The sequence below is a fragment of the Centropristis striata genome, chromosome 2, assembly GCF_030273125.1.
Source record: "Centropristis striata isolate RG_2023a ecotype Rhode Island chromosome 2, C.striata_1.0, whole genome shotgun sequence".
Lineage (NCBI taxonomy): Eukaryota > Metazoa > Chordata > Actinopteri > Perciformes > Serranidae > Centropristis > Centropristis striata.
Window position 1 is genome coordinate 30815745 of NC_081518.1, and position 213985 is coordinate 31029729.

At 39.7% G+C, this 213985-nt stretch overlaps 4 protein-coding genes and 1 non-coding gene across 7 annotated transcripts; all 5 read right to left on the reverse strand.

The window, feature by feature from the left end:
* Positions 1-4326: 4326 nt before the first annotated feature.
* Positions 4327-11544, reverse strand: pop4 (POP4 homolog, ribonuclease P/MRP subunit). The gene is made up of 7 exons (XM_059359512.1): positions 11390-11544; positions 8621-8676; positions 7595-7824; positions 7416-7493; positions 7238-7299; positions 6166-6267; positions 4327-5431 (listed from the first exon to the last, which is right to left on the reverse strand). The coding sequence occupies exons 1-7, from the start codon at positions 11394-11396 to the stop codon at positions 5295-5297; spliced, it is 672 nt and encodes a 223-aa protein (XP_059215495.1). The 5' UTR covers positions 11397-11544; the 3' UTR covers positions 4327-5294.
* A 2686-nt stretch (positions 11545-14230) lies between these two features.
* Positions 14231-42629, reverse strand: tpcn2 (two pore segment channel 2). The gene is made up of 25 exons (XM_059324054.1): positions 42285-42629; positions 35188-35243; positions 34723-34799; positions 31622-31799; positions 31333-31449; positions 29434-29540; positions 27262-27334; positions 26205-26304; positions 26043-26108; positions 25887-25951; positions 24094-24185; positions 23834-23915; positions 23145-23234; positions 22944-23063; positions 22706-22765; positions 22375-22503; positions 21774-21823; positions 20833-20932; positions 20487-20558; positions 19475-19548; positions 18418-18523; positions 18043-18125; positions 17827-17908; positions 16220-16311; positions 14231-16114 (listed from the first exon to the last, which is right to left on the reverse strand). Exons 1-25 carry the CDS (start codon positions 42427-42429, stop codon positions 16036-16038), a joined length of 2295 nt encoding a protein of 764 aa, XP_059180037.1. The 5' UTR covers positions 42430-42629; the 3' UTR covers positions 14231-16035.
* A 4810-nt stretch (positions 42630-47439) lies between these two features.
* On the reverse strand, positions 47440-65495 carry nadsyn1 (NAD synthetase 1). Of its 3 annotated transcripts, XM_059323959.1 has the most exons (21): positions 64993-65495; positions 63702-63762; positions 63386-63502; positions 63030-63083; positions 62792-62881; positions 61910-61961; positions 61727-61815; positions 61511-61628; positions 60967-61098; positions 60180-60251; positions 57502-57626; positions 57301-57349; positions 57074-57176; positions 56367-56535; positions 54701-54836; positions 53621-53727; positions 52654-52785; positions 50757-50826; positions 49532-49660; positions 48844-49020; positions 47440-48646 (listed from the first exon to the last, which is right to left on the reverse strand). In XM_059323959.1, the coding sequence occupies exons 1-21, from the start codon at positions 65075-65077 to the stop codon at positions 48611-48613; spliced, it is 2103 nt and encodes a 700-aa protein (XP_059179942.1). In that variant the 5' UTR covers positions 65078-65495; the 3' UTR covers positions 47440-48610. The 3 variants fall into 3 exon arrangements, with proteins under 3 accessions (XP_059179942.1, XP_059179949.1, XP_059179950.1); XM_059323966.1 differs by lacking the exons at positions 63702-63762; positions 64993-65495 and having other exon boundaries at positions 63394-63491; XM_059323967.1 differs by lacking the exons at positions 47440-48646; positions 48844-49020; positions 49532-49660; positions 50757-50826 and adding an exon at positions 51013-51612.
* A 6728-nt stretch (positions 65496-72223) lies between these two features.
* dok4 (docking protein 4) lies at positions 72224-142882 on the reverse strand. The gene is made up of 9 exons (XM_059354364.1): positions 142610-142882; positions 107891-108375; positions 87838-87945; positions 86532-86646; positions 85760-85879; positions 82322-82511; positions 80592-80730; positions 80060-80171; positions 72224-79487 (listed from the first exon to the last, which is right to left on the reverse strand). The coding sequence occupies exons 2-9, from the start codon at positions 107954-107956 to the stop codon at positions 79342-79344; spliced, it is 996 nt and encodes a 331-aa protein (XP_059210347.1). The 5' UTR covers positions 107957-108375; positions 142610-142882; the 3' UTR covers positions 72224-79341.
* A 14245-nt stretch (positions 142883-157127) lies between these two features.
* Positions 157128-157269, reverse strand: LOC131961082 (U4 spliceosomal RNA). The gene has a single exon (XR_009389829.1). It is a non-coding gene; the product is annotated as a U4 spliceosomal RNA (small nuclear RNA).
* Positions 157270-213985: the final 56716 nt, after the last annotated feature.

Sequence of the window (213985 nt, forward strand, 5' to 3'; positions counted from 1 at the left end):
GTCAGACGGTCAGTTCAAAGGAATCTATCAATGTTCTCATTAATGCATATTTCATCATGCACTCCAGCATTAACAAAGATAGGCAGTATTTCACTTAAATATATTTAAAATACATATTAAATTACTTTTGAGTATTTTTTGTAATTTGTATTTTGTTGGATGGGAAAAAACAGGATGTCATTTGTAACTTTTTTTTCAGAGCTTGTAACTGTAATTGAATACTTTTTGCCTCTGCCCCTCAGACAGCATTGGTCCGCAATTTGTGGGTACACAACAGAAAATACTTCTTTTTAGAGTGGCCGAAGGAGAAAGGAGTGAGGGGACGCGTTTCCTCTCTTCTTCTATTTTCTTGTTGCACTATGTCATACTCTGCTGTGTGTTTTTTGTGTCTTTTGCACCCATTTATTTGGTTGCTTGTAAAGTGGGAGATCTTGGAAATATAATTACTCCGCTGCACTTTTATTTATCATTATTGAAAAAGACACCTGCTCAATTCCCAGTCTTATTGTAAAAGCACAACTGCATCACTGTGGCCTAATGGTTCAGTTCCCTCAGTTGCATTTCAACTGGCTGTTCGTTCAGTCGGTAGATGGTCGCTATGACTGACAGAAAAGCATGCACCCTTAAACTTGCAGCCTCCCAACTCCAAGATATCCTGAGTGGCCACTTCAAATCTATGATGTGGCAAATAATCAGAGATCATTAGTATGTGAATGTAAGAGGGTGAAGGTCAGAACCATACTGAGGCTACTAAATGCTTGTATGTGAAAATATGAGTTTGTATAGAATGTTTTTTTGTATTTTTAAATTACAAAATTACTTGTTTTTTAATCAAATATATTTTCTCATACCAATATTGTGTATTTATTTTGATACATTTGCTGAGCAACTATTTGTAATTTGTATCAAGATACTTTTTGATGTATTTGTGCCCATTTCTGATCACCAAATTTAAACTTGCAGCAAAAAAGCAAAGAGCAAAAGTATGTGATACTGAGTTTTACATGTAATAAACTGTTTAGTGGCCACAAAATATATCTGGACACAAAATGAAAAAAAAACAAACAATCTCCGACACCAACAGAGTGATATCTTTCCAACTGTGTGCAGAAATTATAGAGTAAGCCTGAACTGACATTTCAAACTGGTGCAGTTTTGTCAGACTGGTCTTACAGCTCATTTACCAGCCGGAGGGGGAAAAAATTGCCACACGCTGCCAACTCTTGTTTGTCATTTCTCATCTGGTCTTTGATGCATGATTCATTAGATGAATCCTCCTCACACACAAACAGGCGTATGCTTTTAGTCATCACACCCACGTGTTATCCAGAACAGCAGGGTTTCAGTAAGTGACCGACATGTGCACAACAACAACAAAAGATTTCAACCATTACTTTATTAACATCAGATGAGGGTTATGTTTTCTGTTATATGTAAAGTAATGGGCCCTGTTCACGGACAGTTTGACCTTTCATAAAGGGAAAAGCTCAGGTGTTAATAACCCTAATGATGTTTTATTCAAGTACATGCAGCTAATCATTTATTAATGATTTTCCTACTTTGTAAGGAAGAGGAATAGGGGCAGGTAGTAGGAAAAAACAAATTCATTATGCACTTTGAGAAAAAAGTTGAAATGAGAATAAAGTCGAAATACAATGTGGACAAAAAAGTCAAAATACAATATCAAGAAAAATGTCGAAATGTCAAGAATAAAGTCAACTTTTTGAGTTGGGTAAAGTAGACTGCAAGCTACAACTTGATTTTCTTCCATACATCTAATACAGTTGAAACCAGAAGTTTACATACACTATATAAAGAGACACAATCTTTTTTTTCTCACTGTCATTAAATCAGATTCAACTTTTCCTGTTTTAGGTCAATTAGGATTACCAAAATTATTTGCATTTGCTAAATGCCAGAATAATGAGAGAATTTTTTTAGACAATGTTTTTATTACTTTCTTGACAGTCAGAAGTTTACATACATTTCATTAGTATTTGGTACCATTGCCTTTAAACTGTATGACTTGGGTCAAATGTTTTGGATATTCTTCCACAAGCTTCTCAAAATATTTGCCAGGAATTTTGGCCCATTCCTCCTGACACAACTGGTTTAACTGAACCAAGTTTGTAGGCCGCCTTGGTCACACATGCCTTTTCAGCTCTGCCCATACATTTTCAATAGGATTGAGATCAGGGCTTTGTCACTGCAAAACATTGACTTTGTTATCCTTAAGCCACTTTGTAACCAGTTTGGCAGTATGTTTCGGGTCATTGTCCATTTGAAAGCCCCATTTGCGCCCAAGCTTTAACCTTCTGGCTGATGTCTTTAGATGTTGCTTCAGTATTTCCACATAATGTTCTTTCCTCATGCTGCCAGCTATTGTGTGAAGTGCACCAGTCCCTCCTGCAGCAAAACACCCGAAAACATGAGGCTGCCACCCCTTTATTTCACAGTTGGGATGGTGTTCTCAGGCTTGCAAGCTTCCCCCTTTTTCCTCCAAACGTAACAATTGTCATTATGGCCAAACAGTTTGATTTTAGTTTCATCAGACCACAGGACATGTCTCCAAAAATGAAGGTCTTTGCCCCTGTGTGCATTTGCAGACTGTAATTTGTCTTTTTTATGTTTCTTTTGGAGTGATGGCTTCTTCCTGGCAGAGTGGCCTTTCAGTCCATGTCGGTAAATGACTCGTTTCACTGTGGATAATGACACACTCTTACCAGCTTCAGCCAGCATCTTCACACGGTGTTTTGCTTTTGTTCTTGGGTTGATATGCACATTTCAGACCAAAGCACGTTCATCTCTGGGACACAGTCTCCTTCCTGAGCGGTATGATGGCTGGACATTCCCATGGTGTTCATACTTGCGTATAATTATTTGAACAGATGAATCCGGCACCGTCAGGCATCTGGGAATTGCACCCAAGGATGAACCAGACTTGTGCAAGGCCACAATTCTCTTCCTGATATCTTGGCTGAATTCTTTGGACTTTCCCAAGATGTTACACAAAGAAGCAGTGCGTTTCAGGTGTGCCTTAAAATACATCCACAGGTGTGCCTCCAGTTAACTCAAATGTTGTCAATAAACCAATCAGAAGCTTCCAAAGACATGACATCATCTGGGCCTTCCCAAATTGTTTCAAGGCATAATAATGTTAGTGTATGTAAACTTCTGACTTTGAAGAAAGTAATAAAAAATTGGCTGTGTCTTTGGTAATCCTAACGGACCTAAAACAGGAAAAGTGATTGTCTGATTTCATGTCAATGTGTGTCTTTCTTCTGGTTTCTACTGTATTTGTCTAAAACATTCACATAGCTGTAGAGATGTCTACTTTCCCTCCAATATAATGGCACTAATGGCACTGTGATTGTAGTCCTTAAATTGCTAAAAAGAACAACAGCATGTTTTTTTCCAGTTATCATGGTTGCTCAAGATAATCCACACACCTTGCTGTCTGCAGTTTGTGTCCACTGGAAGGGTACGCAACCTTCCAGGTGGTTAAAGTGAAGTTGTGTCAAAATATTCCCCATACATGTCTCCACACTAACTTCCTCATGGGTTACATTACTCTTCGACAGATTCCTTCTAAAGGGCTTCGTGTAAATGAGTGACTTACCGACTATGGAGTCATAGTCTAAACTAAAGTAACCATGCGTTTCTAATTAGTGACTGCTCAACAGTATGCTCACAGAAAACTGGCATCAAGCACACATTTTTTGGCTTCATGCTAGGAAAAAGATACAAACCTGAAAGTCCTGATTCTGCAGTTTTAATCTAATTCAGTAATCTGATCCAAGTGATACATCTGCACGCAAGCTTTCAAATAAACCCGTACAGCTATCTTAAAATAGAATGAGGATAAAGGATAAATGGTCAAAGGGCCAAAAACTACAACACTTTACTGTCAAACCAGACTCCTCCTGCTCAGCAGTAGCAGTACCTGGTTAGACAAGATCTTTAACGAGGTCATCTGTGGATCAGGAATGTGTGACGGGCAAACAAGAACTCAGGTGCTTAGAATCCCCAGGAGCAGGTGGAGTTCAGGAAAGTCCAACAAGTGTTTGTATTTAGCCTGAAACAGCTTACGGTCAACCGTTTTACACTTCCTGTTAGAAAAAGTTACAGCCATACTGGTGGTGACAATAACAAAAAAAAAACATTGGTAAAAAAAAAAAAAAAGAGGGAAGAAGCACTGCTGGCATTTTCGCCATCTGGCTGCTAACATGAGCATAAGTTCAATGGCTCCCATTAAACATGAGCTAAATAAAATCCTCCATTATTTCTACACACAACTATGAACAAACCTCTGAAAAGGATGCAGCATAGAGATCTTAAGACTGTTGCTGGTTTATTGCTGTCAGAGCATACTACACACACTTCAAGATTTAATGAACAGGGCTGGGTCATTTAAGAGCTGACAACAATGTTTTGGTGGTACTTCCTTAAAGAAAATTAGCATGTTTTCCTATGCCTATTTCTGTCTCGACAATTTAAAATGATCAAAAAGCATGCGTATTAATCCAGAAACACCTGGTCAAATATTAGCTAAACAACGATAAATATGACCACAAACCAAAATTAATCTTGTCTGTTTAAAGTGTCTCTCTGCAGCTGTTGTTTGTACTTTTGTGAGCGTTTCTGTACTTCTCACAACTCCAACATCATGTCAGTTTCAGTAATAGCCTGCAGAAAATCTTACATTTATATCATCATATCAATAATTTATCTTCAGGGTTTGAACCAGAACCTTTAGGATTTGTTTCAAGTAGTACTAGTAGTAGTAGCAGTATTACCAATGACCAGTAAACTGACCCAGAGTGTGCAAAATGATGAAATAACATAACAATCCGGCCTGCAGCTCTTCTTTGTGGAGTTTGCATGTTCTCCACGTGTCAGTGTGGGTTCTCTCCAGGTTCTCAGGCTTCCTCCCACTGTCCAAAAATATGCAGCTTAGGTTTAACTGGTGACTTGCCCATAGGAGTGAATGAGAGCGTGAATGGCTGTCTGTCTCCATGTGTCTGTCCTGTGACCTGTCCAGGTCTCTCACCCAGTGTCAGTTGGGATTGGCTCCAGCCCCCCACAACTAAGTTCAGATGAGCAGTTAAGGAAAAACATAACATAAATAAAATGTAAAAAAAAAAAAGATTTCAGATGATGTTATACGGTGCAATAAACAGTAAATGACACACTGGTCATTGTTGTTACAGTTCATTCCGACTGCCCATAGAGGGCAGTAGAAGTCTGAGTTTATAAAGTCTCTCTTGTGGTACCCTGCATCCTATAGAGATATCTCACAAGTCGATGGTTCCTCTGACTTTAAACTTCTTGGCGGATCGTTCACTGGCTCGCTGCTCAAACTTGCTTCCATAGATGTGGGAGATGAAGCCGTTGATCTCCACTGCAAACACACTGTTCCTCTTAGGGATCACTGTCACACATTAAGTGGAGGGAGAGAATGTGTCAATGAATAGAATAAGTTCAATTTTACATAACTTTTTACTATGCATGTTGTCCCATATTAACAGAATAACCCACCCATTCAATAGGCCACAATCTGAGGCTATTTTCTTTCTGCCATGCCTGAGAATGTAGTCAATATACCAGCTTACGCTTTAATATGTAGCCATGTCATTTAGTAGTATTGCATAATGCACTGCTGTGTGATAAAGTTGAAATCATATTCATCCATTTTTATCAGACACCTTGACTCGTCACAGCAGGAAAAACACAGGTGAAACTAATTTTGTGCCTCAGTTTCTTTTAGTGAGCCAGCATGCACAATATCAGGAGCCCCTATAAAGAGAATGCTGCGGTTACCTCCACCAGGGATGTTGTGTTTTCAGTTTGGTTTGTCTGTTTGTCAGCATTATTACATAAGAACTCCAGGCCTATTTTTTAGGAAACTTAGTGGAAGGGGGGGGGGGGGGTATGGGCCAAGGAAGAGCCCATTTAATTTGGGCACGGATCCAAATCACAAGCGGTTACACAAATAATTCTTAATGTTCGTAAAAACTATGAGATAGGCTATACAAAAATTTTACCATGATTGTCCAACTGTTAATTGTTCCTATCAATTGATGAAGGGGCACACTTAAACTATAGCCTCTAGCAGGAAAAAAGAGTAGCTATAGGTTAGCCTCAGTGACTGAGAAGCTGTCGAACCTTTCAGTCTGTCTTCTCTGGTGATGATCTTGAAGACATGTTTGAACTCTTGGACTAGGATCCCTGTAGTCCCTACATATGATGGGCATTTTGAACGGACCACTATGAGAGAAGAAAGAAAACAAACTATTAGTACAAGTCTGTTGGAGCGGTGCCTGCGCTCTGAGAGCTCTCTGTCTTTTAGCTGCCAGGAGCTTCCACACTCAATGAACATCAAAAACCAGACATAGCTCACAGTCCTGCCATGTCCAGTACTGTTGGTTGAAAAATCACAGTTTTCCTCCCTTTCCTTTCCTTCATACAGACATCAACATCAATATTCTCTAGTATTTAGTGTCATTTTGACACTTGGTCAATAACTTTTGAACCTAATTTGAGAGGGAAAAAAATCCTTAAATTCTCCTTCTGATAGTTTATGTTAAAACCTTATCTGGATATCCATTATTCAGTTATTATGTATGAAATGTTTTCTGTGTCATCTCATCACAATATAAAGTATTTTCAATTTGTTTCATCTGCCACCAAGGTCATGTGATTGCCTCCCTTTGGCTGTTGCTACTATAATACTTAGGCCACGCCTGAGTTGTCTGTTTATTAAAAGCCCTGACGAAGAACAACTGTTGGCTTTTTAATATTTCCTTTCCCCCTTATTTGTTCTAATATTTTGGAGTGCCTTGGTTGCCTTTATTACGGGGTTTATTCCCTGGATGACTACATATGTGGAAATTGGGTGCTAAGGGTTATAAAGTGCCTCCATGTGCTGTGTGTCTAACCCTGCTGACCATGTTGCTCAGCCGTCAAATAAACACCTAAACTACAATAACTTACTGCTGTCGTATTTACCAACACCTGCTTCTACATGTCCCTTCCGCCTCACACAACATCAGGACTGACCTGATTCTCTCCAGTGATTGTTATGGACTGTGGCAAATAACTGAACATGGCTACACCCAGGATCTCTATAGAAAATATGCACTAGTATTAAACGTCACTAAGACTTTAAACACCAGAATGTGATGGGGATTAATGTCACTGTGATGTTATTTGAAAGAATTAAGAATTAAAACTGTACCTGTGATGATGGCACCATGGAAGTCTGCCTTCAGAAGCTTCTGTTGCACAAACTGGGGATTGCTGTAAAAATAACAGAACATTAGAGAGTGGATATACAGTGACTGCAAAGAAGACTTCTGAAATGGCTTAATGAGGAATTTCAGGGTTTACATCAGATGAGGTCCAAACTGTTTTACCTTTCTGGTTTCAATCCACTGCATAGGTCAATGATGTACTGTCTCCAGAGTTGATGCAGAGGCAGGAAAAGCTCATATCTGCAATGATGAGAAAGACAGTGATGCTGGGGAGAACGGGGGGGGGACACATTTACACAAGGTGCACAATAACTGTGAAATCTCTCAGACTCCTCACCAACCTCTGGTGCTCAGGTTTGATCTGGAAGATCTTCATCGTCCTCTTCTGCCGAGCGTTCAGTCCTTTGGCTTTCTTGTTGTTCTTTTTGGACTTGTCCTTCTTGTGCCTTTTGTAGCCCAGGATCACAGCCTTGCGACTCAACATTCTCTGCAGATCTTGTGGTGTGGGATTCTGCATGCTTTTCCTCAGGAATGACTGGGTGAAAGCCTCTGCTTTATATCTGCCCTGAGACTGGAAATGAAACCAAGGACATTTACAGATGTCAAAGGGTTTTTTCCCCTGTTACACAGACAGACACAGACACAGACACAGACACACACAGACACACAGACACACACACACACACACACACACACACACACACACACACACACACACACACACACACACACACACACACACACACACACACACCAAAGTCCAGTGTGTACAGTTAGGTCAAACTCCATAAACTGTTTGACAAATAGTTTAGTAGAGTTTGCCTGATGGGATAATGGAGTGTAAAAAATGACTGATCTTTCTTTATTTTTCCAATTATTATTGTATATTATTATTATTATTATTATTATTATTATTATTGGCAATAACCTTTAAAATCTGCGTAGTACAGAGTTGTGACATTTGGATATTGGATATGTTATAGTTACAATAAACTTTACAATGAGACATCAAAATCAATATTTTAAGCGAAAAATTTAGTGGAAGTCCTAAATCCTAATTCTGTATCCACTCAGCTTCAGCTGGATACCCCATGTACATTCCCTGTGCAACAATGGTTATCAGTTTGTCACGGTAAAATCAATAAAAAGGTCAACAACAGTTTGAAACAAATGCAAAAAAATGTTTAAAACATACATACATGACAAAAAAATTCAGATTAATTTAAGGCAGACTCATCAATTGACAAATAGATCTGACTACATCACTTTCTTCTTGCAGGAAAGTCTCTGCACAACATGTATGACACATGTGATAACACATCTGGAATACACGGACCATAGTTACACCACATAGCATGTCCACTTACCTCAACACCAAGAACCTTCTCCAGATCCTGAGGAATCTTGGCTCGAATAAGTGCTTCTGTTGAACAGGACAAATTAAACTAGTGTTAGACCAATCCTGACTGACTCACTGAGGCTATGGACCACAATGCAGTAGTGGTTGTTGGGCCTATTTGGCATATTTGCTGGATAAATGACATATCACTCACTTGACAATCACTTATCAAATTGTTGTCAATTAAATATGTTTGTTGACTAATTGAGCTTTGGGTCAGTATAATCACACAACAGAATGTTGTGACATATTCAATTAAAAACTGTCCAAAGATGTTTAAACTGGTACACTTTTGTTTTCCTAAATTGTATACTCTGAAATCTGAATTTCACGCATTCTGTTTCACCTTTTTCTTTCTTAATGGGGGGTGTACTATAAAATTCCTATATTGCCATCCTATCCATACAGATCACATATCAGACTATACAAATTCCAAACATCTTGCGGAAAAGTAATTAGTTTAGTATCTGATTTGAGGTTTGAGGGTTTTTTTAATCATCTTTTTTTCATAACTGGAATGCTGAATGAAAAATAAATGAATCAGGTTTTGCCAAGGGTAAACCTTCAGATGGACTGTAATCTAACATGTTGGCTTTTTCCATAATGATGTTGGATTTCCAAGTTTTAGGGCTATTTATTTACTCATAATGTATGTATGTAACATCACTAAAATACCTCTGCAGCCTCATTCTCACCATTTTATTCTGTAGATAGGTTTTATGGCTTTTGACTGAGAACACGAGGCACTGAGAATGACCTGAATGCCTTAATATCAAAGTGTTTGGTGTCAGTAAGTATTTTTTCCCCTTTCTTTTTTTTTTTAAGACAGGGGACTGGGACTTTCCTGTGACACTGCAAAATGACAATCTCAGCTGTTCTAGAATAACCTCTCCGCAGTCTAACTTGCATAAGAGTGACTCAGCTTCAGGGAAAGCAGCTTAAAAGTACTGATAGCTGTTAGAGCCAAGACATTGTGAACACAGATGTCAACAGAGTCCTTTGACAGTAGACAGACCTGTCTGACTAGCTACTTCATTACTGTTCTTTACACAGTCAGAATGGAAAAATACAGAGACTGATACTTCATATCCACTAACAGCACAAAATCACAGGCAACATAGACTTAAACTCCCCAAAAGTTCAGACACTGGCTGACAGACACTATGTGATTCATTTTCCAGAGGTGCAGTGTCCAAGTGACAAATCTCAAATCTTTTCTCCATTTATCACATGGCTTTTTTTTTATTGAATTGCTTGCAACAAAGCGTTCATCTGGAGTTTTGTTTGTGTCATCCTGATGAATGAATGTCCAATAGTCACTATAGGCTTTTTACTGTATTTGGTCACTACCAACTCCTGAGGGAAACATCTGGTTTGGTAGCTGCTAAATGCTCCACTATGTTCACCAACTAGCCACTAGCTCTGTCTGTCTACTGCTGAGCAGGTAGTGTACAGTGGGTATAGCAGTATTTATTTTTTCTGAAAACAGCTGTCTGCTACTGTTAGAAAATGGAAACAGGGACCAATAAGTGCGGAGAAACTGCACTAAAATAGTTAAGTTGCAGGCCATATTGCCAGAGCTAAAGGGAAATGTACAGTCGGTCATTTCACTTTGAAATTACGTGTAGCCATTTGACATGCTGGTCGTATAAAAGGTAGTGCTTATTGATATTTTTAATTAAAAATGTAAAGACAGACATGTTCATCTTTCTCCATGCGATGTGTCCAGTTTCAATACAGAAAGTGGAGAAAGTGGCTCTGGCCTGAGGCTCAGAGGTTACCACGGCAACTTCAGGTGGTTGTCAGTGAAGACAGAGGCAACCCAGGCAGAGACCCAGAGGAACACTGAGAAAATGAGTTTTTTCCTCCTCTGCGCTCGTCTCACATTTGGGCTAATTCTGGCCAAACGGTAGCTCCTATCAGAAAAAACCCCAGACCGTGAGTGTCACAAGGACTTCCTGAAAGTTTTTATATGATTTTGGTGTTTCTACAGTAAATATTTTACAGACGTGCAATTTTAAAACAGGGGTTCGTTCTGCCTCTCTCAGAATTTGTTTGTATTACAGTCAATGAGAAGCAGAGAGAGACGTGGCTGCACTTGGAGGCTGCCCATTTAAATTCCATATGTCTCTCAGATTTTTTGAGCACATTGTGAGAGACATAGCAAGTTTGTCTACAAATTTGGAAAAAAATAATGTGTATAGAGTGTAAATTGTGGCCAGGAGGAGTGTGGAAAAAGAAACGTTTCAGACAAATTCAGACCACTTCTTTCAATACAGAAAGTGGAGATAATAGACCTCACGAAAAGCTAAACAAGTTAAATATACAAATGTAAACTTGTGTGCCTTCTGGAAGACAGTTTTATCTTTACTGCACTGCAAGTTTTTGTCGTTGTTATATTGTATGTGCTCTCCCGTAGCCTCGTACCGAGCCATACAGCCTTAATCGTGTTTGCACTTACTTTTACTTAAATGCCATTTTAAATGCAGGACTTCTACTTTTTACACTCCATGCTATATTTGAGCACTTCTTCTCCACGACCTCTCAAACATCATCTTTAACACGGATATTATAAAGATAAAGAGGCGTTTATTAGATATAATAAAGATAAATAGTAGCCGATCAGAGGAGAAACATATCATTGGATTTGAAACGAAGTTTGTCATGAGACTGACGAATGTCGGGTTTATGGGTCAAAATCATTAACTTCCCTTTCTTCTATGATAATTAAACTCACCGTCCATTTCCACGTTTTCGCGTAATTCTTGAATACAAGGGTACTTAATTCAACTAGTGATGCAGAATAACAGTTCAACACGAGTTTCGGACACAACACGAACTCACTTCCTTATCCTTCTTCTTCTTCTGTCTTTTACTTTGAAGAGTTTCCGACAGTCTGTCCTATGTGAAGTGCAATGTTGCCCTCTACAGTCAGCACCACGTAAGACAGGCCCTTTTTAACCCTCTGGAGTCACCAAAAGCTCCAAAGCTTGACTTCTTCATCACATCCAGACTAGAAAACAACGCAGAGTGGAGCCCTACTGTAAATTTACCTCTAAAGTTCTGGTTGTAAACTCCATGAGGCCAGTTTCAGTTTGATGATGATATACAAAGTAAAACTGATGATGGAACTGGATGTAACCCTCTTATGTGTTATATTTGCAACCTTTGTTCACATTTGCAACCTTTCAAATTCTTTATTGAGCATGATAGTGTTTTGAAGGTTAAAATAATACTTAAAATAACATTTTATGGTGGACTAAAGGACTAAAAAAGACAAAAAATGACTAAAAAGACACAAAATGAGAAGATAAAATGACCAAAAAAACACAGAAGAAGACAAAAAATGACCAAAAAAGACAAAAAATGAGAAGACAAAATAACAAAAAAAAGTCACAACAAAAGACACAAAATGACCAAAAAAGACAAAAAATGAGAAGACAAAATAACAAAAAAAAGACACAACAAAAAACACAAAATGACCAAAAAAGACATAAAAAAGACACAAAATTACTAAAAAATACACAAAATGACCAAAATAGTTACGCCAAACACACAAGACACAAATAAAATACAGTTACACTAGAATAAAAACCAGAGTTGGATGACAGGATCACACACAATCACAATCACATTTATGTTGGTTTTTCTTTGTTTCTTTTTGGTTCAAAATGTTGATCCAGTAAGTTAGAATAAAAATCTGTTATTATTAGGTCATATAGGTGAGGTTGTGCTGAAAATAAATACCAACATGGTATTTAAACATATTTTAAGTCGTGTATACAGGCAGGATGAAAAGGATTAAAAAATGGACAAAATAACCAAAGAATCCATAGAGTTAATTAGTATTTTTACATTCAAGACAATGGTATTTATATTCAAACCAATGACCAGTCTCTTTAGAAGAAATCCTGGATAAAAATGTAAATTGTATATTTTATATAACTCTATTTCTCCATTGTCTATTCAAGCTGTTAGCTGCGATGGTGATGATTTTAATTTTCACTCACTTTAACTTGCTGTTAAGCTACATTATGCAATTAGCTGGTGCAACCATTATGTTTCTGTACAGGGATCAATGAAACAAGCACAAGAAAGCAGAACCTTATGTAAAGAACTAGACCATAGAGGAGCCATAAAAGTCACATTGTGTGCGTTCCTGTCCAACCACTGCAATCAGTTATTTAGAGTGGATTTCCGTGGAACTTTTACCAACTAAAAAATTGTAAAATTAATAAAGCTAATAAAATGTATAAAAATATGTGATAATACCCAAGGTAAATGTTGGGTAAGGCTCATCAACTGTGACTTTTATGCATTCTTCTTATGATCAGCCTTGTGGCTTAGTGGGCAGGGGGAGCAAGCAACTCTCAACTTAAAAAAAATCTAAAGAAGGAAGTTGAACTTTTAACAAACTGACGCTTTTTGGACACACAGACAATACAGACACTAAACTTGAGAACAAGATACCCCTTTCTGTATTTCCTTTGGTAAATGATAAATGGACTGCACTTAGATAGTGCTTTGATCCAAAGCGCTTTACACTGAAGACTACTCTCATTCACCCGTTCACACACATTCATACCGGTGGCCGAGGCTACCAGGGCACACTGGTGCAACCTGCAACCATCAGGAATTCGTTTACACACCGATGAACGCAGCATCGGGAGCCATTTGGGGTTCAGTATCTCGTCCAAGGATACTTCAACATATAGGCTGCCACCGCTGTCAAACCACCAACCTTCCGATCAATGTGTGCCCGCTCTACCAAATGTAGCACAGCCGGCCCGGTAAACATCAAATTCTTCTCCTCCCTGTCAGACATGTTTTACCTAACATCTGAATCTGGTAGATTGGATATGACAAAAGCACTTTTGTTTGGTTCCTCCTTCAGCTTTAGTTCCTCTCCATATCTTCCTCTCACATTCAAGCCACTCCTAACAATTTCAAAACCACTGCTCTGGTAAATAATTGTATTTTTTTGCACATTGTAATAATCTTTTATATAGTCACAACAGTGTTTACATTCTCATATAATTTTTTTCCAAAGTGAAGCACAAATATCTCTCCATCTTCAATGCACCTGCTGTGCATGACCTTTGACCTCGCTATACTATACTAACTCGCTATACTATACTTTTTTTTGTTAATTATTGCTCTTTTAGACAAAGTCTGCTGAAGAGAAGTACACTACTCACAAAAAGCAAAAAAGGTTAATTAATATACAAATGTAAGTGTGCCTTCTGGAAGACAGTTTTATCTTTATTGCACTGCATTTTTTTTTGCAAGTTTTTTGTTAAGTATTGATCTTTTAGACAGTCTGCTGAAGAGATCTTTATGGCCAGGTTAGATAAAGATCATCGGTTCAGCAGCACCAACTGTGAACTGGGAATTTCCATACTTGAGTGAATGTGTGTGCGTGTGTGTGCGTGTGTGTGCGTGTGTGTGCGTCATGTGGTAAGACAAAGGGAATGGCTGCACGTACAAGAGAACTGGCAACAAAAGGACCCCCAATGTGAAGTGCTTCTCCTGAAAAAAATCAAAAATCCACAATAATGTCTTAGAATGTTTGCAAAATATTTATTTTAAATCAGTTTGGGGATATTTTTTCTACACAGTAATAAAATAACATTTCACAAAATGCAGAATGAAATACAAGCTGTATTAAAATATCAGAAAATTGCATTGCATCTTCCTCATACAACCAGATTTTTTTCACAAACCTCTCTTGATAAAAAAATATTTCCCTTTTTTTTCTCGACATAAAAACTATATTTGAACTGTATTCATATAAATACCAAGGCACAATTTGTCTTTTCTCTGAATAAATGTAGAAATAAAAGATCTGAAGACACTGGCTTATGGCAGGTATCAATCTGTTCATATTTACTGAGCATTTGATACTCAATCTAGTGGATGGATGGTAATCCAACATGCAGCTATATTACCAAAATATATGTCGCACATGAACATCACTCCCTAAATGTTCTGAAGATTTGACTTACTGGTGTCTCGGGCGTGAATGGTCATTACAAAAATAAATCTTATCATTATGATGAAGTGCTGCACTGATACGGAGGGGAAAAACATCAGACGTGCATATCTGATGATTTTGTTATGTGATGTAACGTGAGAATGCCTTGCTGAAATATGCACTCTGACTGCTTTCCAGTTAAAGGCGTGTTTCCTGGTTCCTGGTGAAAGTTTTTTTTTTCTTTTAGTGCGGGAAACATGTTCAATTAAAATCGTCTCCAGAAACTTTCTCAGAGTTTTGCATTCCACACACATGGAACAAAAGCCTACACTAAATCTGGTGACATAACACCCAATGTATCTTTGACATGTTTGTCTGCCACTGTTAAATGTTATGAAACAGATTTCTATGTCATATCTAACTGATGAAACTAAACAGCAGGTAGGTTCCTCGGTTGCTCTTCCTGAGGTTTCTTCTGAGTGTTTTTGGGGAGTTTTTCCTTTTCTGAATGGAGGGTCTGCGATGAAGGGTGTCATGCAGATTTTAAAGCCCCTTGAGGTACATTTGTAATTTGTGATATTGGGCTTTATGATGGTTCCTTATGAAAGGACCTTATGTCACTTGGAGCAATATCATTTTTATGGTTTTAGTGCTAAAAGGTCTGCATCCAGTGGAAGACAAGATCTGCAAATTCTTTGTAAACATACACCATAAAGGTTAATCTAATTATACAGCAGCAGTACACATACATACAGACATACATTCTTTGCTAACTATTTTACCACAATGTGATGTAACACTATACTTAATTTTTTATGGTTGGACAACTGCAAAAACTAAAACCTCTAAGGGGAAAAACGATAAGTCAGAAACCTTGCTCTTGAGGCCACAGAAAAGAGAAAGTTGTGCCACATGCTGGCAAACAAAAATAAAGTAGTTATATTCAGAAATTTGGATTGGCTTCTAATGGTTCCATAATTCATTTTATGAAGTCACAGTTTGATAATTTCCTGTGCACTTATTCCAGAGACAACAATAGACTGTATACTATTTCATTATGACTTTACCACCTCACTCGTCGTTTTTCAGCTCTAACCAGTCATGTTCAACTCAACCAATGACATGTCTGCCTCCACAGAGCCACCGCCAATGACAAATCTGAGTACAACCTAAACTGCTGCTCGCAGTGGTTCATGAGTAACATCACAATAATTAAAACATGCGCTACCTACTTGTTTCAGTAGTAATAATGACATATGACAATAATTTGACAATAAAATACACTAGTAGTAGAATGCTGTAATATTGACCTCAGTGCTTCTACCATGCAATAGACTCATTTAATGGCAGTCTCTTGACTTGGTACTGCATGTAGGTGCTGGTTGGTGCTACGTGTGTGTGTGTGTGTGTCACCAGTGTAAGTGTAAGTGGGGGTGTTGGTGTAGTTGACATAGTAATTCTTCTTCAGTTGGCTCCTTGATCTGTTCCCTGCAGTGAGAGAAGGACAAGTGAGAGAAAAGAGGAATGATTGGACAACAAGTTGGCTTTGACTTGAGAGCTGGATCTTTGAACCAAACAGTTGTGCCAAATTACCTGAACATGAGCTGAACAGAGGTTTGATATCTGATCCTCTCCACATCTGTAACAGAACAGCTGTGACTACGGTCCCATCTGTAGATGAAGTTCTGTGAGAAAAAAAGGAACAATGAGTGTTTGTGCTGTCAACATGTACTTTCTGTTAAAAGATAAGGCTGGCAATATTCCAAGTCACACAAACCAACTATCATTTCCTCATCGTCCTACCCTGTCTATGGCACTGAACACTTCACAATAGTTTTGTAAAAGTCAAGTAAAAATGTGACCTGGCCAACAGTCAGTGGGTCAACAGTTTTTTATTTAGTTGAACACATTGGGTCCTATCTTATGCTTGCAACCAGCAGCTAACTTCTATAGGTGGATGGTTGTCCAAGGCTTTCCTATTACACACACAAGGATGTGCAGCAGCATTCCTCCTCAGTTAAATATATTATTGATTAATTTCTTCATCAGCAGTGCCAGTGAATAATAAAATGCACATGCACCATACACTTTAGACCATGTGCTATTGATTGTTAAAATAGGACCCATTATCTTTTCGACCATATAACAAAAGCAGCACATCAGTGTAGCAGCACTGGCTCAGTTCTCCACAGTGTCTATGCTGAAAGTGTTCAGTTGCAGTACTGCTGTGAACTCAGATCACTTTTGGCAGCCAAACAAACAAATACTGTAGTTATGAGATGAAGCCTAAAGATAAGGTTCTGGTTATACATGGAAAATGTGAGTCAACCATAAGCTGTCAGACAGCTGTACTAATTAAAATAGAATACCTAAGAATCAGTAGCAAAATAGTTAAAGTGCATGCAACAAAACCTGTGTTTTGTGTCTGGAATCAGTCTAATCCATAGTTAGGTTACTTTAATGCTTAAAAAATAAGTTCTGTTTCCATGGTTACTTGCAGTTTAATATAGAGACAGAGTGCCATGTGTCATACTCTGAAGACCACGCCCACCGCAGGGGAAAACTATGAGGGTCATAAAACTATTGGATTTAAGCATATCATAAGATTATTTAAGCACTCTTTGTCTACCAGAAAAGACAAGTTGGATGTTAGCCATGTTAGCTATATATGTTAGCAAGCTAATGTTAGCTATATATGTTAGCAAGCTAATGTTAGCTATATGTTAGCAAACTAAGGCACTTAATACTGCATAGCTTTCTGAATTATCCACATTCTAATACAACACAAGTTACATAGTGTCAAATGCTTTAGTTTACTTACAGAATTGTAGTTAGACTAAAACTGATTTTGTTTATTTAACTTAGTGACAAAATGCACTGCATACGTAAGTTCACATTAAACATTTTTAAAAACGTAGTTATGGGTTCTTCTCCCTGTTGGTAGTGCGTTTCACCACAAAGCAGTTTTTAGACATTTTTATATTGATTGCTTGCAGAGGGAACTGTCAAGGGGACTCCCTCGGTCAATACAAAGTCAGAGAGTTTTGTTTTCCCCAAGGTGGGGGCGGGGGCTTAAGTGCATTCTGTCTCTATACTTTGTGCACTGATATAAAACAGAGCATTTTAACTGATAAATAGAATGGTGTTATAAATTAATGTATGAATAAATGCATCATACAGTGTTGTCTGAGTGAACTGACCTCTAAAATGAGCGCCACGAACAAGTTGACCCACATTACAGAGGAGGTGAGCCACCAACACACAAAGTAAATCTTTGACCACCTGGGAGAAATAAAACACATTCATCATCATCGTCATCGTCATCGTCATCATCATCATCATCATCATCATCATCATCATCATCACCATCATCACCAGCATTAGCTGTTGTGCATGTAAAATGTAATTTTTCTTACTCAGTGGTGTGTCTGCTGTATGCATCCATGAAGGCCTGCCAGTTGTTGACTACCATGACATCATACAGCAAAATGATGGATGCCTGAGAGAGAGGTAAGGAGTCTTTTTTAAATCAAAGCACCTATCCATCACCAAAGTACATGTAAACCATCACTGACAGGGATAACTCCTCCTCCTCCTCCTCCTCCTCCTCATCATCATCACCATCACAATCGTCATCATCATCATTATTATCATAAAATTTCAAATAGGTAAGTAAATGCTTTTAACAGTGCATGATAAGGAATACAATAAAATAAAAAAAACATATTTCAATCAAGAACCTGCATTTCAATTCAGACAACACAACAGTAACTACTGTTGTTGTTACTCACACCAAAGTCATCAAAGTTATTTGGCCAGTAGTTCAGCTGCTCATAGCTGCCGCACTCCATGCTGTAGTTGGAGGTTATGTTCTCCATGGTGGTGTTGGAGAGCCCACTGACAGACACACACACACACACACACACACACTGATATTACAACACAACAAAGGATGGCTCACTGAAGCCCAGAACTCCTTCAATCAATTCTTCACTCATTGTGCTTCTGACAGTTACCATCTCAAAGACCTCTGCTTTGTTCTCTTTGTCGCCATCTGTGGCAATTAGCAGTAACTGCAGGTCTGTTTTTGAATTTCACTTCCTAGAGATCCAAACAGTGTGGCCTTGTACTAATTTTTCAAGGAAATGTCTGCACAGACAGTTAATATTACTACAAGTTAAAGGGTTTTAAGTTCAAGCTCAATCACCAAGTGTTCTGTCATTTGAGAATGGATAGTGACTTAACAGACATTTATCTAAATGGAATGGTATTTGTGGGATTTGTAGTTTTTTGTCATATTGCACTGCACTAGACTGGCCGTGAGCCCTTACAAGTCACTACTGTAAAGTCACTTGGGAATGCATCTTTTTATTTGCCGTACTTTTCCCTCAATCTCTCATTCAGCCAGCTTCTATGCCTCTTTTTGTGTGCAGTCTAGCAGACATGTGTATCAATTTCCATTTGCTTCTCTCCTACTGTGTGCCTCTAAAACGCATATTGCATGGGAGCCAACACTGTTTTTTTAGAAGTGATCCTTTTCTTCGATTGGGCCTGAGTAAAACCTCAGTGCAGTCCTTAAGTAACTAAAGACAAACATAGTTTGACTGATTAGCTGCTAAAAAGACCTCTAGTATGAGGATGAAGTGCAGCTTTAAAAGAAGAAGCTTGCAAAGTCAGTGGGATAGTGCTCTTACTCTAATGTGTGGGACACAAACTTTGGCAGCTCATCTAATTTTCCGGTTTTAGTTACCAGTTCAGAATATTATTTAGTGTTTCTGCTTTCTGTCTCTGCTAACAAAAAGGTGTCAGAAGTGTGATGTTATTTCTTTAACATGTGTTCCTTCATACCTCATCTCTGGAGGAGGTTTAATGGCTCCCTCAAACAGCCAGATACCAAACACAGCAAACACATAGTACACCACCTGCATAGAGAGCATGAAAAAAACATCAGTTCCCATTTAGACTTCCTCTCTTTACATGTCAACTGCTCTGCATGTCACTGTGGTCAGGTGAAAACCTTGTATCTCCACTGCTTACATTTTGGAACTGCAATGACAGCATTGTTTAAAGGACCAAGGGGAAGAATTTAGTGGCATCTAGTGGTGAGTTTACAGATTGCAAATAAATTAATACTCACTACAGTGGCCTTCTGCATGAGAAGATGTCACAAATAGTGATATATCATTGGGCTACAATGTTGCAAGGTTACAGCAGACAGCTTGCCTATAAAGGCTTGGTTTTGGCATAGGAGAGCCACCTATTGAGCTTTTAAACAGCTGCAGACCAGATTTTACTGTACATGTGTTGTACCCTGTGACTTCTCCTCTTTGTAGCCTCCTTCGCCCTTCCAGGGGCCACTGAAGAAACATAGTGGTGCAGGGACTTTCTCCCTATGTAGATATGAAGGGCTCATTCTAAGCTACAAAAAACACAACTCTTAGTTTCAGGTAATTGTTCACAAAATGTTGAATGTTGAATATGAATATTATATTCTACTTTTAGAAAATAATTAGATCCCCTAAATCCACTGGCTTTAAGCAAGAGTGTGTTTTTAACAATATCCAGAGTTTGGAAAAGGTTTTATAAGCCAAAGATGATGATCACACATCATCATGCAGCCTATTTAAAATAATGAACAAAAATACAGGATAAAAGGTTTTCACACAGCACCAGCAGGTAGTAGCCATTTAAAATACATAAAAACATATTAATTATTTTATATTAAAACATTTTTCTACTCGGGCTGCAATATATGTGTGATGGACTCCATTGGCAGATACGTTTTCATGTCATCTTTTTTTTCATGGAAAACAGTAAGTGAAGATCAGCTGGTTGACTGGAGTATGCTGATGTCACTCACCACCAGTATCCCTGCAAAGGCTCTAAGGTTCTTCAGCAGGTCCAGAAGTGTACTCGCAACCAAAGCCATGAGCTGGACAGCAAAATAGAACGTATGAAAGACAAAAAGGGACATAAAGACAGACAGGAGAGCGTCTTTGATGAGGCTGCAGTTTTGTGAAAGAGGAAGCTGAACATCCTTTTGCTTTTATTGCAGTTATATGTTTTTGCGAGGTGTGCAATATTTATTATTATGTTGTCATCATAATAGGTTTGGCTACTCAGAAAAGCCACCAATTGGTAAGTGAATGCTACTATACTTGTTCTGGAACAGTTTGTATTTTAAAAAGAGTTGTTTTTGTTGGTACCTTGATATCTGGGATGATGCGCAGGAACCGAAAAACAATCAGCATGTTGATCAAACGAACCATCTCCCACAGGGACATGACACCATGAGAGGACGGTTCCCTGTTGTGACACACACACAAATGCGAGACATTTGGCAGGTCATATAACACAGATCACTCATTTTTAAGAAACATTTCTACATTTCTTGAAGGCTTCTGCAGCTACAAAATATATTTCTGTGAACAGTTAGGAAGCAATTTGAGCAATTCTTAAGCAGCACTTTCATCCCAGAACACAAACAGAAAAGGCTAACTGCACAGTTAAAGGGGACATATTCTGCTCATTTTCAGGTTCATATTTGTATTTTGGGTTTTAAATTCTGATATGCTTAAACATCTCAACAACCGTTTATTTTTCTCATACTGTCCGTCTGCACTGTGAACAGCATTTCTCTGTGTTTGAATACTTTGGTTTATATAGCATCTAGACTGGCTTTATAATAAAATAAACACAATTTAAGAAATCTAGCTTTTTAGAGTATGGGACCTTTACAAGTAAGGTTGGAGTGTTGGACACATCTTTATAAATGTCAGTAAATTTGGTTGAAATTACCTTTTTGCATTTCACTTTAATGTATCTGTAACTTAGTTGATTGTTTTCAATGGTCATTTTGAGATGGAAAAAATGCTTTCTGCTCCAACTCCTACAAAACAGCTGAATTTAATATCTGTAGCTTCAGTGACTCTATTGCTTTCTGTCTGTGTTCTGAGATGGTTATTTTATTTGTGTCATATGTGGATTTGTGTTTGTATATGCACTTTGATTTTTATATTTTGTCTGTCTTGGTCAGGTATCCCTTCTTAAAGGTCTCAATTGGGCTTGTTAAATAAAGGTAAGCTTTACATTGAGTATATGTACAATATACAAACATTCACTGTAGCATAACTGGAAGAAAACCTACCACTGAGAATAAGGAAGCCTGTAGGTGATGTATATAGTGATCTGTAGGACCTGATGGAGAAAAAATACAGGAGATCAGTGATGAATATTAATAGTGGTGAATATAATAAATACAATATTATTGAGACATTTTTGTTCATTAAACCTGCAACTTGGGGGCAGCAGAAACAGGTTGTGAACAAAACCCTGCCATACCATCACCTTTAAAGTTGATATAGTGACAGCTGCTAACTCACACATCCAACAGTTACACAGTAACATGATTGTTCACGTCGAGTGTTGTTTGTGTTGACCAACAGCCAAAATGTATCAAACAGACACTTAGGGCTGAACTCAGTGTTGCAGAGTGTATCTCTCCTTACTGTGTTTGCATAATTAGGATAAGAAAAGATAAAAGAAAGAGTTTGGTGACATCATGAAGTAGGATAACATCACAGTCAGCTTCTCCTGATTCGGATTCCTTCAGTGTTCATTATTCAGGAGGGTTTTACTGGGAGCTGGATTACACAGAAGTTTCCTCCTCTCTAATACTAACAAGGTTTTTGGGTCATCTTTTCACACTTTTGATGTGCCATAGTAAATACAATAACAAGCAGGGTTACCAAGAGCAGGATGGTGAGGAAGCCGTCAAAGACATTGTTCCTGTAGGACAAGTACCCTTTGCAGCCTAAGGCAAAGATCTTCACGCCCATCTCAAACAGGTAATACAGGATGAAGCACAGGTTGATGAGCTGGCAGTTGGACAGGAGAGTGACGAAATTAGTTCATTTAACAAGTCTGTTATGTTGACAATTTCAAGCATGTATTTTTGAGACACCAAAATACTGCTTAAGATGTCACCTTAACCTAATGGTGGTGCTAGAGGAAAGGTCAGGGGGTCATCAGAAATGCTTAAGACTCATTTTGAGTAAGACATGAAATGACTGTGTTTACCTCCAGGGTGTAGTTGTCTCTCTCTGCAGTGGACTTTTCAGAATTTATCACCAGGACAGTCTGAAACACACACACAAAGGTCATATTTGGATATGTTAGACACCTTGATCAGCACATAGGAGTAGATGCATATGCATGTGTGTCTATGTATATGTGTTTGCTTGTTTGTGTGTGTGTGTGTGTGTGTGTGTGTGTGTGCGTGCGTGTGTGTGTGTGTGTGTGTGTGAGTGCAGCTTACACATATGCACAGGACATTGGCCAGTGCCACCACGTTGCCAAGTATAGTGAGATAGTAGTGACTGAAAACCAGCTGGAGTCTCTGCAGGACTGGAGAGTTGTACTGGGGCAGGGGAGGGTGCTGGGAGGAACACACCCACAGTTAGTGACATACAAGAGATGTTTTGAAACACAATGTTGAATAAATATGTGAAGCAGCTACCTCCTTAATGCGATCTTTATCCAGTTCATCAAATATCTTCCTGAACTGGTCTCGATCCATGGTGCCCGCATCGGCAAACTGCAGCGCCTCCTATAGTCCACGTGGTTGAAAGAAAAAAAGGTGAAGAACGGGAGGGTGCCTCTGCTCATCTGAATGTGTTCTAACCCACTCATACACTCACATATGATATAATAAATATCTATTTAGTCCAGTATTCACTTTTCTTCCCTTTTGTCTCTACCAACTCCTGATAAAATCTCTTTAGCAGCTAAATAATCCACTACACCAAACCAGGCACCATGAATCTGCAGGCCATACATCAAAACAATAAACTGAATAATGCTAAAATACAACTCAGAGCTGAGGGGAGCTGCAGAGGAGGAGTTTGTCACTATGAGCGTTCCCTGTCATGTTAGCTACATGTTGTGGATTCAAATAAAATTTAATTCAAACAACTTTATTTATCCCATTTAATACCACAGCGTTTTTTACTCAGAAGCAAAATTACTTTTCAGAGAAATATGCAGAAAAATGGTACAGGATACTCATATAGCCATGTATTATTCGTATTATCTTGCATTTAGAATAAAAGTAATCATAATTTGCATTGTTGCATTGGCATTGTGTGTGTGTGTGTGTGTGTGTGTGTGTGTGTGTGTTTGTGTGTGTGTGTGTGTGTCAGCTCTGACCGTTGTGATGGCCTCTCTGTAGTAGTTCTTCATCTGGACTCTGGACATCACCTTCAGCACCAACTCAACACGTACACACTCCCTGACAGAGAAAACAAAAAAAGTCTCTCCATGGCTTCTGTTCATTCTATATTTGTGGAGGAACATTCTCACCACTACAACAGCCTGTTTGCTGTGGACTGTGCTGACACTCTCGCTCTGTTAGAAAAGTAACACCACTACTTTCTGAAGTGAAATTAAAATGTGTGTATGTTTCTTACTCAGCAGCCTCCTGGGCTCCCTGGCAGCTGAGGACTTGGAAAGCAGCTCGGATCCCCAGTCGTCTCCTGATGATGGACGTTTGGACCGACAACTAGACCAAAACATGAACAGAAAGATTCTCTCACTGTACACTCTGTACACAGCATTTTACATGCATACATACACATGCAATGCACACTGTAGCCCATTGTTTTGACGTTTAAAGGATGTGGGTTGTAGAATGGTAAGGCATTTTATTCCATTATTTATTTATTTTATTTCTGGTGCTTTTTTATTGGTACTGTACTGATAATGATGACTTTGAATCTGTAATATTTGAGGACGTAGTTTGTCAGAATGTAATAATCCTGTTAGACGCCTTTTATAATCCAGCAGATGGCAGTCTGCTCCACATACAGCCTCAGATGAACAGGTGGCCCAGGGAGTCTTAAAGGGCCAAACTGTTGTGTTTACAAGTATACACAAGTGCATGTCATTCACTTGCTTCACATTTTTCATAAGCATGTTTTTCTTACCCTTCAGGGCAGCCATTGGCTTCCTTTTGAAACTTGTTGTTGTTATATAATTCAAATTGAACATCAAGTCAGAATTGATTTGTTGGTTTTTACATGATGGCCTGGTGATGCCTAACAAGAATGAGGCTTTTAACAAAATTTGACACAGACTTGATTATCATTGTGATGAATTGCACAATTCAAGTTTTGAGAGACTGCTAAAGGATTGTTTTATGTATATACATATATATATATATATATATATATATATATATATAAAGAGGGAGAGAGAGAGAGAGAGAGAGAGAGAAAGACATATATAGATATATCTATATCTATATAGATATAGATATAGATGTTTTTTGTATTCACCGATCAGTTCATTCCAAATAAAAACAAGTGTAACAGAGCCTAAAAGATGACTTGAAAGAAACATTTGTTTTGTCCGTAAAGATTTGCCAAATGTACACAGCAATGTCTCTTTTAAGAAAACTTATTTCTGAGCCATGCTGGATTGGGATATTTTTAAAATTCCACAGACATTATTGTAATAACACACAGTTCAACACTTTAAATCGTGGCCAAGTATAGCGTTAACTGGGTGTAATGGTAAGTTTAGTCATCATAACATAGCATGTTTGATAGGTATGTTTCTTATTTGCAAAACAAAATGCATTAGTTTGTGAATGATGTTTTGTATTCACAAACCACACTGAGTTTGTTAGTGAATCGTTGGGCGTCAGTAAAACATGTTTTGTGTGTTTGTGGAGTTTTGGCAGTAATATAACTCCATACTTTTTGTTATACCATCTACCGCCTGTGAGTCATGCATTTGAGTCCACCAGTTTTGTGTCAAAGTCGTTACAGAGACATCCACCAGGCTTAGCTCAGCCTTGGAGTCTTGTAATAGAAATACATTACAAACTGGAGGAAGTTTTCAGGTTATTCTATTCTATATATATCTTTTTTTTTTAACTTTTTGACAGGGACAGTGATTTTGTACTGCACTGAAGCAACACCTTTAAAGGAACAAATGTGGCAATGCTAGTTCTCAGTAAATGATAGCAGCCGCTTAGCTGAAGCACAAAACCATTACTCAATGTTGGGCGTATGCTGTAGCATTTTAAAAGACTGTCAGGTGACTACCTTTCTCTGCCAAGACTTGGTTTTTCTCACTGACACACCCGAATAATGGAGTTACAGCAGTCATGTTTGGTTTAGACTGTGCTTGTATTAAGTAGGAACTTGCAAAGAAATGCTCCTCAGCAGCATGATGTCATAATGTATGTGTGACTCACCAGTAAATATCCCCTGAACTGGTTATAGATGATGGCTGTCAGTAAGTTCATCAGGCAGTAGGTTCCTGCCAGGAAGAGAAAAACAAATTCCCTGAAACACTTCACTCAACACATTGACTTTGCTTTAACAGTAAAACATTAATAACCACTGCTTACCAATCACACTGAACATGACAAAGAAAATGGAGTAGCCTCTGTTGAGGGAGTAGGCAGGGATCATCACTGTGACAAGACAGGTGACATGTTAAAATCACAGGCACAATTAACAACAATAAGGGGACACAACATGGAAAGTGTATTATGTGACTAATTGTGTACCATCTGGGTTGTTGGCTGTGGTGAGCAGCACCAGCAGAGATGTGAGAGAGTTAGGCAGGTTTCTGAAATGTAACAGCCACTCTCCATTCTTCTTTGGATCCTGAACACAAACAGAGAGGGAGGATGGGCTTACATTTAATATTGTTATTTCGACACAGGCATTAATGTAGTATGAGATATTTTAAAATATATATATCAAACATTTGCTTCCAGCCTCTCAAAAACAAAGAAAAAAAAAAGACATGAATTTACCATCAGAGAACTCTTGACAGGCATTTATTTTAGTTTTGATAATTTGTAGAAAAAATGTGTGTTGGCTAGCCTCTTAATTAATTGACATTAATATAAAAATTGACTTCTTAAGTTAGATATCTCACATAAAGTCACCTCTGGGCTAGCTGTTGCCTCTGTGGTTCAAAATTCAAATTCAAATGCATCTACTGCAGCACTCATATTACAATTCAAACCAGTAATAATTTAATATTAACATAATTCAAGTCATTAAAAGCAGAAATACAATAAATCATCTTGTGCTCTTTTTGATGCACCATCCCTGTCTAGACACACAAAGTGAACCACATGACATGAACATGAAGGCTGAGTGAGGATGAGTTTCAGGGAAGGATGTTGGTGGGATTTTAATGGGGGTTTTCTTACTTACAAGTTCATGGAAAAATTGTTGGCTTCACATACTCACTTCTTCCTGAAGAGTCTCTATCAAGCTTTGCTTCTGATTACACATTATTGGTGTTCTACCAATCCAACCTATCCTGATTCACTTTGTGACATTTGTCATTTTTAAATGTATGTCTCTATTTTTGGAACTGTACTTCCAATGATAGAATGATAGATGGCTTTTTTCTGACAGTGACCTTTAGCTGATGAGCTGTCATTATAGTCTGTGACATGTCCACCTACACAAACAAACAAACACAAAAACACACACACACACACACACACACACACACACACACACACACTACACTACACCACAGTAAAAGATACCATCATAGTAGTTTGCATTTAACAGGGCGTGACCACAAACACCTGAACTCACCTCACTTTTAGCAAACAGCAGCATGCCGATCATTGTGAAGAGGCAGAGGTGGAGCGCCAGCAGCAGGATGACACTGCAGACAAGAGAACAACACACACACAAACTCAGTGTGTGTTGGAAAACCCAAGGGGGTCAGGGAAGAATCTAAATCTGCCTTTATTGTTTTGAAGAAGCACTCCATTAAAGACAGGTGATGTTTTATAGTTATAAACAGTCTCTTGAATAATTTAAAACATTCAGTTTGAATCATTTAACTTCTTAAAAATCATAATTCTTAAGTTTGGTATGGTGGATGAATCTTAATACTGCAATACCCATGAGCCTCAGCAAATGTTGCTATAGAGAAGCAACCAGTCAAGAATGCAACAATTTCAGGATGTTTGTTGCTACAGTTGAGAACAAAACACTGAACCACTAAAATGGTGCAAAACTGACTCAGAATCTGAACGTGAACTGATCAAACTGTGCATGCAGTTAGTGAGTTTAACGCTCTATAATTGGATGATGGTTATTGACATTCTCTTTGCAAGTCATTGTGAGGTTGCTCCTATTTTGTGCTAATGATTCAAGTTTCATGTCCATCTGAGTCTTATAAGTGCTCAAACTCTCAGTCCTCTAAAAATGAATTTGAGCAAAGGTGCCTGAAAAAAATACAACAAATCTATAAATCGAGCTGAACCGACACAATCTTCCTTATTGTTCAAGTTAATGAAAGGATAATATATGAAATATATTTTTGAACTTTGACACACTCCTGGACTGCATCTCATAAAGAGTTGGTGCAGTCAGATAAGTCATCAGTCTGTGGCTACATAATAGAGAAGCAGCTACCTGCTCAATGAAGCGAGAGAAGTCACTAGCGGCTTTTTTATTTGTTGAGTGAGGAAATGAAAGTGAACATAAGTGAGCCAACTGGGTGCAGGTGTTACTTCCGTTTGTACATTAAAAAAAGTGCACTGTACTGTACTAAGCTAACCCCTGTGGAGTAATTAATTAGTAATTTAACAAACTTTTTCAAGCAGAAGTAAGTAATGAGTAACTTACGTAACTTGCCCAACACTGTTACTGACTTTATAGCTCATTTCTACACTTAGCATACACCATTATCCTGTAACTGTCAATTTGGAATACATAAAAAATGTGTTTAAAGATAAAACAGCTTGAATGATGATGCATAAAAAGACCATAAATGCAAAAGTAAAGATCCCCCTAAATCAGGGGTGGGCAGTTCATTTTCCCAAGGGGCCACATGACCAATATCACGAAGGTTGCGGGGGCCGGACCAAAACTCGGAACTAAATTCTGCCTAATTTAATTGTTTTATAAAATACAGTAAATTATCTGGTTTTGAGCTGCTACTGATAAGAATACATGTTATGATAAGACTGTTAATGTGGAGTAAATCAAGTATAGCAGTAAAAAGTAGTAAATACTCCAATCACTATATCACTTTTACATTTTTTTTCAACACAACTGTAAATGACCTTTAGCAAGGTTCCTATCGATGTTTTTGTATTATATAGCTTGTTTTTCATGTTTGTAAATTTTCTAGGTGTTTAACAATGTTGTGATGCTTTTATTTCGAAAAGGCGCCGCCCAGTGTGAAACGGGTGCTTTCATTTTGAAAGGTAGTGACAGGAAGTAACAGGTGGAACGGTAAAAGGAAAAACTAACGGTTAATAATAACGAGTGCGTCGTAATTCATTTAAAGTTGATATAAAGTATGAAAAGGCTTCTATAGTGGCTGGCTGACAGGACACAAGGTTTGTTAAAGTTTATTTTCTTCTCTCATATATATTAGTGGCTATATTTGTTGTCTTAACTATAGTAAAAGTTCTTGTTAGCTCAAGTGCTAATGCTAATGTTTGTTATAGCTCTTACGATGGATTCACAAGGTGACCAAGGAATGTCTTATTTTTATTTTCATGGAGCTACGATTTTAAATAAATCTTCTGAACTATCAGTTAAAGAGTCTTTGCAGGTGTGTATGCATGCAGGCACATATACGTAAACCACCTTCAAAATAAAAGCACTGTATTGATCTTTAATTTCTGGGTAACCTCACGCGGGCCAGACAAGGACAGCCAACAGGCCGGATGTGGCCCGCGGGCCGCCCAATTCCCAGGTCTGCCCTAAATCAATAGGTCTTGTCAGTGAAAAGGAGTCAGATACCTGGCAATCTCTGGCAGAGTCCTCTTGATGCACTTCAGAGTCTTTTTCATCAGAGAAGAGTTCTGCAGGAGGAAGAATGGCCGGAGGAGTCGCCGGACTCTAAGTTTCTGATGAAAAGAGAAAAGACAAGATCACTTTTTTGGATGCAAGGTACCATGTGCCAAAACAAAATAAATTCAAATTCACTGGCCCTTCTCTCCACTGATTAGGCCATGTTTCAAGTTGCACATGCGGCATTCTGACTTTGCAATGTGTTCATAACAAGGTGTTCTTCATGAGTCACCAGCTCAGCTGAGCTCAGGTGATTACATGGCAACAGAACTGTAAATACTTTTTACAAAAATATCTCCTTAACTAAATACACCTCTTTCTCACCACAATGTAAAATATATTTTAAAAAGTGTTCCTGCACTTTCTTGCTGTGTGACTGTTGTTGACAAAGCTGTCGACTCGTTAGTTTTTTAATCATAAGTAATGTAATCTTAATTAATTAATTTTACTTGTAAAGCTGCGAGGATGCTAAATTGCCAAAAATACAAATTCTACGTAATACTGCTGTAAACAAGCAATTGATTTGGTAACACAGTTTAACAGCTGTAAGAAACAGTTATGCAAATTGTCAGTCCGGCTCAAATTATCCTCCATTACTGTTGTCTGATGTGAAATGTAAACTGGGACCATACTGTCTCACTGACTTCTCTTCAGCTACCACTGTGTCTCCAGTAAACTTGGTAAGAAATAAAAGTAAACTGACTTTTAGGTGTCTCCAGTTATTCTTTTTCCACAAGCTAAACAAGTTTTTTATTAATTTCTGGTGGAGCACTGATTATCTTTAATGAAAGTCAATCAGATCTGCTGAGTCCCTCTCAATCTTTAAGAAGAGACTGAAGACCCAGCTCGTTCGTGAACACCTTCACATACAATAGACATGGATGATGGAGAATTCATATAAAATGGGAGGGGAAAAAAAGAAAATGCAATATTTGAACGGTCCTTATCCAGCCATGGCACTGGCTCAGCCTGCTATTCTGAACTGTAACATTGTAGTGTTGTTGTTTGATGGTGGTCAGGCAGTTTAGCTAAATAAAGGGAACACAATGGATAAAAGCACCAAATTTTTTCCACATGAACTCACATATGTTTCAGTTTTTGGTAGGAGCGACTTCATCAAGATAGCGGATCGGAGATGGCAGCCATATAAAGTCTATGAAAACCAATATATCTTCCAAGCCACTAAGAAGGTCAATCTTGGTGTCAAAATATACATTTTCTGGGTCAAGGAATAATTCAAAGCTATTGAGAATATCACAAGATGATTATTTGATCAAATAGATATGTTCATTTTCACCCAGACAAGTAGGCAAATCGCTTCAAGTGCTCCAGCAGGGAATCTGGAGTTCATAGAGAGTGCGGATTAGCTGCCCTGTACACTGCTCAAAAAAAAAATCAAAGGAACGCTTTAATCTCATGTCAGATCTTGATCAAAAAATACTTTTCGGTGAGAATTTTTACTGATCTACATTGTATAACTTCTTGAGGGCTGGATTTAAAATCACACCAAAAATCTAAGTAAAAAATCTACATCACAGGCTGATCCAACTTGCGTGAATTGTACTGACAGTTCAGAAAATGTATATTTTGACACCAAGATTTAACCTTCTAAGTGGCTTGGAAGATATATTGGTTCTCATAGACTTTATATGGCTGCCATCTCCGATCCGCAATCTTGATGGAGTGGCTCCTAACAAAATTGAAACCTATAGTGATAGAGAGCATTTGGAAAAAAATTGGTGCTTTTGTCAGGCGGGTCCCCATTCTTCTTAAATCTGGTCCTAAGCCGCCTGACTATACACTCCTCTACGCACAACATAAAAGAAGCGTGAACAAGGACAGCCTTACCTCATCACACAACATGCTGACAGACAACACCCAGTCGATGACGGAGACTGACAAGACTACTGTGTAGCCAATTAGCCATTTGTTCTTTCTGAATTCCTCCCAGCCAATCAAGTAGCTCTGATGACAAAGGAGATGGAGTGACACAAATATGAAGGTAACAACTACAAAACAACAAAAAGAGCAAAATTATTTGGAAACATGGAATGTGGTACAATCCCCTTCAAAGCCCATGCTTCACCAGACAGCTGCCAATATCCTGCGAGTATGTTTGCACCCAGGCTGTGCTTACCTTAACAGCAAGATCGAGAGTGAAGATGAGGAGGCAGACGATCTCGATGCTTTCGGTGAAGCCGCAGGGAGGCTCCCAGGGTTTAGATCGATACCGGGGGTCAGAGGAGAGTGACAGGGAGGAGGGGCGCTCCACAAATGCCAGCAACAACACCACTGCAATGGTTAGGCCAAAGCCCCTGGTGCGGGGAAAGATGAGTGAGTGGATGACAGATGGATGCAGGCATGGTAGAATTGTGGCTTAGAAAAATCTGTAGATAATTAATCAAACTCTCTGTGTCAATGAGGCTTACCAGATGATTAAAGTTATATTTTGCTCAATCTAGAATTACCGCCTTGTTGTTTTATGTTTCTACCAACCAGGCGGCAACCTCCAAGGTCTGAGCAGTCAGGCAAACCAGCAGGTGTCCTAAGCCTGCATCCTACTAAAAATTGCAACAGGGGGCACTGACGGCGGTTGCAGAAGTATTTGGGTCCTATCTATTTCAACATGACAACACTATGGTCTCAATTGCTAGTAAAAAATCTTCTTCAAACAATATGATGTTAATTGTGCAAATAATGGTCCAATTAAGAAGAAAATAGAAGATAAAGAATTGTATTATTTGGGGCATGACTACCTTTGATTGACAGGTGGCTAACAAGGCGAGCCATCATCAGGAGAGAAGAAAAGTAATGCCACCGCACTGTGTCAATAAAGTAAAAAAATAAAATAAAAATGGAAGTTTAACGTTTTCGTCTCATAGCTTTGACCCTTTCACACTGCATTTTCATTTAATGTTTATTTGAACTGTTCATTTAAAAATGTCTTGTTCAGCGTTTGGTTGTACTAATAGAAACTTCAAGGAGTCATTTTTCAGGTAAGTAACGTACATTTTGTTTTTGTTTTTTGCTAGCCAAAATGAACATCCCAGTTAATGCTAACATGAATTAACATCGACATTGCTCAGTCAGGTTGCTGGTGTAGAGAGGCGAGTAGTCAGTGTCCTTGGTCGTCAGTCAGATCCACCTCTCGCTTCTCCACAGTCCAAATATGGTCTGCTCCCAGTTTCCAAAACTAAGATGGCGACATACATAAAGAAAGATGGCAACGAGTGTAACGCTGAACTCGATGCTTAAACGGGCAGTCCTCAAACCAACGGGTGACGTCACTGTCACTACGTCCATTATTTATGTACAGTCTATGCTACCAACCAGTCAAGTTGCAGTTTACATCCATGTCTGTCCAGACATGCTACTGTATGTAGCCATGACAGTAGACAATGTATCAAATATTGATGTTGTGCCAAAAAAGCTACTTAATATTCACCACAGGTTCACAGACAGCACCCAACATCACTGTCAACAATTCAGCATCTGACAAAATGTCTCCTCATCTCCGTTTTGGCAATAAATAATGGCTAAATAATGTTATAGTGGCACAGTGTAGTTGACCTTTGACCTTTTGGATGTAAAATGTTGTAACTTCATAATTTTTTCTTATTAGACATGTAGGAATTCTTGAGTTACGGCCAAATGTTTTCTTTTCCTTAGACCTCCCTAATCTACTCAGTTCATCCTTGAGTCAAACTAGAGGTTTGTGCAAAGTTTGAAAAACTCCCCCCAGGTGTTCCCATGGTAAAGAATTCACGGACAGAGGGAAAACAGGAAAACATAATGCCAAGTCTGTCTGTAAGTTTACTTAGTGTCTGTGTGGCTATTAATCTAACAGGCAGGATGGATAATAGCACAGCAACTTCTCTCATATAAATCATACTACATTATAAATACTAATGTAACCACGTATGAACTTCCTGCTGTCAACTATCCAATTACATTAGACACATACCTGATGAACTCAGATGCACTGTATTCTATTCCATTCATTTAGTCGCAAAAATATAAAAACTGGAAAACTTTTGACCTGCTGTAGACTGAATCATTCATTTATTATTCAGTGTGTTCACAAGGTTATGCTATTGATATATCTATGTTTGTTACTGACCTACTGATGTATTGATGTATGTGGTTATTTGGTTATTTGGGTTTACCACCTACTGTCATAGACAACATATGTAAATTAGGCTTTTGGCTTCATTCAGGTGTGTTTACATTCTGCTCATTAACATGTGCTGTCTTTCCCAAATAAACAATATGTTGACTTAGCAAACAGAGAAAATGCAAAAAAATTGCAGTGTTAAATAATTGTTTATTTTAGGTCAGTAGTTTTTTAAACTAATTAAATATTTGAATTTTATCAGATGCAAAGAATAAAAAATTATGCCAGGGATTATATATCAACCGAGGCCTCACTAAATATTATACTAAATAATTAATACTGCTCTCTAAATATTGATATACAACATAAAATATGAAATTTTATACTACTATATAAGCAAACATGTCATTCCAGTTATGCTACTATAATGGCATCACAATTAGTTCCTGACCTGAGATTGACCTTGATAAAATGATTTTACTTACTATTACAGAGAGAAAATTTGTGTCATGCTGAGAATCTTTTGGCCAGGTAGGACTTCAACTAAAATACAGGCCCTGCTCAGAGTTCTTGTTTAAAACAATAAAAAATGAGCCAATTTCACAGGTGTTTCTAATAACATTAAAAATGTCTCTAAATTAGGGCCTAAATCTAAATCCTGATAAAGGCCATGTTATATCTCGATAATGATGTATTTCACAATAAAGCATGATTTCTGGTAATTGTAAATAAATAATCTATTGTCTGTTTTAAACTGCTGGTATTTTACAGCTAATAAAACACAAATTATAACAATGAACTAGATCGTATAAATAAAGTGCTTTCCACCAGTCCTTCCATGGGACAGTGTCAGACCTAATAAAGTTCTTGAGTTTAAATCTGCTGCATCAGTTTAAAGTTTAAGAGCTGTAGAATGTGCTGCTGTCAGGTTAGAAATAAACAGTAGGCGTTAGAAGTGCATTAAGTGGTAAAATAAATAGACTGACTTTCTGCTCCCTTTTATGAGAAATCACATAAAGCTTTAAGAAAAAGGCCTAGGTTACCATGATGATGATAACCATTAACCCATGGGTCTGTTGTGGTACAGCGCTCTGACTTGAGCGGGTGAGAAGGTGTGAACTTACCATTGCCATATCCTGGAGTAGTACCATCGATACAGGCGGAGTGAGCGGGCATCCACACGGTGGTTGATGGACCGGTACTGTAAGCAACCAAACAAAGGGAAGAAGCCTGATTTAGGAAAAAAAAAAGTTCCAATATGGTTTTCCTAATGTTTAGCCTAGGGTGTGACTCCTGCATGCTTTCTTAGTTTGAAATGACAGGGCTGAAATTTCACATAAAATTCAAAATGCAGGGTTTTGATCAAAGTTCATCAACACTTTAAGGTATATCTTTACCTTCTATAATCTTTGGTGGACATTCTTATCCCCTTGCAGTATTATGAATTCAGAGAATTACAAGCAGGGAGGATATCAGAACGAGTCTCTGAGGTCTAACCTTACCCACAATATGACACTTTGTCGATAATGTTCATTTACCTTTTCTTATTATTTACCAAAGGAGAAATAAGTCATGAAAGTTGTTCCTACCTGTATGGCGTCCTCGATGAATACAACAGCTTGTTGGATATAGAGGTCCTCATCACCTGTGGAGAGTGGGAAAAGTTTTTGAAGGAGACCCATCTGAACAGTTCCTTTGTCTCACAGGTAGAATAAAGCAGGACCTTTACTTGTATCAGAAGTGCTCTGAGCACTGTGGTCTTCCTAAATCTACTCCCTGAACATAGAGCCAACACAAAACTTCTCATATACAGAGCATGTTCTCAGACTGAAGCAGACAGAAACTGTAAGGGATGTTGTTGTCTGTAGAACTGGTTGGATTGGGATTAAGCTGAAGATTTGTTCTTTCTCGAGGCAAAACTGGGAAAAACAGGAAGTGAAATACAGCTGAATGAACTGGTATAGGTGTGGCTTATTTCTTTATTCATGTTTATCCAAACAAAAACAGTGATCGTTCTAGATGAAGTCTATATAGAATATAATAATGATGAAGATATTAGCTAGAGCTACATAAGACAAACAACCTGCAGCTTAGAGTTTGATTTTAGGGACCCAATGCTCACCAGGTCACAGGTGATTAGAGAGGCTGCTTGGTTTATTGTTCGGAGTCCACTAGCTCAGATGGAACCACAACATTGAGACTCTCTCCTGTCCTGCCATATTACTCACACAAATAACACAAATCTCGTTATCTGACAGTGGTTAAGTGTCCTACAAAACCCCTGACAGTCTTACAAAACAGAATAGCTAAAGTACTCCACTAATTATAAAAGATACATAATGAATACATCTTCTGCAGCAGACTCATTGGCCTATTACTAAATCTCAACAAGACTGGTACTTGGATTTAAAAAAAAAACATTTTAAAATGTAAAATTAAATTGAAACTGCACTGCAGTGTTTATAAAAACAAACTATAACTCTTTAAAATATGAATTATCGCAATTTTAACTAATTCATCAGTTTATGACTCCTTTCAAACTGAAATTAAAGGTAATGTGCACATTGTGAAATCTTTTAATTAGGGAGCAAAACCTCAGTCCAGATCTGTACAATTCGAAGCACATTCTCAGTTATAGTCACCTCTGTGTTTAAAAATATTGAGGTTAGCCAGTCAGCTAGCCTAGCTTGCCACTATAACAAAGAAAAGTAGGGTAAGGTGTTAGACGAGTGGGTATTTAGCTCTGCGGAAATTAGTTTGGTCCCTCTTTTCTTATCATCACTTAGTTAGGGCCACGGGGCAATCACAAGAGCACTGGCCCCTACAGCCATTTAAATTAATGTGATTACAGTTACTCCTCCAGATGTATGCTTCACACACACACACACACACAGGTAACTTTATGTGCTTTTAGTTACACACACATGCGTAAGTGCGCACACTCCTCCAGACACATGTTTCACACACACACACACACACACACACACACACACACACACACATCATAGTGTACACACACCAGCAGTAGCCCCTGTGGCCCTTTCAGAATTTCCCCAGAGGAAATTTTCTAGTTTGTAGTTCTCCTCCATGAGTGCAGAAAGAGGAAAAATGGGAGAGTGGTGATGAGAGCGAGCCCAAGGAGGAAGAGGGGTTACAATTAGGAGGACATGGAAAATAAGACAAGGACCAAATGTATTCAATGTTCGAGAAACCTTGGTTAACCACGTTGTAAACCATGGTTTGACACAGAGAGATGCTGGAGTCTAACCCAACCTCATTAGTTAAACTGCTGCTACAGTTATTTGGAGATTATAATAAAAGCTCAGGTGACAAACTTTTAACTGTAAAATCAGTACAGCGTAGCCCACAATATGCTCTACATCAGTGCTTTTTGGCAGCCATTCACTGCATTCCATGTTCAAAACAATGCCTTGCATGCTGTCCTGTGACATATTGCATGTATTCTGATTCGTCTACATAGGATAGAGGGTCAGGAATATCATGAAGGAAGAGCCCTCATATTCTGAGAAGAAAAAATTAGCGCTTTTGAATATGGTTTTATCCAATAATGTGATAATGTGCCTCAGATAAATTAAACATTTTCAGTGACAACAAAGTGTTTAATATAGTCTGGTTTGGAAGTGCATGGATGTTTTGACTGATTTTACAATGTAGAAAGAAGTATTTTCATCAATGTGCAGTATTGGTCTTGTGTGTTTGATTGGTCAATATATTCATGTACCTTACCTTAACAGTAAAAACGAAAACCAGTCAAACCAAGATGATATCAGTAGGAAAGTAAAAATGTTAATGTGTTTGACATTGAGCACAGCAGTGTGTGCTACTGGTTCAAACAGAATCTGATTATATGAACCATGTATGTGCCATATGGTGAGAAAAGTAGAGCCCCATAATGCATATTATTCACTGGTGACACCTTGTCAAACATGATTTTTTTCTGGATTTTCTTTGCCATATATTCATTCATTATCTTTGACCGGTTGCGGGGGGCTGTAGCCGAGACAACTATTCACACTCTCATCCACACCTACGGACAATTTAGAGTAAGCTGCATGTATTTGGACTATGGGAGGGAGCCGGAGGACCTGGAGAGAACCCACGCTGACATGGGGAGAACATGCAAACTCCACACAGAAGAGCCGCAGGCCAGAGTCAAACCAGCGACCCTCTTGCTGTGAGGCAAGAGTGCTAACCCACTGTGTAGCCTTTGGCATATACAGTATGTTGGTGAGAAATAATATCTTTGGGTTTTGGACTGTTCCTGACTCAACATTCATGTAATACGTCCATGCTCAAGGTTTGATTTGATTTGAGTTGGGCTTTAAATAGTTTCTTAATTGGATAATGTGACACAAAAAGGGTGGTGGTGCTAAAAAATGTCTAAGCAGAATTCAGATTAAGTAAGTTGTTGAACATGTGTTGTATTAGAACAGAATATAGATGTATAACCTAGAGTAGCACTGAATAGATCAGAAAAGTCCCATATATCACTCAGCACAAGCTTGTTCCACCGCTGTCAGGTGATTCTGTAGCCTTTCCATCCAGCAGTGACATAGACACAGACATGATGACTCAGTACTGTTTGACACACACACACACACACACACACACACACACACACATGCACATATCTACACACACATATGTGGTGCTGCTGACTCAATGCTTCACAGCAGTATGTGTCATGTTTGTCGTGGGTGCCACTGACAGGGCAACACTTCAAACACCCTGCACACACTGCAGACACACACACAGCCTACACACAGCACTGTGGACCGTGTGAACTGTTTCACTTGTGCAGCAGCAATCGTGAAACTGTCAGAGACATCCTGTCCTGACTGACTTACAACATCATTATAAATGATCCAATTACAAAAATAAAAAATATAAAACAAAAATATAATAAATATGAATCAATATGAATATGATCTATATATATATTGTGTCCAACGATATAGTACAGAGTATGAAATAGCCACATAGATACAGAATTATGGAGGAACTTTAACTATAACTATTTAACTAAAAAGTGAAAGATTAACTTTTAACCTTTTCAGACAGGGGCTAAGTGACATAATCTATCCATTAATCCATTAACTTTGAGTCATTCATTTGCCATAAATAACAATGATGTCTTAATCTCAATCTATCAAGCATTTATACATCACTGCAGATAGATACATTATAGACAATTATTATTGTCTTGTCTTTGCACAAAGTTTATACATTTATGCATACAATAAAATAAAACAAAAAAAGGAAGGAACTTTAATTGTAACTTTTACGCTGGACTTGGACTTGGGACCACCATAAATTTCCTTCCACTCAGGTTACATCACAGTAGGAGAGACTTAGTTCTATGCTATATACATTAATATACACACTGTAACTGCAGCCATTTTTAAATGAAACGTCTAGAAACAGAACACAAAGAATGTTACTGTAAATATAAACTCCTTATTACATCACTTGTATTATTAATTAATAGTTTGTTAAAGTATACACTATGCAGAACTATCAGCCTTCATATGCAGTAATAAACATATGCAGTAGTATCTTATACTATGCTAGCACTTCTGCCCTGCTTCCAGTCTTTGTGTTATGCTAGACTAAAGACATCACAGATTTATCTCTAAACTGGACACAGACATAAAACAGATATTTTCCCCAGACTGTGTCAGATAGAGAAACAAGGGTATTTCCCAAAATGTAAAGTTCCTTCTACAATCAACCAAATAAGTCCAAGAAATTAGGAGCAAGTATTTTAATGTAAAATAACATGTTTCAGGTTTCTTTTTACTGTAGAATCAGCCTACAGATGCCTAACTAAACCTTTCAGCCACAATACCCTGAGTCACATGACACATGACTGCTTTCATTCTATTAGCTTGAAAGAGCAAAACTCGCTTCATCTGCAGTGATTTGATTTTACAATCTTGTGCATAAAAGAAAATGCAACTGAAACTCTATCTTGAATGTCAGCTATATATCAATAGTACATACAGCATATATCTGCTTTTCTATAGAATGTTTTTTTCCCGACCACCTTCTGCTCTTTCACCATACAACCTAATCTGGCAATATGTGTGTACTGTCTTTCAGCTGGCTGAGAAAATTAGCACAAATAGTTTGATACTAATTAATTCTCCTCTGGCATTACAATCACATGTACTGATTGGACTCCTGATAAGCAATGCTCCACAATAAGAAAGCCAAACTTCAGAGATACATTTCACTGTGCCCTTCAAGGGGTTGGACTGTTGTTTTGACAAAACCTTAGAGGCAGATATTAGAAGGCATGAGCTGGGCCCTAGGTCTCTTTGCCACATGTCTTCTCCTCTGTCCTCTGTCACAAAAAATCAATAGGCATATCAAAAATCCCATATCTGTCAGGCTGTAGCAAGGTTCTGTTGTTCAAAAACCATAGAGGAAAATGGACACACTGGTTCAAGCTCACAGATGACCAGTCCTTACAACAGTGTTCTGAAAAACTTCTTGTCACAACACGTGGCACCTTGACGTGGATGGACTGCAGCAGCAGAAGACCACAGCTGTCCACTCCTATCAGCTGAGAACTACTGGGGCACTGAACTGGATATTACAAGATGGAAAAATGTTTTCTTACTTAGAATTAACTGCACCACCAATAAAATGCCACTGACGGGCGTCCTGGTGGCTCACACTGGTAGAGCGCGTGCCATTAAGGCTGAGTCCTTCCTGCGGCAGACCCGGGTTCGGATCCGGCCTGAGGTCCCTTTGCCACATGTCCTCCCCTCTGTCTCCCCCTTTCTATCTATCACTTTCAATAAAGCAAAAATGCCAAAAAAATCATCTTTAAAAAAAATGCCACTTACACATGAATGCATCAGTTATGACAATCCAGTATAAAAACATAACAGATAATAAACACAGACGCTCTCTACAAAAAGGGGAAGAGCCGCCTCTTTTTCTTAAGGAAGCTCAGTTCTCTGGACATCTGTAGTAAGATGCTGCAGATGTTTTATCAGTCTGTGGTGGCAAGTGTGTTGTTTTATGCTGCAGTCTGCTGGGGAGGCAGCATCAGACACAGAGATGCACGGCGGTTGGACAGACTGGTCAAAAAAGCTGGAGTGTTGGAGAGATGCACTGTCAAGATGTTTAAGGCCATCCTGACCCAGATCATCCGCTACACAAAACTTTTATGGACCAAAAAAACAGCAGTGGACGGCTCCTCTCTCTCTGTTGCAGGACGGAGAGATTCAAAAGACCCTTCGCTCCTACAGCCATCAGGCTGTCTCATTCTTCAAGAGATTCTACCAGACTAACTGAATTTCCCCTCGGGGATAAATAAAGTAATTTTTATTTGGATTTGATTTTTTGACTGATAGGACACAGCCATGTACATCACTTACTCATACCCCCAGACACTCAGGGGCCCCAAAAGTTCCAGTGGTTTGTGGCCATTTGATTGTTTGCAGATTTGTTTGTGACTATGCACTAATAATTTACATTAATACTTATCTTATGAAGTGCCCTGAACCAAAACATGTAGTTGAAGGTAACAGGACACAATGCCAGGTGGTGGTGGTGGTGGTGTCACTGTGGGCCCAGGCCCCCGCTAACCCTAACCCTGCTTATAGGGACTACTTTCCTCCATTAAGAGTTTATTCTTTATAGCCGTATATTTAGCTGATAATGCCTACTTACTTTACTTACTTTACTTTACTTTTATTTTTGTATAGTTGTGAATATGTCAAAACGTCACACTGTTAAAATAATCGCCAAAGTCATTTTCTTTCAAAACTGTTTTTTTTTTTTGCTAAATCATCTCCTCATGACGCCGGCCACCTATGGTAAAATCGCCTACATCCTCAGTTGATCAGATCATGTGATTTTACCCCTTTAAGATAATGGCCTATGTCAAATGTGTGACTTAAGCGGATTTACTATGCCTAAGTCAAAATAAAATGTGACTTAGGCAATTTTTTGAACATGCCTTTGTGACTTAAACAAGATATGGTAACACTTTATTTTGAAGGTGTCTACATAAGAGTGACATGTGCGTGTCATAAACATGACATGGGATGTGTCATGAACATTAATGACACTTTGAAGTAACATTAATGCTCATAACACTTGTCATGTCATGTTTCTGACAGGCTTGTGTGCGAGGCCGGCTCTATGCTGGGGCAAGAGGTGGCCGAGCCCCCTTAAATAAATGTCTTGCTCCCTCAAGTCAAAATTTGACAATTTGAGAAAGCACATTTTAATATACTCACAAAATTAATATACATTGCAATTTGACAAAATTATCTGCAGTTGCGGCAGTATCTAGAACCGGCCCTGCTTGTGTGACTCTTATGTAGACACCTTCAAAATAAAGTGTTACCATATCTTGCTTAAGTCACAAAGGCATGTTCAAGAAATTTCCTGAGTCATTTATTTCTCTTAAGTTACATAATTGACACACAGTGTTATTACTATGCCAATAGCCATCCTTTGTTACATCCTTTTTGAGTGAAATGATCAATAAATGTCATATGTTACACTTTTGGTGAAGTTTTTTGTGTTTCCTGCGATTACTTTAACTGGGTGACGATATGGAAGTTTGTTTGTAAGGGAGGACTTCTGTTGTATTTTAAGTAACACCACCGACCTCAGAGCGTCATGATCCGACTCCACTCACCTGATCTCGCCTCGACACTGCACGACTCCCTAGCGACACTGTAGGACATCGGCCTGCCGCCCGGGGCCCCAGCGTGTCCTGAGCCCGACGAGGAACCATAGTCGTCGTTCACACTCCCAGTGGTCAGCAAACCGTCTGTTTCCATCCAGGAAATCTACCAGTTCTTCTGTGGCCGCTCCTCCGCTGTGAAAGTGAAAGTAACTGACAGAAGACGGAGTAAAATGAGAGTGAAGTGAGTTTAGCCTGTCCGTTCAGTCAGGGACAATTCAAAGTTACATAGTTTTAGAGAGCACAACAAGCAGAGCAGAGAGCAGGGGAATGTGCTTTTAGGAAGTTGCTCCTAAGCTCTGCTCCACCCTCCCCTCCTGTCCTCCAGTATCACTTTACACACACTTTAAAAACACAAACTCCACCTACAGTACAGCGCACGTGCTGCAGTCTACTGGAGCGGGAAGAAATGAGGGAGATATGGGAGCAAGACTACTTTGACTACTTTCATTTGAATTTAGAGCCTCAAAGCTTAAACCTCTGTCCAGGAGTCCAGGAGATTTGGGTTCAAATTTGTCAACTTCCTATGCATTCGTTTCTGTCTCTGTTTCTTCTATCTTTCAGTCTGTCCTTACATCACATGCATGGCTCAATTTTCTCCACACAAACTTGGCTATCAGTCAGATTTTTCATTTTATTTTAATTAACAAAGTATAAAGCTGCCAGGAACCCAAAATACAAACAAAAGACATAGGTGTCTATGGAAGAGGACCATTTTTTAAACCATTTATACACACAAAAACAGCTGGAAAAAAATATATAAGACCGTCTCTTTGCATGTAAATTAAAAATAGTAATAGTTTTCATTGTAGAAATTTACAATTTAAAAATGGTGTAGAAACATAACTGGCACACTGTGAAAGCTCCCATGATTGCACTTTTAACTAGCTTTCTCAGCTTGTCTACATATGATATATAAATAGTTATTACTGTTAATAAAACATGTGTAATTTAAATAAATAGATGGACTCCAGAGGGTTAAAATACATTGAATTTTGGATTCTTTATCATCTTTTTGACCCTAAATAAAATCATTTTGACTTACCATTAAGCTCATAATATTGATTAGTTGTTGTTTAGAGGATTTTAACAATTGGCACTAAAAAATATTTTTGACCTAGCATTGATCATTTGGATTTATGAAGAGGATTTTGCTTCCACAGCTAAGAGCCTAACATGTCTCTTCAAAACTGCTTCAAATGCATCACTGACAAGCCTTTGTAAATCCATGTAAGCATGTAATTAATCAAACATCATCCACTTAATATCAGTGAGGCTGTAAGGGACCACAGTTGATTCAGTTCACTTAATAATGGAGTCCTATGAGAGCCTGCTGTGGGAAATAAAAGACACATAAAATATACAAAAACAAGAGTGCTAAGAAGGATGGGAGATGTTAATTAGGCCATTGGCTCACATGTCACATTGTGTTCTGTCAGCTGACAACTAATTACACCAAGACATCCATTCCTTCTACACTAGTGCTGTCACTTTCTCACACACATCTTCCACCCAGAAATATACATTTAGTCATTCTACTTCCAACATATAGAAACACCAGGTTAAAACTAATTTAATGTCTTTTGGAATCACTCTATTTCCAGCGAACCCTCTAGCCTTACCAACCCTTCCCATACAGTGTCTCACCAACACATAACACAACGTTACACAGCAAATAAATCCAATCTAATGACCTCAGTGTCCCAGACATCTTCTAATCTGTCATAGTTGTATTATGTTGTAATTGACCATCACTAACCCTTATTGAAGAGTCTCCCAGGAATAAAACCTGCAGAGATCCTAACCAGTGGATGAGTGACAAGTCATGTGAGGGTTTCCAACACAGAACCAGCTTCTTTGAATTTGTGTTTCCTTTGTTATTTAACTTAACCCTAAAATGCATGTATGTTAGAATCAGCTTTGGCACAATGAATGTCCATTATTTAGAGATAGCCGATATTTATTCTCCCAATCTATTTCCCTGTCTAAATAACAAAGATTTGTTTGTCATATCAACAAAACCATTTTGTCAGGGACCTGCTCTAACAACTTTGAACCTCCATGGGACCTTGAACAATAGGTTTTGGTCTATCTTAATACCACATTCACATTTATAAACTGATAGGGATTTCTTCAGGGTCAATATGGCCATGGGGAATTATTGTACTTCAGTGTCAGTGAATATAGTGTATACTTCTTTTGGAAAAACTTCTTACTTGTGACAATTTATTTTTGAAACAATACTTGTAGTTGTAGCAGAAATGCATTATATGTGATGAAAATAATGGTTGAAATAGCACCTCCGTAGATGTATGACTTTACTGTTCTTGGGAGCTCAATAGTGAATCAATAGTTGTTTCAGTCTGGTTCAAAGTGGTGGACTGAATGAAATATCTCAATAATTGAATGGATTAGATTATAAATAAGTATATTTTTATGTCTCCCTCAAGATGAACTGTAACAATTATTTCGATTTGATTTTCTAGTAATTTTTTTTGTCCAAAATATGTCAAATACTTATTTATGACCAAAAATGTAGCAAAACTATTGACACACAGCTCCAAAATAGCAATTGCTGGCATGCTAACATGCTAAACTGATCCACCTCATGACCACTTTGACATTATCAACATGTCATTATTATCATGTCAACATGCTAATGTTGCAGGAAGCAGAACTGTAGCTACAGTAAGTAGCCTCACAGAGCCAGAAGCATTTCACTGAAGACAAAGTATTTTTTTGGAAATAAGCTGGGTGTGTCAAAAATATTGAATAAAATTAACTCTAGCTCTTTAACCACTGAGTATTTAAAAAAATTTAAATGTTCAGAGCTTGAGTTGGTTTACCAATATAATGTAAAAAAAAATATTTGTGTAGCTACACACTAGCTAAATAATAAATGGAGGATTTATTAAGGTCAACCAACTGCTTAAGATAATGATTTAGTACCTGTAGTAAAGAAACTACCATGGTTTCGACTGGCTGCCGTGATTCTAACAGCACATGTAGAAAGTACTCATTATATGCATCATCCCCGTCCCCAAAAGCTCCACAGTGACAGGCCTGAATGACTATCGGCCAGTTGCCCCCGATAGTCATGAAGTGCTTTGAGAGACTTCTTCCACCACTGTCCTTTTTTATTTTTTATTTATTTTTAATTTAATTTAATTTATTTTATTATTTATTTCGCAATGCGCATGCGCGGCCCCGCTGCGCAATGTGGTTATGGATATGAGCTTTGGCTAAAAATAATATGCGCAATACTCGGAATACTTCTTCCACCACTGTCCTTTTTACATCTTTACTTTTTTATTTTTTATTCTTTTCTATTTTTTTATTGATTTATTTTTTATATTACTGCGCATGCGCGGCCCCGTTGCGTTGCTGCGCATGCGCGGCCCTGCCACGCTACTGTGCAGAAAGGCCGCGCATGCGCAGTAGTGCAACGGGGCCGCGCATGCGCAGTAACGCAACGAGGCCACACATGCGCAGTAGCGCAACGGGGCCACACATGCGCAGTAGCGCAACGGGGCCGCGCATGCGCAGTAGCGTAACGAAGCCGCGCATGCGCAGTAGCGTAACGGGGCGCACATGCGCAGTAGCGCAACGGGGCAGCGCATGCGTAGTAGCGCAACGGGGCCGCACATGCGCAGTAGCGCAACGGGGCCACGCATGCTCAGAAGCGCAGAAAAAATACATACATAAATAAAATAAATTAAATTTTTTTTTTAAATTTAAAATTTAAAATTAAAAAAAAGAATGAAAAAAATAAATAAAAAAAATTAAATTAAATTAAAAAGTAAAGAAGTAAAAAGGACAGTGGTGGAAGAAGTATTCAGATCCTTTACTTCAGTAAAAGTACTAATACCACACTGTGAAATGACTCCACTCCGCTCATTTTAACTACCTAAATAAAATGGGTAATCATTTTAAATGTATCATGTTTTTCATTTTAAATCTTGACCTGAAAAGTAATTAAAGCTGTCAGCTAAATGTAGAGGAATAAAAAGTACAATATTTGCCTCAAAATGTAGTGGAGTAGAAGTATAAAGTTACATAAAATGTACTAAAAGTACCTCAAAATTGTACTTTAAGTCCAGTACTTGAGTAAATGTACATAGTTACTTTCCACCATTGCTACCTGCCTCTTCTAACTTATACATATCAGTTAAGAGTCCTCCTTCAGACACTGTATGAGGATTAAAGGGATAGTTTGTGCATTATACAAAACTTGGTAAAATTATTGTCAATGCCCTCCTAAGGATAACCCTTTAAGGTTTTATTGATCGGCCCCTAGGTGGCACTGTGGTGGCAGTCTAATTTCATATTCGGTACCGTGGCCACACTTTAACACTTAAGGCAATGAAATTCATAGGGGTGGTATAGACTGGCCCCTGTAACGCACACACCCCACGGCAGCATGCCCGACACGCGTGTACTGCGAGGCACGTTCAGTACTGCTTGTTATATAGATACTTGTAAATATCGCACACTTCTCTTAAACTAGATTTTATATTTCACCGTGTTGTATTGTATTGTGTTTTTTTTACTTTGTATGTTTGGCTTGACCGGGCCTCAGTACTTAATTTTGTGCCTCATCATGTGCATGCATGTGTTGTTGGTATGACAATAAAGAATTCTTTAATCTTCATTCAGGTTTATGTGCAATATTAATTTTGAGTAAAATTCTGTGATTCTATTAATGACAAAAGTGATTATTAAGCAAATTCATGATTGTATTTTATAGAGGTCTTCCTCAAAGGCAAATAGATCTAAAACGCTTCAGTTGCAATTGAAGAGAAACTAATTTAACAAGCTAGTTTTAAAAAGCAAGTATGCACACACTTTATATGGTGGCCTTTTAATACACAATATGAAAAAAAGCTTTTTCTTGAAGTTGTTGGTTTTAGTGCCATATGACATTTTGATATATTCACAAATGAATCGCATACTGGATCAATCAGAAATCAACTCTGGAACCCCTGCACCTGCTTGAGTCATATACACAATATTGACACGAGGCTTCCAAAATGAGTTATAATGAGTAATATTTATTGCAGTAAGTGCTGATCACCTGCAAAGTTCAAAGAAATGGAGGAGCCACTGGTTCTTAACTTTGATGATTTAATATGTTGCATTTTTTTTTTGCCACAACTGACTGCAATACTGAATTCCACATTAGACAAGACTTCAGATGATCCCATGATTCTTAGCAAAGTTTGCCACAATTGTGACAATGACTGAGGTAGAACAAAGGTTCCTTATAGTCCCACACACGACTGTCTCCCCTGATTGGCCCTCTGTTTACAAAAACAGTACAAAGTATTTGGCATTACTCAAAGCACAAAGTCACTAAATACTACACGGTCACCCATAAAGTTGGAATAAAATATATTTTTTTACCTCTTTCCATGAACTGACTGTGGCAATGTGATTTATTCTTGACAGATAAAGTGTACATCTTCTCAAAACTCTATTATTCAATCATCATATCACATTGGAAATGAAACCACAATTAACAGAGGATTGTGTCTGATCCAAGTCTGAGGCCATGGTTGTCTGCCGGAAAACAGTGGACTGTCCCCTCTGGGTGGGGAGAGAGGTGCAGCCTCATGCGAAGGAGTTCAAGTATCTCGGGGTCTTGTTCACGAGTGAGGGTAGAACGGAGTGTGAGATGGACAGGCGGTTTGGTGCGGCGTCAGCAGTGATGCCAGTCCATCTATGTTCCAACCCTCACCTGTGGCCACGAGCTTTGGATAGTGACCGAAAGAACGAGATCGCGGATACAAGCAGCCAAAATGAGCTTCCTCCGTAGGGTGGCTGGGCTCAGCCCTAAAGATAGGGTGAGGAGCTCAGACATCCGGAGGGAGCTCGGAGTAGAGCCGCTGCTCCTTCGCGTTGAAAGGAGTCAGCTGAGGTAGTTTGGGCATCTGGTAAGGAACCTCCTGGGCGCCTCCCGTTAGAGGTGTTCTGGGCACGTCCAACTGGTAGGAGGCCCCTGGGAAGACCCAGAACACAATGGAGGGATTATATCTCTGGCCTGGCCTGGGAACGCCTCGGGGTCCCCCAGGAGGAGCTGGACGTTGTAGCTAGGGAGAGGGACGTCTGGAATGCCCTGCTTAGCCTGCTGCCCCCACGACCCGGCCCCAGATAAGCGGAGGAAAATGGATGGAATGGATGGATGGATGGATGGATTATTCCAACGTCATGGGCAACCGCGTATTTTACATCTGTCACAGTTATGATGGTTTTCAGTGGACATTGAAGACCTGAGTTCCTTATTGCTTTGGGGTGTTTGCTGCCACCTGGGACACCTATGGGAAACGAAAAGAAACATGGAATTAACTTTATAAAGATGTTTACTCAGCTTAAAAAATACTTTGGACTATCTGGATGAATCATTTTCACAATTCAAAGTTCCTTCCTGTATGTCTACATTATTGTTCTTTTCTTTACTCTGTTTATTTCTAACATGAATTGACTAAAAGTGAAGTGACTGCTTTGTTTTTACCTGGTTGTCGATGCACCTGAACTGCCAGGTCCAGCGCGTGTTATAGAGGAAAGGTCGGAGGTCAAATCGGTTGTCATCAGGGCTGTAGCTCTCAGCGTGGTAGGACGGCGTCACTGTGGTCATCTTGTGGCGGTTGACTGAGTACATACGGAAGAAGTGCTTCACTTTCTGGGCCACCTGAAGAAAGACAGCGATTCAGATTCAATAAGGTCTTAAAGTTATTTTCAGTTATTTAACAACTTCAATATGCACAATATTTTTATCAGTCTTCAAAAAGACATATTCAATGTTTCAAGTTGCCCCTCCCTTGAAGGCTCTGACATCATCTGGAGCTTAAGCAGCTCATCCTGTCACTCTGTGAAACATTATGTTAGCTCAGGCAGCTAAATTTCAGAGCTATCAAGTGTATAATTTGGAGTTAATTATCAATTTTATATAATTTTGGAGTTGGAGTTATCAGCCTGATATTAAACATTGACATGACACATGACAAATCATTTCACACTTCACATACATGACTTCAGTTGAGCTTAGTTTATTTTACCATATAGCAAAGACATGTTAGTCAGTATCAACAGAATTTATCCCAGATGCAGCCATTGTCGAAAAAAGATTGTTATAAAGCTACAGCAAGGAATTTTATTATTACAGTCTCCAGGATTACACTGAAAAAAAAATGTTAACTGACCTCAGTGGGTGAGAGTGCATCCTTCCACATGTGAATCAGTTTACAGAACATACTGAAGGGGCCGCACTTTGAGATCTTCCTCAGTTTTCCAATCACAGATAACTCAGAATAAGTCATCCCCATGTCTGCCTGAGGAGGGAGGTGTGAGGTGGTTAGAGAAAGATGGAAACAGGGGGAGGAAGTGAAATAGAGTGCTATTTATTGGGCTGAACACTTAAAACAAACCAAAAGGAACCCTGTTAATTCATCTTTAAGTTGTAACCTAGGTTACTATGGTTGGAACACCTGTAACCTTCTTCTTGTGAAAGCATAAAGGCAGCCAGAACCACCTGAATTCTGTATGTGTAAAAATATTACTGGTTAACAATACGAACAATACTTATACTAATATTAATTATAACAATTAAATATTTGCTAAACATCCAGGTGAGGAGTCCTGCACATCTATATCAACAGCACAGTTATGGCTAAAAGTAAGAAGAACTCAACCAATGCTGTCCCATTTTTTTTTGCAGTATAATTAATGTATAATGCCATAGAATATTAAAAAATAAAAACATTTTGAAGTTGAAGTGCAAACCACACCAGCAATTCAGACAACACACCAGCAATTCATCACAATGGAAAGGGTAGGTGGACCCTATGTGTAGTGCGCCTGTATTGTGATATTTATGGTAAATTCATTGAAATTTCTCAGAGCGAGCTGACATGAAGGATAAACACTTTACTGTCATTCTTTCTCACTCTGCAGTATAAAACTGTTACCTGCAGAGAGGAGATGAAGTATTAACTTTACATGAACACACCAAGTGAAATAATCAAATTGTGTTGCGACGAAAATATATTTGTTGTGTCGACGTGCCGTTTTCAGGTTTCAGAATAAAGTGTTACACAACCAGGCCCAAATAATAGATAAATATGGTTAATAAGACCAAGATTAACTGCATGATATTAGCAGAACTGTTCACTGTGGATTTTTTTTCATAAAACGTCTTTGGATACAGACTGTACACTGTAAACTATAACATTATATTAAAGGTTGATTAAAATAAAACTGTTTCCAATCACTAATTCCACTTCAGATACATTCTACAGGACCTCAGGTATCTTCTCACAAAAAAGAGGCCTTTCAAACCCACCAGTGGGAAGTGTCACTGTTGGAGTTGAAACAGTATTCTCACTGAAATGCTGTTTGAAGGTCTGAAGATATATTTCCATTTCTTACCTCATCAGTTTGCGACACCTGTCCGTCTGTCAGCGGCTCCAGTTCAGCTGTGGGCGGAGCAGCCAGGATGCTGCAGAGGAAACCAAAACCACACAAGATGCTTTGTATTTGCTTTGTAGTTTGTAGTATAACACAGTGTAGTATAGCACAGTGCTATAAAAAAGTTTTAGGCAGCTGTGAAAAATGCTGAAAAATAAGAATGCTTTCAAAAATAGAAATGTTAGTCATTTATTTTTTTTCAATTAACAGAATGAAAAGTGAGTGAACAGAATAAAAATCTAAATCAAATCAATATTTGGTGTGACCACCCTTTGCCTTCAAACCAGCATCAATTCTTCAAGGCATTTTTCACACACCTGCTTAGGCTTTTGCACAGTACTGTATAATCCGTGTATCTTCCGTTCAATCCATATCCGTTTGGAAATCAAAACACGAAAAACGAAAAATCAAGTTTGATTTCATGTTGTATTTTTTATTTTATTTTGTTTCAAGTAAAAAAACATTGTTTTATTCAAAATATGCCTGTAAAATAAGAATTGATCGTCATTTCCCTTTTTATTTTCCATGTCTCCCTAAACATAAGAAGATGGGAAATGAGATGAACAGAAAATGACAAAAATAGGCATTTTGTCACATCTCACCTCAGCCGTGCTCCGGAAGGAATGGATGCGGCAAAAACGTAGAGATTTATTGACAGCCATGGCACATAGGGTCGGCTATGGCATCACTTGATCGTTTATTTTGAGATAATACATTAGAATGTCTTGCAGTCAGCTAAGGGACATCCTGAGGATGTCCACTGTCTACCTGAAGTAGAATGAGTCTCTGATTATGCACGTTTTCTTTTAGTTGCAATCTGAAATTAGAAAAAAAGTTTGTCTATTATGCAAGTTTTCAAAAGGCTTTAATTTTAAAATGATACATTAAAACGTACTGAAATTAAGTGAGGGACACTCTGAGGGGGACTACTGTCCAACTGAAGTGGAATAAGTCTCTGATTTTCTTTTAATTGCAATTTGAAATTTGCAAATTTGAAAATACAATTAAACCGGAATACTGCTTTTATTTAGAAGGCCGTTCTAACACGCTGGTACCGTAATGTCTAATAAATAGGTGCATCGCATAGCTTGACTGCAGTAATATATGGCATAATTTGTCTATGGACATATCCTCCAACCTTAAGTTTACCAAAGCCTGCCTGTGGTGCCTGTGCTGCTGCGTGTTGCATGGAACTGCATGGACCTAATGAAAGAGGTCACAGACCTCTGGGTCATAGAATCCTGACCACATGACCACTTAATTGCAAAATGTAAATTTTCAAAATCAACATTCGGGCCCTTATTCTAATACTTGATATCCTGGTCATACATTGTGTTTAAAAAAAGATAAAAGTGGGACATTTGTATAATGTACAATATAAATGAAAGGTTGATTATTGAGAAAACAGGTAACTTCTCGTTATCCGTATTTTGATTTCCAAATGGATATGGATTGAACGGAAGATACACAGATTAAATGTAAACATGCAAAGATATATTTAAAAATGAAAAATGATGCATCAAATGGGTCAATTATTTGATAAAAATATACTGAAACAAATTGAATCATTGCAAAGACCATGAAAGCTGCTAATGCTGGCGGTGTTGGTATTTTTCACATATTTTCAATAAAACCTGGTTCTACTTTTACTTCTACTTCTACTTGTGAAGGTTTTGTGTTTAGTAAATAGGGTAAAATACTGGAACTGCTCCTAGCCTGGTGTGTTCACTGGTGTGTACAGGATGGGTCACATGCAGAGGACAAATTCAATGCTCACTGTTTCAGTGTGTGTGTGCAAAAAAAACAATCTTAATCTTAAACATTACCCAGCAGTTTTGTCTCTGTCAGCTGACCTTACCCTCTCAGAGAGGTGAGCTGGAACTGCTCGACACAGTAAAGCAGGAAGCTCTTCAGGTCCATCTTACTGATGCCTCCTATTGGGTTGATGTCAGCACTGGAGCAGTCATATTTTGTGAAATACCCTGTCAGACTGAGCAAGAAGAGTAGTTAAATGGGCGAAAGGTTAGGTTGTACTTATTCTCCTTAAAGAACACAATATTTATCTTTCAGTAGCTGCACTGCCTTAGCTACACTAACAATGTTTAATAAAGCTACAGCGCTGTTTCAGCAGAAGTCGGGCCACAGCAGAGAGACAGCAGCAGCATTTGTTTACATCACACATGTAATTCAACCAAACTGGAGTTGACGGTTGTTGAAACAGTGGTAAGATGAAGTAAGAGGGCTTTTTGAAGTTTTATTTTGTTTCTGTCAATTTGAATGAAATGTGCCCCAGATGGATTAACAACACGTTTGGTTGTATTTTTCTGTTTAATAAGATACAGTATGTGTACAAGAGAAGGTACAACAGATACTGAGCAAGCCTCAATGGAACACTTGAATGGAACACGTTGGAACACGTTCAATGGAACGCGATGAATGTCTAGTGAATCATATCACTTGGCTGGTTGCCCGCTGGTCACCTTAGAGTCTTTCTGGATTTCTGACCAAAGATATTTCACAACTTTTCATCTCTGACAGCCCAAAATAGCATCTGCCCATCTCATGGAGGCTGTGCCACTAAATTACCTATTAGTAATATAATAAATAAATAGAAAATAGATAATAAATGATATATCTTTTATCTATTATCCCTATGAAACAACTGCAATTGTATTTGCAACTGAGTTTAATTTACAAAAGCCTCAACCTATCCCTCTTTTTGGTTTTTAATTATGGAGAAAAACATGCAATATTTGATTTTCAAGATGTACATTATATAGCCAAAAATAATGATGTCTGTGGTCAGGTAAAAACTCGAGTAATACCTCTCATCTACGTTGGCTGAGCCCAGCACCAGCAGTCCACCTGGCTTCCCCCGGGCCCACAGACTCAGCTGGGCAAACAGGTAGGCCAGGACCATCCTGACTCGAGCCTGGGAACACCAACACACACGCACAGTATTCAAAGTGAAGAGACTGTGGTTAAACTGTCAGAATATGTTGAGCTGGCAAACTTGTTGCCAGGCAAATTCGTAGAGAAGAAGCCCAAAGAGAAATACATATCTTGAAATCAGGCCCCAATACAATAACTAACCCAAAAGAAATGAACAGTGTCTTCAAGCAATTTTATGAAGTACTCTATACAACCCAAGGTAACTTTCCTGAAAAAACAAAATTATTTTTAGATAAATACGACTTTGAGAGCTTAATTAGGGAGCAAGGGAGAGCCTGGAGGGGCCCTTACAGAAAAATAAATATCAGAAGCCATTTCCAAAATCAAGTCAGGTAAATCCCCCTGCCTGGATGGTTTTCCTGCTGAATTTTTTTTTCAGCTCAAACTGCTTAACCCTTTATTGTTAATAATCATGCTATTGAAATTGGAAAACTGCCAGAATCTCTAGAACTGGCACTAATAACAGTTCTGCCTAAACCAGGGAAGGACCTGATCTCACTTTTATCTACAGATTATAAAACATTCTCTAAAATACTCTTGTTACGATTAGGAAAACACATCCCAGATTTAATTCATTTTTAACATCATACATGCCTCTGAAACAGATAATTCCCCAACAATAGCTGTGTCTCTAGACGTGGAGAAAGCTTTTGACTGCTTAGAATGGCCTTATCTTTATGAGGTAATGAATAGAATTAATTTTGGCCCCACTTTCTGTTAACTGGTTAAGATGTCATAAAGTAGCCCTATGGCTCAATCTGAACAAATAATGTTTCTTCTAAATTTACTCTCTCACTATGTTATATATTAGCATGACAAAGTTCAATAAAAAAAAAGAAAAAAATTTGTTGAGGATGAACACAAAGTAAAAAGTGGTCAAGTGAGTCAAACAGACAAAGAAAGGAGTGGCAAAACCGTTATGATGACACAAACCGAGAAACCGAATGTCTAACCTGTACATTCTGCAGAGCGAGGTTTTCTCTGTGGCTTCCTCCATTTGTGCGAAACTGAGGCAACCTTCCAGTAACCACTGAGAAGATACCCAGAATGCCTTTCACTGCCATATCAATGTTAATATTCATGTGTGTGCTGCAAACCAAGAGAGACATGACAAAGGATGAAAACATTTTTTATTACAAAGCAACTCAAAGAGCCATAACTCTATAAAAAAAATAATATATACTGACATGTTTATCATGTTCATGTTCAAGGCAAACAGATTTTGTACTGGTTTCATATTTTTAGTCCCAACTAAGTTAGCTCTGTAAAACCTATTTTCCTAGGTTTAAAATAAATAATGATGCAGAAAAGATATATAATGGCCTATATTCATTATTACTTTATTACAGAACTACAGAGCCATTATATGTACTCTATCCTACTGTACAATACTATTACATATCTTTTAGGGGTGGAACGGTTCACAAAATCCACGGTTTGGTTCACGGTTTTCGGTTCGGTATACGTTGATTGTAAAATCAATTATGTCTTGTATAGAGAGGTTAAAACTGAAAGAATCAAGCAGTCTGACATTTGATACATTGCATTAACCATATTTTTTCCATTGTCTGTAGTAACAGGGATTGTGCTGCTGCCCCTCTGCAACCTTCCATTCTGTCACTGCTTCTGTCCGTGCTTCAGAGAGATGCCTGATAGTATGGCTCTCATAAAGGGGGCGCGTCTGTAAAACGGAGCTTTTCATCTCACATTTTGAGGTAATGTAATGGGCAGCCCTGCACTAGTTAGCGTCACAAAGGCTGTGTCAGATAACTCTACAACAATTCCTTGTCAGGTCTTTTCATAAAGTGCTGTAATCACTGTGTTGCTGAAGTGTTTGCGGGAGGGGATTTTATATGGTGGCTCCAGTGCTTTAATCATAGAACGGAATCCTGCACCCTCCACTACAGAATAAGGCTGCATATCTTTGGCTGTGAAATATCCCACTCCTTTATTTATGCATTTTGCCCTGTCTGACTCGTCACCGTTAGGCTGTTTAAAAGCTGCGGTGAGTTTTCCTGTCGACTCTCTCCGTCTCCCCCCTGCGCTGCCAGTTGTCTCACTGGGATGATGTCTCCGCAGGTGAGCTGACATGTTGGTAGTGTTGCCGTTAGCGTAAACAACACGTGTTGCACAATGCTTGCACAGTGTTGGACTTTTGTCAACAGCTTTCTTACCGCCGTCATCGTAGGTCACTCTAAATGCAAAGTGGTCCCATGCAGCAGACCTAGAAAGTGCTGCTGGCGCATCTTCTAACTCTGGCTCTTTCCCACTCGCCATACCCACACAATTCCCCACAACAATGGACCCAATACTCTATTTCTATCTGCTACACCCGGCTACAATGCTTCGCTTCTTCTTGTTGTTTACTACTGGTGGTTGGCTTCAGGCTTCACAGTACTGCCATCTTTTGCTATGGAGTGTACACGCTTCGCCTATAAGAAAAAGGAGCAGCGTATGAACCGAACACAACACATGCAAATTGAACCGAGACAGTCGAACCGAACAATTCGGACTGCTTTCATAAACCGTTCCATCCCTAATATCTTTGTATATTATATACAGCACGTAGCACTGTATAATCTCTTTTAACGAAAGCCTTTCAGATTAAATCCCGCCTACCTGCCGATCTGATCGGCCAGGTCTTTGGCCCTTCTGCATGTGTCCTCTGAGGAGTTTTCGCTGGCCATGTAGCAAGTGGTTAAGATGCGACCACACAGCTCCCTTGGGTGCTGAGGACGGTAGGAGTCATCCCCTACCACTCTGCGGACATCCTCAAGCACCTGGCTGTCTGATAGGTGGAGAGAGAGAAAGAAGAGAGAGGAGGGGAAACATGAGACGACTTTTTGGAACTTCTGTTTTGTTTTTGTGAAGAGAGAAAGGAAAGGCGGAAAATTGAGGAGGGTAGCACACATGGCATGTAAACAACATTAAAGGCTGGAAAGGAAGTTGGACTATTTTCAGCAGCGGATTGATCTATAGTTTGTGCTGTAATGAGTATTTGGGGCAGCAGGACAGCCTTTGTGGGACTAAGTCAAATTAAAATTCAGTGTGAGTGTGTGTTCATGGTAATGACGACTTTGGGTGATTGAGCTTTTGGACAACAGTGGAGCTGTATGGCACAGAGGAAGTAGATATATCAGGCCTTGATAGACAAATTATACCTCTTAGTAATTACGTTCATTGATGGTTTGGGCCTGAACATGAGATATGTTGATGACGATGGACAATAGAATATTACTAGCCTTATCTTGACAAAATACATGTGTCAATAAGCACATTGAGATACCTTGTGTGTTTACAATAAATTATAATTGAAGCATACTCACTGCCCTCCTCTACAGCCTGGCACAGCAGCACACACATTGAGTGGACGAGACAGGCGGTGGAGGAGCTGTCGACACCTCCACTCAGGGGCAACAGAAAACCAGCCTGGGACACAAATAAAACCATCACAAAGACCACACTGAAAATCTAATAACTTAATAATCCAAATGAAACAGGCACAATTACATTCAGTAAAGCAGCATTTTGTTCAGTGTGTGTTCCTCCTCACCTGTCCACTCCTCCTCAGGTAGTCCCACAGCCAGCAGGCCGGCCCTAAACTGAACAACACAAGTTACAGCTGCTGTTTAATGGATCACTGAACTGGGCTTCTTTAATTGGCCCTTTTCTGATGACACGAGATGATACAGGTTGTCTGCTAAGAAGAAGTTAATTTCTGCATCAAATAAAAATGTATAGTATTTATTTATACCTGATCTCTTCCACTGGTGTATGAAAGTTCCATGTTATTGGTTGGTGGGTAGGGAGGTAGATATCGTCAGCGTTGGATAAAGAGAAATTAACTTTGATCCTGTGGCAAGGTTTGGGTTCAATTTCCTACGACAGAGGATAGGAGATTGAGAGGAAATAGAAAGACAAAGTGACACAAACTCAAGTGTAGCATACAAAACCATCAAACAGTGATTGGGAAATTGAGAAAGGTGATTTATGCTCCAAAAATCTCTTAAAACTGTAGGATGATGAGTTAGGACGTCGGTCCAATACAGAAGATGCATGTGGGTGCATTAGAAATGTGTTTACACAGCATAATTCACTTGTTCATGAGCTAAAGGCAATAAAGTAAAGAGTGAATTAATTTAATATATAATTGCATATTCAAAAAGAAAATATGTGAGACAGCAAAATAGTTCAGACTTAATGTCTAATGTAAAAGTTTTGCTCAAAGCTCCTTTTTTTGGCCACCTGGGGGCAGCACAACTGACCACAGACTGTATAAAAGAGGTGGACACAGCCTCTGACTCAAGAAAGTGAAGCCGATGTCGAAGTGCCTTAAACTTACATTCTTTGCAATAGCAAGAAGAGGGCAACTCATCTGGTTTCAAAAAGAAGTCAGACAGTATTGAAGTGTATGAGAAATTTACCCTAGTTCTCACTTGATTTATTACCTCAGTAAACACATTTCTAATGACTTTATGGTCTCAAATAATAGTTTTAAGTCAAGTAATCAATACAGCATGATGTTCAATTTGTAAATTGTGGTCGAGTTTAGAGTCAAATAAACAAGTCGCTACCATTGTGACCTGCCAATTAGGATAGAGCTGTAGCAAAGTGTAATAATGACACTGCCTACATTAAAATAACTGTGAACTTGTTCATAAGTGTTGTCAATGTTTTTGTCTTAGAACTTTTCAGTTCATCAAAGTTACCTGTCACAAATGGGTTGCTTAAAATTTTAAGGAGACATTCTAAGGAGCTGGCTGTTTATTTTTGTCTGGTAAGTACATTTAGTTTTAGGTCTGTTTTTCGCTAGCTGAAATTAGTATAACAATTAAAATCACAGTAAACATATATAATGGATGCACCTTGCTAACCAAGTGCTAGCGTTAACTGACAATTTACTCCTCCCTAACTCTCTCATATTCAAATGTGTTTCCCTCCAGCCCCCCCAAAAATAAAATGGTCAAATTTCAAAAATCTACTTTAAACGGCAGCTACCTCCACTCTTTTCATTAAGTAGATGATGAAAAACATATCCTAATTTTAGTATGAGTTTTAATAGTTATAAGCACACAATTGCCTATAGAATCAGAGCAGCATTATGACTTATTTAAAGTCTGTCTCCACCTCATCAGTGTAAGTCCAGTGTAAATATTCACTCCTCCTTAGCTCTGCCTGCAGCTGTGAACTGGTTAATGAAACTGAACCGACAGGTAAGTTATGAGCCAAGAAACTAAAACAATGAGCTGAAACATGCTAAAAAGCTCTGCAGAGGAAGGAAGCTGCAAACTCAGATGATAACTCTGTGTGTTTGTCACTGTGAATGTCCCCTTTTCACATTATACTTAATTGATTAATGCAGCTTTAATATGAAGTGTGGATTGTCTTTAGACCGAGTATTTCTCAGTGGCACATGTTGTGATTAATGTTCATATATTGTTGTTTTTTATATTGTTGTTGTAAATTTCAATAATTTTTCCTCCATTCTATTGCAATAGTTGAGGTATTTTGTATATTTTAGGGTTACACTACTTTCCACTCACAGAATGATCTGAGGCATGACCTCTCATGGCAGAAATTATGACTTGAGATTTGTGTTTTAAGTCAAGTGAAGTCACAGGTCTAGAAAGGGAGAGGGGCCTCATCATCAGAGCATGATCCTAGGGCAACCTCTGTTTCAGTCTCATTAGCTGTAATATGTGACATACAAATGTCAGGCCTGCTAGTTTCACCTAGGGTCAATAAAGACATACAGTATTTGCACTAAACTGTAAACACAGCTACAACTCACATATGAAATAACCAAGGTTCACATGGGTGTTTATAAAGTAAAAACAATAAATGTAATTGTTTTTTACTGTATTTACACGACTAGAAAATGTGTCTCCGGTCTACATAGTTCACACTACCACAGTTTAAGATAATTGTGTACCCCGATTACAAAGTTTGGACTATGTCTAAAACCTAAATAAAGCAGAATGTGATAATTCTGAATTTGATACATTCTGTTATATTAATTTAAATCAGCATGCAACCTAAATATGCTAAGTAATAGTTAAGTATAGCAACAATATTTATGCTAAATGCAATATTTGGGTAAACTCTCACTGATAAAACAAAGCTAACTTCAGGTTAAACCAGTGGCCAAGAGACAACAGCCACACAAGCTGCTCTGTGGGGCTGGACATGCTCATGCATGTTCACATGCAAATGTATAGCAGCTATAACGTTTGCCATGTTCACTATCTTAGTTTGGCATGCAGACATTTACTGAGGCTGATGGGAATGTCTGTAGTTTCACAGATACAAAAGCAAAGTAATGCATTTCTCTTCACATGTTAATTAATGAGTTTTAAAAGGTGATAAAAGGATATAAAAACAAGCCATGATTCAGAAACTTCACACAATGATTGGAGGGCGGTGTTGTCTCACCATGTTTGGCTGGCACACTTCTCCTCTGTAGCTCCGCACATCCTCAAGGTCCAGAGTGGCTGTAATCACCTCCTACACACACACACACACACACAGACACAGACACACACACACACACACACACAGACACACACAGACACACACACACACACACACACACACACATATTTGATTTAAGTCTATGATGTCTTGTTTGAATTTACTTTACAAGAACCCTGAAGCCAAAAACTTGGAAAAATGTAATACAAGCAAAATGCAATGACTTGCAAACCCTTTGCAACCTATAATCAATTGAATACAGTACAAAGACAATACATTTAATGCTCAACCCTCTATTTTTGTTTATATATTACACATGTCAATTTTGGAATCTTGGCTAGCAGAATATAGATCCTATGTCTTTGTTTCTGCATCTCTTCTCACGTCTCTTCTCTCTTTCCAGCCAATCATTCTCATTTTAGGCTCTGATGAACATACATGCACGGCCATTTTTCTCTCGCATCATAGCTACATCAGCTTGCTTTGAAAAAAAAATTTGGCTAGATTTGTAGGTGTGTCAAAAGTTGTTGTGTAAAATTACACATTTCACCCATTTGTTTTTGTGGTTATGAGTTTTATACAATCATTTTCCTCAAAACACAATAATGTCAAGCTCCTGGTGCAATAACTTAGCATATTTCTGGCAAAACTGCTTAACACCTATCATTTATCATTTTCAGCTGCATAAACTTATTTGCAGGCAAGTTTTTAATCAGGTCTGGTTGTTTTCCTGTCCATTCATACGTACCACATCATTTAGTGAGAACTGTGCTCCCTGAGCCACGATGTCTCCGTTGATGGCCACCATGGCACAACCATCATAGTAGACACGGTCTCCGTCGCAGCCTCTCTGGTTGGCATACAGGTAGATACCTCCACACTGGAACATACCAACGACACACTGAATGCAGTAGTGATTTTAGTCCAGCTACATCATCCTGACAGCAGAACACAGGATGTTATGGTGGCACTGTGTCCTGCATTTGTGGCACAACAGTGCCCTCCTGTGGTCCCTGCTGTGTATTGTCAGTGTCCATACACGTGGGAGACAACTTTAACAACAACTACATTCAATGTCTTTGTAAGGTGCTGGTAGAGCTGAATCACTTCAGGAATATGTAATTGCTCATTTTTCTGACCAATTCCAATTAAAACATTTTCTTCAATAACTAGATTAAACTAAAGATTCATATTTATCTTCTACAGTATATGTTTGTACCAAGCATAATTACAAAGTGTCCATGTTTTCATGTCAATAGACAAATGTCTGTGGACTATCTTTTAAAGCGTACCTTTGTGGTGGCTGACTTGACCAGGTTGACTCTTAGGTCAGCTTTGCGGAGCTCGTGGTGGCTGGCAGACGAATTTGTAAAGATTTCAACCCCATCCAGAGCCATGTAAATATGAGGGCTGGGGAAAATAAATAAAAACAGTTCAATCATCAGGAGTTAAGTACTAAGAAAACTACAACACCCATGTAACCCTAATGCAATCCTCTGTTGCTCTACCTTCTGGGGCTCCAGAGCTCCTGGCATAACTCAGTGCCAATGCAAGTGTCGTTGGTGGACAGCACACAGTCACCGAATGGGACTGTATCCTGACGAACACAAAGAAACAGTGGAATAAAATAAAGCTACCCTTTGCTAGTCTCAGGAAAAAAGCAGAAGATGATAGGGGGCTTTTTTTTTTACCTGCCCCGTTACCTCCTGGATCATTCTGGGCAAGAAATACTCCTCTACATGCCTGGAAGAAACAAGCAAAAACGAAAAAAAGTGAAATTAAATCCCTTTAATTTGGCTTTATTTAGTTTAGCCCAAAGATTACGATCAGGGGAAACTACTAAAGTGATACCCTAACAAAATAAAATATCAAGCGTTAAATTTATTGAAACGTTAAGTCCAATAAATAATTTGCTAATATTATTCAAATATCGACAACTAGCAAACAAAGGCCTGTGTGGTGCAATGGGACACATGAATATGCCTAACTTTATCCTATGTTAGTATTGGCATATAGTATGTGTTTTGCTGTTATTTACGTCTCTTGTATGTTGGTAACTTTCTCACCAATCAACATGAGCTGCTTAGTGGATTTGGCTCTGAGGAGACTGACAGCATGCATGCATGGGTTTGTGTGCATCTTTGTAACCTATTTGAGGTTTTTCAGCACCACATTTTCCCATGGTGACACACACACACACACACGGGAACAATACACAGACAGACATACATTAATTACCTGGAGACTAACTCTAGGCTTAACATTAACCACTGACCCAAATATCAGTTATTTCCCACTGAGAATATGGCTTTGTCCCCAGTTGGACCAGCGCTCCCCAATTGATAGGTCTGAAATGTCTGTGGTAGAACTTTCCCTACTTCCTAACTTCTACCTCTGGGCCACTTGCTCAGACCATACCCCTCTTTGAACAACTACAAAGTTTCAAGTCTGCATCTTGCATGGTTGCGACAAAATCTGTCCACAGACAGACACACAAAACTGGTTCTGTGGTAGATGAATAAAACGAACCAACAGAAAGGCCTAAATATTCTGACTTCTGAGTGATGACCAACCTTAACTCTTTCCAAGGTGAGAACCAGCGCATCTCTCTGTAGTTCCCTTGGTTGGCCATCATCATCTTCGGTCTAATCAGAAGTATCTTTCTACAGGATGGAGGACAAATACTTGGTGAGAACATATAACACACACACACACACACACACACACACACACGTGTGTGTGTGTGTGTGTGTGTGTCAAGTCAAATGACATGCATGCATAAAAATAGAAGAGACTTGTGTGCCGACTTACCTGTTGAGGAACAGGACCCGACAGTTGTAGCGCACATTATGATGCATGATGGGCCTGAGGGGAACAGTATATCACATTCAAATTTAACAAATTTGTTTAAAATCAAAAATGTGGGCTGCACATGTAAAGAGGGTCCCATGTTCTGAGCAAGGCTTTAACTGTTTAATTAAAATAAAATGGATTAATATTCTGCAGAGCCCAGTTGCAATGGTTCCCTTTCATGATTTATACAATATTCAAAGCCCTTTGATATGAAACATTTAAATGTTCATTTATTTCTGCATCTGCAAAACACAACAGGACTGTTAAACCTGAATACTGCTGGGGTTATCTGATGGTTTGAAAGTGATACCCACATCCCTACATCACAGATGATGTCCTCGGTGACAGGAGATTCTAGAAGCTTCCTCAGGACCTGAAAGCTGTGAAGCAACGTGTCCGACTCATAGAAGTGATCCGCACAGCCAAAACCACTGTAAAGTACAATGGATTAGAAAAGAGATGTCAGTAAAGTAAAACTGAAACTCCAGACTCTGGTAGCTTATAATAAATTCAATAATGCTGTTGGTCCACTAGTTCTAAATATCATAGTTTGGTCCAAGATAATCATCAGTCAATCAGACAAACATATACAGTCATGACAATGTGAAACCTAATGAATGCTCTCCATACCATATCTCCAGCTCTGGGCCTAGTCGGTATTTGGCTCCCTTAGCTTTAGCAATCTCAATACCTGAAGAGAAACACAAAGACAGACAACAGGCAGGTGATTGTTATTTTGGCAAAAACTGATAACAAGCAATTGAAACAGAGACTGGCTGAAAAAGTTAACAATTGAAGCAGCAAAGGCAGACATATCTTGATGTAGAAAGGTCGAGTTCAGGGTAGATCAACATGGCAACATTGTTGGCTGAAATGCTTATCAGTTCATGAGGAAATTGTGTGTGCATTTGTCAGACTCCATAAACCATACTTTAATTTCTCTGTGGGTACTGGTGATTACTTACTTACTTCATCTTTTTAGAGAGAAAAAAACAGGTTTGCAGTCCCTTCTCACTTCTCAGCTGATCAATAAAAGTGTATTGACACACTTAATTCATTCCTGTATATATTGCACTATGATTCACTTAATTAATGCTTAAGAACTTGTGGTTAGATGCTATCTGCATTTCGTTGCTTTGCACTTGTGATATGTGCAATGACAATAAAGTTGAATCTAATCTAATTTGTCAGGACCAAAGTTACTTTTTTATAATGCAGTCATCTATCATGAAGTTTTGTACAAACGTGACGGAAGTGACATAATGTATTAGTGTTTGTGTGTGTGTGTGTGTGTGTGTGTGTGTGTGTGTGTGTGTGTGTGTGTGTGCGTGCGTGCGTGCGTGTGTGGTATATGCAGTAGGTTTTGCACCACTGGCGTAGCCAGAAAAAAGACATTGGGTGTGCACCAGCAATACTGGGTGTGCCAAATTTATTACACCGCCACAAACATTCAAAAGAATGTGTCTCTGGAATACAACATTATTAACACAACAACAACAACAACATATCCACACATTCTCTTCAGTAATAGTCAACAGTTAGTTCACAGCAGGTCTAAACATTCACTTGTGACGTGCTCTCAAATAAATCGATAATGCTACCTATACACCAGAAGACTTTGAAAAGATTTGGAAAAGACTCCTGGAAGACTATCAGGCACATAGCAAGAGCAAGTTGTGACAGGCAGTGACAACAGAATACTCAGTAAACAGTTCATGTTGGGAAAAACATCTTTCGCAACGACAGACAACTGACAGCAATTTTTGGGTGTGCCAGCTGCCTCTGTGGGTGGCACCGGCACACCCTGGCACACCCATGGCTACGCCAATGTTTTGCACACATGCTTAATTAAAAATAAAACCACAAACCTACTTCTTGCAGCAGCAGTTGTAAGTAATGTATCTAAGTAAGTCCTACTTACTCTTCAGTATTCTCTCCAAGTTGCCTCCAAAGTCCAGAGCCCACTGATTTAATGCACAAGTAGCGAGAGTCACTTTCCTTCCCATGTTGTTGGTAATTTGCTGCTACAACAGTGAGCACGTCGCGTGAACAAACCAGGCGAACAATGTTAAAGATATACCGTTAATATTCTGCCTGCATAGGTATAGGTAAATAATCTTTACTGTCTTTAGATATCTACCCGGCTGTAGTTCAGCGTGTGTGGACTGGACTTGACCTGACCTGCAGAAGTTAGTACGCCTGTACTCGCTCTTCTTCTTCTTCTTCTTCTCTTGTTACGGGTTTGACAGTTAAGATGCTTCTGTCTGAGCACGTTACTGCCCCTCACAGGATAATGGATACATTACGCCAGTCAGGTGACGTTAGCATGGGAACTTCTACAACGTGATTAGGTGCCTAACCCAAAAGATGTTTGTTTTATGACAGGGGTCTCATACTCAAATTACCTGCGGCCCGCCGGAGGCAGTATCACAAAAAAAGACACAAAATGACAAAAAAAAAGACACAAAATGACAACAACAAAAAAAGACACAAAACGACAGAAAAAAACTAAATTACTTAAAAAAAAAACACAAAATCACCAAAGAAAGACACAAAATTACTAAAAAAAAAGACACAAAATCACAAAAAAGACACAAAATGACCAAAAAAAGACACACAATTACTTTAAAGAAAGACACAAAATTATTTAAAAAAGACACAAAATTACCAGAAAAAGACACAAAATTACATTACATAACATTTTCACTTCTTCCGGTAACAAGAACACGGCAGATAATAAACGGTCCGGTAGCAGCTGCCTTTCTTTTTGTTAACGTTGTCATAGAAACAAGTTAAACAAAGCTCCAGCTTGCGCAATAAAGGGACCTTCCACACACAAAACGGTAAAGTGCCATTCATATAAAACTCACATTAAACTTTCATATCAAGGTGAGGGCCACAAAATATCGTCACGAAGGCCGCAATTGGCTCACACACTTCTAAGTGGCATCTACAGTCGACCTGCTGGTTAAAAATAATCCTCAAATTATGATTAACAAATTGAAATGGTAAAACTTTCTATGAAGCCCATGTATGTGATGAATTATAAAAAATACTTAGAATCTGCTTATAGCACCAATAAATTCCTACACAATAATCATAACACTTAAATTTAAGCATTATGGGAGCAAGGTGAATAATGTTTTTCTCTTAAGACGAAGAGAAACCAGTGTGTTTATTTTAAATATCTTGAGTCAAAGCAGAACTATGCAGCATTTTCAACTTCATGAAACAGTTTAGAAGTCATTGTGATGGTAAGTTGACCTGTATGGGCGCAAAATTGCCCCCCTTGCGGAAAACCAGCCTTGCAAAAAAGATTAAGATTAATTATGATTTTTAATAAATAATAAATAGGCTTACTACTTAGTAGTAGATGAAGGTAATACACGGCATTACACGCACCAATGATCAAAGCGTATTTTTAAATACATTTTTAATCACGCTGGTTACACGGATTCTATAACTGTAAGAGTAATTTATTGACTTAATTATTAAATTAATTAAATTTCAAATCAAAATACGACATGCAGCAAGAGTGCGGCGGACGGGAAGGGAACCAGCGTCCCATGTTTTAAAATGCATTATATAGCAATGAGCTTCAATCAATCAATCAGACTTTATTTGTGTAGCACTGTTTTTTTTTAAGAAAAATAAAAAATAGCTTTGTTAGAGCGATCTAAAAAAACTGTTACATTTCCCTTATTCCGTAATCTTCCTGCGTTTTTAATATGGGAGCCAATGAGGCTGTTGGTGGTGTTGGTGGTGCATCTTTGCGTTCTACGCCCAAACTATAACTCTGACAGCTTTATCAGAGGATTGTGAGGGAGAAGACAAATTTTCCTACGTTTCTATGTATAAATTATTTCTGTAGAGTGGAATTTGCGGCCTGGAGCGCAGTTTTCAAATTTATTTTTTGACAATTTATTCTCTCCCTCTACACTCTAGCGATGATGTCACACACTGTGACACGAACATTCCGTGCAATACACACCCATTATAATCTCAGAATTTCTCCAAAAATGATCACGGTCATTGAACAGGGATTGATAAAAAACTATATGATCTATCAAAACGTGGATTAATACACCGATACACAAGACTTGTGTCTACTGTTTAAAGTTTAAATGGAGTCTCTCGGTGAAATTATGCCGGAGAAGTAGACGTTTAAAAATCTCCAATTATTGTTCTTTTTCGCTCATTTTTTTTCGGCCATCCCATTCATTTCAATGCAAAATTTGGGCAGTTTTTCGCGACTTATATCGCGAAAAATTCATATTCTGTAGAGAAAAGTAATAGCACACCGATCCCGATCAAACCGCACGTTTTGATATATAATTTGTCCTGCAACTCTTCAAGTTGTAGGACTAGTAGCAGGACGAAATTGCGCCCGGAAGAGGAAGAAGAAGAAATCCACAGTATAACAGTAGTGCTCGGGGCTTTGCCCCGATTACTGGTCCCTACAGCTATTGCTGTATGGGACCAGTGCTCGGTGCGATTGCCCCGAGGCCCTAATAACAAAACATAGAAACAAGCAAACACCCTCCGCCCATATAATATAAAAAAAGCTAGATAAAAAAGATGAAACAATAAATAAATAACTAAGAAGTAGAGCATATATATATATATAGCGTATATATATATATATATATATATATATATATATATATATGTACATATATATACTAATAAATAGTAGCAAATAAATAAATAACATGCATGTGCAGAAACATCTCTAAAAATGGTTCAGGTAAAAGCAAATTAAAAAGATAAGTCTTAAATTTGCTCTTAAAAATATGAACAGTCTCTGATGCCCTCAGGTCTTTAGGGAGGCTGTTCCACAAACGTGGACAACAGTGACAAAATGACGCCAATAAACCAGTAAAAGAATCTTAAAATCGGTTCTGAAACGCACAGGTAGCCAATGCAGAGACTTTAAAATAGGTGTAATATGAGCTCTCTTTCTGGTCTTTGTCAACAGACGAGCAGCTGAATTTTGTAATAACTGTAATCGATCAAATTTTTTGTTAGGTAGACCAGAAAGTAGAGCATTACAATAGTCAATTCTACAGGTTATAAAAGCATGCATCAATGTCTCTGTATTAGCTTGAGAGAGAAACGGCCGTACTTTGGCAATGTTCTTAAAATGATAAAATGCAGTTTTGGTAATATTTTTAATATGCGGCTCAAAGCTAAGATCAGAATCAATGATAACTGCCAGGTTTTAAACTTGTTGACTAGGGTTAAAATTCAATGCTTGGATTTCATAGTTAGTTTCTCTCTCTGTGCTTCAGTACAGATAATTAAAACTTCGGTTTTGTCCTGGTTGAGCTGAAGAATACAGAATACAAAAGAATACAATTAAAAAGGGCATCAGGAGACGCGGCAATGTAAAGCTGTGTGTCATCAGCATAGCTATGGAAATTAATGCCGTGTCTCCTGATGACATCCCCAAGTGGCAGCATACAAAGGTAAAAAATAGTTAGGTCCTAAAATTGAACCTTGGGGAACACCAAAATTCAAAAATGTGGTTCGAGTTAATAAAACCATTTAACTGATTAAAAACAAGCTTCCCTAAAATTTTGCTTAAAAATGGCAAGTTTAATATTGGTCTGTCATTACTAATAACTGAGGAATCTAGATTGTTTCTCTTCAGCAGAGGCTTGACTATGGCAGTCTTTAGGCTGGTGAGAAAGGTACCCGTCTAAAGACAATAATTGACAATTGTGAGCAACTGTTAAAAAAGGTTGTGGGAATCGGATCTAAAATACACGTTGAGGTTTTTAACTGGGATAAACCCTTACCATGCTTAAGCATTTGACTCTCATAACATTTCTATGCCACGAAGAGTATTTATACTGTATAAAATATATCCCGCTAATATAAAATTAGAAAAAAATCTTTTTAGGATTACTTAAGATTAATTATACATAAATATGCTGGCGTCTTAAATTCAAATAGCTGGCTAATATGGTAAATTGGTGAAATTTAAGAGAGAAGCAGTTTTACAAACAGACGATATACTACCCGCCCCAAAGGAGCACTCAAAATGGGCGAAAGAACGCAACCAAGACACGACATCCGTCATTTGATTGGTCCACACTCTAGCTGTCTCCCTATTGGTCGGTGAAACACACTATTATAATCGCAGGGGCGGGACATCTTCTGTCTGAGCAGTTACCTCAACCTGAGGGGACGTGCTTGTTCTGAATGCTAGCACAAAAGTTTTGAGAGCGCAGACTTTAGATTTGAGCTTGTGGACTTTAGATCTGAGTCACAGGACATATTTGAGGGCGAGCAAAATGTTTGTGTCCAAGAAGAAGAAATGTGAGCACAAACATGAGATTTTTGAGTTCAAGCAAACATTTTGAAAGAAAGCTACAGAAATCTGAGTGCGAGCACAAAATGTGAGTATGAGGAGAATACATCTGAGCACGAGAAGGAGCTGTTTCACTGAAAAGGAATAAAGTCATGCTCTCAAATGGAAAATCTACGCTTTTGAATAAAGATAGGATATTTCTTCCATAAATAAAGGGACAAATGTGTTGAGTAATAAAAAAAAATCTTACCCACTTTGTCACAGTTACTACTTAGGCCTACTTGTTCACTTAAAAAACAAATACCTAAAAGATAATAAAATAAAGCAAATGACAGATTTATGCAGTACAGGACACATGAGCAAAATATGAACAGAGATCAAACATCCAGTAGATGGTGATATTTCACCAGTTATTGTACAGTTTACTATCTAGTTCCTGTTATGAAAGGAGAAATATTTAGGATTTTGAAGAAATTACTTATATATGGTGGGCAGGAGAGGAAGACACTTTTAGTTTCATTCTATAAATGTCCAGACCACCAGATTCAGGCAGTAGTTTTAGTTCATATTTACTAGTAGTCGAAATTTGCGCCCACACATGATCACAATGATTTCTAAACTGTTTTATGAAGTTGAAAATGCTGCATAGTTTTAAATGTTTTCTGTTGTAATGGAGATTGACCTCTGCTGCTACATACTGATGTTATTGAGCAACGCTTCATGGTGATGTTTCTTTTTCAAAACTTAAATTGCAGCATTAGATAATGTATCAACCATAGACTGTAAAAAATATCAACCCACAGCAGCAGCCCCTGACCTGGTCAAGACCTCAGACTGAGTAGCAGGATTGAAACACCAAGACATCTCACAAGTCATATTTTCTTGGAGGGGGAAAAAAATAATCCACACAGACTTTATTGTAAAATTATGTGCTCTTTAAAATGCCTCCTTTAGGAAGCGATTCCCTATATTTTCAAGAAAAAAGGGCTGTACTTTGTGCGTATATTTCAGCGTGTTGAGGGTGGACTACTCACAGCCTACCAGGCAGTCGACAGCACGCAGTTGGCCAGAAGTGGGAAAAACAGCAAAAATAAAGATAGAAGCTACAGACCAGTGTAAAAGTGAATCACAACAACATCTGGCAATCCAGATGAAAGAGGAGAACTTTTTAAATTAGTATCTCTAATTTGGGCCCTCCGTTTACATTTTCTGATGTGTAAATGAATAATGGGCGTAATTTTAGCTGGGGCTAATATTAACTAGCCTACTTAACATACTGTTATATATGATTTAAACTGACTGATAATTTTATCTTTATTTTGCTTTGAACAGTTTAAATAAAACCATCTGAGAATGTGTCTTTGGTGGGACTGCTAACAGGAAACACACTGCTTTCTAATAAGTGTTCCATCAATCTATCAAACTTTGCTTGTATAGCACTTTTCATAGAAATAAGAGGTGGACGCAACATGCAATTATGACATTTAGTAAAATTGAAGTAGGAAGTCGGAAAAATACCCAATGAATGTTCAAGTACCCATATTTGTACTTCAGTACAATACTTGGAAATGTACTTTCTAACTTACTGAAAAACACATCCCTATTCTGACTAATAGACTGACTTATTTTTTAAAATTACAAAATGGCCTCAAAGTTCCCTTTTTAATTCCATCACTGGGGCCGAGGTGCGAATGCTGCTTTGAGTCCCATTGGGATGGCCCTGGTGGTCTCCGGGGGCCTGCAGTGCCCCTCACTCTCTCTGTCATTCTCAGTAACATGTTCTGCTCTGTGTGGGAAGATTCTCAGCACTCGTTTTTCATTTCTAAGTGGTTGGCAGATAATTAAGAAAACAAAAACAGAAATACTGCAATGTCAGCCTTTCAGTGAAAAGTTTTAATATTTTCAGCACATACTAGAGGCAACAGAAAGAAAGTCAAGAGTTTCATGAATAATGAAATATGTTCTTTCTTAGGGTAGTATTTACAGTAATGTTACAGTAAATCTCTGTGCTCATTATAGACTAGATGATCATTTTTTTCACCATCGCTGAAGGTCGTTATCATAAAAACAGTTAGAGGCTTTGTCTCAATATCCCTCCTCAACTCCTCTCTCCTCGATCACTTGACCTAGAGACCAGAGGAGAGATAAGCAATGATACACGATTGCAGCTTGTGTGGAAGTGTTACTGCCACACGAATATAAATGCTCCACTCCCAGCTCTACAGCTGGGAAAATATAAACACCACACAAATTATGGAACAAAAGTAATACATTTATCCCCAGAAATAAAAAAAAAGTTGGAGGTAGAAGATCTGTGTAAGAGTTCTAATATAGCTGTATAGATGCATATGAAAAGGATGTGGTTTAAAAGTGACACTGATACTGAAAAAGGGTGTCCTAAGAGATGCAAATGAGGATATGAAATAATGTTTTGAGATGAACCCACATTATCAGGGTGCAGTTGTATTCCCCTGCTTCACTGTGTTTCTGTGTCCCCTATATGACTCTTGTGTGTGTGTGTGTGTGTGTGTGTGTGTGTGTCTGGGCATGGCTGACCCACTTCCACTGGCTCACCTGCACAGCTGTTTCCCATCCACTAATCATCCACCAGGAGTATCTACTGCTCTTCACTTAGTGTCAGATCATCTGCTCCCTTCAGTGGTAACAGTATAACTGTCAAAGTGTACAGAGTGTGACTTGTGCTCTTCCCATGTGTTTGCTAATTCCTCGTCCGTATCTGCCACAGGTTGACCTGCTGGTTCGCTCCACCCTGTCTGCCCAACCATCTCCCTGCTTCAACTTGCTCTGTCACTGCCTCAGCTTTTTTGCAATAAAATTCCTTAAAATGCCTCTGAGAAGTCTCTGGTTCTTTGTTGTCATCTTGCTAAATGTAACAAACAGTCAGGGGTATGGTGTAATATATATTTCAATTTAACATATCTTTCAGAAAGAAACTACCTTCATTTCAAGTAGCAGTTTGTTAACTTTACATCAAACTTACATACCTCCTACATACTTTCAATGGTGTTTTATTGTTGATGCATTCATTTGGAGTCATGTTTCTGGTCTTATGAGACAATGGGCCCCAGGGTGCTGACACGCATAAGGCCACACCACCTCTCATACATAGGATCAAAATGCAGACTTTATGGTTGTTTGGCCTCTTTTTGTTGTTTTCACAGCAGTTTTTACTTTGGGCCCCTGGGCCTGTGCCCGATAGACTTTTTCAGTAATCCATCCTTACTTTTTTAATTTAATTCTTATATACTCCCTGCTTTTACCTCTGTTTTTATTCTCTACCAACTGAGAAAATGTTCTGTATGTTTGCTGCTAAATGCTCCACTTTGTCATCAGCTCTCTAACTGTATGTCTGCTAGTGTACAGTGGTTTATTAGAGCCTTTTCACTGAAAACAGCTGCCTGCTGCTGCCGGTTGATGAGAGCAGTGAGACTGAAAACAATAAAGTTATGCGCTGTAAAATGGAAACAATGAGTTAAAAGACACCAAATGTTTGGCATGGCTGAGGGGAACAGCAAAGTGAGTTTGAATTCTCTGTGGGTCTGTCACTACAGGCAACATATTTCATTTATTCATTCATTGTAAACTTACCAGCTTTTACATGACCATGATCTGTACTGGGACTTTAATGCTACACCCAAATCAGTTGAAGCATCATGTTGAATATTTTACATGGGACAGATTTTAAAAAGAAAAGGCAAAGCATTAAAGTCACATTCAAAGCTACACCTTTAAGTAATGGACTTTATTTTCTACAAAACATGCACTTGGTGTGGACAGTGTAAATGGGTGAAAACAACATGTTGTCATCTGTAACATAGCTAAGGGGGGTCAGAGCTGACACTGTCAGTGTGATAACACTACGATCACAAACAGTGACTTTAACCATGCTGGAGGAAAACTGTCTGCACTCTTAGTTTCCATCCTGTTCCCCAGCCATTTCCATCCGTCACCTCTTCCACTTAGCACATTGCTGTGCCACTTATATAACCAGAGGGGTGTTTTACAAAGCAACATCAACAGTAAATCAGGCTTGTTTCCAGGAAAGTTTGTTTCATTGAAAAGGTTATGTCAGTCCAAAACTTTGGTCCAGACTGATATACCTCAACAAATGTTTGATGGATTGCAGTGAAATTGTTTTACAGACATTTATGATGATGAATCCTCATGATTTTGGTGATCCTCTGACTCGTCATCTACTCAAATCTGTCAATCTATAAAATATCTCAAAATCTCGGCACAAAATTTAGTACAGACTTCAATAGTTTTCCAGGTGATGTATTCTCATAACTTTGGTGATCCTCTCTAGTGCCACTAGCCGAATGATGTTTGTGTTTGGGAAAAAAACATTTTTCCTGCAATGATCAATTTTGCGATTTTTAAGAAAACTTCTAAAATACACATTTAACTTTTTATTTAACTACACTTTGTTTGTTTTGTCTTTACCAATCATTTGTATGTGTGTATACTTATATACAAAAAAACAATGACCTTAATAAAAAGTAATCAACTGGGGAAGTTAATATCAGTTCAAATGTTATATCACCTTTTTTTTCACCTGCAGTGTCTCGCCTTAAAAGTTGACATTAGTGTGATAGAGACGTTCATGTTTGTAGTGTTATAATTTAGGCAGTTAGTGTGCTCCTAATCTTCGACTCAAGTCTCATTTTGCTTTCAGCCATTGGAGGAATTATATTAAATGAAGTAATGTGTTTGACCCACAGCTGTAGCTTCAGTGAAATGTAATCTAAATATAAATAAAATGGTACCAGAAATACTACTATCAAAAACACTGGCAACAGGCAACCAGTCTGAAGTTTTAAAGTTTGAACCCAACAAAGGCTATTTATGTTACTGGGACAAACCAAGTAATGTTAATATAAACAGAACTATCCTTTCTAATATTATTCATTTCAACCGTGCTGTGAACATCTCAGTTTTGTCTTCATGTACGTTTCCTTTATTGAAGTAATCTGTGCTTGAATTTTTAGATCTATGTTTTAAAATAATAAACAAGCTGTTCTTAATTCAGACTTGACTTTGGCCGCATTCAAATACACATACTACATACAGTTTAGTCTTCCAGAAAAAGATTTAGCGTGTCCCAATACATAGTAACCAATGTCAAGTGCAGTATGTCAAAAATACCAGGATGTCCTATTGCATATGGTCGCACTTTGAAGTCTGCAAGCCAGCATGCTTTTCTGGCTATACTGACCCACAATCCTCTGCACAGCGGAAGATAACTTCACATTATCAGAGCCATGAGCGAGTACAGAGAGATGACAGCCAAATATGCTCTATAACAAGAGATGATGCATTATAATCTGCACCAATGGCATGAACCAGTATACACTTCCTGTCTCCTAAATCCAGTCTTCTGTCCCCCTTGTTCCCTCACCTTGTTTAAAAGCACTGCAACATTTAGCATAGATTATTTATAAACTGTTTTGTTAATATTATATATTTACACAGCTAACCAACATATTTACGAAATATTGATGGCTAGGGGTTTGCAAACTTTAGTTTACTTTATCTTAAAATGTTGCCACAGTGCTGCCAGATCTTATAAGAATGTGTTGCTGAGACAGATACTGGTTGTAATCCAAGTTAATTTCCTCCTGATTTGTGTGAAAAATGCCATTTCAGTGTCAGAATGTTCAGAATATATGTGACTTGTGAAAACTGAGTCAATTATTTACTTCAGTGGTCATAATCTATGCTCATGTTCACTTCTCCAAATGAAGTGAACAGACTCAGGAATGCTGCGACACCCACTAGACACAGAAACAGGAAACTTCTTCACTGTCTCTGTGACCGCACAATGATATATGCTGTGACGATTGAGCAAGAGGGTCAAATTTCAGGATGCAATCTTTTTAGAAAGTGATATGTCCCAATTGTATGCATACTGCATGCAACACTGTAGGTGCAGCTGCAGTGCATACTTAAAGTTGGCTTCATGAAACAGCTTAATCCTGGTTCAGTTGGTTGAGCTCATTCAAGCCAGGCTTTTTTCATTAAGCCCTTTTCTGAGCATTCTTTATGAAACACCTCTCTGTGTGCTACAGTTTGTTTACAAAACAAACAAACAAACAAACAAACAAACAAACAAACAAACAAACAAAAACAGCAGCATGGCATGTGAATATCTAAGGCCAAAAAGATGCATGCTGGGAGAGGGGACAGTGCAGAAGACAGATTGGTAAGTATGCTCTTGTTGTTCACTCAGGTGCAGATTTATGTGTGAAGAGACACGCTGACAAAGTGTGGACCAGCTACCATCTGCTTGGTCAACATTATAAAGTACAAAAAAGTAGTGTCTGCATTTTAAATGAACACATGAACATGTTTCCATAATCCCTCATTTCTCTCTCTCTCTCTCTCTCTCTCTCTCTCTCTCTCTCTCTCTCTCTATCACACACACACACACACACACACACACACACACACACACAGACATTCAATATGAAATAAATAGCAATATGTACAAAACTCAAGTTATACAGTATGTAAGTACACGTAACACATCTACACACAATACACAACTTACATCATGTAAACGACCAACAAAATGCTTAGCCCTGTCATGTATAAATGACATAAAAACAAAACAAAAACCTTATCAATAAGTTGTATGAGGATTCCAGCATTAATCAAGCTAATTCAGATCTAGACAATCCAGATAAGAGGCATTTCACTATGGTGTCAAGGTGGTGGGTGTGTTCCCAGACGTCACATCTTCACTGTCATATTAGCAGTCTTAATCCTTAGACAGATTCAAAAGGCAGCAATCAAAGGATATCTCCCACATGAGCCCACAGTTAAAAAAAAGACACGATCCAACCTTTCCTGTTTTGGCACTTCCTTCCGGGCATGCTAATCTCCTTCTTCCCACCCTACAGATAAACAGTTTGTGACGGAAAATGTGTAATAAAAGGCAAAGGCAGAATGGAACAAACAAGCTGCCGGGATGAAAGACAACAGGATCTTCTTTTCATGTCTTTCTCCTTTGACAGCCTCCTTACGTGTTCAGTAGTGTACGTAGTTAGCTTTGGGGTAAGCGGGGTAGGTAGGAGGGAACTTTAAGATTATGATGGTAAGACTGAGAATAATGACCCTAGGAATCATTCATGCTGGAATGCCATAAGAAAACGTAGGCAGATATGTGTCACCCATACAAGGCTTAGATCTGGTTCAGTGTCCTCTCCTAATTATGATACACTTTGACAGTAATAGAGTTGATCAATCCTGCATTTATGGGAAGACTTGGACCCTCTAAGATGCTAATAATGCTACGCATTTTGTGAATGTGGACATTATTGAAGGGGAATTTTGGTTTCTTCCAACTTGGGTCTTATTTACATACTGTTGGGAATGTTTAAAAGTTAATCATATTAATCTATTAGTCGATGGAACATGGCAGCAAAGCAAAAGAACATGCTTGCATTTACTATTTATTTTGCAGAGGCGTCATCACTTCGTCCTAGACTTAGCACTGGCCAAGATGATTTTGACTGGTGAAATAAAATACAAACATGCGTAAACATGAGTATTTTTCCCCTGTAGCAGAGTGATAATAGTTGAAGCACTGACACAGCACTGTGGAGATAGGCCACAGTTAGATAGGTTGTTTCGTCTGATCATTAACTTCTTGTGTTTCTTGCTCCATCTGCCTTCTTTTGAGGACTGTTGATCAGTCCACAGATCAAATTAATCTTACAACAGTATGATGATAAATAGAAAGTTGAAATAATGTTGAATTAAGACCATTTGTCTGACTAGTTTGACTGAAATAAAAGCAACAAAAAGGTTTGAAACTATGACACTATCTGTCTGCTGGTTTCACTGATACATCTTCCATGGTTCCTCTTTTACTTGTTTTCACATCATAGGGGGGTAGTCGTGTGCCCCTGTGGTCGGTCCAAGTGCCCTTCTGGTTGGCAAAAAAATCTTGTCATATGCTCAAGCACTGCTCTGGTGTGACTCAAGTAGAGCATATGTTTAGTTTAGTTTGTTTGTCTGTTTGTCAGCAGGATCACAGAGAAAACTAATGGCCATATTTTTTATGAAACTTAGTGAAAGGGGATAGCATGGGTCGAGGAAGAACCCATTCTATTTTGAAGTGGATTAATTTATCATTTCCAGATAGGGAATGGCCATTGCAGATTCCTGGGCTCTCTGAGTGCCCTTCTAGTTTACCCACAGTGTGTCTGGAGCCTATTGGGACAATTCCATGCTTCATTTTTGATCTGATGTCACATATCATGCAGGCAAAATGAGTTACCTTGAGTGCCCCTGTAGGCAGACCCAGCACCCCATACACCCCTTCAGTGTGACCTTTGGGCAGAATGAACTCTAACCTTGTGGGAGGAAGAGATGAACTTGTATTATTTCCACCCCTGCCCTTTCGAGAGTCTGAACTCCGATGTTTAAACATGTCTCTAGTTTTTTGAGAGTTTCCCATTTCAGCATTTAGGGTTTTGTTGCTCTAGTAATAATTAAATATTTGGGAAAATGTAATATCTGGCATTCAAAAGGTCATATGTAAAGACACTGAATATCAGTTATTGGCAGGTTCATTCCAAATGTATCATCACTTTGGGGTTTCAAAATGCCTATCTATTGACCTCTACAATATTAGTGGCTATTTAATTAACTAAGACCTAAGGAAATAAAAGGGTTGTGCAAATATAGCTCAATAAAAGCATGTGGCTTCTAGCAGATGTAATAGGATACATCCCAGAAAGTCTGAAGCTCTGATGGTGAATATCCAGCTGAGTACAGGAGCCAATCCATAAAAATGAATCCAATCACAGTTTCATTGAATGGTTCAGAACCTCAGCACAGCAAACAGATCCAGCAACTGCAAAGTCACATGAGTTATCAGCAAAATCAAAGGCATTGATCCAGACGAGTACGAACAGTGAAAATATCAAGTGTGTCAGCTGGCACTGGTATACTGGGAACTTTCCACAAGGGAATCCTAGATGTCAGTGTATTTCCAATGATAGCACAGTCCATATGGTGCTATTAAGGCACCATGCAGCCCCGCTCCACACAGTATTCAATGTAACATACTGGGCCTCATTGACGTTAATCCCATGGCAGCCATTTGGAAATGATGTCACTCTTGGGGTGAGAACAACATCACATCCAGTATGTCTAGTCCTACTGTATACATATTGTATTAAAAATCATTGGACCAAAATTTGGCATTTCACAGATTCCTCACGGAAATCTACTAATCTATCTCAGTTGCTTGGTAACAAGTTATGTTTGTCTGTGAAAGGCTTAACCTAGGTTCTGTGAGGTGTCATCAAACACGTAGGTGTTTATACTTGTTTCAAATGGCCACATCAGAAAATGGGTGTCTTCAAATCTTGACGCAGTGAATCATACAAAATATGATAACCTTGCAAATTTTTTGACAGTTTTTCCTTGCAGTTATTCATGGTGTTGCATTAACTTTCATTAAGCTGAAGAAAAAAATCCCTTCAAGCGTGGTCATTCAAAACAGATGGAAACACTGACACCTCATTGGAAAACATATCATACAACCTATGTGGTTTAAATCATACTGATCAAATCAGCACAAATCAGTGCTTATTTAAACTTCAAGCAACAAATGCCAATTTGCCAGAGTTTCTCATCCTGAGTGTGGAAAAACGTCAAGTATCCCCCGTCTACTGTGGAATTGTAGGACCTGCAGTCATGTAAGGAAGCTCAATCTCCTTGCAGAGTTTTTCTGAATTCAGTTTTCCCTTCCTGCTGTTAGTCCCACCACAACATTCTCCTGTGAGGTGTAACGTTGGGCTGTCAAACTAATAAAAGGAGGGCCAGTGTGTGTTTCTTTCAGTGTGTCAGTTGTGTGTGCCTGCATGCATGTATGTGTTTGCATCTTCTTCAATGTCCACATCTCCTTCTGTATTTGTGTCACTGTCCTGGGTAGGTGGGGTAATGTGTCGGGGTGTGTGTGTGTATGTGAGGCTGGGACTGTGCATGTGTGTTTTCCAGGGGCAGTGTGGCATGACGGTCAGGAGGCAGGCGGGTGGACAGCAGGTCGTCCTCTGCAGCGTCACCTACGGACAGAGGAGGAACACAGCTATTAGTGACGCACAGACAACATAAACTGTGTTCATTAATGAGCTTCAGATGTTCTGCTACAGTAGGTGTGTTTTTATTGCACTTTGGATTGAGACAGGCTGGCTATTTCCTCCTACTTCAAATCTTCTTATTGAACTAAGCTAAACATGTCCTGACTCCATCTCTGTGCTTTAAACTAAGACATGAGATTGACATTGCTCACTCAGAAAGAAATTCAAAAGGCACAAACTGTTAAAGTATTATTTTTACTCTGAATATAAGAGATTAAAGTGTGTCGGCTACAGCTTTTTAATCAACCAAAACAAAAGGGTTCGCTAACAAATTGCTTCAATTACAATAAAAGTTGTTTTTCAGTTTTTCTCAAATTTTTTAGCAGATGAAAAAAGTACTCCAGCCACATCAATGCCAACAGGTTTGTTTGGAACCAGGAGAAATTGGACTGAGAAATAAGATCACAGGCTTTTGCACTGTAACCATACAATGAGAACATAATATGATCCCTATAAGAAAAAGAACAGACAACAATTGTCTAAAGAGGAGGGTTTACCGCTGCCAGGATCCATGTTGTTTCCAGTGATGTGGTGCCAGTAGACAGATCGGGGCAGGATGGCGGTGGGGGTGCAGGGGTAGGAGCCCGGTTCTGAACCCATAGACATCAACTGGGAGTCATAAGCACACAACATCAGGAATAAAAAAGTGTTGCTTAGAATGAGCTCTTCATATCTACACAGGGAGTGGTTTCTATTCTACAAAGCCCACAATGTTGTGCCATGTTTCTACTGTAGCCCAAAATAGAAAAATCAAACGCATCTGATAAAGGTGACACGATAAACGCGTTGGCACACTATTTACACATGCAGCAGACACCGAGCAACATTAGCATTAATTTAAAATCACGTTTCAAATCACCTGATAAATGTCAGACCAATATTCACTCTTTTAGCTCTGTTTGGACTCCACCAACTGCTGAGAAAAATATCTGCCTCTTTTCGAAATTTGAAGCCAATGCTGGGAAATATGGCAGAGCCATGGTAAAACACACTTGTAAGCATGTATATGTGTATAAGAAAGGCTCTCACCCTGCTGTTTTTCTCCATCTCTAGCAGGACTTTTTTGTGCTGCTCTGCGATAGCCAGTGTAGAGGAGTGCACCCTCTGGTAGATCTGCTCTCCCTCTCTGGTCTGGAACGTGTAAAGGCCTTCACCACTATCACACATCCTACACAGAAACTCAGTTTAAAGTTAGTGTTCACAACAGCAGTGGCTGACATAACAACCAACACAGTTTAACCTTAATGAGCCCCTACTTCCACTACACCTAATATATATAAATCAATGTGTGACTAAGGGAGTGAATCAGTGTCTACTGATCTAAATGCTGTCTCATTTTCACAAGAGCACAAATGTGATGGGACACAGAAGTTTCACACTGTCTGAACCAACATTCTGGAGACAAAATCCACTTTGAACTGAATTAACTTGACTGTTCTTTCCTTGAGGTCAGTCACAAGTTGACTGACAGGTAACTCATTTATTGGACAGTTTTGGTAATTGGATCACATGGAGTGAAATTAAATTGATTGACTGACAGCACATGCAGCTCATTACTGAACCTTATGTGTGATGTCTGATATCACAAGCCAATCACAGAGAAAAAGCTGTTTAAGCTGGGTCCATATCTCAGGACAACGGGATGAAAAAGAAGCATCTTGCACTGGATCATTGGCCAAAAGACTGCACTGAGTCCCCTGGAGAAGCATTGTCCATACATCCTTCAGCATAAAGCAGTTATACAAAGGTGTCCTGAGCTTGTCTCCTACTCTGTATATTTCAACAATTAAAATGTAAAAAAAAAACATATCGGAAAACATTATTTCTTAGTTTCTTTTGTTCAGACAAGGTAAGTAGGAGATGTTTTTACCTGACATGTTTCGACTGACAACTTCAGTCTTCTTCAGAGGTGTCAGCTGATCGCTGTGACGTGTCTTTTTGTGGAGTTCCTCATGAGGCGTGGTCAACCTGACAACTGGCAGGACAGACCTGCCAGTTGTCAGGTTGATCAGCTGACACCTCTGAAGAAGACTGAAGTTGTCAGTCGAAACATGTCAGGTAAAAACATCTCCTACTTACCTTGTCTGAACAAAAGAAACTAAGAAATAATATTCAAAAGCAGACAAAATGAAATTGCTGGAAATACTATATCGGAAAACAGCAATCTCAGAAACCCATCGTCTATCAGGCTGACAATGATTTAGCCTCTGGGGGCAATGGCTAATATTTTTGAGGTTCTGTTGTAATCCTCTCGCCCAATACCAGCTGGGATTGGCTCCAGCACTTTAAATGAACACACGTTTCCATAATCCCTAATTTCTCTCTCTCTCTCTCACACACACACACACACACACACACACACACACACACACACACCATTATCTGCATGCTGACCCAATCATAGCTTGTCAGGTTTTATCAAAGAGGAAGAGATAAGGAGGTCCAACCCAGCATTGATTCATCGTCTAATCTATTCAATCAAGAGAGAGAGAGAGGGCGGGGGGTATCCTTGGAGTGACCGTATGCTGACTGATGAGGACAAACACACACACACAAACACACATTTAATTGTGAGTTGACAATAAAGGTGGAGCGTCTCACCCCTAATACACACTACTTTAACAAAGGATGTATTGTCCCTGATTTGAGACAAACTTTCTAAATGTTTGGCAACCCATGATGTATCTATGAATTTATTTGGGGACAGTCAGCGATCAAAAACCCCCTCCATCTTCCAGCCATCCCATCCCTGGTCTCACCTCCCGGCCTCGAAGGTAAAGCGTGTCGCGTCCCGTCCGTATCGCCGCAGGGAGCACAGTGGCCAGGTGACCAGCTTGGTGCGAGGGTTGTGGATGTCCCACAGGTAAATGTTTTCATGGGTGATCTGCATCATGCACTCCCCATAGATATCCAGGTTGGGACAGGGGAGGAGGAACACATTGAAGCGTTCTGAGGAGATCAAGAAATGACAGGAACAATGTCAGGAAACGATCATCCGTGTAGTTTGACCTGCTTCAGAATCAAGTGTTAACAGCTCGGCACTGTTTCACTACTCATTTGAATTTCTTATCAAGGTTTTCTTATTAAGGATGCTTGTTCTTTTATTTTTCAGAAAGGAAGCTTTTTTAAGGCATGGCAAGGCAAGATATGTAGTAAAACACATTATAACAACAAGGCAAGTGAAAGCAATTTATATTAGACATTAAAAGCATTAGGAAATATAGCACTAGGTTATATGAAAAGGCACATATGATTTAAAAGAGTACAATAAAATAGAAAAAAAAACTCAAATAGAATAAGACAGATTAAACAGAGGAATAGAATTTGAGTGCAGCTACAGTGCCATATCAGATATAAATAAATAGTTCCAAATTGAATTGGATAAAAAGCAGTCACAAACCGAAAAGTCAAAAGCCCTGATTTAAGTAACTGACAATTGGAGTGGGTAGGAAGTTTTCTGGGACTTTAGAGATTTGGTACCTGAACACTAAATGCTGCTTCTCCATGTTTACTTTTCACACTGTGGGCAGGAAATAGACCTGTTCCCGATGATCTCAGAGGGTGGGTCATAAGGGAGCAGCAGATCAGAAATGTATTCTGGCCCTAAACGATGCAGCTTCTGCTTTTGAAGCTGCTTAAATCAAAATGTTTTACTTTAAAAATGTTTCAAGTTAGTATGTACGATGTAAAAAGAGTTGCTCGATAGTGACAAACACACAGAAGCCTATCACCCAGTTCCCCTCAGCTCTATGGAGCGCTTTAGCGTCTCTCAGCTTATTTTTTTTTGTTTTACAGCCCACAGCTCGACTGTCTAAGTTCAGCCTTATGGTTCCCGTCAGCTATGTTTTAAGCAGAAGCGGTTTTCAATGAGGTAGAAGAAATGATAACAAATTTAGCAACTAGCTGGTGAACATGCTGGTACATTCAGCAGCTAAAGAACAAAGAACATGATTCTCACATAAGCACCAGATGAGCAAGGGCACGGTGAAGCATGTAGAGGGCAGCATTGTTCACTCCGATGTGTTGTTTGTATGCAAACTGCAGGGGGTCGAGTTGGTCCTTGACCTCAACTCTCAGTAGGCGTAGAATCAGCCGCTCCAAGGTCTTCATGATGTGAGGGCTACTGGTCTGTAGTCATTAAGTTCAGCGGGACATTTTATTTTTGGTACCGGCACAACACAGGAAATCTTCCTCACTTGCCCCAACTGTAGACTGAGGTTGCAGATCTTGCGGAGAGGTTGACACAGTTGGGCAGCACAGTCCTTGAGCAGCCTTGGACGCACACCATCTGGGCCAGCAGCCTTCCCAGAGCAACGTCTGTCCAGCTCCCACCTCTCCCCCATCTCTGTGACAGACAAGGGTGGAGGCTCAGGTGTAAGAGGGGGGGTGGATGCTGCTTTGGAGATGTACACATGTTGAAGAGGAGGAGGGGGAGAAGGAGGAGGAGGAGGAGCAGCAGGAGTGGCATTGGGTGAGGCCTCTGTATTGAATCTGTTGAAGAACTGGTTGAGTTCATAAGCTTTTTCTACATCACCCGCCACTGGCAGTCTTTTATTGTTGTTGTAACCAGAGATGGTGTTACACAGATGTTACTGTTCTGTAGATTTCTCTCCAGTTTCTTCTTGTATTCCACCTTTGCCATCTTTAAACTCTTCTTCAACTTATATTGTACTAGTTTGAGCCGTGCTTTGTCACCATCTCTAAAAGCTGCCTTCTTCTCATTGAGGATTGCCTTTAAATCACTAGTAATCCAAGGTTTGTTATTGTGGGAACAGCAAACAGTCCTAGTGGGTATGACCGTGTCTCTACAGAAGTTGATGTAATCAGTAAAGCAGTCAACCTGTCTGTCAATGTCCATACTGTTCTCCTCTGTTTCCAGCAACACATTCCAGTCTGTACATTCAAAGCAGTCCTTTACAGCCTCAGTAGCCTCTGGTGTCCATTTCCTGACTGTGAGTTTAGTTGGAGGCTGCCTCCACACACAGGGTTTGTTACAAGTCTCCAGAAGAACTAAGTTGTGGTCTGATCGTCCTATTGGGGGCAAGGCAGTAGCTCTGTAAGCTTGTTTGACATTAGCATAAAGCAGATCAAGGGTTTTGTTTTCTCTGGTGGGACAATTAAAGAACTGTGTAAATCCAGTCAGGGGGAGGAGAGGGAATCACGATTGAAGTCCCCTGATATGCTTCAGCAGTTGCCTTGGGTGGAATGTACACAAGTATTGTCATGATATGACTGAACTCCCTTGGTACATAATATGGTCTCATACTAGCCAATAATTCAATTTCTGGACAGCACATCTTCTCCTTGACAGTAACATGTGCAGGACTGCACCATCTCTGGTTCACAAATAAAGCCAAGCCCCCACCTTTCTTCTTGCCACTAGCTTTAGCATCTCTGTCTGATCTTATGAGAGTGAAGCCAGGTAGAGCCACATTGGAGTCTGAGATGTTTTGATTCAACCATGTTTCAGTAAAACACAAGAGACTACACTCACGGTATTCTTTCTGAGTCTTCACCAGTATGTCCAGTTCATCAGTCTTGTTGGGCAGAGAGTTGACATTCCCCATGATGACTGACGGCAGGTCAAGGCTTATATCTCCATTTCTGAGCCTTAACTTTTGCACCAGCACGGCAACCACGAAAACACCTCTTTAACTCAGCTGGAATAGGGTGATGGTGTCCTCCAGACTTGCTCCGTTTCAATGAAAGAAGCTCCTCTCTTGAATAAACTCTTCTGTCCACAGAAGTATCCATCAAAAATATTATAAAAAATACATACCAAACTTTGCTGCTCCTCCATGAAGCGCATTCCGGAATGAAGAAAGAAAGAAGTGGATGTAGCTACCATGACGTCCATCCATGTTTGTGGACTACCATTTTGAAGCCTTGAGTTTGGCATTTTTGTTGTTGTAAACTTGTTTTTTTAGAGCCTAACTGACCATGTTTGGATGAAAGGGTGAAACTCACTGACAACCTGAGGACACTGGGTTTCTGTGGTTGCAACTTGTCAATCCCATATGGACAGAAAATCTTTTTTAGACTGATCATAGAAACCCAAACAAAATTTGTTTCAAGCAAGTCTATTTTTTATTTAAAAAGTCACATTAAAAAAACTAAACCACAGATATGCAGTGAAGGCAGTAGAAGCTAAACCATCCTGTTGAAAGGGAAACTATAGCGTGTTGCGTGTGAATTACCTGTGTGTTCACACTGCACTCCTGCTGCCAGGAGGTCAGGCTCTCCCATACTGATGTCATTGAGCCGTGTGCCAAGACACTCTATTGACAGCGTTTTAAACCAGTCCTCTGCTTCCAGCTCTATAGAGAGAGAGAGACAGAGAGAGAGAGAGAATACATCTACTAGAATCAACAATTATTCTTGAATCAAAAAAGTCTAATGGTGAACTGATGGTCTCATCTACTGGCAGACATATTGAGACTAATGATGTATACTGAAAAAAGTTTCTCACTTGATTATATCGTCAAGAATCAGTCATGCTGGGTGTAAACAGTTACTGCTGCACAGGTTGGGGTAAACAGTTCTGGGGATATGCTGTTTTTTTCTGTTTGCATTTGTAATCTCAAATGGTTATGTAAACCAGCTGGTGGTTGGTATAATGTTTTTATAATTCTATTATATTTATATATATTTTATTAAATTTATAGCAACATTCCCGACTGCCATTAGAACTCATATACAGCTCCAATTCCAAAAAAGTTGGGACGCTTTGAAAAACAAAATGCAATGACTTGCAAAACCAAGCTCTAATGAAGTGTAAATCACCAGCCATGACTGCATCAACAATTACTGCATGCTTAAACCTGGGTGGCTTTTTGTTCTTTATTGTCCATGTCATACACAGGAGTTGTGCGAGAGATTGGTATGGATCCAAACACAAGAGTACAGACAAAGAATGGGCTTTGCAGTGTGTTGGAGTGTTGAGTGTCTGTGTGTGTTTCAATACATTACCTGATTCACAGGTGAAGGTGCGTGAAGTGTCATCTGTGAACACAATGGCCACTGCCTGTCGCTTGGTATCTCGAGGCAACCGTGTGATGTTCTTGACGTTGCTAATCTCTGTCACCTAGGTAACACGTTGGAGCAACAAAGTGGAAATTGAGCTGATATTATTTGGTATTAGTGTGTATTAAGTGATGACACCTCAGTACAATCAGCTTTAAATTAGAGGTCTTTGTTCATGCTTAAGGAATAACAGATCATCCTTTTAGCCATCATCATTCTTTTTAGAAGTGTCCATATTTAGACAAAAAGGGTGGAGTTAAGCTCAGCTAGGCTAGCGCTACCAAGCTAGCTTGGGTACCAAGGTGCATAAATGCTAACCCTAATCCTAACCCTAACAGACTTCCTAGGGTTTCCAACGCTGAACAAAACAAAATGTTAAAATTAACTTTCATTAGGTGAAAGTTCAAAGAAGGAAACAAGGAAATGTACGCAGTGTACTTTGGAAGGAACTTGTCAATCACAAGGCAATTTTACTCTAAATGGAACCAAAATTTACAAACTGAACATCATGCTGTATTGTCGAAAAATAGTAATTGAGGCCATAAACTCATTAGGAAAATGAATCATGTGAGAAGTGGACTCATTTCATCATTGACTATTGTACAATCTGCCTTTTTTGCAACTAGTTGTCCTCTGCTGGCCATTAGAAACAATGCAGGTTTCCACTGGCAACCCAGAGTTTGTCCCTTGGTTGGAGACAAGTAATTGACACCTTTCTCCTGAAGATACCCCAAATATACAGCATTTTTCTTGTACTATTAATGATGTCAGGTGACTAGCAGTTAGCACATATGGACTAGCCCGGTTTGTGAGGAATAACACTTTTGTTTTGCACAAAAGAGAAACCTGTAAAACTTCTTACACATACAGAATTGAAAAAAAAATAGAGCAAAGTCACTGAACAACTTAAGGTCTACTGCTGTGTTGAAGGGGTGTTAATGAAGGAGTGTGAAAGTAGAAGGTCAAGTGAAGGAGAAGTAATAATGATGAAGAATGAAAGATGAGTGAGTTCTGAAAGAGAGGGAGAGTGAAGAAGAGAAGAAAAGGGCTGTTGGTTCTTGCTGAGCTCAGAAGTAAAAGAATCAGACTTTAATGTGAAGGCTGACTGCTTTCATCCCTATCAGTGTGTCTGTCAGCTCTTTAGCTTTGGTCTTCTCCTGCGGAATAGAGTAAACCTGTCACACACACACACACACACACACACACACTCACACTCACACTCACACACACACTCACACTCACACACACCTACCTTAGGAAATGCTCTGATGTAGGCAGACTTCTCATCAGGGTATTTCTCCAGACGACGAGGTCCTTTGCTGGATGACTTCTTGAACACCAGCCAGCAACGCCGATAGATCTGTAAAATACGTGCACACATGCATGAGTTGAATTGATCAAAACCCAAACCTTACGTGATAGAACAAAATAAGTGCTGTACATCAACACACATTCACAAGTGGCATTGGTGACTTTTGAAAGAGAAAGTAACTTTAAATAGTAACAGAAATAACAAGGCCTACACTGCCCCAAAGCCTAACTGCAGTAACTACGCAATAAGGTAAAACTGAGAAAAACTGCTTTAAAGTTTTTTAACTTTTGTTACTTCGCCAGCCAAATTGGTTATAGGTAGGTAAGTGATATGATACCTTTTTCTACATGAATTGTCGATGTAATTTCATGACGATTTATTTGACCTCTGAGCCCAAAAATGTCGTTACTTCACTCTGGTTTTGCTGTAAAAGGTTCTAATAGTAATGCAAAAACAGTGCAGTGACTACAATGTTGTTGTCTTCTTTCAGCTTTTATATTTTTTCAGTGAAAAAACATTTTCAAATTGATTTTGTTATCAATTTATTTAAAAGTGTTTAACAACTCTTTTCAAAAATTTGTGTGTTTTAGACTTAATATTATAAAGTAATGTTATATTTTACTCTTAATATAGCTTTATCACTTTTTTACTTAAACACTATCTCGATAAGACTGTCCCTATTAAATGAACTTAGAATTTCTGTGTCTTCACTATTCAACACAATGAAGAAATACAAGGCTTCACTGTGTTACAGTCAAATCAGACTGTGGTACGTGCAATTACTGCAGTCTGCTTTGGTTTTGAGTTGGATTTTGTATTTACTGCAATTTTTACATCATTATTTCTCTAAAATAAAGCAAAATTGAAATATAAAACTTTGTCACAACATAAAACAGACATCAAGTAGTTCATTTCTGGTTATTACTCAATATCGACAAAAAATGTAGTTACTGCAGTTAGGCTTTGTAGGGCAGTACAGTAGACTGTTTAATGAAAGAAGTTATGTATGTTATCATTTGTGGAGTTGACATGATGCAATCTGTGTTTATTTGATGAAACGGATATTTCTTTAATTTTCATTTACCTCATGTGTATCTCATATACAGAAATGTGCATCATAGCTTACAAAAGTCTACAGCCTGGCACCATTACCTCTGAATTATACCAACTTCAACTCTAGTTTTGAATTTCTTTAGTGAGTCTAGTTTTCGATATTTCTTTAGCCTCTCATGTGCACTTGGGTCCTCACTGCATTCTGACAAAAAACATTAAGAAATGCTCTTTAAGACCTAGCAGCAATGTTGGTACGCTACTTTAGACTTGGTAGGCTGTGTTCTTCTTCATCTTAAGGCTCAAAATAAGGTTTCTGGCTCCATTCCAACATTTTTTTTTTTTTTTTTTGGGCCAACACTGGATCTTTTGTTGGAAAAGGTTGCCAAGCCCTGCCTTAACCCTAAGCTGACCGAATGACTCTTAAAGACAGTATTCACAAAAATTCATAGAGTCCTTCATGTTCATGACAGGTGTCATGTCATTCTTATGCACGCCCCTTCAAAAAAGTGGCAGCTAATCATTGTATCATTGATTATGTTGTTGTTGGATTTTTTTAATAGTATTTTCACCTTGTGAGTCTGTGTGTCATCGTGGAAAACTACCACAGAAGGGTTTACTTTGTCTGACTGTCAATTTGTGGACAGATTTTGTCAACATGATAGTATCACAGCTGTGAGAGATACAGTCCTGCCGGAAGTTGGACTCTAAATTTAGTTTTTTTTTTTACTAAGCCGAGAACAACTGCATCACACATAAATATGGTCAGGAAAAAGTAAAAAGTAAAAACAAACATCACAACAAAAATATTTTTGAAAAGTCAATACAAATGATTACAAGGCTTGTGAGGTATGTTGAGTTTAAAGCCAGAGTTTACTGTGTCATGAAGCTGGCTCTGTTTTAACCTGGTTTGATCACTATGGTAACTTGTGCTGCACAGCTAACCTGGTCGGGACCAGTTTTTGTTTGGAGTTTCAGCTTGAAATCAGTTAAACAAAGAAGAAAGCCCGGGTTAACATATAAAGTTGATAACCATCGTCGAAGTACCCGTTATCTCTGATCCTAGCTTCAGACTTTGTTGAGCCAGCTTACACACTGACTCTGTTGAACTTGCTTCATGGTAAAGCTCCAAGGTTTATATTTTCAAGTCAATGTCAAGGGTAAAAGAGTACTGACACAGTGACAAGCAGCTGTGCCCCCAAAGATACAGATTCAGCACATTATGTCTGACAGAGTACAGCAGATGTATAGCACTAAACCCTAAATGTGGCCTGAATAGCCACATGTGGTTCTTCAGGCCATCTGCAGTGGCTCACTGTGGCTGTGACAAAAAATGGATACGAAATGAAACAGGTATTTCTTTAATTTTCATTTACCTCATGTGTACCTCATGTAAAGAAATGTGCATCATAGCTTACAAAAGTCTACAGCCTGGCACCATAACCTCTGAATTTTACCAACTTCAACTCCAGTTTTGAGTTTTTCTAGTGAGGCTGGTTTTTGATATTTCTTTAGCCTCTCATGTGCCGTCATTAAGTCATTGTTGTTGAAGTCATCTCAGGTCTTGGCTGTGATGTCTTGAGTTGTTTTGAGTCTTAAACAAGTCACTGTCTATTGTCAAGTGTGTGCTGTGCCTGCAGAGTCCCTGCCCTATGTTGTATGTATATTTTCTCTTTTGTACTTTTCTAGGCATCAGCCTTTAGGCACTGGGTGTGTAGCTCACTATGCAGGTGAGGTCAAAAATGTACAAAAAGGAAGGTCAGATCTCTGTCTTTATGTCTCCTCTCCTTTGCTCTGTCTTAGTCTAACACATTCCCACTCCCAAATCATCACATATCAACACTTTATCAGCCTTTGGCATCACCTTGAAATTGCCAGCAACATACAGTTGCCAGACGGCAACCTCTCAGTATGAGCAATGAAGCAAACACGGAAGTGCCTTAAGCTTGCATTCTTTAAAAAATCCAACAGGGTTGCCAACGGTGGTTGCAAAAGAACTCCGGTCCTATCTATCTCAATACAAAATGAGACGACTTCTCACTTGATTTATTACCTCAGAAAAAATTCTCCTGGCAACATTATGGTCTAAAGTTTCAAATCTTATCCAAGACAATATGGTGTTGATTTCTAAATAATGGTCCCATTTATGAGAAAATAGATGATAAAGAAGCTTATGATTTGGGGCGTGGCTACCTTTGATTGACAGGTCACTAACATGACGAGTTGTCATCAGGACAGAAGCAAAACAATGCTTATCCACAGCACTGTGCACAGCTAAATAGCCGTGAACTTGATTGTTGTTTCCTAAGAACTTTAACCCTTTCAGTGTGTATTATCAGTTCATGAAAGTTTATTTGAACATTTTGTTAATGTAAAAATGTCTTGTTCAGTGTGCGGTTGTACTAGAAGACATTCCAAGGAGTCGCCTGTTTAATTTTGTCCAGGAATTAATTTTGTTTAAGCGTTAACAGTTTATTTTTAGCTGCACCCGTCCTCGCGCCTCCACAGTCCCAATACGGTCTCTCCCGGTTTCAAGAAACAAAGATGGTGACGGAAGTAAAGCAAGATGCCGACAGCTGTAATGCCAAACGGGCAATCCACAAACCAATGGGTGACATCATGGTGACTACGTCCATTATTTATATACTGTCTATGGGTGGTGCAGAGGTATGGGGGGGTTATTTTGTGCTTTGGAACACAATTGACTTGAAACAATCAGTAAATAGTGTTTTATTCCTCTGAATGACTGTTTTGTTCTCAGTAGCTTTCTCTCAAGCTTGATCCATTCACTCTCAGGACTGAAATCCTTAGTAGTATTAAAAGAAAACCTGAATGTTTGATTTCACCATAACTTGCAGCTATTCCAGGAAAAATATGCTTTCTGATCGTCTTACTGTCATATTACATTTGGGATGATGGAATAGTTTTCATTTACTTTACAGGTGATCCCTTAATCTCCTTTCCGCCTGAGGCCTGAAGTCCTGAGAACAAAACTGTGAACTTGATGTTTCAGCTTTGGATTTCAGGTGAAGGTGGAGAGAGCAACACATTGAAACTTTGTCCAGCAAAGAAGGAAGAAAAAGGAGTTGCACCACAAACTGAGCTCAGAGGCGCAAAAAAAAGACGTTTTTTTTAAATCAACACTTACAATTGGCAAATTACATGTGAGCTTTTGTTTTTCTAAGCGTAGGTATACAGGGTAAATTTGCAAGGCAGGACTTTACATAATGCTGAAGTAACAGTCTATAAGATGTGTAAGATACAGCTTTTATATGCATAAAAAATATATATAAGTATGTTAATGCATTTTTCAGCAAAGAAGCTGATGGATTTGGAAAATTTAGATCTTCACGTAATAAGATGTGACACCTCTTGATAAATAATTCTGTTTTGCTGCTTCTGCTGGAACAGTGACTCACCCTTGTGTATGAAAGGATGGAGGGGTGTTAAAGAAGAAATACAAATAACACAGCAGTACTAATATATCACATTTCATTTTAAATCCCTTCCCTTTGTCTAATCTAGTCTCAATCAGTTTCTAAAATAATCTTATTTTTGAAGCCACATTTTTAAAAACAATACTCTGAGCACACTAAGAAATCATGTCAAGTCATTTTAGTTTAACTGAAAGGCAAATGCGTGACAATAAAGCCGACCATTATTCAAAATGCTGATGTCTTCATTTTAGTATACTGCCGACACCGCACTTGAATGTTACACTAGCGCCACGCCTGGTGTAACAACATCATTTCCTTCCACTTTAATGTGAGTGAACCCCTCTGGAATAACAGCAGCTCCAAACTGTTTCACATCAGTTTCATCTTTGAAGATGTGAGAAGGGAGCAATTAGCACTTTCTACCCACCAACCCCCCCCTCCCACCCCCTGCTCTGCCTCCTCTCTTTAACTTCACTTAGCGCTCCTCATGGCTACTCTGTCTGCTGAGACCCGATTACTTCAAACACAGGATGGTGAAGCGATATAGGAAAGGAAAGATGAAGGGGAGGAGAGAGATGGATGATGTGGAGGAGGGGCTTAAACGAGATAGTGAACTTGAAAGCAGAAGGGATGTGTACGGAGGCTTCCACCAGACATTAATAAATAAAATCTGACGCATATTCGTGCTTTATTCCTGTAAAACCTCCTTCTCATGATACCTAACACCAGTGCAGAACATATGAAGAATAAGATTGGCTGACAATCCTGTTTTTTAGCTACGGCAATAACAAAGTATCAGCTATAGTATAGCAACCCCGTCTTCTAAATATTACTTCATACAACAAATGTACAATTACATTTCAAGGGAAACGTACTTTCTCCAGAATTACAGTTGCAGTCTTAAACACTCACAACCTTGGTTAGGTTTAAGCAACAAAACTGCTTGGTTTTGTTTAGTAAAATATCATAGTTTGGTTTAAAATAAGTATATTCATAAACATAAGTTTAAGTAAGTCGCCAACGCTGACTTGCCCTCCTTTCTACTCAGACTTTGGTTAGAAACATGTTTGTGATACACTGATCCATAAACTCCATTACTTAGTAAGCTCAGCTTCTGAACTGATCTGGTACTGAACTTCTAGACACACATAAAAAATAGGACAAAAAAAGAATGTAGTGATCTTCATAACAGAACATTCACGTTGTCCACAGTTAAACTCTACCTAGAAAATAAAGAAGTTAATGGTAAATTAAAAGGATGGTAAACACAGCCTGTTAATGTCTTAAGAACAGAAGTAAATGCAGAGGCAGCCTGTATTTTTTCATTCGAAGAAAAGCTCAAATCCAAGAGGCAGGACACTGGCAACAACTACAACTACAAAAAGAGTGTAATACACAATGGACAGTTAATCTGTCCCTGACTGTGTTGAGGCTTTTTGTTCCAACAACTGGACATAGAACCTTAATGTAAGCCTTAAATTATGAACAAAGATGCAGTGCTGCTGTTAATGAGGAAAACCACTTAAATATGTAGTGAAAGTCAAATAAAACCTCTTCCACTATTTGTTGGCAAATAATTATGATTTCAGTGACAGTTTTAACATCACACTGTTTATGTTAATGTGAGGATGGAGACATAAGAGTGAGAAATACAGCAAGCCAAATTAGCGGTTTGGGGAGTGGTAAGAATCACCAATAAGCTGTAATAGCAGCACACACACACACACACACACACACACACACACACACACACACACAGGGAGAAATTATACTTAGCAGCTGTAGTAAATTGACTTACAATTAAAAAGCCCATTCAATTTTGTCAAAGGAAATAAGGAAATACAGAGAGGCTGCAGGGAGGGAGGAAGCGACAGAGAACAGAACAGAGGACAACAACAAGAGATAATGAAGCAATAATGAAGGAAAGAGGAATGAATACATGATAGAGTGTACTGGTACGAGACTGCAGAGGAGGGAAGAGGAGATGACAGCGAAGGAGACAGTGGTTGGGGTGTTTTCTCTCTATGATGCAAGGTGTTTAACATGGGGAATAAAACCACCGGGACACGGTGTGTTTCAAAATCTTTGAAATATAAAAGTGGAACATATAAAGACAGAGAAAGAGAGAGTGAAGTAGAAAACCAGGGTCAGGTAATTTACTTCTGACTGGAGAGCCATACGCCATCTCCCACCCGCCCGCTTCAACAGTACCCACCCACCTCCTTATGCTGCCACGGCAACCAAACCATCCCACTGCCATAGCATCACAATCCTGCTGAGTGCGCATTTCTTCATCAGCCCATCTGACATGGACAAGGGAGTGGTGTGTCTGTGTGTGTGTGCTCAAAGTCCAACTGAAAACACAAAAGTCAGCTCATTTTTGCAGCAAAAAGTGATTTTCAGGTTTACTGTTACCAATTTTCTGACTGAAAAGAGGGGGAAAAAGTAGTTGGAGATATATCAGAAATGCTTCTTAGTGTGTGGGCTGCCAGAGACATAATACTGTAAACAAACTGCTCACTGACACAACATTTTGTTAGCAGTGGTGCTGCTATAGAACACTGTAGAATCTGAATGAGTCGCTATGAAAGAGTGTAAAATGTGCCAGCTGGTGATTTACTGGACTCACGCTGCGGATTTTGATGTGTGAAATTACAAAGATGGTGCAAAATGTTGACTGTGTTCTGAATTAACTTTATTGTTGACCAGGACAGGTGCCACCCAATGAGCCAGAACACTTTTATGCATTAGAATACTGTGTGTACTTACATGAGGTACATGCATTACAGCATGCCTGCAAAATGTAGTAATGATCATGAAACTGATGACCACATGTCTGTGAACATCACACCTGCTGTGTGCAACATATGGTGCTTTAAAAATTCAGCAAAGCACACATTCATAGGCGTAACCAGCTCGTAGGCAACAGTTTCACACTGGTATTATTCGATAAAAAATCTAATGTTACAATGGCAACATGCCCACAGTGACAATATACCATACAGGTAATGTTTACCATGTTTAACCACCTTAGTTTAGCATTATTGACATTTGCCAGTTTAGATGAATAAACCTATGAAAACCTAAATAAGAATTTTCATTCTCAAAAAAAAAATTCAGGTGGATGGAACATGGTAGAGAAGAGTAAATAAAAGATTGATGTTTAATGGTATTTATTTTGGCTGATATACATGAACAACAGCAAATTGTTTTTAAATGTGGAAACGTGGCTAGTTCTTGCAGGGTTTAATGACCTGATTCCAAAGAAGTTTGGACACGAAATGTGTGAAATGAAAACAAAATGCATCAAATTCAGTATTCAGATCAGGATTAGACCCCCAAAACATTTGGAGGCAAAGCTTATGACAGATGAACTTTGAGGCCAAAACACATGTATGAGGCCTCATTTGAAAGGTAACATTGTCTGCAGTTGTGCTTGTTTAACATGTGGCTAAAACACAACTGAAACTGTCAGATTTTTTTGGTCTAACCCTGAGATACCACTTGCTTTCTGAGATGCAAATTACTGTAACAAAGTGTGTTTTTCTAGATTTTTTTTGCAATGACACTCATTCACTTAGAAAGGGGCTAATTTTGCTCCGGAGCACTAATATGCTAGTCTGGGTATACCCATGCTGCCTTGCGCACTCGATTTTGTTTCAAACTGCAAGGCAACATGGTGTCCATGGCCGTTTCTTAGCCCTGCTTTTGGTATCCAATCACAGAACGGGGAGGGACAGCAAGACGATGACGCGTACTACTCGACAGACAGAAGCTTGTAGTTTGCTTACGGATCCAACATGGCTGCAGCTCTCTTTTGATCTAGCTGTAGACAGTGTTCTAGATAGTTTAGAGCAAAAGTTTATTTTAAAAGAAGAACAACGTTTGGCTTTACACTCCATTTTCACCACCAAAAAGGATGTTTTAGCCTTGCTTCCAACAGGATTTGGCAAAAGCCTAATCTACCAACTAGCCCCGCTAGTGGCTAAGCTAATGGGGTTTAGCAAGACCCCGGTCGTTGTGGTCAAATTTGGTATAACTGATACGACTGGCTAAGAGCTACGTACAGACGCTTATGATAGACATTCATAGGGCCCAATAAACGGCTCTGGATGATCGTAAACCATGCCTCCTCTACAGAAAAATGAATAGATGGTCTACAGACTATATCTCATTTGTGATACACATCATACAATTTGGCCCATTGAATCCACAACACCTCAGCTTTCCAGTGATACCCAATTTATGCAATTCAGCCTTAAACTGCTACTGACAAAAAAACAGCAAGAAAAACGGACATCCTGCTAGTGGGTCAGCAGAATACCAACATGAATAATAACAGCATGCATACTGAAATGACCAGACATGAGGTATGTTATAAGGTTAGCGTGCCATACCCACAAGTATGCACAGGACTACTACACCAGGACTACAGATCTATTGTGCAGGCACGATGGAATAAATACTTGAACTGCAGACACTAGAATGTGTCTGGTCAGTGTGAAACCTCTTATTATATCTTATGTGTCAGAACTCTGACTCGACCAATTAATTTCATCATACATATCACAATGTTATTAAGAGCTTTGCTGAGCATGCATTCCCTTATCCTACAAAGTACTGCTTAATAGGTCATTGTCTACTTCTATGGCAACATTCATCAGTGCCTTCACTGCTAATCTCTCACTTCCAAACCACTGGTCTAACTTTTAGTTAGGTGCCTTCCTCGAATTTTTGATGCAGACAAAAGCGCCTCCATCCTCATCAGCACTGTATCCGCCAATCACACAGGAGATCGAGGTTCAATTCCCAGACACAGAGGTGAGCTGCACAAACAAGCGCAACCTATTCCTATCTGATTAGACATATCTTTTCTCAGCAGGACAATCAGCTTTAGAAACGGTGGATCGATCTGCTGTTGCAGTGCCTCTGGGAATGCTGCGTCCCTCTCTGCCCGATGTCCCCACAGGCATCATTAAAGATTGATCTGATCTTATCTTACCTGCTTCAGTAAGCTTAAGGCTGCCACCTCTGCTGCATGGTCCTACCGCCTGCACACAAATGGCAGCATATGACTCCTTTCAGCAACAGCGACTCTGTAATAGCCTAGCTGCTATTTTTGGCAGTGACTTTGGCCTGTTCCTCTCACAGAAAGCAAGGTCAGTGCTAACAGCTACCTAGATAATGATTTTGAGTGATCATCTGGGTGCTTCACTCATCAATTTGGAGGTGGAAAACACATTCAGAATAATTTCAATAGCTCCCATAACTATCCCATCATATGTGCTGGGCCGAAAAGTGCCTCACATCACTGAGCAACCGCTAATGTATTGTTGACAGAAACATCATCAGTCTGCACAGCAGAATGAGGAAAGCACTGCATCGTGGGATGTGTGATCATGCAAACATGTTTGTGTTGCTGTGTTTAACTGCTAACAGAAAGAGCATGGTAAATGATATATTAGCTCCAGTAAACATTAACACTCCCTGCCTCTACTGGTGTCCAGCCATGCTGAGAGTTTTCTATGTTAATTTGAGCTTACTGTCCTCATTGAATTTCATCATCATAGGCATACATTTGGGTAGGGACGATACACAGGTAGGGATATATCCTAGTTGGAGGACCAGAGGCAGATATGGGGGATATTTGACTGGAGAACTTGCTGTACTGCACATTGTTGGCGAGCTGCAGCCCCGGCAACAGTATAGCAGTTAAATGTCATGATTTGAATGACTGGCAGTTTGAAGTGGTTAGTATATTAAAAGTTCCAAGCATATCATATCAGCATTAACTAGAAAAGGTCATTCAGTAGAGTGCAAATCTCCGCTAGGCATTGAGAATTTCATGCATATATAGCTCTGATAGTTCCAAAGTCCTGTCAGAAAACAAACATTTTAAAAGTGGTTTGCTTGTTGTCTTGCAGACAGACCTAACAAAGCAGGAATTCAGACTTTTTACACATCTGCATATTGCTGTAGTCATTTTGCTATACTTTTGATCCATTAATGGCAATAAACTCATGGCAAAAGCAATGTATTTTGTCATTCCTGGACAAGGCCCTTTAAATTCCAATAGATGTCTGCACCTCCGAATTATATTTTTAATCCAGACATGACAGCGGTTGGTTTTCAAACATAACCAGGACTTTCACAACAGGTACAAAGCAGCAGCAGTGGTTATTTCAACCACAGTTGATGACCGAAAGTGACGGAACGTTAATGGCAATGTTGCTGTCTCAGTCAAATAAGATAAATAAACACAAATGTCAAAACATCATCAGAGTTTCACACAAGTGGATAAAGAGAACCCAGTTAAACAAATGTGATAAACAATATTATACTTGGCCATATATTTATTGAGAAAAATTATCCAATTTTACATATCTGTGAGTGGCCAAAATATGTGAACCTCTAGGATTAGCAGTTAATTTAAGGTTAATTTAAGGTGATATTAGAGTCAGGTGTTTTCAATCAGTGGGCACCCTGTTTTATTTAACGAACAGGGATCTATCAAAGTCTGAGCTTCACAAGACGTTTGTGGAAGCGTATCATTGCACAAGCAAAGGAGATTTCTGAGGACCTGAGAAAAACTTTGTTACTGTGTAATGTTTAGAGAAATGAAAACACTGCATTCTAGCATAAGAACCATATCCCAACTGTGAAACATGGTGGTGGTGGTATCATGGTTTAGGCCTGTTTTGCTGCATCTGGTCCAGGACGGCTTGCCATCATTGATGGAACAATGCATTCCGAATTATACCAGTGAATTTTAAAGGAAAATGTCAGGACATCTGTCCATGAACTGAATCTCAAGAGAAGGTGGGTCATGCAGCAACAGCCCTAAGCACACAAGTCCTTCTACCAAAGAATGGTAAAAGAAGAAAGAAGTTAGTGTTTTGGAATGGCCAAGTCAAAGTCCTGACCTTAAACCAATCAAAATGTTGTAGAAGGACCTAAAGCGTGCAGTTCATATGAAGAAACCCATCAACATCTCAGAGTTGAAGCTGTTTGTATGGAGGAATGGGCTAAAATTTCTCCAAGCCGATGTGCAGGACTGATCAACAGTTACCGGTAACGTTTAGTTGCAGTTATTGATGCACGAGGGGGTAACTGAACTATGTCCCCTTCAGGGAGTCACGTCGTCCTCGTAACTACTTCACTTCCAGCATTTACAGGTGATCACACCAGAAACTAAAAGCTAAGGCTCACATACTTTTGCCACTCACAGATATGTAATATTGGATTATTTACCGCAATAAATAAATGAGCAAGTATAATATTTGTGTCTCATTTGTAACTGGGTTCTCCTTATCTACTTTTAGGACTTATATATATATATATATATATATATATATATATGTGCAGTGGGGTCATAACTTCATCACATCTCGTGAGTCCGTCTTTTTCTCCACACATCTTCCATTTGCTGTTTTATGGTGCATAAAGAGTCAACTAAATAAATCCTGACTGGATTTACATGTTTTGATACTGTGTGGCATCTTGATTAGCTGAAAAGATGAATGTCATGTAGACTGATCACAGCATGAGTTGTTAATTAAAACACACATGTCTCTGATCATTATATTTGCACTTTCACATCTTTATGCAAACCAGCCGCCCAGAAAACATGTGAAGAAGCAGGGTTGAGGAAGGGTTATGAGGACTTGATGGAGATTTACAGTTACATGTTGCAAAGTCCACTTGGAACAGTACATTCTCATATAATGGCCACCAGTGGACTTTGTCTACCTCAACTGCAGACAGAAACATGCCATAGAAACAGGCTTATATTAGAAACAGAGAAATCTGTCTTTGTATATCTTATTACATTTGAGTTGGAAATTTTTCCGTCATTCTGAATTATGAGCAATTGTTACATTCTAAACCCCAACTATATTTTTACCTGACCTTTACTGAATTAGTCTGTATTTTTTGTGCTTATATTTTAAATTGTCCAAAAACAATCAAACAATAAACTCAGAAGTTCATACTGTATTCTTAGAGTGCAATAATAAAATCCACAAGCGACCTGAATTGGCCTTTTGATAACCACGGTGCTGTCTTTAAAAACAAAGAAAAGGAGCAGAAGATGAGGAGCGGCAGCAGCGGGCTCGGCAGGAGCGGAGGAGGATGTTGTATTGTGGAGGAGCAGGGAGGTCAACAAGCCTGCAGCCAGAGCACTGCTGAGAAGAGAGGTGAAGCTGAATGCCAGATCAGGGAGCTCAGACTTGATAGTTCAGGCTAACCTATTAGTCTCAGAGGGCTGCTTACATAATGATGCCTTCAAGGCATATAAAACACATTTACAGGTTCTCTGGACTCAGTAGTGAAATGTGGATGTGGCAGGCTGAGTGTGAGATTGGACTGAACTGTAAAGAGATAATTGTGTAATTAAAAAATGTTTTTTCTTGTACTGACTGATACATACAGTGGTTATCTATCCGTCTGTCCGTCCATCCATCCATCTATCCATCTATCTATCTATAGATAGATCTATGGTGATGATTTCATGTCTTTAATTTTATGAACCTTTTGTGCTCAATTTCTAAGATTACAAATGGACAACGTCATGTGTAGATGAGTCCTCTTTATTCGGTTAATATAAGTGAAGTTAATTTATAAAGTGTATCTACCTGAATGTTCTTTAGTGTTCCTGTAGTTGATTTTATAAAAATAACAAAATGTTTTTTGTTTTTTGGACTGAACTGGACTGAACTGTTGTCTAAACCTGACAGTGCCTTTGAAGAATCAGTATACCCCTCCTGAAGATCATCAATACTGTCACAAAGAGTGTAGACAGACAGCTGTATGTAGCGGCCACATATGTTTGTGCAGCAAATCAAATGCAGTTATTATTTTCCTTTGCAGACAGGTAAAGTGATGGAACTACTCTACTCTAGTGAAACTCATCTTATTGTCTCAGATATATGTGCTGGATAAGCAGAGATCAGAGGAGGTGTCGAAGTGATTTATCCTGCATGTTAGCTGAGCTCTCACCTGCGCATGTGTCGTCTCTAAGTTTACTCAGGCCTCAGGCAATGTCACATTTCATTCTAACTGTGACACTCTTCCAGGGCTCCAAGGCATTGAGGTTGCTGTTCCGTCCTCTATTAATCCATTTGAATAATTTACTGTTTGTTTTTTAAAGTAAAATCTAAAAGGTATTAAAGATGCATGTTGGAAACATAACTTATAGCTGACCATTTTTGCTTGGTTGTTGAATGGATTCAGGGACTCTCCAGAATGTGCAATTACTGAAAATGATGTCCATGAACCACTTGAATGCTGGTGTCATGAATTAAGTACAGCTCTCTCCATAATACACACCAGTCTAAAGAGTGTTTAGCCTGCTAATCTCAGAGTTTGGAAAGCATCCAGCACTTGAGTGTGTGGATGCATTTGAAGGATGGAAAACTGCTACATGCAGAATGTTGGAGGGGAAACTATACAAGCATTTGTTTCCTCATTCCCATAAGGCACAGCTGAGCATCCAGACAGATGGTACACACATCTCACATATGCTTTTTTAGACTTGGTGCATATTAACCATCTGAGTGCAGTGCATTGACTGCATGCTAAATCAGTGGGAGGTTGGTAAAAGAGGGTGTGGGGGTTTGAAGCCCTTGTCCCCTGCCCAGAGGCTGATCAATATCAATCTCACCAATACAATAGTTCATTATGCTCAGAGAACTGTGGTAATACTAAAGCAGGAAACAAAAAACAGAGCGTTGCGTGGAAACATGAGGGCTCCCTGGGTACATCAGTGCATGCGAGGTTAGTTTCAGTCAGTGTGCGCTGGGATTTTGCATGTCTGGGTCTTTTTCCTCTGGCTTTGTTGTTCCTGTTGAGGTAAATTAAGCATGACTTTGGTAGTGTATCTATGCAGCCTTGAGGAGGACCTCAGCTGTGCATGCCCTCTCATGCCCTAAGGATGCAGAGACTAACTCCGATAATTCTCTTTTACCTCTCTTTGTACTCATGCCCTCCTCTCTAGCCCTGTCTCTCGTTTGCAACACTGTGTTAACTCACTGAGTGAAACTGCTCTCCCTCTAACGTATCCAAACAAATCTGAGGCTTGTTAAGACTTTGTTAATGCTATCCTGAACTTCAATGTATCACCTGTTCAAAAACAAGAGCAAACCAGACTGTACACCCATCTTAAAGTTGCACTTATATTTTTAGATTAACAATGATTAATGTAATGTGAAAGTTGTTGCTCACAGAGACTTATTATCCAGTGTTGCATTTCTGCACAGCTCTGCAGAGCTCTTTAGCATCTTTTAGCTAGTTTGTTTTGGTTTAATGGCCCACAACATTTGGTTCAGTGGGTGCATCCACCTACACTGCTACTTTTGATGAAAAGCTCTGATAAACCCACTGGAAACAGCAGACGGACACAGTTAGCCTGTAGTTGGTGAGCATAATGTTGCGTTTAGAAGCTAAAGAGACAGATATTTCCCTCAGGTGTTGCGAAAGAATGTTGATATTAAAGGGGAAATCTGTGTTTTTCAACTTGTACCCTGTACTATTATCTCTTTTTTTCGTGCCAAAGTGACTGCTGGGGATGCGATATTTGAAACTGGTCCAGTACTCAGGGAGAGAGCTGAAACAAACTAGAACTTAAATGGACAAGGTGGCTTTGAACCTTTAATGTATTTCAGATAAAAGTACAGAAAAAATTATATTGATGTTTTCAATGTCTGAGAATGTTTTAGAAAGATTGAGAAGCCTCGTATTGAAGTTTCATGAGAGGGCCGGATACCGGACAACATGGCATTGTGAGTAAAGGTTTGTGATGGAGAAAACAAGTGATATCTAAAAACTGATGGTGGTCAGGTAACTTCTTATCGCCTTTGGACAACACTGCATTGTAGTGTTGACTGTGTTGTCATCATAGAAAAGCATGGCAGGATAACATAGAATTTTCCATCCATCCATAATGTTGTCAGACACACATATCACCAGCCCCTTCTGTTTACATTAAAGCTTCTTTCACCACTGCAGCTGTCTTCCTCAATACTGCACCAAAATTCAAATATTGTTATTCTAATTAGTCACATAGACACAAAAACATGGGAAAATAGGGTCCAAGTTGAAAGATAGTGAAATCCCCCTCTAAATTCATCAGGTGTTTAAATGAATGACAATGTTGGTCTGTGTCTGTTCGATATGTAAATAGGATAAAATGTGTTTGCAGTAGTTTACATGCTACATAAAGCTCTGACATTGCGCATTACACTGTATTCTGTATTCACAATGACAGGAAAAACAGGAACATCTCTGTCATTCCTTGATTGGGAGCATTATTCCAACATGGTTCCCCCCATTGTTAGCAATGCTTAGATCATGTCACATATAAGTGGACTGGGGGGGGGGTGTCAGGGTTTAGACTGACAGACGAATGGCAGACACTCTGCTGATCAAAGGCAACACAACGCATTAACTTTATATTATGAATTGTGTAAAAATACTTTCACACTCAACTATAAGTAAATTCCTTTGATACCAAATTAAATGAACACAGCAATAAGCACAGCAAGTAAAAGGAAACATGAACATGGAATTCAGTTGTGTTCAATAAAACCATGATAAAAAATGATTTTTTTTTTAATTACTGTAAAACAGTAAGAGTTTTTCATGTCCATAGCAACGCCAGCTGCATTCCACTGATGCCAGAATGTCTCCGTTTCACACTACACATGAAAACATACGGGCAGGATGCTGACAAAATTGGCACAGAGAGAAGATGGATTAAGAGAGCAAATGAGAAAGAGAGGGTAAAGAGAGAGAGAGAGAGAGAGAGAGAGAGAGAGAGATGACACAGAAAGAAAGTGGAGGAAGGATACAGATAATGAGCCAGAAAAGGAAGAATGAGATGTGAAGAATCAGTGCTCTGGGCAGAAAACCGCAGAGGGAGAAGAAGACATAGAGCAGTTAAAAGAGTGGGGTGGTGTGAGAAAGAGAGGAAAAAATAGATGGGGACAGTTGTTTTCAAAACAGAACACGAAAGATTCCCAAAGAGAGAAACAGACAAACTAGGAAGCTAAATTTGCTTTGGTGCAGTTAATTCGACACCCAGCTCAATTGTAATGTAAAAAAGGAACAAGTTTCTAACATTATCTTTAAAATATTTTCAAATAAAAACTAACGCTGGTCGACCAATCAATCCAACTCATGTTGACCATATTTATAGCACATTTCATAGGCCAATCAGTCGTGAAACTCATTTAAATGTGATTAGCACTGATGGAGAGGCCAGATAAAAACAGGCCAGTGAACAAAAGCAGATAGATTCTTCGAACTGCATCCCTCAACTTCATTAGGGATGAGAGAAAATAATCATTCTCAGCATCAGAGCCAGACAGTTGCCAGTGCTGATCCAAAGCTGGGGTTGGGGGAGGACACACGTTATAAGGAGACACAGGAGGACAAAGTAGAGCTGTGCTCTTACATGTGCAGGGATGCAGCACAGCCCTGTGTCCCAGAGCTGGGTGAGCAGTAAGACTTCATGCAATGATGGATGTGAAATTTCTCTTTTTGTTTCAGCCCTTCAACATTCAGACTCCCAAATATAAATATTAGAAAGTGAAGGAATTCAGTCATATAAGTAACAACTGATTTCACCCAGATAGTGTTACCTAAAGCAAAGCTTTTACTAATTATAAATCAACACACAGAGCTGATGGAAATCTCATTTGGTCTTTTCAATATTTAGTCATAAATCACTGCCTTCACATTGTCCAGTTGTGGTTACTAAAGATCGCCAATAGGTGATGGTGGAGAAGGTGGAGATGCTGCTTCACCACCAACATCTCTAAATACACAGTAGGGTGCAGGTTCTACAGATTTTCCCCCAAAATTTCTGGGGGAAATTTCAAGATTCTGATAGTTAGTTACCTTAACGTCTGCAAAGGAAAAATACAATTGTTGAAATATTATCCTATTGCCAATTGACACAAGCTTAGCCAGCGCAGGATTGGCAGATTATGCCACTGACATAAAAGCTGCTATATACTATATATAGGTTATTACAGCATGTATGTGCATTGAACGGCTATTAAATAAAAAATGCTGAACAAGAATTCTATCAAAAGTAGGGTTTGATTTCTTGAAATGATCACAACTTTATCAACACAAAAGTAATATATAAATGATAAATGAAAACTTAATTTAATTTATTAACAATAATTCACTAGGCCTAATTATGGGCAACATTTGTACATGGCAAACCAATATTAATTGTCAAGTCAAAAAAATCCATAACTGCAAACTGCAAAAAAGAAAAAGTCAGGGGCTCACCCTGAGTCATTAGGGTCATTCTCCAGAGACAATGAATGTGTGTAGAAAAGGGCACTTCATCCAGTCGCTGTTGAGATATTTCACTCTGAACCAAAGTGATGAACATTCTGTCCAACCACCATCCTTAGAGCCATGCCGCTAGTCTGGCTAAAGATCTGACGGTTAGGGGTTCCACTTGCCAAATTTGAAGAAATTCCCTCCAGGCGTCCCTCAGATATTACATTCACGAGAATGGGACAGATGGACACATGACGGACGGATGAACGGACAACCCGACCAAATGATGCCCCCAGCTTTGGCTGTCACTGGTGCAGTGGGATAAAAACACACACACACACTTTCTCTTTTTCTTCTTACATACATTTGTACACAAAGTCCTTTAAGAAACAGAATGGTCACTGTAGGTCAAGCACTAAAAAGAGAGAACGTTATTTCCCTCAGGCGACATATTTCTATACATAAGCCATTAACTGAGCAAAAACTGAAGAAAAAAAACTTTATTTTGGTAATATCCTGAGCGCTGAGTTCATGCTGGAATGGGAATGTCATCAGTCCCCTCAGAGAGCTCAACATTGTCGTTCACTCGGCTGTGCGAGCAGCGATAGCAGAGGAGACCATTATTTGAAGTGAGCGCTCGAACAGAACCTGGCTCAAATTGATTTGTGTTCATTTCAATAATATGAGTCATGCAAAGTTGAATTCCACTGCCTACGCCATCTGAATGTGAGTCATGCTCTCTCAAATTAGCATTCTCCATGCAGCTCAAGCCACAGGCACAAATGTACACAGAACAGATAGTGGAGACGTTCAATCTGTTCAGCAAGAGGTCATACAAGCACATACTGTAAGGTCATTTGGCTGCATGCTTAGTATTAAAACCCAAGCTTTCATAAGCCAACTGAAACAATGTAATGCAAATACAAATGTGTCTGCTTTTATTATACAGTCAATCTACAAATATCATACATTTTTAATTGTCATCAACTTTACTTAAAGATATATTTTTGATTTTATTTGTCAAAACCTCGACATATAAAACTAAAACTACCTACATAGAGAGGTGAGGGATATTAGAAAATGTATTTAGGAAATAATATTAAGGAAATGATTTAAAAGATACAGAGTTAGTAGCTTGAGTTCCATAAACTGAAATCATTGCAATATGAATATACTGAACAACAAGATCTCCAACCTCTACGACAGAATAGACACATAAGTGTTTGTCAAAATGAGCGTTTCACGGCTCACGGTACCGCCGATCATTAAATATAGCACATTATTAGACTACAAAACCATTGACCTAGGTAAAAAATCCTGGTAAGTTGTCATAACAGACAATTTAAACAGTAAATAAATGTACGTAAATGCCGAAAGCGAAGAGGTATGTCACGTAAAAAAAACCCTGTACGTTTCGTAAGTCACACGGGACACAAATCCAGTCCTGTGTGAAAGTCCGGCGGACAGTCTAAAACGTAAATGTGAGTCGTATTTTGCTGCATGTACAAGTGCCTTTTAATGACGTTTTTGAGGGTAGACCAGTCTGTACTGAAACAAGTGACACTGTATCTCTAACACTGCTGGATTTCTAGGCTCAATGCGGCAGATGAGCATTATTTTTGGACGGCACTATAATTATATAAAAACTAATTGACCCTAATATAATATAATATAATATAATATAATATAACATCCTTTTTTAGGATTTGTGCCTTGTGTTTGAGTCAGTTTTGGTTGAATTAAATAGTAGTGTGGAGACAGACAGAGAGCTGTAATGCATTGGTCCAAATGTAATCTTGGAACTCATCGACTATAGTGTAATGTCGATCTGCATCTGCAAAAAGCATTGATGAAGTTGCTAATCAGACTGTAAACAATGACTGAAGAGGAATTTTTGAATTTTGAAATACCCATGCAGTTTGTACTGTACACAATGACCGAAATATAAATGAAATGGATGGCAACAGGGATTGCCTTTGATGTTATCAAAATGAAAAGTCCTAGAACATATCTAAAAACAACAACCCATGATGTGACAGATAAAGCACCCCTGTCAAACTGCAGGAGTAGATCCAAACCACAAGATTCTTTTAACCTATTTTTCACTCATGGTTCATTAAATCTGTAGATCAGTGGAAAGCTAAGATTGTCCTTTTGAGAATAGTGTGATAAAACATGAATGGAGAGTGAACACACGTAGACACACTCACCCCCAGCTTGCGGCTGCGCATGCGTACGTAGCCCTGCTTGACGATGTCGTTGAAGTTGGAGGCCATCTTCGGAGGGGGGGTAACCTGCTGGCCGTCGCTTTGGAGACCATCCAGATGTTTCTTCCCTCCCTCAACAAGTCCCTCTCTTTCCCCTTCTACCTCTCCGAAGCTCCCAGCTTCTTTGTCCCTTGTGGCCTCCTCTCTTTCAGCTCTGTCCGTCTCTTTCAGGACTTTGTGTGTTTCCTCCCTCTTACAACTCCTGTATTTTCTCTATCCTCAACTCCGGCTCCCCTCTCTCATTGAGCTCTTCACATCTTCCCACCCTCCCTTTTCTCCTCCCTTTGGTTCCTTTGGTTCTCCTCTGTAGGATTTTTTGCTCTCCTTCTTTGTCTTTCTCTTCTTTCATGTGTCTTTTCCTTTACTTCATCCTACTTTCATTCACTCTTCACCAGATGGGTCTTCCCTCATCACGCTCTTTGGGATCTCTAAGAAACATACAGACAAAGACAGAAAGAGAGGGAGAGAAAGAGAGAGAAATGGATATATATATATATATTATTCATTGAAGAGTCAGGAGCACAACATTATCGTCCATTATTCATGCTGGAGGCACACACCATTATTGAGGTTCAGTATGCTGGTTGGCTGCATGGGTCATTCCATTGTGCTGTAACGTACAGTGTGCTGTATGTCTTGATATATTTGCCTTTCTTTGTTTGAGTGTATGTGTGTGTCTGAACATGACTAAATGAGCACACATGTTAACCTGTGTGTGTGTGTGTGTGCTGCTGACATAAAGCTGTAATGCTCTACAGAGGATATCACAGGAGGCAGCATCTATTAGGAGCTACTGTAACCAGGAAATAAAAATGTATGAGGTTTAATCTGTTCTTTAATCAGAGCCAGCTTACCCATCATGCCACACTGTTTATTCCCTGCTTGCATCCAGTTACATTTCCATTTCAAACACCCTGAGCTCTTCATCCTTTCCTTCCAGCATTTATTATATTGCAGTGCTGCGGTAGATACATGCTTACAGTTTAAACACCTTTGTGAAACATGGATCTGGTGCTCCTAGTTGTAATTGTTGGTTCTCATTCGCTAAACCTGCACTTAACCTTTTTTTTTATGTGAACAGTCACATGACTATGTGATGGGAGGTGTAAAACTCTGCAGTTCCCCTCAGCTTCATGTAGCCTTTTATCCAGTTTTAGCTCAGATAAACCCAATGTACTTTTGCCTGGTTCCAGAGAGGTGGTAAAGCTGCAGGCCATAAAACCAAACAATGAACCGTCAGAGCCTGAACACTGTAGAGGTGTGGGGAATGCACAGTAATGTAATAATTGGGGTTCATTCCCTTTCATACACATGGGGTAATTTGATCCACGGGCAATGTGAAAATATTATAGCAGATTTAACTGTTTCTAGCTTCTGTGTTAACTGAAAATGATATGAAGGAGAAAGATACATTACTCTACTGTTTGTCCAGGACTTCTAACTGTATTCCACCCGGCCCACTTTTAATAGTTCTCTCTCCTGCCTTCAGATATCTTGAGGTCAGAGGACAAGGGACCCATGTAAAAAAAATGAGCATGTCAGTTTGCTTTAACCTAACTCTGAAGCAATACTTTGCCCTCTTTCTGACAAGCTGGCATTACAACAGTTGGTACTAATGGATGCCTTAGATGAAAAGGGAACCCGCTACAGCCTCTTTTACAGTCTAGTTTGGTAGGCCAGGCGGGAGTCCAGGCTTACAGCCCACTTCCTTTATACTGCCATGCAAAAGCAAAAGACCTTAATGACTTCATGACTTCATGACTTTATGTAGGTGCTGCTTTATAATTAGTTAAATAGTTTTGCATGTGTTATTTCTTGTCAAAAATAGTGGGTTGTGGTTCTCTTAACTATGAAAGGTTCTGGAAAAACCAAAGCAAAATCCCACAACTCCACCTAAAGTTCTCTGGCTTTTTTAACCCATGTATGAAGTTAATCTTTTCCCTTGCTTAAGTTTCATTCATTCATTCATTCATTCATTCATTATCCTTAACCACTTATCTGACAGGTGTGGCGGGATACACCCTGGACATCTCCTGACTATCACAGACAGACACAGAGCGACAACCATTCACGCTCTCATTCACTCCTACAGGCAAGTTAGAGCCACCAATTAAACCTAAGCTACAGGTCTTTGGACTGTGGGAGGAAGCAAAGGATTAAAACCTGTGAATCCGGCTTGTGGCTAAGTGCTACATAGTGCTTTTATTACTATACAAATATTTAGTTTACCCAACGTGGTCCTAATGATGTGAGTTGGTAATGTACCATTAAATGATAATCAAAGTAAAATGTTTTTTGTTTTGTTTTTAAACTGCAAAAGGTCATAATTGCTATCTTAGTAAATAGCTTCCTGTAATCGCTAACAACATGGGAGATCAAATAGAAGTTAATGCCTTTTGACTTGCAATGACCCTTTATTATTATGCTGACAGTGCAAAGGTAGTGGCAGAGTACCTTAACTTTGGAGCAAAGGTCAAAGGTCAAGTTTGAACTCACATAAATATTTTTTTCTTTTAAACAAAAAACTGCTATATTCCCAGTATTATACTGTACGTACAATCCATTTAACTGGACACCAGAATAACTTTATAGTTATTTTTTTCCGAGTTCTACACTGGTGAGTTTGCCTTTTATAGGGCAGTATAGAGGTAAGAGCTATTATAATTTCTTAAGAAAACTGTCCCCTGTGAAATAAAAGTGTACAACAGTACTGCATTCAGAGTTTGAATAAACTGTTTAGCAGATATAGGAGAGAGAGAGCTGCTACCTCAGTATAAGAAAAGGACACAGCTTCAGTTTGTCAATGGACAATTTCAAGCGCAAATACATAAAGGAATGAGGAGAAGACAATGCACTTGACCTAGTGCTGGAGTAAGCCATGTGTGAAGTACAGCACACACGCACACACGCACAGACACACATTTCCCCTAGAGAGCATGGACACTTGCCGTCTTCATTGACTCACTTGTGGTAATTAAACTGATATACAAGAGGTGATGTGACTTTTGTGACTTATACGGCCATTTATGCATCCTGTGCATGCAGATGCACATGTGCAACCTAATGTGTTTGTGTGTGTGGGAGTGTGTGTTTGCCATCAGGCTGGGAGCAGTGGGGCAGACATTTCTCATAGGGCTCAGTGGTAAATCTCCCTGACAACAGTGGAACAGAGACATTAAACTTTAACAAGGGGATCATTAATACACACACACACACACACACACACACATACACACACACACACACACACATAGACAGAAGGCTGGCAAAAGGCGAGACGGGGAGAGGCTTATCATTATGGCAATGTTGGTTTAGCTAAGTGGCTCAGGCACAAAGACTATTAAACACTAAACAAACATGCAGAAGCAGACCAAATGGAAGAGCACATACTCATGCAAATACAAAGACAGCTGTCAATGACTACAACAAACATATGTACATATGAATATGCAAATACAACAATAATCTGTTTGTCCTACTGGAGGCATTCAATTGCACCACCTTAAATAACTATTCTGTTCAGGCAACATGTTTTCAAGGTGAGCCATTCATCAATTATAACAGGCATGATTATTGCAATCATTTATGGACATTATTATGTTAACCTTAAATACTACTCAACCCAAAATAAAAAAAATATTTTTCCTCTTACCTGTAGTTCTAGTTATCAATCTGTATATGTGTATACTACATATACTGTAGTATATACAGCATTGTTTAGTATAGTGCACGGTGGCCCATAAAGTAGAAATCATTTTGTTTTCAGACACAATCCTCTTTTAATTGTAGTTTTATTTTCATTGATATGTTTGGAAGAAATTGATTGATAAAGTTTTCAGAAGATATACACCTCTCACCCCCTCCATGGAACAAACAGTGCTGTATTATTTGGTACTGCTGTTAAACTGATTGCAGCCGGTATGAACGACCTGCGGAAGCGCTCTTTCCTACACAGTGGATATCGCAGTCTGCTACTGAAGAAGCTGCTCGGGGCTCCCATATTCAATTGAAAAAATAATTGTGACTTTCAAAGGCATTTACATTTTTCAGAACAGCATCCTAGTTATTCACTTACACATAATGACAGACAGCTGTTAAATATGGTCTAGCAGAAATGTTTCATATCTTGATGATACTGTGGCAGTAGACTACACTACCCATAAGTCTATGCATGTGTGTATGAATTAGGTTCCGGTTTCACAAAGTAAACAAGTCAACATAAGATTACAACGGCGTCCTAGCCTGGCTAACACCAGACTAATCACAAATGAGATTAGTCTGGAAACCAGCCGTTCATTTCTCTGTAGAGGAGGTGTGGTTTACGATCCTCCGGAGCCATTTATTGGGCGCTTAGAATGTCTATCAAAAGCGTCTGTAGGTAGCTCTTAGCCAATTGTATCAGTTATACCAGATGATGTATGTAGAGCGACAGAAATTGATGTTTGTTGTGTGTGTGTCTGTGAGAGAGTGTTGCTTGCTGCTTTGCTTCTCCAGTTCTCGCTTTCTGCAAGATTTATTTTCACGCTTTATTCCCCCTCATGTCATTCACCCACACATCCACTGATTTTATGGGCAATAAACAAGCTGTTGCGGGTATCTCGGCGGCTCCGCTGTCCCCCGGCTCGTAGCGAGATCACCGGCGTTACGGTAGCGGGGCTATTAGCGGCGCTACTAGCCCCGCTACTAGCGGCGCTAGTTGGTAGATTAGTTGATTAGACTTTTCCCAAATCCTGTCGGAAGCAAGGCTAAAACATCCTTTTTCGTGGTGAAACAGGAGTGTAAAGTCAAACGCTGTTCTTCTTTTAAAATCAACCTCTCTCTAAACTATTTAAAACAACATCTACAGCTAAAGAGAGTTTCGTCTCTGCTGCAGCCATGTTGGATCCGTAAGAAAACTACAAGCTTCCGTCTGCCGAGTAGTACGCGTCATCGTCTTGCCGTCCCTCCCCGTTCTGTGATTGGATCCTTAAAACAGGGCTAAGAAACCTCCCTGGTTTCCAGACTGCCTGGAGGTTCGAAATGAAATTCGAGCATGCAAGGCAGTATGGGTACACCCAGGCTAACGGCGTCCATCATTATACAGATACTAGTGACAGCTTCACTGTAGCAGCTCAAGTTAAGTTAAGCTTTTAGCTTATTATTACTATTTACTCCAGTACATAACTAACAACTTACGTTACTTTGCAAAAACAAATTAGTAATAGAAAATATAGGCAACAAATAAATGGATATGGTTAAGATTACAGAAATTCACAAGCTGCAGAATATAAAGTTCCAACGTTTACCAGCAGCAACATTAAAGTGGTGAACATATTAGAAGAATCAATAGTTATGATACAATATTATACATGAATCTGCTTAATGAGTAATTTTGGAACTTTATACGTTTGTCGTTTTACTTGACCTGAACTTTTTCCAGCAATGGTCACAAAATGCTGTTATGCAATTATCAAGATTGATTCATTTATTCTGAGACAGACAAGGGTCATTTTTAACAGCAAAACCATACAGTATACTCTGTCTGTCCAAACATCCTAATACTGAGTGGTTCTTCTTCTTCCTCCAATAAACCATTGTTGGTTGGGTGTACAATAAAAAGTACTCATACCTCCATGTAGAGAGTTTATTAGGCAGAAAACAGCAGAGCTTAATGTCATGGTGGGGACAACTCACAGATTTAACAGTTATTAGCTATAGCTTAGTAAATTCTCTGGCAACAGTTTTCCTTTCAGCCCGTTAAACAGTCACAGTCTTTCACCTCGAACAGCTTAAGACTTTAATAATTTAATTCAAACAATGGCTCCTGTGATTTGGAAAATGTACTCTTGAAATCCCATTTTGATATTAAAACATTCATCTGTCAGGCCTTTCCAGTTCCAATAACTACTGGGATGCAGTGGTGGAAAAGCATTTGGGCATATTGTTTTTCAGGCACAAAACGGGAAGACACATGAAACAGAACTGAGGCTTTTAAGAAATGGTAAGTGAGAAAAGTGCCATTCCTGATATGGGTGCTTGATTTGTACCGTTTTGATGACTTCATATGAACTTATGAAGCTAGATCACTGCATATTATATATATATATATATATATATTTTTTTTTAAGTATTCCTGTTTTGGGTCATGTGTCCCATACAGAACTCAATGATCCACTGACTCTCCTATCATAACTCAGGTTTAATGATATGCTATAAAGTCCAGTGAAATGAAACCAATGAGCTTCAGTATCGACATAAAAAAACGTAATGACTCAGCTTGGATAAGCACCAGCATGACCACAAGGACTAAATGCATTTAGTGCCCTTCTGTCCAAAATGTCCTTTCTTTCCCGCCCTTTCCATATGCGTACATATGTTGCTGGGTATATATAAAGATATTTGGTCACATTAACGTCAAAAACATGAAAGACTCAGAATGTCATAAAAATAATCTTAAAAATAAAAATAGAAAATGTATCAAATTTAACTCTTTAGTATTGGGAATATTACCCTGGTGAACTAATGCTACTTCAATGATTCCTGGTGAAATAAAACATTCAATTTCACTGTACAAAAGTCCAGCACTTTGTCCTCTGAGAATCCTTTGCAATGGACACATTACATGTACTGTACAACATGTTTATTGTGTAGTTGGTTTACAACTGTGACCAGCATATACTATATCATTTATTATATAGATTTTAGATTCGAAATGTATCCTTGTGTATGGTTTTTTTTTTAGATACCACATTGCACACTGCCATCCTATATTTCACTGCAAATTTTGTATGAGTATGTGAAATATAAATTGTTATAGTTTAAATCTTTAATTTGTTTTAAATTTAACTCAGTAATTATGTATTTTCAAATGTGGAAAGGAAGGCAATAATCTTTTAATGGTTGTCAAAGTTAACGCAATCATCCTCTCTTGTGTTGTCTCTTTTGTGTTGTTCACTGATCGCCAATAATAAATATGCTTAAATTTGCATTAAGTAAGCAGATGATAATAATCACTATTAACAGACACACACACACACACACACACACACACACACACACCCGTTAAGGTGCATTTCAATAAATAAAACAATGTTTGATAATTTGCAATGAACTATGGACAAACATTAAATTAAACACAAATGGAAAAATGGAAAATTATATTTCGCTTTGGTTCAATATTTAATTTTAATACATAATCGTCAAAATGAGGGGGGCTGCCTCGGGACCCTGTCACAAAAAAGAAGAAGAAGGGACAATAAACTAAACCGTGACTTCATTTTAGTGATAATTGAAAAGGGCCCCAAAAACACATAGCCCTAAATAGACTAAGTAAGGGATGCTAATAAATAAATAAAAAACAGACTGCAATGGTTGAACATTGTCCTTCAACATATCTTTAATTACTTTCAAATGGGTTTCAATTACACCATCAGGCTTAATGGGTCATTTAGCTGCATGAACAGTGATGAGTTATTGAAAACACACACACACACACACACACACACACACACACACACACTGACGCACAAACACACGCAAATGGCATCCCGTCAAGGCAAGATCTAATTCATAACAAGGGCACAACATCGATTTACTGATGCACTCTTATTGATCCTGTGTTGGGTCTTCCTGTGTGTGTTTGTGTGTGATGACACTGAATCATTGGAGTGTTCACAGTCTATTCTCTGCTCTCCCGACAACAACACACCAGCAGCTACAGTTCAAGCTCTCGATCCTCTCACACACCGACAAAAGTGTCTGTATATCACTGTCAAATAAACTGTGATGCATTGGGAGAATAAGTGTGAACATGAGTGTGAAAGAGATGGCAGCCTCTATCTAATTTTATTAGTGGTAGGACACCGTACAAGTGCAGTTAGTATTTTAGTGGCTCTGCATATAAAAACAATAAAATATCAGCGAAGGTTTGCAGTCACTACATCGATATCAGTCACTTGTCTGTCACCTCAGTGGCTGCTGCGACTCTACACCGTTTACACTTCACAGCACAAGCAGACACGGACACTACACTGTGAAAAAAGATAAATAATAGCTACTCAATAAAATTGAGGCAACAGATTGCACGCAATATTATTTATTAAATCTAACTACGTTACAAGTTGAGTTAATAACAACTTAACAGGAAGTGCCTGTCATTTAAAAACGGACTAATTCTATTGTGTTGGATTCATTCAAAATTCTCTTGATTTAGAATTACATACACATAAGGATTATATTTAATGTGATCAAAATAAGTAGATTCTATCTCAAACATTTTTATATTAAAGTTACTTAAACAACTGCCTCAAAATCAAGGACGCATTTATATTTAATACATTTTATCAAATATATTAAGTAAAATGAAATGACTACAAAATAATTTATTACAGTGTAAAAAGCATCATACCTTCAGCTGTCTAGTGTTGGGGTTGAAAAGAAAAGGAAAGGACTTATTTACTTCCTGTAGAAATTAATTTGTTACACTATGAGGTAAATTACTTTTTTTTAACCCCCTGACATTACGTGGCATAACATGTCACATAACTGCCAGTTGACAATAATGCCAAACTTTGCATATGCCCACATAATAGCTTGCATGAGGACGGATTAAAAAGGAAAATAAACCATTTTTAATGCCATTTAAAGTGAATTTCACAGGCCACACACACTCAATTTGCTCACTCACCAAACCGTTGCTTTATAGTCTAGTCCAGCTTGTTTGTCTTGTATCATTAATTAAGAGCTCCACCCACTCATCCACTGCGAAATGTCCACAGAGACTGGGTGCCATTCATCTGCATGTACTGTCTATGCTGCAGTGACATTAAAAATGGTTAAAAATGGGCAAAGTTTCCGATGAGCACACTGGATGACATCGCTGTGTTGAAAATCAGAACTTATGAGAGGAAAGTAACATCAAAGTATTGTTGTTACTGAATTTATGAACCGCAACATGTTCCAATAATGCATTACAAAAGTTACCCCCAACACTGTGTGTTTTTTACATCACAGATTTTATACAAATTCAACAAATTAAATATAATGTGTTAATTGGTTACCTCGACAGGTATTACTAGGCATATTTTTGCCTTCAGACAGAGCCAGGCTAGCTGGTTGCCCTTAAGCTAGGCTAATAACCTGTTAGTTCTAGCTTTATATTTAGTGTACACATATGAATATTGTCTTGTGTCCCTCCCTGGCACACACTCCCAAGCCCATTGGTTTCTACTGAAGATGTAAATCTTCAGGTCACAAATATAGGTTCAAGGTCAGCTCCTAAAAAGGTTGGCCACTTTTTTTTTTTTAAATCACACACCAAAGTTGGAGGTTTCAAATTATGTACTCAAAAATGTTGATGAAGCTAGTTCTGGTTAACCTTTACATTTAAATGTTTGCTCACTGTGAGATAATGACATCTGATTGCAGCTATTCCTAACAAATATAGAATAAAAGTTGATATTTGTAATTATTCAATTTAATTTACTTATCTGAAGAATACTCCCCCAAAATTTCCCCTCAATATTATAAATATATATTAATAAACAAGGCACTAGCTGAACAGTATATGACTGTTCACAGCTGTAAGTGTGAGTCAGCTGTTTGTGTGAAGGAACCTGCACTACATCTGGCAGCCACTACATTTCCAACAGACAAACATGTTTATATGTGTGTTTGTGTGTTGGGACCTTTATCCTCTACTGAGTGTTTTCCTCCCCAGGTTGACACTTTTGAACATCAAAGATCACATCTGGTCAGAATCTCTGTATGCCGAGACACACGCACTACTAATAAGATTACTGCCACACACACACACACACACACACACACACACACACACACACAAACATCACAGTGAGCGATGGGGACACACACTTAGACACAGCCACCTGTCTCTCCAGCCTCTCGCCTGCAGAGAAGTGACTCATGAAATCAGTCAGGCAATCAGCCCCTATTCCTCCACGCCTGTCTCCTCCCTTCTTCTTCTTTTCACTTTTTTCCCTTCCACACACACATTCCCTTTTTTCATTTTTCTAACTGACTCCTCTTCCATCCTCGCTTATTTATCCCTGTTGAGATAACATGCACCTATGTATCAGGCTTTTTCAAGAGCGGGGTTTAATAAAACTGAGCATTTAAGTCAGAGGGTGAGTACAGGTATATTTATACAGACAGTGAGAAAATGTAGCCTGATATACCCATGCTGCCTTGTGCGCTCGATTTTGCTTCCAACTGCAAGGTGGCATGGTGTCCATGGCCGATTCTTAGCCCTGCTTTTGGTATCCAGTCACAGAACGGGAAGGGACGGCAAGACGATGACTTGTAGTTTTCTTACGGATCCAACATGGCTGCAGCTCTCTTTTGATCCAGCTGTAAACAGTGTTCTAGATAGTTTAGAGACAAAAGTTTATTTTAAAAGTAGACCAACGTTTGGCTTTACACTCCTTTTTCACCACCAAAAAGGATGTTTTATCCTTGCTTCCAACAGGATTTGGCAGAAGCCTAATCTACCAACTAGCCCCATTAGTGGCTAAGCTAATTAGCAAGACCCCGGTCATTGTGGTCGTCTTGAATTTCTGTCGCTCTACATATGTCATCTGCTATAACTGATACGATTGGCTAAGAGCTACGTACAGACGCTTATGATAGACAATCGTAGCGCCCAATCAACGGCTCCGGACGATCGTAAACCACGTCTCCTCTACGGAAAAATTAATAGGTGGTCTCCAGACTATATGTCATTGTGATATAGTCTGGTGTTAGCCAGGCTAGAGAAAATGTGTCTTGAACTTTAAATGTTCCGGTGGAAAACCAAAATAAAAGTATAAACCTGAAAATAAGTATAATATGTCCCCTTTAAGGTCAATTGAATGTGGGTAGTTTATTATATTTTCTACACAGTGGTCCATTCTTTCACAACCAAACCCTTACACCTACAGGCGTGCGCCCGCGCGCGCACATGCGCACACACACACACACACACACACACACACACTGAGGTGGAGGTGAACTAATTGCAAATCCCAATCTTCATTGATTCTCTCCACTGGTATCCCAACCTATGCATGGACACACACAAAGAAAAAAAACGGAGAAATTGATCTGTAAATCAATCAGGCGAGTCTGTTTGGAATGGATTGTGTTCCAGTTTAGGGCATGTGAGCTGGATCTGTCAATGAGTGCATGACGGACACACAGCATCCAACAGAAATCTGTGTGACAGTTCACTTGGGGTCAAACCAGAAGACATTTATGGTGAGGTTTATTGTAAGGAATTTGATTAGTGAAAAGCAGTCGACTCTATAACACCTCACCCTTCAATCTGGCTAACGTATCAGTTACAAATGGAAACTTTGATCAGATTGCTACCTTGAAGGTAAGTATGTACCAAAAACATTTCATTCATGGGGACCATGGATGTTCAAAATTAACAAAATTCATTCATTTTCACTATCTTGCAACAAAAGGTGATGTTTCCTGCTGTAAATCAGACCCCCTGTTGAAGTTTGGATCAAAGATTACGACCCATTTCTTTTCTCTGCTGCTGTCATGATACAACATACATGCAAGTTTTTCCTTTGCTAAAATGTTAAAAAAGTTCAGTTTAGTTCAGTTCACTTTATGGCAGATTTTTCAAAGCTTAAATTTTTATTGGATCACTATCGAGAGAAAAGCCCTCGTAATTGATTACATGTCATCTCATTTTTGTTAATCAAGGGGAGAAAAAGGAAAGAAAGAAAGACAGTGAAAACAAAAACAGATGGGCAGAGAAAGAAAAAAAGCATAAACAAAGAGAGAAGAGGAGCTGGTGAAAAATCAAAGTTGCTCAGATGATTCTTTGATTGGCTGATTGAATTTCCTTGTTCCAACAATAATGGAACTGTGGTCGCTACCAATCCTGGCATTTTACGACATAGCTGTAAGTGATTGATAGCAGGCTTTACTGTTTGAGGTATTGAGCTTTTCTAACCCAGTTTCACCCTGTAACACCTTCCAACAAACACTTAATCTCTCTCTCTCTTTCACACACACACACAAACCCTCGCTGCTTTCATCTTCTATTTCTCCGCCTCTTATCCTGTTAATCCCTCTATCATATTGTCTGTAACCCCAGTCCATGTTCTTATCCTATTACTGTGACACATAACTGTACATACTCCCCCATATGGTACACAAATTATTAAATAAGAACATAAATTCTGTTCAATGTCACAGAAAAGTCACAGTCTTCTAAAAAATACAATAATAACATTTCAAAATATTTCAAAGCATCTAAAAGTTTGTTTTGGAAGTGCAGGGGTTAAAAGCACCCATTTACTGTTCAATATCCTGTGTTGAATGGTGAGAAGCCAGTGAGGGATCATATCTGTTGCTGGTGCCTTTGGTGGAGAAGTGGTGAATGATTCAGTGGGACCAGAGCACGATGGAGGCCCTAGAGAATATAAGAAACTCATGTAGCAGGTCCGTATTGTAATACTTTTTGGCTGGTTAGGCAGCCCCAACGACGGAAAACTGAAGCTGTTATATGCATCTATGCTCTCTTCATATCCACCCCACACATTTGGCAAAAACAGGTAATTCTACCTAGCAGAACACAGGAGTTTCTGGTCTACTACTGCCTCGATCGATTAGTTTGTTTGTTAGTTTTGTTCTGAACTCTTTTAAAACACTAAAGTCACAAAATAACACAAACTAACTAACCAATCGAGGAAGCGGGAGACAAACTCTTGTGTTCTGTGAGGTAAAATTACTGTTTTTTTTCAAGTGAGGCTGATGACCGTCTCAGTTCACACTTTGTGGGGGCGAGGTCAGGCAGTGAAAATATTTTCAATATAGCATAAACTTAAAATGATATTGATTGAAATGTAACTACCTCTTTAAATGTCTATTTAAAAAAGAAAAATAAAGCATTATTTGCTGAATTGAAGGCTGGTGACTTTTGCCGTGACATTTAGCTACTGGGACTTACCAGCTTACTGTTACTTATGCCATCTCACCGGAAGTTACATCCGGTAATTTCAATGGAAGCATTCCTGAGAATTAGGTGGATAAACATTGAAATAAAAGTATATTTTACACCCTAAGTCAGCTAAAGAAAAACAAACTCAGTGCTGCAAACCTGTATACTCCACTCGACCTGACTCAGCTTAGCTGCTGCTGTTAAAAGCTCCCACACATACCGCTGCTCCTTTCACTTCCTGTCCATGTTAAACTGGAAGAAGCTCATGTCACTGGTATATTAACTTAATAAAGTTTCTGTGGTTAACAGTTGCCTATTTACGCAGTCAGCAGCCACAAAGCAACATCAGGATTCATTCAAGTCCAATATTCACTCTCTTCTCTGTTTTGGTCTCTGCCAGAGTAGAACCCAAATGAGCTGAAAAGCAGCTTAAATGCTCCATATAGAGCTGAATGCACTTTGTAATTTGATATACTTTTTGATTGTGACCATTTATTCATTCATTATCCTGAACCAATTATCCAAACTCAGGTTTTGGGGGGCTGGAGCCGATCCAAGACAGGTCATCATAGGGTAGACACATAGAGAGAGACAACCAATACGCTCTCATTGTCTCCAATGGACAATTTGAAGTCGCTAGTTCAACCTCACCATTGAGCTGGGATCGTGACTAGACAAGACAAATTCCAGAGGAGGCAAAATCACAATTTTTGTTTACTGATAGGATTGCTCGAGCAAGTTTTTAGTCTCTACACTGTAAAGAGATTTTTTCAGTTTTTGTAAGGATTAAACAAGTGAGACGTCATTTGATAATCTGTGAGAAAGAGGAAGGAAGCAATGACAGAAACAACAAGTAAAAAAACAAAAACTGGGGGTGTTTGGGATGAAACTGAGCATTTCAGTCGCTCATCTCTCTTTCTTTCTCTGTCTCTGTTTCACACACACACACACACACATGCGCACACACACACACACACACACCCTCATGCCTCTCCCTCGTCCGCCCCAAGGCTAACACTTGGGAAAGCGTCAGTCTGTCTGCTCATAACTATCTGTCACAGATAACAGTGGGGATAAACACACACACACACACACACACACACACACACACACACTTGCTCTCCCACGCTTACGCACAAACATGTCCCTGGACAGCTGGGCCACAGGCAGACAAGACACTGCGTCTCCAGCCCATATCAGATGATTGTATGCAAACACAACCACACACACACACACACACACACACACACACTAACACAGCCATAACCACTCAGGTTATCGTACACATCACAAGAAACCGCTCTCTTCAGAAATTCAGAGAGGATGCTGTTTGGATATGTAAAATATTTGGATATATTTATATTAAATAAAATGTTAAAAAGCAAAATGGACCAATTTGACAACATAAACAAAAAGTAATTTTATTTGGAGAAAACTGAAGCAATGAACAACAGACAAGATGTGATTTCGTCAGTGGTCAGTTCCCATGTTAAAGGGGTGGGGGTATTATATAATTGAGTGAGACTACATGAAGGCCTGTTTTCATGCCTCACAGAGTACAGTGACTGTGACAGCAAAGTGCCAATTGTGTTCATTTGGCAGCTTGTCATGACTTTGCTTGCTCTGAAACAGGCAGGGCAGCCGACCAAAGAGACGTGTCAATACAAACTGAGTGCTGCAGTGTAATGCGGGTATAAAACATTAAACTTGGGCCTCTGCCTGCACAAACGCCTGACATGAAGCTGTTGCACTGATGTACTTCTGGCACACACGCACACACACACACACACACACACACACACACACACACACACACACACACACATAAGATGGACAGGGACATGGAGGAGAAGAAGCATGTACATACTCTGGTGGGATTATTTACTAAAACTCAGCCTTGCAGACTCAAAACACACATACATCCACACATGTATGCATGGATGTATGGCTGTGTACCTGACTGCTCATGCTGCATCACATGCTGCATCAGAAAGAAATGAGGCTGAGCTCTGTAACTGAACGTCTCCTCCATGAAAAGCAAGTTAGAACAGAGCAGTCTCATGTCATTTTAAGGCAATTTAATTAAGGTAAAGACAGTGAATGGCTTAACTGCACTACACTCCGGAGCAGCACTTATCAGACGCCACAGATCTATCAGCATATAAGTCCTGCCGCCTTCGGATGCTGCAGTGATTTCATGAACTGAAAGAGAAGCTCAAAGAGAAGCCAGAATAGAGCACTGGAATTTCATTTTCGCAGCATGTTGGGTCAAGAACTGTCATAAAACAAGATTAGGTCAAAGCCTAGTAGAAGGCTGGAGCCTGTCAATGTGATTAATTGTTAGAGGGATAGTGGTGTCTATAATGTTCCTTGATGTTAAATGTTCTCCTATAGTGGTCCCAGAAAACATTTGTTACTAAAGTGTAGCATAAGCTAGGTTTGAGACAAATGACTGAGGACTGTAATGGCCACCATCTAATAATGGTGTTTATGAACAGCTTGTTGTTTTGGATTAGTCATCTAAAGGGTTACTGTATAATTAATAATTACTTTGTTAAACAGCCCAGACCTAGCTTATACTCCAGGACAGTTATGAGCATACCCACAGCCTCTGATCACCACCACCTGTCTGCTCGGACCCATCCGCTGTCTTTAGCAGTGCAATCAACTTCAATCACACCACTTTCACTGTTTTCTGCTATTGATGAAGTGGATCTGCAGATTGATCGACAATCATGGAGTTGACCAAATTACTGTTTGTTCCATAGAATTAGAACTGTGGATTAATTATGAAAGAGCAACGTCTAACGGGGAAGCTCTAACTCCAGTGACATCACTCACTTCGACCAGTGTATTAACTTCATTACTCCATCACTCAGTGACAGACATAGAGCTGGCTCCAGTATTCCCCAGTTACAGACAAAAATTATATACATTTGGAAAAAGCTGCAGGATTGCAGGGCATGTGCCAGGTCCTGTACATGGTAAATGGACTTCACTTGTATAGTGCTTTTCTAGTCGTGGTCTAAATTATCTCAGAAAATAACAGATGGTCTAGGGCACAGTGCCAGCAACAGTGCTATCCCTCACACCAAGGTACTAAAAATGCAAGGGTTTTATATTCCTCGAATCTCAGCAACACTTATGTGTATTTCACATAAATAATTATTAATTATAATAAATGATATCATCGTGAAAAGACGAGTGAAAACCTCTAACCTGTTGACTTCAGGTCTGTCCCCGCCCATCATGACGTCTTCAAGTTGTGAAATACGATCTGCCGTGAACCTGAGGTATTTTATTTTGAAAATATACCGGATGTTTTATTTTGTGTCTGTGCATGAGTTCCTGCTCCGAACGTTCTGCTCTGTGCTGAATTGATGCGCCGTGCTCCGTCGTCCGACAAAAATAGAAGCTCTGCGCAAGTGTTGCGAGGACTGACGGATGGCTGGGCGACATCGGACTCACTACGCAGCGGATACAGAGTCGGTGGAATCTCACACATCGATTACAATGTATGCGTATCGGCTCCGCCGACAGATCTGCAGCAGGGTGCTTTGTCGGAGACAAACAAAAACTCCATTTTGGAGGGCCACCATTTTGAGGGCTGAGATGAGAAATGCTGGTGCCTTTTTCATTCAAGTCAATTAACATATACAAATAACCCAAAAGTCCTCTTGTGGCATACATGGTCCCTACAATGGGTTGTCATGGAATTTAGTACAAAATTTCACACCCCTGAACTGCAATACTGTAACTTTGGTGATGAATATTCGTTCGTCATTATTTCAAAACTAAGGGTGTTCCCATCAGCCTCAGCTGCACTATTCATTCATCAATGGGGAACATGTAAACTCCACTGTCAGCATTTAGTCAAAGCACCGTGACTACCTATAGTTTAAAAAGCTACAAGCATGATGAGCTCATAGATACTTAGCCTTGTTAAAAATGCTTATAACTCTGTACATATATTATACATATTATAAAAAATGATGTGTCAGTCTTTTGTCGGGACCACATGTATGCACAGATGGACTTTCTTCAGATTTAACTTTAACTGATGGTTTGGTTTCAAGTGTGTATTATTGTTGAGATATCTGTGCAGGCTTTGTTACACCACTTAAAGTTGGATGTTAGTGTTGCTTTACTCAAACATAAGGTCATGCATGCAATTCAGCTCTGCTTTACTAATTCTAAATTACATCTGACACATTAAATCACATACTCGACTTCTGAAGTTATTAAAAGTTATTAAACTTACTCTAAGCTTATAAGATTATCGAGTAAAGAAAAAGTAAGTATTAAATGTTTATGCTGAAAATGCCAGTGCGTCACATTGAGTTGATTATTCCTACTTCATCAGAGCTATAGCATAGTAAGGAAACAAACATGTCTAGATTTGTCTTTCATTGCTTGAATTGTGGTATTGTATAATAAAGTGCAGCACCATTGATGAACCTCTAGGGTGCAAGAGAAAGAGTCCAGCAGACATTCAGTGACCAAACATGAGAGCTGACTTTTCCCTCATTGGTCCAACTGGAAACCTGGAGTCTAGCAGTTATGTTAAGATTGTATGAACATTAATGCAAGTTTCCACTTAATTTGACTGTATTACATAATCAATCCAGTCACTTCTGAAGGCTATACAGCTGGTACGTGGCTGGAAGCAGTTGTTTCACAAAGAGGCCAGGGATGGATGCTGGATACTGTGCTCTGCACCACACTAAACAAACTAAATGAACACATTCAAAAACAACACACTAAAAGAGTGGCTAGACTGAATAATTAAAGCCTGTGGGTAGTTTGTTTATGATGTCTTATTGGTAATCTTTGGTATATGTAATCAAGGTGGTTCTAATCTTAAAGGGTCTGACATATGCTTGATCAGATGTGGTCTGATGAGTCACCTGCTTGTCTCTGACACGTTTCAAATTGCATATGGTAGATACAACAATGACTGACAAAGCATAATTACTGTGCTTTCACACTTCACGTTTGCTTGTGTGAAATTATCCCTGGTGCATTTGCCTGGTTAGTGGTTAGTGGTTCGTTTGTTTAAGTTGGTGTGAAAGCAAACAACAGGATTTTTTGACAGTATATGATATGTGATAGAGATATATGATTTTAGCATGAAGCTAAATCACTAATACATCTATCTGTGAACTTTTTATTAAGCACTTTTATAGCCATTTTTCTAAGCAATGTGAACATGTATGTAAATTATTTACTAACCATTGTAACATGTGCATTAGCCCATGGTTTCTGCATTTTCCCTGATCAATCAGACAGGCAAATGCAGTTTGAAGTGCAGTCTGCTGTGATTGTATCATGGTCTGTGTGCTTTGGCAGTTCATTAAGTCTATAAGTGAACTATTGATCCGACACTACTCCTCCTGTAATACTTATATACAAATCCCTCTTCCTAATGCTGTCTCTACCTGTATGTCATTATTCACAACATGTAATTGATTTGCAATCTAAAAATCTAATCTAATCTGTTATTTCTTCTTGAGCTATTTGTGACACCAGAGGACAAAAATATACACATAAGAAGCATTAAAGTGTTTTATAACCTGATGTCAGTTACCGGAATTTGATTGCCCCAAATGGATCCCAATGATGCACTGATGATGCAGGGTGACATCACCAAATCTATCCAATCAATGAGTCATGGACAACCCGAAAAACCTATTGCCTCCAACCATAGCTGTCACTGGTGTGGAGACATAAAAGTTCTCTAAAATTCTCACAGGTTAATCTAAATAAGTGCATCACTCATGTTAACAGGATTATTTTGGGGTTATGCTAATTAATTCAATATAAGTTTTATATTGTTTATATTATATTATATTTTATATTATATATATATTTATATGAATATGAGAAAATTATCAGTGTATTCATCTCACCTCAGTCTTTTTATTTGTCCACAATGAGAGTCAAACCCACAGACTGACCAACAAAGTATTCAGTCAAATTGAACTCAACTGATATTAAACATGTATGGACGACAACAATGGCAGCATTTTCTCAAATTTTTCTGAACTTTAAGCTTCACTGCTCTGTGTAACTTCGATACAGCTGTGTCTGTGTACCAGTGTCTTTACCATGTAACTAAAGCCCTCAGTTTACACAACGTTGTGTGGCATCAAGTCTTTGGAAGAAAGTAATGGATTTTTTTGTTTTCTTTGCACGTTTTGAATTGGGAGGCAGCCATGTATGTAAAGAGGAGACTTGTGGAAACCCAGAGAGCCTATCTTTATTGAGATAGCATTATGTCAGAGGCCACATGACTGCTTTAAAAAAATCACCATGAAACATGAAAAATAGTCTAACTTTGCAGGGTTATTTCGACAACTTCCCGACACAATATCCTGACGCACATGGTGCCCCTAGATACCTTAGATCTTCCAGTTTCATATGACACCTAGTAGTAGTACCTAGTAGCTCCAGTATATTCCTAAAAGTGAGCAACGGATTCCGGAATAAACCAAAAACGGTCTGGACACTAAATATCAATATATGGCGGCCTTGAATCAATATAATATTGCCACGCAAAATATTGCAATACTATGCTGTATGGATTTTTTCCCCCACCTCAGATACAGCCTTGCTTATGAGTTTGGGCTTCACCTGCATCCTGTGAGGATCGTTAAAAGACGGCTAAATTAGCCACCAAAAGTTGATGTTATGACTTCCATACACAAGAAAGATTAGCTTAGCACAAACTTACAGGAAGCCAAACAACTGCTCCAAATGCGTAATAAACTGATAAATGATTAGCTGAAGATGTTGTGTTGTTGTTGATGTTTTACTTGCTACAGTGCCACAGTGTTGACAACCTGGCTGATATCAGTAGTGCTCAATGGGCACCGTCCACCCATTAGTTCCACTCTCCATTTCCATTTTAGGCATTTCTCTGGCACTCATCTGCAGAGTGACTTACAGTGAGTGCAGTAGCTGCAGCAGCAGACTAAGCCTCAGTTGTTTGGCTGCCATCAGCAACCATCACGTTCATGTGCAGCAAATTGATTTTGGAGACCAGAGCCTTGTTTACAAGTGTGACAGTTTAACTTCCATGCTGACTAGTTTTAGTGAGCAACAAATCCGCCCCTGACAAGAATATGCACTATCACATAGTTGCACCAGATCATTGGGCCTGTATGCTGTCTTTGGCTTCTAACAAGTCCTTGCAATCACACAAATGTACACACATAGAAACACACTCATAAAAGCACATACGCACATATACACAATCAAAAGGAGTTCAATTTACATTTATTTGTGCCCATACACCTTTAATAAACTGGAATCGCCACCTCACCGTTGTATACCCCTACAAACAAGCCAAGCGGTAGTTTCCGAAAAGGAGATTTTGCAGGACATTATGATATTTTTTAGATATAACATTTCAGCTATTTATCAATTTATCCTACATATTTTGGGAGGTCACAGTGACCTTTGAACTTTAATATTTAACCAGTTCATCCTTGGACGGACGGATGGACAACCAGATAGCATAATATCTCCTGCCTCAGCTCCCAGGTAGGAGGCATAAAATGACTGTGTTCCAGTGTGTTTACACTCAGGTATATACTGTCAGGGTGTAAGGGTAGTTTCTCTCAAGGGCGTTATACCTGGCATCATAACCAGATATTGAAACACTTGGCAGCTGCAGTTGAGGAAAAGAGGATAGAAGTAAATTCTTCAGTTGCTGGTAAGGAAGTTAGACAGATTGAATTTGTACGTGAGGGAGGGAAAATTAACTCAATTAAGTCCAAACAGCAGATAGGACAGCTAAGAGGGGCGGAGACTGGAATTTGAAGGCTGACTCAACCGAGCAGCTAACCATTCCGAATCATATTGCTAGCTCCCAGCTACGACCAGATTTATTGTTGTGGTCTGATACACAGAAGGTTGTGTACTTTATTGAGATCACTGTCCCCTGGGAAGACAGAGTTGAGGAAGCCAACGAGCGCAAGAAAAATAGGTATTCTGAGCTAGCAGAAGATGCAGAGCAGAGAGGTTCGAGGGCGTATGCACGACTGGTAAAAGTTGGCTGTCGTGGTTTTGTTGCAAAGTCTGTGTTTGCTCTGCTAAGCGAGTTGGGTATTCGTGGACGGAGCTTGAAACTGGCAGTTAAAAACATGTCGCAGGCAGCAGAGCAAGGAAGTGAGTGGTTGTGGATGAGAAGGAAGCATGTTAGCTGGGGAGTTCGTTGAGGGACTTTTTATGTTTTAGCTAAGAATGCCATGCGGAACCAACGGCACTGAGCGCGCATTAACGCCGCCAGTGAGGTTAGACACAGCCTTAGTCGTCCGGTAGGGCCGAATGGTGCTAATGATGTAGCCAAGAATGACAAGGTATTCTGTCCCTATTCAGTCCGTTATTTGTATTGTTAATTTTACTCAGGCACCTTTCCGGACAGCCCCAGGTAGCGTAGCTGCGGGGTCCTTGAGTTTTGATTAGTCGGAAGGAAAACACACGAGTCCACGGCTGGCTGCGAGGCTCTTTGGTGTATGCGTTAGGGAAGAATTTATAGAATCATGTGTAGGTTGAGGACAGGCATTAGTGTGTTTTTTTTGCGGTGGTGGTGTGGAGGGGGGTGTTTCCAGGACGCTGGTTTACACCGTTAAGCCTTTCTGAGGGGTTGTGGGCCTAACTTAATGAAGCATCGATGAGAGAAGGTGCCCACTTGATAACCCCAAATGACATGCTGCATACCGCTGGTGGCTAGGATAGGTAGCTGGTGATTGGTCCATCTGAGGAGTGACTCTGTAGATGTATGAAGGCGTAGCCTGATGTCTCCTATAAGGTTATATCTGATGATTGTAATATCACTTGGTTGGTTACTGGTTGTTAATCTGAAATGGACTACTAAATGTGTTTCTACCTAGGATTATGGCACAAGGAATAGTAACATATTGTCCTGTGTATTAACGTATGCTTGCTAAAAAGTTAACTGCCAAATATAAATCTTGGATATTTCTCATTCCATAATTGAAACAAAAGTTAAAAGAATAGCGTTAGTGTAAAACACCAGACTGTACAAGTATACTGAATTTTACCACTAACTGTGGCACTTGACTCAATATCTGCTCCTGATTGGAACATAATGAGACTGAGAGTGTGCATGAATGATAGTGTAATTCAAGTCCACTTGGTGGTGGTGATGAACCTCTAAGCTGGTTTACCATCTTCCAATAAACAGAAGAGGAAGCAGAGAGTGGGGATCAAAAATGTTTCCATATTTGTGCAGTTTTAGTTTTCTTTGACTCTGCCGTGTCTTATCTCATCACTTCAAAACACACACACTCTCACCTCTACTGATCTCCTTCATGTTGCCGGCCTCGGCTCAGCAATAAATTGCACACAGCTTGTGGTTCTTTTGATCTGTTTAAAAAAAATAATATTATGTGCATCATGTTGTCATATTGCATTGTGTGTACATCTTCTAATGTAATAGGAAAGATCATCTTTTCTCTCTCTCTCTCTCTCAAAATGTGTGTGCTAGAAATATTGAAACCTATTGAATATAAACAATCAATAGTAAATTTCAGCGTAATTGAAATGCATCACATCGGCATCGAATGGCAGTGTATCATATTGTTACAAATGTAACGGCATCTGTGTTGTTATTGTATTAAATCTTTGACCGGAAATCTTAACACATATCCTGTCATCATAGAGGGAGACACAAAAAACTCATAATGAATATAAGAGCTGCATTAAATCTGTAATGTACACCATCATGCCAGCATGCCAGAACCACAGAGAACTTAATATATATACAGCCTTATCTCGAGGTGTAACGCAGGCATAAACAACAAAAATAGCTTGTGAAAATCTCATTGGAAAGGCACTGAAAAGTATCTAAGAGGAAATACTGCATAAAAGAGAACAATTCTCATAATTCAATACCTAATTATTGTGAAATAGTACTCTATAAAATGTACCCAAATATTTTCACCCCTCAGCAGTGAAGCTGGACCTGGACACAAACTTTACAGAGACTAAATTGGCGTATTTCAACTCTCTATGAACACACATACACACACACACACACATACACACATGCAGGGCACAGTGGGTAGCACAAAATCCTTGGCAGTTGCTACTGTCTGGTGAGGGCTTTCAAAGTTCAAGGCTAGAGAGAGACATGCCTTCATCCGGATTGCATGAAGGAAGGAAGGGACTAAGGGGCAGAAAGAAGGGAAGGAAGTGAGGAAGTAAGGAAGGGAACTAGGACGGAAGAGGGAAGAAGGGAAGGAGGGGAGCAGCAAAAGGGCACTGGTCAATGAACACCATCTGCCACTGCTGGGACAGACCACTGAGCTGTCTTCAGATATTACAGAGACTGGCGCCTGTCATGTGTGCATGTGTGTGTTGCCAAACATTGAGACAGACACACACACACACACGCACAGATTGGTATAGGATGACATAATAGCCTCTAAGAAAGGATTGATGTACACATGAATGCCCTACAGCCCTACAGGAGTTATACACCTTGACAAATGTATTTTCAAAATTTCAACTACTAACACACACACACACACACACACCTAGGAGAGATCAAATAAAAGGACGGAGCCTCTTCCTCTGTCTCTTCCAATCTTCACACATTAAGTTAATCAAACCATGTTTTAAAAGTGGCATCAAATTGGTTAATAATGTGATAATGTGATGTGTTGCTCTTAAAGGTCACTTTGACTTTTTTTTTTTTAAACTTACTTTTAGCTGCTAAAGGTAATTAAAATTTAGCAAATAAACGTTTAACTAATAGGTCTGATAAATACAAGCCCTGTTCATTATATACCTGTAATAAGGACTTTATTTAATCAGTGAGTTGCCATTTCAGCAGCTGATTGTCCCGAGCATCATCAGCATTAAATCTTCCTCTAGCTCTTATTTTTTTACCCTTATATGAAGCCTTTATATCACCTTTATATCATCATGACTGTACATTCTTGTTGTGATGACCTGGCTCCCGCTGGTACAGATTGCTGCTGCAGATTGCTGCTGCAATGCTTTTGGCAAACATTAGCCATAGGTCCCACATCACCTCCACACTGGCCTCTCCTCTCTGGCTTCCACTCAAGCACAAAGTCCTCCTTATCACACTTTGTTTAGCAAGACTGAGTCAGAGTCATTCTTCACAGCACCCTGGGATTAAAAAACAGATTAAACTAAGTTCTCTGTTCAAATTTCAGTTGGAAAACTACCCACTATCAATTATTTTAAATATCACTTAAAGTTGTTTTCATCAACATTTGTAGAAGGAAATGTTGTCGCAGCGATGGACCCTCAGAGAGTTAACACCAACCCTGCGGTTCCTTTCAGTTCAACAAAGCTTTTCTGCCTCCTTCAATTGATTTCTTTTAAATTAGTGATGGTCAAATTAAGCTTAGCATAGATGGCGCTATCTGTTCAACAAAGGGTTGAAAGCATAAGGTTATTCCTTGCTTGGCAATTTGTTCTCAGGACTCTGATTCATTTTATTAAATATTATAGAGCTGCAACCAATGATTATTTCAATTATGTATTAACCTGTTGATTACAACAAAGTGATTACTTATTTAGTCATTCAATATGAGGAAATTATTAAATTCGTTAAAATGTCCATTACATTTTCCAAGAACAAAAGCATATATATATATATATATATATATATATATATTCTCATTTATTTTGTTTGTATACAATCTACATCATATACACTTCCCACAAACAAAACAAAGACCCAGATTGAAAAACAAAACAAGAATTTGAAGTTCTACAGTAGAACTTCAAATTCCATTTACTGCCGTTACTGATGCTGTAAACTGTATGAAAAAATGTTAATTTATAAATTGTTAAAAAAAGGAAAACAAAACAGACAACAGCACACCATTTGCCAGACAAATTAAAGATACAAGCTCAAGCTAAGTATCTTCATATCTGTAAAATATCAATGAACATAAATATATGTTATGTATACATTTTTAAGTAAAATTCACGTCTATCAAAAAGAGTCATGTGTTATCCTTCACCAACAGATTTTTCAGCCTTTCCACTTTATTATCATGTCCCAGGTGTTCTTATTGTCCACCTGTCTTAAGAACAAAAATCTAAAAGCAGGTTTGGGTTTTTATTTACTGAGTGTGTGTAATACTTCTCCCCATATGATTTAAATGTATTTCATTTGTTCTTTTCTATTGTCTTCTATTGTCTTTTCCATATTCAAATAATAATACACTTCTTTTTCCCAGTGTAGTGTTAGGAGGTATGTGGGGTCCAGTGGCATCAGTAGATAGTTATTGTTCAGGTTTTTTTGTCGTTGTTGGAGGTTGGTTCAAACAAAAACAAAGCTGCTTTGGCGTCACAACTCACTCTCACAGTTGTTCAGTGCCAAGATCACACACTGGACGCTTCTAACCAGCAGCTTTATTACACCTGAGTCCAATTAGTCAACTGAAACTTAGCTTCAAAATTTTGGAAATGTGTTGCTATTCTCTGTTTTTATCAATCAATCTATATCAGAGAAAAGATAATCAACTTACTAACTCAATGCATTGGTTTTTTTCATTAGATACTTAAAAACTATTTTTAGTTTGTTTTTTTCCTTCTTTTTTTCTTTAAACAAACCGATATATAAATAAAGCCCTCATAATGAGCAATAACTGTCGTATTGTATCTAAAGTGGTTGGAGCTTTGCCCTCTTCATAAACGTTTTTATTGTTAAACCACACTTCTTTGCAACACTTATGTTACACGTGTTATATTTTAACAGTGATATGAAACACTAATGGCCATTCATCTACATGCTGCAGCACGAGATGCCTGTCAGCCAATCTGACGCGTCCTTTTAAGGTTACTAAGCCTATTCATGGCAATATGGTAACCATCATACTGGGTCTACTTACTTTTGAAGCTGAGTGCATTCAATAGAAACCACATATGACTACCCTACTAATAATTCAGGTCGATGCCACTTTCCAAACACAAAGCAGAGTTCAGCAGTTTTTCTCACATTATATAAGAACTTGTGGATTCCCATTTCAGCCAGCAGCAGCTGAAGAGGCAGAGACTGGTCGAAAAACTGCTATAAATATTTTAGTATGCCGTTTCATCGATGTGAAGCTGCCACACGTGTTTGTTCAGCTATCTGACATCCTGCAGGGCCACACACACACACACACACACACACACACAATCTCACAACTGCTGTCAAAACATTCTTAATAAGAGATACTTATGGAAAAAAAATAAGAAACCTTTTTATTTGACTTCTAGTCATAGAGGCTTAAAAACTCAGCAAAAGCCTTGGCTTTTTGGATTTTGCCATCTTTTAATTTTGGAACCAGTACATTTACCAAACAGATCAGGAGCATGATACCAGCTTACACTAGCCCTAGCACTAGTTAGCTAGCTTGGTAAGCATGGGGAATCTGTAGTAGTACTGTAGTGTTTTTGTACAACAAAATGTTGTACAAGAGATTTTTAAGCAATCAAAATGTTACAATTAACTTTCAGAAGTTAAAACACATGAGATGATGAAACGCGCAATGCACTGAGGTAGCAACCATGCTGTATTGTAGAAGAATCAAAAGAACCGATTGACACTATGAACTCATTGAGACAATGTTTATTGAGGTAATAAATCAAGTGAGAAGTAGGATATACAATATATACAATCAGACTTTTTTTGCAACCAGTGGAGTCGCCCCTGCTAGTCATTAGAAAGAATGCAGGTTTAAGACACTTCTGCATTGGCTTCACAGTTCAGACCTGGAGGTTGCTGCTTGTTATCAGCATTACTGTCAAGCTGGAACTCATATGTCATAAATGGCGACAAACAGGTTGAAACTGGACCAAAAAGGGGCCTCTTTTACCATAATATTACGGTTACCATGCTGCCTCTATGTTTGCCTCATTTTTTTATTGTGGAAATGCTAGATTCCTGGGGTTAAGTACACATTGCATTAAATGGCATGACTTTGGCATCTAATCCATTTGTCCCTTTGTTTTCCATTTCTATTTGCAAACAGCATGGGTTTCAAAAGTGTTTTACAGAGCCTACAGATACAATATATCACAGTCTGATTGGAGCTCTCTTACCTTGTTGTAAAAAAAGAAGTAATACTGACTATGTTTTCTCTATGGAGATTGTCATATATAGACCTAAGCACAGTTTGACACCGAGGACAGCCGGCCAGCACCCTGCTATCCATCACACTTAGGAGGGAGATACATGGGAGTAAAACTGTACAGAAAATCATCAGACCATAACCCATCACACACACACACACACACACACACATTTGTATTTATAGAGAGTCACCTCTGGTCAGAATACATCTATCATTTCCATTAACACCCAAGCACACACAATTGTTTTAAGGTGATACTCTCTGAAGATGTGGGAGAATTAAATAGAGTGGGTGGTGAAATGGGAGGTGATCACAGTGAAGGTTAAAATACTTACACCGTACTTTAGCGGATACAGTAGATTGGTTCTAGTGAGTAAAACCAACTGAAGGAGTATTTCATTAAACTCAAACTGACAACGTTATGAGCTTGTTACTATCATGGTCCACACTCATGGTCCACACTGATGTCAAGCATTGATGATTTTAAAGAATTCACTCTATTAGTTGAATTTGAACTACAAATTTATTTTTTTGTTTATTGTATCTCAGTTCGCAGTTGCCTGCATTCATTGCTTTTGCAGAGGATTTCCCCAGAGAAACCATCAGACCCCAGTTATATGAACAGCAAAGTTAAACCTTTTCGAGGAGAGGTGTAGAGGTTGGTACATGCAGGTGGTGTGCACCACCTCTGTATAGGGGCATTACAGTATACCTTCCTAATAACAAGCCTGACTTTTCCCAGTTTTCATCTTGTCCAGCAGCCTATCATGCTACAAACCGCATGGAATCTGTGGTGTTCAATCTTTGCTCCAGTGCCTACTCCTACATGGGCTGTATACGACATTCAGGACATTAAAAAACCAGTACGCAGTTATTGAATATATTCTGTCCCTGCTCTTGACTGTTCTCGGTGGCATTAGCACTGTTAGCTGTTAGCTCAGTCATCACCATGTGAGCTGGTGGCCAGCAGCTAACATTGCTAATGCCACCGTGAACAACAACCGATATGCTCGGAATTCCTTGTACAGCAACTTTAATGGATAAGCCCAGTGATATTTTATTATTTCATTAGAAGACCCAAACCAAAAATGAATGTTTCACCAACAAATGTGTGTGTGTGTGTGTGTGTGTGTGTGTGTGTGTGTGTGTGTGTGTGTGTGTGTGTATCAATGCCAGATTTATGTTCATCCTCTGTGCCAAAAACTATTTAAAAAATCATTGAGCCACACTGCTGCGCTTGGTGACATGCTCCTTCCTGCCCATGAACACATACTGGAGTTGAGTTTGACTCAATCCCACACACACAATCATGCTGCTATATACACTAACTAGAGCACCAAATGTCGATTAATCCATCGCTGAAAATACTCTCCAACAGCACAACATTTCCTCCATTTGATAAATAATTGCAAATAAAGTACAGTAACCAGCTGTACTAGAAAGTGGCTGAGCCGTTTTTATAAACTGAAGATTTGAATCTTTTAAAATGTCAAACAGATATCAAGAGAACCCGATAGGCCTGGAGCTGAGGGCCACAGACAGAGTGGGGAAGTCAGAAAGTATTAAGAAACAGATGTAATACAGCTTGGGCTTGTTGTCAGATTTGTTGACACTTGATAGAAGATAGAATATAAGCCATATCATAATATTTACACTTAACCAGCACAGAGCAAAGGAACTCACTCCCTGTCAATGTCAATCATACTACTTGGATGAGAGAAGGGGCTGATTAAAGGGACTTGTCTAAAATGACACAAAAAGTACAAATGATTATAACGTGATGTTGAGATTTATACTTTCACAGTTATACACAGTTACTGCCAACACTACCTGCAAGCTTCATGGATGGGTATGAGATGGATTAGTATCGTTAAAACAAACTAGCTAATTGCGAACAACTACAAATATGAAGCAAATATATCAAAACACCTTAAATCGACTGGCTTCAAGTATATTGTAGCACCAGCATACTAGTGGAGTGATCTGGCTGAGTGATCACCTTGTGAAATATAACAAAATTAGGTTTTAGCCTGAAATGTGAACTGAAAAAGATGGTGGTCACAGATGGAAGAGGAGCAGAGCGGACGAACCAGTATAACGGCACAATAAGATGATGATGATGAGGACCGCCTTCATCTTCTTGCTCCTCTGGGGGTTTGAATGCTATGATGTGGAAACAACTGGTCTGACCAAACTGCGAGAGACATAGACAGAGAGAGAGAGAGAGAGAGAGAGTCCACCCTGCACTCTGTCATTTACAGATGTGGAATGTGGCAGTCGGTTGGCCAAGAGCACTAATTACAGACTATCTCTCTCTCTCTCTCTCTCTCTCTCTATCTATCTCTCTCTTTTTCTCTCTCTCTCTGTCTCTCTCTCTCTCTCTCTCGCTGTCAAGGCCAGTCAACCAGAACCAGACTGCACCCACAATCCTTTGCTCCAAGCTCCAGTCCCCAGACACAGAAAGCAGGCTGTACCCAGGACACACATACACACACACACACACACAAACACACACAAACACACACACACACACACACACACACACACACACACAGCTGCTGCACTTGAAGCTGCCTGTACTGATTATGATCCATTCACACAAAACCACCAACTCATTCATTTAATTAAGTTGCTGAGCTTGTTACCTCGATGAGGAAATAAAATGAAAACAAGCAGTCAGGAAGAGCTCAAACTAAAACTACATTTAGAGTGTGGATGAACACTACATCACTGGATGAGTCTCTGGGTGCTATATGCAACATTTAGAACATTATTATACTTTGCTTGATTTTCTGTTTCGCTGGTTCTGGTCGGATGTAAGAGCTTAAACTGACTGTTATGCATTATCATTTTGACACATTCTGGCAAATAAAAAGTAAATTTTCAACCTGCTTTGTCTCGTGACAGTGTGGCTTGTATATGCAGATGAACAGTGTTTGGCTTTCCTCAGTGTTGCACCAGTAGAGGTGGGAGGGGTGCTGGGCATGTGTGAGAGAGTGGTGAACTGTGACTGGATAATAAGTTGGACTGGTCCCTAAACACAGACGCCACTTTTTCTTAAGGAAGCCCAGATCTCTTGACATCTGTAGTAAGATGCTGCAGATGTTTTATCAGGCTGTGGTGGTAGTGTGTTGTTTAATGCTGCAGTCTGCTGGGGAGGCAGCATCAGACACAGAGATGCAAGGCGGTTGGACAGACTGGTCTAAAGAGCTGGTTCTGTGGTTGGAGCCAGGTTGGACACACTGGAGGAGGTGGTGGAGAGACGCACTGTCAAGATGTTCGAGGCCATCTTGAAATACCCAAATCATCTGCTACACAAAACCTTTATGGACCAAAAAAACAGCAGTGGACGGCTTGTAGAAGATCCTTCGCCCCCTACAGCCATCAGACTGTCTCATTCTAACAAAGCTAACTGAATTTCCCCTCGGGGATAAATTAATTAATTTTGAATTTTGAATTTTTGAAGGAATTTAATGTTGTATATACCACCTCAAAGTAAGCTATAGAACTCACATTTAACAGTCATGGCTATATTGCTATTGATAAACAACAATCTGTTCATGTGATGGCCCCCTACATTCACTGAATACCATGAGTGGAACGCTCATTAAGGAGTAATAAGTTAAGCTTTGAGATTTTTTTGTCACCCTGCCATGCACAAGTCTTCATCACCTGTATTATTCCTACAACATGAACACCTTGGCATGCTATATTGCCGTAATGTCCCTTTTTTGAGTCTGTCCTCTGTCATCTGTCCAATAAGAGTGATAATGCTGAAAAAAGTAATAAAATAATCAGGTATAATAACAATAATAGAATATTTCTACAAACTGACAGACTGCCTTGGTCTATTCTTGAAAAGCCTGAACAAAATCAGGATGAGGGCACGAAAGAATTAAAAAAAAACAAGGCAGAAATAGATGACAGTTAGAAATGAGAGGGCTTCATTCCAATTGCAAAAAAAATTGTCTGATTCGCACATTATTAAACTACTACAGCCGCCAGTAACATATAACTAAGTTCGACCAACCCATCATCTCACAGTCCAGTCCAGAATCTGTAAGTAGTCATCCTATCTCAATCAGGACAAATAAATCATAAATGGGCAAGCATGAAAAATACAATATCATGGACTGAAGTTTGAATAAAATCCTTGTTTTTACATTTATCTTTATTGAAGCAACTGTCCGAATCGTGATGTAGACTGGGCTGAATTCAGGTGTCCACCCTCCAGACATGCAGACTCAGCTGTTCTAAAACTTACTAAGACTTCAATCAAATATATTGTGAACATGGATGTGCTACAGAACGGGTGACTGCTCAGCCATTCAACTTTGTAGGCGGGGCCTGCGGGAGAAACACTATTGCACATTTTGTGCACATTAAGTGACCCGTTAAATAAGTAAACCCGGAAGCTGGAAGACTTTCCAAGCATATGTGCAAGGCAAGCACTTCTCATTGGACTGAATAGGTGCCATCTTTGGGTCTCGTATCTAGTTCTTGATCCCTGAATTGTTGAATTGAATTGTTGTAACTTCTGCTTTGGAAATTTGAGCAACTACAATCATTAAAAAAAATACAAAGTTGATGACTCTTCTCTGCTCATCCGTTATCAGTAGATAACAAGATTCGCCACATTTCTATACAACATATAGGTTACACACTTTCAACTACAGTAACTTTGTAAATAAGGGCCAAACTGTGACTTTTCCTGCCTATATATTTGGCATTACAGCATCGCTTCCATATTGCAGTGGTTTATGGGTAATAATTAAATAAAGTAAAGTCTGTACACCAAGCACATTCTCTAGAAGTGGAGATTCAGAGGATGTATGGCTTCTATAGGTATATTAACAATAAGGGTTGACATGAAGTAAAAGCCGAAAATGCAATTTTTGCAATAAACTGCTCAAATGTCAAATGTTTTTTAAACCAAATCACAGCTTGGATTTTTCTCAGAATTTTCTAAATTCAGCACCAAATCTATGTAACAACTGGTAACAGCAAGAAAATTGTGGCAACAAATGGAGACAAATAGAGCATGGGATTGGCCATTATATACTCACACCATAACATTCTAAGCCCATACCTGAATGATTAATACATTGACTTGTATTTCTGATTTATGACTAGAACAACTGGACACACTGTGCCCAAATTAATGTTCAGGTTCTGAGCTTTCAGGTGGAGTATTTCACTTCTATGTGGCATCTACTGTTGACCTGCCCACCCGTCCCCCAGCCCTCTAAAAAGGGGGTCGGAATGATATGAGGTTAAAATTGATGAGTTCGGATTTTTACTCATTATGTTTTCTGCCAGGGGACATCTGCTCTCAGAGAGAAAACAGGAACAAAATCTGTTGCTTGTTTGTTTTTGTGTGCATATTTGGAGATCTTAATGCAGATTGATACTCAGATTTTTACAATTAAAATAGAAACTTTTTTTTTTCCAACTGAAAAAATGAGCCCTTCTGGCCTAATTACTCTCAGAGACAACAATCTGGTTCCGGGTTGGTTTATAATACAAAGCATAAGTATTGGATAATTAGCAAGCCGGGAGAATGCAACAGAAAGTCTGTAGTGAAACTTGAGAGCTGCATCAGTCTGACTGTAGTTACTGTAGCATCACCAATTAAGCCATGTTAGAGAGACAGTAGGAATACTTAGTGTCTCTCTCCCTCCAATACAACGTAAAGCTTGTTCGGAGCCTGAGCCAATGGAGCAGCTGTCAAAGCAAATTAGAGCAGGAAAAACACTGGAGAGAAGTCTCCCTCCTCCTCCCCTGTCCTCCCTCCATCCTATCCTCATTCTCCTATCAACCTCCTTCTCTTTCTCACTATCCCTCCTTCCTTCAGCCTCAACCCCCACCTCCTCCTCCTCCTCCTCCTCCTCCTCTTCCTCCACCCTCCTTCCATCTCCCCACTGTATTCCCCTCTCTCCTCATTCACCCAAGACTGAGCCACACACACATCCCGGAATACAAATAATGTAAAAGCATGCATGTAAATCATTCAGGACACGCTGGTGACTGTTCTGTGTGCATACAAACTAGACAGCACCATGAGTGTGTGTTTGTGTCATTAGTGCTATAGATTACACACACGACAACTGCGACAACTGATCCATTAGCAGAGGAGATATGCTCTGTTATGTGTGTGTGTGTGTGTGTGTGTGTGTGTGTGTGTGTGTGTGTCAGTTATGCCCATAACTTCTCTACTGGCATAACCATACTGGTACACACTGTCCTCATGTGCCTCCAGTGGTAACAGTGGAGGACTAATCCATCACCCTGGATGCCCTCAGCTCCCCACCCTGACCCTCCTCTCCTCGCCAGCATTATCAAACTCACTTACCAGGATATTACCAGGATCGCTTTATGGCTGCTGAGATAACAGAGACCGGCGGTTCATTAGCAGCACTACAACAGTGGTTCTATTATCAGCCAGGGAGAAGTGCCTTGGGAAAACATTACTCTGTGATACTTTTCAGGGGCTTAGGAATTATACTTTACTACCATAAAGTGACAGAAAATACAAAATAAGTGTGTCAAGGTTGCAATTCACTCACTATTCTGTACCCTAGGCCAACTAAACCAACTACTAATGATGAATTTGTTCAGTGACAACCAAACAAATGGACTCAGGCTGCTTTTAATGAATTGCCTAGGGAGGGATGGAAGTCACAGAGGTGTCGTTGCTACAGCATCATTTCCCCCCGAGACAGTTAAAGAGATGGGAGGTCGCTACCTGAACTCGATGCATAATCATTAAAAGGATCAACTTAACAATAACAGGCATGAAGTTTGAATGACAATGCAAACAATTGGAGGCTGACTTTGGAATAACTTTTGATAGATGCTAACATAATTTCTAAAATAAGTCTGTATTATGGAAGTACAGGAAAGACTGTCTCGAGGTGAAGGCTGCTTTTCAACAAAAAAAATGTTTTTTTAAGTTTGTTTGTTGTTGTTGTTTTTATATGGTACTAAAATTACTTTATTATTTTATTAATGTTTAATTGCAAATCATTTTCTCCATTAATCAATTTTGTTTTGGTCTATTAAAAGTTAAATGACTTCAGCTCAGGACTTAAAGTTATCTTTTTTAATATTAATTAAAACATAACTCAGAATGTTTGCTGTTTAATATTCTGTCACTCAGATCATCAGTTAATCTACTTATTTAACTGATTTGATTCCTTATTTATCGGGCATTATTGCCAAAAAAGGTCTTTGATGATAATAATTACCACATCAAAATACTGGTCCAGTGTTTCTAAAAACAAAAGCTTTTGTGTATATATATATATATATATATATATATATATATATTACTTTTTATAATAAAATAGACAATAATATTTTCATAGCAACTGATATAAAATTAAGTGTGATGAGGTGTGACGTGTCCATAAGTGAGTGTAGGATGCCTGGAAACTTTCGTGAGTATTACAGCAATAAATAGATAAATAGCTGCTTATCATTTATGAATGAACAAATATAAATGAGGAGTAAGTGGCAGCTCCACAGCGGTAGACTGTCAAAACCTTCAAAGGGTCACCGTGAGCTGAGTCTCCAGCCCTCCGTGCATGTTACCTGGCTGACAGCTGTGACCGTCGGTGAGCTCCAGCGCAGCCGGGCGGGGTCCCGGTGTCCGGACGGGGTCCCTGTGCCTCCTGCCTCCGCTGACTCAATCCTCGGCTCCTGACCTTCCTGCTGCAGTGGCTCTGCCAGCTCTACTCTACCTCCTTCAGCTGCAGCAGACGCCACAGTTAATCCAACCGGACCGCGGGCATAAACGCTGGCAGCTGTCTGTTGACATACGGATGTTTCGCGTTACTCAGCGGCAGAGCTGATGCGGCTCACCGCCCCTCTCTCTCTCCCTCTGTATGTATGTGTCTGCGACGCTGAGCCGTGCCGTGCCGTGCCGGAGCGGACAGGAGCCTGACAGGACAACACATACACAAAGACTAAACACGCCCAGCCGGCCAGCCACGCTCCAACAAGACCCGCCCCTACCGTAATACTCAGGGAAAAGCCTCAGTCCAAAACAGCTCAACACCTTATTCTTATGGAAACCGCTTGTGACAACCGTCTATGGCAGGGATGGGCAATTTAAATGCTGGAGGGGGCCACAATTTTTCATGGACACTACCACAGGGCCACATATAGGACCGTGCACTTAACCAGATATGATGAAACTGCCATTTTAAATATTTTTACAGTGCAGTAACTTAACATATTTCATGCTCAAATGCATGTATAACAATATAAATAGGAATACAAAAGGTTTGAAGCGAATAAAAAATAGCCACTTCATGTGATTTCTTTTTTTTTTTAGTGCAAGAACAGCAGACCAACATTAATTGCAAGAAGTAATTTTGTGCATTTTTACACTGCACTTTTAAGTTTCATGCTCAAATGCATGTAGTTGTACTGAGGGCCATTTCAAATGACGGTGCGGGCCGTATGAGGCCCCCAGGCCTCCAGTTGCCCATCCAATATCCTATCTTTATTCAAGAGCGTAGATTTTCAGTTTGAGAGCTTGATTTTATTCCTTTTCAGTGAAACAGCTCCTGCTTGTGCTCAGATTTATTCTCCTCATGCTCACATTTTCTGTTCGCACTCAGATTTCTCAAAAATCACATGCTTGTGCTCACATTTCTTCTTCTTGGACACAAACATTTCGCTCGCACTCAAAAATGTCCTGTGATCAGATCTGAAGTCTGCACGCTCAAATCTAAAGTTTTGCGCTCTCAAAACTTTTGTGCTAGCATTCAGAACAAGCACGTCCCCTCAGGTTGAGGTAACTGCTCAGACTGAAGATGTCCCGCCCCTGTGATTATAATAGTGTGTTTCACCGACCAATAGGGAGACAGCTAGAGTGTGGACCAATCAAATGACGGATGCCGTGTCTTGGGTGCGTTCCTTCGCCCATTTTGAGCGCTCCTTAGGGGCGGGTAGTATATCGTCTGTTTGTAAAACTGCTTCTCTCTTAAAATTCACCAATTTACCATATTAGCCAGCTGTTTGAATCGTCACCTATTTAAGACACCAGCATATTTATGTATAATTAATCTTAAATAATCCTAAAAAGAGTTATCTTAATAAATAACTAGGCATTAAAGTAAATAGGCTTACAAATTAGTAGTATGTTATATTAGAAAAATATAAGAAGACACGTAGCCAATGTGTTTTTCTTCACTGTAGCTGTGTCTGTTGTTCACAGACAGGCATGAGACAGTGTGTTCTCACAATATGTTATCTTGTTTAGGCTAGATGGCTCTGAGTCCAGCGCTGCAAAACTTTACCTGTGACCTAATAAAAGGCCTGCATTGAGACCAGACTTTTTCTCCCGTGTGTGTTTTCTCTGGGCTTCCAAATTACGAACCAGAGAAAGAGACCTTTACAATTAGATGAAGGAAATACACTGCATTAGGCTACAAGCACAAATGTTCATAGCATATTTTTGATACATTTTTAATCACGCTGGTTACACGGATTCTATAACTGTAAAAGTTAAAATTAAAAATTATAATATGACATGCAGCAAGAGAATGTTAAAATGCATTAACTAGCTATGCGTTTATTCATTGGACAATGGTAATGTTGCTATGCCACACGGAGTATTTATACTATATGAAATATATCCCGCTAATATAAAATTTGAAAAAATCTGAGATAACTCTTTTTAGGATTACTTAAGATTAATTATACATAAATATGCTGCGTCTTAAATAGGTGATGATTCAAATAGCTGGCTAATATGGTAAATTGGTGAATTTTAAGAGAGAAGCAGTTTTACAAACAGACGATATACTACCCGCCCCTAAGGAGCGCTCAAAATGGGCGAAGGAACGCACCCAAGACACGGCATCCGTCATTTGATTGGTCCACACTCTAGCTGTCTCCCTATTGGTCGGTGAAACACACACTATTATAAGCACAGGGGCGGGACATCTTCAGTCTGAACAGACTTGTTCTGATTGCGAGCACAAAAGTTTTGAGAGCGCAGACTTTAGATTTGAGCTCGTGGACTTTTGTGTCCAAGAAGAAGAAATGTGAGAACAAGCATGTAATTTGTGAGTTCAAGCAAACATTTTTGAAAGAAAGCAGCAGAAATTTGAGTACGAGCACAAAATGTGAGCAAGAGGAGAATAAAGCTGAGCACGAGAAGGAGCCGCTTCACTGAAAAGGAATAAAATCAAGCTCGCAAACTGAAAATCTACGCTCTTGAATAAAGATAGGATATTTCTTCCATAGACCACAGGACTTTTTGTGCCTCTCAGGTAATCGATCAACCACAGTCACACTTTTCGCTCTCATATTTTTCTCTGGTGTGATATATATTTAAATATTCTGATCAGCAGCAAATCAAATGTTAAGCTCTCAGTTATAAATAAATCACAATAAACTAATGTGTGATTAAAGCCATGTTGCATAAAATAATGCAACCAATAGAAACAAAGAAAAGTACATTCAGACAAGATCAAGAAAACATGGATAGAATATCTGCCAATCTAACAACATTTTTAAGTAATTCGTTAGCAGGGGGCAGAAGTACTTTTTCCATGGAGCATTTAAAATAATAATAGGTAACATGATCATAGTGTGGACGTTATTCTCAGATTGTCTTTTTTTTTTAATTTACAAGTGATTTCAGATGCTGTTCAACCATCCGACATATTGGTGCTTGAAGTTTGTTAAAATAGTAATGGTTACTTATAAAGTAATCATTTATTTGGGGAAATATACCCAAATATGTTTTTTACTGAGTTAAATAATAGGATATTACCTGGTAAGAATTTTGTCTGGCTCCGTCCAAAGGTTAAAAAAATATTTTTTATCTATTTTTTCTGCAAATCACAAATGGGTTGATATGAAAACTTTGTGGCACTCTTTAGCATCTGTATGAGACACACCTGGCTAATGACATAGACCACAAGACTAACCATAGACTGCATGAGTCTAACGAGTATATGACGGCAGAGAGAGATTAAGATTAAGATTAAGATTCAGTTATGCACACACACACTGAAACAGCGAGCAGTGAATTTGTCCTGTGCATTTAACCCTTCACACACCAATGAACACACTATGCTTAGGAGCAGTGGGCAGCACATTTCCCCAACCAGGCAGTCCTTGACTTGTCAGTCCTGGAATTCAAACTGGTGAGCCTCTGGTTACAAACCCGATTCTCTAACCTCTAGGCCAAAAAAATCACAATGTTAACCACATGTTTAAAACTGTGACCCAGTGCGTCACAAGTAGGGAATGAAAAGGATTTGCAGCGGTCCAGAAACATTAAAATCGAACATATCTTTGGTCTGCCGAAGCATACGATGTCAACATTTATTTGGCTGACTGAGTTGGGTTGTACAGGGGTTGTGTGCCAGACTTTGTAGCCTGGGTGTAGTCTTACAAACCTTTTCCTGTCGTTACCGTATGATTGACAGGCAACCTGCTGAGACTGCACATCCATTTTCTCTTTATTGGATAGTAAGTGTTTCATTGACTGTATTTCTGTTTCCTTTGTTTATTTTTATTTTTCTTTACATGTGTAGCAATGTGTGGAGTTTGTATGTTCTCCACGGGTCAGCGTGGGTTCTCTCCTGGTCCTCTGACTTCTTCTCACAGTTCAAAGACATGCAGCTTAGATTTAATTGGGGACTCTAAATTGTTCGTAGGAGTGAATGAGAGCGTGAATGGTTGTCTGTCTCTCCGTGTCAGCCCTGTGAGAGTCTAGTGACCTGTCCAGGGTGTACCCCGCCCCTCACCCAATGTCAGCTGGTTGAAATTGGGTGAGAGGCGGGGTAAGGGCTTTGGATAAGCGGTTAAGGATAATGATTGAATGAATGTTAGAAATCTACTAACCAGGGTGGATCTTTATAAAGCACCACAAAAGTCTCAGTACACACACAACAATGACTGCCTTGAGACATCCAATAAAAGCCCAGTGTCTCATTTCAGATTTTGTCCACTTAAAAGTGTAAGTGTATATATAGGGGTTCATCTTTTCTTTTCTTTTCTTTTCTAAAAGTAACTATGAAAAAGCATGACTGCTGAAGTTGGTGAGGATAGAATACAATTTATGTCATTTCAACCATTGTGAACTAACCACATAATAGCCAGGCAGGTTATTATAGAGTTCCATTAGCCTACATGAGAAGGTCAGAAAAGCTCACACATCAATCGTTTGTGGTGACAGTACAGTTTCACTAATAGACGGTTTGAATGGGGTCAACTGTGAGACTCAGGGGAGCTGTACCAGTTACCATCAGAATGATAGATGAACACAGCGCTCTCCTTCTCGCTCTGTTCACTGAGAAATGCTGATTGGGGAGCTTTCGGGTGTTGCATCAGTGCGTTACCTTGGATATGTTGGATATGAGCACCAACACCATCAGTCACCCTGACAGCCGATCAGTTAGCCAGCCAATCAGGTCAGAGTATGAGTGAAAAATGCAGGTTGGTGGCATGGTGCTTGGTGGTGCTGAAGGTGTACACACCTGCTGTGCAGTGGACAGCTCAGGTCTGTCACTATCAAGGTTTCATCCTTTACAACAGGTCAATTAGGCAAGGTTTTAAATGATATGTTGGTCTGATCCGATAGGAGGTGGACAAAATATCATGAATGTCTGGAAAAGGATTTGATTTTTCAGGTTTTTGCCATGACAGTTTGTTGACTGATGCTCCCAAAGTTCAGCCACAGATCTGCCCCTGTGGAGTTGTGGTAGTTGTCTCTTTGAAAAGTCATACATCAATTTCTTGTTCCAGACAGGCCTTTTAAAAGGTGACAAATGCTGCTAACTGAACGAACGTGATGTTATAGCAGTGCTTGCCACTGTGATGAAGTTAGACTGAGAGCACTCAGTGCTCTCACAGGATAGAATATCAGCAGTTATCATGCTCATACTCTAGATTTGGGTTAGTAGGGGCGGCTTCACCTTCTAGCATGTTCAGAAAGCCTTTGTCAGCCTATAAAATGGGCTGCTATATCAATATTTACTGTTGGGTCTCTAGTGGCCAGAGTGTATACATACATATATATATATCCATAAAACAACCCTCATTAAAGAATAGGTTTGTATTATTGTATTATTCATTATTCTACTCACATTCTATATGTATGTATGAAATAATTTATATGGAATGTGAAGTGATACATTAATCCACAGTCCTTGTTTTATACAAAAGGGAGTCAAGTAGATATCTTTTTCCTGGCAGTTCTGTGTACGTTTATTGCACATACATCCTACTGTCAACCACCAAGTCCCAAGTCAAGTACTCAACTTGTGTTTTAAGTCCTAAACTACTACTATGCACTTTACAAATTTAAAACTGTCACCATTCATTATTGTGAAATAAACATTTAAAATAAAACTGATTGGTGGGTCTTATTGTGTGATTCTTTTAAAGCATTTAGTCAGATGTAATTTTTGAGCTGAATGTTTAGTAAGTTGCTATTTGACTTCAGCATTGTGTATGTTATAATCTGTCAGGAAAATTTTAAAATATCATTCACTTCCCATTTTTGGGGAGCTTTGGGAGAATACAAATTCAATTCCAAGTCAAAAGGCTAGTCATTTGTGTTAAAGACAGTTAATTTTAATCTTTTTGATTAATTCAGGTGTTAGGCATTAGATTCATGACTCCATTAATCAATGTATATGGCATGTACATAGGTAAACTATTGTAACACATTTGAAAAATGTTGCATGGATTAAGTTCATAAGAAATAAGACGTATAAATATGACATGCAGGTTTCTAACAGCCTTGCCTAAAATTGAGGGGTGCTGTATTACAAGAGTTACAGTTGGGTTAATAACAAACCATCATCTCTATTGTATATACAGGTTTTGTGTGTGTGTGTGTGTGTGTGTGTGTGTGTGTGTACATGCACGCTCAAGTGCGCGCATGCATGTGTGTCCCCAGGCGTCTGTTGAACTGTGTAGTGATGACACATTGGAAACTTCACACACACACAAGCAGACATTATCTCTCTCTCTCTCTCTCTCTCTCTCTCTCTCTCTCTCTCTCTCTCTCTCTCTTTTACACACACACGCACGCACGCAAGCACACACACACACACACACACACACACACACACACATTGGCATTGGGACTCCTTGGCACCTAAGATGTAGGAAGTGAAGCGCAACAGAGCAGCAGAGTCTGACAAGTATATAGAGGAAACAGACAAAACAACCCCCCAAACACCCTCCCACACGTACACACGCACAAACCTACACACACAATTTCAAGCGTGAACCAATACCCAGAAACACATTCAAATATAAAAATGTTGTATCAGATAGTGCCAGTTTGACCATGCCTCAGTTTATGACGTAAATAGAGAATCAGTGTTTGTGTGTGTGTGTGTGTGTGTGTGTGTGTGTGTATGTGTGTGTGTGTGTGTGTGTGTGTGTGTGTGTGTGTGTGTGTGTTTGTGTGTGTGTGTGTGTGTGTGTGTGTGTGTGTGTGTGTGTGTGTGTGTGTGTGTGTGTGTGTGTGTGTGTGTGTGTTCAAGACACAGAGAGGTTTGGTGCCAGTGAGCTGATAAGGGTGTGATAGCACCGACACAGTGAGGTGCATGGGACAAAACACAGATATTAAGACTTGTACTGACAGGCCTCTACAACACACACTAATGCACACACTCATGGGCTCACACACACGCGCGCGCACACACACACACACACACACACACACACACAGCTAATAGACTGCAGGGGTAAATGTTGAAGCTCTCTTATTTATTACATGACATATGTTCCTTCCATACCAATGCTGTGATGCTATCAAACATCACAGCACAGTCTGTTTTTGTGCACGTGAGTACCAGTGTATCATCATCAAGTGTGTGTGCGTGTGTGTGTGTATGTGCATGTGTGTGTGTGTGTGTGTGTGTGTGTGTAGCTGATGTAGAACGTTCATAAATGGGTGTAATGGGCTCCATATGGTGAAGTTGGAGAGCTGGAGCAGAGGGTGTCTAGGAGAAATATCACCTCTGTCTCCATCTTTCACACACTGCTGAGCTAACACACACACACACACTGCAACTTCCTGTGGGGATAAAGATGTTGTTTCTCCAGACGGTGTTTGCGTGTTAGTGCAGTGTGTTGTCAAATGGAAATGATTAGAAGGAAACACAAAATGATCACTTATGTGATGAGGAAACAAGGAGGGAAATGGGAGAGGAGCTGAAGAAAGGCAAAATATGGAAAAGAGACAAAAGAGGGAGAGTATAAAATAATAATATACTGCATGCAGAGAGCGCCATCAGTTTAGACAGTATGATGCATTTTTGTGGCTTAAACTACAAAACAGAAAAGTAGTTACAATGCTTCCTCCTTAACCAATAACTGAAAAAATTATCCTACATATTAAGATATATTAATCATGATATGGACCACTGTAATATATACTTTTATACTCATAAAGGTCACTTTACTCTGCTTTATGAATACTTACTTTATTTTGCCAAAAAATACTTGTAAGTTAACTTTTCAATGCAGGACTTTTACTTGTAAAATATTATTTTTACTTAAAGGATCTTAATACTTGATCCATCACTGGATGACTCTGCAAACCACAGACATCTTAGTTCTTACTTTTTTTAGTAACTTTATTTCTGCAACATTTTTAAATTGTCAATTTCTAAAATGTATGCACATGGGAACAACTGTATGGTCAAAGTTGGGGAGATAGATGGTGATAGTGAATGAAAAACTGAAAATTAACTATGGGTATGCGGTTCATACAAATCCATGTTTTCTACATGAAACCTGCAACATACCCAACCTAGACTCACATCCTTACCATCCTCCTTGCTGCATACTGTATATGGGACAAACTACTGCCGTGGCACTGAACGTTGACACTGGATGTAAATTGTACTGGGCAGAATCGTCCAATATGGACATGTTTCCTAGGGATACTGTGCTGGTTGTATAGAGGGATTGGTTAATATTAAGTGTTCAGACTGAAGGTGAAGTTAGACACTGCTTGATCAATTGCAAAGTTAGTAGAGAGATCCTCACTAGTGAGGAAAAGATGTCTCAAGGTAAATATCTTAACTTGAGCAAAACAGTTGTAATAATAATAATAATAATTCCGTGAAATTGACATGGATTTCGCTACAATGCAAGTTAATGACAGTCATATCCCAACCTGGTATTTTTTCCTATTGGTTTGTGTCCAAGTCACGTGACTTTCAAGGTTCCGGCGGTGGGAACGAAAAACATGGCGGACAGTTATCTAATTTTTAGTGAAAAAATCAATACTTTGACTGTTTCTGCATGAAAATGGATTTTGATTACATTTCTAGCGAGGAATATGTTTTATTTTCTAAATATTCACTCAGTGAATGTACATAATCACTTTGTGGCGAAGATCTCGCCAGAAAAAGACGATCCGCTGTGTTTTATTTTGAAATCTGTTTTATTTTGTAATCTACCGGATGTGGTCCGATCCTCCCGGATGTGCTGTGCGATCTCATTGAATCGCGCTTCACTGTAAATGGTCCGGACTCTGCTCTCCTGTTTTAGTTAAAATATCTTCATTAAACAAACATTGTTGTCTTTTTTTTGCATAGATAATATACATACAGTATAATTATTTATTAGACAGTGTGTGATATTCGATATATTGGGTAGAAATAGGTTTTCACAACCCTAATACGGAAGAACTACAAAACGAGAGGTCTAGGGAGTTGTAGTTTTTTTAATAAAACAGGGTTTCCCCTAAAATTGGAAGTTGGAAATACTTAATTAGTGACTTTCCAGGGGTTTGAGGGGATGTCAATCACATTTTTGGCATCAGAATTTAAATATTGTCTTGTTCAATGGGGGATTTGTTATTTTTTCAGCATATCCTAAAGCCCCCCCACTCCCACCCCTTAGTGACTATGCTCACATTATAGTCCATGTCAACACCTTTCTATAACAGTAGGTCTCATGTCTGTAACCCTTTTTGTCTCTTAGTTATAATCATTTAAATATGACCCAGGGTTAAGGTTCAAAGGTCAATATCTCAAAGCAAGAATATTATAGAACCTTGAAATTGATACATGTTACTCTCCAGGCCAAGACCTTTCCGGTGATGTATTTGGTTTAGCTCTATGACAAAGTTTTATTTTTTTCAAACCTTGGAAATCTGCCCTAACAGACTTAGATTCCCACAGCCCTTTGAGTGCTCTGAGTGCAAGATGTGAAAAAAAAAAATTTTATTCCACGGATTTTGAGTTAAGAAAATCCGTGGCTATTTCACGGATTTCTGTGAGACCAGGTTGCTTTTCCACTCACCCCTGGCAGTCTGTATTCATGTAGTTCTGGATTTGTCTGGTGACAACCTGGTCTCACAGGAATCCGTGAAATAGCCACGGACGCGCTTAACTCAAAATATATGAGAAATATATGTTTTATTCTCTAAATATTCACTCAGTGAATGTACATAATCTCGTTGTCGCAAAGATCTCGCCAGAAAAACACGATCCATTGTGTTTTATTTTGAAATCTTCCTGATCCTCTGTGTATTTAACGGATCAAACCTTCGGCCATTACATGCCTTGTGTCTGAGGTTGATTTGCTGATCAACATATTATTCTGTTGCAGCGGGAGACACTAATGTTGACAAAGTGACATTATGATCTACGAGTTATGATCTACGTTTGTTCGCTGTTTTATTTTGTAATCTACCAGATGTGTGGTGCGATCTCATTGAGGCGCGCTCCACTGTAAGTGCCGTGGGCTGCTCTCCTTTAGTTAAAATATCGTCATTAAACAAACATTGGTGTCTTTTTTTTGCATAGATATTATATATGCAGTATAATTATTTATTAGACAGTGTGTGATATTCGATATATTGGGTAGAAATATGTTTTCACAACCCTAGCACAACCCTATAACGGAAGAACTACAACTATGGTGCTGATGTCAACATAAGTACTGAAGAGAGGTCTAGGGCAGTGGTCCCCCGGGCGGCGGACCGGTACCGGTCCGTGGATCAATTAGTACCAGGCCACACAAGAAATAATTAATTATTTCCGTTTTATTTATTATCTGAGTATAAACGATCTTTTATTTTAAAAAACCTTTCATTTTGAAAAATGACTGGATTTCCGGTCACCTGGGCGCGAAAATGTAACCCACAAACTAGCAAAATGAGTAAGAAACAGATGTCTTTGGAGAGTTTCTTTGCAAAGGGGAAAAGGCCCAGTGAAGAGACAGAAGAGCCTACGACTTCTAAGAAAAAGAAGGCTTTTAACAGACAATACCAGGAGTCCTATTTGAAATACGGATTTATAGCGGCAGGTGATTCGCACATACCATGCCCGCTCTGCATAATATGCAGCGACCGGCTTGCTAATGAGGCAATGAAGCCTTCAAAACTGCTTCGCCACTTGGAGACCAGGCACCCTGGATTAAAAGACAAACCCCTGGATTATTTTGAAAGAAAAAAACAGGAACATGAGGGACAGAAGAAATTACTGAGGGCCACCACATCAGTAAATGCGAATGCACTGAGAGCATCATACTTGGTGGCTAAACGTATTGCTAAGGCTAAAAAGCCATTCACTATTGGTGAAGAATTGATCTTGCCTTCCGCTAAAGACATTTACCGTGAACTTCTAGGAGAAGCTGCTGTTACAAAGATAGCACAGGTGCCTCTGTCGGCTAGCACTGTGACTCGGCGCATTGAGAAAATAGCCGAAGACATTGAGACATAATTGTTGGAGAGGATTAAAAAATCACCGTGGTATGCCCTCCAGAATGACGAATCTACAGATGTTGACAACAAGGCAATACTACCTGTTTATGTGCGATATCTTTATCAGGAGGATGTGAATGAGAACATGTTATGTGCACTGTCGTTAGCAACCAACACCACAGCCGCAGAACTGTTCAAGTCGCTAGATGGTTATATGTCAGGAAAACTGGAATGGGCCTTTTGTGTCGGCATATGCACAGAAGGAGCTTCTGCCATGACCGGACGGCTGTCTGGTTTAACTGCTTGGATTAAGGAGGTTGCACCTGAGTGTGAATCTACACATTGTATCATTCACAGACGCCTTATCTTATACACAGAAATAAGATGGTTATCCAGAGGGAAAACGCTGGCTAGAGTGTTTGAATTACGAGAGCCGCTGCAAAGATTTCTCTCAGAAAAGAAGTCACCGCTGGCAGCACATTTCAGTGACGAGGAATGGATCGCAAAACTGGCTTACCTGTGCGACATATTTAACCTGCACAATGAACTCAATCTGTCACTTCAAGGAAAAATGACAACTGTCTTCAAGTTGGCAGATAAAGTAGCTGCATTTAAAGCCAAATTGGATTTATGGGGACGGCGCGTGAACAGAGGCATATTGGACATGTTTCAAACATTAGCGGGGATTTTGGGTGAGACTGAGCCTGAGCCTTCATTCTCCCAGCTGGTGCACGATCACCTGTCTTTGCTTTTAAAGGAGTTCGGACGCTACTTCCCAACCACAAAGGACCCACGAGCTGGCAAGGAATGGATCCGCGACCCATTTGTCAACAAACCAGGTGAATCTAGCATGTCTATGCAAGAAGAAGATCAACTGCGTTAGATCGCAAATGACGGCGGCCTTAAAAGTATGTTCGAGACAACAACTCTGCCGGTGTCCTGGATTAAAGTCATGGCAGAATACCCTGACATCGCCACCACAAACAAATTAGAAATTGATCAGTGGCTTAGGACCGGGTCGTGTAAAAGAAAAGCAGATGAAAATTCTGACTCCACTGGAAATGTTGTTGAGTCCCAGGATGATGGTTGAACGGCTGTGACGTTGTCAAAGCAGACCCTGCCTACAACTCGCCATGAACGTGAAAAATCCACAGCCAAGGTGAGACGGAAATACCACAGCAACTACATACAGTTTAGGTTTTTTTGGAGGGGCGGGGAGGAAGATCCCAAACCACAGTTTTATGCTATGAATTGTTAGCTAACGAGGCTATGAAACTGGCAAAGTTGAAGCGACATCTGGAAACTAAACACAAGGAGTACATGGGGAAACCTACTGGATTTTTTTGAAAGGAGACTTGACGAACTCAAGCAGGATATGACGAAAGAGGTTCCATAGTTTTTTGCACCTGGAGAAAATGCGAAGGCTACTGAGGCTTCATAAAAGGTGTCCCTCTTGATCGCTAAAGCTGGAAAACCTCATTCAATATGTGAAAATGTAATTAAACCAGCTGCAAAGGGGATGACTAGCATATTGTTTGGGGGGAAAGCCAGTGACAAAATGAACAGGATTCCTCTTTCTAATGACACCGTCCAGCGGCGCATCAAATCTATGGCTGAATCTGTGGAAGGTCAGCTGGTGACACGTTTTCGCCAAAGCCAGTTCTTCTCACTACAGTTGGATAAATCTACTGACATTGGGAATGAGGCAAATCTGCTGTGTTTTGTGAGATACATTTATGCCGGTGGAGTGCATGATGACTTTCTCTTCTGTCGTTCCCTGCCGACCAACACCACAGGAGAAGCGGGTTTTTTCAATCACTGAATGATTTCATAATGAAAAATAACCAGGACTGGTCAAGATGTGATGGTGCAACTGCAATGACTGAAAAGCAAATAGGACTAGTTGCGCGCGTTTGCGCAGTAGCACAGTCTGCAGCAGCAACACACTGTTGAAACCACAGAGAACAACTGGCTGTGAAAAGAATGCCACAGAGCCTAAAATCAGTACTGGACAAATCTGTGAAAATAGTCAACAAAATCAAAGGTAAAGCACTCAACACACGTCTTTTTAAAGCTCCGTGTGAAGAAATGGGGAGCAAACACACAAAACTCCTTTTCCACACTGAAGTCCGCTGGTTGTTGCGTGGAAAAGTTCTCACCCGTCTATTTGAACTGCGACACAAGGTTATGTTATTCCTGCATCACAGCGATGAACTGTATGACAGAATTCATGATTTCCAGTGGCTCGCAAAGTTGTCATACTTGGCTGATATTGTCAGCGCTCTCAATACTTTGAATGTGGCGCTGCAAGGAAAGACCGTCACCATCTTCAATGTCCAAGACAAAATTAAACCCACACGCCTGAAGATGGAATTATGGTGTGCCCGTCTCGATCGCCGAGAAGTTTTCCGACACTTGCTGATTTTCTTGTCACTGCTGGAGAGGAGGTGGATAGGAGCACAGTTGCATCCTTCAACATCTGCAAGACCTCCACTCGCAGCTGGGAATATATTTTCCAGAATTAGACACAAGCTTTGAGTGGATCAGAAATCCATTTGGGGACAAAACACACATCGAGCAAGTCAGTTACAGACTTTCACCAAGAGAGGATGACAGCCTCGTGGACATTGCATCAGATGGGACACTGAGGACAACTTTCAGGGAGAAAGGATTGACTGACTTTTGGCTCCACATCCAAACTGAGCACCCTGAGCTGGCTGACTCTTCTCTGAAACTGTTGATTCCCTTCCCAACCGCCTTCAACTGCGAATTTCCTTCCTTTGTTGGTCTGAAAACAAAGCAGCGCAACCGGATCAATGTGGACTATGATATGAGACTGAAACTCTCCAGTTTGGAGCCAGACATTGCTTCACTCGTGGCCCAGGAAAAAAAGCAGCACCATTCTTCCCATTAAGATGACAAAATAAACTGAGTGAGTACTATGATATTAATAAACTGTCATTTTAGGTTTTATTGTGAACTGTTTAAGTTGGCATATTGTTTTGGGGCTATTTTGAGTTAGGTGGTCCGTAAGTGTTTTTTCTATGGGTGAAGTGGTCCTTGGTCTGAAAAAGTTTGAGAAACACTGACGTAGAGCCAACAGACATGTTGAGATCAGGTCATGGTCTTACCTGGCTAACTTGGCAGTCATGGCTGGATAGGAAAATATTAGACCTTTATGATTACCTACTTTGTGAGACTACTGTGGTGAACAAGAATTACAATAGATAACCAAATTTATTCACTGTCAGACCATAAATAATGGGTTAACTGTGCCAGTAAATTCTAAGACAGCCTGAAAAAGCTTTAGTTTGGCTGGATGTTTAAATGATAAAGCAACAACAAGAGAGAGAGCCAGACTACCAAGGAACCAGGGGGTTCCCATTATCACAAAATGTAAAGTCTCCTTTCAGACAAACAAAAATTGCCACAGCTCACTGATATTTAAAGTCATCTTGACAGGGTATTGGGTGAAATTTCCAACCAGCAATAATCACATCTCAGTAGAACTTCATAGACCATGAAATTGCCTCTGCAAAAAGATGCCCATAGCCTCTACAAGATTGAACTGGACCTGGTCCAACACTCACAACCCACATGGTGCATCTTCCCAACCTTACTGTCATGGCTGGATGGGAAAACACTAGACCTTTTGCTCTGATAACCTCTTACCATTCAAAGACCATTTGGTAGTTTTGGGCAGTGGATGTTTAGGGGGAGATAGCCAGTCAACAAAAAATGCCACATAGTGGCAAAAAAAATCAAATAAACATGACTTAATTAGTTAATTAAATGTAATATATTAAGATGTATAAAGGCTCATAACATTAGTGGTGGCTTTCTGAAGTCCATTTCCATGTTCAACTATGTCCCATTGTTGCAGCAATTTTTGGGTTTATACCATTTACATACATTTGCTACTCAATAAAGCAATTTTATTCATGGATAAAAATCGTCAGGAAAACCCTCCAGAATATAACATCAATATGCCAAGACTTTGGTCATTTTGGAGACTGTATTTTCAGTGATTGGATGACGTGTACTTTCTTCTTCAAACTGCTGAGAAACCCCCTTATTATCAATATACCTTGGAAAGCTGCACACCACTCTGAATGCTCTAGGTCTCTAGTTTATGGCTGTAAAGTTTCACAAGGCTGTGATTATCCTAGAGGTCACAGCATCTCATTTTATACAGTGAGGTTGAGATTCAAGAAATGCCCTCACTGCAATGAACTGGCTACAAGTGATGACTAACATCATCCCACATGAAGAAAACTGGGCTCACTGAATCCACAAGAGGCTCAGCTTTCCAGTGATACCCAGATACCCATTTATGTAATTCAGCCTGTTTAGGGACCTCAGTATACACAAATATTCAAATACAGTAGGCGGAAATCGCAAATTTTACATGAGAAAAACTTTTTGGTTTTTGCCTTAAACTGCATTATATCAGCATAAATGCATGTATGTAAAGAGGAAACTTGTGGGAAGACAGCGAGGCTATTTTCATTCAGATAGCATGACATCAGAGGTCACATGACCGCTTTGAAAATTGCAGCGTTTTTTCTTCATGAACCAAAAAAACCATCAGAATCACATTCAGTAATGCATAGCCTACAGTATAAATCTTGAGAGCATTCTGAAAGATTAGGCATGTTATCAACATGTTAGGAGGCAGCATCAGACACAAGGATGTGATGGTGCTTATGAGGTGTTGCTTCAAGATGGTTGTTGTTGTAAGATGTTTTGTTCTGGGATGGGTGAGTACGAGTATAGACAGTATACCCACTACAAAAAACTAGACTACACCACTGATCTGGTTTCCTCTCATAACTTCACCCTTTTCACTTTTTTCAGCGCTTGGTTGTGCTAATGGACACTCCAAGGAGTCACTGTTCATTTTTTCAGGTAACTACATTTTGTTTATGTTTTTTGCCAAAATTAGCATCCCAGTTAATGCTACAGTTAATGCTAACATGATTTCTGTAGTAAGGCGTGTAGTGCAGTGTCCTCGGTTGTCAGTCAGATCAACCTCTCGCTTCTCCACAGTCCAAATATGGTCTGCTCCCAGTTTACGAAACCAAGATGGTGACATACTAAAAGAAAGATGACGACTAGTGTAATACTGAACTCGATGCTTGAAACGAGCAATCCACAAACCAACGGGTGAAGTCACGGTCACTACATCCACAGATCCCCCTAGCAACTACTTTTCAAAAAAGCGACCAGCAACAAATCTAGCAACTTTTTCTGGTGTTACTGGAGACTTTTGGAGACTCATTCTTACTCTTCTTAATGAGCAGCAGGGGCTGCCAGCAGCCCATCCCTCTTCCCAAAGCACTCACAAGTGGTGCAGTCCTCCCGCAGGAGTCTCTCTGCAGTCACAGAGCCAAAGAGGGTGTTAACCCCTTAGCGTCCAGTCTGCAAATCGCGCATGCGCGAAGTCGCCGCTGGCTGGCTTGCAGTCAGTGTCTCTTTTGGGTCACTTTTGCTGGTCCCGAGGCCGGATAAAGGAGGAGGGTTGAAATTGTGACAAAAGACAGTGCATTTACAGTTCTAAATATATTTATGGTCTATTTTACTTTCTCTCTGTCTTTCCCAGGACGTTATTCCTCTCTCCTACAGAGTCCATTACAAGTACATGCACATGGTAAATTATGCAAATTAGGTAGTGATCCACTGATGGAGCTACAGTATTGAGGTCCCCCCCATATACCCGGCCCACTAATCGTGGGTCAATCACATTATTAATGTTTCACAGCAAAAAAGCTGTTAAGACAAACGCAAAGCAAGACAGTATTGATGAATGCCACAAAAGTTATTTAATTGCTTGTATGCACCATTTAAGATCAAATCTGTGCGTAATCATTCATGCACGAGGCCCATTGTCAGTTCTTCAGATTGGTGAGTCCCAGAAATTACTTTCCACCACAGCCAGCTTTCATGAACATGCAGGGAAGCATTCTGGTGCAAACACATCAGCTCACACTTCATAGCCAGCCAGCAAGACTGGAGAAAGGCAAATAAAATAAACTGCACAAATTCAGTTTCATTTTCCATCTCCACATTGCCTCATTTAGGGCAAAGTTGCCTAGCTTGGGCTTTTGTAAATGGAAAGCAGAGAGCTATAGATTGCAGGAGCACTGTTGGATATCAATCCCATTTATATCAGCAGCCATGCCAATTCAATCCACCAAGAGATTAATTGTGTATGCAATATTTGTTTATTCTGTCAATTCTTTTCTCCACACATTCACTGGTCTGCCACCTCCTCCCTCCCTCCAATATTATTCTTCCCTCACTCTTTACATTCACAGTAAATGCTGGTTGTTCAGGGATCCTTTAGTTAATAAATACATGCAGGTTAAATGGTAAAAAAAAATATGACCTTCAGTGCTCATAATGTTCAATCCTCACTGTATTACTGTCTGCTCTGGGGAAAAACACCTAATTTGTCTTAATCATTCTTCATTATTGAAAGCTTGCACAGCCCATCCCAAGTTATTTTGGCATCCAGGGAGAGTCCTGTTATTTTTCTGCTCAGACAGTTTGAGGTGACAGGCAGGTGGGAGCGCTTACAAGGCTCTTACAAGACATTTATCAGATTGCACACAGCTACCTCTCAAGACACAAAGGGCCTTACACATCTTTTGTCACATACACTAAGAACTACAATATCTGAAAACATACTGTGATGTGGAAAATCGCTGGAATGCCTCATTAAATCAATTCACTTGGTGGAAATTTTGTTAAATTGGGAAACTACAGTGTCATGTTTTGTTTTCCAACTGCTATCCAAAAATATATATATTTGAATTGTGAAAAAAACTAAAATTAATATTATATTTTGGGTGACTGTGATTTTGACTGTGTGAGTGGTCAGTGCATCCATAGACGAAAAAGACAGCAATCTGACGAACCATCCATCCATCCTAGGAGCTCCCCTCCACTCTCATCCAGGAAGAATTCCAGGCTTGTTAGACGAATCTGCTGCTGGGTTTATTTTCACACTCAACTAATATAACATGGAAGCATGGTGGACTTAGGGTTGTTAGCCAACTAGTGGATGGATGGCTAGTTAGTAAACTGACTAATTCTGATACACTTTCAAGATACACAGATTAAAGAAAATTATTCGAACACAGTTGTCATTCATCTGGTGTAGTAATGTTCTTTCGTATACGGTAACTGGAGTGTTTTTATTAACTATTAACAGCTGGCTAGTTAGCTTGCTTGCAAAGGGGCCTTGTTCACACTCTAACACCAACCACAGTGCAGAGAGAGAGGTATATGTTCTTTAATGGTATACTTTGCAGGAATTTACTTAAAACAATTTATAGAGTTATGCCCTGTCAATTATCACTTGGGACCCACTAAAAGTGTGTGGTGGTGTCTGTATCTGCAGAGACCCTGGCCTTTATGTGGATATTTGTCTTTACTTATCATTTTGCTTAGTGCAAGAGGGAGTCAGTAATTGTATTCAGAGGCAACAAGCACCTATTCCCACCCAAAATGCTCTAAAAGCTGTCTGAATGCTACATGCCTAGCACCAAACAGGAGACAGAAAAAATTAGCCAACCCTTTATTGATGGCTCTCAACACTGCGAAGACTGATCTGGAGTTGAGATGGTGTTACGGTTGATAACCACTGAATCACAGGAGATCAGCAACCATTGTGATACACACAGATCTCAACAATTTGTTGTTGTTTGTTGTCAACAAAGAATAGAGAAGCTTGGATTGAAACACACACAGAGGGAGTGTGGTCAGGACACCATTACTCCACTATATATTTACATAGTAACTAGTTGTTTACTGCTATATACATTTTATATTAATATAAATTAAAGACTTGTTCCTGTTAGCCCCTCTACAACAGAAGACTGATGATGACGAAATGGTCCTACTGGTAATTAAGAGTTAGACTGTTGGAGTAGTTTGGACACATCATTCTTGAAATATGCTGCACAAGCTGTTTGTACTAATTTGATGGATATTTTATGCGTTTTGTGGCTGCGAGACGATGGCCCTCTTAACTTCAATAGTTTGGATGGAAGATAGACTAATGGGTTTAAACTCACTGGTTTTATTGGTCCTTACTACTTCAAAGAATTCCATTGGACATGCGGGGAATAGATAATGACTGTTTTGGTTTTTTTTTTAAGGTGTACAGTACTGTAAAATGTACAGTTTTGCAGTGTAAGCACAAGTGGCTGATAAAACAGCAAAGCCACACAGACATCATTCTGTCCACAACACCACAGGAGCAGAAAACTGATTCAGCATCTTCTAATCCTCACATTTCTCTCCCAGTACATGAATAGATGTTTTTAGATGGAAAATCCTACCTGGGAATGGAATAAAATGTATTACTGGCAAATTCTCCAAAGACTTAGAGACAATTCTCCATCCTGGGTCTGAGGACAGACTGTGTCTTATTCTATACAGACTGTAAAGCCCATTGAGGGGAATATGTTTTTTTCTGATATTGAGCCATATAAAAAAAATTACTTGACTCTGAAAATTAATCTTTTTGTTTTTCTTCATGAATTTCTTCCCTTTATCCAAACAGTTGGCTGACCATCTGCTGCATTTGTTGGACCACGAGATTGAGGGTGAATAAATGAAGAGTGGAAGCAGAGAACCAATTCACACCAAAGCGTCACTCAGCTGAGCAGGAGAGTGGACGTTTTTTTCCCCCTCTACAAACTACTTGTTTCCCCTGCGGTTTGATTTGCTCCAGAATTTAAGAAGTATCTTAAAACAGGGTTAAAAAGGTAAATCACACTAAAACCAAGATAATGACATTTCATTTATTTTGCATTGGCAATAGAGTACTAATCATACGTTTATTATTGTGACAACAACTATTAGGACAATGTTCTGTGTTGCTGCTATGCTCTTTTGTTTGACTGCATTGCCAAACAAACTAACATAATGATAGCAGGATTAACCTGGTTTATTTTAAATGAGGAGTTGGATAAAAGCTTACAGGCAGGCAGGTTCAGATTCAGGTAGGCAGGAAAGCATGTAAGCAGGCACATCCAGGTCCAGGTAAAGGGACAGAGTGGTTACGGTTTCAGTCATTTAGACCGGAGCCCTGTACTACGAAGTATAACATTCTTATTCAACATTACACATTCTTATTCTCGTATTCAACATACCCAGGATATCTCCTCGTGATCTTGCTTCACTCAGCCTAACAACCATAGTCATGGATAACTGGTATCAAAAAGGTGGTTATCAACTTTCTGAGTTAACCCTTTCCTCTTCAGGCTCTGTGTGCGTTCACATAAAGGGGCATTGGGAGTGTCAATTTGACTCGACTACCAGAAAAAACAATCACATTCCGCCCACTTCTATGAAAAATATTAGATATTATTACAGCTAAAAGCAATACTGTTGCTCTAAATAAGGCATGCTATTAATTTTGGCAGAAAATAACAACCACACCCATCAGCTGACTGCTACAGCGATACGCACAGTAACTCTACTGTACCTGCAGCTATGTTACATACAGTAACTCTCCGTGCAGTCCGTGGCCTAGAGGTTAGGAATCGGGCTTGTAACTGGAGAGTCGATGGTTTGAATCCCGGTACTGACAGGTCAAGGACTGAAGCGCCCTTGAGCAAGGCACCAAACCCCCCTGCACAGCTCCCCGCAGTAATGTGCTGCCCACTGCTCCTTGCATGGTATGTTCACTTGTGTGTAAAAAAGGATGGGTTAAATTCAGAGGTTGAATTTCCCCATTGTGGGATTAATAAAATAATCTTCTCTACTGTACCTGCAGCTATGTTACATACAGTAACTCTACAGTAACTGCACAGCTCCCTTTGTTGACATAAATGTAACATGACGACTCAATACGTTTACATTTATATCTTATTATCCCCACTGAGAATCTGTATATCTCATATACATATTCTTCTGGGTTTCTAACGGGTTTTGCCGGCCTCGAAAAACTCTCGCCCTCCTCAGAGACCCTCGCACTATCCGCGCAACAACGTTCCCAAAATGTTGATGCCATTTTCCAAGAAAATTGATTGGTTAGTAGGCGGTGCTTTTATAGATACTTATCTCTTATCGAGAACATAACCTGGTCCCGACCATGGTGATCTAGCCAGATTAAAAGAGAACCACCTTTGTGATACTGATCCAGGGTTAGAGCTGAAGTTACCTGGTCTACTCTCAAATCCAGCTTTGTAGTACAGGGCTCGGTTGTCGTCTGTCTCCCTGTATGTGTTCTCCTCCCTTCCTTACCTGTTTCCCAGTGTTCTGAGTCCACACCTGTCGCTCGCATCTCATCAGCAGCCACACTACAAGGGCCCTGGGCTTCCCTTCTTCTTGGCACCAGACTTTACTCTCTCAATGATTCTGTAGGTTGTTATATGAAACTTTTGTCTTATGATTTTTTTTCTCAAGTGTTTTTTCCTGGAAAACTCCTCCTGTGTTTTTTTCTCCTGCCTCTCCAGTTTATCCATAGACTCTGCATTTGGATATCTATACCACAACACCTGTCTGTTCAGTTGCCATTACCCTGATCCATACTGCATGCCGCCGGCCTTCCCTCCACATCCGACCAACCCTCTGTATCCTTCCCTAATAAATCCTCTTAAAAACTGCTCACTGCCTCTGCCTCCACTTCTCTTCAAATCTTGTTTGGAAACTCAACCTGAGTCAGGGTAAGGTTCAGGTCCTGGAAAAGTTCAAAGTTAATGGCAACTTATATTATTCTTTAATGGTCTTTGATTACTGGACTGAGCATCTCTTTTAATAGGTACTTAAACAATTCTGGACTATGGTACAGTATCCATTTCTTGACATGCATGAGTAAATGTCAACAATTACTGTAAAAGCTGATGACAAAGATAATTCTCAACATTCTGTCATTTAAGGTCCTGGGTAAAGGCCCTTTGTGAATCTGTGCCCAGGACTCAAAGTCATGATAACTTATCCATTAGAGTGGACAGTGATTAGACAGTGATGCAGAAAACCTGCTTTCTCCCTTATTGTTCCAGTGGGAAGTTGACAAAATATGTTAAAAGAAACCTTAATGATTTTCAACCAGCTTTGCCTCACCACTGTGTAGGAAGTACAGATGAAACCTCAACGCTGACCAAAGCTCCCTGCTCATGTGCTAGCCAAGGTCTGCTTTAAGCTAGCAAATGTCCACCTGAAGATGCCTTCAGCCTGAATCGGGGAGCTCTGTGTTCAGACAACATGGAGGGAATGAGAAAAATTGTTCATCTGCAACAATAACCAACACTGCAACAACACAAAGCTGTTTGAACAATGGCAGTTTCCTTGAATAACAAAATTACTGAAACCAAATGACATGCAGTTGCCGGGGCTCATGGTTGTGGCTCACTCTGACAGGTTGAAAATCCTTGGCCTGAATGAAGATGTGATGGGCTAACATTAATGTGAAAATCACTTACACTGACAATCAGCTTATATAAGAAATGTGCAGTTATTACTGATGAAGTTTTTTAACGACTGGAGAGCTGCTACAAGTTAAACTGCACCTTCACAACCCAAAAAGCAGCTCAGACAACAGCAAACCCCAGACTGGCAGCAGCAATAGTTGTGTAATTTAGCACAAGCCAACAGTGAGAATGAGCTTACACCCTGGAGAAGATACTTTGCTGTTTCTGTATAAATCAAAATTGAGATTTTCCAATTTTTTCTCAATTGGTTACTTGGCAAATTGCTCTATTATCCATGGACTGTTAAAAGTACAAACTGCTTTATTGTTTCTGGTGTTTTATCTTTTATCTCTCTGCTTTCTTCCACTCTGTCCTCTCTTTTTCACTGTAATACAGTTTAACAGAGGATATAACTTTAATGGTCCATTTAAAGAAACTGGGTCATCGCAGTGGCAAGCATTAGGATACAACAAGAACCATGATCAGTCGGTTATCTTGTCTCTTGTTTTTATCTTTGTATTCTCTCTCAATCAAGTATGGAAGTAAAAACTAAGGTAGTAATGCTGTATGGAAGCAAGATATTAGCCAAACTGTACAAGACTTTTAGCCATTCTAGTGGCTCAATGGATGACAATATCAGTTTGTCAAAAATGGATTCGACTGACTGTGTCATGTGAATGCAGGAAGTAATGTTGTATTCATTAGATGATGAAAAATGTGGCTGTGGCAGTTGAAGATGGATGGATGTTTAAGAACATTGCCTTTTCTATTATTTGATCATGATTTTTCCCTTACTTTAAGCCTGAACCCCAAGCTGTCTCAGGGCATTTTTTTTTTTGCTCTTTTTTTACATTTTACCCACTGTGGCCTTGTATTTCTCAGCAATATATAAAATATCCTGAAAAAAGTCCTCCATCTCTATGGAGATGCATAGTCATGGCTAGAAGTGCAAATAACTAAAATGTCCTTTTGTGCAGTATAACACAGTTATAATGACATTCATCATTAAAAAAAAACAAAATGTTAAATTTTCCTGATAAATTATATATAAATAAATACATTTTAAATTATATTTCTATGATAAACTGTGTATTTTTGGCGATATGTTCAAGAAAACATACTTTTGTGGCGTTCAGGGGGTTGAATTAATGATTGAACATTTTTGGGACTAGTTCTCAGTGAGAGGGGGATTGATTGAGAAGTTTGAAACCACTCACACACTCTCATGTTTGTGTGTTAAAGAGGATCTTACAGGCGGGAGGCGGATTACTTTAGCTTAGCATAAAGATTGGAAGCAGGAGGAAACAATACAATTGCCTAAAAAACCGCACTAATTAACATATTGACCCTGTATAGAAACAATATAACCACTTTACCACTTTCCTGTATTCTAAGCTAAGCTAATCATATGAAATATTTTCAGAAATAAAGTTAATCAGCATATTTACCAATACTATAGCAAATAGATGTTTGTGACACATTAATGGAGAATAGGGATATATTTACAGAAAGACAGACAAGATAAATAGAATGTAGCAAACGGTATGTGCAGAGTGTAACACACTGAAAGACATAAACCCAGGCAGTTAGTTTGAAGATATCGCTGGATATTTTGTACTGACAGTGCAGGTGTTGATGTTCAGTCTTGTCCTACTGCCAGCCCTGACAGAGCAGCTTTCACCTCAGCTCATCAGCCATATAAATGTCTGCTCTGCTTGCCAGGCCCAAGACTCCTATTTTTTTCCTTCCATGCAGCGTCTTTGTCAGTAATTTTAGTCTCTGTGACAGGGGTTCTGTTTTGTGATCATAAGGGCATCTGTGGTTTATAATTTAGAATGTGTGTACATGTGTGTGTGTTCAGATGATGGATGATGAGAGCGGAGAAGAGCTACTTCTGCAGCATTATGTATTAAAGAGGTTCTTGGCTGCAGAGCAATATCCACTTACTGGCACTGACTGCTTTACACTCAGATCTCTCTCTCTCTCTCTCTCTCTCTCTCTCTCTCTCTCTCTCTCTCTCTCTCTCTCTCACTCTCTCTCTCTCTCTCTCTCTCTCTCTCTCTCTCTCTCTCTCTCGCACACACACACACACACACACACACACACACACACTTTTTCTGTCATGTCTTCTCATAGGAACAGTGACAACTGTCACTGATACCCAATGGAATAAGCTATAAACACAATATTGATATTGTATCACCTTATACACCTAATAAAGACTTAAACAATACTGACTTGTGTCTGTGCAAATGTTGTCAAGAGAGAGCTGTACAATAACATCAATATGAATATTTGCACAATGTTAAAATTGATTTATATCAATTAAACATTTACATCATATCTTATGTGTGTAGTTAACATCAATATCAGTGGACGCTATGGAGAAACCGAATGATTCATTCGATCACCATCTCTCCAAATGTATTTCAATGAATCATGCTACACTGCATGTGTGTGTCACATTTAATTTATTACCTCAGTAAACATTGTCATAATGAGTTCATGGTCTTAATCACAAACTTCAAGTCTTCTTCAATACAGTATGATGTTAATTTTGTTAATGATAAGGAATGGCATCTTATTATTGACAGGTCGATACCACAGTGCAATGTGTGTCTTCGTCTTCGAACTTTGACCCTTTCACAGTGTGTTTTCAGTTCATTATAGTTAAATGGAACATTTTGGATGCTTAAAAATGTTGGTCAGTGTTCTGTTGGACTAAAAGGCTTTCTAGGGGGTTGACTGATCATTTTGAATAATGATTGGCCATGGTAACCAAGCTTGCACTAGCATACGCAGGCGCTGGTTGTTTCAGCCTACGCTGTGGAGTTTTTGACGACCAGATGGACAATGGAGGAGGGACCTGTCTTGGTAGTTGGTATGCACGAAGATTCACATATGCACACTGGTAGGGCAATACACACACTTCTCAACTAATCTACAAGTGGTGGAAAGGCAGCAAGAAACACAGGAATGTGCCACTAAAAGCCCTCAGTGGTGCTTTGACATTGAGGTTAATGCTAACAGTTACATTAAGCAAGGACTGTATAAACCAGAACTTTCTCATAAACCACCAATTCTGAAAGTTTGAAGAGTTCCATAGTTGTTTGTAGCAAACTTCATGGGAAATTATCGACTCTATCAATTAACAGAATAAGAAAAAAAAGCACAGGTTTACACAATTTTACACTTTTAAAAAAAATGCTTTTTTCTTTTCTTCCAGCACAAATGTAATCCATCTTAATCAGATTTTGAAACAATCCACTCTACGAATGTTGATGACAGTAGGTTCAACATACTCCAATTCTCACCTCACCAAGGGACACACGGTTTGCTTTTGTTTTATTACTTATTTCTCAACAATTTTCATGTTTTATTATCCTCATCCTGAGGCAGCCCTGGGGCTAAACAGCTAATGACTGTTCATGCAGTGCTGGAGACACAAGGCTTACACACTGGGTAACAACAACACGGACGAGGATGTGTTTGTAGCTTATCCGATCTACCAGGCCTGAGGCAAGCATTCAATCAAATTCCCATTACTGGTGTTTTCTATCAGTGCAACATCCATAATTCCAGGTGAGATATCTACCTGTGATGAGTATGAATCCCAGTGCTGTTTGAAGCCCAGTGCTGTTTGAAACCCAGTGTGAGCAACTGAAGTGGCAGGCATGAGGAGTCATAGGTGGATTTTTTTTTAAAGGGTTTTTTTTCACCCCAAAATAAGTTCACACAGATTCAAACTTGCATTGCGTTCTGCTGTTTGTATACTATTCACAGGCTATTAAAGAACATTATAGTATACCATGAGTTCCACAACCTCTGCCTACCAAACTCCACCCCCACCCCAATGGAGCCTATTCTGTCAATGACTTTCTAATGTGTCAGTGAAAGGACAGTCTAGACAGTCTGCTATCAGAGCTCGTCAGCTGCTAACTGGTCCCACTGGGTAGAGCAAGAAACCACAAAGACTTCACACACACACACACACACACACACACACACACACACACACACTCACACACACACACACGCGCAAAGGATAACTGCAGGCTGACATACCCATTGCTTGTTAAAGGAACTATCACATGACAGATGCAGAGCAGCACACACCACATCACACATCATTCATTTGGAGATATGGAAGCCAACAACTGAACCGATTAGAGTGCATAAAGACCAATCAAGACATTCAATGACAGGTCCAAAGCAGCATGGAGAGCAGTGTCTCCAGAATAGAGGAGAGTGTCCTCTGGGCTCTGGCTTTAACTCAAGACAGCAGCCTGGAAATGGAGGATTTCTGTGGAAATGGAACAGCAGCACTGTGGTGTGGTAACCCTTTCCATACTCTCAAAAACTATTAAAAACAATTAGCATTTTGCAAAATGGTTATGTTAGGGTTATTATGTAAGAACAAGATGGCTTACCCCCGCTAGTTTTAGATGGATGAAGTTGTCATTATCTCGCCCAATCTGTATAAGAAGCAAAAAATCATCCGTGGGCAGAGTACTTTGGTCTTAAAATGAGGTGTGGTCAGGTGCATTTTTCAAGCAACTGCACCATTGACTAAACAAATATCTGGTCTGAAACCAGTAGTGCAGAATGTTCCTGCTATTGAAAAGGTCACATTATTAAGATAGTAAGATGTTCTTATGGACTCATTAATGAGAAAAATATGAATTACATTATCTAAAATGTGAACATAACAGACAGCAGAGCAGAGCCGCTGAGCTGCGTAGTCAAGCTTGTCCCAGTGCACATTTACACACAAGGAACAGCAATATAAATTCATTGATTATTTCAGAAACTAAAAGTTTAGTTTAGTTTCTTCAGTCAAGTTTATAACTATTTTATTGTTGTTGCTTAAATGTGCCATGATATTTGCTGCAGTGACAGTACTCTGGACATGGAAACATTTACACTTACTGAAAGATGCCCCCAAATCATTAAATACACTCATGCATCAATACAATATCAAATATATAAAGCAACATATGGAGACTGGTAGCGGGGGAGTTAAATTACCATGTGGGTAAAGGTCACTAAATTGGAGAGTTTTCAGATTCAGATTTCAGACTCACAGTCCTGTACAGGGCCGTGACCTTAAAAGGAGAGTGCTGACTGTATGCTGACTGTTACACACCCACAAGGTCAGAATAGGCCTCAATTTATAGCAAAAGACTTGTGATGAAAAGTAACAGAAAATATACCACACTTTCATAAAGGCCACTTTCACATGTTGAATCTGGATAAACTCTCTGAAGAGAGGTATGTAATTGCATCGAGCCAAGTAGTCATGGGCTCTTTCCCATGGTCAATATCTAAAGTATACCCCTTTGGGTTTCCTAAGGAATTTAATATGGCTGGATTATTTTTTATTGGCTTTGATAGGAGGTATACTCAGGATATTTCTTTTGGTCCAGGTGAAGAATGATCCTGGCCACAGGATAAATAGATTTTTCTTCATTTTTTTAAATGTGAAACGAGATCCTTTTTTTGGTGCTACATTTGCCTATCTTCTTTCCCTGCCTGTGGATATTGAGTTATCTATGTAAGTTGTAACACCTCAGTATAGCACATTTGAGAAAAAGACAAAAACATAATTTTTCCTCAGTAGTGGCTGTCACCTTGGCCATTCTGTTCACCTTTATCTTTTACTTTTACAAAACTTTTACAATTCTTGGAATTCAAATCAACTTCTTGCTGTTAAATGGTGTCTATCTGACAATTTTTTGCAGCACCACCTTCAGCAGTCATGACTGGATACAGTAAGTGCTACCAAGGCCAACTTTTCAAAATGTATTTATTTGAAAATACTGATAAAGATGATTTAAAGTTTTCATTTTCAGGGCTCTATGAAGTCACTGAGGACATGTCTGAGTAAAAGAAGACAAACACTTTTTCTAATCTGTTTGTCTTAATTTGATGTGGTCAAGTGGGGTAAAAAGAGAAGTCACAAGGTTAAATGGCATCATATCAAGTGGAGCTGCAATGTTGGAGAGTTACAGCAGACAGTGGTAGGAATGAAGGGATGGTTTCCGCTCAGGTGATCTTTGGGTGCACTTTCTTTTACCCCAATGATATGACGCCATTTAACCATTTAACCCTGCGACTTCTCCTTTTTGTAGCCTCCTTTGACACAGTCATCCTAGTCTGAAGGTTGTCTTGTGTTTCTTTTTGTGACATTCAGATGGTTCGCTCTCTTGTTTGAATGTATGACTGCCAACTATCCCTGCACAGAATGACACAAAGGAAGAGATGCATGTTTTCTGAAACCCTGATTCTAAAAAAGGTTTTGGACATTGTCCAGAACGTAAATAAAACTGAATATCATCATTTGAAGCAAAATCTCTGTGACATATATTCAGTTGAAAACTGTTTAAATGTTTAAACTGTTTTTTGTATTAGAAAAATACACTTAATTCTGAATATGATGCATTCTGTTTCTATATTACAAATGTACACAGTATCACAACTTTTTTGGAATCGGTGTTGTATAATCTGAAACACATTACACACATACAAAAACCCTCATTTTATCAACTAGGATTTAACTCTATCTGACCGTGTTTTACTGCATTTAACCTTCAGCATGACCGACGGTATGAATGCACTCTTTTTCTCTTTTTTTCATTTTGAGGCCACTATATTCTGTCAGAGTGCACAGAGTACATTTGTATGCAGCTGGATGTCTCTGTCAAGTTTAATGGGCATGCACAATATAAGCAGATTACCAGGCCCAGTCCCTTCGGATGACATGGAGATCAGCAGAGGAGAGAGAATTTATGTCCATGGCTTTCAGGAGACTACATTTATCCCAGCTAAAAAGCAAATGTTGTTTATTTCCCTTTTATTCACTCAATAAACATCAAACTACCTTGTACAATATGGTAAATGAGATGCCAACCTGTGACAATAATAACACCTGCTGTATGCAATTTACAGCTCGATGTTATTGGTCCATATTAGTTTAGTTGAGAAATGACAAAGTTTAAAGTGCAGCAGAGTGCACTCATTCTTAATTTGGGGGGTATTTTCAACTATATTGGATCGACAATGAATGAACAATAGCTCTATTTGTCAGCAGCCTGGCCAATTCTAGGATGCCAAAAAATCTGGCAGAACTGAAAGTAAAGCCACTCGTCTGCATGCCAGAATGTCTCATTTCCCCATCAAAAGTAAAGACAACACAGAGCCAAAACAACAAACAACATGCTGCTGTCAGAATACTTAATGACTCTTTTCTGTCATTTACACACAAGCCTCTTGACAGCCTGAGGACAAGGGGCTCGGACAAAGGGAGTGGACTTTTATCTCCTCTGGGAGAGTTTTAACAAGAAAAAGGACTCACTGAATATTTTATTCACTTAATTCAACAACAGACACACCATTCTGCACTGGAGGCAGTCTTGCAAGACCAGATCAGGGAGTGGAGGAGACAGAGAGCAGACAGCTGGATGGCAGTATAGGAGAATCACAGATATGGTGGTCATTTTTATAGTTCATATCATGCTTAGAACGGTTGTTAGATAGAAATGTAAATAGTGTTTCAGCCGGTTGGCATAGAAGTTCAGACACTGAAATGTTTCAGTAATTATAGAATGTGTGAAGCAATGTTATATGACATTTAAAAAAATGGAAACCTGCAAAAACTGAATTTTTTTTTGGCATGTTGTGGACAGCAGAAACAAGTTGTGAACACATCATTGGCATACCCTAACCTTTTCCTAACTTGCTATTGTGAATATGTTTGTGAACAGTTTTTTGTTTACATATCAATCAGTTACGAGGCATTAGCATACATTTGGAGTCATGTTTCTGTCCGCCTGATCCAATATTCACTCTGCTTTTGGTCTCTACCACTCCTGAAGTAAATAGCTGGCTCTTTAGCTTGTAAGTATTACACTATGCTCACCAGCCAGTCTCTAACTGTGTCCATCTGCTGTATTGTACTGAGCAAGAGTACAGAGCTGAAACTCATTATAAAGCTCCGTAAAACCAGAAAAAACCTGCAAAATTGGGGCTAACCCTCCCTACGGCTTGCTAGTTCTTCTCTAGGACTCTAGATAGAGAAGATTCTCTCTGTATAACCCTAACGTCATCCAACTAATTATATATGTTTATTCCATTAAGTGAATGTGAAGCTTAGATGTATTCTTATGACATGTAGACAATGTAAGCCTCATTCCTACAAAAGACTTAGGAGCTAGTAAAATATAAATATAAAAACATAGTTCAGAGTGGCAATGGTGCGTACTGTCAGTACAAGGCTTTAGGGCTTCAAATTGTCTTTATCTCTCAGATAATGAATTGTCAGGTAAAGCCAAAGGGCTTTGTTGGTCTCTGAACATGATTGCCTTCCAAGAGCCACTGGATTTATGCCACTTTCCAAGAGAATTGAACCACATAAAATGGAAGTTTAAAAAAAAACAAAAAAACATGTTCTCTGACAAGCTAGAATTTAGAAACAAGAAATTATATTTTTATATATTTTGACACATGGCAAGAAAACCCTTTGAAATGACCTAGTTTTCTGCATTAATTTGTCATAAAATGTGATTTGATCTGCATCTAAGTCCCATGTATACAATGTACTTAACCTAATTCCACTCAAACAATTATAATAGTTTATGTCTTTATTGAACACAACCGTTCATAGCGCTGTTGGAAAAAGTAAGTGAACCCTTGCTTTAATAACTGGTTGAATCTCCTTTGGCAGCAATAATCTTTACCAAGTGCTTCTGGTAGCTGCTGATCAGACCTGCAACGCTTTCATTCTTTCTGACCGAACTGCTTGAGCTCAGCCATATTCTTAGGATGTCTGGAGTGAATGTCTCTGGCATTCTATAGTAGATTCACTTTGATGTTTAAGGTAATTGTCCTGCTGCATCACCCAACTTCTACTGAGCTTCAGCTGGACAATCACCGTGGCGTTATCCTGTAGGATACCTTGGTTAAATTGGGAAATTATTCAACAAAACATTTCCCCAGTAGTGTTGTGTAGTGTCAAGATGATCTTTGGCAAACTTCAGGCATGCAATGATGTTTTTTTGGCAGCAGTGGCTCCCTCTGTGGTGTCCTGCCAATATCTCCTTCAAGTTTTTAGCTGTTCTTTTTTTCTTTTCTTTACCTGGCTCAAACTGGCTGGGTGCCCACTTCTAGGGAGAGTAGCCTCGCAAGGCATGGTTTACATGAGCAGATGCTACTTGTGAATAGCAGACTCAAAAAGTTTACCTTTTGTGTTTTTTAAAGCTAAAAGTAGCTTTAAAAAAGTAACTTCAGACTCCAATTAGCTCTTGATGGAGTTATTAGCCTGTGCATTCACTTACTTTTTCCACCAGCACTATGGATGTTTAATGGTTGTGTTCAATAAAGACATAAAATATTATAATTGTTTGTGTGGTATTAGGTCGAGCACATTGGCCCTCATTTATCAAACAAGTGTGTGACAGAAAGTGAGCATAAAGTGGGTGTATGATCATTTCCAAGCAAGGCATTTATCAATTTGGACTTGAGTGGAGGGTACGATCAGATCTCACGCCTGCTCTCTGCTCGTGTACGCAAACTTGAGTCAGCGTGAAGTCCACACGTCTGAGTCAGAGAATTGATCTTAGGCTATTGTATCGATGCCTGGAGCTGATAAAACTCCATCATGTTTTTGTTTTAATGGTGATAAGCCAAAGCATGTTTAGGCTACATCATTTATCGTGAAAACCTTATTAAAAATAAATACACCCTGCAACCGTGAAATTCTTTAACCAGAATACTAGCCAAGGATATTAAATGTTGTTGTCTGCTGCTATTTACATCTATTTTACACATCCATTGTAGAGGCACCCGTTCCTAATGTTATCAGACAATTGATTGGACATTATCAGTGGTTATCAGCCCATAAGAATGGGTGAGTAGAGACCTGGTCCAGGGCGGAGCAGGCCCCTACTTGCCCATACTTAGGGACTGATTAATGGGGTGATAACTTTCAAATTGGGTGGTTGACATCCAGTAATTTTCAACTGACATTTTACTGTTTTCTTTGAATGGATAATGCGGCCTTCCATTAGTTGGTTGGTCTCCATCCCCCCCAAAAAGATGTGAGACTTTTTCACACAATACTCCCTATATTGTCTGTTACAAAGAACAACAGGAGGGAGGAAGGTGAGGTTGAGGTTCCTACTAAACATTGCAGTAATTGCAGCACTTTAGAGCTGCACTGAGATGGAGTAATAAAGAGCATTGTGACTAATTTGTGGTAAGTACACACACATATACACAGATGTTATTGCTCTCTGGGAGAATGAGTCAGACTGGCCAGGAGAGAAAGAAGAGGAGGTAAAGTAATAAATGACAAGCTAAGGGATGGAGGGATTGCAAATGACTGGGCTGGAGGAAGCAGAAGGGGAAGAGGAGATGGTGGTGGTGAAGGGGTAGAAGTTAAAAAATCAGAGGAAGATATGAGCAAGAAAGTTATTTAATAGATGAGGGCTGTGTGTCCTATCAGGTTTGATTCTTGCTGTTTGTGTGTGGCTTCAAAGTCAGCAAGTTGAAAGGAAGTGAGCGGGGGAGGAAGATGAGGGAGAAATAAAGGGAGGTGGAAGGGAAAGGTGGAAAGGTTAGAGTTGTAATTAACCTTCAGAGTCAGCGTTGCTCCAGAATAAACAGCCCAATTTTCTGTAACACTACAGCTTTGTTTAACCTTGTCTACAGCGTTGTCTGCACTGTGTTCCTATCCTATAAAATACTGGACTGTGCAATATGTGAAAGGATGTTTTTCCTTGTTTTTTTGGAGGTCGACATGTTAATTGTTTATTTATCATTAAACAGCTCCACAGCCTCATTTGCATAATGCATTTTGTAGTGCTTTTAAATTTTGAATAATGCACATTTGCTCTATGTACATTGGCCATAAGAAGTAACAGGCACCCAGACACACACCCAGACACACACACACACACACACACACACACACACACATGTTCATTTTGTTTTAACCATTTTGTTTTTCACCAGCCAAAATTAGTAATCCCAGTTAATATCACAGATATATATATACAATATATGGACAAAAGTATTTGGCCACACCTGTTAATTACTGAATTCAGGTGTTTCAAATCAGACCCCTGCCAGAGGTGTACAAAGTCAAGCATCTAACCATGCAGTCTCCATTTGAAAACATTTGTGATGCAAAATGGGTTGTTCAAAAGAGACTTTAAGAGTGGTACTGTGATAGGATGCTACCTCTGCAATAAGACGGTTTGGGAAATTTCACTCCTGCTGGATATTCCACGGTCATCTGTAAGTGATATTATTAGAAAGTGGAAGCGTTTACGAAGCAGAAGACCCAAAAAAATCCCAGAGCGGGGTCATAGACTGCTAAGGCTCAGGCATAAAAGTCATCAACACTCTGCTGATTCCATAGCTGAAGAGTCCCAAACTTCCACAAAAACTGTGCGGCGGGGAGCTTCATCAAAGGGGTTTCCATGGGCGAGCAGTTGCATGCAAGCCTACATCAGCAAGTCCAATGCCAAGCACCGGATGGAGTGGTGTAAAGTGCATCATCACGGGACTGTGGAGCACTGGAAACGTGTTCTGTGGAGTGACGAATCAAGCTTCTCTGTTTGGCATTCAGATGGTCGAGTCTGGGTTTGGTGGATGCCGGGAGAATGTTACCTGCCTGACTGCATTATGCCAACTGTGAAGTTTGGTGGAGGAGGCATAATGCTATGGGGCTGTTTTTCAGGGTGTGGGTTAGGCCCCTTATCTCCAGTGAAGGGCTATGTTAATGCTTTGGCATAAAAACACATTTTGGACGATGATTTGCTTCCAACTTTGTGGCAACAGTTTTGGGAAGGTCCTTTTCTGTTCAGACATGACTGTGCCCCAACACACAATGCATAAAGACATGGTTTGATGGTTTGATGAGTTCGGTGTGTAAGAACTTGACTGGCCCACATAGAGCCCTGACCTAAACCCCATCAAGCACCTTTGTGATGAACTGGAACGGAGATTGTGATCCAGGCCTTCTTGTCCAACATCAGTGCCTGACCTCATAAATGTTCTACAGAATGAATGGGCACAAATACCCACAGAAACAATCTGAAATCTTGTGGAAAGCCTTCTCAGAAGAGTGGAAGCTGTTATAGCTGCAGAAGGGGGACCAACTCCATATTAAAGTTTATGTATTTGAATACAATGTCATTGCAGTCCCTGTTGGTATAATGGTCAGGCGTCCAAATACTTTTGTCTATATAGTGTGTGTGTTTGTATATATATATATATAGACTGTATAAATAATGGACGTAGTGACCGTGATGTCACCCATTGGTTTGTGGACTGCCCATTGGAAGCATTGAGTTCAGCGTTACACTCGTCGCCATCTTGAGTCACCATCTTGAGTCGCCATCTTGTTTCTGATAAGCGGAGCAGACCATATCTGGACTGTGGAGAGGGATCTGACGACACTGACTACACGCCTCTCTACACCTCAACCTGACTGAGGGAAGTTGCTGCTAATTCATGTTAGCATTAACTGGAGCATTAACTGGGATGTTCATTTTGGCTAGCAAAAGACAAAAACAAAGTGTACGTTACTTACCTCAGAAAAATGAACAGCGACTCCTTAGAGTGTCTATTAGTCCAACCAAACGATGAACAAGACATTAAGTGAAAATACAGTGAAAGGGTCAAAGTTATGAGACCAAACTAGTAAACGTCCTTTTTTATATATATATGTATAACTTTATTGACACGTTGCCGTGGATACGCATTGTTCTGCTTCTCTCCTGATGACGGCTCGCCTTGTTAGTGACCTGGTAAACACGCCCCAAATCATACGATTCTTTATCTTCTATTTTCTTCTAAATGGGGCCATTATTTACACAATTAACATCATATTGTCTTGAAGAAGATTTTTTTTTTACTAGCGATTTAGACCATAGTGTTTTTGTCTAAAAAAGAATTCTGAGGCAATAAATCAAGTTTTCTCATTTTGTAATGAAAATGAATGGACAGAAAAGCTTTTGCAGCCGCTGTCAGCACTGTTGGAATTTTCGGTAGAATGCAGCTTAAGGCACTTCCTGGTTTGCCTCACTGCTCAGACCCGGAGGTTACCGCCTTCTGGCTTTAGAAATACAAGATGGAGACCGTTAAATGGCCAAACTCCATAGTCCTTGGGTGGCGCTTGATGAAAAATCAGTGGATCACCAAAGTTATTACAATTCCTGAGGGGAACATGTGTGAATGTGTGTACCAAATGTTATGGTAATCAATCCAACAGTGGTTGAGACATGACACTCAAAACATCAAAAACATAAAAATTTGGTGCCAATGCTTCACTGGTGGCAGTTTTTACTGTTGTAACACCCCAAACTCGACCCAACCCAAATTTGCGTCTAAATGCAAATTTCCTTTGACTTGTATGAAATTTCACGAAATTAAAAAATTCTGTCTGAACACACCATCTATTGTCAGTAGAAGCCCTGGCAGTGTTACTATGATTTACACCTACTGTTGTCTGGTGCATTTGGAGCCAGAGTCTGCACAGTGGTAATAGGCTGGTGGAGTACTGATACTGAGGTCCCACCCATACACCCACCTGATCAGTCACAGCTGTTAATCATGATCTTGGACCCACATTTTATAGCATCAAATAACAAATTAAATCCAAACTTCTCAGAAAAATAAACACTACAACGTACATCAGTGTGGTAAAAACTACCTAAGTAGATAAAAACTATTCACCAACTAGCAAGTATAAATCCTACTGCAAAAAATGTATCCAACAATCATTCTGCTTTTGATCCAAAACACTAAGCCATCGCCACTAAGGAAAACTGCTGTTGAGAATGACAACAGGCTTTTAGCGCTTACAGCAGAGAGCAGTTGGAAGCCATGTTTCCCACATGCTGACATTAAAACGAGCAAAAGATTGTAAAAAAAAATCACTTTAAACAGAAGGACATAAATCTCATATATGACTTCTTCCATTACAGCTACTCTGCTGCTCAGTTCACTGTAATCATCAGGCTATATTTTAAATGTCTGCTCCGAGCTTTGGACGCTCCATCAGGATCCATTATCGTGCTGCCCACACACACACACATGCGCAATCACACACAACTCCAAGTAGCCTCTGAACACCTTTAAACATTGTTTTGTTCTCACAGGCATCACTGTAGTGATGTTTTTTTTATTTATCTGTTTATTTCTCGCAGTAACAAATGGGCTGAATGGGGCAGTCAGCGCCATCTGTTACTGTTGAGGCTGATAGCTGCTCTAATGGGCTGGGACTAAGGTCCACTCTGCTGACACACACACACACACACACACACACACACACACAAACATTCCTGCTGTAACTAAACAATAGCAGGTTAGGTTCATGTTGCCTACTGTATAATCAAGCATACACACATGTACACACACGGATCAGCATTTCATGTTCATGAATCACACATATATACAATTGAAGATGTTGCTACAGTTGCATAACTGCTGATGAGCTGAAGACAGCTGAGTGTTTCACTACATGTAACCATTTACCCAACCCTGTGTGGGACTGTCTCATCCATTTTAAGGCAGAAGCTCACAAAAAGTGCCTGTGTGGTGTGGGGAATTTAACCGTACATGCATTTGCCAAACAGACCAGTAAGTCTTTATCATTTATTCTTTGGTCAAAAAGGTGTGAATCTCTCCTTTGTGTCATTTCAAGTGTGGAATGGGCTTGCTAAGGTAAGACAAATTAAACAATTTGGGATGATGTTCTTTAATCCTTTGTGACATATATTCAATTGAAAACTGTATAAGGACATATTATTATGTTCACCAGATATGTAAATATACAATGTGATGCATTCTGTGTTCCAACTCTGTCAGAATTAGGGTTGTAGTTATTTTTTATGCCTGCCAAAGTGCTATCGGGTCGAAGAAGAAATCATGCAGGTTCTCTAGAACCTCCTTCAGCTCAGACTCCACCGGGGCTTGCAGTCCACCAGACAGATCGAGCTTTGCTGTCATCTTTGATTAGCAGCTGGAGCTCGGGTGTGGCCACTATATAAAATGTCCATTTCTGGGGGCTTGCCCTCAATCCATATTGTCATGTAGTTCTTACTTTATTGACAATGCTTTCACATGTTTAACATCTCATTAGATTAAAGATGAACAGATTTTCCTTTTATAAAGTTTTTTTCCCTGTGTGTAATAATGCATTTAATCACTAAGTGATATTGTTATTGTTCTCTATTAGGCAACACAGCTCCTCAAAGCTCATGCAAAGGAGTTAAATGAAAAGCCAGGATCCAGATTGTTAATCTACTCACAGAAGACTGAAGGATGAAGAGGAGGGAGCGTGAAACTGTGTAGGATGCTGTAAACAGAAAGAGTAGGGAATCTCAGAAGTGTAATTTTATTCTTTCTTGGGAAAACTTAAAACATATCTTGTTTAAATGTCTGCAATAATATAATGGCAACCAATCAAAAATGAGCTCTCACTTTTTGTTTGCAGTTATCTAAAACCTATACTCCACTTTCATCGTCTGATATGTTTCCCTTATTGCCCTCTCATGCTTAGCTGCGTACATGATAAATGATAGTGATGACTTTCTCTGGGTTGGAGTATCCCCAAATTGATTTTCTCAGACAGAAATGCATTTCCATACTGGGCAGAGCTACAGCAGGAAAGCTGACTGGTGGGACATAGAACAGAGAAGCAAAAGCAGAGGTGGAGCAGTGATTCAGTGGTACACAAACCCAAATTCAGTACAGTACCTGGTTGCTTTTGCTTCGTTTCCTTTGTTTTACAATAGAGATAGAAAGATCATTTTTGAGAAAATTAGGATAATGACCAACATTTATCCCCCTTACTGACCTGCCATCCCCCCTCTCCATCATCTAGTAGCAGAGAGAGTGCAGGGGGCAGAGCGGTTGTTTACATGAATATGTAAATATATATTTAATATGGTGTATGTATTGATACATTCATGACGCTGTCCATGGTGCTGAAGTAGATAGATTTGTATTTGTGACTTTCTGGGGGATTCTGCCCTTCTGTCAGTGTCCTCTTTGATCTATAACAGGGCCATGATTCTATTCACACGAGTAACCATTGCAGGTACCATGACATAGGAAAGAAGAGACAGAAAAAAAGCTGACATATTGACGTCGGAACAGTGGAAATGTTCATTCATTACTCAAAAAAGTCAAGGAAAGACCTATATTCAGAATTGCACTCAATTTGTAACCTGTATTTTTAATTGTAAAGCAAATTTCTGCTTTTATTCAGAGTTACTCACACATTTTGTGTATTCTTGAGGTCAAAAATGTTGAATATGATTATTTCCTCAAAAAACATTTGCAAAGCTGATTTTTGTTTTAGAGGTCAGCGGAGACACAACAACGAACAGGACATGACTCCTTTGAGTGGTTGTTAAATGAATGCTAATGCATTTATCCTTTGCCACAGTGTGGGAGGATGTGTATCTGACTCCCTGGCTGTACTTAAATATTAGTAGAAAATGATAGAAAATAATCTGAACTGACAAATCCTCAGTGTTGGCTATTAGTGGTGTCAGCAGTAGCTAATGTTGAAGCTGATTCAGGTGTTGCTACGTTTGACATTCATTCATTTTAAAACTATTATTATAATACTATCATAAGAGCAGTCAAAGGGGAAAGCAAATGACTACATTCTCTTTATGTTTTTATGTTTTAGACAAAGTCCCATCTTTTTTTGAACTAGGTTTGTCAGATTAGGAAACAGTTAGCACTTTTAATTTAGTGTAACCCATGAGGGTTTTTTTTTTAAACCCAGGAGATCAGTGGTTGTGTCCTGTGTGAAACCAAAAGTTAAAGTTGCTATATAGAGACAACCTGCATAACTGTGTCCAGTAGTTAAGTGCAGAAGTGGCTATGTTTAGGCCCAATCACTCTACATGTAACTAGCCTTAAGTGACACATTGGCCAAGACATATTTCAAAACTGACACAAATATGACACTGAACAAAGCCAGAATGTTTACTCATTATGCTAAGCTAGGCTAGCCACTTCTTAACTTAGCTCCATTGATACTGGTCTTCTTATCTCCCTCTTGGAAAGAAAGCATCACATTTCCCAAAACATCCATCTTACCAAAGGTACAGAATACTTACAGCATGGTGCATTAATGTCTGTTCATAAAAGCCATCACATTAATGTTTTGGAATCAAGTAAATTAATTCTGGTCGATTGGTACAGATGTAAAATTTTTTTACGATAAATAAGACGACAATGCACAATATTAGATTAATTTACTGTTGTATTTTTTTCTGACAAGAGAAATTACTCATTTAACGTCCAGTACCACAATTTTCTACAATTTTCATATCAGTAGAATCCTATTTTGTCACTGTTTATCACTTGTTTACATACAATTGAATGCTGACAATTTTAGATGATTAGATGTGTTAGTCATTTAGCCCGTCTACCAAAACAATCTGTCAATCAATTAGGTAGTGATGGCAGGCTTGAATTTTGGTTTATATGTAGATATTGTGTCCCTTTCTTAAAAGTATATGGGTACATAAAAAAAAAAAAAAAACAGAGATTGCATCTTTAAGTTTAAATTGATATAATACAGCTGTTACTTTAACAGGACATATTTTTGTCACAACTAAGAACACTTTAGCTTACATAAGTGAAATCCATTTTACAGTACTGTGTGATGTATTGGCTTGAATTTGGCTCTTAAATGTGATCTTCCCCTGAGGCAAATGATCAGAATCATCTTGTACAGGAGCGGGACCTTTTATCTGCAGAGTTGGTCTCTGCTGTGATAACACTTAAAAGCCAGCTGATCTAATGGAAATTTCCTCTTCAGCCCGCAGCTGAAAATCTCTCTCTTGCTCTGACCTGGCTCCCCTCTGAGTTCTGTGGCTGGCCCTGTCTTTCCATGATGACAGTAAACATCAGGTTTCATTTTTGCTCCAGCTGTGACTTTCATTTCTATCCAGCTGACAGAACAGCTTGTTGACCTGCAGCTTATAGGGCTTCTTTCACTCCACTCACATCTAAACAAAACTGTACCTTTTCTGCTTGTAGGGGATGAAATATTTGTAGTATATTACAGTATAGGCCACATATGGCGAGATATACACAATAATATAGTGTTTGATCCCAGAGATTGCCCTTGTGAAGGGACTTCTGGACCAGCTTCCTACCAAGAGGTCAGATTCCTTTTTCCTGGGGAAATTATCTCAGCAGGTGTTTTGGGAACCTATAATTTAAGCTGGTGGTGAGGAGACACGCCTAGCTTCTAACTGCCTTGGTCCTGACACCTATCCTGCTTCCTCCAGCGTGGCACCTGTTGAGAAACCCTGGTATACAGATACCACACTGGCCACGCCCGGTTATGGCAGCTCTCCTCTTGTTGATCTGTGCACTTGGAATTTGCTAGGTTGATTTTAGTGGCTGTGGAAATAAGCCTCAAGGATAGTTAAAATTTATTTGGCTAGGGTAACCAATAAAAACCTAGTTATTACACACCACCTTTTAATACCAAAAGATTAAAAATAAAAAATAAAATCTAAGGTCCTGATAATACCAAAAGATTAAAAGTGAAGATAAAATCCAAGGTCCTTATAATACCAAAAGACTAAAAATAAAAATAAAATCTAAGGTCTTTTAATACCTAAAGATTTAAAAATAAAAAATAAAATCTAAGGTCCTGATAATACCAAAAGATTAAAAGTGAAGATAAAATCCAAGGTCCTTATAATACCAAAAGACTAAAAATAAAAATAAAATCTAAGGTCTTTTAATACCTAAAGATTTAAAAATAAAAAATAAAATCTAAAGTCCTTTTAATACCAAAAGTTTAAAAATAGAAAATAAAATCTAAGGTCCACTACTTCACTTTAAATGCAATTGGAAATTTATTGATAGTATAGCAAGGTGCAAGCTCACAGCAAAAATTGATTTCAAAGTGATTACTTAAAATATTCAAAAATCTCAATAATAAAATGATTATAAACTACTGATTGTCTTACCATAATCCTAACTGTCTGTGTTGAATGAAGCTGTAGCTGGGTATTAAACTTGAAGGTTTTGGAGAAGTAGACGTGAGAGTTGTCTGGCCAAGAAACTCTTCTGCAATGCCAGGCTGCAGGCCTCAGTTGTGACTCTCCCCTCTGGTCAGAGTTGGAGCGATCCTGGACTGGTCCCTGGGTCCTGGCTTCAGTGTGGACTTGGAAAGAAGACTTCTTTAATCGATCATCGACTGGCTTTGGTCTGGTCACCCTCCTTCTCACTCGTCTCTCGTCTTCACCGGTCAGATTGGAATCTTCTTTCTTGATGTGGATGTCCTCACTCTGTCTTCTTCTTGCTGGTAGAACTGGAGTCTTTTTCCCCCCGATGTGGTCGATCAGGCGTCGTCCTCAGCTCTTGAGAGTCGGTTGAAGAGTCTTGCAGCTCCCCGGGAAGGATGACCAAGATTATTTCTTGTGTTACAGCTTTTATCCTCTGCGGCTCCTTCTTTCAGAGCACTTCCTCCTTGCCACTCCTCACCAGTCCTCTCATTGGTTACATCTCTCTTCTGGTTTCCACTGTTGCCATGGCACGATCTCTCGGACCGTCCCTCTCCCCTCTTCTTCACCTGTCTCCTTCGGCCCAACACGTTCTGCACGTACACCATGTCTTGGCCCGATCCTTCCTCTTTGGAGTTCCCCTTTGTCTACTAGCTTCGCCCTGTCTCAATCACCTTATTACAAAATCTCCAACGCTCAATCCGGTTACCACACGTTCTGATACTGACCTTACTGCATTCATTACACAGTTTTTCCATCAAGTCACATCAACATTTTACACTCATCATTTTACATACAATCATCATCAACTTTTTCATTAGCATCTTTTTCACAATAATCATACTAAATCAACATCAATCATTACAGTGCCATTTGTGCATCACATTATTTATTATGGAAGCGTCCAATTGTCCCCCACTGTTGTTACCCTGCTGGAAAGTCCCTGATTTCCAGTCTCATACCACTTAGCTGTGTGTGTGGCCAGTAGAGATCTCAACTCACTTGACACCCCCTCCTTGAGATCACTCATAGCCTCATTCTTCCTCAGATGAGACATCCCAAAGGTATTTGGCTTCATCCACTGTGATTCCACATTGGATACAGCTGACTTCTTCCTTAATGATAAGGCAACATAGGTTTTAATTTCAGTAGTTGCTCAGCGTAAGCAAGCAATGATTCTGTTTCTGTCCCCTGCCTAAGGGGCTTCTGGCCGCACGCCTCTAGGCCCATGAGGCCAGCCATGGTGCTTTACACTTCCTCTTGCTCCTCCCCTTCCCGGAGGAGTGGTTTCCTAACTTCCTTTCTTGATGGTGCTGTGGTCTTTCTCCTGGCACGTACGGCTTTTCGCTCCCTGGTCCTTCCCACTGGACCGAGAGGGTCGATGGTCTCATGCATACCACACATGAGTTCTTTACTTCTCTCCATTCCAAAATCTCCTTTTCTTCCGACAGGAATCTCCTCTTAGCGCACTCCAATTTTCTCAGTCCTCTGCCTGCCCAGAGTCCCGATGTTGTTCTTCTTAAGGTAACCACCCCATAGACAGTGGCCACTCTGACGTAGGGTGGTAGGTTCGGTGTGTTGCTGGCCATTTTTGGTTCCTGGTTCCCCCTCTAGCTGGGAATCGGTTTAAGCTGCTCAACTCCTTGGATTCCTTTCTTCTTTAGTAACACTGTGTTACTGTCTAAGACCTTTTCTATTATGTCAGAAAACTCGTACTTAACTTTGACTGCAGCTTGGGTTGGGCGATCTCTGGCTTTGATCCACACTCTCTGTCCGACCTGGAATGGGACTTTTGGTTTAGGGAGTTCCTCTTTGTACTCCTTGTTCCGTCCCAGGTTAGCACAAGTTTGATCTAGCATCCCCACCATGCTGCTGCCATTAGCTTTCTTCACGGGTTTGACACTCACAAACCCTGACATTGAGTCCACTAGCACCAAAAGGTATTTCTCACCTCTCTTTCCCGTCACCCCCAGAGGGCCGGCTACGTCCATGCATATTGATCCCCATGGAACGGTGCTCTTTATGGTGAGGCCTCCCACCCTTTGTCCCCTTCTCCCTGCGTTGTATCGACCACACACCTCGCAGTTCCTGAGGATTTGGCGGACTTTGCCTCCAGGAATCTTGAGTCGCTGCTTCTCCAACTCCTTCCGTGTGGGCACTGCTCCTACATGTCCTAAATCTTCATGCACGGCTCGCACTACCCCCTCCACGGACTCTTCTGGGACTACCCTTCCCTTGGGTGTCTCGTCCCACTTCTCGATCCCGACGAACACAACTCTTCGTTGCTGAACATAGCGATCCACTTCGTCATTTCCTTTCCAGTGCATCCCCTCTTTCCCATGGGCTTTCTGGTGCACTACATCGAGATACATATTTAGCCGCATTTCGGCTATCTTTTTCCATAGGTCTTGGTGAGCTACAACTTTACCCTTGGCACCTTCAAATCCATTCTCCTCCCAGATGGCTAGGTCTTCTTTTAAGGCCTGGGCACAATAGTGACTGTCTGTCACTATCCTGGCTTGCTTCACCTTTCGCTTTGCTAGCTCAAGGATTCCTTCCAGGATCGCAGTGACTTCACCGGCCTGCGCACTCCCTGGTGTTCGGCCCTTTTGCCTAAACCTCTCTTCACCATTCTGCTGGAGAATGTAGCCCCAATAGGCTGTGTTGTCTGGCCCTTTTCTTGACCCATCTGTGTACATAACCCATTCATAGGGTTTTTCCTCTGCCTGTTTTGCTTCCATGGCCTGTTTCTTCACTGGTTGGGCTGGGCCAATCTCAAGGTCAGGGTCCAGCAGGATATCCTCCCATCTTCCCCATCTTGCGTTTGTGGCTTTGGTACTTTCCACCGTTCCTTTTCGCAAGTATCGATGTACTTGGCTCTGAGTGATGACTCTGATTCCCTGGCCTTGGGCCAGCTCCTTCGTCGTTCCCCAGTATCTTGCCAGGACTGCTAGCTCCTTCTCTTCCTGGGGATACTTCCTCTCCACTGAGGACAAAGTGTAGCTCCACATGCTCACCAGTCCCCCTCCTTCGTTGCTGACCTTCACCATTGCATCACTGTCATCACAGCTCACCTCTACCACCAGCCTGGTGTTCAGGCTTCTCGGCTCCAGCCTTACTGCCGCTAGGATGGCCTTCTTCAGTTTCTCCAGGTTTTCCTGGTCTGTAGCTGTCCAAATCCACTTCCTGTGCGACTTTACACCCAGGTCGCCTTCTTTTTTCTTTAGACAAGCGTACAATGGCCTAGCATACTTTTGATAGCTGGGCACATGGTCTCTTACATAGTTGCAAAGCCCCAGAATCCTCTGGAGCTCGTTTTCTGATGCTGGTGGAATAATCTGGTTTAGTTTCTCTTTGTAACCGTCTGACAGTCCCAGATCCATAGCGACGTGAAACCCCAGATAGTTTACTTCCAGTTGTCCAAACTGGCACTTTTTCAGGTTCAGTTTCAGGCCCGCTTCCGTCAGTCTTTCCACTACCATCTGCAGTCTGTCTAAGTGTTCTTCCTCTGTGTCATCTGCTATGAACACGTCATCGATGTAGATGGCTACATCCAGGTCCTTCAAGACGTCCATTACTGCGGATTGGAAGACGTTGGGCGAATTTTTGTACCCTTGTGGCAGTCTTTGCCATACATAGGCCTTTCCTTTGTGGGTAAAGGCTGTTTTACCCTGTGACTGTTTGGCCAACCTCAGGGAGAAAAACCCATTTGCCAGGTCGATGCAGGATTTGAATTTCTTGACCCTCAGCGTCTTCAGGGCCCCTTGTGGGTTGATGAGACTTGCCCGATTGGCAATGGTTCTTCGATTAAGGGCTTTAAAGTTGATAACTGGCCTCCAACCTCCTCCTGCTGACTCAGGTTTCTTTACTGCCTGAATTGGGCTGTTGGTTATGGGGTTTGGCTCCTCTCGGATTATCCCCAGTTGGCTGAGTTCTCTGACTATTTTGTCCATCTCCTCAACCGCCCCTGGGTTCAGTGGGTACTGGCGTACCGGTGGATGCACTCCGCCCTCAATGGTGTGAACATACTTGGATCCTAAGTCCCCACAGTCATTTTTGAATCCTGCCACCTTTGCCTTGGCGATGAGTCGTCTCAGTTTCTCCTTCCCTGCTGTTGAAAGGTCACTCTCTTCCAGCTTTTGTTCAGTTGTTTCTGGTATATCTACAGTTTTATACCAGTTTGCCAATCTTACTTCTTCTGGGACCAATGTTAGCTGATTTACTCTACTCTTCATTACCTCTAGGATTTGTCTTGGTGATTTCCGTTGCCTTCTTGGGGTATGGAGTTCCTTTAGATCTCTTACTGATACCAAATTACAAGGCCCTTTGAGCCACACTATACCTTTCCATATTCCGAACGGCATTTTCTCTATGGCTCCATTTGCAAACTGTACATCTAGGTGTCCTTTGGTTTCAAGGCCTCTGCGGGTCATGGACACATCTGCCCCACTGTCCACTAGGAAAGGCTCTCCATCCACATCGGTGTAGACTTTGTCCCCCTCCCAGTAGGCATTTTCTAGGGCAACCCGCTGCCTAGAGTTCATTATTTCTTCTGCCCTCCGGCTGCCGCAATTTTGCGGGCCTCCTGGAGGGCTTTCCTCTGTTCTGGTGTCAGTTTGCGATATTCTTCGTCTGTGAGTCGCTGTGTCCTAGGTGCAGGTGTTGTTCCTTCCCCTCGCTGCTCTGATCCTCCTTGAGTCCCAGGCGGCGAGGTCCAGGCGTTGTTTTGCTGTCTGGACTGGACACCCTGCTGTCCTTGGGCTTGTTGTCGAGTGTATGGCTTAGCTGTGACTTTCTCTGCAGCTTTGGCTGGAGAGCCAACTTCCTTTTTACGCCTCTCCTCGTAATACTGATGCTCCAAATCCCATCCTTTCACGGTTGCATCCATCTGTGAGACCGTCAGCCCGTCCACTGGCATTTTTATGAAGGTAAGCTCTCCTCTACTCCCTTTGGTGACTCGCCTCAGTACTTTGCCATACCTTGGCGGAGTTATCACCTGCTTTAGCCCATGCCATACCTGGGCTAGAGTCTGTCCCTTCTTCAGCGCTGCTTGAGCCTTTGCAATGTAAGTGTCTTCGTCTTCAAGGTCCTCCAACACTAACCTCTCAAAGTGGTTGCGGGCGGGCTCGCCCTTGTCGACTGGGTGGCTGGTGACATGGCTAAGCCACAGTCTCTTGCCCTCCTCACATTCGGTACTGTTCTCCACTAGGGCCCATACTTCCTTTAAATATTCTTTTGTATCTTCATCCGGTTTCCTGTCTCTCACCATACTCTTGAGCTTTTTGAATTCTGCGAAACCCAACCCACTTATCTGGGTTCCACTGACCACAGGTTCCGGCTCAGGTCTGGCTTTCAGAACAGGCATGTCTTGGGCCTCTGGTGCCGTTTCTTCCTCATCAGAGGACACCTCCTTGGCATGCTGTTTTCCCACTTCTTTGGCCCATTTAACAGCCGCTTTCTTGACTCTTCTAAGCATCACATCATGAGCCACAGCCAGGTATGCTGTTCTGAAGTTGCTAGTCAGGTCTTTGTGGGCTGCCAGGGTTGGATAAGAAGGCATCATGATGATATTGGCCCATTCTCCCAGTGTGGCTTCCACCTCTAGTTTCTTGGTGTTATCAAGGAACCCTTTCCATGTTTCAGGAATGTCAAAGCTATTTTGTCCGACTTCTGGGACATAGGCCTGTCTTCCGTCTCTGGTTTTCATCGGACCCCATTCTGGGTCACGGGCCATCGCTTGAGAGGCCTTCTGTACACTGTGTAATGGGATGTCCTTCTTCTTCCCCTTTCTTTGCCCAGACTTTAACTCGGCATGTTTTGGGCTTTGGCCAGCCACCGATGGCAGGCTAGCATCGTCTTCCTCTGATTCTTCATCCTCTGCCTCAGAGCTGTCATTTGAATCATCACCTGTTCCGTCTTCCAACTCACCTGGTTCCCTTGGTGGGCTCGGGCCCTGACGGTTCAGTGTACCGCTTCCATGGACGAGGTCTCCTGCCGAATCGTCCTTTTTTCCAGTACCGTCCGCATGTGGGGAGAGTGGAGCAGCCTTCCTTCCTCTCCGGACTTGGGCATCATCCTGGGGACTCGGTTGGTTGGTCCCCATCTGGCTGTTACTCTTCCTCTTATTGGGGGTTACATTAGAACTCATGAGGGAGCTCCCCCTTTGCGGTGGGGGCGGTGGGGGAGTGCTGGGCTGTGGTGACGCTTCCGTGTTCCACTTCAGCGTCTGTCCTCCTCGTTGTCCTTCCCCCTCTGCCTGCAGCGATGTCAGTCTCAGCTTGGGTATGCTTGATAGCGCACGCTGCCTCCGGTCCTGACCTTGTTTCTCCGTTATTACCACTATCAATTCTTTCACACTTCCCCAATACCCTGCTATCGTCAGCTGCATTTTTAGGAACGCCATGGCCATCTTTTCAGCTTCCTCCCATGGGAGTTCCTTGGATCTTATTCCATTTACTCCTAGTACCACTCTTCGCAGGCCCATTTCCACGGCTCGGTCGAATCCTTTCTGTAAGGCTTCTAGTACTTCTCCTTGATGTTTCTGGAGTCGGTCAATGCCTTGGTAGGCATCAATTGGCACATGGATGACCGCATAGTATGTGAGCCCTTCCCCACTGGTCGCTACTGCTTGCTGAGCCAACTTTTCTCCTCTGGTCCGCCTTCTGTTGCTGGCTCTGACCTCGTCCTTGTACTCTTTGCTCGCCCTGGACAGTAGCTGTCTCCTAAACTTGGTGTTGTGGATTTTAAGCTCCTCATCTGTAAAGACTATGAGGGCGTCGGCTTCAAGCTCCCATATGTTTCCAGTGTAACCATGCACCGTCGCTCCTGCCTGTCCCATGATCCTTCGTACTTCTTGCGGGAGGGGATTGAGTACCGGCAGGTGCTCGCTTCCTTCCTTCCTAAGGATACTCAGCCATGGCCCTGGTTCCTCTTTCATCCCTGGTGGCTTCTTCCGGTCGGCTGAAGCCTCAGGAGTTCGGGGGCCCATACTTGCCTGTAAGAGCTCACTCTGCTCTTCTAGGGTTTTCTGCTGTCTCTCAGCTGTCTGTATCAGCTGGTTAATCTTCTTGACCACGGGGGTAAGGTGACTGGACAAGGTTCCTGGGAGTCGTAGGCTTTCTTTTGGCGACTGAAACCCAGATCCCAGTGAGCTCTCGCTCTCTTCTCCAGAGCTGTCTTCTCGGTTCGAGGTCATAGGTGTCTCTGGGTCTGGATCAGCCAGCTTCATCAGGGTTGAGTCCGGCCGTCCCATCACATCTTGGTCATCTATTTCCCCAGGCCCGCTATCCTCGTCAGATGGTTCTCCAGTAACACTCTGGGCCTCGTTTGCTGGGTGTTCCTGTTGCAGTATGGCACCCAGCCTTTCTAACTCTTTCAGTTTCTCCTGATGCTCTCTAGGCTGCGATGTTGCTCTGCCTGGGGGCACGTCTAGCACATAATCTACTTTTAGTAGATTAGCTGTCATCTTCACGATGGGGTCATATTTTTTGGATGGACTTACCAAGGCAGTGATTCTTCCTCTCTCCCATCCTTGCAGTAACTCAATCCACCACTCTATCCATTCCAGGAATCCTTCTTTAGTCTTCACCTCTTGGGGATTTTTCAGTATTATTAGTGCTTGGCCATCTAGGCATGTGCCTGCATAATAGAACCCCCTTTTGTCCAGCATGTTGTGGATCTGTTCTTCAATTCCTTCTAAACCTCCCTTCACATGTTTCAGGAAGTGTTGCATGACGTCTTCGCTCCAAGTGGAGAATCCATCTCCAATTAAATATACTCGATGTGGAATTCTGGCCACTTTCCTGGCCTCTGGATCACTTTGTCCTCCCAGATTCGGTTCTTGGGCCTCGGCCCCCGCTGCTGCCGCCATCTCGCGGTGCTCTGGGTCTCCTCGTCGTCTCGAGTCGTCTGCTCTTCAAAGCCTCCCTTTGCGCCTCGGGTAGGGATGAATTTCAGACTCTGGGTTCCTCAGCGCCGCCCTCAGGGACTCGATCCTCTGTTTCCTCGGTCGCTCCTTCCTCCGCTTCCCTGCTTCGGGTTCACTCACGGAGCTCTGGCTCTCCTTAGCTGATCACCAGACAGCACTGCTTTCCTGCAGAGTGCTTCTTTTCGGCTCTCGGTCAGGTGTCTTCACTGCCTTAAGCCTCTCTCTCTCTCCTGGGTTGCGTCACACGAACAGCGGCGGCTTGTCCCCGCTGTGGTTCTTCCGGGGGCACGACAATCTTCCTTTTGTCACGCCCCACGTTGGGTGCCACGTGTTTGATCCCAGAGATTGCCCTTGTGAAGGGACTTCTGGACCAGCTTCCTACCAAGAGGTCAGATTCCTTTTTCCTGGGGAAATTATCTCAGCAGGTGTTTTGGGAACCTATAATTTAAGCTGGTGGTGAGGAGACACGCCTAGCTTCTAACTGCCTTGGTCCTGACACCTATCCTGCTTCCTCCAGCGTGGCACCTGTTGAGAAACCCTGGTATACAGATACCACACTGGCCACGCCCGGTTATGGCAGCTCTCCTCTTGTTGATCTGTGCACTTGGAATTTGCTAGGTTGATTTTAGTGGCTGTGGAAATAAGCCTCAAGGATAGTTAAAATTTATTTGGCTAGGGTAACCAATAAAAACCTAGTTATTACACACCACCTTTTAATACCAAAAGATTAAAAATAAAAAATAAAATCTAAGGTCCTGATAATACCAAAAGATTAAAAGTGAAGATAAAATCCAAGGTCCTTATAATACCAAAAGACTAAAAATAAAAATAAAATCTAAGGTCTTTTAATACCTAAAGATTTAAAAATAAAAAATAAAATCTAAGGTCCTGATAATACCAAAAGATTAAAAGTGAAGATAAAATCCAAGGTCCTTATAATACCAAAAGACTAAAAATAAAAATAAAATCTAAGGTCTTTTAATACCTAAAGATTTAAAAATAAAAAATAAAATCTAAAGTCCTTTTAATACCAAAAGTTTAAAAATAGAAAATAAAATCTAAGGTCCACTACTTCACTTTAAATGCAATTGGAAATTTATTGATAGTATAGCAAGGTGCAAGCTCACAGCAAAAATTGATTTCAAAGTGATTACTTAAAATATTCAAAAATCTCAATAATAAAATGATTATAAACTACTGATTGTCTTACCATAATCCTAACTGTCTGTGTTGAATGAAGCTGTAGCTGGGTATTAAACTTGAAGGTTTTGGAGAAGTAGACGTGAGAGTTGTCTGGCCAAGAAACTCTTCTGCAATGCCAGGCTGCAGGCCTCAGTTGTGACTCTCCCCTCTGGTCAGAGTTGGAGCGATCCTGGACTGGTCCCTGGGTCCTGGCTTCAGTGTGGACTTGGAAAGAAGACTTCTTTAATCGATCATCGACTGGCTTTGGTCTGGTCACCCTCCTTCTCACTCGTCTCTCGTCTTCACCGGTCAGATTGGAATCTTCTTTCTTGATGTGGATGTCCTCACTCTGTCTTCTTCTTGCTGGTAGAACTGGAGTCTTTTTCCCCCCGATGTGGTCGATCAGGCGTCGTCCTCAGCTCTTGAGAGTCGGTTGAAGAGTCTTGCAGCTCCCCGGGAAGGATGACCAAGATTATTTCTTGTGTTACAGCTTTTATCCTCTGCGGCTCCTTCTTTCAGAGCACTTCCTCCTTGCCACTCCTCACCAGTCCTCTCATTGGTTACATCTCTCTTCTGGTTTCCACTGTTGCCATGGCACGATCTCTCGGACCGTCCCTCTCCCCTCTTCTTCACCTGTCTCCTTCGGCCCAACACGTTCTGCACGTACACCATGTCTTGGCCCGATCCTTCCTCTTTGGAGTTCCCCTTTGTCTACTAGCTTCGCCCTGTCTCAATCACCTTATTACAAAATCTCCAACGCTCAATCCGGTTACCACACGTTCTGATACTGACCTTACTGCATTCATTACACAGTTTTTCCATCAAGTCACATCAACATTTTACACTCATCATTTTACATACAATCATCATCAACTTTTTCATTAGCATCTTTTTCACAATAATCATACTAAATCAACATCAATCATTACAGTGCCATTTGTGCATCACATTATTTATTATGGAAGCGTCCAATTGTCCCCCACTGTTGTTACCCTGCTGGAAAGTCCCTGATTTCCAGTCTCATACCACTTAGCTGTGTGTGTGGCCAGTAGAGATCTCAACTCACTTGACAATAGTCAGTCGATATGACTTATGCTCAACGGCTTCACAGTAAAATGTATATCCAGGAATTCATCCTGTCTCTTATCCTCAATTAATGTTGCCATATTTATATATGACCATTATCTTTTCCGAACTTAAAGGGTTGTTTTTGGTACCAAGCCCTGCCACCACAGGGTCGCAGAGCGATATGTTCTTTTGCCATTGTATTTCTTGACCTTCACAATTTGTCTCTCCTCATCCATTCTTCGACACACACAAGAGACAGCAGCAGGGACAGCAAGAGGTGAGGACAAGAAGTCAAGCTGCCATGGGAACAGAGAAGAGCTGCTATGGGAGCAGGGAAGTAGTTGTACAAGCAGAGAGTGATTGTATTGCACTTGTTATGTGTAAATAATGTATGTTAGGAATAAATAATTCAAAAACATGTACTCACCAAATGTAAACTGTGAATTTGCAAAACCTAACAATAAGAACTATAGATCAGGCTCCTGGTTTGATAAAGTAGCATAGCCCTGCATAATAACAGAGCATAGTATACTGCAGTATATACTACAATATGGTTTAGTATATTATATTATACTATAGTATGGTTTAGTGTAGTATGTAGTATGTATACAGTGTGATATAGTATAGTATAGTATAGTATAGCAGAGTACAGTATAGTAAGAGATCCATAGAGCCATATTCTATAGTACAGTATAGTATGGTACAATATAGTGTACAGAATAGTAAAGTATATTGTCAAATACTAAAGTCTAGTATTGTACAGTATAGTAAAGTATAACCATATAGTATAGTATAGTGTAGTACAGTATAGTATAGTATAGCATAGTATAGTATAGTATACTACAGTATAGTATAGGATAGTGTAGTATAGTATAGTATAGTACACTATAGTATAGTATAGTACAGTACAGTGAAGTACAGTGTAGTATACTATAATATAGTATAGTACAGTACAGTATATTATAGTACAGTATAATACAGTATAGCATAGTATAGTATAGTTTAGCACAGTACAGTGTAGTATGTATAGTGTAGTATACTATAGTATAATATAGTATAGTGCAGTATAGTAGATTACAGTATAGTAAAGAACAATATAGTATAGTGTAGTAAAGAATAGAACAGTACAGTACAGTATAGTAAAGTATAGCATAGCATAGTATAGCATAGTATAGTATAGAAGAGTATAGTATAGTATAGTACAGTATAGTATATTACAGTACAGTGTAGTATAGTGCAGTATACTATATTATAATATAGTATAGTACAGAACAGTATAGTATGCTATAGTGTATTGCACTATAGTATAATACTATATAGTATAGTATAGTATAGTATAGTATAGTATAGTACAACACAGTATAATACAGTCTAGTAAAGTACAGCATAGTATAGTGTAGTGCAATACAATATAGTGTAGTGTAGTATAGTGTAGTAGAATACAGTAAAGTAAAATATAGTACAGTATAGTATAGTGTAGTACACTATAGTATAATATAGTATAGTATCATACAGTATAGTACAGTACAGCATAGTATATTATAGTATAGTATAGTGTTTTGCAGTATAATATAGTGTAGTATAGTACAGTACAGTACAGCATAGTATAGTGTAGTATAGTAGTGTAGTGTATTTTAGTATAGTATAGTGTAGTATAGTACTGTATAGTACACTACAGCATAGTATACTAGAAAATTTCCTCTGGGGAAATTCTGAAAGGGCCACGGGGGCTACTGCCGGTGTGTGTACACTATGATGAGATTCTTCAGAGATTTCAAACTATGCCCTTTAACCTCAAAATATGTGTGTGTGTGTGTGTGTGTGTGTGTGTGTGTGTGTGTGTGTGTGTGTTTGAAGCATATGTATGCATGTGTGAGGAGTGTGCAGGCTTACGCGCATGTGTGTGTGTGTGTGTGTGTATCTGTAATCACATCAAAGATCAAAGGCAATCAGATCAAAGCAATCAAGAGAATTAACTGCCACCTGCCACCTGCACAGTGACAGCAGAGGTGGACAGACTGGAATTTCTGGCCTAGAACAGAAAGTATTTTTGGCAAAACCATAATACCTATCATTGATCCGACTTCACTTTGAGCGTCCTGAGTTCTTCCTGAACGTCTACATATGTTTTTTTTTTAAGAAAAATGAAAAAATAGCTTTGTTAGAGCGATCTTAAAAAACTGTTACATCTCCCTTTTTCAGAAATCTTCCTGAGTTTTTAATATGGGAGCCAATGAGGCTGTTGGTGCGTGTTGGTGGCGCATCTGTGCGTCCTACGCCCAAACTAACTCTGACAGCTTTACCAGAGGATTGTGAGTGAGAAGACAAATTTTTCTATGTATGTTCCTATGTATAAATTATTTCTGTAGAGTGGAATTTTTCGGCTGTCCCATTCATTTCAATGCAAAATTTTGGGCAGTTCTTCGCGACTTACGTCTCCAATTATTGTTCTTTTTCGCTCATTTTTTTTCGGCCGTCCCATTCATTTCAATGCTAAATTTTGGGCAGTTTTTCGCGACTTACGAGCTATTGCTGTATGGGACCAGTGCTCGGTGCGATTGCCCCGTGGCCCTAAATATAGTATATTACACTGTAGTATAGGATAGTGTAGTATAGTACAGTACAGTGTAGTGTAGAATGCTGCGTCCCTTTTCCACAGTGTTGGTTTCCCAGTGCAATCTTGAGTGAGTACTTATCTATGTTATTTCTTGTGCCTTTATTCTAGATGCCTGTGTGTTTAGCTTCCTCTCAAGCTCCTTTTGTTTGCTCCATGTCCAAACTCTCCCATGTGCTCACCCTTCATATTTTTTTCCTGTGACCCAAGGATTCCCTACCTGCCAGCCTGCCTCCTTCTCACATTGCCTGCACAGTACATTTTGGGGTTTTAGAAGTTGGAATAACCCCCTTTTTGTACAAATTCTTTGTTGCTTTGTCTGTGCTCTGATGTTCAAACAAAAAATTTTTACCAGCACCCATAACAGTATAGTATATCATAATATAAGTCTATTAGTTTAGATAGGATATACAAGGGCTAACACAGTTTTTGTTTAACAATTTCATCAATTATTTTATTTTTGTAGTCTAGCAATCTGTAAAATGTCAAAGATGCACTAATAAACTTCACTTTAAATAATGTGATATGTGATGAATTTCATTATTCTTTTTTTATTTACATTTGAGCCATCATCTCCCTCGTTATGATCATTTAATTTTGTAAAGCGAAGACAAAAGTCTTTTTCATAAATCAGCCTGCTAATGTTTAATAGTAATGATGATTGAGAATGTACTGCAATGATGTCATGCAGAAACATTATGAGTTATTGATATGAATGCTACAAATAGCTAAAGCTGTGTGTAATGACAGCTACTCTGACACCGGTGAAGAGCCTCGCTAATTGTAAAGTCTAATGAGTGGTGGAGCAGACACAAGTGTCCATATGCACGCAGATGTTTATGGCTGTTCCATTCATGGCTAACTGTGGGTGTAGAAATATGGCTCGTCCATATGTGCCCAGTTACACAATGAGATGTATAAAAACAGAATCAGGTTGCACACATGTAGCTTTTAATGATCTGATGAAAAGAATGCCTATAACTGTCTGTCATACAATGTTCATGGCAACTAAGCACAATGTATGCCATAATGAGCGTCTCTCTCATTTAAGAAATTCACCAACATAATCCTACAATGTTCAATACTTGTTTGTTTTTTTGGATTATTCATCTTCAGTATTATGTAGCATTTTGGTCATAGAAACATAATAGAATATGCCTGTGTACGTCCCGGCCTACAGTAGCATGTTTAAAACACAAAATAGTGTAACATGAAGTAGCAGTGTGTAGCATGTTATGGTGTAAAGCATCGTATAACAAAGCATGTGGGGTTCATGGAATCATATACAAAGCTGAAACGACGCCAATCACACATTTTTTGGTGAACTTTCTATTGATCAGACCCAGCCTGTACATCAGCACATATGCCTGAATGTAAATAAACATCAAGAGAAACTATAGATTAAATGTTGATAGTGACTGGACACTCAAGCCCAAAACATTACAATGATAGAAAAACTTAAAATAAATCTAGTTTACACTAAATCAAGTATTTTTTTCTATCATATATTTATTTTGGTATTTCACATCTTATATTACCTCGTGCTTAGGGACTAATGAATGAGACTGAATAAAAGTAACAAACAGAAAACAGAACACCTCTAGTTGGGAAAGTTGAATAAAGCTGAGAAGAGGGATTTTAAAATAGAGGTGGTGGTGTCACAGCTGTGGCAGCAGCTGTCCAGGTTGTGTGCTTTCATTACACACAGACACACATCATGTAGGGCGGCTGGTGCTGGAGGGAGAGAGGGACGCTTGTTTTTATTACTTTAGTAGAAGTAAGCATCTACCACTGGAGACTGCTTGGTGGAGACTGCATCAGCATTGCCATTGTTAGCATATTGCCATGCTGAGGTTAGCTCAAAGCATTTATAGTCGCTCTAAGTACACTCTTACATGCTGCTGGATCGGCTGTAGACTCAGTCTTGTTTAAGGCTGTTTCCCTGAGACAATTACCATATAATGTTGTCTAGAGATAAATAGTTGTCTCATGATTACAGACCACTGTGTCATTATCTCAGGATAACTGTCTTTTGTTATGCATGGTTTATTTTACTAGGTTTCATCATAAAGTCATTCCTCTCAGACATCTCTAAATAGAGTAGAACCAAAAGACAAGAAGAGAAAGAGAAGAGAAACCAGAAGAATACTGGCATTTTTGGAACTAACCCGCAAAATATTCAGGCAGAGTCATTCAATCGTTCTCATTTCACTGCACATCAATTCCATCACTAAATCTTTTCCTCTCAGGTGTCTCTCTTCTTCCATTACTGCTTCCTTTCTTCCTCTCTCTCCTCCTCTACTGAGCTCTGAGACACACACAGATGTCTGGTGAGATCAACTGTGAATTTCTTTCATTAGATTGATTATAAAAGCAATGCTTCTATTCAGTTGTCAGATGAGGCAATTTGGAGCTAAGGAAACACAACACAACAGAAAAATGACAACTGTCTTTCAAGAATTTATCAGTATTTGCCAATCTGTTATTACAATAGAGTGTGTGCATTGCACAGGGTGGAGAGATGCAGCCTATGCACCTTTGGCTACAAATCAAACATTATCACTGAATGTTAAGTGATTGTTTTGTTTATATATTTGGATACAACAGCAAAACTATGGAATATGTATAAAATGAATTAAAATTACAACAATTGTAAAGTAACTGAGCACTCATTTCTGTTATCCTCCCTTTTTCAAATACTGTTTCTAAGTTCTGAAACACTGTTGTAATTTAGTTGAATTATCTCCCCTACCGACACTTTTTAAACTTGTTTTAGATAAAAAAAATTTAATGTTGGATATGAGACCAAAGGCTTGTTAACGTGGGCTTTTTTTTCAGTGCAAATCACATGCGGCTTGCTCCAAAGCCCACTGCTCTGGAAGAGCCAGTGAACGAGGTAATTAGTATCATAATGTAGAATTCATACAACATGAACCTCTAATCATAAAGTCTCTTGCAGACTTTTAGTGCTGAGACGCATGGGGCTTTAATGGGTAGAAAGAAACGTGCGTGCACACATACACACCAACAGAACATTAGCAGGCATAACAGAGTGACGTTAAGGCTGCTATTAAATGCTCTCTAGCAGAGTAAACACAGAGACAGTACTGGGAGTCGTACCATATCCCATCCACAGTGAACAGATGGACGAGCAACTGCTGCCTGCAAAGCAAGAAGGAACCCTAAAAACAGCTAATAGCCTCCATGGTCCTACTATCTGTGTGTTTCAATATTTATCTTTATTCTTTCTGGAAAAGCTGACCGTGTGTTATGCTTTTTTTTCATCAACTCTCTGCCTAACATAAACATTGAGACCAAGCTGCCCAGTGTGACTGCAGTCCTCTACTAATGGCCAATGAGAAGGTCCTTCAGGATCTGAAGTAGAACCCTTTAAAACACAACCATGTCTTTGAATGATTCGAAGCACGCCACTCAAACATCTTATATTTTATCGGCCCGTTTATTTGGAAGGAAAAATCATAAAATTCGGCATAGCATGTGTTTGTGTATGCAGAAACTGGTTTAATACAGATGGTGCTAAGGTCAAGCTGTCCTCACGAGCTAGGTAAAGTTCAGTATATAGAATCATCCATCTGACAGAAGACAGTTTTGTAATATAGGATGAGTTGACAAACTTTTTATGTCTGATTTGTCATAGTATAGTTATAGTGTTGATATTTTTCTTATTGTGCTCAATATTCATGTTATTTTCTGTATAATATTTTTTTTAAATCAACCTGGCAATACTGCAGTCACTAGAAGGCTACTTGACCAGGCTGGCTGGCTGGTCAGAACAAGTAACATTAGCAGCAACGGCAACGACAGACGTTCCAAGATTACAAAAAAAATGTTTACGCTATCCTTTATATTCCTGAATTCAGCTGTTTAATGTATTAACCTAAATATATTAGGATATACCGGAGATCTCTGGGGACCAGCATGCCCCTGACACCACCACCATGGCCCAATAGAATCCCTGCTGCAGTGTGTCAGTGAGCTTCAGAGAGCCAGTGATGGGAGCAGGCCGCCTCATGAATCTGTGTAGAGCACCGGAACAAAAACACCTACACTGACAGTATCATGAAAACATCAATATATCATTGATATGTATGTAGTGTCTGCAGTACAGTCAACCTTCACTGCAACTAATTGCACAGAGTTCAAATTAAGTATTAGCGCCATCGGTGAATGAATGCGTGTGTGGTTAGTTACTGATGAGCAGGTGGCATCTTGTAGCCACGGCCACCAGTGTATGTGAAGTGTGTGTGTGAGTGGGTGAATGATGATCTGCTCTGTAAAAGTGCTTTGAGTGGTCACTATGACTAGAAAAACGGTATAAAAGTGCAATCTATTAACCAATTACCATTTATTTCAATGTTTTTTTATTTATTTTGTGTGTGCTAAATAGATAGAATCAGTTCATCAATTATATTTATTATCATTTTTATTTTGCATTCATTCACTGTCAACAACACATTTCATTAACATCTCACCGATAAATTAATAATGTATAGTGAACAGTAAAAAGACACTAATTAAATGCATAGGTTAGTAAGTAACTACAATTTAAATAGGGAAACTCATAATATGTGAAGTTTTGTTTTACTGTAATAATATTTTTGCTTTTGCCCATGTATTTATTTTAAGTTATTAAATTAACACATTGATACTCACCTCAAAAGAAGTAAAGTGTAACTCACATTTCTGGATTGATAAATGGCTCGTTATAATGATAATGCAGCACAGACTCATTCACTCCCAGGTGGGATTCAGACCTGAGCACCCTGGACAGCATTGGCAATGCTGTGTGATTTCCCTGTCACTGAATTCCACCTGTATGTAACTGGCTACAGAGAAAGTTGCGGAAATTATACATCTGACTGCTGATGGGAAAAAGAAACAATGTTTTAATGAAGTAGAGTTTTCACTTTCCCCCAGTCGCTTACCTCAGTTACTGCCCAGTGAGGTGCTCTTCTTTCTGTTTATTGTGTGTCGTCTGCTGCTATCTTCTGTACATCTCTACAGAACAGTCACAACATTTCTGGAGAATCTTAAGCACTGATGCCAGAGAGACTGAACATCTGTAGACTAAAAACAAATTGCTGGTTTCCAGATGTGTAAGACACAGCCAAATATACTATAAACTCCATATAAGCTGTGAGCAGATAAAGACATTAGTCACAAAGAGATGCATGCTTCCATAAGCTATTTATCAGCGAGTAAAGGGCAGCATTATTAGCAATCAAGGCAGGATAATAATAAAACAAAACCCTGTAGGAAGTTTTCTGTTAGATGTGGACAGTGGTTCCCAAACTTTTCTGTAGTAAATAAGCCACAGACACAAAACCAACAACAAACTGTGGTCTCTTAAATCTGGTGGGTGTGAAAGGCCTTGTCATATTTTCTTGTCTTTGCTTTGGTAATTGTTAAGTTTGGTGTATATTCATTATCTGCTTAACATTTACTTGGCAGTCCTTTCAAAAATGTTCTGGTCTCTACTAGTAACTGTCAGTCAAACACACCGACTCCACCCTCCAGCTGGCTGAGACAAAAAGGAGCATTTATGATATTTTCCCAAAGAGAATATTTATTCCTTTTAACAGTAAAGTTCTTTTTGATAACTTTTATTTGCTTATTTTATTAAAAAATCGCCCTTACTTTAAGAGTTTTCTCTGTATCCAGTTAGTTTCAGTATTTATGGGTACAATGATTCTACAGCATTTCTCCATTGTGCAATGACAGCAGCACTACATAAAACGGCACTGTTAATACCATCAGGTCACTTTACTGGTTTATCTGTTTTCGTCCGCCCACAGAAAGTATATTAGGTCTTCTGTGTATTTTTTCATTATAATGTCTTATACCATACCACTTACACTATACTGTGTATATCCTCTTCATATATTTAAGTTCTCTCAGGGAAAACAAACAAACAAATATATATATATATTGTGTAAAGAAGTTGAATAGAATGTATGTATATGTCTTATTTTTTATATTCTTTATTCTGTTTTTAATATCTATGTGTCTGTGTCTTGAGCTACTGTGACAACTGAATTTCCCCATTGCGGGATATTAAAGTCATATCTTATCTTATCGTATGTCTTTTGCAATACTGTCACCTCAGTATAAGGGCATACAAACAGAGGGAAATATCATTTTTAGCTGACATAGTTTTTGTTCCAGGAGGCTGAAATTTTATCTGTAGGTCAGGTGTGTGTGTGTGTGTGTGTGTGTGTGTGTGTGTGTGTGTGTGTGTTTCATGTCAGTTGACTGAAAGGGGTATGGGAGTGGCTTATTGCCACATGGACAAACTCAAGTGTTTGTCATAGACTGTGGGAAGCATCATTCCACTCAGCAGACAGCTCCTGTTTCCTTGGTGGGAGTTTTCACCACCCCCTGTAGTATATCCTTCATTCAATCACCATCCTCAACAGCTTACGGGAACTCAGCTTGTGGGGTTCTGGAGCCACTCCCAGCTGACATTGGGTAAGAGGCAGGGTGCACCCTGAACAGGTCTCCAGATTATCACAGGACAGACACATAGAGACAGACAACAATTCACTCTGCCATTCACTCCTATGGTATTTAGAGTCACCAATTACACCTAAGCTGCATGTCTTTGGACTGTGACTTCACACAGACCTGTAACCCTCTTGTGAGTTGCTAACCACTACCCCACCATGGTTTTTTTTATTGGTGGTTGGCCTATACCGTAGTCATGGCCCATTTTATAACTCAGTTCAAGTGTTAAAGTATGAGGTTGGGTCCGTGTGTCCCTGTGTTCATGGTCGCAGCAATTTGCTCTTGTTTAGAATATTTACAACATAAAAAGCCACATATTGCTTAAAATCACTCAGGATGCAGACAAACTGTGTTTGTGAAAGAGAGAAACTGTGACGTCCTGTGCTGCAGTCTGATAATAGAGTTTGAGAAGTATGAATCCGTGTGACCAGTCTTTGTTAGCTCTCTGTGTATGTGTGTGTGTGTGTGTGTGTGTGTGTGTGTGTGTGTGTGTGTGTGTGTGTGTGTGTGTTCGTGCGTGTGTGTGCGTGCGTGTGGTAATAGTGGGTTAGCACAGCCAGGTGACAGGGCCTGTAATCACAGCCAGTGAGGCCAGACAGCCTGTCTTCTCCCTGCAAAAGAAAGAAGACAAGAGACATGCACACACCCACTGGCCCATTGGATGTTTGTGCATCTATATGAGCAAAGTAAATTGAAACACTCAAATCAATGAATGGAAAGTTTCTGATAGTTGTCATTGCCTTCACACATTTTAACATGGAGGCCATCACAACTTGTAATCACAAGTTGCATTTTTAATTAAAAGTCAGCAGTCTGATGCAACTCACAGCCTCTGATGTTCAATTTAAGTTACGTGGCTATAATGCATAGACAGTATATCATATCATACATCAGGTTGATGCAAGCTTTTTTTTGTAAAATCATATTAAAGATATTACATTGTTATGTTGTCAATTTCTGTAGATACAGTTTGACTGATGTATATATTGTAGGACTGCTCGATTGTACAGTTGTGCATGAGGAGACCTTATAGAGAGCCAAGTCGACCCAGATATGTTATTACCCTTGAAGAATGGGGCTTGACCTGACTTGACAGTATGCTTTATGGTTAACAGCATGTGTCTGGATAAGGATGTTCATTTAAAAAACAAATGTGTGCCCTGTGGAGTTTTGACCACTAGCAGCAATGTTCGTAAGAATGGGTCCATGATTTGTTTGTGTCTCTTAAACTCAAAAAGCTACCATAAATATTTCTTTAGCAAAAAAAATTGAAAGATGTTTTTTGCCATTTCAATGATTATAAGATTGCACCACCGGCTGTGGCTCAGTTGGTAGAAAGATGGTGGCGGGTGGCACCATTTAGGGTAGCCTTGGCCACCAGTGTGAATGTGTGTGTGAATGTGTGTGTGAATCGAGAAAGACTGCTGTCTGTAGTGTAATAAGCTTTGAGTGGTCGCAAAGATCAGCAAAGTGCTATTTAAGTGCAGTCCACTTACCATCGACTGTGTTTAAGAAATAGATGTAGCCACTGTGACATCACCCCTTGATTATTGACCTACTGTTTTGAAGCTTTACATTTGGCATTTTGTCTGTCACCATCTTATTTTTTTTTGTTTTTCGCCAGAAGGGACCGTATTTGGACGTTAGCAATTATCGCAAGTAGCCATTGCTCTGCAATCTCTTACCTGAGGCACTCTCAGGAGAGCTATTCTGGCTCCTGACCCTGTGTGGGGCCTGTTCCTGTTCTCAATACTACCCCCCAGTATGTGTTTTGTGTATGTTTGTACAGAGCTGGACTGGCCATCATGACCCAGGTCTTTTGGGCCGAATTACTTGAAAAAATATTTATATATATATTTGTTTTTTTGGTTGACTGATTGCCCAATGGCCAATAAAAGAGGTAGAGGGAGGGCCGAGGGACCCCTATCCTTGGCCTCTTCTGCTGTCAATCAATCAATCAGCCATTCACATCACAACCCGACAGGTCTTTTGGGCCGAACAACCTTGTTTTTGGTTGACTCATTGGCCAATGGCCAAAAAACTGGTGAAGGGAGGGCCGACAGCCTGTGGCAGCCAGGGGGCAAAAGCAGAGGAAAGTTTCTGCTGCCTCCACGATGTGCGATCTGATGACACAGTAAGTTTGGTACATCCAGACATTTCATGGAATTTAACAGTTATGGACACGTTGACTACTTAATTGCTCTTGTTACTGTTAAGTTATATAACCAGTTTAATATAGTCCTGTTACTGTTGTGAAGCTGTTGATAGATTTGGAGGTGATAAACGGACTAGCTTTTATTAATCATCAATCAATGCTTTATTTTGGACACAGGGGCAGTCCATATAACAATAAAGTAAAAACACTAATAAAAATAAAATAAACAAAACAGAAACAAAAAGGACAGAGAGACAGACAGATATTCAATATCAAATACTTACATATAGGCTTAAACGCCAGTACTTCCAAAGCCTTGAGGTGAGCCTGATCGCACTCATATTTGACGCCCTGTGCAAGGTCATCATTTATTCATAAAAAAGCCATCCTTAATTCCCGACATTTTTGGTGACCCGTGATGGAGGCAATTGGTATCTGTAACCAGATAACCCAACATATTTGACGCCTCGTTGCAAGGCCCAACATCGTCCATGTAAATATTAAAAAGGCAGGGAGATAGAATGCTCCCCTGCCTAACTCCATTGCATACTTTAAAAGGAGCAGATGTAGAAACACCCCATTTCACATACATTGACTGATGTGAATACCAAAAAAACAGGATTTTTATTAGAGATGTGGGAGCCCCTCTATTTTGCAACTTATAAAATAATTTTTCATGGTTCACCCGATCAAAGGCCTTACAGGCATCAATAAAACACATAAAAATTGTGGAATTATGTCTGTTATACAAATCAAAGATCTCTTTAAGAGCAAAAATGCACGTATCTGTGCTATGTTTAGGTTTAAAATCAAACTGGTTATCAGAAGTCAGGATAAACTGTTCCAGCCTATTCAATATAGTCCGCTCCAAAACCTTAGATGAGATGCTGGCCAGGGCTATGGGCCGGTAGTTATCCGAACTGTTGATTTTCCCAGATTTGTCTTTAATGATAGGCATTAATAGAACAGATAAAATGGAATCTGGTAAAATACCATGAACTAAAAACTCCGTAAAACATATAATATGGCAATGAGGGGACAGAGTTTTCTGCTTGCAAGTTTTAGATGCTCCACAGATATCTTATCCATACCACATGCTTTATTGTCTTTTAACGTCATTATATACTTCTTGTGAAGAGATGGTCACACCAAGGTATTACTCTTGACACAGTTGAAATCCTCATTTTAATGTTTCTGAGATAATTCTGATAATAAACTGAGAAATTTCCTCCACCATCAATATTGGTTGGTAGTGAAGTTTTACAATTATTAATTTGTTTAATTTCTTTCCAGAAATCATTAGGACTATTGTTTTGTAACTTCCTTGCAAGAGAGTCAGACCTCATTGTATTTTCAATCCTCTTGATAAAGCGTAGAGCATATTTAAAGCTTGCATGTGCTTGTTTCTTATAGTCAAATAAGGGGCCATATTTTTGTCTGCTAGACACAACCCATACCTTGAAAGCCCTCCTAGCCTCAGCATGAAGCTCTCCCACATACCCGTTCCAGCCTGGTTTGGCTTTGTGTGGTTTGGTCTTATACAGAGGCCTGTATGAGACAAGGAGGGATCCCACAATATTGTCATACAACGAGCATAGTTCAGTAGCATGTTGGGGACTCTTACAATTGATATCAATATGATTAGGTATTTATCACCATGCATGAGTTCAATCCCTATGGCCCAATCAACACCCAGTCTAACCACACTCACCAGCTGGTCATATCTTTTATGCCATAGCACAGCAACACCACCAAGTATTCTGCCATGAATTATCCTGGTGCTCAAGTCAGTATAGATTCACCCGCCCCATAAAAGTCTTGACGCAGTGAATTTAGTCTCTCTAGGTCCTGTTTAGGTAAAAAAAAAGTCTCATGGACGCACACTACATCACATGTCTCCAAAAGTTTGTCCACTACACAGTGGCACGCTTTATCAGATGCACTGTGCCCAACATGCAGTCCACGCGCATTATACAACACAATATTGATCCCTTTCATTTATTTGGGTTGGTCCCCGCCTGGCTGCTGCTCCCATGCACCCAGCTGTAAGGGCAGTCAGAGAACCTTGCTGCTGTGGACCAGCCTCCCTTTCTGGTCCACTGTTGTCTCTAGGTTTGCGAGCCTCAAAATAACGGCATACAAAAATCCCCTCCGGCCAAAGTTGTGGATCATACATGTCATTGACTTCATTGCATTCAGCAGTCACATGAAATGAGCTGAATCTATTTGGGTAGTGTCAATCTTCCGACACGTCAGTTTTTTCTAATTTCTCAGTTAGATAGTCACACAGAGCCTTAGCGTCTAGATCAGGGGAGAAACGAGTGGCAAAGACACTCACCAGCTTGGTTTTGATCACTGGGATGTTACTGGCTGTGCCGGTGCCAATTATACCCACATTCCTCTGCTCGAGTTTATGGATCTGAGTGCCTCTGGGTTTTGGCTGTAGAGGCAATTTTGGGGGCTTGTGAGGCTTGCATTTCCCTTACTTCAGAACAGTACTCCATGCTGGGGAGAGAAGTTTTTTGGGTTTGCCGTCACTCCCGGTGGCCGCCGGGCAGGCTCCGCCGACCCCAACCCTTCACTCTCCTGCGATCCCGATGAAGCAACACCAGCCCCATGGGCCCGGGCGATCCATGGCGATGGCTCCTCTCCAAGTCCATCATCCGGCAATCCAGGGCTATCGTAGCTGCTACCTGGTTTATGCTCACTCTTGCCTGAGTTCCCAGCACCTCTCTCTGAGTGGAAACTTCCTGGCTCAGTCACTCCAGCCTGCTGAGTACCACCGATGCGTCCATGCTGCCAAAGCCGACAGGTGGGAGTTCATCCAGGTGGTAAGAAACAAACCTAGGGATGTCCTCACCATGCTCATTCAGCAATTTAATGCAGTCTTTAATATTGTTAGCATCTTTCTGTGCACCTTTATGCTTGACACATAGTTGCGTTGTCGGGCACAGTTCGAACAGAAGCCGCTTGGATTCTTCTATCCAGTCGGATGAGAAATTGTTTGCGGCTAACAAAACAATTTCATCATGTGTCGTTGTTCTCATCTTGATGGAGATGAAGTGTAGAAGCTCATCCTCCACAATCACTTTCCCTCGAGTTTTATTCGAGCACCGGCAGAGCCGGCAGAGCCGGCAGCTCGAGCACACAAGGCTGGCGCCGCCATGTTCAGTTCTTTTAGACAGTGAAGGTCATGATATTAGGTTATGACAGTGTTAAGCATGTTGGTAGGCCATTTCTGTCTCTGCAGGGTAATTTGTCCACCCAAACGTATCTTTTCAGATATGTAAACATTAGTTTCCTGAACATTTTATTTATTTAACCTTTATCTAACCAAATAAAAGACCCATTGAGATCGAGACCTCTTCCACAAGGGCGACCTGGCCAAGAAAGGCAGCAGCACACGTTACAGTGCCGAGCAATTAAGTGCAGGAGTTTACAGCAACAATTTAAGAACACAGGCACTGATCAAAGGATTTCCATTGTCTTTTCCGCAAGATGCTGCAGTATAGACAAAAAAAAGAGATAGAGGGCATGACATACAACACTTGGCACAGTCCTTGGCTGGATTCAAACATGTTGCGGTTCGATGACAACAGCCATGTGAGACGTGACGAAGACACTGTGTTGGTGTTTGTACTTGTACTTCCTCCATAGTGAGGAGCAGAACAGGATTTTAACAGAGTGAGGACTTTTTGAGAGCTAAGATTTTTTTCAGGATACAATTAGGTTTATGATTATGTAAGGGTTGGGGTTAGGCATTTAGTTGGGATGGTTGAGGTTAGGGTAAGGGATGAGGAAATGCAATATGTCAATAAAGGGTCCTCACAAAGACAAAAGTACAAGGATGTGTGTGTATACCAGGTACATTATAGGATTCTGTCATGAAAACAGAGCAAACCTGCCAGAAAAGCAATTGTATTTGTTGTCTCATCTGCCCATCAGACTGTTAGTGCTGACAATCGGTCCTCTCTGCTCTGACGGCACTAAAAGGGACAATTATTTTAGTGCTTTCATTCCTTTTTTCATTCTGTCTCAGTGTCTGTGTAGAAATCCCAGTAGACCATCTCCTCCTGTCAAGAAATAACAGCTTCAGAAAATGGGATTCTCATACATTTGTGGATTGTCTTGAATCATTATTCACCTAAAGCTGTGTTTATAAAGATGATTTATGATCACATTGGCTGGCACATTGCAGAATGTAATAATAGATCATGTCTAAGCTTGTGAACTTTGAACTGAAGATGGAATAGTTCCAGCTCTATATCCCATGCAAACTCATGTACAAACTTTAATGGTTTGTTTTTTCCTTATTTGCCAAGCATGAAGATCTCTTCTTCTCTCCTTTCTACACATAAAACCTGCTCAGTTATACACACCTGAAGGGACATGGCTCATTTCTCCACCAATATTGACTGGAAACAGATGAATTTATTATTAGCAATCATTAGCACTCCAAGATAGCATACGTACAGGCAACTAAATGCCACATAGCCTGGTTTGTACTTTTAAACCTGATTCTAGTTTTCCTCATATTCTTATGCATTATGATGAGTAATATCTAAAGATCCATGTTTAGACTTGGCTTTACACCTGAGCCTGTTGGGGCAGCAACATCAGCGATCAGACAACAGAACCCCAGTTTAACCACCATTATCTAACATACCAAAAGATTATATATTTTTTTAATCACATGCTATGTTGCACTCACTTATTTATTTTGTTTAGGTAAGGTAATCTAAATGAAATTGCCAGTTTTCCAACCTTTAGCCAATATGGACAGGAATTATATTCATATCAGATCTGTCACCAAAAAATTAAATTCCCGTACAACAAATCAAGGAAATCATATTTTCCCACAGATTAAAGTTTCAGTTTTAAGCATGTGGTTAATGTTGTGAATTGTAACAAACACAGTTTAAACTCATAGTTAACCTTGTGAAACAGTTACAGTTGTTTTAGGCTCCAAAACTCCAAAACCTCCAAAAATCTGCGGTGGTTCACTGGTAGAGTGCATACAACTCACATGGGATTCCACTGGATGCGTTAAGACTCCGAAACGGGTCTGTCTGCAATGACTGCGTATCTCTGCAGTCCGTCAACACACAGAATCCGTCTGTGTCGAGCTGTTGCGGACAGCGGAGTCCCAAGGATGCTCAAGATCTCGCGAATTCACGCGTAATCAAGTGATTTAATCGGAAGAGAATCAACATCTCCTCATTAATGACAAATCCAGCGACTTGGTCTTAACGTCGGCCGGCTTGTTAACAAGAGCCTCTTGTTTACAAGCCGGCCGACCTTGTTAGCGCTCGTTAGCTACAGTCAGCTATGTAGCAGTATAGTGTGTATGTGCTGCTGCTGCAGGAGGTGTTCACTTAGCGACCTCTGTTTGTTTCATAGACTGTATATAAATAAACTTCAGGTCTGTCCCCGCCCATCATGACGTCTTCAAGTTGTGAAATATGCTGGTAACCTGAGGTACTTTATTTAGAAAATATACCGGATGTTTTATTTTGTGTCTGTGCATGGCTTCCTGCCCCGAATGATCTGCTCTGTGCTGAATTGATGCGCCGTGCTCCGTCGTCGACAAAAATAGAAGCTCTGCGCAAGTGTTGCGAGGGCTGATGGATGGCTGGGCGACATCGGACTCACTACGCAGCGGATCTGGAGTCGGTGGAATCTCAAACTCAAAAAAATTGATTATAATGAGTGCGTAATGGCTCCGCCGACGGATCTGCAGCCGTTATTCATTCAGTGGAATTAAGGGGTCAGGCTGAGTCCTTGTCGCAGCAGACCCGGGTCCGAATCTGGCCCAAGTTCGCTTTGCCGCATATCTTCCCCTCTGTCTCCTCTCTCCATTATCACTCTGTCACAATCAGTAAAGCATGAAAAATGCCCAAAAAATAATCCCAAAACAAACAAAAGATCTTGGTTAAAATAAGTAGCCTACGTTTGTTATTTAAATTACCTTGGTATTTGGTTTCACATGGCATGCAAACAGCATTCTCCTGGATTTCCAGCCCTGTGTTTGTTTGACCCATCCATCCATGCAAGAAAGAAGATCTGTTTCCCCAGAAACTGAATTGACAATGCAGTTTAGTTGCATAAGAACGTAATATTTAGGAGACAGGCTGTCATATTGACTGAGTTTGCACTCAGTATAACCACAACCACATTTTTTTCTTTAACTTAACCATAGAAGGGTTGCCATGAACCGATATTGAAGAAGAGATTTGGCTAAAAGAACTTTGGCACTGAACAGTTTAAAACATTACATTGAACAGAATCCTTTTTTTCACTTGATTGTCTAATACAATGTACACACTTTCTTGTCTGACAATCTAGTCGCCAGAATAAAATGTTTGTATTGTATACTTCTTCAAACCAAAGGTATGTTGAATCTTGAGGTTTCTGAACCCTTGCAAGTCACAGTTTTAAACACTTGGCATAGCTATGACCTAAAACACAAAGTAATTGGTTAGGTTCAGGCAACAAAACTACTTGGCTAGGGTTACGTAAAAAAGGGGGTGAAGCTACATGAAGCTTTATTTGGCAATCACTATTGGAGACAGGATGGCACAAATGAAATAGTTCTTTTAGGGGGCATGTTTTGCCTGTATTGGATAGTGCACAGTTTAAAAGCCAACTGAAAAGGAGAAAGACATGCAGTTACTAAACAATCTCTGTGTGCTGGTGAATTTGATGATGAAAATAAGAGGTTGAAATAAACCAGATTGTCCTTTAATGTCCCTCAGCTAGCAAGCAGACAGCCTGTACCGATGGTAATGACCTGTGTGTGTGTCAGGATCATTTATTGGCCTTGTTCACACGCATTGAAGCTTAAATTGGTTTATTACAAGAAAATAGAAAGGCAAAGGGAGCCTGTCATCACAGTCGATGCAAGAAAATAAAAGAAGTCAAACAGGCCAGGATTCTGTTATTTTTCACAACACAATGAATCATTCTCACATTACTTGTATTTTGTATTTATGCATAAGCATGTGCGCACACATACAGTACATGCATACAAGGAGATGCTGCAGTAGCTGTGGAATAATTATAGAGGGATCAATGTAATGTTCTGCCTTCCTGCTGTCAGCCATTACTGGCCTAATAAAGACACTGAGAAAATTAACATAATGAACTAGGCTCCAGGCTTTGTACACACACACACATCTGTGGAAATCAAACAGGAGAAAACAACCACCTCCAACACATACATTGAACACCACACAAACCCTCAGTCCATTACAGTGTGTGTCATGCTTAGCCAACAGTTTTCAGAATTATCTTCTCTACTGTACTCATGGGATCAGGCTAAACATTAACACACACACCCTCATACCATCATCCTCAGCTAACAGCTTGAGTGTGTGGGCGCGTTGTGTGTTTGCTGTTATCCCAAGGGCACCATAGTGACTACTTCTGCAAGTTTGTATGGCTAAACTGTCAATATACAACTATCTGTTTTATGCAAACTAAGCACACACACACAGACACACACACACACACAGGGCAGAGCCAAAGTTGTGTGTGATTTCAGTCATTCTGACTCCAGCCTTCACAAGGGTAAAACATTCATTATATGTCTTGGCTTCTCTCGCAGACACACACACGCACAGAGTAATGAATATGATCTCAGAGGGAGCTGCGAGCTGTTCCCCCATGCTGTGTGTGGGGAGTCAGGCTGAGGTTCAATCTCATTACTGTGTCTACTCTGTGCAGCACACCACAGTCTACACTGCCAACTACACCACAAGAGTGTGTGTGAGTTTAACGGTCTTTCTCACTTCAGCTCCTTTGTCTTTGATTTTTTTTCTTCTTTCTTACCCTCTCATGTCTCTTGAACATGAGGCTACCTATACTCATTTAAGAAGAACATTTCTCTTCACAGTTATGAAGCATGCATTGTTATTGATGTTAATAAACGACAATATGTTGTACATAGTGCTAAAATTACCAAATACTGTTGTTCACTGTTCTGTTCTTTCACCCCAAAACTCTGTTCATCAACTTGTTTTCACTGTACACTACCATTTCAGCACCAAACAACAGACACATAGATACTGCTTTTCTACCAAATGGCCTCTGGTTCTTCAACTGGTTCTGTATAGCATTCTTGGAACCTTGGTGCTATCTTGCAAACCAGCTCACGTTTCTACCAGTTTTGAGCGGAACCACTGTTATCAAGGTCTTTGATCTAAAGTCTTTGCTCATGGAGACTAAAACAGCCCCCAGCTTACGTTACTAAAACTGAGTGGAAACATTTACAAAGTAAAAAAAAACACATTCATTGCCAACCCAATCC

Excerpts from the sequence above, each read along its gene's own strand:
- dok4 (XM_059354364.1), bottom strand. The coding sequence starts at position 107,956 with ATGGCCTCCAACTTCAACGACATCGTCAAGCAGGGCTACGTACGCATG. Across the intron at positions 87,946-107,890 it reads TGCGCAGCCGCAAGCTGGGG|ATCTATCGGCGTTGCTGGCT; the intron begins GTGAGTGTGTCT and ends CGTATTTTACAG. Across the intron at positions 80,172-80,591 it reads AGATGGAGAAAAACAGCAGG|TTGATGTCTATGGGTTCAGA; the intron begins GTGAGAGCCTTT and ends TATGACTCCCAG.
- pop4 (XM_059359512.1), bottom strand. Across the intron at positions 7,825-8,620 it reads AGAAGGTTCTTGGTGTTGAG|TCTCAGGGCAGATATAAAGC; the intron begins GTAAGTGGACAT and ends TTTCATTTCCAG. Across the intron at positions 5,432-6,165 it reads CAGAGAAGACAGACTGAAAG|TGATCCCTAAGAGGAACAGT; the intron begins GTTCGACAGCTT and ends AATGTGTGACAG.
- nadsyn1 (XM_059323959.1), bottom strand. The coding sequence starts at position 65,077 with ATGGGAAGGAAAGTGACTCTCGCTACTTGTGCATTAAATCAGTGGGCT. Across the intron at positions 61,629-61,726 it reads GAGCTCTGGAGCCCCAGAAG|CCCTCATATTTACATGGCTC; the intron begins GTAGAGCAACAG and ends TATTTTCCCCAG. Across the intron at positions 61,099-61,510 it reads TCAAGTCAGCCACCACAAAG|TGTGGAGGTATCTACCTGTA; the intron begins GTACGCTTTAAA and ends GGTATGTTCCAG.
- tpcn2 (XM_059324054.1), bottom strand. The coding sequence starts at position 42,429 with ATGGAAACAGACGGTTTGCTGACCACTGGGAGTGTGAACGACGACTAT. Across the intron at positions 20,559-20,832 it reads GCATCATCCCAGATATCAAG|CTCATGGCTTTGGTTGCGAG; the intron begins GTACCAACAAAA and ends TTTGCTGTCCAG. Across the intron at positions 18,524-19,474 it reads AAACCTCCTCCAGAGATGAG|TGGGCTCTCCAACACCACCA; the intron begins GTATGAAGGAAC and ends TGTGTCTGTCAG.